Here is a 220,332-nt window from a genome sequence, read left to right on the forward strand (position 1 = left end):
GTGGATCACACAGCTGTGTGGATCACACAGCTGTGTGGATCACACAGCTGTGTGGATCACACAGCTGTGTGGATCACACAGCTGTGTGGATCACACAGCTGTGTGGATCCACACAGCTGTGTGGATCACACAGCTGTGTGGATCACACAGCTGTGTGGATCACACAGCTGTGTGGATCACACAGCTGTGTGGATCACACAGCTGTGTGGATCACACAGCTGTGTGGATCACACAGCTGTGTGGATCACACAGCTGTGTGGATCACACAGCTGTGTGGATCACACAGCTGTGTGGAGGCAGCGAGGGTTGCTAGATCGGGCAAAAGTTGTGACCCTTCCCGTGGGCGTCGAGGTGGTGAAATAACCTCACCTCGCCAGGAGCAAGTGTGGCCTCCACTTCCATCTGCATCGGATAGTGTCGCTCCCTCCCACACACGTTTATTTCCTCCCACATGTAAACACCCACTAATTGGCTCAAAGCATCTTTATATATATATATATAGAGGACCGCAGAGCTTGGGAGGGGGGGGGGAGGAGGGTTATTTGGCGCTAGCTCACAACGTGGCTGCCTTTCCCTGCTTGTCTGTGGTTCCTCCTCAAGCCTCCCGGAGTTGTTCTTGCTTTTCGAGGGGGCCCAATACCGTGGCACGGTGCAAGTTTAAGTGAGCATCACCACATAAGTTCTAACGCCTTGGCTGGATATGGTGCAACAGAAAAGTTGCACGGCCAAAGTACCGTGCACAGACGGGACACACACGGGCCCACGTGGTCCCTAAGTTGATACGGTGCAGGGGACGGTGTTAATTGTTCATCCAGTCACGTAAAAATTAGCGAGCAAAATATTATTATAAATTTTTTATTCAACAATGACCATGACAGCGTGACTGGCCAACTGCCCACGAATGACCGAAGCATGACCGAAGCATGACCGAAGCATGACGGACGAGACGATATCAACGTGTCCGGGCGGCGGCCGTCACGCGGCCGGTTAGTCACGGGCGGCGGTGGTCACAAGGCCGGGAGTCGCGGGCAGTCGCCATCGTCTTGCGGATCCACGAGACGTACCGCGACACGTTGGCGTAGACCCCGAAGAAGTGTGGACGTGCGCAGCCCTCCCCCCACGACACCACCCCCGCGAGCTTGTCGTTGCATATCAATGGGCCCCCCGAATCACCCTGAGGTCGAAGAGGGGTGAACGCAGGGTAAGAGGGGACACGCGCACACACACACACACAGGGGATCGACGGATGAGGGAAGGCAAGGGGCGGAGTGGTCGACACGGGGTTGCGGGGGGGGGGGGTGTAACGATGCATCCACACGCATCGATTATTATGCTCAAGATGCGTACATTGGGTCGCGGAAGAATCTTTTTTTTTTATCTCATTCGTGCAAATGCTACGGGTAGAATATGCACCTGCGTCAGGCAAACTCACACAAAGATCCATCGTGTAACCTTAATAGGCTTCTGGGGAAAGTGCTGCAAGTACCTATGAAGGCCGGCCACCTTTGTCTCCCTCGTGGCAATGTTTACACATCATAGTGGGTATTGATCTGAGGCAGAGTTGACCTAGGAGAGAGGCTCAGGACCAATGCAGATATTCATTACCGGTGTTGACCGCAAGCCGGAATCGAACTCATAAGGGTGGAGGTGGTGGTGGGGGGGGGTGGGTTCGCCAGGCTTGTAGAGCATGTGCGTATGTACGTTGAACCTCTTTCGCACCGTACGTGGCCAACCGTGCTACGCCGCCAGTACCCCGCTAGCGCGGACGCGCAGGCGGTCGGGCGCACCTGGCACGAGTCCTTGCCACCCTCTTCGATGCCAGCGCACAGCATGCCGTCGGAGACCTGCCCGCTGTAGTAGGAACTGCACAGCCCCTGCGCCACAACAGGCACAGCGACGGCCATGAGCTGGTCGGACAGCATGTAGTTGCCCTCGGCCGTGATGCCCCAGCCAGACACGAAGCACGACGTGCCCGGGGCCACGGCCCTCTCCGAGAGGGCCACCAGCCCCACCACGCCCCTCGTCACCTGTGCCGGGCTTTTGAGCTGCGAGGGGGGGGGGGGGAAGGTGGACAGGGAGTGATGGGGGTTGGTGGCAGGGCGAGGCGGGAGAACAAGTGTCTCGTTCAGGATTTAAAATATATATAAGAGGTAAAATGTGGAGCCCTGCAATTGCAAGCTCACGCCACTGCTGGAGCAAGGGCCTCCGTTGAAGGGGAGAGCGCTAGAACGTGTGGCTGGTTCGGGACGGAATGGCAGCCAAAGGGAGGGAGAGCGTGTCCAGAAGGAGCGCCCATCAGAGATGGAACGAGGAAACACCGGACACTTCGCGGGAGTGAGATGGATTATGGCACCGTGGAACCGAGGCGGCGACGGCACAGGTGCTGCAGGGTTACCTAACACGTTGCTCCAACTTTGGTCCAACAACGGCACCAAACCACATACCAATGTTGGCCCAACAGTCGGCACGTTTACCGAGTACCACAAAGAAGGGCAACGCCCGCGTGCAAGCGTCCTCCACCGAAGCCTCCGCACGCACGAGGCACCTTGAGCAGCAGGAGGTCGTTGTCCATGGTGACCTCGTTGTAGGCCTGGTGCTTCACCGCCAGGCTCACGAGCCGCACCTGCTCCGTGCCCTCGTGCTCCGAGCGCCTGTGCACGCCCAGCGCCACCTTCAGCAGGGTCACGCTGATTGGCAGAAGACGAGAGGGCAGGGGGGGGAGCAAAGGGAACCAATGTAGTGCCTTGGCTCATCCAATGCTGCAAGCCGGCTTCCACACCCGAGAGACGGGGTCTGCACCAAATCACATCGCTGTTGAAAATCGCCTGGTGACAGCTTTGTCCACATCCGAGCGAGTAGTTGTGTAGAAACAACGCCCAGCGTTTTTTTTGCTTGTTCCGGATAACAATAGGCAAGCGGGGAAAAAGGTCTTCGTACGTCTCGCCACATTAAAATATTAAAGTATTTCTGACTCAAAACATTGAGCCGTATGGCCTTCTGGGAGTGTGCAATCTCAGCAGCGTTTTCGGTGCAAGAAAGCCCCGGGCCAGTTTCGACATGCAGGGTCTTATCAGCAGCATTTTCAGTGCAAGAAAGCCCCGGGCCGGTTTCGACATGCAGTGTCTCATCAGCAGCGTTTTAATTCAGTGCAAGAAAGCCACGGACCGGTTTCGACTTGCAGGGTCTGGATCAGCAACAGAGTCGGGGCTTGCTGGAATAAATGCTGGCGAGCCCCCAGATGTTACCAGGCAAGGACTTCACTCCCCTTGACCATACGGGCCCTAGTTCGACACGCAATTATACTACATAATATATATAACTGGTTAGGTCCACCAAACCCACCCACACGAGGATTGAAACGAGCAAATCATAGTTCACAAACCATGTCATTACAAATCGCCGAGCAGGTCGCTAGAATGCCCGTGTCTCTTTGCAACCTGGTGGCGATATTTTACACATCGCCACCAGGTTAGCCATTTGAGGCCGAGTCGACCTCGGCGAGTCCCAGGACCGGTTCAGATAATCGTCGCCGGTGTTGGCCGCGAGCGGGAATCGAACCCGTGTCGCCGCGTGCTAAAACCCTTGCACCGCCGCTCCCCCTAGACACACAGAAGTCACGTGGATTTACAAGAGGACTTGAGACGATTTAGAGAGACAGAGAGAGAGAGAGGGGGGGGCGGCTGGGGAGGGGGGGGGGGCGTGTACTCCTTGTAGCAGTGTGCGGCGGTCAGGACCCAGGAGGGCGCGATGAGTGCTCCTCCGCAAATGTGGGACCCCCGGTAGAGGAGCGACACCTGGAAGGGCAGCGAGTGCGGGACCACCTCAAAGCCCCCCACGATGCGGCTCAGGGGGTGCACCGCGTGTCTTCTTGCCGAGCAGCCAGCTGAGGGAGGGGGGGGTGGACAAGAGAGGGGGGGGGAGATTTCCGATCAGCACGGTTGGGGCTAGCTGCAGGTGCGCGAAGGAAGTTAAAAATCAGAATATTCATTTGTGCTGGAGGAGGAATCCGATGGAGCCATGAAGCTCTTTTTGACAGATGTCCAGAATGCAAAATATAGGAGAGGTAAGAGAATTATTCAAACAATACAAATTTAAAACAAAATTCTGTGTAATAAGGTAAGGCCCCATTGGGCTATTCGCTTCATTTTCAGAAGCGACCTGGCCACAAACGATAGCCAAACGAAGCGGCTTATCACGTGGAAATGTACAGCCAAATCATCGACACACACTACCAGTGAGAGGAGAGGATCAAGGCAGGAGTGTGGAGGAAAAAAAAGAGACCGCGATGAGGAGCTTGACGACACGACGAAGAGGAGTTGGCAGGAGGCCGCAGACGAGGCCATGGCGGACGGGCTCGGCGAGGGGGACGCAAACCACCCCGTCGTGCAGCTTCACAATACCATCGTGGGAGCCCGCTACCCAGCGCCTCATCTACAGGGACACCACCTGGGGCTCTCGACCCCTCGTCGTCTTCGTCGTCGGTGTCTGGCGGTGGAGTGCCGCGTCGCGTTGCCGCCAGCACGTGGAGGAGTGGCGGCGCGCCCCGGAAGTCCGGCTCCAGGACAACCGGGAGCGGCTCCGGGCGCAGGCGGCCAGACGGCGCCATCACGCAGCGTCGTCATCGTCGGTGTCTGACCATGAACCGGCCGGAGCTGCGGGCGGCGGCGGAGCACTTGCGGCGCCTCCACGTGGAGGAGGGGGAACGGCAGCGGCGCGCCTCGGAACCCCGGCTAGACGACGACACCGAGCGGCTCCGGGCGCAGGCGGCGGCTGCAGCCGCGCCGCCCTCGGACGGCGCCATCGCGCACGTGGGAGAGACGCGCCACGGGGGGGGGGGGGGCGGCGCGAGTTCCGGTTCACGCTCAACGGCCGGCGGTGGCAGCGCCGGGTGCGAGCGGCGTGCAGGACGAGCGGGAGGCTGTTGATTCTCTCTTCAGCACAGCGGTGGGCTAAAGAAGTCAATTAATTTGTCCTTTGAAAACGTGACACATTTTTTACTGTTTGGCCGTGTCGGGTGGTGGAGGGTTACGACACATTTATAAATAACGCGATCTGACCCAAAAACCTATATTATGAATAATATTGGTCGCGAAAGCCTACGTGTTAAATTGAATCAAAGAGCTGTTTATTTTATATATATATATTTACGCACGACAGACAGACAAAAAATCCCTGGTGGACAGTGTGGAACATTGTTCCTACCTGCAATATTTAATTCACGGCATGTGCAGTGGATAGATCGTGGCTATGTAAGATGGTGGTGGTGATGATGATGAGAATAATGGTGGGAATTATTTTCGAGCAGTGGGTCTTCCTATAGACGGACTGCTGCCACCAGGGAAAATCTGGAATTCCCAACGCTGGCTCAAAACTACCCCCATAGCTCGTGAGATCAGGCCATCGTTTTAAACTTAATTTTGTATTGCACTAATTGCGCCCTTAGCTTTAAAAATGTGTATGGGATTACGGAGCATGAGGGGGGTGGTAGCGGTGGTGGTAGTGTTCACCACGCTGCGCCTAAGAACCTGGACCACCCAAACCCGTTCCCCAGCCACGGCTCTTTAACATCGGATGGCGAGCAAAATCAAAACCGGCGCTGCCCTACCCGTTCATCAACCCGCATTGACCAGCGGTGTGGTGAAGTATGGTCACAACAGCAAAAACCCATAACCGACACGGGGTGGAAATAACTTCATCCATTGATGGATTTGATAATGGCTGGGATTGTAACACCCGGGCTCGCCTCGTGAAATGAGGGGTTGGTGGACCATCATGAGAGCATCGAGTTCAGTGAAACCCGAGTACCAACCCCGCCGCGCTGCGAGGAGGCCAACAACGGCAGTACAGCAAGTGGGTTGAACAGTGTAATCAACCTGCGTGTGAATCTGTTTTGCTTTCCAAGGTGTCCAACAGAGGTGGCAAAACAATTGGGGTGCCGCGGTGGCGAGATGTTAACTCCCTCGCCTGGTATGCAGGAGGATCGTGGGTTTGATCCCGACCCTGATGCCTGCTGTATATTTGGAGTTTGCGTGTATCTCTCTCCCTGTGGTCGCGTGGATTTTTCTCCGGGTTCTCCGGTTTTTCCCCTCCACGTTTCGAATCAACATCACGCGTTTAAGAGTATTTAGGCTGCAATAAATGTCCACGTGATAAGCCACTTCGTTGAGCTATCATCTGTGGCCACGTCGCTTCTCAAAAAGAGTTATGAAGCTCAGTGGACCCTACCTGGTAACATTTTTTTTAAATGCTCATCTTTAATTTAATTACACATTGATATGGCAGGCGCCAGTAGAGGCACTGTACGGACGATTGGCAACACATGGATCGCAAAGTCCCGCAAACAACAAAAAAAAAAACCTTACCTGCAGACACCAGCGCCATGATCACACACATCAGCAGCTCCATGGCACACCTGGAGCTAAGTGAGTATCACGTGCACACCTGTGGACACGTGACGCTCAGACTCCTCCTGTCGCCACCTATTTATCTGGTGGGGGGGTGGGGCGGGTAAGGAGTGGTGGTGGTGTTGATGGGGGGGATCTCTGAACGCCGTTCCGTCCAATCACAAGCCGGCGGCATTGATTTAAAGTGCCATCGCTGTCAACCAATACGGTTTACCCCGTGTTCTTGTACACGTGATAAGAGACTACTGGTCACGTGTGAGACTCATGGTCACGTGTGAGACTACTGGTCACGTGTGAGACTCATGGTCACGTGTGAGACTACTGGTCACGTGTGAGACTACTGGTAACGTGTGAGACTCCTGCTCACGTGTGAGACTACTGGTCACGTGTGAGACTCATGGACACGTGTGAGACTATAACCATATATTCCTATAATTCAGGAGAATTAAAAAAAATCATAATTAGAAGAAAACTAAAATAGCTGATGTGGATATGATTAGGTGCCAAAATAATTTCCACAACGGCGTTCAGGATTTTTCAGGCCGAAATTCAGCGCTGCCTGCAAAGGTGCTGTATATGGCTGGCCGCTTGGCGTCTTTGCGTGATTTATTTTCTACCATAATATATATACATACATTGTCATTATTATAAATGACACGACTGATGAATTCCCACGTTGGAGAATCCTCGGCTCGTGAAGAGCCAGCTTTGCTGACGAACTAATTACTCGCTCGGCGGTTTTGTTACTGAGACCTCCCCCACCTCACCTCCCCCACCCCCACCTCACCTCCCCCACCTCACCTCCCCCACCCCCACCTCACCTCCCCCACCCCCACCTCACCCCCCCCCACCCCCACCTCACCTCCCCCACCCCCACCTCACCTCCCCCACCCCCACCTCACCCCCCCCCACCCCCACCTCACCTCCCCCACCCCCACCTCACCTCCCCCACCCCCACCTCACCTCCCCCACCCCCACCCCCACCTCACCTCCCCCACCCCCACCTCACCTCCCCCACCCCCACCTCACCTCCCCCCCACCCCCACCTCACCTCCCCCACCCCCCCCACCTCCCTCCCCCACCCCCACCTCACCTCCCCCACCCCCACCCCCACCTCACCTCCCCCACCCCCACCTCACCTCACCCACCCCCCACCTCACCTCCCCCACCCCCACCCCCACCTCACCTCCCCCACCCCCCCACCTCCCCCACCTCACCTCCCCCACCCCCACCTCACCTCCCCCACCCCCACCCCCACCTCACTCCCCCACCTCCCCCCCCCTCACCTCCCCCACCCCACCTCACCTCCCCACCTCCCCCACCTCACCTCCCCCACCTCCCCCACCTCACCTCCCCCACCTCCCCCACCTCACCTCCCCCACCTCCCCCACCTCACCTCCCCCACCTCACCTCCCCCACCCCCACCTCCCCCACCTCACCACCCCCACCCACTCCCCCACTCACCCCTCCCCCACCTCACCTCCCCCACCTCCCACCCCCCCACCTCCCCCACCTCCACCTCCCCCACCTCCCCACCCCCACCTCACCTCCCCCACCCCCCACCTCACCTCCCCCACCCCCACCTCACCTCCCCAACCCCCACCTCACCTCCACCACCCCAACCTCACCTCCCCACCCCCACCTCACCTCCCCTACCCCACCTCACCTCCCCCACCCCCACCTCACCTCCCCTACCCCCACCTCACCTCCCCCACCCCCACCTCACCTCCCCCACCTCCCCCGAGGCCGCTGGAGCAGAGAGGGATGGGAGGGGGGTTGGGAGGGGGGGTCCGGCTATAAGAAGGGACGGATGGGGGATCTGCCCATGAAAACCCGACTTGGTTTTCTTTAATGAGTCGGGGCTTGAATGGGTCGCAGAGGAACGTGAAAGGATGTCATTGTGCCCAATGCAATCACCGTCTTTGTGAGCCGAGTAAGGTGACACTCATCAACGAATGCCCATTCAACTAGACCCCCCCCTCCCGCACGTACATCCACACACACCACCACCACCACACATTCCCCCGTATAGCCTTTGTACAGACTGCCGCAACAAGCGCTGTTAGGAAGGCCGCTACAGCGCACAACGGGGTGATGGTATGGCTGGAACTGCGCTCATTCGGTCACCTTTGTCTCTCCAGCGCTGATGCGTTGCACGCCGCACCCAGTACTCACTTATGGCTGAGTCTACCTAGGGGGGGGGGGGGGCGTGCACGACCGGTACGGATATCGCTGTGCGCTAACCAGTGCCGGATTATCCTCGTAGCAAAAGTCACTACACATGCAATAGCTAAAAGAGAATAGGTGCACTTGGGGTTAAGTTCCATTCATTGGCTACCACATTCAAATAAGCCCGCCTCCCCCTTAACTTGTATTTAAGAGCTTGTCTTTTGGAATTTTGCCTCACTTGACACAGTAAATATAGCTGTGACGGTCCCACGTGATGACGGAGACTTGTGTTGCCTCCGAAACGTCGTGATTTATTATTTTATTTCTATTATTTATTTTTACCAAAGAGTATGAATCCTTGCAGTCACGAAAGCTTCAAATCTAGTCCAGCTGTATGTTATGTTGGTCGAAAAAGTTGTGTTTTTACACCTTTAAAATGGCAGCAGTTGTGTGTGTATCATGACAAAGCTCCCATGGGCTCCTGTATACCTGGGAATGGAATGAGTGGTGAATGAATAATAAGATACGCGATTGAAAATCAGGCGAATTTATTAACATTGCTCAATTCTGTAGCAACGGAAACATTTCAGTTCAACAAAACTAAATCTAAATAACTCGCAACAAATTTTGTGAAAACAAACAACAATATTGAACATAATCAATACAGGTATATATTTTAACATCATCAGTTTCATGATGATGATGGTAGTACTTCTTATCGTGGCATTGCTTTTGATGATCCTTCTAATTGTGCACACAGCCCTTTCGTGCATACATTTACCGAGAGAGAAAAAAAACTTCACCGAGTCTCGAGGCTGTGTCAGCAGGGTCCTGCATTGGGATGTTTTAAAAATGCCGATTTAATGAGTATTTTTGCATGCAGGCAAAAAACAGTAATGCAAAATCAAAACCCACCACTCATACGATGGTGTAACACTTTATAAAAAATATATAAAAATCCCCACAACGGCAACCCACTTGCTGTACAGCCATTGTAATAGCACCATCAAGTTGTGCTGTGGGAGAGCATCACGCACCCCCAATGGCTCCATCGCTGTGTGATCCACCAATCCCGGTCTCCAAGTCACCAAAACCACCAAAGACAAAGATCCCCATATAGCCTTAACAGACTGTTGGGGCAAGTGCTGTTCGCGAATAGCACCTATGATGGCCGGCATGGCACACGAGTGGGTTGGGATGGCCAGCACCACGTCCAGCCGCCTTTGTCTCCTCAGTGGCAATGTTATGCACTGTACCAATTACTTATTTGAGTTCTAGATTTCAAGCTTTCGTGACTGCAAGGATTCATATTCTTAGGTTTTTTCGGTAAAGTCACGTAGGTAAAACATTAAAATTAATAAAAGTAAAATAAAATAAAAATCACGACGTTTCGGAGGCAACACAGGTGGAACCGTCACAGCCACGACAGCTGTATCAAGTAAATGAGAGATTGCAAGAGCTACCACTTCGTATATATAATGGTTGGAGAGGGGGGGAAGGGCCAAGTACGGCACACTTTTTATTAATATGGTAAGGTGAGGCTTAAGAGGCTGAGCCTTTGTTATGGAGAGGTACGGTTTGTGACTAAGCCTGGCCTACATAACAATAGTGTGAAAAAAGAAACAAACTAAACATGGTAAAACAAGCCTGGCTGTCTATCAATAACCTGTAATAGTTGTCTGTCAAATAAGATGGTCCAAATAAGTGTAGTTAAATCTTTTTTTTTGCATGGTTAATCACATCTTTCCAATAATTACTCAGTTTGTAACCATCATCACTGTTGAAATTATGTCTGTGTTTGTATATTTGTATGGCTTCGTGTACAAACCTTTGATGGTAGCCAGGAGGTTTGCAGAGCACCTTGGTCTCGGAAAAGACAATTTCATGAGAGCCCACCGAGTTGTAACAATGATCAGCAACGGCCGAAGAATCAGTTCTGCCGTGTTTCAGATCTGACTTGTGCTCGCGGACACGATCAGAAACATGACGTTTCGTTTCTCCAATGTAGCAATCACCACAACTGCAACTCAATTTGTAGACTCCAGGATACTGCAAGTCAGGAACGACTTATTTGAGGCCGAGTCAACCTAGGAGATGCCCAGGACCGCTTTCAATAATCGTCGCTGGTGTTGGCCGTGAGCGTGATTCGAACTCGGGTGGCCGAGTTCGTTGTGCAGTGCGCTAACCGCTTTGCCACCCCTCCCAACACCAAACCCACGACAAAAACTATTACCAGCTCCCCCGTCCCCGCTGCAGATCTTGCTCTGCCCGACCCCCCCCCCCCCATCTCTAGCCCCGCCCACAAACCCTACCCGATGTAGTGACTTGTAGCGTCACTACTGTGTATACACGCACACGTGATGTCACTATGCGGGGGAACGTCACTACCCCACGGATCTACACACACACATGACGTCATCCCGGCTGGAGGCGGGAATGACGTCAGGGCCGGTTCTGGACTAGGGAGGCCACGGGGGTGGTGTGAGGTCGTGGCACTCTGTGACCCCGGCTGGACACGTGACCGGATCCCAGTGGGGGCCGGGGACCCGGGGGGGGGGGCACCTCGGGGGGCACGTGGACAGCAGGGGGGGGGGGGCTTCAAGAGGGTTCTCGAAGAAAGGCGTGGCCGGGGTGGGGCCAGGACACGCCCATATAAGCAGCCTCCTCACGAGTAGGCCTCGGCAAGGTAAGGTAAAAGTTAAAAGGTAAAAAGCAACGAGCCTACCTTTACCCTACCTTTTACCCTTAGCCCATATAAATTACCCAATTACAGGGTAATTACTAGGGTACTACTACACATGAACAAGGTTTATAACAGGTAAATGCTAGGTAGAGCGCTTTATTCATATAGAATGCTCTCGATGATTCCAATTTTATACGCTTGTTGTCGTCGTCGCATCCTCAAATCATGTAACTCCATTTTTACCCACTTCCTATTGTGGTATCGACTGCAAACTTGTTCACTGATGACAACACTATATTCTATCATAAAAACTTTTTTATATGTTATGTTTCAGCTTGGGTCTAATTGTCCACGCTCAGCTAACGTTGGCTGTAAATCACCACCACCCCTTACGTTATGGCAAGCTTCAGGGCCACTACCTGGAGTCGTGGAGTTCTGCCATTACTAGTACATTTCATTAAAGCGTGTTTTTAAGAAAGTTTGTTTTAATATTACTTATTAAATGGAGGCCACGGACTGCGCCACAGAGCTTTTAGCGGTAAACAAGGTATCGTATTTACCGGGTAATACTTCGCGCTACCTTTATCCTACCGGGTAATTCTTCCGAGCTACCTTTACCCTACCCTTTACCTTACCCCTTGGCATGCCGACATCTTTACCCTTTACCCGGTAAAAAGGGTAAATTACCTTACCTTGCCGAGGCCTACTCACGAGGTTCGTGGCTGCCCGTATCAAGAATGAAGATGCATCGTGAAGACGCCAAGAAGAGTCAAGTCAGACAGAGTGCGGGCGAGGTTTGGGACTCAGGCATGGGCCGTCATAGGCGCCATAAAAGAGGCCCTGTGGACGGCCCGCCCCTCGGGGTATACCGCCTAGCCAGGGGGCTGTTGGAAAGGGTGGTGGAGGTGGAGCGGGAGACGATGGGCAGGAGCGCCACAAACGCGAAATGGCGATGGCCGCCACCCCCGTGTGGGATAGGTTGAATTGTGAATGCCCCCCCCCCCCCCCGCCGTCGAGAATGGGTGGATGAATGTACCCTCCTTTGTGACGGTGATTTCTTGCCTTTGCCTAAAGGATGTGTAAGAGGGAAATTCTACCGCGTCGTACTCTGTGCATCTGCTGTAGGGGCACTGGTTGTTACAAAAGGATCCCCGGTTCCGGTTACGGTCATGTGTTCTCCTGTCTTTTTTTCTGTTCTTTTTGGCTGTACAAGGCAGAGGCCTGCTCTTGATTGAAATGAAATAAAAAAAATTAAATAGCCAAGAAGAGTCAAACCTCCAGTCAGCGGACCCACCAGTAGCCCACCCGGCTGGGTCACGAGAGAGTATCTGAGAGTCAGTGCTAGAGAAGTGTGTGTGTTAGCTAGAGTAGGACGGTGGTCACCACCCTATGCGTAATGTAAGAGTTAACTGTCATGTTCAGTAATAAATAGTGTTGCCTCCCAAGAAGTTGTGTGCGCCTAAATTCGAACCCATTACACCTATATAGCCACTTGTCACGGCAGCTCTCTCGCCTGTTTCAGCAGTTTCCCTGCAGTTATTGTCTCACCTGATGACGATCGCTTGTGTTGCGATCGAAACGTCGTGATCTGTTTATTTTCTTCCACCTACGTGACTTTACGGAAAGAACCAAAGAGTATACACTACCATTACTATGATAACATCGGGGATGTCACTGTATGGTGCCGGCCCGGTACAGTGCATGTTTGTTGCGGTTGCACCCGATTCAAGAGCCGAATGGCTCACAGGGCTATACCTAATAAATTAAATTGAACTTGAAGGGCCGTGCCGTTCGATGTTCCTACATCGTGGACAGCACCGTGTGGGTGGCTGTGTGTAATACCAGCCCTAGCGGGTTTGGCGAGCACTGGATAGTGCGAGCACCACGGACTGTGTGGTGGGGGCTCCCACGAGGGATAGTGGGTGAGCGTCAGCCCAGGGACAGGGTTACCCCGGGCCATGGCACTCTGGTTGACACTGTAGACACGTGATCCGGAGTGTCCACACAAGGGGCCCCAGGTGGGGGGGCTAGTGGGTGATCACCTGTCCGGGGAGAGCTCTTGAGAAGGATTGAGAGGGAATGAGAATGCTCGAGAAGGTGGGCGGGGCCGAGGACGGAGTGAGTGCCTGCTTCGTGCACCCAAGAAGAGGGAAGAGGAGGTCGAGTACGGAATCCCGCTAGCGGCGGCACCACCACCTGTAGTTGCAGCAGCAGTGGCGGCAGCTATAAAAGTATCCACAGCGCAGCAAATAGCAAATGTGATGACGACAGCAGTGGCAGCACAGAGGAGGTGCAGAGCGGGATGCTCCGGGTACACTCTGGCGGGGAGCAACGAACTGGGCATTGCGGCGGGAGTGGAGATCTTCAACCAGTGCATGGCGGAGAGAGAGGAGGCATTCACGGAGCGCGACGTAGTGCGCCTCATGACCCAGATCCTGGACAGCGTCGCCTTCCTGCATCGCTAGAGCATCGTGCATCTAGACCTCAAGGACGGCAACGCTGTGATGGGCAGTGCTGTGGGGGGAGGACCAATTTAAATTGGCCTTTACCCTCATGGCATTTGTAACCACCACAGCGGCCAAATGGGGGATCTGGTTGGGTGCGAGGGGCTGGTAACCCCTTCACCTTCAATTACCACTAAACCACGAATGAAACATTTTATTTCATAAGCTTGTGCCGGAGGCCCCGGGGGGACAGGCGTCTATGACGTCTCCTGCCAAATCCCATTTGGCGGAGCCAGGAGACCAAATCCTTCCCCTCGGGGCTCCTCCAGAAACAACAAAAAAACACTAACCACCACGCCTTTGGGCCAATGTTAGGCCAACGGTTCCAACGTTCCACGTTTACTGGACACTACAACCAGATGTGTGCATCTAAGTCAGAGCCGCCTGCGGTGTTCGAGTCGCGGTGTTTTTGGCAAATGGCTGGGCATCACCAGGCAAAGAGACAAGGGGAACGAGATTGGCGACGGATTCCGTAGGACGCCGAGCGAACGAATGTGTGAGACAACGGGCTGGCTGCCTTCACACCTAAACACCTAATCTGGAAGCGTGACGAAAAGGTTCACGAATGATGTCGTCGTGCAGGGGGGGGGGGGGGAGATGACGAGAGAGGGTGCCCAGCAGTTCACCAGAGGAAGAACGTGAGAAGAGCAACCATACTTGTCATCCCTTCATCAGTGCCCTACCTTATCATGGACGAATTCAGACCTTATTGGTCACCCCGTGCTCTTAAAAATCTCTAAGTTAATCCTACTGTAGCGCCATAATAAGGCTCTGTAGGAAGCTGATCTGCCGCCACGCTCACGGGCCGACTGGGGGCAGCCGAGAGAAAGCGAAGTGGGTAGGGGTTGACCGAAGGTCAAACCCCCGCCCCTCCGTGGCCGGAGGTTGACACCCCAGACCCCCCCAGGGGCTGGGGGCTGAGGAGGATGATGGCCCCCCTCCATTTCCTAAGACCCCTTAAGAATTAAGACCTCCTAAGACCTTCCAGAAGGTTATGGAGGGGGGGCTCATGAGGGGAGGGGTGACCCTGACCTGGGGATAAAAGGCCGGCCCTCGGGACGGTCGGGGCAGTACTCACCAACTCAAGCTCGAAGACATCTGAAGATCTGAAGTCTGGACCAACGACCCGGGGACCCTCAACCGTGGCTCTCGTAAGCCGGTTGTAGCAGAGCCGAGGTCGCTCGGACCCCCTGGGACCCTCCCCGAGGCTCTCGCCAAGCCGGGGTTGAAGCTGTCCAGGGCGAGTCCCGTACCCTGCGTGGGTCGGTTGGTCCGGCCTTCCCCTAGCCGCCGTCGCAAGGGACCGGCGTGTGCGTAGCCCGGAGTGGGTAGAGAACGCTAGAAGGGAGGCTGTCTCTCTCTCCCTTAGAATATCGAGTGGAAGGGGTCGTACCTCTCCATGTTAATATAGAAGTGGTTAACAGAGTAGCGTTAACAGAATGTTTTAGTTTTTTGTTTGTTGCGGTTGCACCCGATTCAAGAGCCGAATGGCTCACAGGGCTATACCTAATAAATGAACTTGAGACCTCCTTTGCCAGTACCAAAATATAATAATAGGTTTTTTCCCTTTTTTTCTGGCAACAAAACTTAAACCTTATTATTATATTTTGGTACTGGCAAAGGAGGTCTAATGATGTAGATGCTCACCCCGAGCCCTCATTACTTTGATAGTGCATTGTCTTTGAGCTGTACGCCTTTTGGCGTCCTCTGGTCGAGCACCAATTGGGTCGTGGTTCAACAGAAAGCCGTCCCTTGGTGTGGACCAATCAGTTTCAAGGACAATGCATATATTATCAGTGTGTTTTTTGTTTGCATTTTGACTGCAAGTATTGTGGCTAATGCAGACATGAATCCTCGTAAAAAGGTTTCAGTTTCGATGCCAGAAAAAAGAGGAAAACCCCTATTATTAGAGTGTTAAGAGTTGTTCAATAAATGCGTTGCCTTCAGCAGAAACACAAACAAATAGACAAAAAAAATGTTTTAACCCTTATTGAAACGGATACGGCCAAACCGTCTAGGTTGACTGCTATGAGCAACGGTCTCCCGGAGTTGTAGAAGCAACGAGACGGGCCAGAGCAGATCGAACATCGGTCGGAAGACATTTGTGATGGTCACAAATCAAATTGCTATTGAACCAATGTGATACGAACGAGGAGTAGAGTAGGGAGGAGGAGCGAGGAGGAAAGAGGGAAGCGGGAGATTGAGGAGTAGAATAAGGAATAGGAGGTGGATGGGGGAGGGGGGGGAGGGCGGTATGGAGGATGAGGCGCAGAATAAAAGAGGAGAGAGGAGGATGAGTAGAAAGAGGAAGAAGGGGGAGGAAGATGTGTAACAAGAGGAGGAAAGATGGTGGCGCAAGAAAGATGAGGAGTAGAATCTGGAGTAGGCGGTGCAAGGAGTACGAGTCGGAGAAGGAGGAGAAAGAAAATGAGCAGGGGGGTGGAGTAGGAGGAAAGAGGAAGGAAGAGAGGAAGCCCAGACCAGATCCCATCCCTTTGTTTCCCCCCCCCCCGACCCCGTACTACCTCCACGCCCCCGCCGACCTCTCTGCCACTGTCTCCAGCGTCACCAGCGGGAGCGGCGGCGTGCGTCGCGTAAGATGGTCATCTCGATCCAGTAGCGGAAGCGGGCGATGCTGCTGTAGACGCCGGGGTAGCGCGAATCTGCGCAGCTGTTCCCCCACGACACGACCCCAAACAGGCGGCCCCCGCACACCAGAGGACCCCCAGAATCTCCCTGCCGGAAGGGGATGGGGGAGGTAGTTAAGGGGTGGGGGGGGGATCGCGGGGCACAACAGCAGCAACAACAGCAACCGTGGCGGTGCCCGTCGGTGCAACCGCACCTGGCACGAGTCCTTGCCGCCGGACCTGTAGCCGGCGCACACCATGCTGTGGGTGATGAGGCCGTTGTAGGCGAGCGTGGAGTTGCACTGAGCGCTGGGCACGAGCGGGACACGCACGGCGCGGAGACGGTCGGCGGTGGCTCGGCCCAGGCTGGACGTGAGGCCCCAGCCGGAGACGCGGCACAGCGTGCCGGGGCCGGGCCACGAGCCCGGCTCCGCGAGCCCTACGGTGCCCACGAAGGCGTTGAGGGTGGCCGGTCGGTTGAGCTTCGGAGGGGTGGGTGGGGGGGAGAGGGATTGAGTGGGGGGGGCAGAGGGTGGTGATGGCGGTGGCAGGGGGGGGGGGGGAAGGGTGGAGTGGTGGTGGGGGTGAGACGTGCGGTGAGACGTGGGGTGAGACGTGGGGCGAGACGTGGGGCGAGACGTGGGGCGAGACGTGGGGCGAGACGTGGGGCGAGACGTGGGGCGAGACGTGGGGCGAGACGTGGGGCGAGACGTGGGGCGAGACGTGGGGCGAGACGTGGGGAGACGTGGGGCGGACGTGGGGCGAGACGTGGGGCGAGACGGGGGCGAGACGTGGGGCGAGACGTGGGGCGAGACGTGGGGCGAGACGTGGGGCGAGACGTGGGGCGAGACGTGGGGCGAGACGTGGGGCGAGACGTGGGGCGAGACGTGGGGCGAGACGTGGGGCGAGACGTGGGCGAGACGTGGGGCGAGACGTGGGGCGAGACGTGGGGCGAGACGTGGGGCGAGACGTGGGGCGAGACGTGGGGCGAGACGTGGGGCGAGACGTGGGGCGAGACGTGGGGCGAGACGTGGGGCGAGACGTGGGGCGAGACGTGGGGCGAGACGTGGGCGAGACGTGGGGCGAGACGTGGGGCGAGACGTGGGGCGAGACGTGGGGCGAGACGTGGGGCGAGACGTGGGGCGAGACGGGGGCGAGACGTGGGGCGAGACGTGGGGCGAGACGTGGGGCGAGACGTGGGGCGAGAGTGGGGCGAGACGTGGGGCGAGACGTGGGGCGAGACGTGGGGCGAGACGTGGGGCGAGACGTGGGCGAGACGTGGGGCGCAGACGTGGGGCGAGACGTGGGGCGAGACGTGGGGCGAGACGTGGGGCGAGACGTGGGGCGAGACGTGGGGCGAGACGTGGGCGAGACGTGGGGCGAGACGTGGGCGAGACGTGGGCGAGACGTGGGCGAGACGTGGGGCGAGACGTGGGGCGAGACTGTGGGGCGAGACGTGGGGCGAGACGTGGGGCGAGACGTGTGGCGAGACCGTGGGGCGAGACGTGGGGCGAGACGTGGGGCGAGACGTGGGGCGAGACGTGGGGCAGACGTGGGGCGAGACGGGGGCGAGACGTGGGGCGAGACGTGGGCGAGACGTGGGGCGAGACGGGCGAGACGTGGGGCGAGACGTGGGGCGAGACGTGGGGCGAGACGTGGGGCGAGACGTGGGTGGGGGCGAGGACGTGGGGCGAGACGTGGGGCGAGAAGGGGGGCGAGACGTGGGGCGAGACGTGGGGCGAGACGTGGGGCGAGACGTGGGGCGAGACGTGGGGCGAGACGTGGGGCGAGACGTGGGGCGAGACGTGGGGCGAGACGTGGGGCGAGACGTGGGGCGAGACGTGGGGCGAGACGTGGGGCGAGACGTGGGGCGAGACGTGGGGCGAGACGTGGGGCGAGACGTGGGGCGAGACGGGGCGAGACGTGGGGCGAGACGTGGGGCGAGACGTGGGGCGAGACGTGGGGCGAGACGTGGGGCGAGACGTGGGGCGAGACGTGGGGCGAGACGTGGGGCGAGACGTGGGGCGAGACGTGGGGCGAGACGTGGGGCGAGACGTGGGGCGAGACGTGGGGCGAGACGTGGGGCGAGACGTGGGGCGAGACGTGGGGCGAGACGTGGGGCGAGACGTGGGGCGAGACGTGGGGCGAGACGTGGGGGAGAGACGTGGGGCGAGACGTGGGGCGAGACGTGGGGCGAGACGTGGGGCGAGACGTGGGGCGAGACGTGGGGCGAGACGTGGCGAGACGTGGGGCGAGACGTGGGGCGAGACGTGGGGCGAGACGTGGGGCGAGACGTGGGGCGAGACGTGGGGCGAGACGTGGGGCGAGACGTGGGGCGAGACGTGGGGCGAGACGTGGGGCGAGACAGTGGGGCGAGACGTGGGGCGAGACGTGGGGCGAGACGTGGGGCGAGACGTGGGCGAACGTGCGAGACGTGGGGCGAGACGTGGGGCGAGACGTGGGGCGAGACGTGGGGCGAGACGTGGGGCGAGACTTGGGGCGAGACGTGGGGCGAGACGTGGGGCGAGACGTGGGGCGAGACGTGGGGCGAGACGTGGGGCGAGACGTGGGGCGAGACGTGGGGCGAGACTTGGGGCGAGACGTGGGGCGAGACGTGGGGCGAGACGTGGGGCGAGACGTGGGGCGAGACGTGGGGCGAGACGTGGGGCGAGACGTGGGGGCGAGACGTGGGGCGAGACGTGGGCGAGACGTGGGGCGAGACGTGGGGCGAGACGGGGTCGAGCGTGGGCGAGACGTGGGGCGAGACGTGGGGCGAGACGTGGGGCGAGACGTGGGGCGAGACGTGGGGCGAGACGTGGGGCGAGACGTGGGCGCGACGTGGGGCGAGACGTGGGGCGAGACGTGGGGCGAGACGTGGGGCGAGCCGTGGGGCGAGACGTGGCGAGACGTTGAGGCGAGACGTGGGGCGAGACGTGGGCGAGACGTGGGGCGAGACGTGGGGCGAGACGTGGGGCGAGACGTGGGGCGAGACGTGGGGCGAGACGTGGGGCGAGACGTGGGGGCGAGAACCGTGGGGCGAGACGTGGGGCGAGACGTGGGGCGAGACGTGGGGCGAGACGTGGGGCGAGCGTGGGCGAGACGTGGGGCGAGACGTGGGGCGAGACGTGGGGCGAGACGTGGGGCGAGACGTGGGGCGAGACGTGGGGCGAGACGTGGGGCGAGACGTGGGGCGAGACGTGGGCGAGACGTGGGGCGAGACGTGGGGCGAGACGTGGGGCGAGACGGGGGCGAGACGTGGGGCGAGACGTGGGGCGAGACGTGGGGCGAGACGTGGGGCGAGACGTGGGGCGAGACGTGGGGCGAGACGTGGGGCGAGACGTGGGGCGAGACGTGGGGCGAGACGTGGGGCGAGACGTGGGGCGAGACGTGGGGCGAGACGTGGGCGAGACGTGGGGCGAGACGTGGGGCGAGACGTGGGGCGAGACGTGGGGCGAGACGTGGGGCGAGACGTGGGGCGAGACGTGGGCGAGACGTGGGGCGAGACGTGGGGCGAGACGTGGGGCGAGACGTGGGGCGAGACGTGGGGCGAGACGTGGGGCGAGACGTGGGGCGAGACGTGGGGCGAGACGTGGGGCGAGACGTGGGCGAGACGTGGGGCGAGACGTGGGGCGAGGACGTGGGGCGAGACGTGGGGCGAGACGTGGGGCGAGACGTGGGGCGAGACGTGGGGCGAGACGTGGGGCGAGACGTGGGCGAGACGTGGGGCGAGACGTGGGGCGAGACGTGGGGGGCGAGACGTGGGCGAGACGTGGGGCGAGACGTGGGGCGAGACGTGGGGCGAGACGTGGGGCGAGACGTGGGGCGAGACGTGGGGCGAGACGTGGGGCGAGACGTGGGGCGAGACGTGGGGCGAGACGTGGGGCGAGACGTGGGGCGAGACGTGGGGCGAGACGTGGGGCGAGACGTGGGGCGAGACGTGGGGCGAGACGTGGGGCGAGACGTGGGGCGAGACGTGGGGCGAGACGTGGGGCGAGACGTGGGGCGAGACGTGGGGCGAGACGTGGGGCGAGACGTGGGGCGAGACGTGGGCGAGACGTGGGGCGAGACGTGGGGCGAGACGTGGGGCGAGACGTGGGGTGAGACGTGGGTGAGACGTGGGTGAGACGTGGGGTGAGACGTGGGGTGAGACGTGGGGTGAGACGTGGGGTGAGACGTGGAATGACAGGTGGGGTGAGATGTGGGGTGAGACGCGGGGTGAGACATGGAATGACAGGTGGGGTGAGGTGTGGGGTGAGACGCGGGGTGAGACGTGGGGTGAGACGTGGGGTGAGACGCGGGGTGAGACGTGGGGTGAGACGTGGGGTGAGACGCGGGGTGAGACGTGGAATGACAGGTGGGGTGAGGTGTGGGGTGAGACGCGGGGTGAGACATGGAATGACAGGTGGGGTGAGGTGTGGGGTGAGACGTGGGGTGAGACGTGGAATGACAGGTGGGGTGAGGTGTGGGGTGAGACGCGGGGTGAGACATGGAATGACAGGTGGGGTGAGGTGTGGGGTGAGACGTGGGGTGAGACGTGGGGTGAGACGTGGGGTGAGACGCGGGGTGAGACGTGGGGTGAGACGTGGGGTGAGACGCGGGGTGAGACGTGGGGTGAGACGTGGGGTGAGACGTGGGGTGAGACGTGGGGTGAGACGTGGGGTGACAGGTGGGGTGAGGTGTGGGGTGGCAGGTGGGTGAGGTGTGGGGTGGCAGGTGGGGTGAGGTGTGGGGTGAGACGCGGGGTGAGACGCGGGATGAGATGCGGGAGGAGACGTGGAATGACAGGTGGGGTGAGGTGTAGGGTGGCAGGTGGGGTGAGGTGTGGGGGCGACTGAGATGTGCAGTGGTTAAGTGAGCGGTGAAACAGACGCCGGTGTTAAAGATGAAGCTGATGACGGTGAGGTTGACGATGTTGAAGCCGACTTGGTTGACAATGTGGAGGAGCCCACCTTGAGTAGCATGATGTCGTTGTCCTCTGTGCGCGAGTTGTAGAAGGGGTGCGGGATGGTCCGCACCGCGCGGAAGAACTGCTCGCGCCCCTCCAATTTTGAAATGGAATTTTCCCCAAGCACCACACGTATGATGGGCAGCCTGTACCATCGCACGAATTGAGATGGATGCGGGGGGGTGGTCAGCCGTTAGCGCTCTGCGCTACGAACCCGGCGGCACGAGTTCGACTCCCACTCACGGCACGGCCAACACCAGTCACGATTATCTGAATCGATCCAGGGCCTTCCCGAGATCGACTCAGCCTCAAATGAGTACCTAGTGTGGTGTGTAAACTTCGCTACTAGGGAGACAAAGGCGGCCGGGCGTGGTGCTGGCGACCCGCCCCATCGTGTGCCGTGCCGGGCTTCACAGGCGCAGCTCCAGTGCCGGATTATCCTAGTAGCAAAAGTAGCTACACATGTAGTAGCTACTACATATGTCGTAGCTACTACATATGTCGTAGCTACGGGCACTGCACTTTCAAGGGCCCCGCGCTAAATGCTTTCAAGCTATCAATTCCGGTTCAGCGATTCTGCACTTGCTCTATTACTATAGTACTATACCGCCTTCAAACTTTTATGAACAACTGGGTGTTTAAGGTTAGCGATTTGTCGTATTATCTGGCTGTATAGCAAATGAAAAAATACAATTACTTTACGATGCAAGTTAAACATTTGTGTTTCAATTTTTTTATTATTTAGGGCCCCTTTATAAATATGCTACCCTGCACTAGCTTAATCCGGCACTGCGCAGCACGCAAACAACATTTGCCCCTACCGTCTTTTAAAAGCTATACGGGGGCATATTTTTTGCCTTTGTTCAGCATCGCGGGTGGAGCATTGAGAGAGGCAGGAACGCTTGCATTGAAAGAGTCCCTGCGATCAATGTAGCTGGCGCACAATGGGTCCATGGAGCACGAGTGGGCCTGGGAGGGCTGCAAGGTCTCCAATCGAAGACCCGAGCGACGGGGCCTTAATTACAGATGAAAGGCAACGACTCTGGTAGAGAATGAAAGATGGAGAGAGGGAGTGGGAGGGGTGAGTGAGTGAGTGAGAAGGGAGTAGGTTAGGTGGAGGAGAGCGAGAGTTGTGGAGGGGGGGGCGAGTGAGTGAGCGAGAGTTGTGGAGGGGGGGGCGAGTGAATGAGTGAGAGTTGTGGAGGGAGGGGCGAGTGAGTGAGAGTTGTGGAGGGGGGGGGGGCGAGTGAGTGAGTGAGAGTTGTGGAGGGGGGGGGGCGAGTGAGTGAGTGAGAGTTGTGGAGGGGGGGGCGAGTGAGTGAGTGAGAGTTGTGTGGGGGGGGGGGCGAGTGAGTGAGTGAGAGTTGTGGAGGGGGGGGGCGAGTGAGTGAGTGAGAGTTGTGTGGGGGGGGGGGGCGAGTGAGTGAGTGAGAGTTGTGGAGGGGGGGGGGCGAGTGAGTGAGTGAGAGTTGTGTGGGGGGGGGGGCGAGTGAGTGAGTGAGAGTTGTGGAGGGGGCGAGTGAGTGAGTGAGAGTTGTGGAGGGGGGGGGAGTGAGAGTTGTGGAGGGGAAGGGGGGCGAGTGAGAGTTGTGGAGGGGGGGGCGAGTGAGTGAGGGAGAGTTGCGGAGGGGGGGGCGAGCGAGCGAGTGAGTGAGCGAGGCAGCACGTACCGCAGGTTGCAATGCGCCGCGGTCACCACCCACTGCCGTCCCACCAAGGAGCCGCCGCAGAAGTGGGAGCCACGGGGCCGCTGCAGCGACGCCTGGTACTTGATGGAGTAGGGGGGCACCTCGTAGCCCCCCACGATGCGAGGCGTGCCCGGGCGCGGAGTCCCGACGGCCAGGGCGGGTGTGCACACGCAAGTGCACACGGCTGCCACAGGTCATCACTCGGGGTCAACCGAGGGCTGCGAGGGGGGGGGCCATGTTGGTGGAGCAGTGGGGGGCTGCTGCTGCCCCCCCCCTGCATTGCCATTGCAAAATCGTAGCGTCCCAGTGAGTGCTGGGCAGTTGCGTTGCTGTTGATGTTTCAATTTAGCGGTACGACCTCATTGCATAGTTAAAGATCCGAAGACAAATAAGTAATATTTTTTTTTTACTTTTTTTTTAACACGCTTTAATGAAATGTACTAGTAATGGAAGAAATCCACGACTCCGGGAAGTGACACTGAAACTACCCATAACGTAAGGAACTGTGGTCAATTACAGCCAACGTCAGTTTACCGTGGACAATTAGACCCAAGCCAAAACATAACATATACAAAATAATGTTTTAAAATATATTTTTTATGATAGAATATAGTATTGTCATCAGTATGACATAAGTATAGCAAGTTTGCACATTGGGAAGTGGATTAAAATTTAGTTACAAGATTTGAGGATACAACAACAACAGACAGTGAGCTAAATGAAAGCGTGTAATAATAAAAAGGTTCGATGCGTTTCATCACAGTGGCAGGAGCGGCCTGAAATTATGGCACTGCATTTAGCCTCGTTAAACACATTCCTGCGGAGGGAGCTGGTAGGAACGTTGGGTTGCTCGGTCAATGGCCAGGGTCAACGGCGGCGTGGTGTATTCCGCAAATATGGCCGACTGTGAGGGCGGGCACAAGCCGGCGTGAGTAGGTTAAACGTTGAGTTTTACAAGGGCACCACGGGGTGACCAGCCCCTCCCCACCCAGCCCTACCCCTCCCACCCAGCCCCACCCCTCCCACCCAGCCCCTCCCCACCCAGCCCCTCCCCACCCTTCCCTCCCCACCCAGCCCCACCACTCCCATTTTTGGATTCACGACGGACGGACACAATAATCCCCTGTGGGCTGGTGGAACCAGGTGGTTCCTACCAGTATAAGCGATTACATATCCCCATCAATTTGCCTCCCGCGGAGTGCGACGCTAAAGCCCAGGCAAAGCACTTTTACCTGTTAGAATGCACCGTGTATAATACAGGGGTTAGATCGCGTAAATACATAAATGTGTCGTTTATATATTTATGCTATCTCACCCCAAAAAAAACTGTATTATGGATGATACTGGTCGCGAAAGCCTACGTGTTCAACTGCACCGTGTATGTTGCTACTCAGCAATCGTGCACAAGCACAATTAACAAAACAACCTCACAAAAAAATGTATTTTACCAGGTAAGGCCCACTGAGCTATACAGCTCTTCTTTTCTCAGAAGCGACCTAGCCACAAATGATAGCTCAACCAAGTGGCTCATCATCACGTGGAAGTTTATAGCAGCAACATTACTCTAAACGCGTGGTGTTGTTGTTTTTAAATGTGGAGGGAAAAACTGGACGACTCTTGAGACAAATCCACGCCACCATCGGGAGAGAGACACACAAACTCCACATATAGAGGGGTCAGGGTCTGGATCGTACCCACGACCTCCTGTATACCATGCGAGGTTGTTAACATCTCGCCACGTGGTGCTAGAATCCGCGAATAACACCACGGCCTTAAAAGTAAATAAATATGTAATAGCCAACGTTTCGAGCAACAGCCCTTCAAAGCACTTCTTTACATCACAGATGGATATTCTCTTATGATGAAGGGCCATTACCCGAAACGTCGCCCTATTGCGTTTTATTTAATATTCAGGGTAGTGGTAGTCACAACACAGAACCACTGTCGTCTACGCTCCATCAGCGGAGGAGGAACAGGAAAACGACACGAACTCTCTCATGCATCGTGGCGACGTTTAGGCCATGAACGTACTGCCATCATCATACACAACATTAGAATAGCCTCTGGGCAATGTTAGTATATGGGACAAAGTTAGTCTATGGGCAAAGTTAGTATATGGGCAAAGTTAGTATATGGGCAATGTTAGTCTATGGACAAAGTTAGTCTATGGGCAAAGTTAGTCTATGGGCAAAGTTAGTATATGGGCAAAGTTAGTATATGGACAAAGTTAGTCTTTGGGCAAAGTTAGTATATGGGCAAAGTTAGTCTATGGGCAAAGTTAGTATATGGACAAAGTTAGTCTATAGGCAAAGTTAGTATATGGGCAATGTTAGTCTATGGGCAAAGTTACTATATGGGCAAAGTTAGTATATGGGCAAAGTTAGTATATGGGCAAAGTTAGTATATGGGCAAAGTAAGTATATGGGCAAAGTTAGTATATGGGCAAAGTAAGTATATGGGCAAAGTTAGTATATGGGCAAAGTAAGTATATGGGCAAAGTTAGTATATGGGCAAAGTAAGTATATGGGCAAAGTTAGTATATGGGCAAAGTTAGTATATGGGCAAAGTAAGTATATGGGCAAAGTAAGTATATGGGCAAAGTAAGTATATGGGCAAAGTAAGTATATGGGCAAAGTTAGAATATGGGCAATGTAAGTCGATGTCAGTGGTTCTTCTTCACCCGGGTTGCGAGCCATGGCCAGCTTGCTTTCGAAGTTAACACGAACTACTTTGTTTCATCAAACCTATGCATTTATTAACATTATACATTCTAAACAATTGAGGACCCAAGGGGTGCAAGGCTGCAGTAAAGGTTAAGAACCACGACTGGTCTATGTGCAACGTTAGTGTACAGCCGATGTTGGTGTATGGGCAATGTTAGTATACAGCCAATGTTGGTGTATGGACAATGTTAGTCTATGGGCAATGTTAGTGTATGGACAATGTTAGTCTATGGGCAATGTTAGTGTATGGACAATGTAGTATACAGCCAATGTGAGTCTATGGGCAACGTTAGTATACAGCCAATGTTAGTGTATGGACAATGTTAGTATACAGCCAATGTTAGTGTATGGACAATGTTAGTCTATGGGCAATGTTAGTGTATGGACAATGTAGTATACAGCCAATGTGAGTCTATGGGCAACGTTAGTATACAGCCAATGTTAGTGTATGGACAATGTTAGTATACAGCCAATGTTAGTGTATGGACAATGTTAGTCTATGGGCAATGTTAGTGTATGGACAATGTAGTATACAGCCAATGTGAGTCTATGGGCAACGTTAGTATACAGTCAATGTGAGTCTATGGACAATGTTAGTATACAGCCAATGTGAGTCTATGGGCAATGTTAGTATACAGCCAATGTGAGTATATGGACAATGTTAGTATACAGCCGATGTGAGTCTATGGACAATGTTAGTATACAGCCGATGTGAGTTTATGGGCAATGTTAGGTCATGGACGGTATATAGTAAACCATCGTAGCCTCGTTCCAACGGTGGAGGAATCAGAGCAACACTTCACCAACTCAGCCTCTCGCTATCCCATCGCCAGCAGCAAACACCGACGTTGGCGTTCAGCTCATGAACACCACGCGTAAGAAGAACAGCAGATCAGCATCGGCAAGCGAACGAGCGAGCGAGGCAGCGAATAAAAGTCGACGCACGATCTGAAACCGACCTGCCACGGACAGCATCGCGGTCGCAGTCACTTCCATTGTGCGCTGTGCAGGATGTCCCCCTCCTCCACCTCCTCCTCCACCTCGCGTGTAATGTAATGGCCCGGGTGATGTGTTTCTTAATTAATCATAGACACGTGCACACCGCACGTATAGGAGGATACGGCTTCACACGGCACGGCGTGTTGCCTCGTCTCGCCTGACGGGGGTGAGCGGTGGGGGCTCTTTACCTGCACCCCCCACCCCAGCCCCAGGGCACCTGGCGAGCGTCGAGTTCACCTGTGCGGGGTGACGTCACACGCAACCAGCACGCAAGCGTGTGACGTCACGCAGCTCGCCGTCATCCACACAAAGAATGACAAAGATGCCCCGCCCACCCCCTACTTTAACAAGGCGGTGTGGGGGGGGGAATGTTGGTTAGCGAGCACCTATTATGAAGGACGACACGACACACGAGAGGGTGGGTGGGTGATCACCCACGCCCGACCGCCTTTGTCTGAACCCCCAACGCTGATGTTTAACACACATTTATGGCTGGGTCGACCTAGGGGAGACCCAGGACCGGTTTGAGATAATCGTCACTGACGGTGGTGGTGGTGGCCGTGAATCGGGACTCGGAACCCGGGTCGCCGGGTTCGTAGCGCGACGCGCTACCCACTACACTACCGCTCCCCGAAGTCACACACACACACAGACACACACACAGTCACACACACACACTCGCGCGCGCGCATCTACTACTGGTAAGGAACCTCCTGTTTACAGCAGCCCACAGGGGATTATTGTATCCGTCCGTCCGTCATGAAGGGAGGGGCTGGGAGGGAGGGGCTGGGTGGGGAGGGGAGGGTGGGGAGGGAGGGACTGGGTGGGGAGGGTGGGGCTGAGTGGGGGCTGGGTGGGGAGGGGCTGGTCACCCCGTGGTGCCCTTATAAAACTCAACGTTTAACCTACTCACGCCGGCTTGTGCCCGCCCTAACAGTCGGGCATATTTGCGGAATACACCACGCCGCCGTTGACCCTGGCCATTGACCGAGCAACCCAACGTTCCTACCAGCTCCCTCCGCAGGAGGAATGTGTTACCTTTTCATCATAACTTAATAGCCCACGGGGCCAAAGCATACATTTGTGGTGCACTGGTGGTGGTTACGCACGCCTGCAATCCAGCACTGTGGAGGCAGCGAGGCGTTTGGTTCAGGTGAAACTCCCCTCCCGTGAGCGTTGATGTGCCATACCCTGGCTCGCCAGGAGAAGGCAGCAGAGCAAAACATTCTTAGTTCTTTAGGTAAAGTCACGTAGGTAAAAAATGAAATTAATAAAAAATTTAATAAAAATCACTTTTTATTTTTATTGATTTTAATTTATTTTTTTACCTACGTGACTTTACCGAAAGAACTAAGAATATGAATCCTTGCAGTCACGAAAGCTTCAAATCTAGAGCAAAACGTTGAACTCCCGTCTCTATGGGATGTGTACGTAGATGTCGTGACGTGGAATGAATCACTGGAGCGCGTGCCGCTGGGAGATTGGTAGACAATAGAATCAGGGGTAGCAGCCCGCTCGACCAGTTACACCTGTGGGCAAGGCACGGGGCAATCTGGGGGATCCAGAGGGGTGCGGGAGGCCGAGGGCGGAGCCTGGCAACGCTCGGCAGGATAGTTCAAGTTCATTTATTAGGTATAGCCCTGTGAGCCATTCGGCTCTTGAATCGGGTGCAACCGCAACAAACAAAAAACAAAAACACGAACCAAAAACATCTTAAAGTGAATATGTGACTAAGTGCAAACAGAAAATCCAAGAAAAGACAGCAAAATATTGCAGAAAAAAACACCGTACACCAACGCTGTGTCGGGGCTGCTGGGATGTGGAGTGGAAGTCGTCGTGGTGGCGTCGTCGTTGTGATCTTCGCCCTCTTCATGCTGTGGGTCTGGCAGCGTGTTGGCTGTCCCGACCCCCCGGTGGGTGGTTATCCCCTAAAGCAGCGGTCGGGAACCTATGGCTCGCGAGCCATATATGGCTCTTCCAGTGACGGCATATGGCTCCCAGACAATTTTGAGTTGAAACAATAATTTAAAAAAATAAAAAATCAGTTTGGAACTGATTTTAAAATACTTGTGATATTGCTTAATAATACTGTGTCATTTTAAAGTAAACAGAAATTAGTTTTGAAGATAAATTTCACGGGTCACGCCTGCACGAAGCTCAACCTCACCACGTATGAACCAGACTACAAGGCCATCAGCAAAACCATGCAGCACCAGAAGTCGCATTAAAAGTAAGACATATTTAATTTATTATACGTTAAAAATACTATATGGCTCTCAATGAAATATATTTAGAAATATTTGGCTTTTATGGCTCTCCCAGTCAAAAAGGTTCCCGACCCCTGCCCTAAAGGCTGTGAAGGCCGGAATAAAAGAAAGAGTACCTCCCACTGTGAATTAGTATACTACATATGCTGACCTTCGCGCCGTATGTAGCCAACCGTGATAATCGGAGGTGCGGGGGAAGGATAACAAACTAAACACAAAGCTAAAGAAATGAGTTTTCAATCCAGATTGAAAAGTGCGCAGCTCCTGTGGATTCCTAATTTTGGAAGAGCGTTCCAGACGGCCGCAGAAGCGCATCTGAAAGCGCGCGGTACGGTGATCGTTTTTGTTCGATGGCTAGCCAAAAGCCACTGCGAGGATGACCAGAGTTTACAGAATTCTCTCAACGGGTTATGCATCTTGACGGAATCGGCGAAGAACTGTGGTTCATTTGTGGTGAGCACTGTGTGTGTGTAGTGAGTGCGGGATAGAGTGTTCCCCCCTCGCACGCGTGGGTTTTTTTCCCAGGGTGCTCCAGTTTCCTCTCGCGTGTTAACCACTCGTTAATTAGACCTCCATGTGTAGGAGAACCGCAGAACTTGGGAAAATGTTGGCACCAGCTCATCACGTGGCTGTCTTCTCCACTTATCTGTGCTTTCCTTGAACATCCGAGTTATTCTCTCTCTCGGAGAGCGAGTGATTGCTGTGCGGTGGCGCGTTACGAGTTTGCATGATTGTTATTATAATGACCAATATGAATTAAATAAGTGTTTAAGCCACTGATTTAAAATGGTCGTGGGTTGGTGGAAAGGGGTACGACCTCGGTGATGTTGACAATAACCCCGGCTGGGTATGTTCCATTTAGATTTAAACAATACAATCATGAATGCCTCAATTGACAATCCACATTCCACGTCTTCAACGTTTAATAGTAAGCATATTGTTTTCCCTATTAAACATTCATAAAGAATACACATTGAATAATTCCATGACCTGTGAAATGCAGTATACAGTACATCTCTGAACCCAACCCCATTGCTGTAAACACGTGGTGCAAATATAACCCGACATATGGCTTCTCAAAAGCATCATCTGCAGCAGTCGCGCAGTCATTAACTCCCGCACTTGCAGGCAGTGGAGAAAGTGGGTTCATGAACCCCGTCAGTGCGAACCCAATGAGAAACCCAGTCGGAGTAACCTTGTTTAAACAAACTTCAAACGGTTATGGAATTTGACAAATTTCCATCGATCACATCCAGGACACGTGGCCAAGTGCGCTTTTCTACCCAACGACCCGTTCGCAGCCCACAGGGCGCCTCGTATCAGGAGCGAACGGACTGAGGAGCTCCCTCGCAGGGGCGTTAGGTGGCGAGCGTGTCAGAATCCAGCCAATCGGAGGCGCCGATCCTTCCCTGCCCTAACGCTACCGTTCAACAGGAGCGAACGTCCAACCCACGTAGCGCCACGGCAGAGCCCTCTGGGGCTCACTGAAACGCACCTCAATTCTCCGTGGAATTACGTCACAGGATCCCATGGCTTAGAGCTGCAAAGTAAACAAGCTCATATTTGGTTAAAGCACTCGAGGTATTTACCAGGGAGGCCACTTGGGCTCGAACAGCAAATCCCGGCAAGCGCGGTAACACGACATGTCACCGGCCCATTAACACATTCCTTCGGAGTGGGCAGGTAGGAACTTGGTTGGACAGCGCATTCGTGCGATCCGTGTCACGCGGCGCGTCACATGGTGCTGAGCCCGCCCGAAGCGCTCTATGAAATACAAATCGAGGGCGTGGCTATGCACGACAGACAGACAAATAATCCCTGGTGGGCAGTGTGGAACTGTTGTTCCTACCTGTAACATCCGCACCTCCGATTAGCACAGATGCCTACGTATGGCACGAAAGAAGTTCTACATACGTACGGATACCATGTGCACTAGACTACTGACCGCTGGGTCACCAAAGTGGTGTGTATATAGTAGGTAGCAGAGCAAATAGCATGGTGGTCTCTCTGTATATATTATATATTTTTCCAGTGTCATCTCTTCGTACGCTCCCCACACGTTAAAGTATATATATATTTTAATCTCAACAAAAATCCCATGCAAGACCCTCACCTAAATGAGTTTTGAGACTCGGTGAGGATTTCCCAAGTTAATAAATAAAGTATGAATATTTAAATCTTGACTTAAAGCTTTCGTGACTGCAGGAATTCATATTCTTTGGGTCTTTCGGTAATTCCACGTAGATAGATTTTTAATTTTCTATCTACGTGGCTTTACGAAAGACCCAAAGAATATGAATATTTAACTCGTTTGTACTATGACATGTTTGGCAAACGCACTCTACCTCCAAAAGGTACATTCAAGGCACCCTATATTTAGTTTAGTTTTAAAATAAAACATATGCCCCTACAGTGTAATGCATTTGCGTTTTGCCATTATGAACCGTTTTGCCCACGGCACCACCACACGACGGGAAGGGGAGTTGGAGCCAATTGCACTAAAGGGCAACAGACGGAGGGGACAAGATGACCAGGAGAGGGATAGGGACGCTGAGACGGAAGACGCCAAGACGGACAAAGAGGAGGGCATGGCTCAAGATGAGGGCAGCAGGAAGGACGAAAGAGCTGCCGGTAAGAAGGGGAGGAGCGGGAGAAGAAATGACCAAGATATCGCTGATGAGAGGGAATTGATGATGATGAGAGGGGTGGAAAGATGGGAAAGGAGGCGCAAACAGAGCTGCACGGAGCAGCGTCTGTTTCCACAGGGGGCGGCGGGCAGAGGGCAGGGATTCAAAGTGGGGGGGTGGCAGCCATGCATGAGTCACGTGATGTACGGGAGGCTTGAGGCGACTTGAACAAGAGGAGATGTGACGAGACAAAGACGGCTTCCGTTGCGAATTCCCCGCAGCTCACTCCTCCACCGGCGGCCTCGTGGGCTGCAGGAGGGGGCGGACGGCCTTGTCGTAGAATGTGGAGAGACGCCCCAGGGTTTGGTTCCAGAAGTCGGCATCAAAGGGCACGGGCGCGATGGCCAGGTCCTCTTCCGTGTAAACGACAAAGTCTGCCAAGAGGAGGCGGCTCACCGCCAGTTGACACTGCACCTGTACGCACGCGTGCAAAGTGCACACACACAGAGATAAAGTGTTCCCCTGTGTGGTATTTAACGGACTGTTCAAATGCTGTGTGGTATGGCCCACCGAGCTATCTGGCTCTTTTTCGGAAGCGACCTGGCCACAAATGATAGTTCTCCGAAGTGGTTTATCACTTGGACGTTTATAGCAGCCAAATACTCTTGAACGCCTGATGTTGATTCTAAACGTGGAGGGAAAAACCAGAGGACCCGGAGAAAAATCCACGTGACCCCAGGGAGAACACATGCGAATTTCAAATACAGGTGAGAGAAGTCGGCATCAATCTCACGACCTCCTGTATACTAGGCGAGGTAGTGAACATCTCGCCACCGTGGCGCCCACGGTGGCGAGATGTTCACTACCTAACATAATAACATCTCTCACCTGTGTGTAGTAGCTGTGCTCCCTCTTGAGCTCGTAGTTCGTGCGTCCACCCTGCTCGACCACGTCAAGGCAGAATTTCGGATCGCTCGCCCACGCCTCCCTGACCGACCCCGCACGGTGCTTATACGGACACTTGACCTCCAGCAGCAGTCGCTGCGTCGCCTCCACCGCCAGCGGTGGGGATCGCGGGGACAGCGAGCAAGAGTCGATGTCCCCTGCTGACGGTGCCACGCGCTCCAGCGTGACGAGGCCGTCGGGGCTCGCGGCCAGCCAGGGTCGCTCGGCGTCCACGTAGAGACCGCAGGGGCTGACGCGGACGACGTAACGGCCTGGGGCACGGAACGAGGGAGAGATGGGACGGGAGGGGGGGATCATCGCATGCGAGCAAGCGGTGTGGCAAACCGGGACATGGCACACCGGGATGGATTTAGCAGTGGGGGTGGAGGGGGAGAGACATGGGGACAGGACGCAGCACAAGGGACATTAATCCATGACCCAAAACTGTCGAGAAGCGCACAAAAAAATATATATCCATTCACACCATCATCGCACACGGGCATGCACCGTCATCATCGTCGTGGTCACGGCGAGGGCGCGTGGCTCCCCCACCTTTCATCTGCCTCTGCTTCTTCTGCCGGTAGAGCTCCACAACGGTGGCCTCCATGTTCCGGCCCCACAGCAAGGCCGGCGTGCGGAGGTTCCTCGCGGTGGCCCCGTCCGGCGGGGGCAGCAAGGACCGCAGGTAGGACTCGGGCACCCGGTCCGAATGCCCAGACACGTAGCTGTGCGACGGCGGAACGAGCGACGGGAAGAGGGGAGGCACAGATGCACCGATGCGCCGCGTACGAGAAGCCCGAGGCCTGGTGCCCACGGGGCAGCTGGTGCCCGTAGGTGGTTGGGCTCGCTGCCCTACTAACTCACGTAGGGGACAAGTTTTTGTTTTTTTTAAAACAATGTGATATCAATTTTTCTTCTCATTCTACTTAATTGAATACTGGGTAGTTGGTATTTATCGTTAACATTGTGCATTCTTAAATATATTTGGAATTGTTTGCAGTTAAGGCGGTGGGTCAAGAAGCGTCTAAGTCTGTGACCTCAGTTTGCTTGGGTGAAAGTGGGTTACGTCCTTGCCCAATCCTCGAGAAACGAAATACTGTGCACGAATCTTCATCGGGAAAAACTAAAATAAATCACCGAAGGCCATTGTCATCTTCGTCAAGATGATCGTCATCACTGTCGTCATTATCGTGGAGATAGTCATCATCATCATCGGCACCATTTCAATCATCGCTGTTGTCGTCAGCGTTGTCATAATGAACACGATCATCGCGATGATTGTCATCATTGTGGTCTTCGTCAGGATGAGTACTGTACGGCAATCACATCATCACTGCCCAGTTAGCTCCGCCCACTGCTCAGTAACCCCGCCCACTGCCCAGTTAGCTCCGCCCACTGCCCAGTTAGCTCCGCCCACTGCCCAGTTAGCTCCGCCCACTGTTCATGTAGCTCCACCCACTGCCCGGTTAGCTCCGCCCACTGCCCAGTAACCCCGCCCACTGCCCAGTTAGCCCCGCCCACTGCCCAGTTAGCCCCGCCCACTGCCCATGTAGCTCCGCCCACTGCTCATGTAGCCCCGCCCACTGCTCGTGTAGCCCCGCCCACTGCTCGTGTAGCCCCGCCCACTGCTCGTGTAGCTCCGCCCACTGCTCGTGTAGCTCCGCCCACTGCTCGTGTAGCTCCGCCCACTGCTCGTGTAGCTCCGCCCACTGTTCACGTAGCCCCGCCCACTGCTCACGTAGCCCCGCCCACTGCTCATGTAGCCCCGCCCACTGCTCAGGTACCTGCGCCCATCGCTAAGGTGTTGCCCCGCCATCCGTCCACACATGACGGACGAAACAGGAAGTAAATAAATATTAAAGCCGTGGACAAAATCCCGAATCTCACAAATTGTTCAGGACACCGGGACAGCCTTGTAGAAACCTACCGGGACCCGTGCCGGCCAAACCGGGACAAGTCGATAGCATCGCCTTGATTTAAACGGCGTAACAACCTGCCCCGGGACGCTTGCCAATTTCCTAGTCGTGGCCGCGATGTCTCACGTACCTCGACGGTGCCCTTACCGGCAGTGCGCGATCGAGTGGGCGACGGACGCCGTGATGCGGCCCTGGCGCCACGCGAACCACGCCGCGTTGTCGCTCTGGCCCCGCGTCGCCCTCTCCACCTGCTCCACCTGGTCCGGCGTCAGCTTGCGCAGAGGGTGCGTCGGGACGGTCGCCACGAAATCCTCTTTGCTGGCGCTCACCAAGCCGTCGTCGTCATCGTCGTCATCGTCGTCGCCATCATCTTCATAGTTGTCATCGTCGTCGTCGTCATCGTCATCGTCAATATCTTCGTAGCTATCATCGTCATCATCATCACATTCATGGCCACGTTCTTCATCGCAGTGTTCATCTTTGCACCCGTGATCGTGATCTTCAGCGGAATCGTCCTCACGATCTTCGTCGTCATTGTCATAATCCTCATCCTCATGATCTTCCGTATAATCGTCAACATCATGACATTCATGTTCATCATGAACAGCTTCGTCATCATGATATTGACCATTATCATCATCATCGTCACAATCATCATCTTCATTGTCATCATCGTTATAATCATCGTTGTCATTGTTGATGTAGCGCTCGGCTGAAGGATCTCCGCGTCCAGCCCCGGTCCAACCTCTGCCCCAACAGCGTCCCCTGGTGCCAACCCCCCAGGTGCCAAACCTCATGGTGCCAACCCTCCAGGTGCCAAACCTCATGGTGCCAGCCCCCCAAGTAGCACCCGCCCTGCTGCCAGCCCCCCAAGTTCTGCCCCCCCAAGTGCCAGGCCCCCAAGTAGCACCCCCTCTGCTGCCAGCCCCCCAAGTTCTGCCCCCCCTACTGCCAGCCCCCCAAGTAGCAGCCCCCCTGCTAGTGTTGCGCGTGCTAGTGTTGCCCGCTCTCGTGCTGCCCGCTCTCGTGCTGCCCGCTCTCGTGCTGCCCGCTCTCGTGCTGCCCGCTCTCGTGCTGCCCGCTCTCGTGCTGCCCGCTCTCGTGCTGCCCGCTCTCGTGCTGCCCGCTCTCGTGCTGCCCGCTCTCGTGCTGCCCGCTCTCGTGCTGCCCCTTCCAGTGCTGCGCCCTCTCGTGTTGCCCCCACTACTGCTGCCCCTTCCAGTGCTGCCTGCACTAATGCTGCCCGCTCTCGTACTGCCCGCTCTCGTGCTGCCCGCTCTCGTGTTGCCCCTTCCAGTGCTGCGCCCTCTCGTGTTGCCCCCACTACTGCTGCCCCTTCCAGTGCTGCCTGCACTAATGCTGCCCGCTCTCGTACTGCCCATGCTTGTAATGCCCCCTCTCGTGCTCCCCCCTCTAGTGCTGCTCGTACTAGTGCTACCCACACTAGGTCTGCCCCCTCTCGTGCTGCCCAGACTAAGTCTGCCCCCTCTAGTACTACCCGCGCTCGTGCTGCCCCCTCTAGTGCTGCCCCCTCTAGTGCTGCCCTTCCCAGTGCTGCTCCCTCTCACAGCCGAGGTACAGACGCCCGCACCCCTGGGCTTTGCCGCTGGTCCTCTGTCAGCCGCCCTGGCCGCCCGGCCACCTTCCCCACCCGTAGCTCCTTCCGCCCCGAGGCCCATCGCCCTGGTGACGAGCGAGACTCCGCCGGCACCGGCGCCACGGCCAGTCGCTCCGCTCCGCGTGGCGTCGCTCCCTCTCGCGGCCGCCCCCCGCGCCGGACGCGCCGGACGCCCCCTCGCTCTGCCTCCCGCGCTCGGAATCGCCGCTCCGTCTCCGCCCAAACCCGTGAGGCTGCCCAACACGTCCCTCCCCATCTTCCAGCCGGCCTGCAACAACCACCACGCGCCGCCGCCGCCGCCACCGCCACCCGTCTCGGCACAAGCGCCGCCTCGAACGCTCGTTCTCACGCTTCCTGCCGCGCGCCTGGGCCGCGAGGACGTGGCGCCAGCCGCTTGCCCTCTCCTGGGCCCCGCCGACGGAACGGCCCACTCGACGGCCGTCGGCGGCTTTAAGGGTTCGCCCTTCGCCTTGGCGGGCCTTCGCTCGCTGACCGGCTTGGCTGGTAGCTCTCTCACGGCCTTCGTTTCAGAAGGTTGGGCCTTCTTCACCGATGAAGCCTTCGCTGCTCCTCTGGGTGGCCTCGCCGTGTCCCTGGCTTGAGATTTTGAGCCTCTCTTGGCACCGGCCTTGCTACTGCCGAACATGATGACGCGCCGCTCCTGCGCAAAAAACCGCATGAGTGGAAAGACAAGAATTGTTACTCACAAACCAACGCTTAATCTGTTATTGTTTGAGCAGCAATGATGCATTGAGCATCCGCGGGATATAGTCGGAAAGTATCAGCTTGTGGGAAGGAGGGATTTTGTGATTCATAGAGTCGTTAGCATGAGATATGTTATTCCCTAAAGTCACAAAAACAAATGTTCTTGGCAAATGATCTCTCTCCACTCCACGGACAAACAGCACAAAAGCAATATGGTATACAACCTCACCGGACGATAATAGAGCATTCTGGGTAATTAAGTAACGAATCACCTTCTGCTCCACATCTCAAAAGAATACGTTGTAGTCTCTCGGCCTATCGGCTTTCCAGAGTGCCCCTACACCAACGGCATGTCAATGAAAAACAATTCCGTTTCATAAAACAGGAACTCACTTAAATTAGACTCTCGCACAATGACATCGGTCACTATAGGAACTCGGCGACGCAAGTCCGATTCCACGCCACGACTGTCATCGTTGGTGAAAAATAACTGTACTGGTTGTAGACTCGCCCCACCCCACCACCACCAACCTGCACTGACCAGTGTGGTGAAGTAGGGTCAAATAACCCCCACGATCCGCATGATGTGAGAAGGCCTTCATCCGGCAATGGATTTATAAAAGCACTGGCGGCTGGCGGCCTTTAGTGCTTTTACACAAATAGTGAAAACACCTCCTTGCAGGCGGAGTGGTGGCCCTCACACCGGCGACATCTTATCGGCGAAAGTGGCCCCCCGTCTGACAATTAGTGAGGGGCACTGGGCCCGCAGAAGTGTTCTCACGATGGAGTCGAAGCCAAGGATCGGAACGCGTCCGAGAGGTAGATCCACCCGGGAGAATAGAGCGATGATATCATGTTGCAGGTGCTAGGGGGCCGTCCATAAATGACGTCACGCGATTTTTGACGATTTTTGACCCCCCCCCCCCCCCCTTCGTAACACGACTGTCACAAAGAGTCAGACCCCCCCCCCCCTCAAATATGACGTCACAAAGCTCTGCCCCCTTCCCCCAAAAAAAGATAAAACATGCTTCAAATCGCTTTAAACTATTGTCATTGTAGTGTGTATTTAATGTGGCGCTGCACTCTGATGTTGTAGGAGAAAACATTTATTAAAGAGTCTATTTAGTTAAGTAGAACGTGTCTATATTTATTTAAAGTTTCACATTTTGATGTGACGCCACATTTCTCAACACCCCCTCCCACTCATCACACATCGTCACAAATGTCTGACCCCCCCCCCCACCAGGTGCGTGACGTCATTTATGGACGGCCCCTAAGGTGGAGTTATAATTGTCGCGTGATCGTAACAGGTGGTGGTAGCTTGGGAGAGCATCCATCCAGCAGTGGCTCGAACATGGCTGATGATAATGATGGCCTTGAGTCTCGAGACAACGAAAGGTCACTGCTATTTGTCACTTGAATGTTGACTCGTGTAGCTACGTGCCCAGCCCAGTATTGTGAGCTATAGCTGTGGTTACCAATATAGACTTTAAACTTAAACACATTCCTCTGGTAAGAACGTCGGGTTGCTCGGTCAATGGCCAGCAGGGTCAACGGCGGCGTGGTGTATTCCGCAAATATGGCCGACTGTGAGGGCGGGCACAAGCCGGCGTGAGTAGGTTAAATGTTTAAGGGCACCACGGGGTGACCAGCCCCTCCCCACCCAGCCCCACCCCTCCCACCCCCACCCAGCCCCACACTCCCCACCCACCCCTCCCCACCCAGCCCCTCCCCACCCAGCCCCAGCTCTCCCACCCCCCACCCAGCCCCACCCTCCCCTCCCCACCCAGCCCCAGCCCTCCCACCCCCCACCCAGTCCCACCCTCCCCACCCAGCCCCACACTCCCCACCGTCCCCTCCCCACCCAGCCCCTCCCCTCTCCACCCAGTCCCACCCCTCCCATTTTTGGATGCACGACGGACTGACGGACACAATAATCCCCTGTGGGCTGGTGGAACCAGGTGGTTTCTACCAGTACTAGTTTTGACTTTACCACAACAGCTGTCTCTGCTGTGGTCAAAGTCACACGATCACTCCTCGGTGTAAGAAGCCAAACGTTTTGTGGGACTCCGCACTGCTGTGTGTACACATAAGGGGACGTCCATAAATGACGTCACGCGATTTTTGACGATTTTTGACCTCCCCTTCAAATATGACGTCACAAAGCTCTGCCCCCCCCCCCCCCAAAAAAAAATTAGAAAACATGCTGCAAATCGCTTTAAACTATTGTCATTGTAGTGCGTAGTTAATGTGGCGCTGCACTCTGATGTTGTAGGAGAAACATTTATTAAAAAGTCTATTTAATTAAGTAGAACGTGTTGTCTATATTTATTTAAATTTGCGCATTTTGATGTGACGTCACATTTCTCAACACCCCCCCCCCCTCGTCACACATCGTCACAAATGTCTGACCCCCCCCACCCCCCCCCAGGTGTGTGACGTCATTTATGGACGGCCCCTAACCCCCCCTCCCTGTACAGACTTCATAGACTGTTGTTTGCGAGCACCTATTCATGATAGACAAAGGCACGCGAGGTGGTAGTGGTGGTGTTTGTGTGGTCAGCACCACGCCCGGCCGCCTTTGTCTCCCCACTGCCAAGGTGCTCACTCAACCTCAGACGCTTCGATATAAACTTGCATAGAGAGACAGAGATCCCCCATACATCCTTACAGATCGTTGATGATAACAACGTACTTGTACAACCCTTTAATACGAAAACCCACCGCGCTCTGCCGTGCCAGTCAAGGGTGTGGGAGGACATGTCCGATTGACCATACTTCACCGCGCTGGTCAATTACTGTGCTTATTAGATATATCGAGCGGTAGTAGAACTCGTGTTCGGAGCGCAGTGCGCTAACGACTGCGCCACCGCTCCCCGCCCCACACTTAGTCAATAAACACTGCACGTCCAAACACAAACAACTCGCGCGCGATCAGCTGTCGGTACCTTTCAATGCCGTGGCACACACGTGGCAGGAGTCAGCAGCAACAGCAGCAGCAGCGGCAGCTCCAAATCATTAGCAGCGTCGCTTTAAACTCTACCACGTCTCGAGGTGGAGGAAGGCTTTGCTCGGTGCACCGCCATCTACAACTAATGAGTTAGAAGTTAAAGTCCGGGGGGAGAGGGAGCTTGCCTCCGCCTGCCTCTGCTTGCCGGAAGCCTTCCTGGAAACCACGAATGTGCCCCCACGTGTCCCGACATCATCAAAACATCAACATCGTCATCATAACACACCCACCACCAGGGTGCACCCCCCCCCCCCCCCCTCGGGCAGAGACGCGCAATGGTACAGCCCGAAAGCACAAGCCACGTGGTTACAATGTCCCACCCCACTCCCACCCACAACTCACCCCCACCTACCCTACCCCGCCCCCACAACTCACCCCACCCACTCTACCCCCCCCCACAACTCACCCCAATCCACCCTACCCCCCACCCCTCACTCCCCCCCAACAACTCACCCCCACCCACCCTACTGCCCCCCACAACTCACCCCCACCCACCCTACCCCCACCCCTCCTACTCCCCCCCCCACAACTCACCCCCACCCACCCTACCTCCCCACAACTCACCCCACAACTCACCCCCACCCACCCTACCCCCCACTCCCCACAACTCACCTCACCCACCCTACCCCCACCCCTCCTACCCCACAACTCACCCCCACCCACCCTACCCCCCAATCCCCCCCCACACAACTCACCCCCACCCACCCTACCCCCTCCCACAACTCACCCCCACCCACCCTACCCCCCCACAACTCACCCCACCCACCCTACCCCCCACCCCCCCTACAACTCACCCCCCCCAGGATAAAGACAATGGGTTGACCCACCACCACCCCTCCACCCTCAATGACTCGATTTATCAACCCACACCGAGCCAAGAGCATGGCGAATTATGGTCACATTAACAACAGCACTAAGAAGGCCCTCATCCAGCAGTGGATGTTATGTGCATTACAGTATGCGGTGTACTGTGTACTGCTGGTGAACAAAATAATTACGACAGTTTCGCGTAAATGATCGTGTTAGCATTGCCCCATCACCAGCCCCTGTTCTGCTGATGAGTCCGAATAACAGCTGATGACCCACGCACAGGTTTTGTTCAACTGGGGCATGTATGTGGCTGGCTTATGGTGCGACTTTAAACAAAAGGCATTTGTAAACATTCCACAATGGTCCACTTTTACATCCACACGAGCCATTTCGCGGGGGGAGGGAAGAAAGGTGACGACACCAATGCTGATTCTATATCAGAATCTCTATCAGAATCAGCATATTTATTTATACCGGAGGAATCCGATGAGCTATGAAGCTTTTTTTTCACAGATGTCCAGTAATGGGCGGGTAAAACATGTTACAACAACAAACAGTACAAACACGTGATGACAGTGTAAAGTACAAGGAAAAGTAAACATCACACAAACACAAATGAAACTCAACCATCCCCATCATACGAGGCAACTGAGCTACATAGATTTATATTATTTGGTTATTTCAGGTAGAAAATAAAAATAAAAAATATTCACGTGACTTTACCAAAAGAACCAAAAGAGAATATGAATTCGTGCAGTCACGAAAGTTTTCAGTCAAAATCTTTCTAGATTTACTTGTTTTTTTTACTTATTTTTCAGAAGCTACCTGGCCACAAATGGCAGTACGGTGTATGCTCGTGTGATGTAAGAGAATAAAGTTTAGATGGAAGCATATTATATAATTTTTACGACGTAGAATTGTTAATGTATTACTTGCTGTTAGTAACTCAGCTTATTGTAGAGTATAGTAAATATACTGATAGTGCTATGCAGTTTATACTTTAGTTTTTTATGTAGTTTATACTTTAGTTTTCTACGTGGTTGTTTAGTAACTGCAGCTACATACTATTAACATTCCTTTCCTTAGTTAATGCTACTCCCTGCACCCTCCCTTGGTGCTGCTGATCCTGCATAATGCATGGGCATAATATGACTTTGAAACCCCCACGCCCACCTCCTACGCATTTACCATGAATATGCTAAATTCCTCTTGATATGCACATTCTTTTGTTAAGGCGCTCTTCTTCTTCCACCTCCAACCTCAGCTTATATATAAGCTCCTAGCTTGGCAGTATCTCATTCTTCACCTGAAGACGGCTGCTTGCGTTGTAGCCGAAACGTCGTGAGAATTATTTTATTTTATTATGTTTTATTTTTATTATTTTATTACTTCCCTTCCACGTGACTTTACCGAAAGAACCAAGAAGATGAATCCCTGCAGTCACGAAAGCTTTAAATCGAAATTTAACACAAATGATAGCTCAACAAAGTGGCTTCTCGTGCCATCCTCATAACTCGGGGTGGATGTTCATCGTCTCTCATTCTGCGTGCTTACCCGGCAAAGTCCTCCCGAGTCTCATGACACATTGTTGAGGAGAGTTCCTGCTAAGCTTTTGCAACATGTGGCGAAGACTGCTCTGTTTCGGTGCTGTATAGTCCAAACGAGTAGCTTGTAGTGTAATCTTCCATGATGCCGACAATAGCCAACTCTTGCATCACGGGATCTTTACTTTTTTTACTGTCCACCGACGCGCTTATTATTTGAGTTGTTTACACCCGCAGCATTGATGAGGGCTGCCGCTGGATCCGAACCGTTAACCTCTGCAACGAGAAAAAAAATCACCTGTGCCACATCATCACCTATTGTGGCGACTACTGCCCCAAGTACTCGCTCACATTGTCCCACTAACGAATTTCATTTAAATCTTCATCCTCTCTTCCCTTCCATTTTTAAATCCTTCATATTAAGTTCGCTTGCTTGCTTGCGTGCTTGCGTGCTTGCTTGCTTGCTTACGACCGTGCAAATCTTTCGGTCGTTTTTTAACCCACTTCCCGTGATCCAATCGAGCTGACATTTTGCACACAGACTCGTTTTGCGTGACAATTTATTTTCGTGAAAAAAATTTCCAAAATTTTACACTGTTTAGGGAAAACAAATTTAATATTTAATTACCAATTGCGTAATACTGGCAGACAATCATCTGACCCATAGGTGGCAGCCATCTCAAGCCAGAGGACGAGAGGACTCTAGCCGCCACGCATATAAAGGATTTATAGTGAAAAACTTTGTTTTTACGGGTTATACTTATTATCCTTCATATTTCCAGCTGTGGCCCTCTTACGAAATGTCCCACATGTGCCTCGTTGTTGTTGATTGAACTGGGGAGCAATGGACGAACAAAATGGAATCAATTAGTTCAGGGGTGGGGAAACTTTTTTCTGACAAGGGCCATTTCGATATTTATAACATCATTCGCGGGCCATACAACATTATCAACTTAAAAATTTGCCTGTTATATTTGGTCAAACATGTGTAACAAAAATAAAAAATGCGGTGACTTACTCAGCCGTTCGTATGTTGCGCTGTTCTAACCACTGCGCCACCACTTCCGTCACATTGAGAACACACCAGCTTTTGCTCTGTACGTTTGTTTATTCGCTGTGTAGGCAGTGCGACATTGATCCGCTCGACACATTGACAAAGCGCAATCCAAACAGAAAACCTCTGCGCTACGCGGCCGCACGTCATTGCTTAAAACCCGTACGTTGAAATGTTATTCCAGGATTGCCTCGTTTGTCAAATATAAATTCCAAAAGGAGGGGTCGTACTCAGAATGTGAAGCCAAATTTATTTTTAGAGTACCACACTTTGTTATGAATTGTGGGAAAGAGGCACAATGCACGCAGAAAACCCCACCGATAACACATTACAATACTGAAACTTGATGGCACCGTGGGGAACAGTTCACGCCCATCACCGGTGGTTCTAGTTGTAAAGAAGAGATGGATCAAACGCGTCCCTTTAAAAATCCACCACTCTAGTGACAGGACGCTTCTGGGATAATTGTCTCCACCCGTGGCACTGAATGGTAAACACGGTGATCCACTATGGGCATTAGAATTTATTTAGTTTACCGGCGGAGAGAGATTGCGAATGGATGGGAAGATATTGTAAGAGCAATGCGCTGGGTGCGAGCGGTAACTGGAGCCAGTTTGTTTCCAGCCTGGATTACGATCGTTATCAGGCGTTGCCAAAACACGGTTCCCAAGGACGCATGTGCATCGCGGGCCGTTCAAAGTGCCGCTCGAAAGAGATAACGGAATTTGATTTGAAGCAGGAAATATCTTCCGAGGCCAGAGCAGCCAAGCGTAATTTTCTCCTGGACAGCAGAGCCAGACACAACTGCTCCAGAAGATAGTTTTTTTATTCAAAACTCCAGAGCCAACCAGCACGAGCAAACCGATCCGTTGACCACGTGTCTTGTAGCTGTTGGCTGCATTCCACGTTTTGTACGTGGTTTGTCGGGTCAGGAAGTTTGGCAACAACTGGTTTAGATTCCTGGAGTTAGTAATCCGGAGCTTGGTTGACAGAACCTGGATGTATAACGGTTGGGAGCCCAAAATCCTTGTTTCTGAAGCCACAAATTTGGAGCATATTTCGAGCCTGGATTTGCAGAACAATACCGCACGTAAGATTGCACCATGCAAAGCCAGAAAGGTCTCACCACTTAGTAGAAATCAGTACACAACACTGACTTTTAAGTGTTTGGCCACAACTCTCCAAAAGTTCTTTATTACTATATTAACCATCGCTACAGGCAGCAACATCGCGAATCATAAAACATCTGCCAAAGGGATGAAGCGCATTTGTTAAAAAACAAAAATGTGTCAAAATTAAGAGGGCACGGCTTGGCCGCTCCAATCCACGCGTGTTGCATGGGTTGGCCCATGGCGTGCAGAGTTGGGTCCCTAGAGAAGATGAGTTCCATTGTCCCTTGACACTTTGACGTGCTACCGATTGATAATTAGTTCTCGTCGCTTGACTCCTCATCAGCTTCTCGTAGCCACTGGACAAACTTCTGGATCTGCACAGGAAAGATTTACATTGCCATCAATTACAAAGCAGGCCTCCATATCTTACAGTTTCATCCTATGCATCATCATCGCTTAAATCAGGGTTTCCCCAGACTCAATTCCTCATGATCCACAATGATACCTCTCTCAGCATTTCATCAACTGTCCCCATTTAAACACAAATTTTCATTACACTGCAGCACATGCCTGATGGTTGGTTAACACACTACCGTGTGATGTAGAGATGACAGATTTAACCTCCATCTTAATCACAAAATTCTCAATCTTCATTCGAATCAGGTGTCTCTATGTCACGTGGGACTTTTTTTTAGCAATCATCAGCCGTATGCAGCTTGTATGGACTTAAAATTTAGGATTCGAATGGGGAAGACTGATGAAATTTGAAAGGTGTAAGTAACATCGTCGGTTACAAGGACTGGAGTTTGAAAGACATTGACAAAACTACCCATAAATTTTGATTTAAAGCTTTCGTAACTGCAGAGATTAATTTTCTTAAACTACCTATAGTTAATATTTTACTTGCATTATTACTATCAGTCATGTTATGATGTAAATATATGCCCTTACTGGAGGGAGCCCTCTCAGGTCACGACAAAGGCCTTGTTTTTCCACTCAACATGAGATGCCATTTGCCTCATAAGCCCAAATTAAATGAAGGAACAAATGGGTAGGCGGGCAGGTTGGCAGGCTGATGGGCAGGCAGAGTTGGGGCTGGCATATCCCACGGGCACCACACTCACCGAAGGCAACTGCCGCAACTGCCGGGCCTTCTCCGAGCAACCAGTCTGGGTGAACCACCTGATGATGGCTTCCTCCTCCAGCACCTCCTCTTCGTACATCGTCATCAGGATCTGTGAGTGAGGAGGTGGGCGGGAGGGAAGGGATGTTGCGGGTGCGAGAGTAAAGCGAGCTTAGGGGGTGTTCCGAACACTGCCAAGGGCTGCGTTGTTTCAACGCGTCGCGTGCCGTAACCTGCGCTTGCAATGCGACTTCGCGTCTTCGCATTAAAGCCAGGCGAGAGCACGTTGAGAATAAGGTCCTCTTTTTGCAAGCGACGCAGCGGTGCCATACTTCAATTACCCAGGGAAGCCTTAAAGAGCCTCAATACGGTTATTTGGGAGAGTCCTGCATTGTTCGTATATTTGTCCAATTCCAAAAATCAATTTTTGAAATGTGCTTGGAATCAGCAGTTCCAGGAAAGAGCACTCAGAGCTGTGTGCAGATAAGCCTCAACAACCCATTTCTGAACCATATTTTTCTTGACTGCCTCGCAGCCCAAGCCTACGACACCTGAACAGCCCCACGGAAGTCTCCGTTGTGAGCACCATATGCATGGAGGTTGGACTTCTTTCGGGACGCTCCGTGGGCCGGCGCTTGCATCACGTCCCCGGGGCTCACCGTGGCGAGGGCGGCGTGCACCTGCGGCAGAGCGAACGCCGCTTCCTCCAGCACGGCCAGCACATCCATGTGGTCGCTCAGACGCTTCACGTAGTTACGGAACAGCGGCGTCCACTGCACCAGCAGCTGTGGGGGGGGAGAAGGCAGTGGCAGCAGCGGCGAACGGATTCGCACACACGTTCGTATACACACTCATTACACACGTAAATATATATACACACATGCAATATAACAAGCGTACGTAGACGCATGGGTGTACGGGCACAAATACACACACAATCACACCAAAGATGCCCTGTATAGCCTTTAACAGACTGTTTGGGAAAGTGCCGTTAGCAAGCATCTATGAAGGCCGGCATGGCCCAGGACCGGTTCAGTTAATCGCCACTGGTGTTGGCCTTGAGCGGGAATCGAACAAGGATCGTTGGGTTCGTAGGTCAGCTCCCCACAACATACATGCACACAGTGCACAGGGTAAATTCACAAATGTAAAGGTGGCAACGTCAGGAGGGCGGCAGAGAACTTACAGGCTTGAGGGCTTTCATGAACTCCGACGCTTGCACCATCTTGTTCGTGCGCGCCAGCACCACATCCACCGCTCCGCGGGTCAGCGCCTGCATCACGTCCCTGAGGCTCACATTGTACGCGTACCTGAGGGTAAAGGTGCGTGCGCAATAGGTCAGTTACACGTGTAGTGTCAACGATTCAGAGACAGAGTTTCTAGGAGGCACCTTCTTTATTAACAACTTTCACCGGTCTCGTCCGCACACTCTCCACAGTAGCTCAGCCTAGCCTGTACACAACACTCGCCCGTCTAACACTGATGGCGCTGACCGAGATAGCCAACTACTCTCCTCGTAGCGCAACGTCTAGCGGAGACATTGAGAGACGACGACGGTGACGAGACGACAGCGACGACGAGACGTGTCCACTCCCAGAACCGGCAACCCCGAGCCCCCCACTCTCGCATCCTTTTATGTTCCCAGCGCGGCCTGGGTCCGCCCTGTCCGCGCCTCCCATCTCGAACCCGCTAGCAGGTTCCAGGGGCCTCCAGACGGGGTCCTCCGTGACCCTTGCCCCAGATCCTCCGCTCTGCCAACTCACCGTGCTCACGCTCACCGGCGTGTGCGCCGTCTGTCCACCACGGCTGCCGCCGGTGTCAAACAGCTGGCGCAATTACACCACACGTGCAATGTGCCCCTGGGAAAACTGGGGTCGACAATCTAGAGATGTTGATGCAGTTTGCCCACGACCAAAATTACCCGGAATGGGTCCGATGTCATCCGTCGGATCTCGGGAGAAAAGCAGGTTTGAGCTTGGATGGGTGACCAGCATGCAAGCCAGGTTGTTTAGGCAACTGCAGGGTGCTACTACACTGCAGGTCAAAACGCTTTTCTTTCTGCTTCTTTCCGTGCACTGCTCAACTCTGGAATACCCCTCCCATCGTCTTGTTTCTCCAAGTCCTTACAATTACCTTGCTCGATCCAAGAAACGTATTAACTCTAATCTATTTCACTCTCCATAGTGAAGTTTGTTGCTGGAGGCTTGCTGTTTTATTTGGGCCTTTTGCTCATCAACCGTGATGATTAAAAAAACATTCAAAAAAACACTGAATTGACTTTCGGAGGTTGTAGTACAAAAGAGAATACATGAGATTTTCCTCACGGCCGTGTGGCTTTGACGGTGCCTCTTTCACTGAGTCAACAAAGTGCTGCGTTCTGGACGTATACATGCTGCTGCATTGACCTCTTGCTTGCCCACGACGTAGCACAGCCCTGCAGCCGCGTGCGTGGTCACCCATCTAAGCACTATTCGGGCTCAACACGAAATGGACATCGTGGAATTTTCTCCGGGTCCTACGGTATTTCCCTCTACGCTCAGAATCACGCGTTTTAGAATATTTGGATGCTATAAATTTCCACGTGAAAAGCCGCTTCGTTGAGCTATCATTTGTGGGCAGGTCACTTCTGAAAAAACAGCTGTATAGCTCAGTGGGCCTTACCTGGTGAAATAAAAATAGAATATAACGATACGATTAGCTTCCGAGACGTGTTGATATTGGGGTGTGGTGTGGTGTGGGGGGGCGATTCCCGGCGACTGACACACGATCAACGAGACTCACTTGGACGAGTTGATTTCCAGTACGAGGTTGTCGCATGACACGTTCTCCTCAGCCCCCCGTTGCAGGCTGTCAAGCACCTCGTTGTAGAACACTGCAAACACAGCGAATCACAACGCTGCTTGCTCACTCACTGCATTGGTTTCATGGTATAGCGGCGTTGGCTTTTTTTTCATTGGAATCGACGACGTTCTGTTTGTGATATTTATGTTAATGATAGTGATGTCGCTTATCAATGCAAGCCCCATCGAGTCTCAAACTATGTTTCGTGTGTGTGCGGCATATGTGTGCGGCATATGTGTGCGGCATATGTGTGCGTGTTAACATGTCTTTGTGCCTGTGTGAGAGTGCATGGGGGTATGTGTGGGGGTATGTGTGGGTATGTGTGCGCGTGCACGCATCTGTGGAGTGGCAGTGCAGTGGTTTGCGCACTGCGCTAGGAACCCAGCGACCTGAAGTCGATTCGAGCTCACATCTAACATTAACGGTAATGAATATCTGAGCTCGGACTCTCCTAGGTCGAGTCAACCTTAAATGAGTACCTCGCATGGTTTGTAAACATCAGCATTGGGGAGACAAAGGCAGCCAGGCATGATGCTGGACACCCAACACCTCGTGTGCCGGTCTGGCCTTAACAGGTGCTCGCTAACAGCACGTGCCCCAACATTCTGTTAAGAATATACAGGGGATTGTTGTCTTTGTGTATTGTGCATATACATAAGTGTGTGCGAACTTGTGTTAATGTGTTCTTGAACGCGTATGTATGGTGTGTGTAAGCACGTGTTTGAGAGGCCGTGTGCGAGCACGCTTGCGCGTGGGAGTGTGTGTGGGTGTGTTTGCGAGGTCGTGCGTGAAGTTACTCTTTGTGTCGTCTGGCGGTGGAGACATTTTCCCATCACACACGTCACCTCCAGACTCATCCTCACTCTCCTCCTCACTCTCCTCCTCTGGCACCTCCTCCAGGGACAGGCCTGAATGAGCGCGCACACACACGCAACATTAAGAAGCACACACACACGGGCATCCACTGGATTATAACCAATTTTTACTGCGGGTGTTATGACCAAAATTATATACGCCGTCTGCTTCACAAGGGATGTTAATATCATTCGCAAGAGGATCACCATCCAAATTTGAAAATTACCCGCAAATCTTTTCACTTTGGATTATGCATGGCAATCATCACCTACTAGCAGACTAATACCCCAGGTGACCATTGCAAATGAGGCGCTGAACCGAGCCGTGCGAGCCGAGCGAAGCGCCCGTCCCGTTTTAACATCGAGTGAACAACTACCGACGGACGTCACGGACCCCACACGTCGTCCGCGAGCGGGTCCGCATCATCCTCCTTGGCTTCGCCCCGGCTAATCAGGTTCCAGACGTAGCCTTTGCCCTCCGACCCCACCTCCGCTGGGTTGTAGCCTGGGTGGGATGAGGGCAGGAGAGAAGGACAGAGCAGACAAGATTCATGGAGTGCTGTCACATAGGACACACTGAAATATTCATCTGCAACTTCATGGTTAACGAATCGTACCTGGATATTGTCAAGGGGCGTTGAAGCAGTCAGTGCCGCAGTGGTTAGGATGCTGTGCTATAAACACTGCGATTGCCGGCAGCGGCTAACATCATTGACAAGGGATATCCGAACCAGTAATGGGTACTCCCTTCACCAACCTGCCACTGACCAGTGTAGTGAAGTCTGATCAAACAACTCCCGTGACCGACGCAGCGTGGGGATGCATTGGTCGGACTCGCACACATCCCACTGAGAGTTATGTTCATCACGTGTGTGCTCACACACATGTTTAGTAACACACAACGGCGGTCACGGTGTGCGTGGGGAAAGTGCTATACCCCTACTGTGTGGGCCAGATATCACTTGAAGGGATCCGAGAGGGAGCTCTGCAATATCCCCTTCTTTGAGCCGCTCCCTAAGACGAACAGATGCACTGCTCTGCGAGGGATCCAAATTCATTCTTCGTCTGATGACAAGACACCATAAAATTTCGATTTAAAGCTTTCGTGACTTTCCGACAGACCTGTTCTTCACCTGAGGACGGCTGCTTGCATTGTGGCCGAAACGTCGTGAGAATTATTTTTATTATGTTTTATTTTATTTATTTTATTATTTCCCTTCTACGTGACTTTACCAAAAGAACCAAGAAGAAGACACCATTAGTCCAACCGAAATAAAGAATTGTTAAAAAACACATGTCAAGTTTGCGTGTAATCTTACATTACATTGAGCAGGGAATGTCATGTTGTATTCACACGAGCGTGCCACATCGTAGAGCCGCACACATCGCTGGCCAACACCGTGTAATGTCACGTGTATGTCACGGTGACCTTTGTCCTTGGATGGTGCCTTGACCTGGTCAGACGATTCCTCCTCGCTGAACTCGTCGTAGTCATCGTCGTCGTCGGCATCGCGTGGGACATGTAAGGAGACGGCCGTCCCCTCGGGCAGGGAGACATCAGGGCCCACCACCGTCTACGCGGACCGGCAGACGGACCACAGAGACAGAGATCACCCCCTTCCTAGAGAATGGCATCGTCGTGCTTTTCCTTCCCACTCGGTTCCTCCGAGTGTTTGTATGCCCCCCCTCCCCGGGTTGCTACTCACCCCATAGGAGATGACGCAACGTGGAAGCACGCGCACGTTTTGCCGGATGGAGGCGCCGCTACACACGAGGGAGCCGCACACCACGACGCCGTCGGCGATCGTCACGTCGTCCCACAAGACCGCGTCTTCCAGGCGCACGTTGCTGCCTGGCGCAGAGACAGAGGTTACCCCGCGTTAGCTGCGTAAGGTCCTGTCGCGGTTGCGCTGCTGCACAGGACTTCGATTCCCGAAGAAGCTCCCAGCACGCGAGGCGAAACGTCCGGGACATCATGCCGGACAACGCAAGACGCGACCCGAAAACGCGTCGGAAATCTATGCAGGCTGATACTGCTGGCGCAAGTACTGCACACGCGCACACACACACGAGCAAACACACACGCGCACACACACATACACGGATAAACAAACGAGACACAATCACGCCAGCTGTTGGATGTATACACGTACGGGCCACGGGCGCATTTCACACGGGCACAAACACGGGCACACGGCAACATACGGACCTGAGCGCACGGGTACATGTGCACGTGGACAGGCAAACATGTAAAACACACAGCAGAGGTGTGTACATGGCTATGGGTGTACAGACACATGGGGGACACACGGACACATTGACACACACCCACACGTGCAAATAAACAGGCACACACAAAAAGATCCGGGCAAGGACGGCAGATGAAGACTACGATCCCGTTCCTGTCGTCAAAACACCTTAACTTGTCGTCACAGTGACGTTAACTACAACCGCGAGAAGACGATAGCGCGTCGTTACCGATGCTGCATCTGCGGCCGATGACGGTGCGTGTGATGTGGCAGCCGGCGCCGATCGTCGTGTCCTGTCCCATCACCGAGTCACCCTCCACGAGGCTGCCGGGCCCCAGCGACACGCCGGGCGCACGGTACACGTTGTGGCGCGCCAGTGCGTAGCCGTCCCTACGCGGTGCGGCCGGAAGAAAAAAATCAACGTCAACGATGATTGTGATTCACAGTGTAGAGCATTTAAATATGAGCTGGGGGAATTTTTTCCTTAATGAGGGCCGAACATCACAAATTGTGTGTTAATGCTAACATGCTCCAATGTAAGTATGTTGAACTTATTTTGCACCGTACGTAGCCAACTGCGTGAATTGGAGGTGTTGGGGGAAGGACAACAAACTAAACACAAAAAGCGGTTCTAAAGTAATTCGTTTTTAATCTAAATTTAAAAGTGCATGGCACCAGTGGCTTCCTAATATCGGAAGGAAGAGCGTTCCAGACAGTCGCAGAAGCACATCCGAAAGCGTCGCGACGCGGTGAACGTCTTTATTCGATGGCCAGCCAAAAGCCGCTGCGAGGATAACTAGAATTTGCGCGATGGTTTACGCTCCTTGACGAGATCGGCTAGGATGAAAACATTTAAGAAATGGGGATGGCACTCATCCCTGTCGGTGGGCCGGGACTCGCACACGTTGTGGAAATCCCATGTTCTAATTACGGGGGGGGGCGACACCTACCCACATCCCGCCGACGGCACCATCACTTCGGGCGTGAAGGGGCAGGGCCAGCGGCGCACGATGTCGCAGCTCACGGCGTGGTAGGCGTAGAGGCTGGACGCGCGCGCCGCGTACGAGTCGCGCAGGCACACCATGTGGATCTGGTTCCCGAGAATCTGACGCGTACGCAAGACGAGGTGTCATGTCAAGCGGTCAAGGGATGCCCCGGCGCAGAGGGCACTGCATCGAAAACAAATGATTATTTCCCACCGGATACCACCCAGGACGATGATCCGCAATGTCACCACGTCTCTGTTTCGGGCGTCAAGGTGAATGTCGGCGAGCAGCTATTAAGGCCTGCACGGGGGAGCTTTGGCAGGTGTGGTTGACACCGTGTAGCGGATGCGTCGATTGGTATCGACTCACGATACAAGCATCGAACCATGTGTGCGAGGATGAGTTATCTACAATTCGAATCTGCTGTAATTGGTTTGCACAAACCCTACAGCCAACCGAGACGCTTAGTTTATCGCAATAGAAAAAAAAAACTACTACCGCCTGTCGAATCAAATCACGATCCAAAATTATGACAATTTGTCGAACCACGGGGAGAGCCCAACAGTTACATTTCTAATGTAAACCGAGTTCAATTCATCTCTCCACTGTCGGTGTTTTCTGACCACACCGCCACTGCGAGGGACGTCACAAGTTCTGTTGACCGCACGTCAGTCATCAAGCGCCAATGGTGGTGTGGGCGGATAGGAGTCCTGCACCGGTTACTGGAATTTTAGCAAAAAAATTAATTGCCAAGCTGTTTCATTCCAGCGATTTCATTCCAACCATGCAGCTCTGATGGACTGCAAGCGCAAGTCCTTTTGGGCCAACCATAGCTCGTTGGGCCAAAGCTCCGCTCCGCATCGCGTCGGACAAAGCCAGGGAGCACACACCTCTTCGTTGACAAGGATCCCGCGGACGAAATCATCCCTCGTCTGGTAGTCGAAATTATCTGTGAAGAGCTCGGCCACCTGTCGGGCAGGGGGAGAGCAGGCAGAAAGAAACCGACGATTGGGCGTTCGTGTCGACAGGCGTCAACGGTTTGACCAGTGACTTACAGCAAGTATAATAATTACAATATGACCCGCGCTACGAGATTTTCAAATGATAAATAACTGTCAATCAAACAGTAAATCTGGATGGTTAAATGAAAAAATAAACGGCGTGTTGAATTAAATTTGTTTGTGTTTTTATCAAAGGCTTTGCGCTTCTTTGCCAGGTGTCAGGAGTTAGGGGTCGGGAGGTTGAGGGATGGTGGCGGGGGGGGGTTCGGGGGTGGGGGGTGTCTGGGTCGCGGTGGTCACCTGCGGTGAGCAGATGCTGATGTGGCAGTCAAGGAGATCGTGCCTGACCTCCACCTCGCCACTGCCGCCCTGGAAGATGTGCTGCTCCATCAGACACGAGGGAAGGCAAGAACACATTCTTTACTCACTCTCCAAGAGACCGACTCCGAGGCACGAGGAGGAACCAAACGGGAAAGGACGCCACGCAGTGAGCCAATGCCAAGCTCTGCGGTCCTCTACATATCAAGATGTTATAAGCCAAGTAATGAGTGTCTACGTAATTATAATAATGATTTGGACAATGACGACACCGCCCAATGATGATAATAATACTTTCATTTTATATCGCGTCATTCATGCTAATAGCATCCCACAACGCTGTACATTAATTATATATGAGGACCAAATCCCATACACAGCCACTACCAAGCAAATGAAAACCCTACTACCAAGCAAAATCGAAAATGAACAAACAAATGAAGAAATGGCACCAAAACAATAAGCACAACGACAATGATGACCATTTACACCATTGGAACCTCATTTGCCAGTAAAAAATATGATAATTGGTTTTTTACCCTTCTATCTGGCAACAAAACTGACACCTTTTTTTACAAGGAGTCATGTTTGCATAGACCACAATACCTGCAGTCATAATGCAAACCAAAAACATAACTCTGATAATGTATGCACTGTCCTTGAAGTTGATTGGTCCACACCCGAGACAGCTTTCCTTAGAGCCTAGTCTCACATGGGTTGTGCGCCTTGTGGCGTCATCTGGTCCAACACCATGTGAGACTAGGCTCTAAGGAAAGCTGTCTGGGGTGTGGACCAATCAACTTCAAGGACAGTGCATACATTATCAGAGTTATGTTTTAGTTTGCATTATGACTGCAGGTATTGTGGTCTATGCAAACATGACTCCTTGTAAAAAAGGTGTCAGTTTTGTTGCCAGATAGAAGGGTAAAAAACCAATTATCAATGATGACCATTGTCCGCTCACCAGCGGCAGGCGGATTTTCCCCGGCGCGGCATGCTGGTAGTGCAGCACGCGCCCCGTGCACGCGTCCGCCGCCACCACGACGTCGTCGTGGCGCGTGCGGGCGCGGTGGCCCGGTCGACACTCGCGGAACACCATGGTCATCACCGACACGTTCCTCTCTCGCTCACGCCGCTGCCTGCCAACCAACGCCACACCAGCATCAGCAACGTCATCGTCATCCCCGGGTATGTCACCACACGTCGGAATCGTCGATTCATACGCTCAAAATACACGCATGGATATTCCTGCGTATTGTAACATTAATTTTAGTTTGGGTTATATCGCGTAAGTATATATGTGCGTCGTGTACTCACCACCACCCGACAAAGTCAAATAGTAAAGTTTGTCACGTAAACGTGTCAATTAGTTCATACTTCAGCACACCGGTGTGTTGGAGAGTAAACCCACAACATTTACAATTTACTAGAAAGTCCTTGATTATTAATAATATTGGTCGCGAAAGCCTACGTGTTAAGCTGTAACATTAAACTCTGGAGTCACCACTGTAACTCTGGGATCAAAGCTAAAGTATCTCCCCCGCTCAAAAGACTGCCGTTGTTCGTCCCCAAGCCTGCGTGAGCAACTCCATATTCCAGTGGCAGGGGTCGGCCTGTCCACAGTGTTGAATGGTGGTGGCGGTAGGTAGAGCGGTAGGTGGGAGAGGATGGCGCACTTGTGCTGCTGCAGCGCGCTCTTGAGGCTCGCGTTGCACACGAGGTCGGCGTGCACCAGCAGGAAGTCGGAGCGCACCAGCGTCTTGGCGTCCACGTCGCGCAGCACGTCGCCCAGCGAGCGGAACGTCTCCGAGCTCAGCACGCGCACCACGTTGCGCGACCCCGGCGCACTCCACCGCGACTTGCTGTGCCCGCCACGTGCACGGCAACATGCGGTGGCACGCAGACATGGGTACACGCACGCGGGAATGCGCAGGTAAGGACGGGGATGCGCAGGAATGCACGTGGGTGCCCAGGGACAAAAAGGGACAGACGAACACACACGGATGCAAGGGTTGGAACGGGTAATTCAGAGGCAAATAAGGATACCCAGGGATGCATGAGGACACCCACGAATACACGGGTATGGTTATGGATGCATCGGATGCACGGGAATGCCTAGGGACAAACAGGGACACCCAAGGAACACACGATGAATGCACAGGGAATGCATAAATCATATTGGGGAAAAGAATAGTAGGCATTCATTTGGTGATACAGCACGTAGAATAAAATGGTGAGGCGGCGAGTCTGACGACACGAACCTGATGTACGCTCGGACTTCCTCCGCTTTCCAGCAGCAGAAGATGAACGTCTGCTGGACACCAGCGGCCGCGAGCATCTCCAGAGCATAGTCGATCATGGGCACGTTGACCAGAGGTAAGAGTGCCTGCACGCAATGCCAGACAGACCACTATATAAAGCAGGCGTGGGGAACCTATCCCTTAATGAAGGCCAAATCGAACATCCGAATAACTTTGGTTAAGCCATGCATTAACACAAACACCTGAGTCAATTCTGTCACTGCAAGAGACCCTTGGCGATGGCAAGTGACTGAGCGCAGTGTTGTTTCCAGGTCAAAAATATTCCCCCCACCTTGCCCGTCTAGTGCGGCTAAGATGCTTGCTGTCATGGATAGATATAGTTTGTGGGTGGTTGTTAAGTGGATGGTCTCATGTGGCCATGGGTCACATGAAATTAATTTCCCAACCTCTGAGTGAACACTAGGCAAGGGCTGGATCGTAACACTGTACTGCACACAGATGAACGACACGATCTACAAAATAATAGTGAGATCAATGTAAATAAAAACTATTTTAAACATTTAAGTGAGGTACTAGGAGGTATAACTCAAAGCTCCACAAATAGGTTCAACAATCCATTGCTGTACTGACACCGTTTGGGACACCCTTGCAGCCAAAACATGCATTGAGGCAAATCTTGGATTACAAGAGTTTGCTTGTAGGCTAAACACATTCCTGCGGAGAGAGCTGGTAGGAACGTTGGGTTGCTTGGTCAATGGCCAGGGTCAACGGCGGCGTGGTGTATTCCGCAAATATGCAGGAATGTATTTTATGAAGAGCAACTTGCAGACATCTCTTAGCAAGTGTTTCAAGAGAGAAGAGAGAAAACACGAGCACTAAAGGGAATTGACATCTACATATGCAGAACATAAAGAACAAGTGTGGCATCTACATATGCAGAACATGAAGAACCAGTAGCATCTGTAGAACATGTAGAAACCCGTGGCATCTCCATCTACAGGAGATTATACAACTTTTAAAGCCATCCTCAGTGTTTAGTGTACATGCCGTACAACATATTTTGAATCGACGGGAGTAAAGTTGGACTTACGAACAAATAGACGTACGAACAGGCCTGGAACCTAACTCATTTGTAAGTAGACGAGTCCCCTATAGCCGAGTGCACATGCTCTGATGATTACAGCCATGGGAAACGGGGTGGAAGTTACGCAAGCACTATTCATCCCAGGCTTGATTCTGCTTTAGCTTCTGAGATAAGAGACTGCAGTTATTCCAGGTGGCTTTGGTCACAGGCACTTTTAGACGGTATACCCTGAACCTAGTGCAGTATATTGTACGTTCAATTGTCTGGCTAATGTATCTCAGGTCATTTAATAGCGTGGATCAGTCGTGGAAATTCCAAATTCTCGTAGTGGGGGGGGTCCATTCGGGGTAAGAGACTCTGTCTCTTCCCTGTTGACAACCAATTGGGCAGTGTCAACTCTGCTGATGTTCATCCGAGTCAGTGGTGGACATTCCACATTACTATGACGGAACAGAGTCATTTCACTTAGATGACAGCCACTCTTTGAACTCGAAATTATAAAAATTAAAAACCTGTTATGTCCATACTGTACGTGTAGCATGTGCAGTACAGGAACCCCCGTTGTTGTACTCCTGGGATCTATGCTCCCCACCTTAAGCGACCGGAGTGGTGAAGTATGGTCAAATAACCCCCCACGATCCGCGAGGCGTGGGGGAGGAACCTCGTCCATCGGGGAAATTGACAAATGGGGCTGTGCAGCACAGGACAATTGTCGTGGATAGACTGCGTTGTTTTTGTTGTTGTCAGATGTGCAAATAAGAAACTGGGGCGACTTAAAATGTGCCCTTTAAAATGTGACATTGTGATACGAACACCAATAAAATGTTCATTGCAGAATTGCAACAAATAGCCGTCGAATGGAATAAATCGGCGCTAATGAGGCCAGCGTTCTTAAACAAATAACTGCTACATTAAAATAAACCCCACATACATTTGAACATTTACAGCAAAAAAACCCCCACACACACACACACGTGTCGAAAACCAATCAAACGCGGCCAACACAATTCGTACACCGCATCGGCTGCATCGACACCCGCGACGCCCGCTTATTGGACGAGCGACACCAACGTGACCGGCGCTAGCCAATCGCATCGCACAACAGGCCGGGCCCCGACCAATCGGAAGGCGCGACTCGCCTAAGCGCGCTAGCAATTCAAATCCGTCTCCAACACCAACTCACACCGCGGCCTTCCCAGCAAACCCCTCACGTCACCACTGCCTTCACCACCACCACCAACAACTCACCACCACCACCAACAACTCACCACCACCAACTCACCACCACCAACTTACCCCGCACGTCCCCACTCCCTCACCACCACCACCAACTCACCACCACCAACTCACCACCACCACCAACTCACCACCACCAACTCATCACCACCACCAACTCACCACCACCACCAACTCACCACCACCACCAACTCACCACCACCAACAACTCACCACCACCACCAACAACTCACCACCACCAACTCACCACCACCACCACTCCCTCACCACCACCACCAACTCACCACCACCAACTCACCACCACCACCAACTCACCACCACCAACTCATCACCACCACCAACTCACCACCACCACCAACTCACCACCACCACCAACTCACCACCACCAACAACTCACCACCACCACCAACAACTCACCACCACCAACTCACCACCACCAACTTACCCCGCACGTCCCCACTCCCTCACCACCACCACCAACTCACCACCACCAACTCACCACCACCAACTCACCACCACCAACTCACCACCACCACCAACTCACCACCACCAACTCATCACCACCACCAACTCACCACCACCACCAACTCACCACCACCACCAACTCACCACCACCAACTCATCACCACCACCAACTCACCACCACCACCAACTCACCACCACCACCAACAACTCACCACCACCACCAACAACTCACCACCACCAACTCACCACCACCAACTTACCCCGCACGTCCCCACTCCCTCACCACCACCACCAACTCACCACCACCAACTCACCACCACCAACTCACCACCACCAACTCACCACCACCACCAACTCACCACCACCAACTCATCACCACCACCAACTCACCACCACCACCAACTCACCACCACCACCAACTCACCACCACCAACTCACCACCACCAACTCACCACCACCACCAACTCACCACCACCACCAACAACTCACCACCACCACCAACAACTCACCACCACCAACTCACCACCACCAACTTACCCCGCACGTCCCACTCCCTCACCACCACCACCAACTCACCCCACCAACTCACCAACTCACCACCACCAACTCACCACCACCACCAACTCACCACCACCACCAACTCACCACCACCACCAACTCACCACCACCAACTCATCACCACCACCAACTCACCACCACCACCAACTCACCACCACCACCAACTCACCACCAACTCACCACCACCAACTCACCCCTCACGTCCCCACTCCCTCACCACCACCAACTCACCACCACCAACTCACCACCACCACCAACTCACCACCACCACCAACTCACCACCAACTCACCACCACCACCAACTCACCACCACCACCACCAACTCACCCCTCACGTCCCCACTCCCTCACCACCACCTCACCACACCCTCACCACCACCACCCCTTCACCACCAACTCACCACCACCGCCACCACCACCAACTCACCCTCGGCGCGTCTCTCGTCACGGGCCCGAAGCGCTGGTCGAAGCTGTCGGCCAGCAGCACGGCCTGCAAGACGTCCTCCTGCCGCAGCTCCTCGCGCCCGGGCCTCCCGCCTCCCTGCTTGCCCGACTTGCCCGCCATTTGTTGTTGTTGTGGTGGTGGTTGTGGTGGTGGTGGTTGTTGTGGTTTGATTTTCGTAGACTGCTTCGGCACCCGCGGGTCCGCCGGAGCCGTCGCGCTGATTGGTCGAGGCGCCCGCGGCGAGCGGCGGCAGCAGCCAATCGCGCGAGCCCTGTGCGCGGTGTGGTTTCTACTGCACGTGTTGTGTGTTCGTACACGTGGTGGTGGAGGCTAGTGGTGGGAGGTGGTGGGTGGGGGGGGTGGTGAAGGGTGGTGGGTGGTGGGGGGGGTGAGCGGTGGTGGGTGGTGGGGGGGGGTGGTGGGTGGGGGTGGTGGTGGTGAAGGGTGGTGGTGAAGGGTGGTGGGTGGGTGGGTGGAGGCTAGTGGTGGTGAAGGGTGGTGGGTGGTGAAGGTGGTGGGTGGTGGTGGTGAAGGGTGGTGGGTGGTGGAGGGTGGTGGGTACGAACCCGGCGACCCGAGTTCGATTCCCGCTCGCGGCCAACAATGCCCACTGACGATTATCTGAACTGATCCTGGGCCTCCCCTAGGTCGACTCGGCCTCAAATAAGTTACACGGTGCTGTGCGTAAAAAACACATCGCCACCGGGGAGACAAAGGCGGCCGGGCGTGGTGCTGGCCACCCCACCCCCTCGTGTGCCGTGCCGGCCTTCATAGGTTGCTCGCTAACAGCACTTGCCCTAACAGTCTGTTAACGCTACATGGGGGATCTTTGGGGGTGCGTAGGAAAACTCCCGTGTTGTGGTAGGTGGTGTGTGACCCCCCCCCCCCCCCCCGTAATATCAAATTATATGTTTACACAATCCACGTTGTTTACATGAAGATTACATTCATCCCATGTACAGTTATACAATGTCATTTGTGTTGAGGTTTAAATTTTTTTACGTGTAATTGTGAAAATTAAACTTCTAAATAAACCATTTAATTTCTCCGAATATTTATTTCTACTGGAAGAATCCGATTAGCTGTAAAGCACATTTTCACAGATGTTCCAGTAGGGCCGGGTCAGACCATTACAACAACAAACATGACCACATTTGCAAAGAGACACGAAAAGACAATACGGTGTTCCACGCGCTGTGTGTATGTGTAAACGTGATGTTTTGAATGCTCACACAATGTCAGATGATTAACACAAATCAAGTTATAAAGTAAGCTCATTCCTTGCCTTTGGTAGTGCGTTTGAAACTAAAGGTAAATTGTGATGGTGAAAAGAGTTGAGCCCGAGTGAGCGGTGGAGACGTCGTGATGCTGGCAATGGACATCTGCGTCCCCTACTGGACATCTGTGAAAAAGAGCTTTACAGCTCATAGGATTCTTCCAGGAACAATACTGATTCTGAACATTGATGTGATGAGATGGTTGATGTCGTGAGATGGTCTGGGCGAGTTGGCGTGAGAGTGGTGGAGCTGACATGGTCGTGGAGGTGAGATGGCGGTGAGATGGTGATGCGAGCCTCAAGTGAATGCGGAGGTGAATGGGTTGTGAAAGTAAAATGATGGTGGTGGTGAGATGGTCTTGTGGATATGGTGAACGTGGAGAGACGGTGGTTCTGACTTTGCAATGGGGGTGAAACGTTATAAGTAAGTAGAACATCTCGGATGGAAATTAGCTTCCATGGCAAACAGAAAATTGACCAATCTGCAAACACTGAGGAGTCATTAGATGTGAAGAGGCAGCTGAAAGCCTCCAAGGTGGCGAGATATGAACGACCTCGCCTGGTGTACAGGAGATCGTGGGATCGATCCCACCCTGACGGTGCCTGTATATTTTGGAGTTTGCATGTTCTCACCGTGGTCGCGTGGATTTTTCCCTCCACATTTAAAATCAACATGTATTTCCGAGTATAAATTTCCACATGATAAGCCACTTTGTTGAGCTGTACACATGTTGAACTTCTTTCGCACCGTACGTAGCCAACCGTCTTAATCGGAGGTGCGGTGGAAGAACAACATTTGTGGCCAGGTCGCTTGTGAAAAAGGCCTATATGGCTCTTTGGGGCTCACGTAGTGAAACAAAACATCATTGAGTTTGAACTTGAACAGCCTCCACCATCACGGCGTCACCACCCGTCGAGCGAAGACGCCACGGGCGACGGCGGCGGCGACGCTGACGGCGACCATGGGGGCGACGATGGGGGCGACGTCGGAGAAGAAGTCGCGACCTCAAGCCGCAGCAGGGGCGACTTCACCTGGAGCTGGGCCAGGTACGGGCGGCCATCCACCTCGTACGCGCTCACGTCCGCATGCCTCTCCTTCAGCCGCCCGCTCTTCAGGAGCTCTGCAAACACCTGTACGTGGTGGGGAAGAGTTGCCGTGGCTCGCACAGTGCAACAATTGCAGTTTAACGGATGTTGTGTCCAATCACTGGCCCGCACGTTGGACTCACCCACTGCACATTGGCCCTGCACATTTCTCTGCCAACCCTGCCCACTGCTCAGATAGCCCCACTCGTTGGGCCGTGTGAGTCAAATGCAGGAACTCTTAAACGAGCGTGAGATACTATTTTGACCGTTGTAGAATTATGGCCGTGGTATCTTAAATACTATATTCTATGAACGACTGACCCTATTCCTAACCATAACCCTAACCCTTCATCTAAACGATAGTATTTTTACCCTGAGGTCCAATTAATATATAGTATTCTGGCCCCGGGGAGGGAGGGTCATTTTCCCATGGTGGGAGTCGCATTGCTCTCACAGTGCTATTATATTTGTACCTCGGGGTTCAAATAGTATGCTGTATTCTGACCGCGAAAAAAACGGTGACCTGTCACTAATTCTTCGGGACACGGTGGGACAGCCGTTGCCTCGGTGAACCAGGGACTACTCCGGCCGTGCCGGAACATTTCGTCGGCTTCGACGCACCTGGCACGCCACCCTGTCGAGCTTATTTCCCCAGATGTGCACGGAGCGCAGGGTGCGGTTGGTGGTCATGGCCACGGCCAGCTCCCCGAGGCCCTCTCCCGTGGCGCCGTTGCTCACCAGCACCAGTCTGCAAGGCGCACGAGACACGGATCTCGGTCTGGGGTTCATCCACACAGTTTTAGAAAGTGCACGCAGGTCATGTGACCGAAATTTCTAAGGAAGGGTGGGGGGGGGGGTGTCTATAATTAGCTTTTTTGCCTCTCCAGAACAAAACTATAGACGAGCAAGGGAAATTTAGAGAAAATACGAATTTGCAGGGAACAAGCTTGGGTCATCAAATGACTCCACCGTCACTTTTGGATCCGCCACTAGGCCGAGTCACCCTTAAAGCACCCGCTGTCGTCGGATCTCGGAAGCCGAGCACGGATGGGCCTGCTTCGGACTTGGATGGGAAGGCTTTCCTGGGGATAACCAGGTGTTGTAGATTTTGGTTCCGCGGTGGTCAGGAGATGGCACTACAGATCAATCTGGAATCTACCTCAAAGCCAATATGTTAAAACCTCTGGATACGCATTCTTCTCCCATATTTGTACAATATATTGGAATGCAGTCACGTTTAGCCTCTTTATACATTCAAATTGTAATTGTTTTTGTACAACAGCCATTCTGAATATATGATATCACAGTATTATGGGACTTCTGAAATCCTCAGGGACCCCTTTACGGGACTTGAAACAAGAATAATAGTAACAAGGCTTAATTGTATATCGTGTCGTTCATGTAATGTGCATTTACAAATCACAAAGGAACCACAAACAAGCAGAGAAGCAGCCAGGCGATGGGCCTGTCTGAGTGTCTGTAACATTTGGTCACAATAACTCTCGTAAAGGTGGTCCAACATAAATACAATTTTAGTTTAATAGTTGTTATGCCATTAGGGACATACCCTGTAGAGAATCGGACAAATTGATGAAGCATTGCCCAAAAACTCGGCGACAACAGAAACACCGCGAAATGGATAAGCCTCTTCAGCCAGGGAGATGATGTCACATGCCACGATGTCGTCATCTTGTTACGGTGTTTGGAATGTTAGCGGTATTATCGCGAATTCAATACTTCAGAGGTCCAAACATTTGCGGACGCTCACGCGTTGGAAAGCGTGACAGAATCCCCGCGGCGCGCATGATTTTTCCTCCCTCGTTATATTGATCGTCATATAATCCCTAGCCAGCTCGGCCCGCCACGCACGTCTGCAGGGGACAGCGACCGGAGCTGCCGACGGCCCTGGCGAGCGCCGTGACCCCTGCGTCCCCGATGCGGTTGAACCCCAGGTCGAGGACGCGGAGGGCGGAGGAGCCCTGCTCCAGCAGGAGCGCGAGGCTCGCCGCGCCATCGCGCGCCATCAAGTTGCTGCGCGCGGGCGCCGTTCACGGAGATCCGCGGGGTTCGTGTTGGGGGTCGGGTGGGGAGGGGGGGGTGAACAAAAATACGGGCGGGGGAAAGGGAGAGAAAGGGCGGTTAGGAGATGGTGAATTTAGGATGAATATAGATTGATGGGCTGATACACTATGAGACATCTCCTTTACCGGTGGTAAAATATAGTGATAGGTTTTTACCCTTTCTACTGGTACAAAAACTGACACCTTTATACAAGGCATAATGTTTGCAATAACCACAACACAAGCAGTCAAAATGCATAAAAAAGAAACAACTCTGATTATTATAATGATATGCACTGTCCTTGAAGTTTATTGGTCCACACCAACTTCTGATTATTATAATGATATGCACTGTCCTTGAAGTTTATTGGTCCACACCCGTGCCCCTCCCGTGAAAACTCGGCAGAATCCTTTTGAACAGAGAGTCACGGGGCTCGGTGAGGCTTTACTGGGTGTCTGCCTGTCTCCTGTAAGCCAAGCGCTTCTTCACCAGTGCTACCTTAGGGGCCGTCCATAAATGACGTCACGCGATTTTGGACGATTTTAACCCCCCCCCACCCCCGTTGTCACACGGCGTCACAAAAAATCAGACCCCCAAAGCTCAGCCCCCCCCCCCCTCCCAAAAATATTAAACAAGCTTCATATCGCTTTAAACTATTGTCATTGTAGTGCGTATTTAATGTGGCGCTGCACTCTGATGTTGTAGGAGAAAACATTTATTAATAAGTCTATTCAATTACGTAGAACGTGTTGTCGATATTTATTTAAAGTTACGCATTTTGATGTGACTTCACATTTCTCAACGCCCCCACCCCACCCTAGTCACACATCGTCACAAATGTCTGACTCCCCCCCCCACCCCCTCCCCTAGGTGCGTGACGTCATTTATGCACGGTCCCTTACCAGCTCAGGTCGAGGTGTGTGAGCGAGCTGTTGTTTGCGAGCGCCTCGCTCAGCTGCCAAGCGCCGAAGTCCCGCACGCCGTGCTTGGCGAGACGTAGCGAACGCAGGGCGCGGTTCGTACGCAGCATCCGTGCCACGTGCACTGTCGTCTCCTCCTGTGTTCACGCGCATGCAACGCACGCGTGAACCATCCATTGAGATTCGTTTCTATTCTTTTGGTGCCGAAAATGTCCAAATGATGGGCCACTTTGTTGGGATGTCACGTGTGGCCCACGTGGCTTCTGAAATAATAAGTTGATATAGGGAAGCTTTGGATTGCGAGCATAATTCGTTCCGGAAACGTGTTTGTAATTCAAAGCACTCGTATATCAAAGCACTCGGAAATCAATTGTGATCACGTGACGCTCGGCAGACAAAGCGTGTACACGTACTACTCGTGTTGCAAGACCTCGCTCGTTTATCAAATTAATATTTAGATGGTGCACACGCACAAATAATAATGGCAATAATAATTTGTAACACTGTGAACGTCATTCACACATCCCAACTGCACTATATTGCCACGTGGTAGGCACTAGAGAGCAGTGCAGTGATATCCATTGTTGTACTGTATATCTATGCTCCCACAGCTGCCCCCCCCCCCCCCTTTCACCAACCCCCAACGACTTCCGTGGTGGGTGTAGTTATCAGAGGCCACTGACACGACACAGATGATAATCCGATTAAATCTCAGCTGGGAGCACTGGAATTAGAGCTTAGGCGTTCGGCAGTTTTGGGTTCAATGTGCTCTCACTCCACAGCCATTGTGAGCATCAACCACCTCCCTCCCATCCCCTCCAGAGCTTCATATCAGCCGGATATGTCTGGGTCAGTGACCCGGGAAATATTTATTTCTTCAATATGCCTCTGGCTGTGGTGATGGCTTCTCGTCAAATACCACCTCCTCTGTCTGCCCGTGACCCAGAAAATATTCGGTGAGAAATCAATCCCTGCTATACACAGCAACCCACAAAAAAATGTTACTAACACTTTGCAACCCATGTATGATATTAGGTGCCGTTCATAAATGACGTCACGCACCTGGGGGGGGGGGGTGTCAGACATTTGTGACGATGTGTGACGAGGGGGAGGAGGGGTTTGAGAAATGTGACGTCACATCAAAATGCGCAACTTTAAATAAATATAGACAACACGTTCTACTTAATTAAATAGACGTTTTAATAAATGTTTTCTTCTACAACATCAGAGTGCAGCGCCACATTAAATACGCACTGCAATGACAATAGTTGAAAGCGATTTGAAGCATATTCTTAGATTTTCGGTAAAGTCACGTAGGTAAAACATTAAAATTAATAAAAGTAAAATAAAATAAAAATCACGACGTTTCGGAGGCAACACAAGCTTCCGTCTTCAGGTGGAACCGTCACAGCCACGACAGCTGTATCAAGTAAATGAGAGATTGCAGGAGCTACCACTCCGTTTATATAATGGTTGGAGAGGGGGGAAGGGCCAAGTACAGCACACTTTTTATTCATATGGTAAGGTGAGGCTTAAGAGGGTGAGCCTTTGTTATGGAGAGGTACGGTTTGTGACTCAACCTGTGAAAAGGAGAAAACAACTGAACATGGTAAACCTGTAATAGTTGTCTGTCAAAGAAGATTGGCCAAATAAGTGTAGTTAAATCTTTTTTGCATGGTTAATCACATCTTTCCAATGATTACTCATTAATTTTAATGTTTTACCTACGTGACTTTACCGAAAAAACCTAAGAATATGAATCCTTGCAGTCACGAAAGCTTCAAATCTAGGATTTGAAGCATGTTTATGGTTTTGCGGTGGGGGGGGGGGGCAGAGCTTTGTGACGTCATATTTGAGGGGGGTCAAACTTTTTCTGGCGCCGTGTGACGAGAGGGGGGGGGGTCAAAAATCGTCGGCTCGGGGTCAGAACCGGGGTACAAACCCTCACCTGCAAGCTGAAAAGGAGCGGCCTGCTTAAGTCGAGCTCCTCCACGCTGCTGTTATAGCTGAGTGCCGTTGAGAAGGCGATGATGCTGTCCGTACCCTGAGCAGCAGGTCAACAAAGACAAAGATGCCCCCTTTAGAGTATCACAGAGGTTGGTTCGGGTTAGTGGTGGCCAATACGTGGATCGTGATCCGTGGTTGTATCGCAGAAGATTTGTTTTTGATCTCAGAACAACTCAGAACAAATACTTGACATAAGCACGCAATTCTCGTTACGGCTGTTGTCAAATAAAAATTCCCAAGAATTATTACGTAAAAAATATATAATTTGGGCCAATAGATGGCGCTAGTATGCTCTGGTACATGACATGATTCAATTCACCGGGGTAAACTGTTATTTGTTTAATTTTACCAAGTAAGACCCATTGACCTTCGGTTTATTCTGGCTTCCCTGAATTTTCCTGCCGGTGCTTGACGTAGTTCCAAGCGAAACGTGGAATTGTCAGAGCTATCAACCCACACGGTTTACTCCATATTCTTGTACAGGACAATTGAGTTTTCAGGTCCATCCGGCGTACATCCGTTTCAATACGGGCAAAATAATATATTTTTGTCTGTTTGTGTTTCTCCCCTTGTGATGGGACTTTGTAGGATGAACGTTGAGATTTATGAGGGGCACGGGGTGACCAATAAGGTCTGCAATAAGGTAGGCAACTGATCAGTGCCGGATTAAGCTACTGCGGTGCCTGTAGCATATATTATAAAGGGGCCCTACATTTTTAAAAACCCACATAAATATTAAAACACAAAAATGTTTACTTGCACAGTAAAGTCATTGTATTTTTTTATTTGCTATACAGCCAGATACTACCACAAATCACTAATCTTAAACACCCAGTCGTTCGTAAAAGTTGAAGGCAGTATAGTACTATGATAATAGAGCAAGTGCAGAATCACTGAACCGGAATTGATCGTCTTCTTGGTTCTTTCGGTAAAGTCACGTAGAAGGGAAGTAATAAAATAATAAAAATAAAACATAATAAAATAATTCTCACGACGTTTCGGCCACAACGCAAGCAGCCGTCCTCAGGTGAAAACCAGGTCCGTCGAGGCGACAGAGTCTGTCGAGGCGACAGAGTCTGTCGCCTCGACGGACCTGGTTTTCGTAGCATGTGCAGCTACTTTTGCTCCTAGGATAATCCGGCACTGCAACTGATAAGGGGTTGACGGGTATGGATCGTCGTTACTCGATGCGGCTGCAAGGATTGATTCTTCAGCAGCTCACCGGGCGAGAGCTGAAAACAACAAGGACCGCTTGCGCGCGTGGCAATCGTTCACGCGCGTGGGTAAGTCGGGTGGTGGAGGGGGGTGCTGACGACACAAAACGCGACCATCACGTGGGCAGAATGAACACGCGCCGAAAACAAATGCGGTGAACCACAAAATATCGGCCGCGCGGCGTCGCCAAATCCGTACCAGGTCGCAGTGATGCAGGTCCAGTGACCGCAGGCTCACGTTGGTCTGCAAGGCAGTGGCCAGGCTAACGCCGCCCTCCTCCCCCACCTTGTTCCCAGCGAGGTTCAGGCTCCTGAGTGAACGGTTCGTCTATGTGCGTGTGAGAGAGAAAGAGAGAGAGGGAGCGGTGGCGCAGTGGTTAGCGCGCTGCGCTACGACCACGGCGACCTGATTTTGACTGCCTAAATTTCGATTTAAAGCTTTCGTGACTGCAGGGATTCATCTTCTTGGTTCTTTCGGTAAAGTCACGTAGAAGGGAAATAATAAAATAATAAAAATAAAACATAATAAAATACAATTCTCTCGACGTTTCGGCCACAACGCAAGCAGCCGTCCTTATGTGAAGAACAGGTCTGTCGGAAAGACAGCCTCTGAATGACTGCCGACTCACGGCCAACGCCGGTAACGATTATGGGAACCGGTCCTGGGCCTCCCCTAGGTCAACTCAGCCTCAAATTAGTACCTGGTGCGGCATGGGGAGACAAAGGCGGGTGGGCGTGGTGCTGGCCACCCATCCCCTCGTGTGCCGTTCCGGCCTTCATAGGTGTTCGCTAACAGCACTTGCCCCAACAGTCTGTTAAGGCTACACGGGGGATCTTTGTCTTGTCTTGTGTGGCAGCCAGGCATAGGGTACTTGGACAAAGCAGTTGTATATTTGGATAAATTAACCGACAATATATTCAGACGTACAGGACTACAGGTGTAAAGATACATTGACGTACAGGTGTTTAAACAGACGGGTGCGTGTGCACGTATACAGGCTGGTAGCGAGACAGCTATTAGTTCAATTGGACAGGTGTACAGACACATAGCTGCATGTTCAGTCAGTAAATAGGACAAACGTCACGGTGTATGTTCATATATAGAGACATACAGATGTATATTCCAGGCAGGTGCGTGTTCAATCAGGTATATGATCACACAGTTGTACGTTCAAACAACACGGACGTATGTTCAGACAGACAGGCAGGTGTTAATTCAGGCAGGCAGACACGTGACACTCTCGATGGAGCTGTGAACTCACCTGCAGAACTAGTCCAAGGGCTTTGGCCCCACGTGGTCCGATGTCATTGAGAGACAGATCCAGCGATGTGAGCCAACATGATCCCTCCTGAGCCCACACACACACATACGAAGATTCTAGATTTGAAGCTTTCGTGACTGCAAGGATTCATACTCATAGTTTTTTCGGTAAAGTCACGTAGGTAAAAAAATGAAATTAAAATGAATAATTATTATTTTATTTTTATTAATTTTAATTTCATTTTTTTTACCTACGTGACTTATCCGAAAAAACTAAGAGTATACATACGAAGATCCCTTATGTGGCCGTACAAACCGTTGGGGCAGGTGCTCTGAGCGAGCACCTATTAAGGATGGCACGGCACCCGAAGGAGTGGCGTGGCCGGCACCACACCTGGCCGCCTTTGTCTTCCCACTGTTATATTTTTGTTATTCACTCAAACTAGTGGAGGGCCCAGGACAAGTTCAAATACTACTTGATGCCGATGTGAGTCATGGACAGACCCAGGCACCAAAGCTTTAACTGTCTGAGATGACGAGCAAGAGACACCTGTGCACCCCTCTGTGCCAGCTTGCCGTGTTTCAGCCCCCCCGGTGTCTCTGCCCGGTGTTGTCGGCGAGCGGACAGGGAGAAGGGAAGAAGTTACCGACGGCATGGAGAGACGAGGCAGCGGTACCTGCAGGAGCGATGCTATCGCCTCGGCTCCATCGTCCGCGATGAGATCACAGCGCAAGTTCAAGCCTACATCGTCGTCATCACCATCATCGCACACACGCCACAAACTTTGATGAATGATAATGCACCGTCTGGCTCGAGGTCTTCCAGTTGGGCCATCGACCTTTGGGCGCCACTCCTCGTGCCCGCCTCGGTGGACTAGTGGCCACGGGAGGTAATGAAAGGGGAATAAGCCTGCAGTGCGAATGGACTAGTGGCCACGGGAGGTAATCTAGAATTAACGGGAGGTAATGACAGGAGTGTCAGTTGTGAGTGCGAAGGGACTGGTGGCTACGGGAATGATCGAGAAGGGAACGTGGTCAGGAGACGGAAGAGGACGGTGGAGTCTGCCGGTGGAGCGAGCGGTCCGGAGTCAGCGAGAATGATCGAGAAGGGGTGCGTGGCCTCGGTCGGTATATAAGGGGGAGATGCGCAGGAGACTCGGGGCTGTTGCGATGGGGGTCTCCGCCGATGTCAAGTGAACGCGTCTTCAATAACGTTCCATCTCAAGAGATGTATGTCAAGTCGTTATTACATACTGTGTGTATGTACCAGTATGTTGAACTTCTTTCGCACCGTACGTAGCCAACCGTGCTAATCGGAAGGTACCTATTTATTCTTAGAACACCTCGACTGCCCGTGTCATTGCCAGAAAAGGGGTATAGAGCCAACAACAAGAATGAGAACATTTCACGGTGACGATTGTGTTGCCCGGTCAGTGCCAGATTAAGCTAGTGCGGGGCCTGTAGCATATGTTATAAAGGGGCCCTAAATAAAATAAGAAAAATATTAAAACACAATAATTGTACTTACATAGTAAAGTTATTGTGTTTTTTCATTTGCTATACAGCCAGATAATGCGACAAATCGCTAACCCTAAACACCCAGTCGTTCGTAAAAGTTGAAGGTGGTATAGTACTACATTAATAGAGCAAGTGCAGAATCACTTTTGCAACTAGTATAATCCGGCACTGTGCCCGGTGTCGTCGCGAAGAGGTTCAAGTTCTAGTTAATTTATTAGGCGCCCAGCTTATATATATGCTCCAAGCTCGTGTGCTGTTTCATTCAGATTCTGTCGCCTCGACGGACCTGGTTTTCACCTGAGGACGGCTGCTTGCGTTGTGGCCGAAACGTCGTGAGAATAATTTTATTATGTTTTATTTTGATTATTTTATTACATCCCTTCTACGTGACTTTACCGAAAGAACCAAGAAGAGGTATAGCCCTGTGAGCCATTCGGCTCTTGAATCGGGTGCAACCGCAACAAACAGGCGGCTGACCGTCAATGCGACCCGGCAGACAAGCGAGCACCCGGCACAAGGCGAGGACGTCCCCATCGGAGACGCGCGTCGGCACAGACACCTCCAGCCCGTCCGGGCGGAAACCGCCACTGAGATCCAGCAGCCCAGAGGGCGAGCTCCTTCCCCTACGGGGAGGGCATGGAGCGGGTTTTCGAGTCGAGGGAGAGTGCATTAATTCTAGATTTGAAGCTTTCGTGACTGCAAGGATTCATATTCTTAGGTTTTTTCGGTAAAGTCACGTAGGTAAAAAAAACATTAAAAATTAAAATAAAATGAAAAAAAAAATCACGACGTTTCGGAGGCAATTTTTATTTCATTTTATTTTACTTTTTAATGTTTTTTTTTACCTACGTGACTTTACCGAAAAAACCTAAGAATATCGAGGGAGAGTTTCGTGATAATGGCGATGATCGCGGTGGTTGGTTGTTAGGATGATGGTGGCGGTGGCGGCGGTGGTAGCCGTGGTTATTTTAACACGACCAATTTATCTTCTTGGTTCCTTTCGGTAAAGTCACGTAGAAGGGAAATGATAAAATAATAAAAGTAAAACATAATAAAATATGTTTTATTTTTATTATTAATAAAATATGTTTTATTTTTATTATTTTATTATTTCCCTTCTACGTGACTTTACGGAAAGAACCAAAAAGATGAATCCCTGCAGTCACGAAAGCTTTAAATCGAAACACGACCAATTTACATAATAGAGGTTTTTGGGTTAGGTCTCTTGATCTAACCGGAAAACCTCTATTATGGAGTCATGGTTATGTTTGTAAAGATCACGATATTGGTTATGATTATGGAAATGATGATGACGATGAGGGTTGCCACCCAGTCGGGGAATTGGCATCTATGTTTGGGTGACATAATTTTATTTGTACCTGGATCTGGTGCTGCTATTGTGTCGAACTTTATGGCAGCGTAACTGAACGTTTATCTGGCTGTCTGCCCGATGATGCTAGTTGTAAATTACTGGCGAAACGTCGTCCTCAAATTGTAAATGTTGTGGATTTTCTTCTCAACACACCGGTGTGCTGTACTAGTCACGAATTGGCATGTTCCGTTTACGTGACAAACCTTACTAATTGGCTGTGTCGGGTGGTGGTGGGGTTAGCGACACATTTATATTTATGCGATCTAACCTAAAAAAACAACTATATTATGCACGGTTATGTTTGACCTAGACCGACTGAGAAATATGTCTGCGTTTAGTCTGTGGAAGAGGTGGCAACTCACATGATGATGATGGAATAAATTTAAGTGATTACGATAATGATGATTGTAGTGATGGTGAAGTGGTGTTGGTGGAGAGGGTGGTGGTAACAGTTATGATAATGGTTATGAAAAAGATTAAGTAAATTCGGTGGTGGTATGGGTGGTTATGATGCTGCTGCTGCTGCTGCTGATGGTGGTGGTCATGATGATAGTGCTTATAGTATCGATGATGATGATGATGTGGATATAATGATGGTAACTATGATTATAATGGAAGTAACAATGATCGGGGTTACGGTGATGATGTCGTGGAGATGGAAAAGATGATGGCGGTTATTATGATGTTGATGATAAATGAGCGATGAATTCTTTGATGTGGTGGTTCCAACCAATGAACATTTCATTCACAAAAATAACTTGATGGACGATTGACGACACACTATTTGATGATGATGATTAACAATGTGCGACACAGGAATGGACTTCGGTTGACGATCCGATCGTGAAAAAAATACCGATTCAAAACTCATTGATAATGTGTTGAACAATCTACGATCGTAGAAAAAACCCAGTGTTGATGATTATTCCGTCGATGGCGATGCAGAAGAATAAGAAAGAGTGTGTCACGTGATCTGATCCCGGTCCAGGCAACGCAGGGAGTCCCGAACTCTGGGGTTGGGGCTGAGTCCAGATTCTTCGCAGACGCGACACAGGGTCTCGCATAGCCCCTGCTTCGTACATGGCAACCCTGTGTGACACCACGCGTGAACACTCTGACATTAAATTTCGATTTAAAGCTTTCGTGACTGCAGGGATTCATCTTCGTGGTTCTTTCGGTAAAGTCACGTAGAAGGGAAATAATAATTATTTTGTCAAGGCGCTCTTCCCCCTCTAACCCAGCTTAAATATATACGCTGCCAAGCCTGGGGGTGTTCATTCAGACGCTGTCTTTCCGACAGACCTGTTCTTCACCTGAGGACGGCTGCTTGCGTTGTGGCCGAAACGTCGTGAGAATTGTTTTATTATGTTTTATTTTTATTATTTTATTATTTCCCTTCTACGTCACTCTGACATTGTTTGTGACGCACTGCACGTCACCCTGCGTGACACTGCCATTGTTTGTGAAACCCCCTGGCCCCTGCTAGCTGTAATTACTGGCGAAACGTCGTACTCAGATTGTGAACGCTCTGGATTTACTCTCCAACACGCCGGTTAGCTTTGCACTCGTAACGATTTGGCACGTTTTGTCTACAGTGACAAACCTTACTAATTGGCTGTGTCGGGTGGTGGCGGGTTTAACAACACATTTATTATATTGACGCGATCTAAACCCCCCAAAAAACCTGTATTATGAATGATATTCTTCTTCTTGGTTCTTTCGGTAAAGTCACGTAGAAGGGAAATAATAAAATAATAAAAATAAAACTTTATAAAATACAATTCTCACGACGTTTCGGCCACAACGCAAGCAGCCGTCCCAGGTGAAGAACAGGTCTGTCGGAAAGGCGCTGTCTTCTACGATCGTTGTCTTTCTGACAGACCTGTTCTTCACCTGAGGACAGCTGCTTGCGTTTTGGCCGAAACGTCGTGAGAATTATATTTTATTATATTTAATTTTTATTATTTTATTATTTCCCTTCCCCGTGACTTTACCGAAAGAACCAAGAAGATGAATCCCTGCAGTCACGAAAGCTTTAAATCGAAAAATGAATGATATTGGTCGCGAAAGCCTACGGCGTTAAACTCAAACGCTTCCTTCATACGGATATCAGATCTCCCCACATGAACAAAATTAAGTATTTCTTACACAACCCATAATAATAATTACATAAGCCCCAACTGTGACCCATATCGTCAAGGAAGAGTGGGGGGGTCCTTGCTTCTTCAAATCGAGCAGCTCACCGGCCTTGAGCCGCTTGTGTGGCGAGACCGGTCCAGAATGAAATTGTCGTATCCTGATTCGACGCTGCTGATGGGATGTAAAACCAAAAAAAATTACAGGGCGGTCCAGATGTCTTGTGACCACCATAATCATTTAGTTCATTCTATATTTCCAGAATGACCCCAATTATTATTATGAATGATGTGTCTGTACGGGCGTGTGTACATTTAATGCGTATCACGTACCTCCCCGTTGATGTGTAGTGGTTGCACTTATCATGTACCCTCTGGTTCGTTGTATTTGCTGCATGTATCACGTACTCACTGATGTTGTGTCGTGGCTGCACGTATCACGTACTCCCTGGTGCTGTGTAGCGTCTGTTTGGCCACCCTCGTGTGTTCACTCGTTGCCAAGCAGCAGCAGCAGCGATGCTGATGATTGCACAATCTCAGCCACCGCTTGCCCCCCAAACCGCTCTCACTCCCTCTCACATTCTACACTCGCAGACCCACGGACTCGTTGTGTTCGTCAGCTCCCGCGTGTGTTGCCGAGAGGAGGCACAGCGGGGGAGACGGAGCCCGTGCCGGAGCGATACCGGTGGATTCGTTTCATCGCAGGATCGTTGAGTGACAGGCGGAGGCTAAGGGAAGCCTTCATCCAGCAGTGGATCATGACTGACGATGATGATGCTTGTGTGTGTGTGTGTGGGGAGCGGTGGTGCCGTGGTTAGCGCCCTGCGCTTTGAACCTGGCGACCCGAGATCGATTCCCGCTCACGGCCAACACCGGTGACGATTATCTGAACCAGTCCCGGGCCTCCCCTAGGTCGACTCAGCCTCAAATGAGTACCTGGTGCGATGTGTAAACATTGCCACTGGGGAGACAAAGGCGGCCGGGCCTGGTGTTGGCCACCCACCCCCTCGTGTGCCGTGCCGGCCTTCATAGGTGCTCACTAACAGCACTTGCCCCGACAGTCTGTTAAAGTTAAATGGGGGACCTTTGTCTTTGTGAGTGAGGAGCGGTGGTGCCGTGGTTAGCACACTGCGCTCCAAATCCGGACGGCCCGAGTTCAATTTCTGGCCGCGGCTAAAGCATTTGCCGGATAAGAGTAATATCTAAATCAGTTCCTAAGCCCCCCCCCCCCCTAGGTCGACTCAGCCCTGAATGAGTACCTGGTGCGTGAATACCAGCACTGGGGAGACAAAGGCGGCCGGGAGTGATGGTGACCACACCACACACTCGTGCACCGTGCCAACTTTAACATGTGCTCGCTAACTGCCCTAGCCACAAAAGTCGGCCCATAATAAAGGCCGATAAAAAAAGAAGGGGGATCTTTTATTTTACTAAGAATATATTTTGTAGTAGTAGGTTTTTACCCTTTCAACTGGTACAAAAACTGACACCTTTATACAAGGCATCATGTTTGCAATAACCACAACACAAGCAGTCAAACACCAATGGAAACTAGGCTCTAAGAAAAGCTGTCTCGGGTGTGGACCAATCAACTTCAAGGACAGTGCATATCATTATCAGAGTTTTTTCTTTTCTTTTTGTTTGCATTTTGACTGCTTGTGTTGTGGTTATTGCAAACATGATGCCTTGTATAAAGGTGTCAGTTTTGTACCAGTTTAAAGGGTAAAAGCCTACTATATTTTGCCACTGGTAAAGGAGGTCTCAGAGTAGAATATATTTTGTATTTGGCTGCAACGTCAAGATCTTTGTGGCGCAGGCGGCGGTGGTGGTTGATGTGTGACAAATATCGAGTGATGACAGAACGCGATACAAGTAAAGCACTCTACGTTTATTTGGGTTCACGCTCCACCGATGTGCGCGTTCTGGGCGAAGACCCTCGCTGGCGGCACAAGACCACGCTGCTGGTGGTGGTGGTGGGACGACGTCGCTCGGCTTGCCTGGGAACGCCTGGGGAGTTCCCAGGAAGAGCTAGAGTCTGTGTATAGTGTAGTGTATAGTAGTGTATATTGTAGTGTATAGTGTAGTGTATAGTAGTGTATAGTGTAGTGTATAGTGTAGTGTATAGTAGTGTAGAGTGTATAATAGTGTAGTGTATAGTAGTGTATACTGTAGTGTATAGTGTAGTGTATAGTGTAGTGTAAGTGTATAGTATTGCAGTGTATAGTGTAGTAGTGTATAGTGTAGTGTATAATGTATAGCAGTGTAAGTGTATAGTAGTGTATAATGTATCGTAGTGTAAGTGTATAGTGTAGTGTATAGTAGTGTATAGTGTAGTGTAGAGTGTATAATAGTGTATAGTAGTATAGTGTATAGTAGTGTATAGCGTAGTGTACATGTATAGTGTAGTGTATAGTATTCTTTGGGTCTTTCAGTAAAGTCACGTAGATAGGTTCAACGAAAATAACAAAAATAACAAAAAACTACGACGTTTCGATCACAACACAAGCAATCGTCATCAGGAGGAAAGCTGCTTAGACTGTTTTAAAGGTTTAAATGGGTGTAGCCCAAGGATCATAAGCGAAGTGGGCGGGGCTAGTTATGTTAATGTGAGAAATTAACATGTTACTGTGAGAGATTAGCATGTGAATGTGAGAGATTAGGATGCTAATGTGAGAGATTAGCGTGTTAATGTGAGAGATTAGCATGTTAATGTGAGAGATTAGCGTGTTAATGTGAGAGATTAGCATGTTAATGTGAGAGAAGATTTATGTGAGAGATTAGCGTGTTAATGTGAGAGATTAGCATGTTAATGTGAGAGATGAGCATGTTAATGTGAGAGATTAGCATGTTAATGTGACAGATTAGCATGTTAATGTGAGAGATTAGCATATTAATGTGAGAGATTAGCATGTTAATGTGACAGATTAGCATGTTAATGTGACAGATTAGCATGTTAATGTGACAGATTAGCATGTTAATGGGAGATCGCAGAGCAGCAACGTCGAACTCGCCACGCGAGGTGGCTGTGTTAGTGGGAAATGTAACCTGTTAATGTAAAATCAAAGAGCCGAAAATAACAACATCGGAAGGTGGTAGGATGGGAACATCACAGCCAGTTACGACTTAATTTGGTTGATAACGTCCTTCCAATGATTGCTCAGTTCATAACCATCTTCTCGATTGAAGTTGTGTCTGTATATGTGGATGGCTTCATGAACGAATCTTTGTTGATAGCCAGTGGGTTTGCAAAGTACCCTCGTCTTAGAGAAATCAATTTCGTGTGAGCCCACCGCATTGAAACAATGATCAAGCCATGGCCGAGGTATTGGTTCTACCGTGTTTCAGATCTGCCTTATGTTCACGAAGATCCCTATCTCACCCACCCCGGATTTGCCATGGCTTGGGTACCCCTTGATAAAAAATAAATATCATCTCAGTGGGCACTTACCTGATTTAAATAAAAAATTATAATTTTCAGTCGATTTGACTCTTTCTAGAATCGTCATCAGCAATAGCCACGACCGCAGTAGTAGCGACCGAAGCATCAATTGCACCTCATTTATGATCATCAAAACATGAAAATACCACTATATAAATACCACTGTATCTGGAGTCAATAGAGATCAATAAATTGAACCCCGGCATCTGCCCAATCACCTCTTATCTCGGAAGCTAAGCATGCTTGAGCCTGGATAGTGCTCGTATGGGTGACCATCACACGCAGACAGGTGGCATAGAGCAGCGTCGCAAAAACATCTACTGTTGCACTGTACTTCTATGCTTCCACACCTACGGCTCCAACCTTCGGAACCTGCACTGAGCAGCGTGGTGAAGTATGGGCAGAGCACTGCCACGGCCCACATGGAGTGGTCGGCGAAGTCCTCGTCCAACAGTGGATTGACAAAGGGGGGGATGTGTGTATGCGTGGGGCTTTTTTAAAATAAAGCGTCTAAATGTTGAACGGCTGCGAAAGCCGTTGGAGGTGGCAGCCGGGGGGATAAAACAGGGATAAGGGTGAAACAAGGGGGCCGAGACACGGGATGTATGTTTGTAGTCTTAGTTCTTTCAGGTAAAGTCACGTGGGTAAAAAATGAAATTAAAATTAATTAAAAATAAAATAAAAATCACGACGTTTCGGAGGCAACACAAGTCTCCGTGTTGCCTCCGAAACGTAGTGATTTTTATTTAAGTTTTAATTAATTTTTGTTTCATTTTTTACGTACGTGACTTTACCGAAAGAACTAGGAGCATGAATCCTTGCAGTCACGAAAGCTTCAAATCTAGAAGTATGTTTGTAGGTTGAACTCTTTTCGCACCGTACGTAGCCAAGCGTGCACACCGGAGGTGCGTGGGAAAGACACGGCGGCAGCGTGCAGGTGAGGGCGCCGCCGTCGATTGCGACCCCGAGATGCCGCACAGATGGATTCCAGGAGGGAGAGGGGTGTGTGTGGTAGGGGGGCATCGCAACGGTCATTGAGGTGGGGGCCGCGTCACACGTAGATGTGCGTGCGCTCCGTCACGTCCCTGCGGCACAGCGGGCACGCGCGCAGCATGAGGCCGCACTGGCTGCAGGCCGCGTGGCCGCAGGAGAAGACGAGGCCCAGCGGCCGCTCCATGCACACGGCGCACGTCAGCCGCGCCTCCATGTCGCGGCACCGCACGCGCAGCGCCGGGCCGTTCTCGGACAATCCCTCGGCCTCCTCTTCCGCTGCCGCCGCCGCCGCGTCGTCGTGGTCGTCGTCGCTGCCGGGATCGTTTTCGTCGCCGCCGCTGTTGCTGCCCGAGGTTCCGGCGCTGTCTCCGCCGCTGGTGCCCGGGAAGGGGTCCTTGACGTTGCCGGCGCAGTCGTCGCGGCCGCCGCCCGGCAGCGGGAAACATGACGAGCGCGTCGGGCACTCGATGACGCTTCCGTCTGCGGTGTCGGGGGGGGGAGGCGGGCGGGCGTCAGTGAGAATGATGCAAGTTTCACCATCCCCCCCCACCACCGCACCTCACATTGGCACGGTTGGCTACGTATGGTGCGAAAGAAGTTCCAACACACGAACGAGGCGCGAGCGGCTAAACCCGAATAGATTTTGCTGAAAGGATTTTGCCCGTCGTCCTGACGATCACTCGAGGACGAAGCTTCACGCTCGGCATGAGCAAAAATGGGTCACCGCATCGCGCGCTTTCAGATGCGCTTCTGCGGCCGTCTGGAACGCTCTTCCTTCCGATATGAGGAAGCCACGGGGAGCTCTGCACTTTTAAGTCATCTAGAGTGAAAACGAATTTCTTTAGAACGACTTTTTGTGTTGAGTTTGTTGTCTTTCCCCCGCACCTCCGATCCGCGCGGTTGGCTACGTACGGTGCGAAAGAAGATAGAAATATACCCGTTACATACAATACACCAAGGAGACATGTACATGAATAAAATGTACTTTTCCAAAATCTTAGATTTATGTAGCACCTTAATCAAAGCTACTTTACAATAATTATACAATTGTACAAAAGAGGCCGTCCATAAATGACGTCACGCGATTTTGAACAATTCCCCCCCCCCCCGTCACACGGCGTCACAAAAAGTCAGACCCCCCCTCAAATATGACGTCACAAAGCTCTGCCCCCCCCCCCCCCCAATTTTTTTTTAACATGCAAATCGCTTTAAACTATTGTCATTGTAGTGCGTATTTAATGTGGCGCTGCACTCTGATGTTGTAGGAGAAAGCATTTATCAAAAAGTCTATTTAATTAAGTAGAACGTGTTGTCTACATTCATTTAAAGTTGCGCATTTTGATGTGACGTCACATTTCTCAACCCACCCCTCCCCCTCGTCACACATCGTCACAAATGTCTGACCACCCCCCCCCCAGGTGCGTGACGTCATTTATGGACGGCCCCTAACATCATTGTGGGGGAGGTTATGATTTTTGTGGCCGGCCTCAGCAGTCGCAGGAATTCTACGCGTCTTGACGGGACGACAAGCACTACCAACTTCTGTTGACTTTGCCCACAGGGAGAATGTAATGTGTGGTGAACCCTGTAGAATGTGTCACTCCCCCCTATGTGCACGGGGCTTTCTTCTCATGCTGAATGGAAATTGGTAAAAACAAATTGCAAAACACCTCAAACGGGATCCTTTAGAGGGTCAGGAGACTCAAAAGAGGATTTCTTTCTTTCTGGGCGCCACGGCGGCTAGGAGATGTTCACTACCTCACCTGGTGTACAGGAGGTCGTGGGTTCGACCCCGACCCTGACGCCTGCTGTATATTTGTAGTTTGCGTGTCTCTCTCTCTCATCATCATCACGGTGGCTAGGAGATGTTCACTACCTCACCTGGTGTACAGGAGGTCGTGGGTTCGATCTCGACCCTGACGCCTGCTGTATATTTGGAGTTTGCGTGTCTCTCTCTCTCATCATCATCACGGTGGCTAGGAGATGTTATCTCCTTCGCCTGGTATGCAGGAGGTCGTGGGTTCGATCCCGACCCTGACGCCTGCTCTATAATTGTAGTTTGCGTGTCTCTCTCTCTCTCTCCCTGTGATCGCGTGGATTTTTCTCCGGGTCCTCTCCCGGTGTTCCCTCCACATTTAGAAACATGCATTTCGAGTATTTGACTGCAATTCATTTCCCGGTGATAAGCCACTTCGTTGAGCTATCATTTGTGGCCAGGTCGTTTCTAAAAAGAGCTACTTAGCAGCTGAGTGGGCCTTACCTGGTAAAATAAAAAAAATGTTTAGTTTTTTTGTTATTCTTGAGGAAATATTGACATCATAACACAATCATAATTGGTTTTGCGCGTGCGTTTTTCAACTTTTTGATTTGCCTTTTTTCCCTCAAAAATGTCCACCCCGACTCCGCTACCGGTGTCACGTCACGAGTTGAGGTGTCCACTCGTCTCGCTTAGCAGAGCAGTGCGAGCCTTCGTGTGGAAGAATGTCCCGCGGAAGCGGACACCACAGAGGTATTCCTGAGATCAATTCAAGTCTGGTCTACACATTCGTCGAGGTAGCACTGTCCCACGTCCCCTTCTTTCCACTTGGGGGTATTGTTAATCACGTGATCGTCGAACTGGCCCAAATTAAGTTCACACCTAAATTTGATGTTTGATTTTTTTTCTGTGCTCAGTCATTGCTGATCGGGCCTAGGCCTCACTCGAAAACCCGGTTTCACTACAGGTGGCTGAAACCAGGAAGCCAGGAACCAAGGTCCTCAATGTTTCCAGCTCCGACTTCATCTGCCAACTAAACCTCCCGCGCCACCTCATCTTGTTTTTTGTTGTTGTTTACAAACAAAGGCCCCGTTTCTTACCTTCCCTGAGCTTTTTGGTGATGGTCACCTGACACTTGAAACACCTCTTCATCCGCAGGCTGCACCCTGCGTTCAGGACAGGCACGCACGCGAGAGACGCCGGTTGCGTTGTTAGCGAGCGACTATTCAGGCTGCCCATTTGAATGTGGTCGAGGTTTACGATGCCATCGATTAACGATATTTCAATGAGCGATCCGCCTCCCACGCACGCACCCTCGCAGAAACACACGCACGCACGCACCACGCGTTCGCACCCACGGACCCTCGCAGAAACACACACACGCACCACAAGCTCGCACGCACGCACCCTCGCAGAAACACACGCACGCACACACCACGCGTTCGCACCCACGGACCCTCGCAGAAACACACGCACGCACCACAAGCTCGCACGCACGGACCCTCGCAGAAACACACGCACGCACGCACCACGCGTTCGCACCCACGGACCCTCGCAGAAACACACACACGCACCACAAGCTCGCACGCACGAACCCTCGCAGAAACACACGCACGCACACACCACGCGTTCGCACCCACGGACCCTCGCAGAAACACACACACGCACCACAAGCTCGTACGCACGGACCCTCGCAGAAACACGCACGCACGCACCACGTGCTCGCACGCACGCACCCTCGCAGGCGAGGCGGTGTTGGCAGGGCAGGAGGAGCGAGGGCGAGCACGGCTCGGAGCAGACCAAGCACTCGCCGCCTCCCAGCTGCTCCACGCCGTCCAGGTTCGTCACCGTCATGAGCGGCGTCGTGTGCACCCTGCGCAGGGCGACAGGACCCCCCACGGAGCCGGACACCCACCTCCTGCGTGAGGGAGCGGCGGGGGGGGGGGCACAGTGGAGGGGAGGGGCACAGTGGAGGGGGGGGGGCACAGTGGAGGGGAAGGGGTGGAGGAGGAGGGGGTGGGAGTTTCAGGGTGCCCGTTAGTTTTGTGGCACCACTGATGATGGAGAGTGCGCAAGCACGCACACACAGGGACAAAGATCCCCCGTATTGCTTGAGCAGACTGTTGGGGCAAGTGCTGTTAGCGAGCATCTATGAAGGCCGGCACGGCACACGAGGGGGTGGGTGGCCAGCATCCACGCCCGGCCGCCTTTGTCTCCCTAGCGGCGATGTTTACACACCGCACCAGAGTCGACCAAGGGGAAGCCCAGGACCGGTTCAGATAAGCGTCACCGGTGATGGCCGTGAGTGGGATTCTAAATCGGGTTACCAGGTTCGTAGTGCAGTGCGCTCACCGCTCCACACGACACCCCCCCCCCCCCCCCCGTATAGCCTCAACAGACTGCCATGGCCACGCTAGGCGCTCGCACTCTCACACGCGCGAGCGTCCAGGGGCGGGCAGAGCGAACCTGTGCCTCTGCGCGAAGTGTCCGAGCAGCTGGCGCACGCCGGGGTCGGGCTCCAGGCCGAGCGGCGAGCGGCCGGCGTGATCGCGGACGAAGAGGATCCCCCCCACACTGAGCGAGGAAGCACGCGATGGCCACTCCGACCGGCGCCGCCTCCGGGAAGAATCCCGACGCTCGCAGCTGCGCGTCAGGGGAGCGGTCAGAGCGAGAGTCAAGAGCCGACGACCCCGAGCGTCACCGCGTTCGTAAGCCTGGGGGGGTGGGGGGGCCATCACCGTCCCCTTCTCACCTCGGCGAGCATCTCGGTCTCGTCCCCGCACGCCGGCTGGGGCCGCCAGGGCGCGACGTGGAGCCGGCGTGCCCCCAGCGCGGCGTGTAGCGCGGTGCGCCCCTCGGCGTCGCGGGCGTTGGTCGAGCAGGCGCCGTCGCGCACGAGCACCAGCGCCACCCCGGCGTGGCCCTGACCCGCCGCCAGAGCCAGCGCCGTCTGCAGCCGCCCCGTCGCCGCGTCCGCGTCGCAGCGGCCCTGCGGCCGTGGGGGTGGGAGAGCGACGCGATGGACGGCAAAGGGAGGGAGTGAGTGGACGACTCGTGCTGCGCAGAGACGGGCGCCACGGTGGCTAGGAGATGTTGATTGCCTCGCCTGGTATGCAGGAGGTCGTGGGTTCGATCCCGAACCCTGGAGTTGTGCGTGTTCTCACCGACAACAATGACGACAACGACTAGGAAAACGTCACCAACAACGACTATGACAACAACAACAACGGCGACAACAACGACGACAACAACAGTGACTACAACAACAACAACGACTATGTCGACAACGACTACAAAAACGACGACGATTATGACAACAACGACAACGAAGACTACGACAACGACTACAACAATAACTTCAACAACAACTACAACAACGACGACTACAACCACAACGACCACCGGCAATCCTCGCCCGAGCTGCCGTGCGCTCACCTGGCGGAGGAGCATGTGCACCACGGCGGCGTGGTTGTTGAGGGCGGCGAGGTGGACGGGGCGGTAGCCGTCTTCCTTGGCCACGTCCACCAGCTGGCGCGCTCGCTCCAGCACCACGGAGGTCGCTCTGTGCCGGGGGGGGGGGGTCAGAGTCGGGGGTCAGGGTCATGGGGAGCGTCAAAGTCGGGGTCAGGTCACGGGGTCGGGATGGGAGAGAGAGAAGGTGGGTGGGTGCCCGGGTGGGTGGGTGAAGTGGGGATAATGATGAGCGTCACCAGGTGTAGCACTAGCAGCAAGTATCGGCAGAATCAGCAGCAGCAGCGACAGAAGCATCAGCAGTAGCTGCTGCATCATCATCATCACCATTAGCAGCATCATTGGCAGAAGCAGCTTCATCATAATTATCAGCTTCAGCAGCATAATTATCATCTCTATCTTGTAGTCATCACCAGGTGTAGCAGCAGCAGTATCGGCAGAAGCAGCAGCAATAGCGACAGAAGCATCAGCAGTAGCTGCTGCATCATCATCACCATCAGCAGCAGCATCATTGGCAGAAGCAGCTGCATCATTATCAACTTCAGCAGCAGCGACTGAAGCATCAGCAGTAGCTGCATCATCGCCATCAGCAGCAGCAGCATCGCCATCAGCAGCAGCAGCATCACTATCAGCTTCTAAATGTGGGAGGGGAAAAACCGGAGGACCCGGAGAAACACATTCCTGCCGAGGGAGCTGGTAGGAACGTTTGGTTGCTCGGTCAATGGCCAAGGTCAATGGCCAGGGTCAATGGCCAGGGTCAACGGCGGCGTGGTGTATTCCGCAAATATGCCCGACTGTGAGGGCGGGCACAAGCCGGCGTGAGTAGGTTAAACGTTGAGTTTTATAAGGGCACCACGGGGTGACCAGCCCCTCCCCACCCAGCCCCACCCCTCCCAGCCCCACCCCTCCCACTCCCCACCCAGCCCCACCCCTCCCTCCCCACCCAGCCCCTCCCCACCCTCCCCACCCAGCCCCTCACCACCCTCCCCACACAGCCCCTCCCCACCCTCCCCTCCCCACCCAGCCGCTCCCTCCCCACCCAGCCCCTCCCTGCACGACGGACACAATAATCCCCTGTGGGCTGGTGTAACCAGGAGGTTCCTACCAGTAAAATCCACATTAACCACTGGAAGAAAAAGAGAGAGAGAGACACGCAAACTCCAAATATACAGCAGCAGCAGCAGGCATCGTCAGGGTCGGCTTCGAACCCACGACCTCCTGTCGCCCAGGCGAGGCAGTTAACATCTCGGTTGAGACGTGGGTCACCGCAGGTACTCACAGCTGGTTCCCTTTGAGCGCAGCCTGGTGCAGGATGTTGAAGCCGCGGCGGTTTCGGAGCGAGAAGTCGGCGGAGGGAGCGGCGAGTAGCAGCGCAGCGACCCCGCGCGCCTCCTTGGCCAGCGCGTCGTGCAGAGCCGTGTCCCCGCATGCGTCCTGACCGCACAAAGATAAAGGCCCCCACCGCCACCGTATAGCCTTCAGCGGAACGTTGAGGCAAGTGGCGTTAGCGAGCACCGTACGAAAGCCGGCACGGCACACGAGGGGGTGGGTGGCCAGCACCACAAAGACAAAGGCGCGCCCCCGTTATAGCCTTCAGTGGATCGTTGGGGCAAGTGGCGTTAGCGAGCATCCTACGAAGGCCGGCACGGCACATGACACACACACATACTCACTCCTCACACACACACACTCACGCAGACGTACACACTCATACACTCCTAACACACTCACACACACACGCACACACTCCTCACACACACACGTACACACTCACACACACGTACACACTCACTCCTCACACACACACACTCACTCCTCACACACTCCACACACACTTACTCCTCACACACACACACTCACAAACACACACTTACTCCTCACACACACACACTCCACACACACACACTCCTCACACACTTACACACACACACTCCTCACACACACACTCACACACACACACTTACTCCTCACACACACACACTCACACACACGTACACTCATACACTCACCACACACTCTTCATACACATACACACTCACACACACACACTCACTCCTCACACACACACACATTCACCACATACACACACACACTCACACTCCTCACACACACGCACACACTCCTCACACACACACACACTCCTCACATACACACTCCTCACACACTCACACCTCACACACTCCTCACACACACTCCTCACTCACACACACTCACACACTCACACACACTCTTCCCACACACTCCTCACACACACTCTTCACACACACACACACTCCTCACACACTCACACACACACTCACACACACACTCACCACACACTCACTCCTCACACACTCCTCACACACACTCCTCACTCACACACACACACTCATACACACCACTCACACACACCACTCACACACACACTCACACACCTCACACACTCACACTCACACACACTCACACACACTCTTCCCACACACTCCTCACACACACACACACTCACTCCTCACACACCACACACACACTCACCACACACACACTCACCACACACTCACTCACACACACCACTCACACACACCACTCACACACACACTCACCACACACACACCACTCACACACACTCACCACACACACACTCACCACACACACACTCACCACACACACACTCACATACACACTCCTCACACACTCCTCACCACACACACACTCACCACACACTCACTCACACACACCACTCACACACACACACTCACACACACACACTCACCACACACTTACACACACACACTCACCACACACTCACACACACTCACACACACTCACTCTTCACAAACACACGTACACACACACACTCACACACACTCACCACACACCACTCACACACACTCACTCACCACACACACACCACTCACTCACCACACACACACCACTCACCACACACACACACTCACACACACTCACACACACACTCACACACACACTCACCACACACTCACCACACACCACTCACACACACTCACTCACCACACACACACCACTCACACACACTCACTCACCACACACACACCACTCACCACACACTCACACACACTCACACACACTCACACACACCACTCACACACACACTCACACACACCACTCACACACACCACTCACACACACCCTCTCATACACACACACTCACCACACACACACACACACTCCTCACACACTCCTCACACACACACTCTTCATACACACACACGTACACACACACTCCTCACACACACTCCTCACTCACACACACTCACACACACTCTTCCCACACACTCTTCACACACACACACACTCCTCACACACACACTCACACACACCACTCACACACACCACTCACCACACACACACTCACACACGTACACACTCACACACACCACTCACACACACACACTCACCACACACACTCACTCCACACACACACTCACCACACACTCACCACACACACACTCACCACACACTCACACACTCACACACACACTCACACACTCACACACTCACCACACACTCACACACTCACACTCACCACACATACACACACTCACACACACACACTCACACACACACACCACTCACACACACACTCACACACACACACTCACCACACACACACTCACACACACTCACACACACCACTCACACACACACACTCACACACACCACTCACACACTCACACACACTCACCACACACTCACTCACACACACACTCACACACACTCACCACACACACACTCACCACACACTCACACACTCACACACACACTCACACACTCACACACACTCACCACACACACACACTCACCACACACACACTCACCACACACACACACTCACCACACACTCACACACTCACACACACACTCACACACTCACACACACACTCACACACACACTCACCACACACACACACCACTCACACACTCACACACACTCACTCACACTCACACACACACTCCCCACACACTCACCACACACACACACTCACCACACACACACACTCACCACACACTCACACACTCACACACACACTCACACACACACACTCACCACACACACACTCACCACACACACACACTCACCACACACTCACACACTCACACACACACTCACACACTCACACACACACTCACACACACACTCACCACACACACACACACCACTCACACACTCACACACACTCACTCACACACACACTCCCCACACACTCACCACACACACACACTCACCACACACACACACTCACCACACACTCACACACTCACACACACACTCACACACTCACACACACACTCACACACACACTCACCACACACACACACACCACTCACACACTCACACACACTCACTCACACACTCACACACACACTCCCCACACACTCACCATACACACACTCACACACACTCACCACACACACACACACCACTCACACACTCACACACACTCACCACACACTCACACACTCACCACACACACACCACTCACACACACACTCACACACACACACTCACCACACTCACACACTCACACACGCTCACACACACATGCGGCGACGCCCAGCCCACCTGCACGTTGACGTCACAGGCGTGCTCACAGAGGACGTGCGCCACCTCCGCGTAGCCGCGGTTGGCCGCCACGTGCAACGCCGAGGAGCCGGAGGAGTTCACGACGTCTGGGTCGACGCCGCCCTGCAGCAGCAGCAGCTCGCACACCGCCTCGCGGCTCCTGAGACGGGGGGGGGGGGAGGTCGTAAGCTACCGACAACTCGAGAAGACGTTTTTGTTTGCGCCATGTTTGTTTCGATTTAAAGCTTTCGTGACTGCAGGGATTCATCTTCTTGGTTTTTTCGGTAAAGTCACGTAGAATGGAAATAATAAAATAATAAAAATAAAACATAAAATAATGCTCACGACGTTTCGGCCACAATGCAAGCAGCCGTCCTTAGATGGAGAACAGGTCTGTCGACCTACGTGATTTTACCGAAAGAACCAAGAAGATGAATCCCTGCAGTCACAAAAGCTTTAAATCGAAATTTAAACCACCAATGGTTTCAAATGATGTGCCGGCCTTCACACACTGATGATGTCTTGTCGGCCAAAGTGCCCCCTCTCCTCTTAAAGTTTGTGAAGAACACTACTCTCTCTGGAGCGCGCCCACTTTCCTTTCACCTCTGTCCTGGCTCTGATTCCGGTTGTTTTATCGCCTTGGTGCCACGAGACGAAGCCTCCATTCGGACAACGGCAGCATCCCTCTCTCTGGCAGGCTAACAGCGTCACCGCCGTGTGCTCGCGGACGGCCCGTGGAAAGTAGATGCCGTAGAACCGCTTCCGAAATCTCTTCCGTTTCTGGCCTCCCTCGATCCGCGGGGCTGGCCGCGAGATGGACCGCCCTAGGTCACAGGGACTCCGTCTGAGGCCGTTATTGCGAGTCCTCTCAAACTGAGCCCTGTCCTGAACGCAGCAGCGACGTCGCAAAACCAAAGCTCGTCTGGGCCACAGAGCTGCTTCCAGAATCCCTTCACAGTGACGTTGACCCCCAAGGGCAGAGATGACCTATCGACGATGGATCACCCAGTTACTCTGGTAGTGCGTTGTCTTTGAACTGTGCGCCTTTTGGCGTCATCTGGTCGAACACCATATGAGACTAGGCTCCAAAGAAAGCTGTCTCTGGTGTGGACCAATCAGTTTCAAAGACAATGCATAAATTATCAGTATTGTATTGTTTTTGTATTGTATTTGACTGCAAGTATTGTGGTTAATGTAAGCATGATTCCTTGCAAAAGGTGTCAGTTTTGTTGCCAGAAAAAAAGGGGAAAACCCCTATTAGTATATTTTGGTACTGGCAAAGGAGGTCCCATGATGGATCACCCAGTTACGGTTCTTGTGGCTCAATCGGCCCGGACTGCCTGGGTGGGTGGGGGAGGGGGGGAAGGGGGCCCCGTGGGGGGCCGGCCCCCCAAGGCCTGGGCTTTCTGCGTACCCGTAGGCCGCGTAGTGCAGGGCCGTGTCTCCGTCGGGGTCCCGGCGCGTCGCGTCGGCCCCTCGCTCCAGCAGCAGCGACACGGCAGCGCCGTGGCCCAGGTGCGCACTCACCTGCAGCGCCGTCTTGCCCTCCACCTGCGCGTCCACCTGCCAGCGCGCACGCACCCACCCACGCACGCATTCACTCACCCACCCACGCACTCACCCACACACTCACCCACACACTCACTCACACTCACCCACACACTTACGCACCCACGCACTCACCCACCCACACACTCACCCACCCACGCACTCACTCACCCACCCACGCATGCACTCACCTACCCACGAACTCACCCCACCCACGCACTCACTCACCCATGCACTCACCCCCCCACGCACCCACGCGCGTTGCTTCTAAATATGGAGGGAAAAACCGGAGGACCCAGAGAAAGATCCACGCGGCGACGGGGGAGAGACAGACACGCAAACTCCACATATACAGCAGGCGTCGGGGTCGGGATCGAACCCATGACCTCCTGCATAACAGGCGAGGTAGTTAACATCTCCTAGCCACCGTGATGATGATGAGAGAGAGAGACACGCAAACTCCCAATATACAGCAGCAGGCGTCGGGGTCGGGATCGAACCCACGACCTCCTGCACGCCAGGCGAGGTAGTTAACATCTCCTAGCCACAGTGATGATGATGAGAGAGAGACACGCAAACTCCAAATATACAGCAGTAGGCGTCAGGGTCGGGATCGAACCCACGACCTCCTGCACACCAGGCCTCTGAGTCGTTCTCTCTCCCCTTTCTCTCTCTACGACAGCGAGCGGATACCGAGCGCGCGCGCACGCACCTCGTGCGGGAACGCGTCGAGCAGCGCGCGCATCTCCCGCACGTGCCCGAGCACCGCGTGCGTGACGAGCAGCACCCCCGGGGGGTCTCCGCGGGCGCTCGAGGGTCGGGACGAGGACGGCGGTGGTCCCCCACGCAGCACCACCTCGAGCAGAGAGCCCAGCGAGCCTGCGCGCGGCACACCGCACCGCGCGCGCCACACGTGACCGCGCGCGTCACACCGCACCGCGCGCGCCACACGTGACCGCGCGCGTCACACCGCACCGCGCGCGCCACACGTGACCGCGCGCGTCACACCGCATCGCGCGCGCCACACGTGACCGCGCGCGTCACACCGCATCGCGCGCGCCACACGTGACCGCGCGCGTCACACCGCACCGCGCGCGCCACACGTGACCGCGCGCGTCACACCGCACCCGCGCGCGCCACACGTGACCGCGCGCGTCACACCGCACCACGCGCGCCACACGTGACCGCGCGCGTCACACCGCATCGCGCGCGCCACACGTGACCGCGCGCGTCACACCGCACCACGCGCGCCACACGTGACCGCGCGCGTCACACCGCACCGCGCGCGCCACACGTGACCGCGCGCGTCACACCGCATCGCGCGCGCCACACGTGACCGCGCGCGTCACACCGCATCGCGCGCGCCACACGTGACCGCGCGCGTCACACCGCACCGCGCGCGCCACACGTGACCGCGCGCGTCACACCGCACCGCGCGCGCCACACGTGACCGCGCGCGTCACACCGCATCGCGCGCGCCACACGTGACCGCGCGCGTCACACCGCACCGCGCGCGCCACACGTGACCGCGCGCGTCACACCGCACCGCGCGCGCCACACGTGACCGCGCGCATCACACCGCATCGCGCGCGCCACACGTGACCGCGCGCGTCACACCGCATCGCGCGCGCCACACGTGACCGCGCGCGTCACACCGCACCACGCGCGCCACACGTGACCGCGCGCGTCACACCGCACCGCGCGGGCGCGCGCGTCGATAACGCTGTGACGATTTGCTCTTCAACCTTACCAGGTGAGTGGGCCGGAATGACGACGATGAGGACGCTGACAACGACGATGATGGTGACAAGGATGACGATGACGACGACGACGATGATGGCGACGACGATGACGACGATGATGGTGACGACGATGATGGTGACGATGACGACGATAACGACGAGGACGATGAGGCGTCATACGCCTGCACACGTTGGCAGATTATCGTTTGTTTGGCTACGTCGTGTGGTGGAGGGTCTTACAACTACACGGGGAGGGATACGGAGTTGGAGGAGCAGGGGGTGGAGTAGAGTGACATTTAATTCCTTGCACCAGGGCCGATGCCAACCTCGCCTAGGACGCCGCTGTGAGTGTGTCTGTTTGTTGTTGTTGGCACAGGTAAACAACCCATCGGACAATAATGCAAGCTGTCGATAGGGACCTGGCTCCACAATGGCCACGTGGCGACAGCAAATAAACATGACACCGATGACGGCGGGCAGTGCACTGCGCGACGAACCCGGCCACCCGAGGCTCGATTCCCGCTCCTCGCTGGCCAACAACCCAGCGACAATTGTTTTTTTACCCTTAAATCTGGCAACAAAACTGACACCTTTTTTTACAAGGAGTCATGTTTACATAGACCACAATACTTGCAGTCATAATGCAAAAAAAAACATAACTCTGATCATGTATGCACTGTCCTTGAAGTTGATTGGTCCACACCCGAGACAGCTTTAAAAAAAGGTGTCAGTTTTGTTGCCAGATTAAAGGGTAAAAAAACAATTATCATATTTTTTACTGGCAAATGAGGTACCAATGGTGTAAACCCAGCGACAATTTTTTCTGAACCCGTGCCGTGTCTCCCCTAGGTCGACCCAGCCTCAAATGAGCACACGCGGTACGGAGAGTAAAAACATCGCCGCTCGGGGGCCGCGGTGGTGGCCACCCACCCCACCCCCACTTGCCCCAACGGTCTGTTAAGGCTACACCGGGGAGGGGTGGTTGTGGCGGGACCTTTGTCTTTGTGCGTGCGTGCCGCTCACTCGCCCCGCGAGTCTTGGGCCGAGCGACCTCTTCGGGCGCGGCCGTCGAGACGCACGTGGAGTCGTCTACGAGGGACGCCGCTCCCAGGACCTGGTGAGCCACGGGGGGGTGAGTGTGGTGGTGGGGGTGGCCGGGGGAGGGGGGTGATGAGGTGAGAGGGAGGGGGGCATGAAATGCACGAGGTGATGGAGAGAAAGAGTCGTGGTGCAGCATAGCAAGGGGCGGCTTGGTCCTGGCTTGCTTATCTGCTTCTGCCATCTACATGACAAAGGCTCAGTCCCAGCCGCACTGACTAATCTCACAACAACTCCTCTCTCGCGGCCCATCCTGGCTCCTCCCCCCTCAACCAGTATATATACAAGGTCGGGTCTCTTGGGACTTCTCTTTACTTGATACAGCAATTTTGCTGTGACGGTTCCACCTGAAGACGGAAGCTTGTGTTGCCTCCGAAACGTCGTGATTTATTATTTTATTTATATTATTTTTTCTATTATTTAGTATTTTTTATTACTTATTTTTTACCTACGTGACTTTACCGACAAAATATAAGAGTATGCATCCTTGCAGTCACGAAAGCTTCAAATCTAGCACAAGAAGGAACCTGGGAGGTATGGGAAAGGATTGTCTTGAAAGCTTTATTTTGGTGATTTCGAAAACAAATGGTTAAGCCATGTCGTCAAGTGAAGAACAGGTCTGTCATTCAGACGCTGTCTTTCCGACATAACCTGTTCTTCACCTGAGGACGGCTGCTTGCGTTGTGGCCGAAACGTCGTGAGAATTGTATTTTATAATGTTTTATTTTTATTATTTTATTATTTCCATTCTACGTGACTTTACCGAAAAAACCAAAAAGATATACGGGGGATCTTTGAGTAAAGAGGTGAGCGAGTTACGAGGTGAGTGGCGAGATTCTTGGGTGACGTGACGAGGTGAGTGAGTGAGTGACGAGGTGAGTGAGTGACGAGGTGGGTGACGAGGTGAGTGAGTGACGAGGTGAGTGAGTGACGAGGTGGGTGACGAGGTGAGTGAGTTACGAGGTGAGTGAGTGACGAGGTGAGTGAGTGGCGAGATTCCTGGGTGACGAGGTGAGTGAGTGAGTTACGAGGTGAGTGAGTGACGTGACCCTCACCGAGTCGCCTGCCGTGAAGCCCTCCGCCTGCAGGGCCATCGGCGTCAACACATCAAGACATTAAACGTCATCGCCATCACCGAAACTAATCATCAACATCGTTACTCATCATCAACATTATCACCACCGTCACCATCATCGTCACCATCATTGACATCGTCTAGACTCTAGACCATCACCATCATCACCGTCAATTTGAAAAACTGTCATCAACATCATCAACGCAATTATCATAAACAACACCATCATCAAAACCATCACCATCATCACCATCATCAACATCATCAATAGAAGTCACCATCATCGATATTATCAACATCATCACCAACATCAACATAATAACCATCAATATCATCGTCGGCATCATCATCATCACCATCATCCACATCATCAACACCATTACCATCAACATAATCACCATCATCATCGACATCATCATCATAACCCCCCCCCCCATCATCAACATCATCTCTTTGCAGAGACTTCACATCATCATCCTCATCATCTGTCATGTGTAGAGGGCAGTGAGACGCACGTCGATTGAACTGCGTGCGCGTGTCTGCAGAGACAACGCCTGTTGGCCATGCATGTTTCGAATCCAGCAGAGGCAGCGAGGGTTCGTGGATCGCGCAAACGCTGCCAAACTCCCATCCCCCGTGCGCATCGAGGCGGTACAGCAAGTGCGGACTAATCTCCATCTATTCCATCTGCACCGGACAGAGCGCTGCCCCCTCGCGCGCCCACCTTGGTGAGCGCGTGTGGGTTGTGGGTCCAGCGCGTGCCGCTGGGGTGGGCCACGTGCACGTGCCCGCTTTCCGTCACGCGGTTCACCCGTCCGAGACGCCCCATGTACTGCAGGGGTCAGCGGTCAGGGTCAGAGTTGGGGTCAGGGTTCATGGTTTGTTGCAGCGGCTTTGTCAACCGATACGCTGCCCCCACCGCCGCCGCTGCTAGTTCCACACAAGAGACGAAGATCACCCCGCGTTGACATTGACGGTTGGGGAAAGTGCTGTTAGCGAGCACCTATTAAGGACGGCACGGTACACGAACAAGGGTGTGGTGGTGGCCAGCACCACGCCCGGCCGCCTTTGTCTCCCCAATGCTGATGTTAACACACCGCACCGGGTACGCTTTCAAGGTTGAGTCAACGTAGGGTGAGGCCCAGGGCTGGTCCGAATGTCCGTTACCGACGTTGGCTGTGAGCTGGAATCGAACTCGGGTGACCAGGATTGTGCGCTGGCTACTACACTACCACTCCCCAGAGACAAAGACCCCCCGTATAGCCTGAACAGACTGTTGGGGCAAGTGCTGTTTGTGTTTGAGGTCAGGATTTGAGTTGGGGGTCAGGGTTTGAGTTGGGGGGGGAGGGTCAGGGTTTGCTTTGGGGGTTAAAGTTTGAGTTGGGGGAGGTCAGGGTTTGAGTTGGGGGTCAGGGTTTGAGTTGGGGGGGGGGTAAGGGTTTGCATTGGGGGTCAGGGTTTGAGTTGGGGGGGGGGTAAGGGTTTGCATTGGGGGGGGTCAGGGTTTGAGTTGGGGTGTAGGTCAGGGTTTGCGTTGCGGCCAAACTCAAGCCTCGTGCTCGCGCCGTGACCCCCCCCCCGCCCCGCGCGTACCGCCGCTGCGCGCTCCACCTGGGTCATCTCGCTGTTCCAGCCGCCGTGGCCCCGCTGCAGGACACGCAGCGTGCCGGGCCGCGCGTCGCGCGGGCGGAACGGAGACGCGGGCAGCGGTGAGGCCGAGGAGACGCGCTCCGACCCGCACAGCGCCGCTGCCTGCCCTGTGGTGGTGGTGGTGGGAGAGACGCCAGGGTTCCATAACCGACCCGTCACAGATGTCGCCCCTCTTTGTTGACGGCTTCAAGTTTTCTCTCCGGATTGTTTGAGTCGCTCCGGGAGAGTAAGAAGCAACCCCGCGAACCTGTGGCCGCCATCAATTAATTGACACGATTCTGGTCACAAATACAAAAGATCACCCGTATAGCCTGTAACAGACTGTTGGGGCAAGTGCGGTTAGCGACTGTCACCTATGAAGGCCGGCACAGCACACGAGGGGGTGGGTGGCCAACACCACGCCCGGCCGCCTTTGTCTCTCCATCGGTGATGTTTTACACACAACACCAGATACTCATTTCAGGTTGAGTCGACCTAGGGGATGCCCAGAACCCTTTCAGATAATCGTCACCAGTGTTCGCCATGAGCGGGAAACCAACTCGGGTCGCCGGGTTCGTAGCGCAGCGCGCTAACCGCTCCACCACCGCTCCCCGCACACACAAAGAGTCGAGAGGGGCCTCGCGCCGGCTCGGCTCGGATGTGGCAGTGGAAAAAAAAATGGGGGTGGGAGTTTGAGGAGGAGGGGCTGGCGGCTTATCAGTGGAGCCCCAGTCGGGACTTACCCAGGCTGGGCAGGTGCTCCCGGAAGTAGTGGCCACCCAGGGCTGGGCTGACGCAGCGCAGGTCGACGCGGCCCTGGTGCCCGACGCGGTACACACTGCGACTGCCGCTCGCCTCCCAGAGCACGCACGCCACGCCGCTTCGCTCGTCGCCGTCCCAGCCGCGGAGCTCCGTCACGCGGCCCACGCCACCTGCACCGCCTCCTCCACCAGAGTTGGGGGGGGAGGGGGGGGTCCCATCACAGAACATATATCAATGATAATTGTTTTTTTACCCTTCTATCTGGCAACAAAACTGACACCTTTTTTTACAAAGAGTCATGTTTACATAGACCACAATACCTGCAGTCATAATGCAAACAAAAAACATAACTCTGATAATGTATGCACTGTCCTTGAAGTTGATTGGACAGCTTTCCTTAGAGCCTAGTCTCACATGGGTTGGACCAGATGACGCCAAAAGGCGCACTGAGGTTCCAATGGTGGAACATATATCAAGTTAATGTTGGATTGTCAGTGGTCCGTGTCGCCTTACCGTCCTGATCGCCCCACTCCCAGTCCACCCCTCGCACGACCTTTGCCCCCGGGAATATCCCCATGAGTTGCACCCTCTGCAGGCCCATGCGGCAGCCCACGGCCACCCTACGGAGCAACAGGACACGCGGTTAGACTCGGGGCCAGTCGTGAGTGAGAGTGTGGAGGTGGTAAAATCGCCGTGTCTGTGGTTTGGACAGCGTTGGCAGGAATGTGCACAATGGAGGAACGTGCAAAACAAAAAAACTATCTTCTTGGTTCTTTCGGTAAAGTCAGGTAGAATGGAAATAATAAAATAATAAAAAGAAAAAATAATAAACTAAAATAATTATTTTATTATGTTTTATTTTAATAAAAATAAAACAAAATAAAATAATTATTGTATAATGTTTCATTTTTATTATTTTATTATTTACATTCTACGTGACTTTACCGAAAGAACCAAGAAGATGAATCCCTGCAGTCACGAAAGCTTTAAATCTAAAACTAAACTATTTTTATTCATGGCAAAGAGGCCAATAACAACCCGTACAAGATGCTTATCGTCGATTGGGAAATCGCACGCGGTCAAATCAAGGACGCCAATCACGGGAGATAATATAAACTCAATTTGTATTTTACCAGGTAAGGCCCACTGAGCTATGTAGCTCTACGAAGTGGCTTATCGTCGTTTGGAAATCTATAGCGGTTGCCAAATGCTCCAGCAGCCAAATACGATTGTGTACTATGCACAATAGTAAGATAGTGAATCAATAGACGGTTCCTGATGCACTACCGCCCGCCAAAGACAAAGCTGCCCCATGTAGTCTTTAACTGACTGTAGCGGCCAAGTGCTGTTAGCGAGTAGCACCTATGAAGACCGGCACGGCACACCAGTGGGTGAGTGGCCAGCACCACGCCCGGCCGCCTTTGTCTCTCTCGTGGTGATGGTTTACGCACCGCACCAGGTACTCATTTCGGGCTGAGTCGACCTAGGGGAGGCTCAGGACCCGTTCACGTAATTGTCGCCGATGTTGGTGGCCGTGAGCGGGAATCGAACTCGGGTCGCCGGGTTCATAGCGCAGTGCGCTCACCATCGCCGCGGCCTTCACAAGCGTTTTGTTATTTGCTGTAACCATGGTTTCCATTGGTTCTCAGCGCGCTAACCACTGCGCCACCGCTCCCCAAAGACAAAAGATCCCCCGCACGGTATAGCCTTTAACAGGCTGCCGAGGCAAGCGCTGTTAGCGAGCACCTGCGAAGGCTCCCCACACACAACCCACACTCGATGTTCTCCATCACTCCGTGGTCCACCAACCCCCCACTCCCCGCACAGCTGGATTATCGATGGTCACTGGAGCGTGAGCATGCGGCATCGGCCTCCGAGTGCCCTTGCCCGCGCCTCGCGCTAATCTCAGCTCATCCCTCGCAGGGATCACAGCAAGCTCCGTTGCCACCACGTGCACGCTAACGTTTATTAGACGTCGTGTTACTATGATGATTGGAATTTTGGTTACGCTGGATAGCCTCTCTGTCTCAAGATGGGTCCTGAAAAAACTGAATTTCAGTTGAGTTGGGGAGCTGAATGGGTGGATTGGTGGGTGAGTGGATGGTTGACTGAATTGCTGAGTGAGTGGATGAGTGGGAGAGTGAGTGGGGGAGTGAGTGGGTGAGTGGGTGAGTGGATGGTTTACTGAGTTGGTGAGTGAGTGAGATGAGTGGGAGAGTGGGCGAGCTAGCGAGTGAGAGAGTGGGTGAGTGAGTAAGTGAGTGGGGTGAGTGAGTGAGTGAGTGGGGTGAGTGAGTGGGATGAGTGAGTGGACGAGTGTGAGGGCGAGCGTGCGAGTGAGTGGTTGACTGAGTGGGTCAGTGAGCGTGCGAGTGAGCGGGTGAGTGAGCGAGTGGGGTGATTGAATGAGTGGACGAGTATGAGAGCGAGCGTGCGAGTGAGTGGGTCAGTGAGTGAGTGAATGTGGCGATTGAGTGAGTGAGCGAGTGGGGTGAGTGAGTGAGTGGACGAGTGTGTGAGCGAGCGTGCGAGTGAGTGGGTGAGTGAGCGAGTGTGGTGAGTGAGTGGGCGAGAGAGCGAGCGAGCGGGTGGTTGCTTGAGCGAGCGAGTGGACGAGTGAGCGAGCGAGCGGTTGATTGAGCGAGTGAGTGAGTGGACGAGTGAGCGAGCGAGCGGGTGGCTGATTGAGCGAGCGAGTGAGTGAGTGGACGAGTGAGCGAGCGAGCGGGTGGTTGATTGAGCGAGCGAGTGAGTGAGTGGGTGGTTGATTGAGCGAGCGAGTGAGTGGCTGATTGAGCGTGCGAGTGAGTGAGTGGACGAGTGAGTGAGTGAGCGAGCGAGCGGGTGGTTGATTGAGCGAGCGAGTGAGTGAGTGGACGAGTGAGCGAGCGAGTGAGTGGACGAGTGAGCGAGCGAGTGAGTGGACGAGTGAGTGGACGAGAGCGCGCTACGCACGGCACGGCGCGCGCGTGCTCGTAGCGCTGGAACGCGTGCGACAGCTCGTGGCGGCTGCCCGCGTAGCAGCGCGTGCAGAGGTCGAAGTCGCGGCACGAGACGCAGCGCCAACGCAGCCCCGCCAGGCCGCGCGTGCCGCAGGCGTCGCACGCGATGTTCGGGTGCCGTACGCCTGGGGGGGGGGCGGGGGGGGGGGTCAACGTTAGGGGGAGGAGGCACTGGTTCATTCATTGTCATCATCATCGTCGTGATCATCATTGACATCATTGTCATCAGCATTGTCATCATCATCGTCGTCGTGATCATCATTCCAGTTATCATTGACATCATTGTCATCATCTTCGTCGTCGTGAATATCGTTGACATAATCTTATTGTCATCGTCGTCTTCATCATCACCCGTGTAGCCTTAATAGACTCTTGGGGCAAGTGCTGCTAACGAGCACCTCTACAGCACAGGCACCACACGCACCCACACACCCCCCCCCCCCCCACACACCTACACATAAACCTCCACACACCCACACACAAACCCCCACCACCCACACACAACCCCCCCACGCACCTACACACACGTGCGCAGGGCACCCACACACAAACCCCCACCCACACACAAACCCCCACACACACCCACACACAAACCCCCACACACGCGTGCGCAGGGCACCCACACACAAACCCTCACACACACCCACACACAAACCCCCACACACCCACACACAAACCCCCACAAACCCACACACAACCCCCCACACACACGTGCGCAGGGCACCCACACACAAACCCTCACACACACCCACACACAAACCCCCACACACCCACACACAAACCCCCACACACCCACACACAACCCCCCCACGCACCCACACACACGTGCGCAGGGCACCCACACACAAACCCTCACACACACCCACACACAAACCCCCACACACACCCACACACAAACCCCCACCCCCCCACGCACCCACACACACGTGCGCAGGGCACACACACACAAACCCTCACACACACCCACACACAAACCCCCCCACGAACCCACACACAAACCCCCACACACCCACACACAAACCCCCACACACCCACACACACAAACCCCCCACACCCACACACCCCCCCACGCACCCACTCACAAACCCTCACACATCCACAACCCCCCTCCCCCCCACACGCGCGCAGTGCCACCCCCACCGATCTGCGCGTTGTCCAGCAGCAGCAGGTCGTGTGCGCCCTGGTAGCCGGCTCGATAGTCTGCGCGCGCTCCCGTGTCCCACTGCACCACCACGGTGCGTGCCTCCCTCGCCGCCTTCTCGCCGCGTCGCGCCACCAGAACCACAGTGCCCGCGTGGCCCTCGCCGCCGTCCTGGTCGGCCCAGCGCCAGTCACGGCCACGCACCACGCGGACCCCCACCTCCAGCATGAGCGCGGCCTGCAGAGAAAAGACGAAGACCCCCCCCCCCCCCCCACACCGTCCCACACCGGCCCGTGTAGCCTTTACTGATTGTTGGGGGTCAGTGCCGGTTCGCGAGTAGCAGCAAGCTATGAAGGCCGACACACGGTGCATGGGGGGGGGGGGGTGGCCAGCACCGTTCCCGGCCGCCTTTGTCTCCCCAGCGGCGATGTTTTATGCAGCGCACTGGGTACTCGTTTCGAGGCTGAGCCGATCTAGGGGAGGCCCAGGAGCAGTGCCGGATTATCCTCGTAGCAAAAGTAGCTACACATGTAGTAGCAAAGTAGCTACGGGCCCCGCACTTTCAAGGGCCCCGCGCTAAACGCTTTCAAGCTATCAATTCCGATTCAGTGGTTCTGCACTTGCTCTATTACTATAGTACTATACCGCCTTCAACTTTTACGAACGACTGGGTGTTTAAGGTTAGCGATTTGTCGTTTTTTTTCCGGCTGTATAGCAAATGAAAAAATACAATTACTTTACTACGCAAGTAAAAAAAAATTATTTTAATATTTACGTGTTTTTTTTTATGTAGGGCCCCTTTGTAACATATCGCTACAAGGCCCCGCACGAGATTCATCCGGCACTGCGCTGGAGCCGGTCAGACAATAGCCACCGGTGTTGGCCGTGAGCGGGAATCGAACTCGGGTCGCCGGGTTCGTAGCGCATTGCGCTAATCCCCACAGTGCAGACACCCACACACAGCCCTGTGAGCCATTCGGCTCTTGAATCGGAACTGCAACAAACAAAAAACATGAACAAGAAAACATCTTAAAGTGACTATATGCAAACAGAAAATCCAAGAAAAGACAGCAAAATATTGCAGAAAAATCACCGTACAACAACCCTGTGCAAATATCCCAGTGGGATGCAAGTCAAACAACAACAACCACAAGACAACTTAGATTAAGGCCATCAGTCTAACTCTGTACTACAACAAACAAATATGGCCAAACAAAAAACTTTTCGAAAATCATCAAAATAAAGCCATAAAAGCAATGAAACAGTGGTCATTTTGAGAGAGGGGGCATGTTTTTGGCCAAGACGTCACGCCTCTTGTTGACACCCTGATGGTTGAAGATGCTTGGAAAGCCAAATGGGAGTTCACACAACAACAACAACAACAACCGCCGTTCGCCACTAAGCGGCGGAGACGTCACCACGGCGCTTGTGCCAGGCTAGGTTCACCAAGAAGCCACCTCCTCGTGCAAGACTCGACGGAGAAGATCCCTGCCTTCGATCTTCCCCGAGGATTATGGGGCCACAAGAACCACTAAGCCACTATCCGCACACAAACCGTGGCAATGGCAGCAGCAGCAGATGCGGATAACTTGATGATGATGCAAACCAAGTGTTGCCCTGCTGAGCTTCCGAGATCCTAACGAGATCGGGCGCGTTCTGGCCGTCTTGGTCATAATCTTCCCTGTCGATAGAGACTCGTGGCTAAAAATAGGCCGTCAATCACTCGAGTCAATTAACCGTTCATTGGCTCTCACGTGGCTTAACGTTGTTGTTGTTGTCAGCTTGTAGCTTCCCACAGAGGGCAAAAGACCTCCTCCAATCCACCTTCGAACTCGGTGAGCTCATCTGGCTGCTACGTGTGTTCAACTTCTTTCCGGTGCGTAGCCAACCGTTCTGATCGGAGGTGAGGGGGGAACGATCTGACGTAGATGCGTTCCAAAAAAACTGTGTGTACGTGTGTACACAGTACACACACACACAGTACACACACAGTACACACAGACAGTACACACAGGACACACACAGTACACACACACAGTACACAGACAGTATACACAGTACACACACAGTACACACACAGTATACACACACAGTACACAAACACAGTACACACACAGAGTATATGCAGACAGTACACACACACACGGTATACACAGTAGACACAGTACAAACACAGTACACACAGTACAGAGTACACGCAATACGGACAGTACACATAGTACACACATCACACACAATACAGTACACACACAGTACACGCAATACAGACAGTACACACACAGTACAAATGCACAATGCGCACACACACACAGTACACGCAAATACAGTCAGTACACACACAGCACACGCAGCACATACACGATACCGCACACACGCAGTACACAGTTCACACACGCAGTGCACAGTACACAGACAATGTTGTCCCACGCACAGCGACGACTACGGACGCAGATAAACTCATCCCGTGTCCCCAATGGCATCGCCGTTACAACTTCTACTTTGAGCTTCCCCTTTCATTCATGGCAAGGAGAACCATGCAACAATCAGAAAATTACAACCCGTGCAAGATCTTTGTCTTCGACTGGGAAATCACACGCGGTCAAATCAAGGACGCCACTCACGAAATATAATATTTAAAAAAACCAAACCATTTATTTTACCAGGTAAGGCCAACTGAGCGAAATGGATATGTTTCAGAAACGACCTGGCCACAAATGACAGCCCAACGAATTGGCATATCACGTGGAGATGTATAGCAGCCAAATACTCTAAACGGGTGATGTTGATTCTAAATGTGGAGAGGAAAATCCTGGAGGACCCGGAGAAAAGTCTACGCGACCACGTTGAGAGAGACACGCAAACTCCAAATGAACAGCAGGCGTCAAGGTCGGGATCGAACCCACGACATCCTGTATACCAGGCGAGGTAGTTAACATCTCACCACGGGGAGAGAGAGAGACACGCAAACTCCAAATGTACAGCAGGCGTTAGGGTCGGGATCGAACCCACGACCTCCTATATACGAGGCTAGGTGGTTAACATCTCACTAAGGAGAGAGAGAAAGACACGTAAACTCCAAATGTACAGCAGGCGACAAGGTCGGGATCGAACCCACGACCTCCTGTATACGAGGCGCGGTAGTTAACATCTCACCACGGGGAGAGACACGTAAACTCCAAATGTACAATAAGCGTTAGGGTCGGGATCGAACCCACGATCTCCTGTATACCAGGCGAGGTAGTTAACATCTCACCACGGGGAGAGAGAGAGACACGTAAACTCCAAATGTACAGCAGGCGTCAAGGTCGGGATCGAACCCACGATCTCCTGTATACCAGGCGAGGTAGTTAACATCTCACCACGGGGAGAAAGAGAGACACGCAAACTCCAAATGTAAAGCAGGCGTCAAGGTGGGGATCGAACCCACGACATCCTGTATACCAGGCGAGGTAGTTAACATCTCCTAGCCACCGTGACGCCCTGAATCTCAATGGGGGTCTAATGTGGTTAAACATATGACGTGAATCACGAGAGAGGCGATGCATTTCAACGGGGACTTCGCGTGGTAAAATGAAGGACGTCATGCAACCAGACACAACGAATATCCACACATCCTCTAAAACAACAACAACAGCAACAACAGCAACAACAGCAACACTTACCTTTACAGCAAAACTATCCGTCTGGCGTCGGGAAAGAGACGGGTCCGTCGCTTCGTTTCTTCGTTACGGTGAGATCGTCTCCGACATCGAAGGAGCGCTTGAACCGCTCAACCAAAACAAACTAAAAACAAAAAAAAGCTTTCAGCGGCGGGGCGAACGTGAAGGGGTAAATGGACTTGGCAGACGTTGCGTTAAGAGATGTTGGTGGCCCATCGGCATCTGCCAATATCGTCAGTGGTAATTGATCGCCTGCGTTCGATTGCGAAGAGCCAGCGAACAGCCGGTGCGACAGGCGATCAGCTGGACACACGGCTCCAAAGCGATCAAGTCAGACAGCCAGCCAGCCAGCTATCTTTCACAGGTCATAACACGAGCAGTCAAAGGCAGCACACTAACTCATGATTCAGACAGATCGCCTCCAGTCAATCAGTTGAAACATGCGGTCGTTTTTCACAGACGTCTCTGCTGGACAGCTGTGCAAAAAGCGCTTTTCGGCTCATCGGATTTCTCCCGCGGTCTAAATGAAGATTCCGATGAAGAGAGAGACGCACGGAGAGACACTGCGAGGCGTAAACGTCCCACTGCTGCCCTGGACGACGACGCGACTAGACGACCTCGTCAATGCCCAAGGTGCACACGGATGGGTCTCGAGTGCGAGAGAAGAGACGACGATGAATGGCCACGGGTGCTGACAGGGGGCGGTGTTGATGGTGATTATGATGCGGGCGGTGGTGATGGTGATTATGACGGGAGTGGTGGTGATGGTGATTATGTTGGCTACAAGACGCGAGCGAGAGTGGAGGGGGGGTGATAATCGCCTTCTCTTGGAATCCGCTGTCCTCCGTCTGGGCCGGTGCCACAAACAGAATCACGGAAAGCTGCTCAGCAGCGAGTGACCCTGCATTTAACCATCATACCCCCCCCCCCCCCTGTTGACATTCGTTACCGCCTCGGCAGGGGAGACCTCTTTCGGGTTGTCACTGGCATCAACGAAGAGCGAAAGGGACCCTCGATGGGCTCACAACACAATTCGACTTCATATCCTGCCGCGAAATACAACCACGACTCAAGACACGCGCATCGCGCAGACGATCATACTACACACGCAGCGCTGTTTAGATGATTATGAATGTGTTTGTTGACAGAGGAGAGATTTACACCATTGGAACCTCATTTGCCAGTAGAAAATATGATAATTGTTTTTTACCCTTTTATCTGGCAACAAAACTGAAACCTTTTTTACAAGGAGTTATGTTTGCATTGACCACAATACCTGCAGCCATAATGCAAACAAAAAACATAACTCTGATAATGTATGCACTGTCCTTTTCACAACCTGTCGACAGTGCCTGGGATAAACGAGCTCCCCTCCTTAAGGCAAACATCTCGCCCGCGGGGCCGATTACATTTCGGTGAATCTTATCGTCGTGGGATTAGAGATTCGGGAGTCTTGCGACGACGTTCCTTCGCTGCGGATTACTCGTGTCGACCCGGCGCTCAACGCCGTCACTTCACCAATGAACTGCTCGACCGCACCAGACAGCACGTGTCTGCTTAATTTTTTGCTTTGCAGAAGGGTGCTTATGAAGCTCGTGAACTATGGATAGTGCAAGTCACTTGCAGGTTTCGGAATGTAAGCTCACTCATTGTTTTATTTTACCAGGTCAGGTCCGATGAGCTGTGTGCAGCTCTTTTGTCGGAAGGGACTTTGCTTCACAAATGACAGCCCAGCGAAGTGGCTTCGTGTGTCAAAATTAAAAGCAGCCAAAAACTCTAAACTCACCTTTCTAAACGTGGAGGGGAAAAATCGGGAGGACCCAGAGAAACATCCACGCGACCACGGGGAGAGAGGCATGCAAACTCCAAAAATACAGCAGGCGCCGGGGTCGAGATGGAACCCCACGACCTGCTGTACACCGGGCGATGTAGTTAACATCTCGCCACCGTGATAATCGGGGGTGGGGGAAGAGGTTGTCATGGTTGGAATGAGTGGAGGAAGTTGGGTTACTGAGATAGGGATTGGTGTGGTGCCCGGAAGTCGGTGACCAATTTGGAAGAGTTCAGGCCAGATGGTGGTGATGGTGGTGATGATGGTGGTGGTAATGGTGATGATGATGGTGGTGATGATGGTGATGATGGTGGTGATGATGGTGATGGTGGTGATGATGGTGGTGATGGTGGTGGTGATGGTGGTGATGATGGTGGTGGTGATGGTGATGATGGTGGTGATGATGATGATGGTGGTGATGATGGTGGTGATGATGGTGATGATGGTGGTGGTCGCTGCGCTACGAACCCGGCGACCCGAGGTCAAGTCCCGCTTACAGCCAACGCCAGTGACGATTCTCTGAACCGGTCGTGGGCCTCCCCGAGGTCGACGCAGCCCCAAATGAGGACCTGGTGTGGTGTAAACATTCCCACTGGGGAGACAAAGGCGGCCGGGCGTGTCTTTGGCCACCCACCCCCTCGTGTGCCGTGCCAGCTTTCATAGGCGCTCGTTAACAGCACTTGCCCCAACAGTCTGTTCAGGCTATACGGGGATCTTTGTCTTTGGTGGCGATTAAACTTCAGATCGGTTCTTGAAGGGCGTGTCAAATGTGCAACAACGGGTGTCGAGCACCTTTTAATAAATCTACATTTAAATTCTACATCAAAATCCCCACGACTTATATGAAGTGGATGTTACGCGATTGCCCTCGTGGGTGTGGGGAGCGGTCGCGCAGCGGGGTAGTGCACTGCGAACCCCGCGACCCGCTCAAGGTAACAGCAGTGACGCTCATCGGAACCGGTCCTGGGAAACCACCACCACCACCACCCCCCCCTAGGGTCGACTCAGCCTCAAATGAGTAGCTGGTGCGGTGTGTACACGTCGTCACTAGGGAGACAAAGGCGGCCGGGCGCGGTGCTGGCCACCCACCGCCTCGTGCACCGTGCCGGTCTTCGGAAGGTGCTCCGCTCACGGCACTTGCCCCAACAGTCTGTTGCAGGCTATACGGGGGATCTTTGTGTTTGTGCGCGTGCGTGAGTTTGTTCGACACGAGAATATTCACGCGTTGCAACAATCCAAATTCACATGCCCACAATGGTTCAAGATAAACATGTGGTGTTTATTAATACTAGTGTCTAAACAAACGAACGAAAAAAAATGAATTACAGTACAATGTTAAATAGCTACAAAGGGGGAGGGAGGGAGGGAGGGGGGTAAAGAGAAATTTACCAAAGTAAATAAAAATGTAAAAGTAAAAAGAGAGGAGTTCGGTTTTTTTTAGTCATTTTCAAAAGTACAAAATAAACGCGGATAAATCGATTCCTTCATGTGACGTGGGCAGGGTGCCACAAATAAACATTTTAAGAGAGCAAAGTACCACCGATGCATTGAGTCTCGATTCAGTTCAGAAGGGGGTGGTGGGGGAGTGCCACACGCCGTCTGGCTGGGTTCACTCCACTCTCGCACCCATTCACCATCGCCGAACGCGAGCGGAAACCTGTGGAGATTCAACGATTTACTCGTTCGGCCACACTCATCCCCGATCGCCTGCCAAACTAATCGCTCGCTCACAACTCACCCCCAACCCCCCCCCCCCCCCCCCCCCCAGATCACTCGCTTCACGCATTAAATTTATTTTGTTCACACTCACCCACCCAGCAATTCACTCGCTTATCCACTCACTCACCCGAAGCACTATCGTCACAAAGTGGTCATGTTTCCATGCAGTCAAATTATAACGCTTCACTCAAGGAAAGTGACAGCCCAATGCGTGGCCCCATTCGTGTGTTGGCGCAAAAGTTCGTTCCCCAACGGATGTTTGGCAAAAACAGAGAGATTGAGGGCGAATGTCCACGAGTTTACGTCCATCCGGTGATATTTCTGGCCGAAAGGCAACACCGTAAACTCGCCCGTCTCTTTTGGCAAGGGAGACTCGAGGCACACAATAATCCCCAGATTTACTACAAAGCTATGCCGCCTATTGCCGAAAAGGCAGCCCCCCTTCTCTCCAATTGATATATTTTCAATAGGGCTTTATTGCCATCACTCACACATGGCAAATTTGACCGAGATTCTTAAGCCATAGATCGAGGCGCACCGGTGAGATTATTTTTCTTTTAAGGGAAACAATAAGATGTATTTTTTTTAAAGGCATTAAATGAATAAATCCAAAATGCCCAACCCATTGCCCCTTCCCCTACTTCTCCCATCGACGTAACAGGCAGGCGTGGTTTCATTCAGCAACAGAAATAAGAAACATTAAATAAAAATGTGAAAACAAAATTGAATCACCAGCGCAGGGGTTTACGGGACACAATCCCACACTGACCTGGGCTGAAAACATTTTCCACGATCCACATGGACCACGAAAGATGATTAGAATTTTAATGAAGAATTCTGGAAAAACAGAGAAATCTGATGAAAGCGTGCCTACTCCTGGTGACCCTAAATATAACCGTAGGCCACGTCCCGCTTAATCTCAGTTCACCACGGGGCATTCTCACCACACACTCACTCACTCTGTCTCTCAAGGCGAATCCACAAGAATTGCTGCTGTGAGTCTGCAAGTCTCGGTGCACTCGGCTGAAGTACCCCTCCTTTTCCCACTGGGACACCCGAGCCAAACCAGTGCAGGGCCGTCACACACGGCACCGGTTTCTTTGTTTCTTCCGCTGGCTCGTTTTGCTTTGCGGCGAATGGCAGGAACAACCAAGCCGCGCGTGGTAGGCTGGCCTCACCACACACCCGTATCTCGCTTGGGACGAAAAGCTGCGTGGCAAATGATGCCACCACATGGTGCACGCGACGTTGAGTCGGCGCACTGCCGAGGACAACGGCGTCGGCTCGGTTCGGCTTTTGCAAGTGGGGGGAGAAATAAAAATAAAAACCTGGCGCCTTTTGTGCCACGCCATGTTGGCTCGACGCGTCCGCGTCGCAAGCTCGGTTGGACACAGTGGAAAGAGAGGTAAACGTGCCCACCGAGGAGGAAGTCTCCCGTCTGCACGGCGGTAACCACAAGCAGGTGGCTGCGGAACGCCACTCGATGCATGCGGCAGTCCATTACGGAAGGTGGGGGGGGGGGGGGGACCACCCTCAAATCCAATGAACACGATTAACACGGTTGTAACAAATCATACCACGAGACCACAAAGCAGCCGATCGTAAGGTCTGTTTACCCGGTCACTTGGATTGAGAACAATTGATATTTCGATAAGGCTTCAAATAAAATTTAAAAAACCCTGAACGGCTTCACGCATGCACCAATGCTGCTTTTCAAGACAACAAATGGCGGCTCGCAGCAACGGGGAAACTCGCTTGCGGGAGGAAACGTGCCGTGCAATGATCCGGGAGTCCAACCACAGGTTTGCAAAGTTCAGTTCGTCCACCCCATCCCATCCACGTGTAAAACTACTGGGTAAGGGGCATTCACACGCACAGCTGTCGATTGGTTGACTCGAGGTAAAGGGGGGGGGGGGGGCGATCCAATTGTGCAGTCGCTCATCGCTGGTCTAAGATCTGAACCTGAGGTGGATTGGGGGATCTAGGTTATTCAAAGGGCTCATACCGTCTCAAGAGGCACAGAGCTGGCACTGCCGAGAAATCGATGTTAGAGCCACCGGCGATTTAAACCCGATCCTCAAGTGTAGCAAGTCGATGGCCTCTGCCTGGTTACTGCAGGCAGAGGCCACTGCACATCTTAATTTGGAAAAAAATTACTTAATGAAGCGTATTTCTTCTCGAGGATAAAACAAAAATTTGCCGTGCGACAAACAGCTCTAAAGCAGTGCATGTGAGAAAGTGCAGTGCCCCGAGTGTGGATGGTGGGGAGGGGAGTTTGAAGGGACCTCCAGAAATATTCAAGTGACGCCATCCGCCGGAGGCTACCCGCCGCCTGTGTGGTGGACGTTTACCCTGCTTTCTGCACGAATTCCAGCCGCAAATTTCATAACCTCGTGACAAGACGCCAGCTACTATATTTGGAAATTAACAGTCGGGGCGGGCGGTCGGGTGGGGGCTGGTAAAATAAAGAAAACAAAAAAATCTACACTTTTTTTTTTACCATGTGAATGTGGAATTTCCACCACCGACCCAGGGCCAAATGCTCCGCTTAATCGCTCGCTCGAGAGTGGCGGCAGGAACGAACGAAAGCGCCACGGCCTACGAGGGCCTTTGCAACCAATCGACAGATGCCGGCTAAGCTGCGAGATATCTGGGTGTCGACGACGGTGGCCGATGGCCGCGGCGAGTGGTGCAATGCCCCTGAAGACTGCAGTCCGTGTCGGAGCTGCTCGTGTCCCAGCGTTGCCGGAAGCGAGAGATTGGTGGGGGGGGGGGGGGGGGCGCAACAACAACAAGAAGAAAAGAAAGGCGCTCGCGAGCTAATTCAAAACGAAAGATTTTTTTTTTACAAAAAAAATGCTCAACGGCAGAAGAGAGACTGTAGTAGTGTGTAGCTAATACTGCAGCGTCACCCTCCTATGCCATAATCAAACGAAAGTGAGAACGATCTTAAACGATATAAAAAAACGTAACCGTTGAGGTTTGCGAAGTTACGAAAAGCTAGCGATGTAGTTCACGACGGGAGATTAGTGTTGGGAGGGAGGGGGGAGGACAAGTGGGGGGTCAACTCCTTGGGTGCCCGGCAACTTTGCCGTTTGCCGGCGCCGAGAGTGGACCGGTCGGCACGCGGCAATTTTTGTTATTTGAATGGTGTCGTCAAAAAAGAGGCAGCCGATGTCCGAAGTCAAGTCGAGAGAAGGCCTCTCTCTCGTCCTTTACGTTTTAACGATCCGCACTCGGAATCTGACCCCTACTCAATGAACGACGACCTCGGGCGGAGTGGGAACTGCGAGAGGAGGAGGAGGGGGGTGGGAAGGCAACTGATTGCACAAAGTTCAAAGAAATGAAACATAAATAACAATAACCAAAACAAAAACATGAAACGAATATTAAACGAAACACGCGGATGGCGGAGAGAGACGTCTACTGGAATCGCGCGGGTGAAACGCCCGCGGCACTTCTTAAGATTCCCGATGGCGATTTCATTTCGAAGGGCTCGCGTCTCATTTCCAAGCGCCTCCTTAACTCGAGAAGGCCTCGGGCTTTCGCCGGGTGGAAGCCGCCCCTCGCTCGACAAGACGGTCGTGTTCCCAAACCACGCGGTACGGGGTGGGGGGGCGGGCGTTTGACCAACAGCGGACGGCGAGCGGTGATGATTTCAACACGGTTGCGTTTTTGTCCCTTCTTAAAAAATGCGGCGCTTGCTTCCCAACACCGCTTTACAAGACAGACACGTGGGGGGGGGGGGGGGGGGGGGCGGCAGCAACGCGAGTCGCACAGAGCCGTATTTTCTGTTGCCTTGCCGTGAAGCTTTACGGGCCCTGCGGCGAGGGAGGCAGCAGCAGCAGGAGTCCGCGTGTGGGCTTTGGAACGAGAGGACGCCGCCCACGCGCCACCGTGCACCTCGCTGGCTCACGGAGCAGTCCCACGATGTTGGCTAGGTGCAGCCTCCACCGCCACCCCCCCCGCCTCAATTCTTGATGGCGGCAGGACGAGAGAACGCTCGGCCTTGTTGGCTCTCGCGCCGCGGTCCTGGGCAAGAATATGTGCGTGGAAGCGGAGAGTCCCAAGCCGGAGAAACCCGAGAGGGAGGGCAGTGCCGAATCGGAGCCTTGCCCGACTATGAACGGGGGGGAGGCGGGCAACGATTAGTGTTTTTGATCAGCGAGAGGGGCGGAAAAAAACGCAACGAAAAGATAAAAACGTAGAGTAAACTGAAGTAGAACCAAGTCGTATTGGAATATCGGAATATCAACCTAGGGTTCGGAAGGTCCGCTCACATCAAATGCCTCTATATATAATATACACATATATATATAATACGATAGTAACAATTTATCCCCGTTTCAAGAGCGTCGAATGATTCCAGAGCGATGGGTAATTCTACGCAGAGAGTGGGGGGAGGGGGTAAACATAAAAAGACTTTCGCAGGCGGTCGGGAAACAAAATACAAAAAAAAAACATTACATCGTTTAGGCTTTCTGTATCGCTCGTTAGGTTTTCAAAGAATCGCGATTAAAAATACACTTCATGACAGCTTTTTGGTTTACATCGCGTGAATATAAATGTGTCGTTGAACCCGCCCACCACCCGACACAGCCAATGAGTTACTAGTACAGCACTAACTGGTGTGTTGGAGAGGTTAAGCCACAACGTTTACAATTCGAGTAGAACCAGCCTCATCAGGCGACAGCCAGACTTGTCAATGCGGTGGCTTTACTCTCCAACACACCCGTTAGTGCTGTACCAGTAACGAACTGGCTACGTTCCGTCCACGTCACGCAACCTCACTAATTGGCTGTGTTGGGTAGGCAGGCGGGTTTGACGGCACATTTACATTCAGGCGTTCTAATCCAAAAAAACCTCCACTGTGGTCGCGAAAGCCTCCTACGCGTGTTAAAAATACACTAAACCAGGCCCGCTCCCCGCAATCCGCAGAGAAATGCGGGCAAGCCGAACGACAAAGTCCTCAACACCCGGGATGGGCGACCGTTGTTTTTACAGCACCTGTAGCAAGTATTGACATGAGCGTCTTTGTCATATCGTGGTACGTCATTATCTTTTTGTTCCATCTTGAATCGTTTTTTTTCAATTTTCTTCCCCCCCCCGACGCCCGCCGTGTTTTCGCAGTCGCGGTTCCACCCTGGGTCCGGCTCCCGCGAATCTCGCTTCACCGCTCGCGCACTCGCCGCTAGACGCGAGCGTGAACCTCGGGAGCGCCAACGGCAACAAAGTTTTCCGTAAATTCTCTCCCTTTGCTTTCATGGCCACATTTTTTTTGTCACGCAAACCTTCCCCCCACCCCACCCCCACCCCCCCACCGTTCCTTTCATTTGACTTCATCTCTTTTTTTCGTTTTCCCTCCAACTTGTTTTGATCTTCATTTATGTACACGACGATAAACTACACCGCGGTCAGGAGAGACGAGAAAAGAAACAAATTCATTACGATCAGCTTTCAGTCAACGGAAAGAGCGACTCCGGTTCAATCGGGCGGGGGAGGGGGGGGACACGAGCGGAGGGCCCAGCCAGACGCTCCCCTTCACATGATGTCCAGGTTAAAGTCGTCGGGGTTCCCCATGGCCATGCGGAACGACTGTCGGCTTCCCATCAGCTCCGGCGGCACAGAGCTCAGGTCCCTGACGGGCGGCCCCCCGGGGGGGCCCGTGAGGGGCGGCGCCACCGACGACGACGACGTCGACAGCTGCGCGGGCGGCGGCGGCGACGCGGGAACGATCGTGCCGGGCGGGAGATGCCCCACGCCGCCCATCATCGCCACCGCGTACGGCGGGGGCATGACGCCCGGCGACGCGCCGACGGCAGAAGCGGCGGGGAGGAGGGCGCCGGCCGACACGAGCGCCGGCGGAGGCGGCGGCGGCGGCACGCCGGGCGCGCCGTACGAGTAGTGGCTCCGCGGCAGGCTGTGGTGCGACGCGCTGGCGTGGCTGCGGTGCGAGCGCTCGCTGGGGGCGCGCCGCACGCTGCCCGTGCGCGTCGTGTGGTCTGACTCGCTGCCGCTGCCGCCGGACTTGGAGTCGGCGCCGCCGCCACCGCTGCTGCCACCCCCTCCCCCTCCTCCCCCTCCTCCGCCTCCGCTTCCGCCGCTGCCCTGGCCCTTGGCGTCCTTCTCCTTGACGGAGCCGCGACGCTCGGCCCCTCCGCTCCGGTTCGAGCCGCTGCTCCGGCTCCCTGTGGTCGCGCCGGGGGGACGACACGGACCGTCGTGCTGCGTTAGGTTACAGCCGGCAACGCTTTCGGGGTCGTTTCCCCGACCCGTCCAACGTCGTCACCAATTGTGTGCATCGGCGTAATTTAATGAGACGAAATATCCTTTCGGATTGCTTGCAGAGAGCGTTGCATCGCCCCTTCTTGTACAGCACGTGCAAGTGGATTACACACAACTCAGATGCTTAAAAAGCTCAAGTGACTTCTGATTGACACAGTAGGGGGCAGCCTTTTCCCACACACAGAATATTTTTTATAGCATTACCGTCAAACCAATATTATTATGTCTGAGGGGTGAAATTTAGCCGAATGAGTGCCAAACCATTGATGGCCGGGTTGATACCATCAACTCGGTATATATCAAATAACTTTGCTTCAATCCCAGGAGGATGTGTGGATTCGATCATAATCATTCACGCCAGCTCAGCACTCTCGCAATGCTTTCAGACGGGCATCTCAATGATTCACTCTTCCCCTGTGAACGATTTGAAAGAATAGTTACAACTCAGGATTGGGATTCAACTAAGGAATGGATTCACAATCCACGAATCAAACGAGAATTGATTATTCCCACTGCTGAAAACTACGTGAAAATGTCAAAGTCACGTTAATGCAGCAAACAGACTTTGCAGGAGTGCTGATGAGTCCTAATTATTATAAAACCAGTTCACTGCTGCTGTCAGTTGCTTACATTTTCATAAATTTATTTTGATTGTGATCGAAGACAAAGGAACCACAATGCACTGTTGGGGTTTTGCATAATGCACAAATGGCTGTGTGCTTTTCACGCATTTTTGCGTCTTGATTGAAAACAGGAGGCACAAACAAGATGACAGCGGGGAGCGCTCATCATAAGCTCGCGTGCTTGCACGTGACACGCATGTTCATCGTCAGCCACAATCAATCCACCGCTGGATAAAGGCCTCCCCCAACCGTCGCCCCATCTCCCACAATCTTGCAACCGAACGCATCCACCCGGCGCGCAATCCGATTTCACCTCTCCCACCATCTCCTTCTGCGACGCGTCCCCTCCGCTCGTCCGCCACCCCACGGCACACACGCGGCGTCCTTCCGCGTGCGCAGGGCGGCATCGTAGCACGCGCCGGCGCACAAGAAGAGCCCTCCCGCTCGCCGCGCCCGTCAGAACGGCCGCCCGCGCCCCCACGAGCCCCCACGCATCCCCCGCGCTGGCACACGTACCCTCGCTGTGCTGGCTGCCGGCGCTGCCGCTGCCCTGCTCGGGGAAGCCCGGGGGCAGCGGGCCGTACGGGTGCGGGGGGTAGGGCGGGTAGGGGAACGCCGTCTGCAGGGGCCACGGAGCGGCGCCCGGGTGGGGCAGCGGCGCCAGCGTGTCCTGGTCGGAGGCGCCGCTGGAGCCGTCGTGGTCGTGGATCGACAGGTTCGCCATGTCTGACGGGGAAGGCGTGGGCGGCACGGGCGGGATGAGCAGGTGGGGATTATTTCAAAGTGTTGCTGCGTTTGGTATTCGAGCCGTTATCATAGCGCAGGGATATCGCGAAGGCCCCGTCTCTCACGGACGGGTCTGGCCTGCGGTAGTTTTGCAGCAAGGGGGCGATGTTGCGACGTGGCTCTACCCCTGATGAGCCACTTCATCATTTGTGGCCAGGTCACTTCTGAAAAAGCTTATCTCAGTGGACTTTACCTGGTTCAAATAAAATGTTTCTTTACATTTTTTGAGTGAATTGCTTACCTTTCCTGAGCTTCATAGTGCATCGGATTCCTCCAGTATTAATAAATATTGTGGTTCCAATTTGCGAGTGATTTTCTAATGACGCGAGCAGGCATCACCTACTCATGCACGAGTTATGTCACAGGATCATTAACGTGCACCACGAAGCGGGAGGTCCATATTTGTATTCAGTTGATACACCGGCTGTATTAGAATCAAGGCGGATGCCGAGCTCGAACTGCGAACCCTCTAAACACAAGCGGCCAAAGTGCACCATCGCTCGCTCGGGAAGGCGAGTGTGTGCGCACGAGAGAACAGCGGCCAGCGCCGGTCTTAGTTGGTGGCGCAGACTCAGTTGGCCACAGCGGCTGGCGCTCTGTGGCTGTCGGTCAAGTGTAGATGTCGTTATGCGGCATGCGTCCGCGCGTGTGCGTGCTTCGTTAGGTCACGGGGCGTGCGTCCGTGTACGCACTGCATCATTATCGTCCCTCGGTAACAAAAGGTTGGCTACGTATGGTGCGAAAGAAGTTCAACATACATACATAAAGGCAGCCACTGTTACAATACTGTATGTGCTTTAGCACATGCGCGCGCTCATGCATTCGTGCCTGTGCAATTGCGTGCACACGTCCCGGCGTGTGTGCGTTCGTGTGCGCGTGTACGTCTGTGCACGCGCGCGTGTGCCACGTACTGCCGCAGAGGTCGCCGAAGATGTAGTAGCACTGCTCGGAGAAGGTGATCTTGTTGACCGTGTGGCGGATGAGGCCGGCCTTGAGCAGGTTGCAGGCGTACTTGCGCGCATCCCGCCGGTCCTGGAAGCCCTCGAGGTGATTGAAGAGCCAGTCCACCAGGTCCGAACCTGAGAGAGAGCGAGCGGGCAGACGGGGGCGGGTGTGGAACAACGCGTCACGTCAAACAAAGAGACGCGCGAAAGACCAAGCCACAGATCCGCTTCAATATGCTTTCGTTCGCTGGCAAATCTTTTCACGAATTCCCCCAAGCACCAAACGCACGCTCCCTCGATAAACGAGCGTGGTCCAGCTTGCCGTTGACGAATTCGTCAGTTCCCTCCTCCACCGCCGCTCCGCACCCCCCTCAGGCAAAGGTCCTCGGTGCGGTCGCTCACCGATGAAGGCATTGGGGATGGTGATCTTGAGCCACATGCGGTCTCGGACCTCCAGGCCCGACTCCGGAGAGGCCATCGCCTTCACTACCGTGGCCATGTCGCTGTGTATGGAGAGGTGCAGCTCATCGAACCCTGCCAGGGAAGGGCACGGGAGAGAGGGAGGGAGGGAGAATGGGACAGGATGGGAGGGAGTGGAGGGGGTGGGAGGGAGTGGAGGGGGTGGGAGGGAGTGGAGGGGGTGGGAGGGAGATGGAGTGGAGCGGATGGGAGGAAGTGGACAGGATAAGAAAGAGGGAGCAGAAAGGAGGGGAGGGAGAGCAGAGGGGATGGGGAGGGAGTGGAGGAGATGGGATGGGGAGACACGGAGGGAGTCACGTCAGCACAGTATAGCAATCACCACACCCTTGTAATGACACAGAGGATGTTGTGCGTGTGCATTTCTAGACATGTACCAAGACATTTATTCATCAATAACATTACATCTGTGCACTTAAGGGACATGTATCAAACAGCACGATGCATATGTGGGTGTTATCGGTTATATGCACGCGAGTGAGTGCACTAGTACATGCGTGCATGAGTGCATGATTGTTTGAATGACAGAATGCGTGCGTTCTTGAGTGCATGCGCGCCTGAGTGTGCGGATGTGTACGTGATTGTGCGCAAGTGCATGTGCGCGTGCATGCGAGAGAGTGCGTGAGCACAAGCGTGTGTGAGCATTAGTGTGCGTGAGTGTGCAAGCGATTGAGTGTGTGAGTGTGCGAGCGAGTACGTCAGTGTGCGAGCAAGTGTGTGCGTGAATGTGCGAGCAAGTATGTGCGCGAGTGTGCGTGTGCTCGCTCACTCTCGGACTCAGGCACGGAGCTGGAGATGGAGGAGGAGGTGGACGTGAGGGCGCTCATGGAGTGCGTCATCCCGTAGGGGTAGGCGCCCGTCATGGCCGCCGTGTGCGACACCCACGCCGCGGGGTCGATGGGCCGCACCGGCTCGCCTGGCTCGACGCCGACGCCGCGGCAACCACAACCGCACCGCAAGCAACAACAACCACCACCACCACAAAACCGCAGCAACGTCCACCGCAGGCGCACGACCACAACAACCACCACCGCAACCGCGCAGCCACAACAATCGCCACCACCACAACCACACGGCCACAACAACCACCACCGCAACAAGCACCATCACAACCAGGGAGGAGAGGGGGGGGGAAGACAACCACGGTTAAGTCACGCTTCGTCAAATGCAACCAACAGGTACCAGCAACCAACTCGACAGATACCAGCTTGGCTCGGTCGCCGGGTTCATAACGCGGCTGCGCTAACTGCAACGCCCACTACTGGGCGCCCAAACATTCCCCCCCCCCCACACAAAACCATTTTGGGGAGATTTTCTATGTATGTCCAGACCATGAACATCCAGTAAAAACACATGGATACACAAACTACGTTGGTTGAGGTGCACAGACATAAATTACAACAAAAAAACCCGGCCTCCTTGATCGTTAACACTTCCATGTAACGACGAGGGTATAACGGTAGGCTAATGTTTTTGGCCAAGGGCTCTTCTTCAGGCACGTTGACAATGCACGAGGCTTCAACAAAGCCGTTGTTTGTGTGTGCACGATACCTGCGTGAAGCCGTATGCGAATCAACCATTTGAGAATGGCTCGCATCGTAAATTTGGTGAACCTGAATTGTGGCCGCACCAGGTCGACCGCTGCTATCGAGGTTATGGGATACGAGGGGAGCTCTTGCTTGATTGGGCGGGAGGGTAGAGGCGGGTGTGGGGGCGGGGGCAGGGGGCGGTTCTCCGCAAGGGAGCCTCGTGATGGAGGCTGCTACTCGCTGTCTCGGCGTAATGCTCCCAGGCAGTAGCGTCAGTGTTGTTTGTGCGTGCACAACGGAGTTCACGTGCGTTTAGGCAGGAAGAAAGACGGGGAGGGTCTGGCGGCACACACACTCACTGCGTGGGATGGTGAAGTATCCGCGCGGCGTGGGGTCCCAGCACTTGGCCACGGTCAGGGTGATGGGCCTGTTGGATGCGGCACGCAAAAAACACAATATAGGGAAAATTATGAAGGCCGACACGGCGCACTAGGGGGTTGGTGGCCAACGCCACGCCTGGCCGTCTTTGTCTCCCCGGTGCAGAAGATTAAACACCGCACACCAACTACCCATTTGAGGTTGAGTCAACCTCGGGGAAGCCCAGGACCACTCCAAATATTCTCCACTGTTACTGCGAGCTGGAATCAAACTCGCGTTGCCGGGTTCGTAGTGCGGTGTACTAACCACGGCACTACAACTCTCGAAGCGGCACAACAACAACCGCCATTCGCCACCAAGTGGCGGTGGTGTCACCACGGCGCTTGTGCCAGACTATGTACATGCACATACACACACAGATGGCAGCGCGCTCACAGAATCCATATAGCGGAAGCTGAACCTCGCGTAAGCGCATATACAGGTTGGTTGTTTTTTTTAAACACTGACAAGCAACACTCTGCAGACCATACAAATGTTTTCGCCCTTTGAGTGGATAAAAAAGAAAAAACAAGTCTCCCAAAGTGAGTTTAGAAATATGTTTTGTAGCGTCACCCTCTGGGTCCAGTTTCTGACAACAGGTCGATGCGCAGCTGGTTGCAGAGTTACAATGAAAAATGGTTCGTCTCGTGAGATGCTGCTGCTGCTGCTACTGCTCATAACAAATGGAATGTGACTACTCGGGAGGTGAGGAGGGGGGAAAGGAAACGAAAATGAATATGCATGCACCAGGACGCGAGCCTTTGGTGCAGATCACTAAACTTTGCAGTTCATCCAAAGTGAAGGAGACACCGTGGGGACCGCAGAAGGAAGCCACGGGACGAGGGGGAGAGAAGAGGACAGAGCGGGCGGGCCGATTTGGGCCAAATCCCGCACACACGTGGCACGCTTACTCCTCAAAACAACATGGCATCTTGCGTTAAACAGCCAGGTGACGAGATTATCGCAGGCACGGGCACGCAATGATGCGCCGATCCATCTGTCACAATCGCTACCTGTGCTCACGATTGCGGTGAAAAATTGTTTGCAATTGCGTGCAAATGATAAGCTAATGTTACATGTAGGTCAATGTATTGTAAATTTTGCGGGTTTACTCTACAACACACCGGTGTGCTGAACTAGTAATGAATCGACACGTTTTGTTAACCAGACAAACCTTACTAATTGGCTGTGTCGGGTGGTGGAGGATTTAACGGCGCATTTATATTTACGCGATCTAATCCAAAAAAAGTCTATTATGGATAGGTCAATGTAGTCAACAGAAGTGTACTATCGAGTTGAATCATCAACTTGAATTATGACACTTCATCAAATGACTCGGGTGCAAGGGGGATGCTTGGTGCCATTACAGGCCTCATCAGTCACAATAAAAAAAATTAGCGGAGAGAACCAAAAAATTTAAATACGTCAGAGGATGCGTGACGTAGAAGGCCCATGGGGCATCACGTGCCGCTAACACTCGGCGCTAAGACGAACGAACGCACGCGACCGTCTAAATCCGGATTCACCCGCGAGGACTTGGACCTGCCTGACCCTAATGTGCCAACCGGCTTCCGGACCAAAAATAAATCATCTCGGGCGGGAGAAGGCCAGACGTGCGTGTGCGCATGCATGCACGCGAGCGAGCGAGCGAGCGAGCGATTAGCCCCAGCTTGGGACGTCACGCACGGATGCCTCTTACCCACCATCTCAGCAGTGTGCTCGCTCATCGACTCCGACAAGGGTACGGTGGGGTTTTTTTTTTCTTTTCACGACTACACAATTAATACCAAAATAACATTAATAAGCAATACTAATTAAAATTGGGTGAATATGCCAGTCGAGGTGTACTGGCACAAATGAACAAAAAACGCTCGCCATCACTCGCACTGCATTTTAAGGGGACGACCTCTTCTCGCGCTCTGGAGCTATCCCTGCTCATTTCAAATGTCGTCACTGCCGTAACCAAAGGGAGAGCACTCGGGAAGCAAAGATCATTCGAGTCATAGGCCCACGGCACGCGCCCTGGATTGTGTGGGTGGAGAATCGAGTATTTTTGATTCGTGTGCATTTCACGTGATAGACTTCACGCAAAATCCTGCAGGCAACGACAGACGCAACGTGCTCCGCAATACCAAAATAAGGAAACGATTATTGAATCGAATCGCGATCTTGAATCGCGACATTCATCAAATTGCGAGGTTGGGGAGGGGGGGATTGGCAGGGGGAAAACATAGTCCTTGAAGATACAAACATCACCAAACATAACACTGCGTGCAACTCAGCCAGAAAGCTGCCTATTCTAGATTTGAAGCTTTCGTGACTGCAAGGATTCATATTCTTAGGTAGGTAAAAAATTTTAATTAATAAAAGTAAAATAAAATAAAAATCACGACGTTTCGGAGGCAAAACAAGCTTCCGTCTTCAGGTGGAACCGTCACGGCACGACTACTGCATCAATTAATTTTAATTTTTTACCTACGTGACTTTACCGAGAAAGCTGCCTCCCAACTCTCACGGCAGTGGAGCAGAGCTGGGTTCACAGGAGATTGACCTTTACATCCTGGGGCATACGCGGCTTACATAGCATTGACACGCTTGTCGTCTTAAGTGCGGGAAGGAGGAAGGGGAGTGAGGGACGAGCGAGAGGGGTGGGAGGGAAGAGGGAAGGAGGGAGGGAAGAGGGAGAGAGGAAAAAGGGAGAGAGGGAGGAAGGGTCACGTACCCTGGCTTGTGCACGATGTCCCGCAGCACCCGCACCGCATCGTCGTTGCTCATGTTCTCAAAGTTCACGTCGTTCACCTGCACAGCGCAGCAGGGAGAAGGGAGCATGAAGAGGATAGAGAGGTGGGGGGAGAGAAGAACACGTCTGTACGTATGTTGAACTTCTTCCGCGCCGTACGTAGCCAACCGTGCAAATCGGAGGTGCGGGGGTACACGTGCAAGACGCACAGACAGACAGCAGTCGCCACTCGGGTTCACGCACAAAGCAGAGGCCAGACACTTAACCTCGCAGCTTCCTGAACTCGGCACACACGGCCATCAACTCGTCAAAAGCCCGGGTGACGGCAGGCAACACACCCCCCTGCGACCCCTGACCTGCAGCAGCATGTCGCCGGGCTCGATTCGCCCGTCGGCGGCAACGGCGCCTCCCTTCATGATGGAGCCGATGTAGATTCCACCGTCTCCCTTCTCGTTGCTCTGTCCCACGATGCTGATGCCCAGGAAGTTGTACTTCTCTGTTTGAAGGAGATGGGGAGATGATCATGATGATGATGATAATAAACAATTACTTATTTACCAAGGTTCTGCTAACATTGGGATGTTTGGCCAACAATAACGACGTTGTAAGTCTTTGGCTATGGGGGGGAAATTGGAGAACACGGAGGGAACAGCCGTAGAAATGCGCCTTCGTGCTGCGAGCCACAATTGTTAACCGCTGCGCCACCCTGTCGTGATTTAATACGTAACAAGTAAGGAGATATCGTGGATTAAACAACAATTTTACACGTGCGATTGTCTTCGGAAGTATTTAATTGGCAGTATGGAAGCTTAAGGGTGGCTTTGCATATTCATAAATAGTTGTTTTTTGCTCAATTTGGCTGTCCATATCATTTTTACCCAAATCGCACGAGGGGTCATGTGTGTGTATGTAAGTGGTGTGTAAACATTGCCACTAGGGAGACAAAAAGCGGCCGGGCGTGGTGTTGGCCACCCCGCCCCTTCGTGTGCTGTGCCTACTCGCGAACAGCGCTTTGCCTCAAAAAAGTCTGCTAATGTTATAGGGGCGGACCATCTTTGTCTTTAGTGCGTGTGAAGGTTCGCAGTAACGAGCGCGTACCCATGTTGAGCGTGACCGTGATGATGTTGAGCGACATCGTCGAGTCCGTGATGCTGCTGAAGGAGGACGACTGAAACAAGAGCGGACGTGAGTATGTACGGGAGATCATCGATTATTATCCGGCGGGGGGGGAAGGGGGTGCCGGATTTTCTAAAACGCCGGAAAATATATATAATAAAAAAAAAAAAGTTATTTTGACACATTCTTGTATAACATTATATTTGTTGGTGGTGTATAGGTTTTTTTAGCGTTTAAAATGTCGATTTAAAGCTTTCGTGACTGCAGGGATTCATCTTCTTGGTTCTTTCGGTAAAGTCACGTAGAAGGGACAGACGCTGTCTCCCCGACAGACCTGTTCTTCACCTGAGGAAGGCTGCTTGCGTTGTGGCCGAAACGTCGTGAAAATTATTTTATTATGTTTTATTTTTATTATTTTATTATTTCCCTTCTACGTGACTTTACCGAAAGAACCAAGAAGACGTTTAAAATGTGTTTACCATGTGAAATTGGCATGGACATACGAATAAACAAAAATAAATATCCTACTGTAAAACGATACTGTATTCCCTGGACTGTACTTCCCATTCCAATCTCGAAGACTCTGCATGGGATGATCAGGGGTGTAGAAGTGTCCACTGAAATCAAGCTGAGCTACTTTTTTCATCCCGCACACGGTGCCAATCGCCAGACTGGTTACAGCCTTTGGAGCGGTTTTGCCATTTTCGCCAGATCGGCCCAGGACCGCCGGATAATGTTGGAATCCGGATAATTGCACAGTGCCGGATAAATCGGCGATCGACGGTACGTACGTTGAACTTCTTTCGCGCCGTACGTAGCCAAGCGTGCTAATGGAACGCCCCTGTCACAGCCGCAAAGCGAGGGCAGCTTTCGCACTAAAACAGTCACCTTGCCCGTCATCGTAGCGTGGGCCCGGCTGACTCGGTGTAACATCAAGTTAACGTTTGTTTTGTTTCATCAGGTGAGAACCCCAGATAACAGGATAGTCTCAATTGCATTATCGATCCTGGTGCATTAGTCTGCCAGTAGGGGGCGATGACTGCTATGTATAATATCGATTGAATAATTGGCAGGTAAATTTCAAATATTAGCAAATTTGGACCCACAGCTAAAAAATAACAATCGGCGTGTAAAGCGCTCGTACACGATTTGATTTGGTTGGCCGTGCTGTGTGGTGGATGAGTCGTAACGACACGAAATTGGGCAGGTCCCAAAAAAAAAATTCTATAAATTGTGAATCGTAATATTGTCTGCGAATACAACCTTGCACGTTAAATTGACTTTACAGATATGCTGGTCTACTCTACATTCAGAAAGCTAACCGTGTATAATGCTCTACCACAAACACGTTTACGACGCTTTACAGACACGCTGCCAGAATATTGAGAATCAGTCATTTATTTATACCGGAGAAATACGATGAGCTATCAAGCTCTTGTTCGCAATTGTCCAGTGCCACGTGGAAGCACGCAGCCTCTCATCGCAGGCTGCAGCCCTGGCGCACAACACCGCACGGGAAAGTCCTTCCCCACCCCACCCTGCCCCCCCCCCCCCCCCCCCCCCACACACACACACTGCCGTACCCGGTCGAGCTGCTGGGGCTGCGGTTTGCGTCGCCGCCGCCGGTGACGCTTCATGAGGCGCGACGCGCTGCTCTGCTCCGTCGAGCAGCTGAACCTGCCGAGCAGCGTCCGCACGCGCGCGCCGTTAGCGTCCGCCCTCACGCGGCACCGCCGTCGCCACCGCCGTCGCCACCGCTCGCCTCCAAAAATCACCATGTCACGCTTGCCGTCAGTGGCGGCGCAGAATTTTTTTTTGCAGTGCCCTCCGCCCCCCCCCCCCCCCACTACCTCACGCCACCTTTAATTTTCGTCAAAAAAATTATTCTCTAGCGAGAAGGCGGGAGAGCTGTACGCAGGAGAGAAATGTGGTGGGATTAAAGAAGCAGATGTAGTGAGATGAAAAATGTCGACGAGGTGGAGATGAGAGAGATTACTTGGCCTGTACGTTAATTGGCTTCTTGTTTATTCTGATTTGAATCCGGGCTGATGTTGAATGCACCCCTCATTTGTCGTGAACCCGGGACCCCTTGAGCTGCTATGGGCCCGAAGCCTTTGCCTGCTTTGCTTCTGACTGCCACTGCAACAGAATGCCACTGGCCTCTAATAGTGCTGTTGGACTACAATGCATTTCCCGGTGACAAAATCACCATGAAATGCATCACCCTATCTTTCCAAAGACCCATATCTTAATGAGAGGGTCTTTGCCTTCACCATCTGGCCGTGCAACAGCGTTGGCTTAAGTGAGCCCGACTCGGCTGATGAGACACTGCATGACGAAACCAGAGTTCACTTGTGGAAAATCAATGCTGCTGATATGCACTCCCAGAAGGTCGTTGGGCCTAAAAAATTTACTTTATATCTACTTCACATTGATAGCGATGAGTATAAAAGAAAAGCGCAAGCAGGCTTAAGACAGAAATGATACTACGAGCTGTGGCGGTCAGCAGAGGGCGGTACAGCAAAACCCGCCGCCGAGCCATCCTCTATAGTCCCACGTTTAGCTCCGACCCCACCTTCATCGACATTCACCGACCAGCGTGACGAAGTACGGTCAAGTGACCTACACATCTCCGCATGGCACGGGGAGACCCTCATCCAGCGGTGGGTTGACAAAAGGGCAGTGCGTGTACAAAGGAAGATGGAAACACGACGAACGCGAACACGAAACCCGTACCGCGTGGACACACGTACCACGGTGGCGTTTCTCGCGCTCTTCTCCACGAGGCTAAAGCATCGTTCGTAAGAAAAAAAATCATGGTCGGGCGCCCCTAAATATATAGCGAACGTGACTGCATCCACGTGGTCAGTCGAATGTCACGTGCAATTACGTGTGAATGCGTCAGAGCGCAGAAATCACGACAGCGCACAGGGGAGCGCCTGACCATGGCTTCAGTCTGTTTTCACAACAGCGCAGCTTAAAACACATTTGCGAGAGAGCCCAGGATCCCAAGACCTTTGGCGGGAATGTACGAGACTACAGCTGCCTGTTGATTGGGTTGTGCGTGTCATTTAAAGATCCAAGCCCTGAGACATAGACAGCAGACTTTGACGAAGCCGATTTAATTCATAAAAAAAGTTTGTGTTTTGGTTAAATCGCATAAATATAAATGCGTTATTAAACACGCCACCACCCGACACAGCCAATAAGTAGGGTTTGTCACGTAAACAAAAAGTGCCAATAAGTTACTACTTCAGCACACCGGTGTGTTGGAGAGTAAACTAACAACATTTACAATTCGAGTATGACTTCCGCTGGCGATTACAACCAGCTGCGTCAGGCGATTAACCTGATAATTGTAAACTTGTTCCAGTTTTCCTACAACTGCAGTATTACGCAGGGCGGCCGCTGGGCTCGAACCGCGAACCTCCGCAACTAAGGCGGGAAGAAGAAACGCGCCACCGCTCGGGCACGTCAGCGCCCCTCCTGACCTGCTCGTGGAGCCATCTTCGTCAGAGTCGAAGAAGCTGGTGGAGTCCAGCTCGCTGCTCATGAGCGTGGACGAGCTCTCGTACCCGCCCAGCGCGTCCCGCTCCCTCCGCTCCTTCGGCTGCCCGTTAACTCTGGGCGCTGGTGGGGGGGGGGGGGGGGTCAACAGGGACAACAGCGAGGGCATGCCCACACTCACGTCACTAAACGACACCTGCCAACTTTCGACAATTTAACAATACTTTGAGCTCGTCAAGGAGCATAAACAATCACGCGAACTCCGGTCATCCACGCAGCAGCGGCTTTTTGCTGGCCGTCAAACAAAGACGGTCAAGCGCATCGCGCGCTTTCAGATGCGTTTCTGCGGCCGTCTGGAACGCTCTTCCTTCCGATATTAGGGAGCCACTGGAACTATGCACTTTTCAATCATTGAGATTGACAAACTCACTTCTTTAGGACCGCTTTTTGTGTTTAGTTTGTTTTCCTTCCACCGTACCTCCGATTGGCAAGATTGGCTACGTACGCTGGAAAAGAAGTTAAACATACATCCATAAATCTTGACTTAAAGCTTTCGTGACTGCAGGAATTCATATTCGTTTGGGTCTTTCGGTAAAGTCACGTGACTTTACCGAAAGACCCAAAGAATATGCATACAACAGCAGCGGCAATATCATCACATTTACTGCACTGCGAGTAGCGCCTTCTGTGGCGAATGGCTCCAAGCGCTCACAGCAGGGTTGGGGAACCTAGCCCCCCCCCCCCCAGATTCCCCCGTCGGTGGGATACGGGCCCACACAACTGCACGTCGCATAGAGGCCCGCAACTTTGATAAGAGCCGCAAACGATATTAAGTTTATCCGTCACTGCAAGCATCTTATAAATCGGATAATGGAGTCAAGTATTGTTGACCTGCCCACACGGCCGAGCCGCTTTGTCGCTGCGAGGAACATCCTGCAGTGTTGCTTGTTGTTCTTGTGTGGACGCCCGTCAAAGGTGTTTTAAAGCCGTGTTCCTCCCTCTGGAAGGGAAAGGTTCCTCAAGACCTGGCTTAGTGTGACTATTAAAAATGGTGAAGGTGGGGGGGGGAACCCCTCCTTTCTAATCAGCAGAAACCTGATGGATGAGTGCAGCTGGGGGTGCGACAACTTTGGGCGGAAAACATAATTTTAAGAATAGTGCGGATAAACAGGTGGATTATAGTGCAGAAAGGCAAATAAATCCATGTGTGGCACTTGAACAAACTGTTGGGAAAGTGCACGTGGGAGAGGCGATTAATGTCACCATGGTGCACGAGGATTTGGTGGTGCACAAGCACGCATAACAACAACAGCAATCATTTAAGGTTAATTCTCGACCCCGAGACTGGTTCTGATATCACTCTCGCCACCGACGTGATGGCCATTCCCAGGGATTAAACTCAAGTCACGAGGTTCTTAGTGCAGCGCACTTCCCCGAAGATCCCCCGTATAGCTTCAACAGACTGTTGGGGCAAGTGCTGTTAGCGAGCTCCTATGAAGGCCGGAACGGACACACGAGGGGGTGGGTGGCCAGCATCACAACCGGCCGCCTTTGTCTCCCCATTGGAAATCTTTACACACCACACCAGGTACTCATTTGAGGCTAAGTCAACCTCAGCGAGACCAAAGGACCAGTTCAGATAATCGTCACTGGTGTTGGCTGCGAGCGGGATTCGAACTCGGGTCGCCGGGTTTGTAGCGCAGCGCGCTAACCGCTACACCACCACTCCACTACGCATACAAACTTAGCCGTGCCCGTAATGGTCGAGACAAAAGAAAACACCACAACAAGACCAAATCGTCTAAAGTGCAATTAATCCTTCAGTGTCCGAGCGTGGGTCACAAGACGGAGCAAAGCTCTTCACCCGCCAGACAAATCGCCCTAAAGCCTGGGGGGCGTCTAAGCCACCAAAGTCGCCCCCCATAAGTCACGCAAAGGCCTCAACCCGCTCCTGCCCGTGGCCACACTCCGACCGGGCGGCGCTCCATACCTCAAGTGGCTATCCCTCTTTCCACCGACAGCGTAAACAGCCCAGAGACAATGGCGAAAACGAGACGAGCGGCCGACTTCTGAGTAATTTCAGAGACCGTGGCGGCCCGACGTCTGGCGTGCAGAACCATCCGCGGGTTAAGGGAGAGGCTTGCGCTCGCAGTGCACGCGCTGACATCGGCGTGCGTAAAAGTCAAACACTTCTGCTGCTTCGCGCGTATTGAATGTCGCGACTGTTCTTGATTAAAAACCAAGGTGAGAGACCACTGACACCCAAGTCTCTTTTTCAACCAAATGCTTTTCATATCGCCGCAGATTCCGCAGGTTCTTGTGCCTCTACAGTAATGCCTACATATGCACCGCAACAAATGCAACCAAAGCAAACAAGGGAGTATAACCACACACACACACGCATGGATTCTGTAATGCTTTGCAACAAGTGTTTGCCCTTGCATGTAAGTTTTCCAAATGAATGCGCTCTATTTGAGTTAAGTCGCCGAGCTAATTATTCACGCTCTACTTCATCCTTACGATACGCAACTACAAAACGTAACATTGAATGGAACTTGTAACCTTTCGTTTGAAAGCCAGGCGCTCTTACCACTGCACCAACCCAGCCTGTACTGCTTAAACAACAACAACAAAGGGGGCAGGGTGGCACGGTGGTAACACTTGTTACCCGTGGCGAGAAGGACCTGGGTTCAACTCCTGACACAGGCGCCTTTCTGTACGAAGTTTTTACGCTCTCCCCCTGTTCTGCATGGGTTTCCTCAAGGTTGTCCTGTTTTCTTGAATAGTTAAAATAAACCACACAATGTTACTGGTATTGGCCAAATAATCCAAATGTTGGAAATGTATCTGCAAATTGCTCAATATGATTGCATCTAGCAACATCGCCCACTACTGTGAAAGCTTGGCAGGAACGCTCTTGAAATAGTCTCGAGACCCAGCGATGCCTTCCTGGGTAAACAAGCGCAATTATGACAATAATAACAAACAATGGACATCAACTGATGCTACATTTAACATTAAACACTCGGCAACCAAGACATTGCAATTTTCATCGACGTTAATCCTCGGAAGCCAAAGCATTCCGGTGAACACATCAACCGACCTGGTGCCGTCACATCCAGGTCCAATTTCACTCGCAGCCTCGGTAGCATTTTAATTTATTTGCCTTTTTTTGTCAACTTGCACAGAGGGGCGGGGGGGGGGGGGTTTCCATTTCACAGGAGAGGCCATAAATTGCAGACGGGTCGCCAACCCGCGCCATGACCCTGCGACCCCGTGACCCTTAAGGAGGCGAACGTCTCTATCGGAGGTCAGAGGCTCGGGGCCCCGCTGGGCTTGGCAGGTGCTCTTTTCGCGGGTGACGGAGCACGTCTCTCGGTTTGGGTTTATATTTTTAAACAACGCGAGAATTGTTTTTTCTTGCCGTCCATCCGAAAGCGCACTTTTCGCTTGACTTTGGCGTGCCAAAGAATGTGCGACTTTGCAGAGAGACTCGCTCTCTTTGCGACTTTGGAAAACAAAAAACACTCAATGGACGCGCACGCCTCCTGGCGCAGCCAGCACCAGGCCCGGGTGGGCTTTGTCTTCCCAGCGATCGTGTTTACACATCACGGCAGGCACTCAGATGCTGAGTCAGCCTAGGAGCCGTCTAGGACAGCCACGCAAACCCACTTGTCATGCTATTTATTGGCAGACATTAAACCCTGGTCAACGAGATTATAGTGCAATGAGCGAGCCACTGCTTTAATACACACGCACACACAAACCAACCCGGTATTTGGAGATTACAATTACTGCCCTTTGACAGCCCAATACTGAATTTCGATTTAAAGCTTTCGTGACTGCAGGGATTCATCTTCTTGGTTCTTTCGGTAAAGTCACGTAGAAGGGAAACAATAAAATAAAGAAATAAAAACATAATAAAATAAAATTCTCACGACGGATAAAGGCGTTCCCATAGGGGTGAAGTTTTACCATCCTTCACGCCGGTCAGCATGGGTTGGTGAAAGTGGAGCCAAGGACCAGTTCAGGTATCACTTTGCCAATTTATTTGGCGGGTCGTGTAAAACTTTGACTTCCAATAAGGGGTCGCCAAGCCGGGAGGTGTGGACCAAAACTACGACGACTTAAGGCCTTTGGTGTCCCCTCACTTTCGGGGTGTTACAGGCAAGGCAGATGGAAGCCCGAGCATTAAATATTAACCCACAAGCGGAGACATGCACACATGCACGCACGCCCACTCGCTCACATGTCCAAAAACACAGGCACGTGAGAGCGCGTGAATTATTCACAGCGCGCCAAGAGGCCTGAGGGGCATGTGGCGAAAACGAGCGTATGGCGACCGAAGTGAGCCCACAACAAAAATTATGGGCTCACTTCGACGCAGCTTCCGTGCTGGTGATGTAAGTGGCAGGCATGTGGCGATCCATAACCTCCCCGTGACTCAGCGAGCCGTCGCAATTGGCGACCACGAATCGATTCAAGAATCGATTATTTATCAGTTCTAATTTGAACCAACACATTTGTGCAGTTTAGAAACTTGCTCCGTCACGCTCGCCCCATCGGGCTACAAGTAATGTTTGTACGTAACACGCACATAAGCGAACTTATCGATCGATTCTCAAGACGAATGGATCGACGGATGTAGTTGCGAGCGTAGGAATCCATTTTAAATGTCTGCTGTAATCGTACTGAGTGCGTTCGCGTGAGGCGGCGCTACGGCTGGCTTTAAACGGCAGAAGAAAAACGTGTGCACTTTTGACTAGCGGCTCTCAGAATCAGAGCCTCAGCCACTTTAAATCGGTCGCACGCCAGATCGTTACGCAAGCCACAGCCTCATTAAGCAAAACGAAAAAAATCCGAAGAAGCTTAAATTGTGCGTGCTTGTAGCGTCCGGAAAAAAAAAACTGGCCTGGGCAACAAGATTATCAAAGATTATAATGTCATTCACTCGCTGTTTCCAGGATTACTGCTGTGGTGACTCATTCCAGGCCAGGGGGACGCTTAACAGCAGTCAGGGTTTATACGCCAGCCAAGAACGCCACGATCGCTACAACACACTCGGGCAACTTTAGGCCAAACATCGCCAGCAATTGCCACTTGCAACGCATTTACCATGAGCAACTCTGCCATTCTGCTCCAGCAATGCCGCAGAAGGACAGAGTTCTGTCTGGCCAACGAAAATAGAGTCTTTCTAGATTTGAAGCTTTCGTGACTGCAAGGATTCATATTCTTAGGTTTTTTCGGTAAAGTCACGTAGGTAAAAAATTAAAATTAATAAAAGTAAAATTAAAATAAACCATTATATATACGGAGTGGTATCTCTTGCAATCTCTCGTTTACTTGATACAGCTATCGTGCTGTGACGGTTCCACCTGAAGACGGAAGCTTGTGTTGCCTCCGAAACGTCGTGATTTTTATTTTAATTTTACTTTTATTAAGTTTAATTTTTTTACCTACGTGACTTTACCGAAAAAACCTAAGAATATGAAAATAGAGTCTGTTGAGAAGTCTGCGTTTGATGAACAATGATTGGGCTACCGAGCGTAAAAACCTTGGGCGGTCGTATGACCTCTTGATTCTTGCGCTCACAAAGCACAAATTTATACGTGTGCAGGAGAATCGATTATTGATAATGTATGCAATGATATGCTGTTCTATATAGGCTAATGGAGCAACACAAAACCGTACTCGCATGAGGAAAATAAAATATCGATAAATGAGACAAGATTGCACTTTTACCAACGAGTCTGCCACAGCTATACAAATTATTGGAGAGACTACGTTGGCAGTGATGCACAAGCAAGCACAAGTAACAAACATCTCAAGTCATTCATTGACAACACCGTGACCTGAAAAGGAAACAAGTAGAATGGGTGACACTTGTAGGCACTCGCTCATCAGACGGATTCACTAGCGATCCATTAGCATGGAATAATCCACCACCCACAGATTTCATTCATTCTGGCGACCTGCAGTGACTATTCAACAATTGATTCCCTTTATTTTTTTGCCATTTCGTTGTTACTTTATAATAATACAAAAAAAAAATCGAATTTGTACACTGTCTGTTCCATTAGTGCAAATGCAGCATGATGATAAGATTTGCATATAATCCGAAGAACAATTCGATGCATGCATCACGAGCGTAAAAAAATGTTAACCTACAGCTCGATTCTTGACACTACTCGCCAATAAAACAGTTATTCCACCCGCGTCAGAACGAACGCAGAAGTCCAACGCACGATCCCCCCGCATCGCCTATTTCTCACACCCCCAACAGCAAAGGAGTAACCCATCCTTACTTTTGGCTGAAACGGTCGTGCCGTGGCGGTGTAAGCCGTGGCTCTGCGTGTAACCGGACGCGATGGAAACTCCTTGACCGCCGTAACCGTACCGGGGCTTACGCATGCGGGGGTGGGGGGGGGTTAGACCGCGGTGTTCAGCATCTCTTCCCTCACGCTTTCGCCATTGCACTCCTGCGAGCATCTTCGGCGGTTGAAGAGGGCTTGGGAGGAGAAGAAATGGCTCGATGCGCCGGCATAAACCTATGCGCCGAAACGGGGCGCTACTACGTACGTTTGCGCGATCGGGCGGTGACGGCGGCGGTGGTCACGACGGACTCCTCTCCCGTCACCACCGCCAGCGGCTCTCGGGGTGGGCGCCGCCTCGTCGACGAGCGGCCGCCCCTGCGCCGGTGGCACAACCTCCCGAAGCACAGCAGGGTCATCGCTGAGAGGGTCCGGGCGGCGGCTCGTGGCGCCCGCGGTGGGTGCGGCTTGCGAGTCACCTGGGCGCCGCCATCGTCTCGCCGGCGCTAGCGTTCTGGCGCGCCGCGACACGTGCCCGCCGGAGATCGCGCTCGGCTGCGGTTCAAAGATGGTTCCATCCGCGCGCTGCGCGTCGCGAAGTAATGGGCGAAAGGACGCAAGGACGAATGCCGCCGGTTTGCCGTCCACGTGGCAACTTCATGCTTCCTCGTGACGCCAGACAAAGTTGTGAAAGGTTGAAATGTTGTTGTTGTCGTTGAGCGTTGCAGTTGTTGTTCTTAGAGGAAGTGTTGTTGTTGGAAGTGGCGAGTCCCTGGAAACTGGATGTCAACTTCTTAAGTCGTCCTGACCCAAACGGCCTCAAGCAGTTCAACACGGAGTCTGCCAAATCCCTTTGTTTAACCGAGGATTTAATTCAAAGCTCCGGCGAAAGGATACCAATGGACTTGGGCCCTAAAATAGCGTCGAGCACTCTCCATGAGAAGCACAGAACACTCCGTTACAGGCGGCTAAAGCAGCTTCCTGCAGTATAAGAACCTGCTACGAGTTTAAATAAAAACCAACGAGGCTTCACGCTTTTTCTGGTTAATGATTTCCACCGCAGCTTCCCAGCTCCCACACTCGGGTGGCCCCCCTCGCCTACAGTTTCACCAGCGAGCCGGATAATTTTAGACTTAGCTGTGGCGATCCCCTCGCCAGGGGCACCCGCGGCGACATGCGAGGATCCACGGTGGCACCCCGCGGAGTCCCAAGGGGGGCGAGAGGCAGCTGGGCCTTGTGATGTGGCGAGCCACCCTTCGCCTCCTCCCGACCAACGACCACCGCGCGCGTCCGACAGGTTCCCTCCGCTACAAATTTACGCGAGCCGGCAGGCGGGACGGATAATTAGCAGCGATCAATCGGCACAGGTGCGATGATGATGGGGCGCTGTGGCAGCGAGGCCCGTATCTCATCGCTATCGTGACGGCCGGTCGCGCTTCCACCCCCAGGGGCTCGTCGCTAATCCAAGTTGGCGGTCAAGCCACAGCACGCCAACTCTGCGACTGTCCCCAGACGTGAAAAGCCTCGCTTGCTCGCTCGCTCGCTCAACTCACGTCAACAGACGAGTCTACCGCGTTCGCAGGAAATGGGCAGGAGCTGTTTTTGTCATTGCTTTTCTTGTTTTCTTGTCTTCTTCTTCTACATTCCTCCGGCTTTCACTCGGACAGAAGGGCAAAGGCAACAAAACATGTCCTCGCAACAAGGGTCCCCCGGGTGCGGTAGATAAAAAAAAAATGCTACGGGTCTAAAAAGGGGCTCTTGATGCCTTTAAACGGGAAGAATTTTAAGACGGAAAGAGACGTCAGGAACAATGCGCCGTGCCGTCGTCGTCGTCTTCCAATCGATATCCCAGGTGCGCACGTTGCTGTCGCTCTGGAGATGCTCGCGGGACGATACTCTTCAAGCACAGTGAAGCGGTGGAGGAGGAGGAGCTGGAGGAGATGGAAGCGACGCAGCAGCAGCGTGTAACCCGAGTAAGGCAAAGCCCTAGCTGGGCCAATTCGGGGGCACACAGTACGGTGCGAGCGAATGAAGGAGAGAGAGAAAGCCAGCGTCGTGGCTTCTCCTCCCGCAACCCCCCCCACCACCTTCTCTCTCGTGCCACGGGCACATTCCTAGCGACAATAGGAGGCTTGTGCCGTCCCCCCCACACGCACCTCAGCCACTTAGCGCCACGCTAAGCAAACCCTCGCCCGACATCACTGCCCTCACGACATCACTCCCCTCACGCTGCCGATTCAACGCAAACAACAACCAACTGAAGTGGTGCATCATGGTTCTCTTTTTTTAGGTCACCGTCCAAATAAATTTGAGCCTAAGTGACCGACTGACTGCCACAGTGGAAGACAACTGCGGACCCGTTTCATTTGAATTTAGACTCATCGGCACGAGATAATATTTTGTTACGACGGGTTGTGTAATCGTTTACAGGTTTGATTCTCATAGGGCTGTTTGTTGCTGGACGTTTTAATGTTTGAACCTTTGGGTCTGTGGCTCGACAACTCTGCAATTCGTAAAATCGTGAATCGTTACACGCCTACTGATCAAACTATTTTTTATTTTATTTTACCACTGAGCTATATAGCTCTTTTTCAAAAGCGAGCTGGCCACAGATGATAGCAAAAAAAAAAGTGGCTAATCACGTGGAAGTTGCTAGCAGCCAAATGGAGGGAAAACCCAGAGGACCAGGAGAAAAATCCATGTGACCACGGGGAGAGAGACATGCAAACTCCAAATATACAGCAGGCATCAGGGTCGGGATCAAACCGCACGACCTCCTGTATACCAGGCGAGGTAGTTAACATGTCGCCTACTTGGCACCGATCATGTTGGGCAATGCTCGCTCCACCGTCCCCCACACATCCAGCCAACCCAAACCCCGGACCCCGCCCCTACCTTCTTACACCACCCCACCATCGATCTCCCAGTTGGCGCAACAGACCCCATACATTCTCTCCCTCGATCCACTCCGAGAAAGCGAGGGGCGGGTTTACCTCGCCTAGCACACGACCAGCGACAGCGCTGCGGATTGCCTAACCGTTTGGATGTTATGCCGTTAAAACGTTCGATGCTCCAACTGTAAAGATTTTAAGGTGAGCGCTTGCATTTAGGAAGACAAACAGTGAGGGGGGGGGAGTTGTGGGGGGGAAGGCTCGTAAATAATTGGCGAGAGGTTTTTTGACGATGATAAACTGCCGTTAAGAGACGCTCACCAACCCAACATCCCCCCCCCCACCACCACCATCCACCCCTCCCCGGGGCAACGGTGGCCCTCAAAGTAGCGTCGGATTATTTTTCACACAAAGACTCCGGCGTTTCAGCTTCCAACAGGTTCAACGCACATTAGAGTTCTTTTTTTATTTTTACCGCTCGCTCGCTCGTTCTCTCTCTCCCTTTCGTGGTTAGGACTTTATCCCTTTTCCTGTTGCACCTGATGTAGCTGCACCTTAAATAAGTATAACCCGTAAAAACAAAGTTTTTCACTCTAAATCCTTTATATGCGTGGCGGCTAGAGTCCTCTCGTCCTCTGGCTTGAGATGGCTGCCACCTATGGGTCAGATGATTGTCTGCAGTATTAAACAATTGGTAATTAAATATTTAATTTGTTTTCCCTAAACAGTGTACAATTTTGGAAAAAAAATTTCACGAACATTAATTGTCTCGCACAACGAGTCTGTGTGCAAAATGTCAGCTCGATTGGATCACGGGAAGTGGGTTAAAAAACGACAGAAAGGTTTGCACGGTCGTAAGCAAGCATGCAAGCACGCAAGCAAGCGAACTTAATATAAAGGATTTAAAAAAAGGAAATAACCTGAAAATAAGACAAAATGCTCCTGTTGTGTAGATACGTGTAATGGCTTGCACCTCCCTTACCGACTCAGCGGTTCGATGAAGATGTCACGATTCGGAGGCACGATTCAAATGGTGAAGCAATTCCATGTTTTCGTCTCATTCAGAGCATCACCTTTAAATTAGTAATTTTTTCTGTGGTGTGCATACAATTTTTAATCGGTCTATTTGCATAAATATATTTTTAGCATATCATCCTATTTGCATCTGATTTGCAAAGATCACGCGTGATCAATTCTCACACGTGTACAATTAATGCTCGTGTACCGTGAGTGTAACGAATCGATTTTCATCACCTGAACAAACCCATCTTTAAATGCAGAAGATGCAAAGCGAAGCTGTGTGTCCCCGGCTCTAACAAGCGCGTTTGAAGCTTTGTTAATGGGAAAGGAAGAATCTCAAAGCCAGCGCGCAGTGGGATGGTTGCTCGTGGAGATCACTTTGGACTGGACTGAACACATGGGCCATGGGATGGCTGGGATGAGATGTGTGATGTTTTTGATCATTACGTAGTTCAATGTTAATGTGCCACTTGATTGAGAGAATACTGCTGTGTGGAGTTATCTTGGTGTGGTCTGGCACTGTTTTGTTGTTGTTGTTTTTGCTGCCTTGCCCAATCTTGATAAATCGGACTTACCAATAATTAATGTATTTTTTACTTATATTTAGTGACTTGCTTCTACCATTTTCTCGATTTTGCACTCCTATTGTGTGTTTTTGTATTGTTTGCTGTTGTTCCTGCAGTTTAAATAATTATACCGATTCTAATGTAAGGTGCTTCAAGTGGCCAAAACTTTTAAGCGCGCGATATATACAAATCCCACCCCCCCCCCAACTAAGTTGAAGTGGATACGATTATCGACTCCGTGACTTTTGTAATAGATAAAAAAAATAATGATTCTCGAATATTTTTTAAACCATCGGTTGATAACCCTGGCGGATGACAGCGATGTAAACAGCGACGCGTTACCTCCATCGTGTCGGTCTTTCCTGCGTGCCCTCTCCCTCCTCGCCGATACCACAGACTCCGTCTCAGTTGTGTCCCGGTCCAGATTTTCCCGGCTCCCGGCCGTGTTCCCGCTGAACGGGGTCGGGAGGAGGGGGGGGGGGCGATGATGGTGGAAGGGCGAGGGGGGAAGGAGGTAGGAGGAAAGAGGAGCGGTCGAGGGGAGGGAATGGAATGGGTGAAAATCCTCGGGTAGCGTTTTTACAGCCTCACACACGGTGCCTCGCGTTGTTACAGTGTCCTCGAAATAGCGGGAGCGTTGAGGGGTAGGGTAACCTGCTGTGTATCAGTGTTCTCAACATCATTTCCACGAAAACCTATTTAGCCCATCATACAGTTTGTAATTGTGTTATTGAGTGCTCAGAAAGTCACATTGTCACAATACACATATATCTATAAAAGTTAAGCATAATAACTTCAGTTTGTACGGAGGTGTGGTGGTTTAAGACGGTTTACTGACGAGCACATAATGTAGCTGGGACTGCGTGGCGCGTGACATTTCGCCGCACCAAGGAGACACGGCTGACAACATGTCAGCATTGCTGTGAACGCCGTTATTGTTGCATTTCAGAACTGTTCAAGGAGGTGACCAGCTTGGGGTGAGGCCATCATCCAGCAGTGGATTGATCGGGGCCCATGTTCCGACGGCCCGAGCTATATTGACGAGTTCACCTTAATTTCCTCCCCCCCCAAAATAAACCGAATGGCACCGTTTGGCAACGCCTAAGAGTGGGCAACAGCCTTTCACGGGGGGGGGGGGGGGGGGGGGGGGCGACCGCGTACCAACCCAACGTGCCTTTCTCTCGGCGCAAAAAATGCACGAAACGCTGCCAGAGACCGTTAACTCCCAACCACCAAGGCGGCACCCCCCATTGTTGTTGTTGTGTAAGAGGAAAGCGCCTCGGACTCGCGTCTTTCACCGGGTCAGATACCCGGGGGGGGGGGGGGGGGGGGTGGCTCGGTGCATTCCATTTCATTAGCCAGCAGGGGGAGGCCCAGTGCAGCCGCTTTTCAGATATCCGACCACATACGGTACCCTCCGGGTCCTCCAGTTTTCCCCTCCACATTTAGAATCATGCAGAGTATATGGCTGGGAGAAATTTCCACGTGATAAGTCACTTCTCCTTGATGAGCTATCATTTGCTTAGTTTTTAGTTTCAGGTCAAGCATCGCAGACGGCTACAGCTGCAATGATTCACTCTTTCCCTCGCCCCTCTCCCTTAATGAAGCAATGAAATGTCCCAATTCTAAATTGAAATTCGGTTAGGGAATTCATTTTTTTTTCAACTATGTTGTAAATGACTCTTTGGTTCTTTCGGTAAAGTCACGTAGAAAGAAATTAAATGATAGAATACAACGTTTCGATTCCAACACATACAACCATCATCAGGTACAAATGAATGAGAAAACAAACACAGTAAACTTGGAAATATAACGCAATACAACACAGAAAGTCGGCCAACACAACAATCAACACCCTACCTGGTTGATTACGTTCTTCCAAAGATTGCTAAATTTGTGTGTCTCTCTGTTTGTCTCTGTGTGAGTCTCTATCTGCTTGTGTGTCTGTCTGTGTGTCTCCGTGTCTGTGTTTTGTCTCTCTCTCAAATTTAGCAATCTTTGGAAGAACGTAATCAACCAGGTGGGGTGTTGACTGTTGTGTTGGCCGACTCTGTGTTGTATTGCATTATATTTCCAAGTTTACTAGGTTTGTTTTCTCATTCATTTGTACCTGATGATGGTTGCTTGTGTTGCAATCGAAACGTCGTATTCTATTATTATTTAATTTCTTTCTACGTGACTTTACCGAAAGAACCAAAGAGTAATTCCTGCAGTCACGAATGCTTCAAATCTAATTTATGTTGTAAATGCAGCGACCTCTGGTGGGTCAGAAGGGACCAGGCAACCAGAGAAGAAAAAAATTAAAAGTTGATTATTTTACAAACGATTTGACGCATGTATCGATGGCAAGAACGATATTAACTCACGGACCAATGTATCATTACACATCTAGTGACGAAGCATTGTATCGATACATGTGCCATGAATTATAGAGTTTTGGATAGCCAATGACATTTTAGGTAACTGAAGAACAATAATTGGCATAATGATCACATAACATTTGGTGGTCGGGCAACTTCTGATCTGATTGGAAGTTGCCATTCCAAGTTGCCCCGCTGGGTGGAGCAGGAAACAATTTTGCCTGAATTAAGGCAACCTATGATTATGTTTTACAACAGAAAATCACGCGGAAACAATTGCCAGTGACATTAGCCCAAAAATTGCCGGAGTGAATAGTGGCCTTTGCACAGAGCCTGCATCGGACGCAATGCTCTCATGTATCCTCTGCTATTGCCAGGTCACACCCTGTGCGACTTCGGCCACGAGTCCGAGCCATGCCATCTACGAGTTCGCGTCACGCCCTGCGCAAATCCGTGCCACGTCCTCCGCGAGTACGTGGCACGAGTCCACGTCGCACTCATTTCACGTGTATGCCATTCCCAAGATCCTCGCCCTGTGATCATCCACGGTAGTGCCATGCCAGTTCACGCTATGCCCCCCGCCCCTCTCCCGTCTGTCACGCGCCGTCACGATGCTCACTGGAAGGAGGGCGGTCGCGAGTCTCCGATGCCGCCCGTTCTCTCGCCGGCGCGCGGCCTCAGCTCGCCCTGGCTGTCGGCGCAGTGCGAGCCCGAGTCCGAGTGGGAGCCCTCCGCCGTCACCAGCTCAACGGGGGCGATAGGAACAGGCGCGTTACAAAAACACAAGGAAGACAAAGCAATGCACACACGGGGCGGATTTCTCTAACCCCCTAACAATAATAACGGTAACCAACGAGCAGGTCTGTCAATGGACAAGGCAGCCACTGATCACATCGTTCACCAACGGACAACCGCCTCAGCTGTGTACTTGGGATGAAATGTATATATGTATATTTAACTTCTGTCGCACCGTTATGCAGCCAACCGATGCTAATCTTCTTTCCCCCACACCTCTGATTAGCGTGGTTGGCTACGTACGGTGTGAAAGTTCAACATTCTTAATCGGAGGTACACGTACATAACAAGAGGGGAACGCACAAAAATACAGCAGAGTCAGTCGGCGGCCTATTTTTTTGTACCGCATCCTACCAGTACTACCTCTTACAATCTTTAAACAAACATTTCGGTTTTTTTTTATTCCCGCCGTGATCCAAGAAAGTTATCGCGCACGACTGAGTCCGAAAAGTCTCCCTGTGAGCGCAAGCCAACAAACACAACTCCACACAGCTCCATCCAATCTGATATTTTCCCTTTTTCCAGAATCAAAGACACACATTCACCAGGGGGGGGCAGGCGGGTGGGTCGAGAGGGAGGGTTTCGGGTGTTGGCGTGTAGAACTGCTTTTTGTGTTTAGTTTGTTGTCCTTGCCCCGCACCTCCGTTTGGTTACGTACGTTGCGAAAGAAGTTCAACATACATACGTATACACACGTGTAACGATTCGCCGGTCCTTAAGCCCACGATATACGTTTCAATCGTGAGCACGCAGCCCCTTTTTGTCAATCCACTGCTGGATGATGCCTTGCCTACGCTGTTGCGTGTTACGTGATCATACTTTACCAAATTGGTCAGCGCGGATTGGTGAAGACGGTGCTCACACACATCGGAGCATGGTACAGTACAACGCTGCACTGCCTTCTGCTGACAACGTCGCCACACGGCAGCCAACAACACCGGTCTCACGCATGGTGGTTGAGAGGCCTTCATCTACCAGTGCGCACACCATGGCGGCTGCCGATGACGACATTTGGACCCGCCAGCTCAAGCTGTACATGCGCGAGCGTAATTTGGAGGGGGAAGCGTTCACCAGTCACTTTCATTCAGTTCAGTTCCTCAACGTGGAGAACGATCAATTTTCATTGACTTTGCATGGAGATTGACTTCAAATAGACCGCTGGTAAATTGAAGCAATGTCGATTCCCAATCATCGGGAATTGTCATTTTCCTAATTGTTTTCTCTTCGTCTTTCTCCGCCCCCCTCCCCCCCCCACTTAATTTGAGCTGTGCAGCCGTCATCACGCCATCAGACAAAGTGTCCGTTCGGAACTCTCTCCCCCCACCCGTGCTTGAGAACGGCCCCTGGAAGTAGATACCACAGAACTACTTCTGACATTCCGCCAAGTGCCAGTTACTATTTGCACACTACAAGGCGCACGCATTTCCATATGCCTTGCTGCAGAGAAATTTGCACAGCACGGCAGTAAAACCGATCGCTTTTTAACAACACAATTAAGGCAATTAAAGTGAAAAACAAATATATGATTATTTTGTGTGTCGTTAGTGACCGGTTTGACTGTCAACGCGTGGGTGGCCAATATCCATATTCAAATCCACCGTGTCAACAGTGTTGGCTCCCTGGAGCCATCCATGGCCGCGATTGTACTCACCGATAATTTATCTTTCGTTTTGTTTTTACAGTACATCGTTTAAAATAGTTTTCCTCCGTTTGTTCGATCTCATTCGTACAGGTTTGTTCTCTCAATTAGCTAAATGTAAAATTTTCATAAATGTTAATAATACATTTTTGTACGCACTATTTGATGCACATGTAAATTATATCAATAGAGCCAGAGTTAATTTTAATCGAAGAATCGATGCATCATTACATGCCTACCATGCTGTAAATTCCAATCCAACACCTACATGCATTGGGGTGCCATTCAAATTCTACTTTTGTTATTTTCAAGGTCGCGGCCTCCCGGTTTTAATTAATTTGCCCATTAACCCCGAAGCACTGCCAAGCTTAAATAAAATCCCCTCGATATTTATAGCTTGCTGAATGGAGTTGAAAATGCATGTCAATACGTATAGGCATGGTATAAGGCACATTTAAATTGAAGAATAGGGGAATATGAGAAACATGTAAACAACAACAGATTTACGCTGACATTTTCAATTCAGAGGGTGTGATCCCAAAAAAATGCACATTGAGAGGCACCCTACGATACGTGGTGGTTCAGTGTAGCAAATTAAATGGTTGTACTGTACTAAGCCTAAAACGTCTATGCTCCCCGCCTTCACCAACCCATACTGACAAGCGTGGTGCAGTATAGTCAAACAACAACCCATATGACCTGCAAGGTATGGGGACGCTCTCATCCAGCAGCGGACTGGTAAAAGGGTTGCACATGTACAATACATAAGAGGGGGTGGGGCGGAAATTACGGGACTAAGCCACACTCCATTTGCGGCCCGACAAAAGCCACCCAGACGGCCCTAACCCAACCAAGCACTGCTTCTCTATTGCCCCTTGTACTCTCCCAGCCCAACCTCTCTCTCTGCCTGTTCTCCCTAAATCGCAGCTGAATCAACAATGCCGGGACACAAAAACAAAAACTCTGCCGATGCTTTGGAATTTCCAGGGCACAGCTCGGTAGCCGGTGTGGCTTGCCCATCGCAGCCCGGCCGTGGCGATGTGCGGACGTTTGCAGGCGGCAGAAGGCAAGGAAAAAAAACGGGAGAAGGGAAAATATATTTGTAACGGTCGGACGGCGTGAAGCAATTTGGCAGACTGGGTCGCATTTTTGCGTCTGCAAGCGTTGCGAGGGCGAGAGGGGCCTTCGTTAATGAGACTCCGGTCCATCGCGTCTCTGTAATCCGGGCTCCAGGATTTCAGGGCACCAGTGTCACGTGCTGCCTCGCCATGCGGCCCCCCGCTGAGCCGCTGAGCCCCATGGGGCTCGATTTTTTTTTCTGATGTGAAATGTTTTGCTTAGTTTGTAAATTTGAAAAGTATTTTAAAAAAAGACATTTGCTTACACTGCGACTGTGATTTTTGCAGAGAACCAAATACATTTCTAAAAGACCACTTGTATGTACTGTATATGCATTTTAAATAGTACAGTACATACAGCACACCATACAGTACATACTGGAGGCCAAGTAGGTTTGAAATCGTTAATGTATTAAGGTATTTGAATTGAAAAGGGCACATTTGCACGCTACAAAAACAAGGCGATTATAAAATAACATCGATTATAAATGATCGATACGTAATTCAGCAGTGGAATGATCGTGCTTGATAACGATGATTAACAAGTATTCAGCATCAACGCACATGCTACAAGGAAATTGAGCGGGGTCAGCCAATGCACTCCCTGAAGACCTCATCAGAGGATGGTTTGCTAGTCTGTTTCATTTATAATTGGTTGAGTCGTTTTCAATCACATTCAAACCGAGAGATCACAAGTCAACCCATAAGACGAATGCATTTGCATTCGGAACTATCGACAGCGAGCGGTGCACCACTTTGTGTCGTTGAAGACCCTGGAAGATGACATCCTGGAGATACTTCTGCAAGTCACCTCAGGGGGCCTCTTAATCCATATTCGGGGGACACCTTTTTAATGAGGGCTTTGCAAACAAGGTTTGTTGCGTGTCAGTCAAACTTTAATTTTGGATTTCCCACCACAGACCCACGCAGAGACGAGGCAATCGGTCTCGTCTAAAGACCTCGGTCTGCCCTAGACTGGTCATCCATCATTCGCGCAACTGAAAATGGATCAGTGTTGAGGTTGCCTACGCAAAACTCATAAAACATAATGGACCAATACCCAAAGCACTGCTTATGGGACAATACAAGTCAACAGTGGTAGTGAGAATCCAAAATAGATTATGTTCAGCTTCCAGACACAAAGTATATATCCCATAACCACATCACCTGGTAATCTGCCCTATCTCATCAGATAACAGAAGCTAATAAGAAGGGGGTAGAATCCTGGACAGTGCTTGGATGAATGACTACCACGGATAAAACAGATGTTGTGGGCTGCTGCGCCGTTATGATGTCCGCACAGGGCAGTACAGCAAAATCCATTGTAGTACTGTATCATGCACCAACGTCTCAGCTCCTCGCATTCACCAACTCACACCGACTAGCGTGGTGAAGTATGGTCAAATAGCCCTGCTCCAGCAGTGGATTGACAAATGGGGCTCTGCGCGTACACGCGACACGCTGCAGGACACGTGAGCGTCGAATCCCTGATCGGGAGATTGAAACGACCGTTGAGAACGTCCATTAAAAAAATAAAAATAAACTACAAAACCCGACAGAGCTACCTCCCATATCCACCTGTCCCCCCTCACGTCGTGAAGCAACCCCCCCCCCCTTCTTAAACTCACTTAGGGCCTAAACGGCAAAATTAACCTCCGCCTTAATTTAAACATCCCGGTCAGCACAACGGGCGGCAAGAGGATGGGGTAAAAGCTCTCTCGAGGGTGGGGGAGGGGCAGGAGGGAAACCTTGCCAACAGATGGGGGAGGAGGTGGGCTCACACCCCCGAACACTCCCTCCCGAGAACACTCGTACTACGGCTGGACGGTTCCACTATTCAAGTAATCGATTACCCTCCCGATCGACGCTTCGATGACTATTCACTGTGAGAGGGGGTAAAGGGGCGGAATGTTTTAAATGGTGAGAGGCAGAGTGCAGGGAGCGGGGAAGGTACCTCCGATTAGCACGATTGGCGACGTAAGGTGCGAAAGAAGTTCAACATACATACAGCCTGATAAAGCCCTGATCTTTTCTGGTGCACTGCTCGAAAGTACGGGACCCATCGCTTGCAAAAACTTTCAATCGGCCATTGAGATAAATGTCATAGAATAATTCGAAATCAGTGAGCTATCGATAAATGGATCACCCGGGTTCATCATTAGTTTCCGGCCAGCACGCAATCTGTTCGCTGGAAACGTCGGCGACAGAAAGTGGCTCACTTTGGTCTTTGGTGCGCACATCAGACCAAAAAATTAACCCGGTTGGTTACATACGGTGCCAAAGAACATACGTACACCGCGTCTTCCAGAGCTATATAAATCCCTACTGTGGTGTGCCCAGGGAGGCATGGGTGCCAACTGACGGGACTGTGTAAATCCCGCCAATTAGCCACATTTGCGTCGCATTTCCTCTCCGCCCACCCCCCTTCGCTCACCCGGTGATCAAGGAACACAGCGCTCTAAGTAATGAAGGACCCTCGTTGGAACAAACTCCCTTCACATCGCCGCCCTCGCCATTTCCAACTTGGCGTGACTGTTCAGGAAACTGAACGGCAGCTGCTCTCTCCGCCGAGCCCACCGCTCACTGCACAACCCGAGCTGAAGCTTTTTTTTCTTTTCATTTATTGTTCAATTTTTAATCACAAACCCAGGTGGTCGATTACTCCTGCCCCTTTAAAAATGGTGGCCGCCGCCCCCCACATCCTTCCTCCCCAAGGTGGGAACCCTCCCCCCCTACGAGCCACATCCAACGTGATGTGTCCGATACCAAGAATATCTCCGCGCACCACCCATCACCTCGCGTCCAGCGGGACAACACATGGGAACAGAGGTGAGACTTCCCCCCACCCCCCACAACTATTTTCTGATTAGTCGAGTAATTGCACCAATAATCCGTAGGGTAAATTTAATGCGTTGGTTCCGATTACTTCAATGATCATATAACCCGGCTGTAAATGCAACCTTTGTCAGTGATATCAGACACGACCCCGGATCAATGTGTGAAGGGCTGACGCAGGCAAGACTGGGTCCAACTGATCGGGGTTGTTAACGGTCTCACAACCCATCTGAAGCCATCACTTTTGGTTATCAGAAGGCGCAGAAACATTTACGCATGATTTCTCTGAAGCTGCGTTTGTATGCGTGTATGTACGCTGAACGTCTTTACCACCGTACGTAGCCAACCATGCTAATCGGAGGTGCGGGGGAAGGACAAGAAACAACATATTCTGCTTTATATATATATACGCACGCGGTGTGCGCTTTAAACATTGCGGTTTCGTGGGAACTCACCCACGCCACGACGCGTCCGTTGAAACAGGGCAGCTTGGCATTGTCGTCCGAGATCTCCTCCTTCACGACGCTGCAAGAACAAAGGGGGTGGGACAAGATGCAGAAACGACACTTTACAATCGACGCTCAATTTGTCACTCAACATGTCCCAGGTCGTTGATAAAGACTGCGGAGGCTGGTTGTAATTACCAGCGAAACATCATACTCGAATTGTAATTGTTGCTGGTTTACTCTCCAACACATCGGTGTGCAGAACTAGTAACTAATTGGCACGTTCTGTTTACGTGACGAAACCTGACGAAATGGCTGCGCGTCAGGCGGTGGCGGGTTTAGCGACACATTTATATTTAGGCGATCAAACCCAAAACACCTCCATTATGGATATTGGTCGTGAAAGCCTACTATGTCTTAAATAGACTGGAGCAGGCACGCAACCAATAGCCACAGCCATAACGTGGAGCCACACTGGATATGGTGTGCCGGGTGCGCAATGATGCGTTCAGGTCATTGCGCGTACTGTATCAGTCGCGCAGCTCAAGAAAGTAGCTTCTCGTCAACCGCTCAGAAACCGCGTTATAACGGCGCACGCTCCGCGTGATAAACGGGGTGCGCATTTCGCGTTGTGCGAACCGCGTTGTGTAAACCCGTTTTGTGAACACGCTTCAAGCAAGAACTTACCGTAAATGTTACGAAGAAGATAACCATAGGCAAGGAAAGGTTTTGGGCCTGGGCTAAAACAGGGGCAGGGGAGCCAACAGCACGAACGGCTGGAGGTAGGGAGTTCCATTTTACGGCAGCAGCAGAAGAGAAGCGGCAACTCCCCACCGAGCGGAAGTTGACTGAGGGTTTTGGCAGGAGGCCTTGGCTGCTGGATCAGAGAGGTCGTGAAGTCCAGCAGCGTGATATGAGGGGGGGGGGAGAGACTAGAACACTGCTTGCTAACTTGTGCTGGCACGAGCAAAGACGGAACGGAACTTGACCACAGCACTGGCCAAGGTCAACAGATCCGCCAATGGCGGCACATGCACCGCTGAAGACTGCTGGAAAGGAACCATCGCCAGCCTTGGTCTCGCTTACACCAGAGGCTTTCTATGGCAATAACACGAAGTTGATATGGCACCTTTCAGGACCTCGCCAAATGTTTAACAAGCCAACCATAATCCCCAGTTACCACGAGCGAATTCACTCAAACGCAGCTAATATAAAAATAAAATAAAATTTAGGCATTTTCATGGGTGATGTAAACATGGGCATTGAATGAATGAATGGCAGTAAAGAGTTCCAAATGCCTGGAACATAATAGCAAAAGGTTATTAAACAGCCAGAGGGGTCCATTTTTAACTGAGAAAGGGAGTCTTGTCGATGAAGTGAATGACGTAGGACATAAGGAGATAAGATTTCAGTCAGGTGAGGAGGGAGCAAGGCACATTGAGAATCTTATAAACAATATGTACAACTTTTAAATATATCTGAAAGCAAACCTGGAGCCAGCGAAGCAGTCGCAACCAAACCACGACTGTAGCTTTAATGACCTCAACAGCTCCGCAGCATATCTCAAGTCACGGCACACGCGCCAAGGCATAAAACACAAGCCCTACCACGGCAGTAATGCCACTACAATTCCCACTTCCGGATGGATGACCGCCCAAGCTGCATTGCAGTGCAAAATACATATACAGCCCTTCTGTTAATCCACTAATACACGAGGGCTTCCACATGCCTTGTGCATACCTCAGCGTGGGCTGCATAGGTGTGGAAGCATCGTGGGACCTGCTTTGCATGGTGGTGGTCACCCAATCAAAGCACTATCCAGGCCGAAAACCAGCTTGGCTTCAGAGATCCGAGGAGATCGCACGCATTTCGAGCAATTTGATCAGAGGCCTGGGAAATATAACCGGTACGAAAAACAGTGCTGCGGCCATTCAGGAGGTAATCCCTTGGCACTTAAATGTTCTCTGTTCACTTTTCCCCCAATGCATGGCTATGGGACGCCACCCATCAACACACTCCTCATAACCACACTCCTCATAACCACACTCCGAGCCCCCCCACGCCCCGAGTCAATTTTGATTGGAAGGCTTCAGCGTTTCTGAGCACGGCGGTATTTTTCACCACGCTGTCACTTCACCTCCGCATTTCACGACGGACCGTTTCCCTGTGAAGTAAGCGTCTTCTGTACTTGCTTGCACCCAACCATGCTTTCATCTTCTTGAGCTCTCTATCCTGCGGGCACCCACGACGGCTCACTTGGCTTCCTCCACTCGAAATACTCAAAAACAAAAACCCTCCTCCTCTATTCCAAGCACCCTTGGCACACACATCCCTCTGCACGTACAACATCTTGGGGTTCGGTCATTTCGATGTGCTTCGTATAGAACTTGTTCGCACCGTACATAACCAAACCTTGCTAATCAGAGGTGCGATTAGCACGGTTGACAACAAAGCTCTCTTTGCCCCCGAGGCATGGTTCTGTCGCTACGTTTGCTGTAAGGACAGTTCGTTCTGCATTTTTTTGCTTGTCGCGCGAGAAACCGCGTGCCGTTGTCGTTCGTTTGACCCAGGTTTCCCTCGACGGGCGGACAGACTGCCGTTCTCGAAGGGCGCCTCCCCTCCTTCGATTTCGATCACGTGATCCTTGCCGTAAACGTCATGGCCGCCCTAGGTCGCCTCCAACCGTCACGTACTTCCGGTGAGCACGGTTGGCTACGTGCGGCGCGAAAGAAGTTCAACATACAAGTTGTCCCATAATTCCATTTCTCCATCTAATGGCTGCTCTATCTCACCTCTTCCTTCAAAAGATTATTTTCTCTAGGCAGGTTCCAACTCTTCTCGCAATGTGCACAAAAAATGACAGCTTCTTCTTAACGACATCTTCGAGCAGTCGTCTTCCGCTACCTATTTTATCAAGCACCCATTCGCCTTTTTTCCCTCTCAGCCCATGCTATTTTCTCAGCACACATTCAGAATATAATTTAAAAAAATCTATTTTCTTTTCATCTTATTTCCCTGAACTCCAATTTCCTCAACCGCACGCAGCAACTGGGAAAAACAACTTAAAGCAATTACATTGCACTGTACCGCGAGCCCTTCCGAAAGCGGCTCGCGTGCCGCCATGCCCTCGCAGGGTCCTGTGCCCCCCCCCACCCCCCACCTGTCGGCCACCTGCCCCCCACAAGCCTCCCACCTGTCATCACAAGAGCGAGCGAGCACCGGCGAGCACCGGCGAGCAACGGTGAGTGGTCACCACCCACATCGCCCACGGACGGGCGACCACCGTCATCGACGAGTCTCCCCGTGTTGGTCGGCACAGCGAGGCCGGCTGGCACGAGTGACCTCCGTGGCATCGGCGTGGGGCGTGCGGGAAGGGGAGGAGAAGCGGCGGCGAGGATGGGGGTGTGCGCGTGGGTTCGTGCGCGCAAGAGAAATCTCGGATTCGGGCGGTCACGGACGGAGGTCTGGGGGGAGCTCGGGAGGAAGGAAGCTGTCTGGGCTGCAGGCTCCAGGTCAATGCTCGTGGCTCCCCAAGTGCTGGGTGCGGACTGACTGGCTGGTGGGCGGACCGGCGGGCATGTGGTCCACCCGTGTGTAGGTGGGACAAGCCAAGGTGCACGTGTCGTTATCGCAGCCCGGAGGGACGTGACATGGAGGTTTACAACAAAGTAAAAACAGCATGTATGCTGGGAGCGCGTAACAGTGCTTTGAGAAGTCAATTCAGGTGAATTTGCATGCTCACGCTACGTACAGTGAGGTCAGCGCGTAGCAAACGATTATTTTCACATTCGTATCTGTATAACGTAATCGGTTTATCCGATTACCGGCAACTGCTAGCCGCCAAATTCCCCACAACGGCAGAAAAAAAAATCGATTCTTGAATCAAACCGTGACACCAAATCGCGAGCGGGGCGAATCGTTACGCGTCTAGCACAGTGTAAAACGTGAAGGGTGCATCCACCTGTGCAACTGCTTACTCGAGACAGCCCATCTAGACGATATTGTTTTTGGGCTACTCATCAATGCCAAGCATAAATCTTAGAAGTGGGAGTACCCACACTTTATCTCACCACACGCAGCCTGCCGAATGACTAACTGAAGTGTACCTGTTAATGTGGCATACCTGTTAATGTGGCGGACCTGTTTTGTGGTGTTCCTGTTTATGCCGTTGGGTGGACAGAGGCGGGGAGGGAATTTAATAAAATCGCCCTGTTTCACCTGGCGGATATAATTGATGCATAAAAAAGTAATTGTCACTTTGCTGTAATGAGCAATAGGGCAGTGCTAATTTCCACTGCTGACCCTTGAACCAGCGGTGGAAATTCCACATTACAATAGTGGAACCAGTCTGTCCATAGGATGACCACTCGACTTCGCACAAAGTGATACTTACGTGCATTCTGTAGTCAGTGGAGAGCCACAGCCTCGATACAGAAATGAAAGAAAGCCAGGGAGATAAATCAAGTCAAATCCGGTTCAATGTTTGCTCCACTTAAACAAATATCACCGAGCCAAATTCATCAAAAAGGCCCAATTACCAATGGATTCAATATCATCTCATTTGTGCGGAGTAAACAATCCCCTTGGCTGCTTGCATGTTTGATTGTATATTGTTATTACTCATAAGAAACTTCTAATTACAGTGAAACGACTTTTTCCATGCCCCTTTGAACAGTGCTTCGAACTATCCACGCATATCCAGAGTCAAGTTGTATTGCTCGGACATGAAGGTAAATTTTAGCTGTTATCCACACCCATTCTTAGGGAATGTGTTCAGAAAAGGCAAAAGAAGACGCAATGAGAAGGCAATGGCGATTAGAGACCCATCAACTCACAGAGAGACCTATAGACTCCTACAGACACCTACAGTCTCACACAGACCCACAGAAACCTAAAGTCGAGAACGGATGGGGAGATGCCGTTGGTGCCGGGCAGGAGTGGAGGGACACCCAGGGTGAGATGGGAGGATGCAGTGGAACAAGATACAAGGCCTGTGGACATGACAAGAGGCGAGGCACAGAGTAAAAGCACATGGAGAAAGAAAATCCGAGCGACGACTCCATGCACAAATGAAACTTCTGGTTCACAAAAGAAGAGGATGCACGCTCATCTGTGGAGAGGCCAAGCGGTCTCCCTAAAGTCTCAAATGCATCCTATTACACGTAGCTCTCCACGGATACGTGACCTGAAAGTGAAGGAAAGTTTATCCTATTATCCACATACGTCAGGTCCAGATAACTGCATTAAGTAACTTGAACAAACGCATATAACAGGATTGGATGCTAGCAGGCCACAAATCATGCCGGATTAGAGGGGGTTCCACCGTATTAAAAAACAAGTAATGTTTTAAGGCGTCTGCCAACCACCGCCACGTAGAGCCCAGACCAATTACCGAAAACAACAAAACAGGAAATAAATAAGTGGCGCGCACCAATTAACTGTTGAATTAGTTTTTCTTTTTGCAAACACTCATGGACGCCACTGATGAAGGCCAGCGGCGAGGGGTTGCGTGCAATTCCGCGGGCACGGTCTAATTTACGACGACCGGATTCGACTTTGATCACTTTTGGCAAATTGATTTTTCTAATTAACTGGGGATTTAGAACAATGTATGCGTGTGTTGAGTGTACATGTGTTGTGTGTACATGTTATGCTGCAACAGGCAACGAAGGGCTGTGATTTAATTGTGCCGGTGGGGCACAGAATGCACAAGAATATCTCCATATGCATGCTTGACTATTGAGGAGCACATAACCTATGACTTGAGCCTCCAGAAAAATTTACACCTTGGCTGTGTGGCTCTGACAACAAGGGGCCAATACCTCACCGAGTCTTCATGCGCACGCTACGGAGGAGCAAGCACACCGGGGTGGTGGCAGATGCCTGCGCTAGGGGCAAGTGGTGGCCAGGAGATGGCAGTAAAGCAAGTGGATTCACAGACACAGCAGTACGGATCTTTTGGATGTTGTGTGACCTTTCTCCGCATACTTCCCGTTTCATCGCACGTAAAAAAAAGGCAACTGGTCAACCATTTCAACACTAGACCCTCATAATACAGTCTTCAGACCCGGTGAAGCTTTGCTGGTAAATAAATGACATGATTGTTTGGATAAAGACATGTAAACGTTGCTGGTCTTCCCACTGTTCTGTGTCATTTGTCCAGTTTTGTTCGCTCCATTAGCCTAAATATAACATTGGCATTTTGTCCACAAAAATCGTACGTAATTGATTCTCTCTCACACACACATGGTTCAATGTGTTGCAGGCATCAGATTCTATTTTAATTGATGCAATTATGCATTGTTACATTCTAATGTCGAAGAAATACCCTTCCAATATTTCTCCCTTCCGATATTAGGAAGCCACTGGAGCTATGCACTTTTAAATCGCAACTGAAAACTCATTCCTTCAGAACTGATTTTTGTGTTCATAGATTGATGTTCTTCCCTCGCAGCTCCGATAAGCACGGTTGGCTACATACAGTGTGAAATAAGTTCAACATACGTACAGAGCAGCCAACAAACCCCAAGACTAAAGCATACCCCTTTTATTGTCCTTAATGTTTGATGCAGACAAAACAAGAGGAAGGAGAAAGGAATGCAAGAGCAGGCCATGCCAATGAGCCCCAATGGTCCCAAGGGGTGACCCTTAGGCTTTGAATTAGCGTTCCACATTACAGTTGAACGTTAATATTATTGCAGGATGAACGTCCAACTCCGCTGCCACGTTTGCCTAAATCTTTTCTCCGACGACGAAAAGGAATGGTAACAAAAAATATTAGGGCACGTAGCTTTCACCGAAACATTAAGAGAACGCTCCATCAAACTGGAACAGTTGGCAGCCACTCGAGCAAACGCACAAAAAACCAAGGGCCTACCGAAACACAAATGGCTGCACTGCAGAGTTAATCAGAATGACCTAAAAAAAAAGATGGTAAAGAACTTAAACCTGAGAAAACTTTTAAGGGAGACATTTTATCGGCAATATTGTCTAGCGGTTGCGGGTATGGCATTAATTTTTTTTTGTCCAGATTTGAATCGATTGCTTTATTGCGCTGTCATGCAACTTTTCTGGGCGAGAGTTTTGCGGAACAATTGCGTTCAATCTGACCGCAGCAAGTTGTGGCAGCCTGGGCCCCCCCATTGGGAAATCCAAGGCAGGATTTCCGTTTGTTTAAATCGATCTCCGCTCTCCCTTTCTCCCCGTAAACAAAAAAAATCATACTTTATTACGAGAAAAATGGATTTCAAAAGAATACCCCACTGCATTCTTACAACTACAATCAATTACAGGCGCACGCGCCATGCCACTGCACGGCGATTTGTAAAGAGACATCATCTGCCGGCGGATAAAAAATAAAAAATATTAATAAGAAAATAAAACAACTCTTGTGGTTCAGCTCTTGTGTGAGACATTGCAAAGCTGTAAACGGGAAGACAAAAATACGAAAATCATTCTTCGTCATCACGATCCATGGGTAGATATCCCGTAGATGTCCAATGCACATATCGTCATGTTTTTCCACTTCCTTTGTCTTCTACCAATATGTTCAAGTAGTGTCACATCTCTTATGTCATCAAGCTATTCTACAATTAGGCAGTTGTGCTTTCGCTACATTGTCCCCACCTGAAGAAGGACGCTTGTGTTACGCCCGAAACGTCGTGATTTAATTTAGTTGTTTTAATTTATTTTATTTTTTACCTACGTGACTTTACCGAAAAAAAACAAAGAGTATGAGTAAGCTATTCCCTGTTGGATCATCCTCTGTTCCCGGTGGTTCCTTCCATTTTTCCCAACAACACACTTTTAATATTCCTGTTGCGATCCATCATACATGTGTCCAAATAATGCCAGCCTCCTTCTCATCACTGCCTGCATCATCATCATCAGGGTCTTCTTCTGCGTGCAATCTTTTTTATTACTTCTACGTTGGTCACTCTTTGGATCCAGCTTACATGCAATATCCGTCTGGAGCAATACAAAAAGCATTATCCTCCATTTTCTTCCATGGCCTGTGCTGCACCTTTGCAAGCAGCATCCAAGCACAACAGCCCGCAATCGCGCGGACATTACGCGGAAGTGCATTGTCTGGCCACGTCTCTGTAATTGCATCAAGCCTCCGTAAGGCGCACACAAGCCGTCTCGCCAACAAGTGCACGCCGGTGACGGCAACGCGCGTGGGGGGGGGGGGGCTCTACGGCAGCGGTAATTTACCTGAGTGCATTTCGGATGAGACAGAGGCTCCACGCATTGTTCCCTCATTGCCGCTTAATGTGACATCCCCCGCCTGATGTCAACGCGCCTCATCATCTCTGACAAAAATAGATCTGTTGGAGAGTTGAATCAAGCACTCGCTGTTGTGGCTGGTACGGAAGGAAACCCGTCTGCCTGAGAAATACGTGCAGGCTGAACACAGTATATTCGTCATGTAAGCACAAGTATGTTACAGTCAGCAAGGATGTACTTTCGGCTCTCTTGAGATGGTGGCTGTCGACGACACGCGTGCATACGCACTCATGGTGCCGTCATCATGCAATGCAGACCATGCTGGGACCTCCTGTTGCGTCCTTGCCAAATGAAACATCTCTTTATACGCATTATCATGGGATTCTTGTTCGATATAACACGTCAGCTCATCTCAACACCTCTTCTCTTTTTAAATTAAGATTGCCCTTGTGTACAGTAGCAAATCCTCTACGTCTTCAAGCCAATAATTAACAAGGCCCTCAACCTACTCGTCGTCGCTCGGCTGTTTCACCAGGACACGAATCTAATCATGATCAGAGTGCCAGTAAGAGCCTAAAGGTTAAACGTTTTGTAAACAAGATAATAACGCCCTTTACTTACCCCGAGGAAAGTCTCAATGGGTGTCTGGTGTGTGGGAGGAAACCAGAGCATCCAGAGAAAACCCATGCATGATGGAATAACACACTCCCCACAGTTTAAGATTCAATTCATTGTCGTCCGTCATATCCTGGCCACCTTGCAGCTCAAACCTACAACACCCCGGCATTCCCACACAGCCTCCCATTCAAGCACGAAACAGGTTCAAATCTGCTTCCCTTTCAAGATGTAACAAGATCGCGGGCATGCCCAATGATTCCATCGTACGATTAATTGAATACCGATTACAAAAGTCATGGAATCGATAAATCGATCCCAGTTCAAGTTTTAATCACAATCAAACAGATTGGAAAACAGGAACATATCACATTATTGTTATAAAGATTAGTTTTCCCGTGACCATTGAGATGAGCCGCTCTTCGTCTACGGGGCCTGCAAACGCGGTGTCAGCGTTTGCCCGATCCGAGCGTATTACCGGTTCCGTTCAAGGACACGACAGCAACACAAACCCTGGCCACATAAACCCTGGCCACCCTCCTGCCGAACAAACATAATGCCGGGTGACTCGATGCAGTTTCTTTGCGCCCCCCGAGCACACGATGACGTGCTGCCAACCACACCGTGTTGACACGAGTCGCCACTAAGCCACTACAACGTAAACAATGTAATGACAGTGCGCACACAACGAGCTTGCACCCGTAAACGAGACCACATGACCACAATACTACGATCGCTCCACTGGCTACCGATCCATACCAGATCACTTTCAGGATCGCCCTCATCATCTTTAAGATGATCTATGGGCTTACTTCGGCCTAGCTCTTCACCTCTCTTCTCACTCCATTTCCCTCCACACTCTCCTACCTCACACCCGTATTATCACGCTCTGCTCTGCTAATGCACATAAGGCTTTCTGTCAAAGGCCCCAGTAAAGCTTTGCTCGGTGGGCGGTCACTCATTCGCCCGTTGCTCCCTTCTCTGAGCTATCTGTGATGTCCAGTCCTCTTCAAGAACAAGCTCAAGACCTCTTACTTTTGACTAGCCCATAAATATAAATACACACACTGCTTCTGTGCAGCGTCTTGCCATGCGGTCACACGTAGATGCTATATAAATCCAAATTGCATTATAATTCCTTATCGATAACCACAGGAGGCATGCAATTCTTGAAAACCCACGCTTCATAAAGACTGCAACAACCGTCCAATAAAGCACCCCAGAGATCCGATGATTCATCACAATTCAGAATTCCTATTAAGAACGAATTTTTCCCGTTCTTATTTTTATAGTTAAATTTCCCCGTTTCTCATTTGTTTCATCTTATTCGGACAAGGTTTATTTTTCTATCTACGTGGCTTTACCGAAAGACCCAAAGTATATAAGGGTTGACTGCTCCGCTCGCGTAAGCATCACATCACAATATCACTATCCGAATTTGCATGAATTACAAAGAATAAATTCTCACACACACAAAATTCGATGCATACATTGCGAGCAGCCGAAATATGATTTTAAACTGATGAACCTAGTGCATCGTTTGAATGCCCACGAAAAACAATTCGGCTCATGTCTTCATCCCGAAAAAGAAAAAAAACCCCACCACTATTCGCCCACATACAGTGTGTCCATTGAGAGACAACACAGAACACACAGGATTGGAAAACATATGCAAGTTAGAAACATATTGACTGCTAATAATAGAAAGTGGCCTTGGGCTGCAAGCGTCGTGAGTAGGGACAATGGCCAGTGAACAAGCCCAACGATGGAGTGGCAGCCAACACGGTACATATGGGTGTATGTTGAACTTGTTTCGCACCCTACGTAGCCAACCGTGCTAATCGGAGGTGCGTGGGAAGGACAACCAACTGTGAGAAGGTGTCCACCACAGAGAAGGAGCGATAAGGTCAGCTGGTGTGCCGGTGTTGAAATCAGGAGAGATCGGAGCAACTTGAAGGATGCATTCATCGAGCAGTGAATCGATCATGGCCGATGATATCGACAGTGGAACCGCAACACTGGGCCAGATTTCAGGAAAGGACGAAGCTACACTCATCAACTTTCCCGAAACATTACTTCAGCTGAATGTTTGCAATAGACGTATTGTCTCAACAGATTCTCACTCTAGTTAATGCTGACAATGGCCTGATGCCTTTGGCATGATAAATGTGCAATAACTGTTAGAAACCCACGAGGCTCCAAAGGCACCGCCCCAAATCGCACTTAATTTAAAACCTGCCTTTGCTAATCAAGACCGAGCAGAGTGAGCGGGAATGCATTTCACCAATGTCATTCACTGGCACATTTCAGTAGAGTTTGGCTCTCAATAGCCACCAAGGGAGCACGCACGTTTTTCCTCCCCAGAGCTCACCAGCAGAGAACAAGCTGCGCTGCGGCCAAGGTAAATCAACAAGGGCACACGATAAAAGTGTATTCTTCCGAGGGCATGGGACATGAAAAGCAACGGCTGTGGTGATGTGCAACGTGCGACGATGGATCCAGCTCATGAGAAAATACCACGGCCCACATCCCAACAGATGAAGGGACCTCGAGGGTGTTGACCTGTGCAAGCAGCTATGTGTGAGGCACTGGAGAACAAACGCCAGCGGCTTTGGTCGTAAGCGCCACGTCCAACTGCCAAGTGCAAACTGCGATGTGGCATCAACAGCCTTCGGACGCAAGTGTTAACTCGTGAAAATGGGGAGCCGTGAGTTTCTGCAGAACCCACATCATCTCAGGACCTAGGTTCTGCGAAAAACTATGATCAGTACCCCAAATTTATCTCTGGAAAATCCCATGTTCTTATTAGTATCTGCAGATAGATGTCATTCAGAACTGGTCGCAAATGAATTCCATTCGCTTGAATCTGCGGATAAGACGATACAGCGTTGCCTATCGCAATATCCTACGAAACAACTGGTGAATGAAAGTAGACAACGAAGTCAGAAACAGAACCAAGACAAAAGACAGTTTGTCTTCTTATCACGAAAAAGAAAAAAATACAATGGTTTGGACCGCTACTAAAGTTGCATTCTGCAGAGGTAACCAGGAATAGGAATGTAATGCAAACTGGCACACGGAAGACTGATAAGAGGAAGAGCTATGACCAGAGGGGAAGACAACAAAGATTTGGCACATTGAAGTCTAAAAATACGAACAGCACAAAAGATGGTGCAAGATCGGAACAGGTCTAAGGGAGCTCGCATCGACAGCAGGTGTGGAAACACTACCGGATGATGATGATGATGTCGATGACGAACCACCTGGAAGTGGTATAACCCGAGGTAATAAATATATTTTATTATCGGAGCCTTTACACAGATAAGAGGAGCCACACAGACCTGGAAAGATAATCCATCCTCTTATCTGCATTTATCTGCAGATAACCTCGTGGACAAGAGGAGCGATAGCCACAGATAAATTCAGATAACAGAATCTGGACAATAGCATTCCCTCCACATCGCCATCGACGAGGGAATATTTATTGCAGTAGGATTACACATACCCACGACAAAAAAACCTGTCTGACATGTGCACTACATGCCCCCGAAAGCAATTCCACTATTCTCTAGCACAGTGGGCCCACCCAGCTGAGGCCAATTTCAAATTTTAGGCGAGTGACTCTTCCAGTAAAGTTTAAAGGAAAACCACATTTGGGAGCATGGCCTGTTGCTGCCTTTTGACATGATACAAGGGGACCGTGCAAAGGCGGTGTGTGGCTGGAGACGCAGACATGCCTCCCAGCACCGCCAGGCTACAGCAGCCGAGATGAACCTTTGACCTCGTCGGATTTCATCAGCGAAGTGCAGCTGTGTGCTCTGGCCAAAATGGAAAGTTCAAAGAGATGCGCACGCAGAGCATGGTGATGCATCCTGCAGGCGGACACGAGCAACACACGAGACACGCGCTCATTATGGTAGCACAGGACGTGGGCGACAAGCACAATGTGGGTGGCCGCTACCACGGTTTCAAGACACATCGATTTATCCATTTAGAGACTTAGGGTTCATGTTACACACGTCAAATGGCGTGTGTAAGAATAGATTTTTTCCAATTCGTGAAAATGATGTCAACGTGATGGACTAATGTTACATTTGGGTTAAACGGTGCAGGTAAAATTGTGCAAATGAGACAGAAAAAAATGAAACAATACCAGCAAGACGTTAAACATAATACAACAAAAAGAATTGATTATTTTTAATCACATCACGGCTGAATCACTGGAAGGGGGTCAGCGTTACACCCGGAGTAACTCGACTCACCACGATAGGACAGCCGTCATTGTTAGTCATCCACATTGTTAGTCATATTCACCGTTCATTTTTAGAAACTACGTGCTGTACTTATTTCAGAGCAATGGTCCAGCGTAATGTATGCTTGTAATAAAGTGTGTTCTGTAACCAAGGTTTTATTTTATTGACTTGCGTTACATTAATTATGCATGTCGCATGTACAATTTATTTTTATTTTTCCAAAATGAAGACCTCTTCTCATCTTGCCGATGTGCCGACCGTCTTGTTCATTCCCCACCCCACCCCCCGGCACAGAGACTGTGCGTACATTCTTTGCTCCTCGGGTCTTCTGTTGTTAAGAGACAATTGTGTCGTTCGCCTCTCACGTGGTTATAAACGAAACTCAGTTATCTGCCTTCGTCTTATATAAGGCCTCCCTTGATCAAACATGATCAATGTGTCAGTGATATCCCACCCGTTTGTTTTTAATGCGCATGTTTATTTAGAAGGCGGTGAGAGCACATTCAATCCCGAGGGTTAGCGTTTTGAAATAAACTGGTTAAAATATTTCACCCAAAGTGAGATGACAGCCCATTGTGTCTTAATGTTCCTAATAAACTGCATTACGACAACACTGCATAGCAGTGGAGTGGAGAAGCGGCCACGGTCATCCTAATCCAATCCGAATCCGGCGACCCGAGTTTGCTTGGTTTAACACGTAAGCTTTCGCGACCAATACAATCTACAATACAGGTTCATCTGAAGCTAGTTGTAATTACTGACTTTGCTCTCCAACACACCGTTGTGCTGTACTAGTAACGAATTGGCATGTTCTGTTTACGTGACAAACCTTAAGAGAATTGGCTGTGTCGGGTGGTGGTGTGTTTAACGGCACATTTATATATTTACGCGATCTAACCCCGAGTTTGCTGCCTGTCCACAGGTTTACATCATCGGCGAGTGATATATGAACCAGTCCCTGGACCCTCGTTTAACACAACCAGCACTAACCAGCGTGTAGTATGGTCAAACAACTCTCATGATGATAACGGGTCGAGAGGCCTTCATTTAGCAGTGTATTGAAAATCGGCTGTACAGTAAAATATAATAATACATAGTCACGCTGGTAGAGAAGCAGACTTCCGCACAAAGGTGCTGAGCAGAAATTTCTACTCGGGGTCGTTTCAACCACATCACCACTACTACCATCATTATCACCACATGTATTATTTATCAACACCAGTATCACCCGCAGCATCATCATCACAACTGTCAGCATCACCCCTATTGTCAACGCTACAATTATCACCACAATCATAAACACAACCATCATCATCAACACAACCATCACCACCACTATCACCGCCATTCATTATCATCACCTTCATCATTATCATCATCACCAGCTCATCATCATCATCCCTACTCAAGTTTGTAAAATGATTCCCGACCAGTGAAGGCTACACAATTTTGTACAGAGTAAGTTAACAGTCATTATAGCGCTGTGGATAGACTTAACCTGACATAGAAAGGTGGAATTCCAATGACTGCCTTCGGACAACACTCGCTTAACAGGACGATACACAAAAAGGCTAACAATATAAATCCCACTGAAACTGTTAATCTCGGAATGAATGCCTCTGAAAGTAACAACAGTTAAAGCTTATTCTCAATCATTTACATTAAAGCGATACAATAAGATCAACTGCATGTTTTATAATAATCAGTAGTAGTTGATTAATGCCACAGCATCTTAAATGTAAGATTGTAACACTCAAGATCAGCTGTTGTTGTGCTGTGCGCATGTGAATGTCTGACAAATGAGCAACATTTATTTAACTTGCTTGACCCTGCCGATCTGACTCATGAAGTCACAAAACCCGGTTTTCTTGCTCAAAACAAATACACCTAGAAAACATTCTGCAAGAACCAAAGGCCGAAGGTCTAAAATGACAACTGAATCTACATTTGTTTGGCTGAGGAACAAACCATCCTGAATGATCATATCTCAGAAGCTAAGCTGCGTTGAACCTGGTTAGTAGATTCATGGGAGATTCCCTGGCAAGTAGCGGCTGTTTTAGACTTGTACTGCAAGATCAACAGATGAGAGTAAAACAACATATGTTTGACGCCATCTGTGCAGACATGTGAATGTTATAACCTCTCTATAATACGTGGGCTTTCTCTGGGCGATCAGCAAGAGCAGTAGTTCATTGATAATGGCACTGCACTATGAACCGACCACCTGAGTTTGATTCCAAGCAATAACCCGAAATGGGTGGTGATTGATATCTGAATCGTTTCACTCTTCACCAACCCACACTACTAACCAGCTTGGGGGAAGCCTAAATTCAGCCATACAACGGGCCGTGTATTATTCTCAAAGTCAATGGGCCAGAAGAGAAAATAGCAGTTCGCATTTATTCATACAGCGAATAAGGGTCAACTACTTTGTACCCCACTCGTTCCAAGCGATATTCACGTAATTCACGGTGATTGGACGCAAAGAATCTGGAAACCCGTAAAGTTCTGCCACCTCAAGTCGTACGACCGGACATCGGTGAAAAAGAGCTTCATAGTCTATCGGATTCCTCCAGGATAAATAATTATTCTGATCCTAAAAAAAAAAGATTCAGTATCAACAAATAAAAAAATCTTTGGGCACATTGACTCTAATAATTCAGGTTTTCAGGTTTTCTCCCACATCGTGCCACTCCTTAATAAATGTCCACACGCCCGCACTCAGCCATCCCAATACAGAGCCCTCTAGAAAGAAGAGATTTTGAGACTCGGGCCGTTCTGGGTACGACAACACCAGCAACTATTTAGTTCTCAGTCAGCACGCACAGTTGCTGTCCGAGATAGTACGCGTTTCTTACACGCGCCATAACAATGTGGAATTTCCACTACCGGCAATTGCGGGGGGCTGGGGGTGTGTGATTGAAATCGATGTGCCCCACCTGATTTGCACCGTGTCATTTACAACTTAACCTCACGTGAACTTTGGGGGGGGGGGGGGCAATGCTGACCACGTAGATATGTAGATAGGGAGGGGAGGGTACAATTAGGGCTGCAGACGGCAGGTTCACAATGGGCAACTCTTTTTGCCGGTGATGTAATTGAGTGACATCACATGGCAGTAGAGGGAGGGCATCAATGATGAGAGGGAATGTGGCAACCGAGACCCCCACCACCCCACCACCAGTGCCAACCTCCGCCTGCTCCACCTCGTTACTTTGTCAAACATCTCTTAAGAATGAACGTCTGGCCATGGTGGTGGCGGTCGTGTGCTTTGAGAGTGGAGGGGGGTGAAGAGTGCCTCGCCCGCTCACACACACACAACATAAAATGGAGGAAGAGGCTCAGCCGGTCCCTTTACATTCCGCAGTCCGCATGGGCAAAGAGTGGCGCCGAGCCGCCTCCCCATTGGACGAGCGGTTCGCCGCCGACCAATCAGCGCCTTAGCTTGGCGCGTGCGCACGACCAAATACAAAAGCCCCCCCCCCCCACACACACAGCCGCCGACGCAACACAAAACGGATCGGCGAGATCAGCGCTCTGCATTTCCCAGCGCAGATAGGCGCAGCGCGCCGTGTCGACGACGCCCATTGGCCATCGGCCGCGGACATGACGAGGCAAGAGCCAATGGGGAGCGGCGTAACATCTAGCGCGGTGCATCCGCTCTGCGAAATTAAATCGGCAAGCAAACACCAACACCCCCCTTCTCCTCACAACCCCCCCACTCAGCACCACCACCACCACCTTACCCCCCCACCACCCCCTTAGTCTCCCCGCAATCAACCCCACCACTAACGCTTTACGATGCAACGCGAGTCGCTCACCCAAAATCCACGTCCATGGACTTAAAATAGAACTTGTAGTTGTGCGTGGGGCGGTTGAGCGCCGTCTTGAAGTCCCCCAAGGTGACCCGTTCGGGCGCGACGGGCAGCTTCACCAGATACGGGGTTTCCTCCTCGTCCATGTGATAAATGATTTTCGTCTCCCCCGCCATGGTGATGTTTGGTGACGGCTACTGCTGATACTGCTGCTGCTGTTGCTGGTGGCGGCGGCGGCGGTAGCGGCCGCACAGCGAGGGCTCCCCGCCGCCACCTCCTCCTCCTCCGCTTCCTCACTTTCCTTTGCACCGGCGCAGAGAAGGAGCCGCTCTCGAACGAGGGGGAAGAAGTCGCCGAATCCAATGCGGCGGCGGCGGCCGGGGGGGGGGGGTGGCCCAGGAGAAGTTGCGCCGCCGCCTCCGCCGCTGATCAACCCGCCCGCCCGCTCAGCGATAGGGCCACACCCCCCGTCCACATTTCCCACAACGGACAGGCGCGCGCCGCCTGCTGATTGGTGCGCGCCGAGTCACGCGCACGGCTCTCGACCAATGGGCGGCGTCGGTTTGCCGATGCGGTCTGCGTATTTCGAGAGCCGTGTCTCGGTAGTGCAATACGGTCGGGATTGTTTTATTAATTTTATTTTTGTGTTTTTTTATTTTTTATTTTGTTTATTTACGATCCGTGGTTCATTTGTTTTGTGCAGAGGACGCGGTTTTCTCGTTCCCGAGAGAAATGCCGCGGCTGTAAAGGATTTAATGTTGTGGATTTTGCGTATGTGTGTGTTTAATGCCACTCTATATAAGTAAATACGGAGTTCCCCCATGGCCTCTTGTTGGGACCCTAATTATGAAGGACCATATCAAGGACCATTGCCCGAAACGTTGCCTATTAACCTTTTAGAGCAGGGTTATTCAACGAATGTTTGGAGGTTTTTTTGTTATTAAATTAAGCAGGAGCCTCCATCAATATTCAAGGTCCTCATTGGACTTCGCTTGCAGAGGACATTTATGTTTTTTTTACTTTAGAATTCCAGGATACCAAAGATTTACAAGACTACCAATGTCGTTTATGGACCAGTCTTACACATGACACTTGGGATTCCTGTAAATGTATGTGTTTTTGTCATTAGAATTCCTAGATTTATGTGACTTGTAATGTCATTAACAGCCCGATTTGATCAATATTGAGTGTGCCCTTTTTTCAATGCCATGGGCCCCAAGCCCCCATGTTTAAAAGTAGTGAACAATACGCACTCAACAGCTAATGTACGCCGTTGTTCTTACAAATGTCCCATTATGGATATTCTTATGGCCCTAATAACATTTTTCTCGAGGAAGTTAGGGGACTGGGGAGGTTCTGGAAGAAGAATTAGTCTTTAGATGGTTGAGATCAAGAGAAGGTATTTAACAGTGTCGACGGGATAGAGTAGTGAAGGAGAAAGGTGCATGGTTGAGGTGGATGGTTAGTTTGGATCTGGAAAGAGGTGGCTTATGGATGTAAAATAAAACAAATTTGAGGTAGCGGTGGGTCCTTAAAGTGACAGGTGCGATGGTGGTGCGAGTGGTGGTATTGGACATGATGACGTTGAGGGTGTGGCCACGGGAGTGAGTGAGAACTGAGAAGAGTTGGGAAGAGACACGGATTCATAAAGTGGCTGGACGTTGGTGGAGATGAAACTAGATAAAGTGATGCCATACGCTGTGATGTCACAGAGCACGCTGTGATGTCACAGAGCACGCTGTCATGTCACAACGGACATCATGCATTCTGCTCTAGCTCTCACCACTATGTGTATACGATGAAATACATTAGACGTGGTCGGAGAAAGGGGGGTCATTCAGTCCCTGTCAGCCCGAGATTTGGTTCTCCCACAATGCGGCCGAGCCCACACCGAAGCGATCAGGTGCACAAACACACGGCTCTCGAAATCGCACAGCTTAGTGGCAGCCATGGGCTGCTTTGTCTTAACATCTGAGCGAGACGTTACGCAATGAGGACGCATCTAGGCATGGCTTGAAGTGTCTGGGCACGCATCTCTACTGGTTAGGCTCGCTTCCCCACCCACTGTCACCATACAACGTAGACAGTATCGATTATTAGATGATACTGCATTGGCAGTAGTGGACAAGCACAAAAACTCGACACGTCCGTTAATAACACTGCAGCCTTGAAAGGTAATTATATATAACGGTCAGAGATTTGGGAAATGTCCCTTTGTCATAGCACATTAATAAAGAGACCATAAGTGGATAAGAGTGAGATGCTGCACGATACACCATGGGGTCTGATGAGAATATAAGCTTAAAACTATTTTCCGATCATTATTTTTAATTGGCACACCTATTTTTGGATATTTTTTTTTACATTATTTGGTGATAATGCGTTGGCAGTGGCGCACGACCACAAATAACAAAAGGCACTCAACACATTCTTCAATTTTTGTACTTCGTTAATGAAAATGCCGTTTCGGACAATGAAGGATCATTGCCCGAAAGCATCGCCTATTATGTAATGTTCCTTTTAGGGCCACAGTGCTATTGGCGATTATAATTGTTTCTTGAGTAACCTATAGAGTAGCAATGTCACAAGAAATCGCTGATCAGGTGGCTTGAATGTAGTGTCTCCTGTAAGCAACCACCCCTCCCCCCCAGGTGTATACGATTATCAGTAGACAAACCTGTCAACCCCTTATCAGTGCCCTACCTTATCACAAACCAATTTACACCTTATTGGCCACCCCGTGCCCTGATAAATCTCAACATTCATCCCAAAAAGTCACCCTCACAAGGACAGAAGCACAAACAAATAGACAAAAACATGTTTTTGTTGTTGCCCTATTCAAACGGCCGTACGCCGTATGGACCTGAAAACTCAATTCCCTGTATAATAATAACACGGGGTAAACCGTATGGGTTTACAGGTTTGCTATCCCTATCTGACATACCTGTCAACCCCTTATCAGTGCTTATCACAGACCAACTCAGACCTCATTGGCCACCCCGTGCCGCTTATAAATCTCAACGTTTCATCCTAAAAAGCCCCATCATCACAAGGACAAAAACACAAACAAATAGACACAACCAACCTATATATTTTTTTTTGCCCGTAATTGAAACGGCCGTACGCCGTATGGACCTGAAAACTAAATTTCCCTGTACAAGAATACGGGGTAAATCACACGTATGGGGGTTGACATTTGCTATAAAAATTGCACAGCAACCACCTTGCATGCAACCTAATCGCTCAGCCCTCTCTGCACGTGTTACATTTTCGAGTGACGTAATCGCAACACGTTCACGCCCCGTTGCACGCGTCACATCATGTGACGTCATCGCGCGATGACGTCGATTTTTACCACCACGTTGCTCGATGACGTAATTACTTTCCACTCGGACTTTATCCCTCTTAGTGTGCTTGTGAATAAGGGTCATTGGGCCGAACAGGTCATCTTACGTGTTATTTTGAAGGCCACACACACACACACAACCCGGCGTTATTATTGACGGATGCGTTGCTGAGTTTGCATTTTGTGCTTGTGCAGCACAAGCAATTCTGGCAGCGTCATCGCCAAATAATTAGTTTAACGTTGTTTTAATATAGCGAATGATGACGCCACTCATTCTAAACGCAACCTCGCACGATGACGTCATCGAGAGTTAAATCATTTCGATTTAAAGGGACATGGCGTTTATTTATTTATTTTAGACAATGACGACATCGCTCGAGTGTTGGATGACGTCATTTCCCGATGACGTCACCCCCACTCCCCTCACCGACAACGTCACCCGCCCGCCACGAGCCGCTATGGACGCGTGCGTTGAGTTGCTCCGTGAAGAGTTCCCGCTCATCGACAGCGAGCTGTTCGAATACGTGACAGGTGACGGCGGCGAAACCTCCGACATGGCTAGGGGCGCGGGTGTCGCTGGCAACGAGGCGCTCCGCAGGGTTTGACGCTCGCGTTTCACACTCACCCCCACCAACAACCACCTCGAGGCGATTAGGCCTCAACCGCCCTCGACTAGGCAGCTTCCCCCGTGCCGGGTCGCTCGTGGTCGGTAGGGAAACCAGGCGAGGTGGGGGGGCTCGCGCGGTCTCTCGCCCGCTTCGCGTGGCGGCGACCTCCACCAAACCCGGTCTGGACGTCTCTCGTCGCCGGCTCGGCCACATTTAATTATGAAAAAGTAACTCGTTGCAAAGTTCACGGGAGAAGAAGAAGTTGGTGTCGGTGACTTGGCGGGGTTTGTGCGAGATGGCGGCGACTCGGGGGCAGGCCTTCATCCAGCAGTGGATTGAGTCTGGCCGATTATTGTGTAAATACAATTCTAGACAAACGCCAATGTCACCCACCGTGATTAAGCAGCGTCTGTGTAAATGTCTTGCGGATATCCAGCAGCGCTTTTTGTTTTAACTTGGGACCGGTATCCACGTCCTGAGTACCGCATCATCAGATGTTGCCGAGATGATTGGGTGTTAGAGGCTAGAATGTTCCAGAATGTTATTTTTTGTAATGTTACATTCCATTCATTCTCTTCCTTCCGTTGCCCAGCGCTTGTGTCCAGCTGGTGTATGCAACGACCAATGAATGAATCGCCGATTTAAACTGATAATTCGGCGAAAGTATTGATCCTGCGTGTGAAAATCGAATAATTAATTTAAAGCGTACGCTGTATAGTTATTGGTATACGACTAGATTTTGTATGTATACGTTCATATCACCGTGGATTCGTCGAGTTAGAGCAGTGGCGCAGTAGTTGGCACAATAGGATGGATAGCCGGGGTCCAATTCCCGGCCATGGCGAACGTGTGACGAGTGAAATATCTAAACTCGTCCATTCCCCCCCCCTACCCCTTACCCACCCGCACTGACTGACTAGCCGGTTAAGTATTATGGTCACTACCCCTTGCCCACCCGCACTGACTTACTAGCCGGTTAAGTATTATGGTCACTACCCCTTACCCACCCGCACTGCCTGACTACCTGGTTAAGTATTATGGTCACTACCCCTTGCCCACCCGCACTGACTGACTAGCTGGTTAAGTATTATGATCACTACCCCTTGCCCACCCGCACTGACTGACTAGCTGGTTAAGTATTATGATCACCACCCCTTGCCCACCCGCACTGACTGACTAGCTAATTAAGTAGTATGGTCACTACCCCTTACCCACCCGCACTGACTGACTAGCTGGTTAAGTATTATGGTCACTACCCCTTGCCCACACGTACTGACTTACTAGCTAATTAAGTATTATGGTCACTACCCCTTGCCCACCCGCACTGACTCACTAGCTGGTTAAGTACTGAATGGTCAAACAACCACTATACCACTATAACCGAGATTACTGGGAGAGGCCTTCATTCAACAGTGAATTTTCAGAGCTGTAAAGCAATTACATCTAGATTATATAGACTCGGGACTGCTGTAGATTGCCACGAGGTTATGCACATTAATATTACTAAATTCACACTACTGTGGATTCTATAGATTTAACTGCTAGATTATGTTTTTTTACAATTGTTGATCCTATATATTTGCACAAATTTAGATTATTACGTGCCACACGGTCAAAACAAATGCATTTATCAATAATATTCGTGGAGGGAAGTGGGTTAATCGGTCGTGCCCTATTGCTGATGCGCGCTCGTTTCAGCGTGACAGGTAAACTACGTGATTATATCGATTAACTGCCCTATATAATACAACTATTGATTTCCAGAAATTGTCTTATGTCATGACCGTTCTCGCCAACGCAATGTGGTTTTATTAACCATCAGTTCAAGACTGCTGAGATTAGCGCCACCCCATGCTCACATGTAGAATGCACGGCCACTGTCATCGGTCATGAATCCTGTACTGTCCGTGGTTCGCATGTGTTTGACACGTGTCGTTGGAAAGTTTTATCGGAGCACAGCTGACGAGAACGGCTTCCAACAATGAGTATGTGGTCAAAGTAAAACAACTCGGGGACGTGTGTTGTAGACAGTGCGATTATCTTGGCTGTGTGTCCCATTCTGTCTGACACACGTTTTCAGCTTTGTTCACAATCACTCATGGTCAGTTCATTGCTGCATGAAGGCCTCTCCAATACTTTGAATCCGTGGCGAGTCACACTCGTAAAGCTCTAATTACGATCCTAAAGTGACACAACTCATGTCAGACAATCCACGACACTCAGTTTTAAAACTTAATGGAACACATACAATCACTGACAGCTGCCTGGGTATTGTAACGATGTTAAAAAAGCAACTACTGTGCCACAGGGAAAATATTAAATGAGACTCCAGACAATAATAATAAAAATATTATTATTTCCCTTCTACGTGACTTTACCGAAAGAACCAAGAAGATGAATCCCTGCAGTCACGAAAGCTTTAAATAGAAAGAGACTCCAGACACTTATGTCGCAGGATCCTGCATTGAGATGTTTGATCAATTCCACTAATGTTTGGCTTCATGTGGAAGGAAACAAGCGTGCCTGAGGAAAGCGGCATGTAAATGAGGGGGTTATATTAAAAGCTCTGCACAAATAGTCGAGCAGCCATTGCTGGTGCTGCCATATGTCCGTCACCTTGCTGCCCAAGCCTGACATTTCTGTGCAGCTTTTCATCCAAGTTATAACCAGATTTAAGCCCGCTTAGCTTCTGAGGTTTGACGTAATTTGAGGATATTAAGAGTGATTTGGTCATGGGCAAATTATTTATTTAGGTCACTGGAGCAAACATGACACAGAAGTCACAGGTGGCAAGTGAAACTCTTCTACTGTATATTATGTAATCGTCCGTGCTCTCCTACCCCACTGCAGGGGGCCCATCTAAGTCTATGAGTCGCAAATAAATATATTGTGAGTGAAAAGGTGAAGAGAGTGGGGATTTGCATGCCATTCATCATTTATTGTGGGGAACGCATGGAAAATTGCGAATACATCTGCTTGCGAGGTGGCGCCCCTAAAGCGAGTCCACAAGATGTAGTACTTTGTCTTGTATTCGTGACATTTCAGGCGACCCAGTACCTGCACTTGTCACGGCCATGTGCTACCAGTTGGGGCTCTTTCCACGTGACACTTGTATAATCACACATCTGAGGAGCAAGGAGGTGCGAAAGAAGTTCAACGTACATACATATGCTATACCTACAAGAAAAGGAATCTATATATTTTTTTGTTGGTTTGAGTCCTCCTTTAAATCGCTGCCCTGTGTTTCTGTCTGCGCCCGCGTGTTTTTCATCCCGTGTCCCAGGTGTGCTCGAGTGCAGCGCTCTGGACTTTGAGTCGGCGGACGATGTGGTGGACGCTGTGGGTGATGTGCTGCAGGAGGGCTCGGAGGTTGTCAAGGACAACGAGGACATCAGAGACGTCTGCCAGAGGATGTTCAACGCGCTGCACGTGTACGTGCATGCCGAGCTAATCACCAACAGCTTTTAACGCTCAAGAGACCCTGAAAAATTTACAAGTTTTATAGTTTTAAAATGATACGTGTTAAAGTGTAATACACTTATAAAAAGTCAAAAGTACACGAATAGATGGATTAAAATAAAAATGATCATATTTGACCACATCTTTATGCCCTCTATCTCTGCTCTGAAGAAGAGCCATTCCTCTAAGCGTCAGAATAATATGTTATAAGAAAGGTACACGTAGATTTTCGTAAACCATGACAATTTATTTTGCTTGGCTATGCCGGGTGGTAGAAGGCCTTATTGCGCAAATTTGGCCAGATCATTACGTGGCCTAACCCAGAAATCTATCGTGAATCGGTACATCATTTTCGTTTTTTAAGGCAGCGTTCCTGACATGTAGTTAGTTTTTGATTTATACCAGCGCATGACTGTCAAGTATGTGCTTTTGATTTTCTTGGCTCAGGGTTCTTAGTACATGTCAGTCTGTTGAAGCCAGTCATATTCTGCCGTTGCTGTCTCTTTCCTGCCAGTTTTTTTTTATGTTCATCCAGTTTCATCGGGATCAGGCTAAGGTCACTGATTGGCTTCGAAAGTTATTTTCAGAGAACACAAGTTATAGCTGCTGTTTGTGCCCCTAGGAATGGACTGAGTGGCTCAGGGAGGCTACAATCCAGGCTTGATACTCCGATACAGCTGGCGGAGATGGCTGGACATTTTGGTGAGTGCTTGTTTTTTTGGTCATGCGTTCTTTTATCAAGATTTTTTAATCCAGTTGACCATTATATTTTGTATACATTTTTTTATCTTGTCAAATCTCTCCTCTTGGCAGCATGAATGAGTACACCAGTCAATTGACAGGACGTGTGTAGTGGAGTAGAGTGTGGCTATTCCCACCTTGAACAAAATGTCTCGCCAGTGTGGAAGAGTAAGTCAAGATACCCTATGAGAGAGGCTCTCCTAGATAATCACTTTAGCAGGCACCCTTCCGCCAGCAGTGCCATGAGCAAGCAATTGCAGGGCTGCACTTTTACCGGTTTTTTTGGCAAAATCATAACGTTTTTTTAAGGACGAACACGTTTAAAACGTTTGTTTTCGTTTAAAAAGCATACTTTCCTAATCTTTTTGTGTACCTTAATTTAAAAGGCACGTAATTTGAATCGTTTAACCTTCCGTTTTTTGTTTTGCGTTTCTTTTACGTTCGGTTGTTTTTTTTTTTAAAGAACGCGCTTCCTCGAACGCAGCACACAGTTTCTTCGCAAAGAAAGGACCGAACACGGTGAGTTGTGGCCCCGCTGAGATAGGCGTCCGGGAATCCGTACGATGTATCCACGTACGCGAGAGGACAAGGAACGCACGTGAAATAGGCTGGCGTACGTAAACCAGAGGTCGCAACCGGATACCCGTACCCTACCCGATACCCGGCTACCCGTACCTGGCCGTGTACGGGTACCCATTTGCGACCCTGGTGTGGCCGGGTACGGGTAAGGAATCAAAACCCGATAATTGTTTTTTTACCCTTCTATCTGGCAACAAAACTGACACCTTTTTGTTACAAGGAGTCATGTTTGCATAGACCACAATACCTGCAGTCATAATGCAAACAAAAAACACAACTCTGATAATGTATGCACCGTCCTTGAAGTTGATTGGTCCACACCCGAGACAGCTTTCCTTAGAGCCTAGTCTCACATGGTGTTGGACCAGATGGATAAAAAACCAATTATCATATTTTTTACTGGCAAATGAGGTTCCAATAGTGAATCAAAACCCGTTTGCGACCTCTGACGTAAACACGGACAGTATTCGTACTGGGTTTAAAGCAAGGCTTCCATGGAACCCTTTTTACAAGGCGTGTAACAACTTCATAAAATACCATTCATTCTTAGGCTCACGATGCAATGCATACAATCGCATGTCAGAATTGATTCTAATTAATGCAATTATATGTAAATGATACATGTGTTAATGCGGACAAATTCGACTAGAAACGAGACGATGCAAAAGGGAATGGATTGTGACAATACGTCGACCCTACCTTTAACCTCTTTAACCATACTCTCCTGCACACACACTCCTACAACCAGCAATGTAAATGAGCGCTGTGTTGGTGTTGTATTCAACATCAGCGTTTATCTGGTGACGGGGACTGTGCGTGTGTTCGTTGCGTTGGCCACATGACCGCTTGGTGTTGTTTAACCGGACTGTGGCGCATGCGCCTGTAAACCAGCAGTGTAGGGGCGCGGGTTTGTGGATAGCACAAATGTTGCGAGAATGTTGTGAAACTCCCTTTCCTGTGGGCATCGAGGTGCCATTCCTCGGCTTTCCCGGAGAAGGCGACACATCAAATGTGGACTCCAAACTTTTCCATCTGTACGGGATAGAGTTTTGCCCCTTCACACGTAAAGGTTGTATCCAGGCGCTCCAGTTTCCTCCCATGTATAAACACTCATTTATTCCCCATAAACACCTTAATATATAGAGGAGCACAGAGCTCGCAGGTGGGCCTTTGGCACTCGCTCACTGCGTGGCTGTCTTTCCCACTCGTCTGTGGTTCCGTGTAACCTCCGAGTCATTCTCTTCGAGAGTGAGCGAATGCTGTGCGGTGCGTAAGAATTTTAAACAATAATAAAACGTATTATTATGACAAGAGACTCGCTAACAGCGCCGTGCGAGGCTAAGCGGCGGATCGTTGTGTCTGTGCGTTGGCAGCAAGTGGACCAGAAGAAGCTGGGGAAGGCGGAGGCCAAGCTGAAGGCAAAGCAGGAGCGGCGGGCAGAGCGCGATACAGGCCGGCCCCGCGGCCCCGTGTAAGTCTCCCAGAGTCCAACTGCTCACGCTGGGCCTGTGTAGCGCAGGCTGTGTTAAAGACCGTGTGTGTGTAGTACGTGTGCGTGCGCCGTATTAGTGGTGTTTATGAATGTACAGTAAAATCTTGGATTGCGAGTAACTTGATCTGTGAGTGTTTTTCAAGACGAGCTAAAAAAATTGATAAATGTTAATTTGATAAACGAGCGAGGTCTTGCAATACGAGTAGTACGTGTATACGCTTTGTCTGCCGAGCGTCACGTGATCACAACTGATTTCCGATTGCTTTGATATACGAGTGTTTTGGATTACAAACACGTTTCCGGAACGAATTATGCTCGCAATCCAAGGTTTTCCTGTACTGTGAATAATATTCATCACTCGTCGGTTCACTCCGCTCACTCGCGCACTCACCTGCGGCCATTTGCCTCCGCGTCGCTCTTCTAGTGCCACGGCCATTGTGACTTTTCCTTTGTACTTCACCCATTGATCCCTCCACCCATGTTGGGGACGTGATCTACCACACTGACCGTTTCATCGTATCCACACTGTGTTCAACGACTGCACTGCAGGTCACAACATTTGTCTTCCTGCTTCTTACCACGTACAGCTGCAACTTTGTAATTCCCTGCCATAATTTGAGAAATGTATTAACTCTTATCTATTACAACTTTGATACTGCTGGTTGTTGTTGGCCGCTTAATGTTTTGGGGCATTGGGGTTGTGCTCCGTAACTGTATTACAATATATATGGTCAGCATCTTAATCAGTTGATGAATCAGCGCTGCCGGCTACAATGAGTTAAGAGTCTGACCATAGTCCACATCTCCCCATTTGCATCGACGTTTCCCCAATCAATGAACACACATGAATGAATGAACAAACAAATGAATGACCACAACGGCAAATGAATGAATACGTTCTGCGGCTCCATTTGCTTCAGGATTCTGGAGGAGGCGTCGGCGAGCCAGGCCTCCAGCCGGAAGGACACCAAGCTAGAGGCCTCTGGGAAGAACAAAACCTTCGACATCCGCATAGAGAACTTCGACATCTCCTTTGGAGAGAGGTGTGTGTGTACGCGTGTACTGACATTGCCAATAATACTACTGCTGCCGCTGATTCTTAATTTATCGTTGCTTATCCTACTTTTTACCGTCGCTGCCACTGCTTTCTCTACTGCTTTAGCTATGGCTGCCGATGATGATTTTAGTATTGCTGCCCTGGCTGCTACTGCGTCTCCTATGAATGCTGCTGCTTCTCTCATTACTGCTGCCGCCGCTTGAACAAAACATGGTTTGCCTGACTGGCGCGAGCGTGGATGTTCTCCCGGCGCAGGTCGCTGCTGTGTGGCGCGGAGCTCTTCCTCGTGTACGGTCGGCGCTACGGACTCATCGGCAGGAACGGCCTGGGCAAGACCACGATGCTCAAGATGATCGCTAAGTGAGCGGCGCCTTTGGGCATCGGGGTGGCTCAGTGGTAACGCTTGTGTCTCACAGCAAGATGGGCCTGGGTTCGATTCTTAACTCGGGCACCTTTCTGCGTGGAGTTCGTATGTTCTCACCTTGTTTTGTGTGGGTTTTCTCCGGGTTTAACAGTTTCCTTCCTTCCAAATAAAAAGGAGCGTAACTGGTACTGGCCAAAATATCACAATGCTGGAAAATTACCTACAACGTTACTCAATTGGGGTTACACACAGTAACATTGCCCCCTTCTGCGAAAATTCGGGAGAATCTTTCTGAAAAACAGTTGAGATTCAGTAAGGCTTTCCTTCGTAATGTGTGTCGTGGCATGTATGTATTGCTGCTAATAAGGAGCACAGGTAGTGCATCGGCCTGTCATCTCAGTCAGTCGACCCATGGCACCTGGGTCTTTCCCGTGACCTGCCAGCGGCCGTTCGACACTTCACGTGGCCTTAACGTGCACATAGCCTGTCACAAGCGCCGCGGTGACGTCACAGCCACTTCGTGGCGAATGGCGGTTATTGTTGTTGTGTCGCGGAAAACATGAGTACCTGGCACGGTGTGTAAAAACATCACAACTGGGGAGAAAAAGGTGGCTCCTCGATTGTACGTCTGTAAATAATTGTCTGGCGTGTATTTGGTGGAGCAATGGCTTGGTGGTTAGGGCGCTTTCCCAGGAACCCAGGGCGTTTCGAAGTGGTAGGCCTTCTTGTGGCCGCCGGCCGTATGAAACTAAATCGCGCTTCATCGATCATCCGCCGTTGCTCTAAAACTCGCCCTCGTGCATGCACACTTTGCCGCCTCCCTCCTAACCCTCCCTGCTCCCCCCTCCGCCCCCCCCCCACAGCCGCAGCTTGCGCGTGCCCACGCACATCTCGGTGCTGCACGTGGAGCAGGAGGTGGCGGGCGATGACACGCCGGCGCTGCAGAGCGTGCTCGAGTCGGACACGGAGCGGGAGAGCCTGCTGCTGCGAGAACGCGAGCTCAACAAGCGCCTCGCCGCCGGCATGTGAGTCTTCCGTCACCGCCGGTGCCGGCGTCACTCAGCCGTGGTTTACGCGACAGAATCAATCAGAATCTGAAACTTTATTTAGACCGGGGGAGGAATCTGATGAGCCATGAAGCTCTTTTTCGCAGACGTCTTGTGGGACGCCGCCGGCCGCTCCCTGCTCTCTCTGGCAGCCAACCGGCTCTCTGCCGACGATGCGGAACATATATGTAGATTATGGGAAAAATAATATTATTGTTTTACCATTGTAACATTGGGGTGAAGACTCAAAGTGTGCCGTCTGTTTTTATTGTAATCGGTTGTGGACATTTGTGGTCACGTGGCCACTGAGTCATTCGCTCACGACGAGCGGAGCAGCGTCTAACTATAAAACTAGTGCCCGCGGATATAGAATTCACTTTTTTTTCGTCAAGCACCTTTAATTTACAAACCTGGACAAGTCTGTCCGTGGATAATCGAGAGTGCCGTTTTTAAGGTTGGATAAGCTCTTTACTGACTTCATAACGAATGTGCGGTGACTGTGCAGCGTCCAGGACGGCTGTTTGCGTTGTGGCCGAAACGTCGTGAGAATTGTATTTTTATTATTTTATTATTTTCCTTTTACGTGACTTTACTGAAAGAACCAAGAAGAAGCGTCCATGAACTCGCGTTGTTCTCTCATTCCGCGCACGCCACAGAGTCGATGGCACGGAGGCGGCGCAACTGACCGAGGTGTTCGCCCGCCTGGAGGAGATCGAGGCCGACAAGGCGCCTGCCAGGTGACACACGGGGCTTTGCATTGTTGTGTTTCGTCTCCTGCAGTGTCCGAGTCGCACAGGGATTCATCATCATGGTCTCGAAATGTACGGTCATGCAGCACGTCGTACTGCATGACCGTACTGATACAGGAAACGTGCCCTCGTTGTTTAAACACCTCCACGTCTCGTTAGTCTCGCCACGAGAATGATTCCCTGGTCAGTATCGTGTGTGTTGTCTTGTTGTGTGGGTATGTGTGTGTGGTGTGGCGCGGGGAGTGGCGATGTCGTGGTTAGCGCATTGCGCTACGAACCTGGCAACTCATGTTTGATTCCTGATCATGGTCAACAGTTATGAAAATCTGAATCGGTCTCGAGCATCCCCTAGGTCGACTCAGCCTTAAATTAGGACCTGATACGGTTTGTAAAACATCAGCACTGAGGAGATGAAGGCGGCTGGGCGCAGTGATATCTACACCACCCGCTCGTGTGCCGTGTCTTGTTTGTTGTGTGGAGTGTGTGGCACCTACGGCGTGTGTGTGGTCTTGTTTGTGACTACGTCTTGCAATTTTTTCTGGTGTATATTTATGTGTATTGGCTCGGGCATTTGTGTGTTGTGTGTTTTCTTAGGTGGTCATCTCCTGTTTGTGTACGTAAGTGTCGGCTCATATGTTGTATTGTGTAAGTGTTTGACTTTTGGCTTGTGTGTGTAACAATATAATATAATTTGTAGCTTGCATACTTTCCATTCAATGTCGAGAGATAGGGAGAATGATTCAGAGGCGTGGGAAACCACAGACAAGCCAGAAGACAGCGCCAGAACCGGTGCCAACAATTGCCCAAACTCTGTGGCTCTTTATTGGGATGTTTGACCAACTCCGTTAATGAGTCTTCTTGGTTCTTTCGGTAAAGTCACGTAGAATTGAAATAATAAAATAATAAAAATTAAACATTAAATAATTCTCACGACGTTTCGGCCACAACGCAAGTAGCCGCCCTCAGGTGGAGAACAGGTCTGTCGAGGAGACAGAGTCATTCAGACTTTGTCTCCTCGACAGACGGGCTACTTGCGTTGTGGCCGAAACGTCATGAGAATTATTTTATTATGTTTATTTTTATTATTTTATTTTTTCAATTCTACGTGACTTTACTGAAAGAACCAAGAAGATGAATCCCTGCAGTCACGAAAGCTTTAAATCGAAAATTAAATCCGTTAATGAGTGTTTATACACGTGGAAGGAAACCGGAGTACCTGGACATTACCCACCCTTGCTCGGGGAATAACAGTCAATCCCCGTACAGATAGAATACAGATAGGAACTAATGCACTTGCTGTATTGCCAAACCCTGGCAAGCCAGGAGATGGCGGCCTCGGTGACTGCGGATAGAGAGGGAGTTTCACGAATTTGTGCAGCATTGCCACGAGTGCCTGGCACCGGCAGTATATGTCCATGGTCTCCTCTGTGTGTGTTGTGTGAACGATTGTCACGTACGTGTTTGTCTATTGTCCATCCCATCTGTGGCCCCGTGTGTGTTTCGCGCGCGTCTGGGTAATTTAGAATATCCCGCAGGCGAGTTGCCAGTGGCTGTATAAGATTCGTTTTTGTTCTCTGATTGGATACATTATCTTCTCGTTGGCAAGTACGTGGCGCTACGTTTTGAATTGACACCCGTTTGGGGAATGCTTACAGGGCCTCCGTCATCCTTGCCGGCTTGGGCTTCACGCCCACGATGCAGCAGCAGCCGACGAGGTGAGGACAAACCCATCATCACCAAACCTCTCTTTTTAGTTGCGTTTGGTTGCCAGCTTCCCGATGGCCGGGGGGGGGTTTGGGTCCTCCACGTAGCTGCTTCTCGGGGAAGAGCCGGCCACGGCAGGTGCAACCATTACCATAGACCGTGGGCGCACCGCAACAAACGGGTGGGACATAACGTGAACCCGTGTCCCGCTGCGAGCGTTCCACAAGGGCACTAGTGGGATTCGCTCGCCATCCTCAAAAGCCAAAGGGGCTGGAATTACAACCCCCGACGACAACGATTTATCGTTGCTACTCAATTAACATCCGTACGAAGGAATAGGAATATTGAGGGGTTGGTGACCGTTGATTCTCGCTGCTCCAGCGTCGCGTGCGTCAATGTCGGCGGCTCACGTGCACGCATTCCTTTTTTGCTATTTTCCATCAACAGGGAATTCTCGGGAGGGTGGCGCATGAGGCTAGCGCTCGCCAGAGCACTCTTTGCCAAGTGAGTATCACTGCACAACACACGGCCAAGGTTTTCGTACGTAAAAGTGAAATGATTGTTAGCAATGTATATTAGAACATTGGAACCTCATTTGCCAGTAAAAAATATGATAATTGTTTTTTTACCCTTCTATCTGGCAACAAAACTGACACCTTTTTTACAAGGAGTCATGTTTACATGGACCACAATACCTGCAGTCATAATGCAAACAAAAAACATAACTGATAATGTGCACTGTCCTTGAAGTTGATTGGTCCACACCCGAGACAGCTTTCCTTAGAGCCTAGTCTCTCATGGGTTGGACCAGATGACGCCTTGTAAAAAAGGTGTCAGTTTTGTTGCCAGATAGAAGGGTAAAAAAACAATTATCAATGTATATTAGGTCGGCCTATGACTCGATCAATGGGAATATGCCGCGTATCATCAGATCTTGGAAGCTACGCAGGGTTGAGCCCGGACAGTGCTTGGATGGGTGATCACCATGCACAGCAGGGTGTTATTTAGGCTGCTGCGAGCTGTGGTGAATAGCAGAGCCCAGCGCTGCGAAATCCATTGTTGCGCTGTACTTTCGTGCTTTCCCATCTGTGAACCACACCTTCGCGAACCCGCACTGACCAGCGCGTAGTGAAGTATGGTCAAACAGCCCTGGTGACCGACACGCCGCGTGGAGGAAGCTTTCATGCAAAACACATTGTCACTGTGTCACTGGTGTTCAACTTGGTATTGATGATGTTTTCCAATGGCTGTGGCAACATTTTTACGTTTTCCACATGTCTTTTTTTTGCATGGAAAAAAGTGGTAAAATGCACACAGATAAGTGTGACCAATATGATGGGACAATAGTGCTCCCCCCCCCCCCCCCAACGTCAGCACAAAGTAGAGGCGTTCTCATGTGAACAAGTTTAAATCTGGCTGAACATGTCTCGAGCTTTTCATAGCTCGTAATATTTTTTGGAATAAGAGTTGTGTTGAATTGATTGAGAGTAAAACTCCTCATGTCTGTTGTCCCTCAGGCCTGACCTGCTCTTACTTGATGGTGAGTTGGGGCCCTCTGAAATCCACGCTTGTTTTAACCGTGGTTTTTTTTAATTTGTAATCTATATGTTTGCTTTATTATTATGTTTGTTAGCCCAGGATAGCCTCACTATGGGATAGCGTCACTATCCTGGATAGATAAGTAAAAAAATTAGTCTAAATGCTCCTTTTCAGGAGGGTGCTGTCACGTTTTTTGCAGTATGGGGGCGATGTCGTTATACGTGTAATCCAAATTGAGTAACTTTGCGGGTAATTTTTCAACATTGGGATGTTTTGCCAGCCCCACTTACATTGCATTTTCTTTTTTTATATTTAAAACCTGTGAAAGCCCATTGGCACACCACGTCCCTCACAGGAGAGACCTGGGTCACGGGCACATGTGTTATGTTTAAGTGTGTATCTCTCTGAGCTCTTATGGTTGTTTTGTCACAGAGCCCACCAACATGTTGGACATCAGGGCCATCCTTTGGCTGGAAAACTACCTGCAGGTGATCATCACCTCTTCTCATCGTACATTCACAGTCCTACTCTTTGGTTCTTACGGTAAAGTCATGTATACAAATAAAATAATAAATTCAATAATAACATACGACGTTTCGATTGCAACACAAGCAATCATCATCAGGTATAAATGAAATAGCAACAAAAAATCGAACCAGAAAACTATAGACAGACATATAAGCAGACAGATATCACCAAGATACATAGATATCTGTCTGCTTATATGTCTGTCTATAGTTTTCTGGTGAGATTTTTTGTTGCTATTTCATTTATACCTGATGATGATGATTGCTTGTGTTGCAATCGAAACGTCGTATGTTATTACTTAATTTATTATTTTATCTTTATACGTGACTTTACCGAAAGAACCAAAGAGTAATTCCTGCAGTCACGAAAGCTCCAAATTCAAGATATTCACAGTCCTCATGTCAATCCACTGCCGGAAGAGAGCCCCTCCTCACACTGTGTGGGTTGTGGTGGGGGGGGGGAGATGCTTGACCAGGCTTCACCACGCCGGCCAGTGCGGATTGGTGGTGGCGAGGAGCGGAGACGCGATTGCACAGATGTAGAGTTCCACTATGGATCTTGCTGCGTTGCCCTCTGCTGCCCACCACGTAGCCTTTGCAGCAGCCAGTGACATCATGTTTGTGCGTGGTGGTCACCCGTCCCCAGCACTGTGTTCCAGGCTCAAAATCTTGCTTAGCTTCTGCGATCTGACAATATCAGGCACATTCCAGGTTCGTTGGTCATAGGGTTTTTCTACTTGGTAACAATTTCATCTGTCTGTCTTTCCCATGTTGTTTGTTTCGGTGTCATTTTGCCTTTGTTTGGTGATTTCATCTCTCTGTAGCACTGTCTGTTCCTTTGCAACAGCGTGATTGTATCTGTCTGTCGTCCCTTTGCCTGACTGATTGGCCATTCCCTCTATGGCTGATTCCATTTCCCTCTGCCTTTATCAGCGCTGAGTCAACCTGGGGTGAGACCCAGGACCAGTTCAGATAATCACCCCTCAGTGTTCGCCGTATCTGGGAATGGAACTCGGGCCGCCGGGTCAGTAGCGCAGCACACTAACCGCGACCGTGTCGTGTGCACGCGCCCACAGACGTGGAAGTCGACCATCCTGGTGGTGTCTCACGACCGCAACTTCCTGAACGCGGTGGTGACGGACGTCGTGCACCTGCACTCACGCCGCCTCGACGCGTACCGCTGGGGACTACGAGGCCTTCATCAAGACCAAGGAGGAGCGGCTCAAGAGCCAGCAGCGCGAGTTCGATGCCCAGATGCAGTACCGTGAGCACATTCAGGTGCGTGCATGCGTTTGTGCTTTCACGCTTGCGTCACGCCGCATTGTGGTGGGTGGCGGAAGGCAGCGTGAGATTGGACTGGCTTGGCAGCTTAGTTTAAAGGGGGGCGGTGAAATGGCAGAACGGTAGCACGTTCGTGTTCACCCGCTTGTTGCAGAGGTTTTAAATTTGGCAGGCCTCCCTGGTTATTACTGCGGTTGTGTTTACCAGAAAAAAAACACTATGCATCGTCAGTTTGCTAGTGGACGTTAAAGATGCCCTGCTGTCATTCGCAAAACTAGGGCATTGCTGGCGTAACTGTCCAGTTTAGAAAAATTGACTTCAAATTACTAAATTTGTATTTTACACGAAGCAGTCGTTTCCCCCTCTACTGGAAGCATAACGCGCAATAACAGGTGTGGTGTTAAATCACCCTTGTGACCACAGGGACAGCAGCAACTCAGGGTGCCCTTTCAAACCGCGTGAGATGAGATGTTGATGCGAGTCGCTTATTGCGTGTAAAACGCCCCAAGACGCCCCGACGTCGATTTTTATTATTACTGAACCCGTGGTGCTAATGACGGAACGCGCTTTTCCTCTCGCAGGTATTCATCGACCGCTTCCGGTACAATGCCAACCGTGCCTCCCAGGTGCAGAGCAAGCTGAAGCTTCTGGAGAAACTGTGAGCCTCTCTTTCATCGTTGGCAAGGCGGAAGTTTCTTGTGGCTGTTGGGGGTGGTTGTAGGGGCGGGGGGGGGGGAGTCCTCTTTGCTCGATCAACATCGCACGACGCATTACGAGATGCGTTTTGTGTATTTCAAGAGGTGGCGGTAAAACAGCAATGCATTCTTGAATCCATCTGTGCAGAGCTTTGTGTTAACCCCTTATGTCGGTAGATTTCTTCAATGGGGTAAAGGTGATTATTGTTGCTGCAGGTATTGTGGCATTCAGGACCGTGGTCATTGCAAGCGTAGTTTGCTGTTTTACTTGTGTAAAATGTATTAAATGTTGTTGAGATTGTGGCAGCTTGGGGAGGCTTTCATCAAGCAGCGGATTATCTATGGGTGACGATGATTTGTGGTTTTTATGTATATATGTTGAACTTTATTCGCACTATACGTAGCCAACCGTGCTAATTGAAGGTGTGGGGGAAGGACAACAGACTACACACAAACTCGGCTAACTTAAAATTTGAATGGCAAACACTTAAGTAGGAGTGCGATTGATCGTTGTGGTTGTAGCTGTTCACCTAAGCTGTCATTTCTGTCCACAAGCTGCCTCGATGTAACTCTTATATCCCGCGTCTTCTCTTTCTGCCCACATGCAGTCCACAGCTGACGCCGATAGAGAAGGAGTCTGAGGTCATGTTGAAGTAAGTTCTTTGGTGCCTTTTTCGTCTTCGCTGGGGCTTCCCAGCTGCGCCTCTTAATCCGCTACAAATGACATCTCTCGGCTTGTTTCGCTGAGTTCACTTCACCTTATTCGGCATGTACCGCCGCGACCGCATTGCGGTGAACGTAGCGACCTCTAGTGGCTGGAGGGATCGCGGGAAGCCACTGCATACAACAAATACAAATTGAAGAGTGGCGAATCTCACACACGCACTTAGGTGCATGTAATGTGTGTGAATCTTGACTTAAAGCTTTCGTGACTGCAGGAATTCATATATTTTTTTCCTGCCCCAGCAGCTCTCCCGCTATATTTTTCATCTGATGACGATTGCTTGTGTTGCGATCGAAACGTCGTGATATTATTTTTCTTATTTTTCTATCTACGTGGCTTTACCGAAAGACCCAAAGAATATGAAAAATGTGTGCGAGCTTAAGGAATTGATGAATCGATACATCATTTCACTCCTGAAAAAGGGTCTTGAGTTTCTGAGTAAATAAACGCCATCATTTACAATCTTGAGACGCACGCGATTGAATGATCGATTAATTCACTCGCTGAGGTTTCCGCGCATGCATACATTCCATCGTGACCCCCCACCGCCTTGCGATCGTTGCAGGTTCCCCGACGGCTTTGAGAAGCTATCGCCGCCCATCCTGCAGCTCGACGAGGTGTTGTTCTACTACAACCCCGGGGATCCCATCTTCCACAACGTCTGCCTCTCCGCCGACTTCGACTCGCGCATTTGCATTGTGCGTCGCCCCCTGCCACCACCGCCGTCGCGTTTCCTGCATAACCTCTCACCCCGATAGTTTTTTCAAATGTGCCCTGTCCCGGCGCTGCCGCGTTAACTTGTGGCTGCAACTCTCCTTCATGCGCGCCCCTCCGCTCCAGCAACTGAGGCCTCCTGTCAAACCCCAGTGGCGTGGTTGACACGGCCCCTTGTGCGCAAGGAGTGAGCTGGGACCATGTGTTCAGTTTTGTTCCCTATTTGTAGCCCAAAATCTGGACCCCTTTCTGATCGTAGGCCTCAGGTGCAGTTGCAATGCCTGCACACTCAAAAGGGTGCCACGGTGTTAAGATGTTAACTACCTCGCCTGGTATACAGGAGGTCGTGGGTTCGATTCCGACCCTGACGCCTGCTGTATATTTGGAGTTTGCGTGTCTCTCTCCCCGTGAACGCATGGATTTTTCTCCGGGTCCTCTGTTTTTTCCCTCCACGTTTAGAAATATGTGTTTAGATTATTTGCCTGCTGTAAATTTCCACCGAATGATAATCCATTTCGTCGAGCTATGATCTGTGGCCAGGTCGCTTCTGAAAAAGAGCTAAATAGCTCAGTGGGCCTTTCCTGGTAATAATAAAAATAGTTTTGTTTTGGCTTCCTCCAACTGGCAAAAACCCTCGGTCGAGGTTTGCTTGAAGGAAGGAAGTTCCTTCCCTGCAGCTGCTCCCAATGTCTGGAATGTTATCTTTTCTCTATAAGTACGTACTACCGAAGACCCCCTGTCCGAAGGCGTAATACATGATTGTAGATCTGACTGTGTGTGGTATGTCTCTGTGTGTGGTGTGTATATGTGGTATATGCGTGTGCGGTATGTGTTATGCTTGTGTGGTATGTTTGTATATTTATGTGTGCTGTTTTTTCATGTTGGATGTGGGTATCTGTGTTCTCTTTGTGAGTGTGGTGTGTCTTATGTGTTTTGTGTGGTATATGTAAGTGCCCTGTGTTTCATGTTGGTTATGAATGTGTGTGTGTGTCTGGTATATATGTGTGTGTGCCACAGGTTGGAGAGAACGGGGCTGGCAAAACGACCCTGCTCAAGATTCTCATGGGGAATTTGTCACCAGTGCAAGGCATTCGGCACGCACACAGGTGATTCTAGTTAGTACACATGCATACCAAAGAAAAACATGTCCCGCAAATAGCCATGGGGAAATTACTGTTATCAAGCGCCTGTTAAGGCCAGAATGGTCCATGTGTGACTCGCTGCCTGCCTGATGCTGTATAATCCGTGTTCCTGACTGCACTGCGTGCCTGTGCCTGTGCTGTCTTGTCTCACCTCTGTGCTCTGCCTGCGCTGCGGCCACCATCTGGGAACCACCAGGAACCTGAAGCTGGGCTACTTCAGCCAGCACCACGTGGATCAACTCGACCTCAACGTTAACTCGGTGGAGCTACTTGCCGCCAAGTTTTCAGGTCCGTCTCCGACAGATCGTTGGCTACGTACGGTGCGAAAGACGTTGTAAACACACACTTGCGTGTATGTATGTGTGTGTTCGTGGGAACCTAAGGTCACGCAGCATAGACCAGGGGTTGGAGAGCCTACGACTTGTGGGCCAAACATGACCTGTGACTTCACTTCACTTGGCCGGCAGCCACATTAAAGCCGACTGTCACGGCAAGAATCTTCGCCGCACTAATCAACTACTGCAGGGGAATATTTTTGACTCGGCAAAAACACCAAGTTTCTCTTTTTAACGCTATGTTTCGGTCACTTCTGTCACTGCAAGAACTTCATACTCGATTGATACGCAATTACATTTTGCGGTGGATGTGTATTATTTCTTGTAAGTAAGACATCAACGCATTAGCGACAGGAAAGCAGGCACAGGCGTTTAGTTCGCACGGTAAAGTTGAACCCACGTTTTTTTGTCATTCCAAAACCGTGAAGGTGCGTAGCTAATAGCCAAAGTTATTTGGCAGGGCCCCAGCTGCAGAGAAGGGAGCGAACGAGAGTGGGTGGCTGTAGCGGGTGTCGTGTGCGACACACAGGCCGCTCGGAGGAGGAGTACCGCCACCAGCTGGGTCTCTATGGCGTGTCGGGAGAGCTCGCAGTTCGCCCCGTCGCCAGCCTTTCCGGGGGGCAGAAGAGCCGTGTCGCTTTCGCACAGATGACCATGCCCAGGTAAGAGCCATGCTCCAGGTGAGAGCCATGCCCCAGGTGAGACCCATACCCCAGATGGGAGCCATGCCCAGGTGGGAGCCATGCCTCAGTGAGATTTTCACCATCACTCAGAGCTTCACCGGATCCTCTGGTGAACATGTGACCACATTTTTACACTCCCCAAGTGAGGACCTTGCCAAATTCTTCTCTCAATGGTTGCAGTCTCACCCAAGTTTCACCCTCGCCATGGGGGGGGGGGGGGGTGGGGGGTTGTAGGTGGAGTGGTGGTGAATGGTTTCATGACTGCCCCGACTGTGTGTTGCCTCCCAGTCCAAACTTCTACATCCTGGACGAGCCGACCAATCACTTGGACATGGAGACCATTGAGGCTCTCGGCTGTGCCCTCAACAAGTTCAAGGTGGGCACTGCTTCTGTTGTGTGTCGAGTTCAATAAGCAAATCGTCGTCATCAAGGCATCGGATCAGGGGTGGGCAAACTATGGCGTAGAGGGTAACTTGGGAACATCCAAAACGTGACGTCGATCTCGCAATCGTGATGTCGCACCTCCAATTAGCACGATTGGCTACGTATGTTGCAAAAGAAGTTCCATCATGTCGCATTCATCAGTGCGATGTTGCGTTCGCCAATATGACGTCGCTCTTATCGACGTGATGTCATGGTCGCGTGTTTTCACATGAACCTCTTGCCCCCCCCCCCCCCCCGGTGGGGAGCTCTGAGTATTGCAATGTGTGGGCCCCCCGCACTTGAAGAAGTTCACGCGCCCCGAGCATCGATGGTGAATGATGGATTCTCGGCGTGCGCTTCTGTCCACAGGGCGGCGTGATCCTCGTGTCTCACGACGAGCGGCTGATCCGCACGGTGTGCCGCGAGCTCTGGGTGTGCGAGGAGCGCGGCGTGCGCAGAGTGGACGGCGGCTTCGACGAGTACAAGCACGTCCTGCACGAGCAGTTCAGCAAGGAGGGCATGATCTGAGCGCCGCAGTCGCGCCGGCTCGCGCGATCACAGGCTCCACCCCCCCCCCTCCCGCCCCACTCGATCGCTTATCCGGCTGCTCGCTCGCCTACGTGCTGGTTCATCCACCTACTCTCTCGCTAATCTTCTTACTCGCTCAATCATGCACCCGCTCGCTCGCCCATTCGCTCGCCCATTCGCTCATCAACCCACTCATCAACTTGGTCGCTCACTCATCCAGCTCTTTCGCGAATCCACTTATTCGCTCACTCTTTTCAATCGCTCGCTCATTCATGCACCCGCTCGCCCATCAACCCACTCACTCATCAACCCACTCACTCACTCATCCACCTACTCTCTCACTAATCCACCTATTCGCTCACTCTTTTCAATCGCTCGCTCATTCATGCACCCGCTCGCCCATCAACCCACTCACTCATCAACCCACTCACTCACTCATCCACCTACTCTCTCACTAATCTACCTATTCGCTCACTCTTTTCAATCACTCGCTCATTCATGCACCCGCTCGCCCATCAACCCACTCACTCATCAACCCACTCACTCATCCACCTCTCTCACTAATCCACCTACTCGCTCACTTTTTTCAATCACTCGCTCATTCATGCACCCGCTCACCCGCTCGCTCGCTCATCAACTTGGTCACTCGCTGTTCCACCTCCTCTCGCTAATCCACTTATTCCGCTCATCCACCTGCAGATTTATCTCTTCACTTGTTCACCTTCCGGTTCATCTGCCTAATCGCTCGATTGTCCTTCTGTCTGCTCGTTAGCACCTTACGGTTTTCCCTTTGGACGCAGGCTTATTTGGCAGAATTGATGGGGAAGGGGGGATAAATAAGGGAAACGTTGATGATGAAAGGGTGCCTCGATCGAAGCGCACCGAGGCCTGTACAGCACATTGTTCACAGTTCGATTTGTAGCGCGTAGGTGAAACAGCCGGTGCCGTGCCCTGCGTCTCTGTGGGTGCTGTGCGTCCCCGGCAACACGAGACGTACCCAGACTTGCGCGCGCACACGCGAGACATTGTTTTTTGTCATCGGAAAATCAAAGTTGGCCGCTTTATAGCCGCAAACGTGCGCCACACAACCGCACGTCAACTTGGGAAGATCATGATTCGTGATACTGCACATGCATCGCCATCGTCAGCATCGGGAGAGGGGGGGTGAGGTTGCCCCACCCGGCTGGATATGCGTTCCCCAGTCGACACTTTTGCCCCGTGACCTTCATGGCAGGGTGACCCCACTGACACATCGTGCCGTACCCTGGACTCTTAAAGATGGAGCCTGTGCGTCGTCCCTGTTGTTGCAGCGCAGAAATATTCCCGGAAATTTTTCGCAGTGCGGTTTTTTGTTTGTTCTCTCCTGAAGGTGATTTACGTTTTTGCAGTTACGTCAGAACGTGTGCACAGTGGCCTCTGTTGTTGGCTGTGTGTGGTGTTAAAAGGAGAACGGCAACGCAAAAAGAACAGACGGTTTATTCATTGTCAATTTTAAAGGAGGGAGAAAGACTTAACAAAAAAAGACAATTTGTTGCTGCGCTCTGCGTAATAGGATTGTTTATGAGTTTACGTAAACTCATTCAAGAGTGCCCAGGAGGATTGAAGGACATACATTAAAAGTGTACCCTAACTCAATCTCCTCACCTTTTTTTCTAATTTATTCACCCCTATTAATATATGACAAATAGTCATTAATCTTCATCTGCTAATGCCTGGTCTGTCAGTTTGTTGTCTAGAGACCCCATCAGAGAATGCTGATCTATTCTCCAAACTCGCGATACGATGCATCTTGTTTAAACACCCTCAGTCATAAACCAACTTAGAGGGAAACTAGAGAACGACTGAATTTTAAGGAGCAGTTTTTTTTATTGATGTGGATAGAAGGTTTTAAGGAAAAAAACATTCAACACAACAGTCAGTCTTTAAACAAATTACTTGGTGATGCTGCTACTGCTGCATTGGCAGTGGTGCAGAAACATGAACAAGAATAACACTGCCTTAAAAATAAAAATTGTATAATGTGGCATTTCAGGCAATGAGCCTTCATAATAGCATATTTACGTTTTTCGAAACCGTCATTCTCAGCACGTTCCTGAGAAGCACCATTGCCTCAAAAAGTCGCCTGTCATATAATTTTTATCTTTCTTAGGAAATGTTATTGACGCAAGCGAGTTGTTTTTTTCGTATCTCAGCTTGACATTCGTTTGGGGGTGACTTTTTCAATATTTAGTTCTGAAAATCTTTCGATTTCTCCACTTGCACACGGCGTGTATCCATTTCTCCTGATCATTTCATTCCCATTGACATCGAATGATGATGATGATGGTTGTTTCGCGTGCACAGCTGCCTAGCCAGCTGAGAATTGCCCGTGCTGCTGCTACGAAACCCGCGTTGCGATTCTCGGCGTCACGTGTTTATTGACGCCGAGCGTAAAGTTGTAGCCTCCCCTCGTCCACCAGAGCGACCCGGAATGTTGCCGTCGTTACAGATGAGTGCATTTATTTTTGAACCCCATTCTTCGCTCGACACCCATCCGAGGAGCAGACGAGAACCAGTAGGAGAGCAACAGCTGACCTGTGACGACGGATTGTGCGCAGTCGATTAACGCTCGGTCTTGAGTTGAGAGCAAAATCGCTTATTAGTCGTTCGTGACGGCTCGCGAACACGTTTTTACGGTATTTAACAACGCGCGCTTAGGATTTATAACCTCCGTTATGTTTTTTGGGTGAAATTGGTCCACGTTCATGAATTGGTATTCTGCACCCTAACGGAAACGGAAGGTTCTACGTGGAATGAGCGCAAGGTTTTGTATTGAATCATGGACTTTAAACCTCCTTCATGAGGCTGGTTCTGTGTCACATTCAGACAAAGATTTATCTTTTCATGTGAAGCCACTTTGTCAATCCGCTTGCTGAATGAGGGCCTACCCCACGCCATATGGGCCATGGGGGTTTTATTGACCATGCTTCACCATGCTGGTCATTGTAAGTTGGTGAAGAAGGGGAGAATAGATGTTGGGCCATAGAAATACAGCACAGCAATGGAGTTTGCTGCGCTGCCCTCTGCTGCCCATTATAAAGCTTCCTCCCGATGACAACCTGTTTTGTACCTGGTGGATACCTTTCAAAATCCTGAGATCTGATGATGTTGGGCACATTCCAGGTGATTTGGTCAAAGGCACATTCGTTGGTAAAACCTCTCGTAAGAAGTCAAGTATTTTACATTGAATGGCCATGTTAAATCTCTCAACAAAATGGTTCCAAGGGTGTGCATCAGATTAGACAAGGGTTATTGATACATTTGGTTACGGCTTCCGTGTACGACTTGGCTGGTATTTTACAGAATAGTTTCACGCAAACCCTGACCAACCGCAGAACTGTGAACGCCTTATTTTAGTCGCCTTTTCTGGCGAGAAATAATCAACAAATCATTGTGGATCTCGTCAGACCTGGGGCTCGGTTTTTTTTCTGCCCCCTTCGCTGTCACCTGCGAGCCTTTCGAGTGGCGCGAGTCTCGAATTTATGGAAATGCTGCTTTGTTGCGATGTCATTGGCGGAGTTGAGAGGAGGGGCACTACTAACGTCAATCCTTCACTCTGGGGTGCTGACGGTGCAGCACCGCCACTTGTAAATATCAGACTGGTGGTGTTTGGCCAACATTGGCTTGGCCACACCCGACGCGAGGAATTTATCAATATTTAACATTATTTTGAAACCCGTGTAAGGTCACAACTGATGCTGGGGTCTGTGCTAAAGCCTGGGGCTGACTCGTCCTGTTTTTAGAATCGAAAATCCCAGGAGCTGACAGAAACACTTTGGAAGCGTTCAGTCACGTAGCACGGTTGGCAATGGCCCTCACGCAAGGGATGAGATGGGGCTCCCTCTGTACGATTTCTCTCATCTACGTAGCCCAGCGTCTGGCCCCCCAGTGCAGTTTCACCGCCTGCACACTCGAACAGCTATGCCACTGGAAGCACTCGTGCAGCAAAGGTTTTTTTGTTTGTTGGCGGTTGGTTTTAACCGACGAGATGCTTCGTTGAGTGGAATCAGCTCATGAATTGTGTTTAATCTATGCAGTTGCTCCCACAATTGGGTGAATTGTTGCTCTGTAAAGGTTGCCTCCCCTCCCCCCGAGCTGTGGATTTCGGCCAGCCCGGAACATGCCGCGTGGTTTTGACAGTGACTCGTGCTGCCCTCCGCTCTCCATTGTAATAAAGCATCGACTGCGATCCTGTGTTGTGTGTGGCTGCCGCATTGCTGTGAAGTTAAACGCAGTGGAATACGTCGTGTTGTAAATAATGCATATTAAATGCAATAACATCTCCACGGAACCGGAGTGAAGGGTGGTCAAATTACCTCCACCACTGGTCACAGCTTGGGGCAACGTTCATTGGAATAATGGTGCTGGCCTGGGAACGTGTGCTTTCCCAGCCTGCACTGTTATTCGGTTGTGGTAGAGTTTTCTCGTTATTTACAGATTGCATTACTGTTGGCATTCTGCACGTTGGGGCCCCATGAGGTTGGAGAAGTGCCGACTCCACCACATCCGTGGTGCTTGGAGGCAGACTTTGCAGCAGCGAGCATTGGTGACTGCTCGTGAGGCCCCAAGTGAGGACGAAACCGGCCCACGGTCATTGAATCACTGCATCGACTGCTGCTGTGAGTCGGTCTGGACCTAAATTAAACTTTTTTTAAAATCCTTTATATTAAGTTCACTTGCTTGCGCGCTTACGACCATGCAAATCTTTCGGTCGTTTTTTTAACCCACTTCCCGTGATCCAATCGAGCTGACATTTTCCACACAGACTCGTTGTGCGTGACAATTTTCGTGAAAAAATTTTTCCTAAATGTTACACTTTTTAGGAAAAAATAAATTGTATTTAATTACCAATTGCTTAATGGTGGCAGGCAATCATCTGACCCATAGGTGGCAGCCATCTCAAGCCAGAGGACGAGAGGACTCTATCCGCCATGCATATAAAGGATTTATCGTGATAAACTTTGTTTTTACGGGTTAATTTTTTACCAGGTAAGGCCCACTGAGCTGTATTGCTCATTTTCAGAAGCGACCTTGGCCACATGATAGCTCAAAGAAGTGGCTTATCGCGTGGAAATTTATAGCAGCAAAGTAATCTTAACGCGTGTTTCTAAATGTGGAGGGGAAAACCGGATGACCCGGAGAGAAATCCACGCAATCACGGGGAGAGTGAGAGACACGCAAACTCCAAATATATAGCAGGCGTCAGGGTCGGGATCGAACCCACGAGGTTGTGTATACCAGGCGAAGTAGTTAACATCTCGCAACCGTGGCACCCCACATCGCTCACATTTATTTTGATCACGACAAGATGACCACAATCCACTTATTCGTAAATTGATGGTTTTCTGCATATTGGCGAGATGTGAACTACCTCGCCTGGTATGCAGTAGGTCACGAGCTCGATCACGACCAGACGCATGTTGTATATTTGGAGGTTTGCATGTTTCTCTCTCTCCCCGTGGTTGAGTGTTGTGTTTGGCGCCTCTAAATGTCCTACACGACGGTAAGCCACTTCAACGAGCTGTCATTCGTGATAGCCAGGTAGCTTTTGAAAAAAAAATGCTCTCCAGCTCAGTGGGGCCCACATATACCTGTCAACCCCTTATCAGTGCCTAACTTAGTACACACCAATCCAGACCTTATTGGTCACCCCGTGCCCTTATGAATTTCAACGTTCATCCTCCAAAATCCCATCACAAGGGATAAACAGCATTTTTTTGCCAGCACTGAAACGACTACGCCGTATGGACCTGAAAACTCAATTTCCCTGTACAAGAATACGGATAAACTGTGTGGGTTGACAGACATTCCTTGTGGAATAATAATTAAATACATTTGGCGCGTATAAGAATAGCTTTTACCCTTTCTGGCAATAAAACAGTTGTGTTAAGATGTTCAAACGCCAAACAGAAACCTTTTGGCATGGAATCAAGTTATTCCATTAACCACACTTTACTTGTGGTGAACATGCAAACAAAACATGCTTTGGTCATATATGACATTGTCTTTGAAACTGATTGGTCTACACCTGAGACAGCCTTCTTTAGGACCTAGTCTCACGAGCAGTGTTAGACCAGAGAACGACAAAAGTTGAACATAATCAAGACAAAAATTCAAGTTCATTTATTAGGTATAGCCCTGTGAGCCATTCGGCTCTTGAATCGGGTGCAACCGCAACAAACAAAAAACATGAACAAGAAAACATCTTAAAGTGACTGTGCAAACAGAAAATCCAAGAAAAGACAGCAAAATATTGCAGAAAAATCACCGTACACCAACCCTGTGCAAATATCCCAGTGGGATGCAAGTCAAGCAACAACGACAAGACAACTTAGATTAAGGCCATCAGTCTAACTCTGTACTACAACAAACATGGCCAAACCAAAAAACTTTTCGAAAATCACCCAAATAAAGCCATAAAAGCAATGAAACAGTGGTCATTGAAACTGTGACCGAATTTTCACAATAAACGACATGTACTACCAAACTCTGCAGCCATGGGTCTCACACTGCTAGAGAACAATCAGTTTAAAATACAATGCCATATAGAAGGTGCTTAAAAATGCTTTACACGTATATGGGACTATCGTTTTTGATGACAAAAGAACGGATAATACAATGTAACATGATGCCATCATTGTCAACAATGCCTGGAATCTTCTCCAGGTGGTCTCCAGAGCCAGGAGGAGGCAATTTTCTTGTGGCGTTGTTGCAAATTCTCCGAAGTGTTCACATATTTTTGAAGCACCCGATATTTTTGTTGCATGTACGTGTGTGGCCAATGCAGACTTGATTCCTTGCAAAAGGTTTCTGTTTGGTGTATGAACACCTTAACACCTGGGTTACTGCCAGAAATGATAAATTATATTCTTATACTCTTTGGTTCTGTCGGTAAAGTCACGTGGGTATAAAATAAACTAAATGACGACGTTTCGGGCGCAACATAAGCGTCCGTCATCGGGTGGGAAAGCTTTATACCGACGTGACTTTACCGAAAGAACCCAAGAGTATGGATTCCTGCAATCACGAAAGCTTCAAACCTATTCTTATACTTTGATCCTGACAAGAAAGGTCTCAAATTGGCTCCTATTTAAAAAAAAACACATACATCGATTCGATTCCTCCTGAATGGAATCGCCGTGCTGTGAATCGCGATAGGGAATCGAATCGATGGGGATCCCGGATCCTCTTCCCCCGCAAGGTGCCGGGGGTTCAAGTGGTGACGTAAAAGCGTTTGACACTTTACGACACTTTACGACACTCTATAACTCTGCCACTCGGTCGACGGGAGCCCTATAAAGATATCCAACGAGCTCGCCGTGTCCCTATTAAGGTGAGGAAATTGTTTAACAACAAAAAAGCCACTTTAACATTTTTATTAATGTCAAAAGTTGGTCTCGTCGCGGTTAACCGGAGCGGATACTGTACACGCGCACTGTACAATCGTACTGTACACGCGTACTGTACACGCGCACTGTACACGTGCACTGTACACGTGTACTCTGTCACTCCACTGCTGGATGAGTTGGGGGGGGGGGGGGGCAGGCCCCCAACTCGACTTGGCGCGGGGTTGGTGAAGGCGGCGAGTGGCACACCGTGTGAGCATTGGTTAGTGGAGTTCAGAGGTCGTTCTCGGGGTCACCAGCCACGTTGCACGAGCCTATAGCACATTGGTATGCACTCTGCTCGGGTCCAGTCCAGGCGCTGTCCAGGCTCAGGACTGCTGAAGGTTGTGGCCTCGTTTTCTTGGTTCTTTCGGTAAAGTCATCACGTAGAAGGGAAGTAATAAAATAATAAAAATAAAACATAATAAAATAATACAAATAAAACATTATGAAATAATAAAAATAAAACATAATAAAATAATAAAAATAAAACATTAAAATAATAAAATAATAAAAATAAAACATAATAAACTCAAATAATTCTCACGACGTTTCGGCTACAACGCAAGCAGCCGTCTTCAGGTGTAGAATGAGACACTGCCAAGCTAGGAGCTTATATATAAGCTGAGTTGGAGGTGGAAGAAGAAGAGAGACTTAACAAAAGAATGTGCATATCAAGAGGAATTTAGCATATTCATGGCAAATGCGTAGGAGGTGGGCGGGGGGGTTTCAAAGTCATATTATGTGGTGGTGGCCTCGTTGTTGTTGACGGTATCGGCGACAGTTGTGGGTCATTGTGGCGATGCGTTTCGGTTGTGTAAGTTTAATACATTTCTCCTGCAGTCTCTAACACGCATATTAGGGTAACACATTCCTGCTGCGGAGGGAGCTGGTCGGGTTGCTCGGTCAATGGCCAGGGTCAACGGCGGCGTGGTGTATTCCGCAAATATGGTTGACTGAGGGCGGGCACAAGCCGGCGTGAGTAGGTTAGACGTTGAGTTTTATAAGGGCACCACGGGGTGAGCAGCCCCTCCCCACCCAGCCCCCTCCCCACCCAGCCCCTCCCCTCCCACCCCCCACCCAGCCCCACCCCTCCCACTCCCCACCCAGCCCCTCCCCACCCAGCCCCACCCCTCCCCACCCAGCCCCTCCCCACCCATCCCCTCCCCACCCTCTCCACCCAGCCCCACCCCTCCCCACCCAGCCCCACCCCCCCCCACCCAGCCCCTCCCCACCCTCTCCACCCAGCCCCACCCCTCCCCACCCAGCCCCACCCCTCCCCACCCATCCCCTCCCCACCCTCTCCACCCAGCCCCACCCCTCCCCACCCAGCCCCACCCTCCCCACCCTGCCACTCCCCCACCCTCCCCTCTCCACCCAGCCCCACCCCTCCCGTTTTTGGATGCACGACGGACACAATAATCCCCTGTGGGCTGGTGTAACCAGGAGGTTCCTACCAGTATGATGTCTTCGAGGTTATGATCATTCTAAACAAACACAAACTTGTGACTCTTGTTATCTGCAGTGATTCGGTGAGCAAGCGCGTTAATTGTAGAACCAAGACGGGACCTTGTCGATTAAGATTAATCGGGATGTTTTTTTGGGTAAAAGAGAACTTGTATTGTATGGCCTCTTGGCAATTTGGTTGCCAGTGTTCATCATCCTGAGTGTTGAGTAATTGTTAACATTCTACACAACAAAGACTCATTTCCTGGCAGCGATTTCAGCCGCATCACCTCTACATAACAAAAGGCTCAGTTCCTTTTACACGCACCTTTACATCATCCGCACCTAGTTTACACAACAAAGGCTCATTCCTAGCAGCGTGCTTCAGCCGCACCGAACCTCACAAAAATAATATTCAGGGCCTACCTTGGGTCCTCCCACCCTCAACCAGTATATATACAAGGACTGTTTTCTTGGAATTTCTATCACTTGATACAGCAGTCGTGCTGTGACAGTTCCACCTGAAGACGGAGGCTTGTGTTGCCTCCGAAACGTCGTGATTTGTATTTTATTTTAATTTTACTTTTATTAATTTTAATTTTTTACCTACGTGACTTTACCGAAAAAACCTAAGAATATGAATCCTTGCAGTCACGAAAGCTTCAAATCTAGAATTAATTTAATCGATTTATTATCATCGCTGGAGGGTGGCGTAGTGATGTCACGTTTATTACTCACGCAAACAAGAGCCTGGCTTCGATTCCCTACTCGGGAAAGGTTCTGTGTGGAATCCGTCTATTTCACCCCCCCCCCCCCGTGATTAATGGATTTCCTCCGGGCTCTCCCAAAGCTACAAATAAGTAATGTTAAAAATAACTTTTTATTAAATTACCATACTAGTAATGGAAGAACTCCACGACTCCAAGAAGTGGCCCCGAAGCTTGCCATAACGTGATGGACCGTGGTCATTTACAGCCAACGTCAGTTGAGCGTGGACAATTAGACCCAAGCCGAAACACAACTTGTAAAAAAAGAATGTTTCAAAATATATTACTTTTAATGATAGAATATAGTATTGTCATCAGTATGACATAAGTATGCCAAGTTTGCAGTCGATAGCACATTGGGAAGTGGGTAAAAATAGAGTTATATTGTTTTAAGGATACGACAACAGACAGAGTGAGTTAAATAAAAGCGTGTAAATAAAAAAACCCTACTAAGTGACCAGTAATACAAAAAATATATCCTGTACTCTCCTGTTTTTAAATTCCGTATTTACGTGTAGCAACATCGCCCCCTACTGTGAACGTTTGGCAGGACCCCCCTGAGAGCGAGTCTTGAGACCGAGTTGAAGCTTTCCTGGGTAAACAAGCTCATACCTGTCAACCCTCCTCATCAGCTCATACCTTCTTACAGACCAATTCAGACCTGATTGGTCACCCTGTGGCCATATCAACGTTCATCCCTACAAAGTCCCATCACAAGGGAGAAACACAAATAGACACAACAATGTTTGCCCGTATTGAAACGGCTGTTACGCCGTATGGACCTGAAAACTCAATTTGCCTGTACAAGAATACGGGCCAAACCCTATTGGTTGACAACTATTGCTAGCGTAATAAATAAACAAACATCGCCGTCATCTAACTTGGTATAGCCATGAATACACATGTATTTATATATTCATAATTATTAATCATGATCATAACTTATGACCCTTGGGTATTTATGTCCCGGCATTACTCATCATCATCATTTGAAACTTCATCACAGTATTTTATGGTTGGCATCATTGTGGTCAGCCGTACGGTACTGTGTTGAGGCTAACGACGGTCACGTGAGAGCATTGTAATCCTAGCCCACTTAAACTCAGCTCAACACAGGCTGATCCTAACTCCTAACTCTAGTATTTCAAGGGTTGAAAGCGGGGATAATATCGTTGCGAATCCAATTACTTTACACCCGAACTGAAGTATGCTTTAACCCAAAGATTAGTGTTACCCATAACCCAACTCCCACTGAGCTTCAGGGTGTAATATTCTGGCTGACATAACAACCAGCCCACTTGGACTAGCTCTACTACTGACCTTAAGCCACACACAAACCAGAGGTCGCAAACGGGTTTTGATTCCTTACCCGGCCGCACCAGGGTCGCAAACGGGTACCCTACCCATACCCGGCCGGGTACGGTAGGGTACGGGTATCGGGTACCTGATTGTGACCTCTGGGATGAAGCCATGTTGCAGGCGCGGGTGGGTTGATTCTAGGAACTTGAATTGTGAGAAGAGACAAGACGTTGGGAAATGAGTGACAAACAGTTACTCACCAGTGACTCACGGCCTACCCGTTACCCGGCTGCACCAGGGTCGCAAACGGGTACCCGTACCCGGCTGGGTACGGGTAGCCGGGTATCGGGTAGGGTAGGGTACGGGTATCGGGTACCCGGTTGCGACCTCTGACACAAACTCACCATATCCCAAATTCTAACTACCATATACCAATTTCACTTTACTTTTAGACTATCTCTGGCCCCAAATACAAACATAACTTGTTTCCACTGCTCATACTATATTTAATTATATTCTTAACACACTCCAAATCTAATTTCGCTTTAACCCTAATTCCGAACCCTTTCTATAGCCCAGTACTTCCTCTCCAAGAGGTTATTCAGCTTACTATCCCAGTTGGAATGAGAGTTGTTTATCATTTTGAACCAACACAAAACACCCACCTCTCCACCCCCAGAGGCAGCTGTGGTTGTAATAATAGAAAATAGTGCTGAATAAAACATACGCCACAGACAAGGAGAGGGACCCCATGCTGTTATTGTTTCATATTAATAATTCACAACCTTTTGTAGCTCCACTGCTGGATGAAGGCTTCCTCCCCGTTGCCTTGTTGGTCGGCGGGAGTTGTTTGGCCATGCACGCTGCTCAGTGCGGGTTGGTGAAAGGGTGACCCAGGACCCGGCTAAGATGTCACTCGCCACCGATGTTAGACGTGGCCAGAAGTCGACCTCGGCTTGCCGAATTCACGGTGTGGTGCGCCAACTCCTACGCCACCACTTCAACTCCCCCGGAGGGGGGGGGGGGGACCTGTGACGGAGAAACGATTTGTGGAAAATGAGACATTACTAGCCCTCCTAAAAACAATAGGAACAGGGCAATTCCGAGTGAAGTGAATCGAGTTGGGTTTCTCTTTTTAACGAGATAGCGATGTGCGATGCGGGTGAGGTCAACTTTGGCTCTCGCCTCTTGTTGTCCGCATGATGGATGGCGAGAGCTCCCTTTTGTCTTCTTGGCGAACAGTTTGTGCCGTTGGTCAACAGCGGATTAAAAATCTAATAGCCAAAAATAGTGTTCCGCTAATATGAATCCAGTGCGGAAGAGCTGGTATCTTACTCACGCCTCAAAACGTCCCCCGATGCCTGTTTTTGTTATATATAGTTAACGTTTTATTTATCCATAAATATACTCTCACCATAGGAATGTGGAATTTATACCACTCGCTCAGGACTGTCAACAGGAAATCCACCAGTGCTAAATTCACTGGGAAACCACTTCGAGCAGGATTCGAATTTTGTTGAAAGGACCCTGGCCACTTTACTTGTCCATGTTGCCAACATGTTTACAAAAAGGGACATTTTCCATGGCACTCACTGATTGTGCCATTTCACTCGAAGTACGTTTACTTATTTTATGCATCGAATGTTAGTTTTTGTCTCGTGCTTTGAGCAATGAAACAATGTTCTTTATTTTATTCTGGACAATTCCTCTCCAAGTTTTCATATTTAATCTTAATTGCAATGTGATGTTATGAGGGTACAAGGTTGAACTTCTAATTCACTTCAGGAATCCGCAGGGACCAGATGTGATCGTCTTGTCTGGTATATGAGCAGCAGATGCTGTTTTCAATGAATATTCTACTCTAAATCAAAAACACATCAAAGCGTCCACATCATATAATAAGTAACACGTGTTATCCTTTTGAGCCACTAATGGGGCTCAATGCATCTTTAAAACAATGACCACCGCTGACTTTATACCAGAGGTCGCAACCGGGTACCCGATACCCGTACCCTACCCGATACCCGGCTACCCGTACCCGACTGGGTACGGGTACCCGTTTGCGACCCTGGTGCGGCCGGGTACGGGTACGGGTAAGGAATCAAAATCCGTTTGCGACCTCTGCTTTATACTAAGTAGCTTCACCAGTGCCAACCTTTTCCAGACCAATTCAGACCTTATTGGTCACCCCGTGCTCATATAAATCTCAACGTTCATCATAAAAAGTCCCATCACAAGGGAGAAACACAAACAAATAGACATTTTTTTTGGCCATATTGAAACAGCTGTATGCCGTATGGACCTAAAAACTCAATTTCCTTGTCCAAGAATACGGTTAATCCGTAGGGGTTGACAGGTATGAGCTGATACTGATTATACCACTCCCGAGGGATAATGATGATGATAGGGCTGAGTCATCCTTGGCTATTACTCTATTGGACAAGATAACATGTTTCTTGAAAAGGTGAGCTAAGTCTTACCCTATGAGACCTCCTTTACCAGTGGCAAAATATAGTAATAGGGTTTTACCCTTTCAACTGGTACAAAAACTGACACCTTTATACAAGGGATCATGTTTGCAATAACCACAACACAAGCAGTCAAATCCAAACAAAATAAACAACTCTGATAATGATAATGATATGCACTGTCCTTGCAAACATGATCCCTTGTATAAAGGTGTCAGTTTTTGTACCAGTTGAAAGGATTAAAACCTAATACTATATTTTGCCACTGGTAAAGGAGGTCTCATAGTGTAAATGCTTACCCCGAGCTGTCAATACTCTGATAGTGCGCTGTCTTTGAGTTGTGCGCCTTTTGGCGTGATCTGGTCCAACACCAATGGAGACTAGGCTCTAAGAAAAGCTGTCTCGGGTGTGGACCAATCAACTTCAAGGACAGTGCATATCATTATCAGAGTTGTTTATTTTTGTTTGCATTTTGACTGCTTGTGTTGTGGTTATTGCAAACATGATCCCTTGTATAAAGGTGTCAGTTTTTGTACCAGTTGAAAGGGTAAAAACCTATTACTATAATTCTTACCCATTGTCTAGATTTTCACATTCCTAATAACACTGTCCAGGCTCAAACCACATTGGCTTTTGAGATCTGATGAGATCAGATGCATTTCAGGTAAGTTATTCATTGGATTGGCAACCACCATGCATATAACAGGGTTTCATCTTCTTGGTTCTTTCGGTAAAGTCACGTAGAAGGGAAGTAATAAAATAATACAAATAAAACATAATAAAATGATTCTCACGACGTTTCGGCCACAACGCAAGCAGCCGTCCTCAGGTGAAGACCAGGTCTGTCGGGGAGACAGCCGAAACTTCGTGAGAATTATTTTATTATGTTTTATTTTTATTATTTTATTACTTCCTTCTACGTGACTTTACGGAAAGAACCAAGAAGATGAATCCCTGCAGTCACGAAAGCTTTAAATCGAAATATAACAGGGTTTTTCAGGCTGCTGCAAGGCGACGATTGTCAGCAGAGAGAGCAGTGCAGCAACATCCATCGTTCCGTACGATGCTCTCACGTCTATGTCCCTCACCTTCACAAAACCCACGCTATCATCCAACTAATGCTACATTTTGATTGTACACGCAGAAATGAGGGGGGTAGCGATGGCATAGCGGTTAGCGCGAAGCGCTGTGAACCCCAGTGACTTGAGATCCATTTGCCACTCAACTTCAACCCGAACTGACCAGCATGAGAAAGTATGGTCAAACAATCCTCCTCGACCCTGACGCAGTGAAGGGGGAGGGCTTCATCTAGCTTGGATTGACAGAGGGATGTAAGTTGTATTATATATAGAAAACTTAAGGTCACCACTCTGGGAAGTTGAATCGCTTTTGTTTGGCCAACACAATACATCCTGTATTATTCATTCTCTTCACTTAAGAGGCCCTTTGTACGTCTCCTATTCACAGGGCATGGCCATTAATGTTTAAATATGTGCCCAGAATCCCAAATAATGCGGGGCTCGTTTATCGTGACCACGTCTGGCCATGAGGTTCTGCCACCATTGCTCTGACACGTATCCCCAACTTTGTAAGTATGTTCAGCGTACATCTGTGTGTTTGTGGAATGGTAGCATAGTGGTTTGCGTACTGCGCTATGAACCAGGCAGCCCGAGTTTGATTCCTGGCCATGGCCAGCTTCAGTAGGTCTTTCTGAAAAAGAGCAATATTGCTCAGTGGGTATTACCTGGTCAAATGTTTTAGTTTAGCTTAGTTGACTTAACCGAAAAAACCTAAGAATATGAATATGAATCTTTGCAGTCACGAAAGCTTCAAATCTAGAATTTAGCTTAGTTGTGATTATTTGAACTGCTCCTGGACCTCTCATTGGTCAGCTCGGCCTTAAATGAGTTCCAGATGCACTGTGTAAACATCACCACTGGGGAGACATAGGTGCCAGGGTGTGGTGAGTTACCCCACCAGCCCCATCTGTACCGTGCCGGCGTGGATAAGTTGCTCACGATCAGCGCAAGCACTTACGTAGGCTGTAAGCTGAATCTTTGTGTGCGTGTGTGTGTGTAGAGCTTGCGCAAGTTGACGTGACTCTACCGCGCAACCCTCACCAGTCAACGTCTGCAAGGGGACGTTCTTTTCTGGTGAAGCCACAGGTCCGTGTGATGCACGTTGTGCGAGTGAGTGTTTTTCATGCGTCTGGCGCGGGGTGCTATTTTTAGAAAACTCCGCGCATAGCTGGCGGCACCCGGAGCTTGCCCACGCCTCGCAGCTGACGTCGCGGCCTCGTACATAACGGACGGCTCTCGCTCGCGTTTGGCAGAGGCGGTGGACATCCCGAGCAGAGTTGCCACCACAGCGCTCCCGGCGCAAGCGACTTGGAAACTTGTGACAGCTCCCCCCGCGAGCGAGGCGACAGGAGTCTGATCGAGCTTGGATTCCCGTAAGTTTTGGAGAGGGGAGTGTCATCTAACTCTTGCGACGTCCGTCTGTGACCTTTTGGAGCCTTTTGTCGTTTGTTACACAAGGATGCAGTGTCCGTGTGTTTGCGTTGTGCGACAGTGGTGCGTGACGCCGTTGTTCAACCTGTTCCTTCGCGCTAGGTGCACGGAAATCTGAATGGGAGTCTGCGTTTGTGTTTTCAGGGAGGGTTCGTAAAGCAAAGTGCGGGTTTTGGTGGACGGTTTTGGTCCGTCGCTTTACTTTATTTGTTTTGGCTCTCTTCATTTTGGTGACCGAGGTCACGCTCGCAAATGAGACTCTCCTGGCCCTCTTGAGTTCTCACCTGGTTCAGCAAAAATCAACTTAAACACGAATTTTTCGATTTAAAGCTTTCGTGACTGCAGGCATTCATCTTATTTGTTCTTACGGTAAAGTCACGTAGAAGGGAAATAATAAAATAATAAAAATAAAACATTGTATTTTATTACGTTGTATTTTTATTATTTTATTATTTCCCTTCTACGTGACTTTACCGAAAGAACCAAGAAGATTAAACACGAATGTTCTTTTAACTCGAGTGACACGGTGATTTCACCGCACCTGAAACACTTGTGCTCTCAGACTTTTATTATCTTTGGCGATGAAGATGAATTCAAAAGATGTGTACCCACGCGGTGGTACGCGGTGGTACACGCCGGTGTTGGAGAGGCAAAGAGATTCCACGCGTGCTTTTGTTGTTTATAAATACGACTTGGGAGTGATTTACGAAGAAAGTTAATTTAAACGAAACCTCTTGCCAGTTCTACTTTCGTGTCGGTGAATAGCCCTGCTGTTACTTACCAAGGTGACGCACGTTGCGCTGGAAAACTCCTGGAAACTAAAAGCGGTGGACATACTTGATTCACATAGTGTGCGTGCGTTTCCTTTGTAAGCGGATGTTATTTTAAACCATTGTGAAAGTATCCTTACTGGCTAGAAACCAAGTCACTCAGTCTGTTGTCTACAGATCCCTATCCGTATGAATCTTTTCGAAGTGAATAATTTAACTTAATGTTATATCATACTATTTAGGTGTGTTATTATATTTCGGTTCGATATGTAAAGCTGTCCTCATGCTCAACTGGTTTGTTGCTGAGTGCTCAACTGCATGGCTTCTCTTGAGAAAACAACGGAACATTTCCTCGTCACTGTAGTGGGCAGTCTTAATACGACACCCACCATTGTTGACCTTTCGTAAAGTGGTTCTAATTTTATCCCTGCTGGAAGGGATAACAATGAAGGGCCGAGATGACCACTGACCTGGAGTTGAACTTTCAACCGTTTGAGTCCAGCGCCCTAAAGACATCAACGCCTGGCTGGTTTTATACTACTAAATGTACGCAAGTGATTTTGGATATTTCACTTAATTTACATAATTCTGTTTAGTATTTGTTGAACTTGTGTTCCTTAGCACCATGTCACGAGATGGATGCGTTTCCGTTTGTAATGTTCCTTCCTCGGTTTGGCAGAGTCAAACCCAGGGTCACCTTGGGAGATGAGACTATCCCGGTCTCTTGACTTTTCACCTGGTCGAACAAAATCAACCAGAACTTGACAATTTTTAACTTATTTAAATCTTGGTTGAAGTGGCCGTTGTTGCATTAAAGGCCACATGCCGGATTCTATGCATGTTAAACTTCTATCGCACCGTACTTAGCCAACCGCGCTAATCAGAGGTGCGGGGGACGGACAACAAACCAAACACAAATTATCGGACACGTCCTTTAAACGTTTGCTTTGCAGAGGTTCGTCTTGTATCCCGGAGAATACGGTACATCTTGTTCAACCACCGCCCCCCATGTGTGACGCCCGCGACTCCTGTGCATCTCTGTAGACGCCCGTCGCTCCGGTGTGAAGCGCGTCAAGATGGAGGAGGACGAGATCCGGGCGGGCGACTTCGTCATCATCGGCAGCGACGACGACGAGACTCTGTGCCAGCAAGACACAACGTACGCGGGCGCCCTGCTGGCTGGGCTGGCCGAGCTGCGTGCGCAGGGCAAGCTGTGCGACGTGGCGCTGTCCGCCGACGGGCTGACCTACCCGTGCCACCGTGCCGTCCTCGCCGCCGCCAGCCCCTACTTCCGCGCCATGTTCGCGGGGGGGCCGCTGCGCGAGAGCCGCGAGCAGACCGTGCAGCTCCAGGAGGTGAGATGACCGACGCCCCCCAACGCCACCGATCCCCTCCAGCGCTGAGTGCCGTCGCGTAGAGACGTCGCCGCCGACGCGATCGGTCGGATGGTTTTGCCGTTCGATTGTTCGCTAGGCGTTTGACAATGCCCATGGCGCGTGAATCGGTTCGTGCGCAGCGCACGTGTTTATGGTTCGTGAATGTGGAATCATGTGACCCTCCCCCCACCTACAGCTACAAAGAGGGGCGAAATCCAACACGCCCTGCCGTAGGAAAATAAGTATAAGGTTGTGCACGTATTAGTTTCCATAAATGCCACGGCATCTCGATGCGACTTGATAAAAACATGGGAGAGGCGAAGGCAGAATAAAAAAAATAAAAAAGACGAAAAAAGTAAGAAAATGTTTGTCACGTGGCAGTCAGACCACGTTTTTAATTCTCAAAGCTGGAATTTAGCCAAAGTAAGTAAAATAAAAATGCATGTAACAGGTTTATTTTTGTGTGCACTCGATTGTGAAGGAGCCGACACCATCAACCCGTTACGCTTAAGAACCCCGATTAATTACGGGAGACTGCTTGAATCCCATCGCAGGATCTTAGTTTCTCCGACCCGTGAGCCACTCCGCGACACCCACCCACTTGTGTGTGCGCGAGTTGTGCGTGTGTGAACTCACAACGCCCCCTGTGTGGGTGCTTGCGACCAGGTGAGCGCCAGGTCGCTGAGCCTGCTGCTGGACTTTGCGTACACGGGGCGCGTGTGCGTCACGGGAGACAACGCCGAGCCCCTGCTGAGGGCTGCCGACCTCCTGCAGTTCCCGGCCGTCAAGGAGGCGTGCTGCCGCTACCTGGCCCGGCACCTCGACCCCGCCAACTGCCTGGACATGCAGGTGGCGACGCCTGGCAATCTCGATGTAGCGGCGCGACGATGCAGCGATTTCGCCGATTGAATTATAATCGATCGCTGTAGCTCAGGAGCGTGCGTTGAATAGCTACAGTTTCCATTTCGAGTGTGTCGTTGGTTTAGTTTTGTTTTTATATCCTTCTCTTATCCTTCCCTTTTCTGCGATGCCTCCTCTTCCACCTTCTCTTCCTCCTAAACCTCCTGCCGCCCCTCCTCCTCCTGCTGCTGCTCCTCCATCTCCTCCATCAACCCCTTTTCATCGCGCTCTCTCATCCTGCTCCGCCTTTTGTCTGCATCTCACCACCCCCCCCGTCCAACTCCTCTTCCTTCACCTCCTTGCACCCCATCTTCCTCCTCCTCCTCCTGCACTCCCTCCTCCTGCTGCCCGTTGGGGCCCACGCGCCCCCCCCCCTCACCCCGGCAGGCGTTTGCGGAGGCGTTTGCGTGCCCCTCGCTGGTGGAGGACGCGCGCGTCTTCGCGCTGGGACACATCGCCGAGATCGGCGCCAGCGAGGACTTTGAGCGGCTGCCCGCCAAGCGCCTGTCGGAGCTCCTGGGAGACGACCGCCTCTCCGTTGACAAGGAGGAGGCGGCCTACCAGCTGGCGCTGCGCTGGGTGCACGCCGACCCACAGGTGCCGCCCCCAGCACCCCCTGGCTGGGCACGGGAAGCAGCCCACCTCTTTAGGAACGGATTATCGTAGGGAGGCCCTCATCCTTCACTGGATTGACCGAACGGCTGTACGTTTACGAACTGTACCTCTGAGGGCATGGCGCAGATCGCAATACGCCTTGATGCTGCCGTGCTTGCCTGAGTAGACGCTCATGAAAACTGTACCACTTGCACCTACAGTCTGCAGCTGCTAGGCGGACGATCCTCATCTTTACACCGGCGTTTGTGCGTGAGTGCGCGTTTGTGTGAGAGCAGAGCGGTAGTGCAATGCTTGGAGTGCTGCACTACGTACCCGGCTACCCGAGTTCGATTCTCGCTCACGGCCAACACCAGTCACGATTATCTAAACTGGTCCTGGGCCTCCCCTAGGGCGACTAGGGAGACAAAGGCGGCCGGGCGTGGTGCGGGCCCTCCCACCCCCTCGTGTCCTGTGCCTATCTTCATAGGTGCTTGCTAACACCACTTGCCCCGACAGTCTATTAAGGCTACACGGTGTCTCTTTGTCTTTCCTTGTGCGAGCAGAACCGCCAGCGGTTCTGGCCCGAGCTGTTTGAGCGCGTGCGTCTCCCGTTTGTGCGACGCTTCTTCCTGCTGGCGCACGTCGAGAGCGAGCCGCTGGTGCACCGCTCCCCGCGCTGCCTGCGCCTGCTGCGCGAGGCTCGCGTCCTCCAGGGCGCCCTGCAGGTAACGGGCGCCCGGTGTGTGTGCGATGGGATTTCTTGCAGCAGGTCCGATGGTCTCGGCCAGGCTCGCGCATGACTTGCACGAAATAAGACGCTGCGTTTGGGTTTTTGCTTTGGCAAAACTGCCAGCCTTGGGAGTTAACAGGTAAATGTTTGATTTGACTCGCATGTGTACGGCACAGTGGGCTGAGATCATTGCATCTCTGGCCTGGATAAGAGGTTTCTTTAAGGGATCTCAGAAGTAGTTCTGTGATATCTCCTTTCGAACACGCGGTGCGACACGTGGCTAGGCGAGAGATCCGAGCGGACGTTCGGTCTCGTCGCACGACTAAGCCAAAGGCAGGAGGTGGAATTAAACTTGGGGAGAACGACCGAACGTGACGAGCCCCCCCCTCCTCCGCCTTGCCCGCCTCAGGACCGGCACGACCGCCTGTGCCCGCTGCGCTTCCACCCGCGCCCGTCGACGGGCCTCGCCGAGATCCTGGTGGCGGTCGGCGGCTGCGACCAGGACTGCGAGGAGCTAGTGTCGGTCGACTGCCACAACCCCGTGACGGGACAGTGGCGCTACCTGGCAGCCCTGCCCGAGCGCGTGGGAGGCGGGTACAGCATCGCAGCTCTGGGCAATGACATCTACGTTACAGGTGGGGGGGGGGGGGGGGGGGCGCGCTTGCGTCATCGTCGTCATCATCGTCATCATCGTCATCATCGTCGTCATCATCGTCATCATCGTCATCATCGTCATCATTGTCATCATCGTCATCATCGTCATCGTCGTCATCGTCGTCATCATCGTCATCATTGTCAGACGCTCCATGGGCATACTCTTTGGTTCTTTCGGTAAAGTCACGTAGGTATAACTTCAGGAATTGTTTCTTGCTGTGGTTGTCCCAGCTGATGACGGACGCTTGTGTTGCGTCCCGAAACGTGGTGGTTTAATTTATTTTATACCTACGTGACTTTACTGAAAGAACCAAAGAGTATTAGCTCCATGGGCAGATAAGCCGTAGGTGCCCACTGCACATTTCGTCTTCTGCTGTCACTTTCCTCTGTCTTGTGCCAATATGCTCAAGTAGTGCCACATCTTTTCTGGCACCGATCTCTTCTGTCGTTGTCAAGCTATTCTCTGTGAGGTCTTCCCCTCTTTCTGGTTCCTTCAATTTTTCCAAACGACGCACTTTTAATTTTCCTTATGTCCATCCTACAGACGCATGATGACCATAAATCTAGTCTCGGCCACCTGTGAGTCCATCTGTCGCAGTGCTTACAGTTTTCATTTTATATTGAGGTGTAAGGATCTTTGATGTAGGTAAAATCAAGTGGTTTGTATTGGGTTTTAGGCAAAAGTAAACTCAACCCATTCCTGTAATTTATTTCAATTGAAAGCTACGGATGGTTTTGTACAAGCAAATGGTTTTGATGCAGTCATTGAATTCATTTGATAATTGCCCCTTCCATCAACTTCTCTCATCCACCCAACCCGCTCGGCTATCCTCTCACCCAATTCCTGCTTGCCTGCCCACTCCCCCAACCCACCACGCGCCACCACCAGGTGGCTCCGACGGCACCACCGTCTTCTCGAGCGTGTGGCGCTACAACTCGGGCGTCAACGAGTGGTCGGAGGCGCCGGAGATGAGCCGCGCGCGCGAGTACCACGCCAGCGCCGCGCTCGCCGGCTGCCTCTACGTGGTGGCGCCCGACGGCTGCGAGTGCTTCGACCCGGCGGAGGGCCTCTGGCGCCCGATGCGCGCGCTCCCCCAGCCGCTGGAGAACGTGTCGGCCACCGCGTGCCGCGGGCGCGTCTACGCCGTGGGCTCGCCGCGGCTGGCCGGCGGCGGCTTGGGCTGGGGCGCCGGCGGCGTCATCACCGACGTGGTGGTGCACTGCTACGAGCCCGACGCCGACTCGTGGAGCGAGATCGAATGCGCCGACGGCATGCCCGGCTGGTCGTACGTGCTGGACGTGGTGGCGCTGGACGGGATCATTTACTTCATCAGGTGGGCGGCACGGTGGCGCAGTGCGCGCGCTTGTTCACCCGCCCCCTCCCCGACATTACCCGGAGCAAGAAGGGGTTTCATTCCTGACTCGGATGCACTTTGTTTGTGGAGATTTGTATTCTTCCCCTGTATTAGCATTATTGTTATTACTGTTGAGCATCGATTATCCGGCACCGCGCTATTATCTGGCTTCCAACTTTATCCGGCGGTCCCCGGCCGATCTGGCGAAACTGACAAAAACGCTCCAAAGGCTGTAACCAGTCCGGCTATCGGCCGGCACCACGTGCTTGACAAAAGAAATAGCTGTGCTTGATTTCAGTGTTGAATATTTTTACAGTACATTATACACCACGTACAACTTAATGAAACTACTGCGCGTATATACATCACCCCATACAGTATTCCATATTGGAGTGGTAAGTACAGTACAATAAATACAGTAACTTTTAAAAGTTGGATGTTTATGTATGCCAATTGAACATATGAAACTAATTTGAAACACTAAAAACAACGTCGTACAATAATTTTCAAAAATAAGCTATTTTAAATAATTTATTCGTGATTGTCCCGTGTTTATAAAAACCCGGCACCCCCCCCCCCCCTAAAGCCACTGGATCATCGATTATTTCCTGTACTTGTTTACCCTGGAAAGCCACACTGATTCTAAGGACTCGTTTTCAGGAGGGTCCCACATTATACGTTTTTTTATATTAAAATGTTTTCAGACGATCAATGAGTGTCAGTGCGCGTGGGAGGAATCCGAAACACCCGGAGAAAACCCCACGCAGGCAAGGGGGGCAACACTCCAATCAGTGAATCACTCGCTCTATCCCGTACAGAATGGACGGATAATATTAGTTCCGCACTTTGCTGTACCGCCAGAGGTCGCAACCGGGTACCCGATACCCGTACCCTACCCGATACCCGGCTACCCGTACCCGGCCGGGTACGGGTACCGGTAGCCATTTGCGACCCTGGTGCGGCAGGGTACGGGTACGGGTAGATCGTGAGTCACTGGTGAGTAGCCGTTTGTCACTCATTTCGGGTAGGGTACGGGTACGGGTAGGGAACGGCTACCCGTACCCGGCCGGGTATGGGTACGGGTACCCATTTGCGACCCTGGTGCAGCCGGGTACGGGTACGGGTAAGGAATCAAAACCCGTTTGCGACCTCTGTGTACCGCCTTCTTCCTGGCAAGCCAGGGTAACGGGCACCTCGCCACCCACCAGGAAGGGAGTTGCGCAACAGCCGTGCAATTCGCCAACCCTCGCCTCGACAGTGCTGGATTACAGGAGTGCGTAGCCACACACCGCCCGGCTGTTGTGCGTAGGTTTCCTCCCGGTTCTCTGGTTTCGTTCCATAGCTAAAAAAAAACACACACACAATGTCACTGGTATTGGGCCTAACATCCCAACGCTGAATAATATCTCGTAAGTGACTCAATTGGGATCACATTTTGACGAGTATGTACATGTACGGCCCTTCTTTTCAGTCCACTGCCCACACCGCACTGGTCATAGTGGATTATTTGACAATACGTCTCCATGCTGCTCACTGTGGGTTTCTGTGTTTGTGCCGGGAGGGGTGGGGGGTGATCGAGGACTGCTTTCGATATCACCTGCCGCTCGTGCTAGTCGTGGCCGAGAGAAACAAACGCTTGTTTCCAGATTCTTAGCATAGTGCGCTACCTTCTGCATCGCCACTGCACCGTCCATACACACGCGTGCGCACGCACGCACAAGGAAATGTTAAATCATTGCTAGAAGCATCGTTAAAAGAGCACCTGTTGTTGTCCCGTACGTATGAGAGCGTAAACAAGCCTTTCACGTCCTTGACCTATTTATGTTGTTTTCGTGAATAACGCATCACATGCCACCGTTGAGAAATTAGAAATGTCGCTGCGAGTGCTCGTGGAATGTGGCAGAATGACACAGTACCCGGACGAACCCAGAGACCGGCGCGACAAAAATAATGTCCCGTGCCAAAGCCGAGCTCGCTTTACACGCAGCATTATTTACCACTCGTTGTAACGACTCTGAATTTATTTAAAACCCCCCCTCGTGCACCCTCGCCCTCGCCCCCGTCCCGTGACCTGTTCTTCCCAACTTGTGCCGCTCGTCTCCTGCCCGACTCGGCCGCGTCAACGGTCGGAACATTTTCTCGAAAAAGAACGCTCGTGAAATGTCCGACGTAAATATTTAGGTTGCGTCGTTTTCGCTCGCAAGTACAGTACGTTCACGGAGTGTTTCTTTTAGCTGCGACGTGAATGTTTTGCAATAACCAGAGATCGGCTTTGAGTTGAGCAACACAGAGAGAGCACGTGTTACATCCTTGTAAAGCGATGCGCGAAGAATGTCCTGGCAAGTGCGTAGGGCGCCGACGTTTGGCAGGTGTTTGGCTAAGTCTGTGGCGCGTTTCGTCGGGGTGTAAAATTGTGCCCGTCACGCCGTCGGTGCGATGTTAATTTATGGGGGAGATTCATTTCACCGATAGTGTTGGCCATAGTTTAATTTATTTTATATTTTTATTTCTCGATGCCCTTTGCGGAATGCTGGGCTGCGGTCAAACAGCGCAGCATTTAGAGACGCCAAAATCCTGCCGGGACACAGAGGCAGCTTCACAGCCAAAACAGCCTTTGACTCTCCTCACCAAATGTAACACTCTCTGTAAACGGTGAGAATCTCACGGGACAGAAAATCACGTTGCAGGCTGGAAACAATTTATGAGTAATGTGGATTTCCAGACGGCAAAAGGCAAGATTGTGACCGTAGGATTCGTTCCCCCATCATTTGTTTATTATCACGAGCCATCACCATACTGTATGTGTGTGCGTATAATGCACATGGCCTTGTATGAGACTGCCACCTCAAGAGTTTACATTGTATCCAGATTATTTTAGACGGCAGTAGGACAATGAGACAATATGTATGGTACTCTTGTTGACTTTTGTTGTGTTTTTGCAACTTTATTCCCGGTGTGCTATCGGCATTGTGTCATAAGGTGTAGTGTCCAATCACAAATGTCGCAGCACAGTGCATCCACGCACGGACATGAGATTTCACAAATATGTGTTTGAAATCCCGGCCAGTGACTTTTTTAGTGCACATGCTCACGATGTGGGCCTGTGTCTTTGTTCTGTCTGTGTCCTTTAGGGAGGACTCTACGCAGGTGGATGCTCTGGATCCCATAAAATCGAGGTGGATCAGGATTCCTCCCATGAACCAGGTGATATGGCCTCGGGTTAATCACCTGCGTCATCATCGTCTTCATCCACAGTCGTATCGCCGTCATTGTAATTGCCATCATCAGTAGCAGCAATAGCACCATCATTATCGTCTACATCAACAGCTTCAGTATTGTCTTTACCACCACCATCATGATCATCACCACCAACATCAGCAGCAGCATAGTTGTCGGCATCAACAGCTTCAGTATTATCATAACACCCCCACCATCATCATCACAACCATCATCATGAATTCATCAACTATTATCATAATTTGTCATCATCATCTTAACGCAAAAACCGATGCTCTGGCGTCGCAGGTGCACGTCGGCGGCAGCGTGGCCCCGCTGGGCGGCCGCCTGTACGTTTCGGGCGGCTACGACGACTCGTTCGAGCTGTCCGACATGGTGGAGTGCTACGACCCGGCCGCGGGACGCTGGGAGGTCGTCGGCCGCCTGCCGCAGCCCACGTTCTGGCACGGCAGCGTCAGCATCTTCCGGCAGTTCATGCCGCCCGGCGCAACCACCGCCGTGACGACGACGGGGGGCGCCCAGCAGCATCCGCTGCCGCAACTGCACGCGCGGCACGCTCGCCACGCCAACAACCACAACCACAACAACAACAACAACAACCACCAGCATCGGCAGCACATGGACGTTCTGCTCGACGAACACATGGTCCACTGATTGTGAAAAGTCGCGTGGAAATACCGGCTGCCCACCCCCCCCCTTCCCCTACCGTGAAAGTCTCGAGTTTTAAAAGGGCTCGATTTCACGCTGGACCAGCAATTCAGAAGTGGCTGGTTTCGATTTGATCTGGCTCGGCAGATGAAACAACGGAGCAGGTTTCTTAAATCCTCCCGCCTCTGCCTATCCCTGCAATGTAAATAGGTGCAGCACAGTAAGTCGATCAGTTGGTTGCGTGTGGTGGGGTAAAGTGTGAGTATTCCCACTTCTACCAGGGCATCTGGCCAGAGTGGAAGAATATACCACAATACCCTAAGGAGGGGCTCCCTTTAGCTACCTCTCATGGATGCCTTTTTTGCTAGCATCAGCAACATGAGCGAGCAATGGCAGGGCTGCACTTTTACCTTTGCATTTTTACTTCTCTGCCAGGACAGATCTTGCCGATTGCTGCCAGAAATGGCCGAAATAAGTGAAATGCCCCTATGGGCACGTTCCGAATTGCACCAAAAGTGTTTTATCTTTTCAAACTCTATTCCTTCGGTTTGGTGTTACCTAGTTGGGCGGGTCACTTATAGCGTTGGGCGATAAAAAAAAAAGATTTTGGAACGCCCCTTGGCAGAGACTCCCATTGTCATGTTGGGAAACTGTCCTGGAAGTTGACACCGCAGAACTAGTAGTGAGGTCACTTTCAATCGGCCTGTCTTTGCCTAATCCGAGACGGCTATTTAATATCTATAACGTTCAGCCCTCACACATGGGATGAGGCTGAATGAAGCAATAAGCTAAGTTTATACAGCTTGAATGGTTTATATATATGAGCACGTGGTTTATAATATTTGGTGGCCACGCATACTACATCAGTATTTTATATCAACAGGTCAAGGGAACTGTCGAGTGGTTATTTTGCGTATTAGAAACTTTTTAGAGTTGCAACCTATTTATTAGACTCTTCTCTTTACCCTCCCCCCAACTAACGATGCCTCCTTGCGTTGAGCGAAAAGCAACGCTCGCATAGCCGTGGGTTACCTCGTGTAACCCTCGCTTGTTTCACCATTCGTGCTGTGTTTACGATCGGTCGGGTTTGTTGGCAGTGATGCAGAACTGAAATCCTCTTTTATCATGAACACTGTCTTTATAACGTTTAAAATATATATACAGGCTAACGCAGTGTTAATAACAGAGGTGGTGAATGTTGTATGTGTACAGTGTATCTTCAAAATGCTGGGCTACTGCAGGGGTGGAGTGCCCTAGAATCTCCGTGTTTCTCACCAAAACGCCGTTATTTCCATGAAGACCAGATTTTAACCCATTTTCAGTTCATATTGTTGTTAATCTTGCCTCTAAGGAAATAGCAATATTAAAGAAAGGTAAAAAAAAAACATAATTGAAACCACCGCAAATCACAAGACAATCCTGGCGCCGCATGGCGCATTCTGCGTTGCGTAGAGTTGCAGCTAAAAAGGTGTCCGCGCTGCTGAGACCGGCGTTCCAAATTTTCGAGCTTCGAGAGTCGAGATTTTAACTTATTTTTACGAATTCGAATTTTTGTATAGACCCTTGGCAGTGTCCTCGTTTGTAAACACAAACATCACGGTATATATCCGCCCTTGTTGCTGCGATGGGGGACAACTGTAAATCCGGCGGTTGTGGAGATTGGGATTTTTTGGATCGCGAAGACAGAAGCAAGTTTCTGAATCACTGGTTTGAGTAACCAGGCTGGATGATGTGGTGTGTGTTGGCGTGCATCCCTGCTGGGCAGGGAGGGAGGTCGTGGTGGTGACTGCATGAGCCAGTCCAAGTAGCAGGTTTGTGTTGTTCGTGTGTGTTGGTTTTCTCAGGCATTCCGGACCCCCTCCTGTATAAAGCGTTTTTTTCTTATATATATGTACATATATATAATTATAAAACGCTCAAAAAGGAGGAATTTGCTGAATGTCCACGGATGGATTTTCCTTGACGAATACATTTTTGTTCGTCCTAATTTTTTTATGGTCGCGAATCGACGCTTGAATCCGAGCTGTGTGTGTGTGGCATCGGCACGCACCGGCATGTTTGGCGATCTGAGTTGTGGGTGGTGGGGGGCGGGGTGAGAATGTTTTAAAAGGGAAAGTTAAGAAGCATTTTTAAGCTTATGTGATGGATCGTTGTTACAGGAATAGATTGAGCACTGATTGTGGTATCCACTGAAAGTTTGCGTTCAATGGAGCTTTTACTTTGACGAGTTTTAATAGGGTAGATCTAACTTAAATCATGATGGCAATAGTTTTGTTTCTTTAGTGCTGTATTTAATACTGAATTATATGTGAGTGTTCATTTCAAAACATACTCCTAAGTTTTATACATTGGTTGTGTAGCACACTACAATCCGTGCTGTTGACATTACGTTTTCGGCAAATGTAGTGTCATCAGTGACTGGTGAGTAATTTAATAATATTTTCACGTAAGTTTGTGTTTTTGTTCATGACGCTACAATTACTCTTACCAGCTCGGCACCTCAGAGTTCCAGTCACTAATGTCCGTGAATGATCATGCTTGTTACAAACTGCAATATTATCATTATTTCTGAGGACTTCTCGTGTTCATATTTATTCCACGCGGTGTGAGTAGATATGCCTCCTAAAGCACCTCCGATTAGCACGGTTGGCTTGGTACGGTGCAAAAGAAGTTCAACGTACGTACAAAGCGTTAACGTAAGTCGTAAGGGATTCCCCAAACTTCGGGCCTCTCTTCCCACCACAGTTCATCCTTTCACATCTGTCGCACCGAAATGCAAATTAACAACAACAAAAACAATCATTTTTAAGAAAGCCTTTATAGGAACAATATAAATATGCGACATTTCAGACAATGGCCATTCATCCGTACCACGTAAATAGGCCGGAGACCTTGTCAATAGGGGCTGGAGTACTGATTACACGATACACCACGGGGCTTGAGAATGACATTTTAGATTTGTTTTTATCGTGATGAACGGTTTTTTAATCGGAATATGAATAGTAACATATTTGTAGATATTGCGAAACAAGACGAAGCCTATACTTCTTGGTTCTTTCGGTAAAGTCACGTAGAAGGGAAATAATAAAGTAATACAAATTAAACATAATTTTTATTTTATTATTTGCCTTCTACGTGACTTTACCGAAAGAACCAAGAAGATGAATCCCTGCAGTCACGAAAGCTTTAAATCAAAAAAGCCTATACTCTTTGGTTCTTTCGGTAAAGTCACGTAGGTAGAAAAACAAAACAAAATACAAATAACATCACGACGTTTCGATCGCAACACAAGCGGTCGTCCTCAGGCGGAAAAAATAATTCAGCAGTGAATTAATCCAGCAGTGGAACTGCTGGATACATTTTTCTGCCTGAGGACGACTGCTTGTGTTGCGATCGAAACGTCGTGATTCCAAAGAACACAGGATGAGATGTTACTATCCTTTGTGCAAGCACTTCCAAGAGTTCATGAACAGTGAGCCTGGTGAAATTTGGGGAGCGCATCGTCAGTAGTGAATCTTTGGGTCCTAGGGTGTTTCGGCCTTTCATACTATACACCCTCCCCAAAGGTGGCCAGCGACAGGGTGATCAATCCTACGCTTGCGTCCCATTCCCAATTAGTCATAGGAGTTGCCTTGTTGTTGATAGCCAACATCCCATATATTATTTTTATTTTATTTTTAGACCTACGTGACTTTACCGAAAGAACCAAAGAGTATGGATTCCTGCAGTCACGAAAGCTTCAAATCAAGACGAAGCCTTTTGAACATCGTTGCTGATCCTTGATAATCTCGGGGCACGAGGATTGAATTATTTCCCACTCAAAGTTGGCCAAATGTCTCTTTAAGTTGTAGATGCACGCTTCGACTGTCGTGGGCTGTCGGGCACGAGTTTGAAGCTACATTGATAAGACATAAGACTTTGGTTTGGCTGAAATCTGTGGTTAAACCCGGGTTCTCCAGTGTTCTGGGATGGTCTCAGCCTGGTCATCAATGACTTGCACAAGAAGGCCGTCGCAGGAATATTTTCTCACTAAATTTGGCTAAATTACAGTTCGACCACTGTCGTACACACATCTACATAGCTGGGCGTGTGTAAGTGTACGCCCTTTAATTTGTTGATAAAGATAAAAAGTTGACTTGACAAGATCTCAGAAGTTTCGTGAAATATCCTTCCATAGGCCAGTCTCGAACACAGAGTTTTAAGTGGCTAACACTGTCTCGTGACAATTTTATCACAGTTGGAATAAAATTGGGGGAAAAAAAGACAAACGAAACGGTAAACGAGACTTGATTTCGCACTGGTCCACATCTTTAAGGTATCTCCCCCCCCCCCCATTAACGAAGCTTCAAACTGATGTGGGACAGCCCTGCACTTCGCCTGGTGTCTACATCTACAAGAAGTGCTGCTTCGGTTTCGTCTAGCTTTGAGGCAGCGGAGTGCGGTCGAGAACGTATACCACCAGTGAGTCATGTCCGGCCCGTGACTTCATTTCAGACGGCCACATGAGGACCCACCACTTACAAACAGCCTTGCAAACGATATGTATCCCTCACTGCAAGAAGCATCTTGGCCGCAATTAATGAACGACGAGGAGGGGGGGGGGTTCTTTCGTTCTGGCGACAGGTTTTTCCCCCTTCTAGTTTCTGTGTTCTGTGTGTGGCCTGCCAGAGGTGTTTTAAAGTCCTGCGTGACTTTCGGTAAGGAAGAGGTTTTGTACGGTTGCGTTCCGAGGCAAGGAGGCGCTCAAAGGAAGGGGAGTGCATTCCATTCCCAGAATAAGTAAATAAAACCCAGTAGTTGGTGCCGGTGTCAGGGCATTTCAAATATGTGCAGTTGAGAATGTGCGTCGGTATATGACCGGGGGGGGGGGGAGGGGAGTGTCTGGCATCATGCGGATCATGCAATTAAAACAAACAAAAAATTAACCCGTAAAAACAAAGATTTTCACTATAAATCCTTTATATGCGTGGCGGCTAGATTCCTCTCGTCCTCTGGCTTGAGATGGCTGCCACCTATGGGTCAGATGATTGTCTACCAGCATTAAGCAATTGGTAATTAAATATTTTAAAAAATTCCCTAAACAGTGTAAAATTTTGGAAAAAATGTTTCACGAAAATTAATTATCACGCACAACGAGTCTGTGTGCAAAATGTCAGCTCGATTGGATCACGGGAAGTGGGTTAAAAAACGACCGAAAGATTTGCACGGTCGTAAGCAAGCAAGCACGCAAGCAAGCAAGCGAACTTAATATAAAGGATTTAAAAACTAGATTTGAAGTTTTCGTGACTGCAAGGATCCATACTCTTTGGTTCTTTCGGTAAAGTCACGTAGGTGAAAATAAAAATAAATAAAAGTAAAATTAAAATAAATAGAAGTAAAAATGTACTAAAATAAAAATAAATAAAATAAAAAATTTACTTTTATCTATTTTTATTTTACTTTTATTTATTTTCATTTTCACCTACGTGACTTTACCGAAAGAACTGAAGAGTATAAAACAAAAAACATTTTCCAAAAACCTTAAATTTTATGGTGGTTACAAAACTTTCCTGACACGTGACACTCACGGATGGCCATGCTGTTAGGCTTAGTCGTCGGTTCTCCAGTTGCTTGCCATTGCACCGGGCCCTCGTTTTGTTTCGACGCGTGGATTAAAGACAAACTTCGGTTTCATAAACTTCTCAGACCGGTTTTATTTTACACACGCAGGGCCGCTCGCCCATGACCCGGTTGACCCTGCCCACGTGCCCCTGGCACGAAGCGTGTGAGGCTACTCGCTGTGGACAGGGCGAGGTGATTGAGTGTTGCGTGACTGTTTTGAAAAGAGGGCAGGAGTGACGGGATGGGAGATGCCAGCTCACAATGTGTCCCAGTTGAGCATCCCAGAAATGTAGTAACTTTGCTGATGCCCCTGCCCACAAATAAATAAATATCATCTTGCCAACGAGATGTTCCATCTCAAGGGATTTTCCAGGTGCAATATTTTTGTATTAAAATAATGCCATGCTGATATCCTGCCTTTGTAACCACTGCCCAGTGACTCTCCACATAAGCTTGGCCTGATGGCCTTACCCTGGAACACTAGATTGTAGTAATCTTTTACATCTTTTCCAAATTTAAAGTGAGAATATTTATACCACTGGAACCTCATTTGCCAGTAGAAAAATGATAATTGTTTTTTTACCCTTTTATCTGGCAACAAAACTGACACCTTATTTTAACAAGGAGTCATGTTTGCATTGACCACAATACCTTGCAGTCGGAATGCAAACAAAAAACATAACTCTGATAATGTATGCACTATCCTTGAAGTTGATTGGTCCACACCCGAGACAGCTTTCCTTAGAGCCTAGTCTCACTTGGTGTTGGACCAGATTTATACGAGAGAAATCCGATGAGCGACAAAGCTCGTTTTTACAGATGCCCACGTGACTGTGGTGGGTCACTGCCATGGTGACGCCCCCCCCCTCCCTTCCCCTCTCCCCCCTCCCAGTGCCCCTGCCCTCTACTCACCCCCCTTCCGTGCCCCTCCCACCTCCCCCTTTTTCACCCCCCCCCCCAGTCCTAACATCCCTCTTCCAGGCTGCTCGCCTCTTCCCCAAATCCCTTACTCTCCCCCCACTCCTCGTACCCCTCCCCTTCTCCAGTCCCCCCCCCCCTCTTCAATCCCCCCCCCCACTCGTACCCCTCCCCTCCAGCCCCCCCACTCCTTGTACCCACGTCCTCCAATTCCCCCATCACCTCCAATATCCTCTCAAATTCCTCCTCCCTTCCACTCCTACAATTTCCACTCCCCACTCCTCGTACCCCCTCTGTACCTCCAGTTCCCCCCCACCCACTCCCCGTACCCCCCCCCCCCGTACCTCCAGTTCCCCCCCACCCACTCCCCGTACCCCTCTGTACCTCCAGCTCCCCCCCACCCACTCCCCGTACCCCCTCTGTACCTCCAGTTCCCCCCCACCCAATCTCCGTACCCCCCCGTACCTCCAGTCCCCCCCCCCACCCACTCTTCGTACCCCCTCTGTACCTCCAGTTCCCCC

The 220,332-nt window shown here is 51.0% G+C and overlaps 9 protein-coding genes across 15 annotated transcripts; 2 read left to right on the plus strand and 7 right to left on the minus strand.

The window, feature by feature from the left end:
• Window positions 1-914: 914 nt before the first annotated feature.
• LOC133351267 (transmembrane protease serine 9-like) lies at window positions 915-26,757 on the minus strand. Its single transcript, XM_061566369.1, has 10 exons — window positions 26,703-26,757; window positions 23,003-23,204; window positions 21,337-21,478; window positions 16,603-16,869; window positions 16,330-16,496; window positions 6,363-6,412; window positions 3,706-3,883; window positions 2,546-2,687; window positions 1,788-2,045; window positions 915-1,174 (listed from the first exon to the last, which is right to left on the minus strand). Exons 1-10 carry the CDS (start codon window positions 26,737-26,739, stop codon window positions 992-994), a joined length of 1,626 nt encoding a protein of 541 aa, XP_061422353.1. The 5' UTR covers window positions 26,740-26,757; the 3' UTR covers window positions 915-991.
• Window positions 26,758-29,923: 3,166 nt separating this feature from the next.
• Window positions 29,924-35,341, minus strand: LOC133351059 (uncharacterized). Its single transcript, XM_061565967.1, has 4 exons — window positions 34,645-35,341; window positions 33,134-33,306; window positions 32,525-32,853; window positions 29,924-32,110 (listed from the first exon to the last, which is right to left on the minus strand). The coding sequence occupies exons 1-4, from the start codon at window positions 35,322-35,324 to the stop codon at window positions 31,919-31,921; spliced, it is 1,374 nt and encodes a 457-aa protein (XP_061421951.1). The 5' UTR covers window positions 35,325-35,341; the 3' UTR covers window positions 29,924-31,918.
• Window positions 35,342-35,490: 149 nt separating this feature from the next.
• On the minus strand, window positions 35,491-39,998 carry LOC133351269 (spidroin-1-like). The gene is made up of 3 exons (XM_061566370.1): window positions 39,769-39,998; window positions 35,655-36,776; window positions 35,491-35,616 (listed from the first exon to the last, which is right to left on the minus strand). Exons 2-3 carry the CDS (start codon window positions 36,759-36,761, stop codon window positions 35,491-35,493), a joined length of 1,233 nt encoding a protein of 410 aa, XP_061422354.1. The 5' UTR covers window positions 36,762-36,776; window positions 39,769-39,998.
• A 3,274-nt stretch (window positions 39,999-43,272) lies between these two features.
• On the minus strand, window positions 43,273-59,959 carry EIF2B5 (eukaryotic translation initiation factor 2B subunit epsilon). Its single transcript, XM_061566061.1, has 17 exons — window positions 59,753-59,959; window positions 55,984-56,108; window positions 55,399-55,584; window positions 54,687-54,861; window positions 53,705-53,785; window positions 53,294-53,371; window positions 52,368-52,522; window positions 51,647-51,807; window positions 50,875-51,020; window positions 50,598-50,742; window positions 49,563-49,673; window positions 49,112-49,222; window positions 48,255-48,345; window positions 46,660-46,783; window positions 46,133-46,258; window positions 45,475-45,585; window positions 43,273-44,724 (listed from the first exon to the last, which is right to left on the minus strand). The coding sequence occupies exons 1-17, from the start codon at window positions 59,888-59,890 to the stop codon at window positions 44,665-44,667; spliced, it is 2,124 nt and encodes a 707-aa protein (XP_061422045.1). The 5' UTR covers window positions 59,891-59,959; the 3' UTR covers window positions 43,273-44,664.
• Window positions 59,960-60,821: 862 nt separating this feature from the next.
• On the minus strand, window positions 60,822-73,606 carry LOC133351270 (leucine-rich repeat-containing protein 34-like). The gene is given in 11 exon segments (XM_061566371.1): window positions 60,822-62,177; window positions 62,754-62,880; window positions 64,002-64,163; window positions 65,096-65,250; window positions 67,062-67,157; window positions 68,534-68,662; window positions 69,597-69,683; window positions 70,273-70,337; window positions 71,591-71,736; window positions 73,454-73,554; window positions 73,556-73,606. Coding segments are annotated over 11 exon segments (1,347 nt in total). The 3' UTR covers window positions 60,822-61,949.
• A 5,241-nt stretch (window positions 73,607-78,847) lies between these two features.
• LOC133351230 (E3 ubiquitin-protein ligase MIB2-like) lies at window positions 78,848-105,088 on the minus strand. The gene is given in 20 exon segments (XM_061566308.1): window positions 78,848-79,532; window positions 81,909-81,974; window positions 82,545-82,726; window positions 83,275-83,369; window positions 83,371-83,451; window positions 83,561-83,797; window positions 84,244-84,370; window positions 85,559-85,713; window positions 88,859-89,018; window positions 90,273-90,421; window positions 91,119-91,285; window positions 93,172-93,262; window positions 93,475-93,499; window positions 95,038-95,153; window positions 95,933-96,078; window positions 96,694-96,891; window positions 97,226-97,332; window positions 99,668-99,839; window positions 100,855-101,092; window positions 104,518-105,088. Coding segments are annotated over 19 exon segments (2,925 nt in total). The 5' UTR covers window positions 101,084-101,092; window positions 104,518-105,088; the 3' UTR covers window positions 78,848-79,110.
• Window positions 105,089-108,148: 3,060 nt separating this feature from the next.
• Window positions 108,149-163,816, minus strand: DVL3 (dishevelled segment polarity protein 3). 4 transcript variants are annotated; one of them, XM_061566065.1, is made up of 15 exons: window positions 163,385-163,816; window positions 146,479-146,548; window positions 140,256-140,380; window positions 137,619-137,728; window positions 126,473-126,611; window positions 124,565-124,658; window positions 122,964-123,033; window positions 122,222-122,361; window positions 121,848-121,924; window positions 119,068-119,135; window positions 117,949-118,095; window positions 117,105-117,236; window positions 116,670-116,837; window positions 115,489-115,698; window positions 108,149-114,252 (listed from the first exon to the last, which is right to left on the minus strand). In XM_061566065.1, the coding sequence occupies exons 1-15, from the start codon at window positions 163,552-163,554 to the stop codon at window positions 113,606-113,608; spliced, it is 2,367 nt and encodes a 788-aa protein (XP_061422049.1). In that variant the 5' UTR covers window positions 163,555-163,816; the 3' UTR covers window positions 108,149-113,605. The 4 variants fall into 4 exon arrangements, with proteins under 4 accessions (XP_061422049.1, XP_061422047.1, XP_061422048.1 ...); XM_061566063.1 differs by having other exon boundaries at window positions 117,949-118,106; window positions 119,067-119,135; XM_061566064.1 differs by having other exon boundaries at window positions 117,949-118,106; window positions 119,067-119,135; window positions 140,256-140,373; window positions 146,475-146,548.
• A 3,295-nt stretch (window positions 163,817-167,111) lies between these two features.
• ABCF3 (ATP binding cassette subfamily F member 3) lies at window positions 167,112-191,342 on the plus strand. The gene is given in 23 exon segments (XM_061566067.1): window positions 167,112-167,255; window positions 170,616-170,763; window positions 171,414-171,493; window positions 171,996-172,051; window positions 173,485-173,582; window positions 174,524-174,646; window positions 174,916-175,020; window positions 175,888-176,049; window positions 176,727-176,807; window positions 178,475-178,534; window positions 178,971-179,027; window positions 180,041-180,063; window positions 180,495-180,550; window positions 181,666-181,770; window positions 181,772-181,867; window positions 182,452-182,528; window positions 183,174-183,218; window positions 183,855-183,987; window positions 185,021-185,109; window positions 185,342-185,433; window positions 186,010-186,142; window positions 186,452-186,539; window positions 186,956-191,342. Coding segments are annotated over 23 exon segments (2,139 nt in total). The 5' UTR covers window positions 167,112-167,182; the 3' UTR covers window positions 187,115-191,342.
• A 3,034-nt stretch (window positions 191,343-194,376) lies between these two features.
• On the plus strand, window positions 194,377-215,865 carry KLHL21 (kelch like family member 21). Of its 4 annotated transcripts, none has more exons than XM_061566068.1 (11): window positions 194,386-194,486; window positions 202,598-202,683; window positions 202,851-202,970; window positions 204,843-205,153; window positions 205,841-206,023; window positions 206,462-206,671; window positions 207,232-207,393; window positions 207,808-208,033; window positions 208,942-209,386; window positions 212,539-212,611; window positions 212,933-215,865. In XM_061566068.1, exons 4-11 carry the CDS (start codon window positions 204,875-204,877, stop codon window positions 213,296-213,298), a joined length of 1,944 nt encoding a protein of 647 aa, XP_061422052.1. In that variant the 5' UTR covers window positions 194,386-194,486; window positions 202,598-202,683; window positions 202,851-202,970; window positions 204,843-204,874; the 3' UTR covers window positions 213,299-215,865. The 4 variants fall into 4 exon arrangements, with proteins under 4 accessions (XP_061422053.1, XP_061422052.1, XP_061422055.1 ...); XM_061566070.1 differs by lacking the exon at window positions 194,386-194,486 and adding an exon at window positions 194,867-194,882; XM_061566069.1 differs by lacking the exon at window positions 202,598-202,683 and having other exon boundaries at window positions 194,377-194,486; window positions 202,750-202,970.
• Window positions 215,866-220,332: the final 4,467 nt, after the last annotated feature.

Source organism: Lethenteron reissneri, chromosome 36 (assembly GCF_015708825.2).
Source record: "Lethenteron reissneri isolate LAM-NWPU_2019-01 chromosome 36, ASM1570882v1, whole genome shotgun sequence".
Lineage (NCBI taxonomy): Eukaryota > Metazoa > Chordata > Hyperoartia > Petromyzontiformes > Petromyzontidae > Lethenteron > Lethenteron reissneri.

Excerpts from the sequence above, each read along its gene's own strand:
- EIF2B5 (XM_061566061.1), bottom strand. The coding sequence starts at position 59,890 with ATGGCGGGCAAGTCGGGCAAGCAGGGAGGCGGGAGGCCCGGGCGCGAG. Across the intron at positions 51,808-52,367 it reads GTGCCGTCGGCGGGATGTGG|GGACGGCTACGCACTGGCGC; the intron begins GTAGGTGTCGCC and ends CGCACCGCGTAG. Across the intron at positions 51,021-51,646 it reads CGGCCGCAGATGCAGCATCG|GCAGCAACGTGCGCCTGGAA; the intron begins GTAACGACGCGC and ends TCTCTGCGCCAG.
- LOC133351269 (XM_061566370.1), bottom strand. The coding sequence starts at position 36,761 with ATGTTCGGCAGTAGCAAGGCCGGTGCCAAGAGAGGCTCAAAATCTCAA. Across the intron at positions 35,617-35,654 it reads CTGGAAGGGGCAGCACGAGA|CACGAGAGCGGGCAGCACGA; the intron begins GCGGGCAGCACG and ends GAGAGCGGGCAG.
- LOC133351267 (XM_061566369.1), bottom strand. The coding sequence starts at position 26,739 with ATGGAAGTGACTGCGACCGCGATGCTGTCCGTGGCAG. Across the intron at positions 21,479-23,002 it reads GCGGCGCATTGCAACCTGCG|GCTGCCCATCATACGTGTGG; the intron begins GTACGTGCTGCC and ends GCGATGGTACAG. Across the intron at positions 16,870-21,336 it reads ACGACATCATGCTACTCAAG|CTCAACCGACCGGCCACCCT; the intron begins GTGGGCTCCTCC and ends ACCCCTCCGAAG.
- LOC133351059 (XM_061565967.1), bottom strand. The coding sequence starts at position 35,324 with ATGAGGTTTGGCACCTGGAGGGTTGGCACCATGAGGTTTGGCACCTGG. Across the intron at positions 33,307-34,644 it reads CACTCGATCGCGCACTGCCG|CTACGTGTCTGGGCATTCGG; the intron begins GTAAGGGCACCG and ends GCCGTCGCACAG. Across the intron at positions 32,854-33,133 it reads GAAGCAGAGGCAGATGAAAG|GCCGTTACGTCGTCCGCGTC; the intron begins GTGGGGGAGCCA and ends TCCGTGCCCCAG.
- KLHL21 (XM_061566069.1), top strand. The coding sequence starts at position 204,875 with ATGGAGGAGGACGAGATCCGGGCGGGCGACTTCGTCATCATCGGCAGC. Across the intron at positions 205,154-205,840 it reads AGACCGTGCAGCTCCAGGAG|GTGAGCGCCAGGTCGCTGAG; the intron begins GTGAGATGACCG and ends GCTTGCGACCAG. Across the intron at positions 208,034-208,941 it reads CAATGACATCTACGTTACAG|GTGGCTCCGACGGCACCACC; the intron begins GTGGGGGGGGGG and ends CGCCACCACCAG.
- DVL3 (XM_061566063.1), bottom strand. The coding sequence starts at position 163,554 with ATGGCGGGGGAGACGAAAATCATTTATCACATGGACGAGGAGGAAACC. Across the intron at positions 118,107-119,066 it reads TACTTCACCATCCCACGCAG|CGTCGAGCCAGGCGAGCCGG; the intron begins TGAGTGTGTGTG and ends CCGCGGCGTCGG. Across the intron at positions 116,838-117,104 it reads CATCCCCAATGCCTTCATCG|GTTCGGACCTGGTGGACTGG; the intron begins GTGAGCGACCGC and ends GCTCTCTCTCAG.